At 42.9% G+C, this 288,358-nt stretch overlaps 1 protein-coding gene and 1 long non-coding RNA gene across 5 annotated transcripts; both read right to left on the reverse strand.

Annotated features, from left to right (window-relative positions):
* Window positions 1-56,342: 56,342 nt before the first annotated feature.
* LOC110490012 (cadherin-20) lies at window positions 56,343-182,858 on the reverse strand. 2 transcript variants are annotated; one of them, XM_036944302.2, is made up of 12 exons: window positions 182,352-182,858; window positions 79,432-79,776; window positions 74,078-74,372; window positions 73,161-73,280; window positions 71,093-71,260; window positions 69,641-69,828; window positions 68,849-69,102; window positions 61,923-62,059; window positions 60,975-61,096; window positions 60,552-60,669; window positions 58,857-59,108; window positions 56,343-58,588 (listed from the first exon to the last, which is right to left on the reverse strand). In XM_036944302.2, exons 2-12 carry the CDS (start codon window positions 79,666-79,668, stop codon window positions 58,059-58,061), a joined length of 2,421 nt encoding a protein of 806 aa, XP_036800197.1. In that variant the 5' UTR covers window positions 79,669-79,776; window positions 182,352-182,858; the 3' UTR covers window positions 56,343-58,058. The 2 variants fall into 2 exon arrangements, with proteins under 2 accessions (XP_036800197.1, XP_036800196.1); XM_036944301.2 differs by lacking the exon at window positions 182,352-182,858 and adding an exon at window positions 88,128-88,411.
* A 68,565-nt stretch (window positions 182,859-251,423) lies between these two features.
* Window positions 251,424-256,453, reverse strand: LOC149977440 (uncharacterized). Of its 3 annotated transcripts, XR_016486501.1 has the most exons (6): window positions 256,003-256,453; window positions 255,609-255,750; window positions 254,359-254,767; window positions 254,105-254,261; window positions 252,078-252,607; window positions 251,424-251,950 (listed from the first exon to the last, which is right to left on the reverse strand). It is a non-coding gene; the product is annotated as an uncharacterized LOC149977440 (long non-coding RNA). The 3 variants fall into 3 exon arrangements; XR_016486500.1 differs by having other exon boundaries at window positions 254,605-254,767; window positions 255,609-256,453; XR_016486499.1 differs by having other exon boundaries at window positions 255,609-256,453.
* Window positions 256,454-288,358: the final 31,905 nt, after the last annotated feature.

Below are 288,358 nucleotides of genomic sequence, written 5' to 3' on the forward strand. Positions count from 1 at the left end.
ATTTTGCAGAGAGCCACATCAATTTACAGAAATACTCATAATAAACATTGATAAAAGGTACAACTGTTATGCATAGAACTTTAGATACTCTTCTCCTTAATGCAACCACTGTGTCAGATTTCAAAAAAGCTTTACGGAAAAAGCAAACAATGCAATAATCTGAGTACGGCGCTCAGAGACCCAACAAGCTCAAAAGATATCCGCCATATTGTGCAGTCAACAGAAGTCAGAAATAACATTATAAATATTCACTTACCTTTGATGATCTTCATCAGAATGCACTTCCAGGAATCCCAGTTCCACAATAAATGTTTGTTCGATAATGTCCATCATTACTGTCCAAATAGCTACTTTTGTTAGCGCATTTGGTAAACAAATCAAAACTCAGGAAGCGCGTTCACTAGTTGCAGACAAAATGTCAAAAAGTTCCGTTACAGTCCGTAGAAACATGTTAGACGATGTATAGAATCAATCTTTAGGATGCTTTTAACATAAAACTTCAATAATGTTCCAACCGGAGAATTCCTTTGTCTTCAGAAAAGCAAAGGAACGAGAGCTGCCTCTTACGTGAATGCGCATGACCAGCTCATAGCTGCTGGCAGACCTCTGACTCATTCCCCTTTCATTCAGCCCCCCTTCACAGTAGAATCCTCAAAATCCTCTATCCGAAGCGGTGCAGCCAATGGGTTTCTCCACGCATCGCGCAGACAGAAGCAAACATCTTTCTGGTAAGAAGAGGGGCGGGGGCGTATGCCTAATGACTAACGCAACATGGTGTGATGAAAGAAACATACAGGAACTCAAATCCTTCTGTTCACCTGATTTAGAATTCCTCACAATCAAATGTAGACCGCATTATCTACCAAGAGAATTCTCTTCGATTATAATCACAGCCGTATATATCCCCCCCCAAGCAGACACATTGATTGCTCTGAACAAACTTTATTTAACTCTTTGCAAACTGGAAACCATTCATCCGGAGGCTGCATTCATTGTAGCTGGGGATTTTAACAAGGCTAATCTGAAAACAAGACTCCCTAAATTTTATCAGCATATCGATTGCGCAACCAGGGGTGGAAAGACCTTGGATCATTGTTACTCTAACTTCCGCAACGCATATAAGGCCCTGCCCCGCCCCCCTTTCGGAAAAGCTGACCACGACTCCATTTTGTTGATCGCTGCCTACAGACAGAAACTAAAACAAGAGGCTCCCACGCTGAGGTCTGTCCAACGCTGGTCCGACCAAGCTGACTCCACACTCCAAGACTGCTTCCACCACGTGGACTGGGACATGTTTCGTATTGCGTCAGACAACAACATTGACGAATACGCTGATTCGGTGTGTGAGTTCTTTAGAACGTGCGTTGAAGATGTCGTTCCCATAGCAACGATTAAAACATTCCCTAACCAGAAACCGTGGATTGATGGCAGCATTCGCGTGAAACTGAAAGCGCGAACCACTGCTTTTAATCAGGGCAAGGTGTCTGGTAACATGACCGAATACAAACAGTGCAGCTATTCCCTCCGCAAGGCTATCAAACAAGCTAAGCGTCAGTACAGAGACAAAGTAGAATCTCAATTCAACGGCTCAGACACAAGAGGCATGTGGCAGGGTCTACAGTCAATCACGGACTACAGGAAGAAATCCAGCCCAGTCACGGACCAGGATGTCCTGCTCCCAGGCAGACTAAATAACTTTTTTGCCCGCTTTGAGGACAATACAGTGCCACTGACACGGCCTGCAACGAAAACATGCGGTCTCTCCTTCACTGCAGCCGAGGTGAGTAAGACATTTAAACGTGTTAACCCTCGCAAGGCTGCAGGCCCAGACGGCATCCCCAGCCGCGCCCTCAGAGCATGCGCAGACCAGCTGGCCGGTGTGTTTACGGACATATTCAATCAATCCCTATACCAGTCTGCTGTTCCCACATGCTTCAAGAGGGCCACCATTGTTCCTGTTCCCAAGAAAGCTAAGGTAACTGAGCTAAACGACTACCGCCCCGTAGCACTCACTTCCGTCATCATGAAGTGCTTTGAGAGACTAGTCAAGGACCATATCACCTCCACCCTACCTGACACCCTAGACCCACTCCAATTTGCTTACCGCCCAAATAGGTCCACAGACGATGCAATCTCAACCACACTGCACACCGCCCTAACCCATCTGGACAAGAGGAATACCTATGTGAGAATGCTGTTCATTGACTACAGCTCGGCATTCAACACCATAGTACCCTCCAAGCTCGTCATCAAGCTCGAGACCCTGGGTCTCGACCCCGCCCTGTGCAACTGGGTACTGGACTTCCTGACGGGCCGCCCCCAGGTGGTGAGGGTAGGCAACGACATCTCCTCCCCGCTGATCCTCAACACTGGGGCCCCACAAGGGTGCGTTCTGAGCCCTCTCCTGTACTCCCTGTTCACCCACGACTGCGTGGCCACGCACGCCTCCAACTCAATCATCAAGTTTGCGGACGACACAACAGTGGTAGGCTTGATTACCAACAACGACGAGACGGCCTACAGGGAGGAGGTGAGGGCCCTCGGAGTGTGGTGTCAGGAAAATAACCTCACACTCAACGTCAGCAAAACTAAGGAGATGATTGTGGACTTCAGGAAACAGCAGAGGGAACACCCCCCTATCCACATCGATGGAACAGTAGTGGAGAGGGTAGCAAGTTTTAAGTTCCTCGGCATACACATCACAGACAAACTGAATTGGTCCACTCACACAGACAGCATTGTGAAGAAGGCGCAGCAGCGCCTCTTCAACCTCAGGAGGCTGAAGAAATTCAGCTTGTCACCAAAAGCACTCACAAACTTCTACAGATGCACAATCGAGAGCATCCTGGCGGGCTGTATCACCGCCTGGTACGGCAACTGCTCCGCCCTCAACCGTAAGGCTCTCCAGAGGGTGGTGAGGTCTGCACAACGCATCACCGGGGGCAAACTACCTGCCCTCCAGGACACCTACACCACCCGATGTCACAGGAAGGCCATAAAGATCATCAAGGACATCAACCACCCGAGCCACTGCCTGTTCACCCGACTATCATCCAGAAGGCGAGGTCAGTACAGGTGCATCAAAGCTGGGACCGAGAGACTGAAAAACAGCTTCTATCTCAAGGCCATCAGACTGTTAAACAGCCACCACTAACATTGAGTGGCTGCTGCCAACACACTGACACTGACTCAACTCCAGCCACTTTAATAATGGGAATTGATGGGAAATGATGTAAATATATCACTAGCCACTTTAAACAATGCTACCTTATATAATGTTACTTACCCTACATTATTCATCTCATATGCATACGTATATACTGTACTCTATATCATCGACTGTATCCTTATGTAATACATGTATCACTAGCCACTTTAACTATGCCACTTTGTTTACATACTCATCTCATATGTATATACTGTACTCGATACCATCTACTGTATCTTGCCTATGCTCCTCTGTACCATCACTCATTCATATATCCTTATGTACATATTCTTTATCCCCTTACACTGTGTACAAGACAGTAGTTTTGGAATTGTTAGTTAGATTACTTGTTGGTTATTACTGCATTGTCGGAACTAGAAGCACAAGCATTTCGCTACACTCGCATTAACATCTGCTAACCATGTGTATGTGACAAATAAAATTTGATTTGATTTGATTTGATTTGACACGTTTCTAAAGACGGTTGACATTTAGTGTAAGCCTTGGGAAGTGCAAGATTACCAATATCCCACTGTGTCTTCAATAGGGGCGGAGTTGGAAATCGACCAACCTCAGATTTCCCACTTCCTGGTTGGATTTTTTCTCCGGTTTTTGCCTGCTATATGAGTTCTGTTATACTCACAGACATCATTCAAACAGTTTTAGAAACTTCGGAGTGTTTTCTATCCAAATATAATAATATGCATATATTAGCAACTGGGACTGAGGAGCAGGCAGTTTACTCTGGGCACCTCTGGGCACCTTATTCATCCAAGCTACTCAATACTGCCCCCAGCCATAAGAAGTTAACAAAGTGGTGATCCTAACTGACCTACGACAGGGACTTTTTACTAGGATTACATTTCAGAAATTGAGGAAAACGGAGTTTAAATGTATTTTGGTAAGGTGTATGTAAACTTCCAACTTCAGATGTATATAATATTCCTCAAATTCCAATCTTTCTTTACTGAGAGGACTAGAATTAGGTCAGTCTTAAATTGATGTGTATGATAACACAAGGGAATATAATTCCCTCTGCCTTTGAAAACAACACTCTTTCCTCCCAGTAAATTCACCAAGTAAAGTTACATGAACAAATTAAATGTGTCATTATTTTGATAATCCTTTTTAGTGTGCATGTACAGATAAAGAAAACTTAATTATTGATTGTATGTGTGTGTGTGTGTGCGCTCACACGTCCGTGCGAGTTTGTATATGTGTGTATGATTGTGTGAGTGTGTGTGTGTGTGTGTGTGTGTGTGTGTGATTGTGTATGTGTGTCTAGACACCCTGTGGGCAGTGTCACCTTCTAGTTCCAGGAACAGGGCACTTGCTATTGCTGAGGTCTGTTTTAAAAATCTCTCTCTTTTTTTTACATTTAACTAGGTAAGTCAGTTAAGAACACATTTTTATATAAAACAACAGCCCACCAGGGAACAGTGGGTTAATAACTGCCTTGTTTAGGGGCAGAACGTCAGATTTTTACCTTGTCAGCTTGGGGATTCGATCCAGCATCCTTTCGGTTACCGACCCAATGCCCTGGTTGCTAGGGTACAAGGGGAAAACTTCATACAAATGGTTACTGTCAGCTGAGCATTAGATTACCAATCAATTCTGCATTGAACTTTCCATCATGCATCTCTTATGAAATTCAGAATCCCAAAATGTTCTAGGCTCCAATGCCCATTTTCGACATGATATTCATCCCAATTCCACAATCGGAATTGAATCCTGGCCTAAGTTTGGATAGGATCCTTTTTTCATTCCAGTGTTTATTTCATGGCTCTGATAAATTGAAGCCCCCCCTATGTTACTTAAACGACAAACCAAGTGTCATTTGAAAATAGGTAATTTGGTTAGGAGACCAACAGGAATAGTTTTCAAATTCCCATTGGTGCTGCAGTGTCAGAAACAGAGATATTGGGTTCCACATGAGTTGCAGTCATGCTTTTTTGAGAGAGAGGAACCGAGTATGATGATTCAGATAAAATAAAACAAAATTAATGTGGATTTGTTCCGTAATAACTCTGTCTAAATCGTTTGGAACACTGTGACGGCACCTCATGTGTTGATTTATATTCACAACGAGACTGGAATCCTGCATATTCAGATGAACATATCTTCACACAGCCATTCATCTGTTTCCAATGGCAACGTTCACTCAGTGCCTTCTGGAGTAAAGACAATGTGTGTGTGTGCGTGTGTCAGATGATAATGTTCATGAACACACCGCAGCATAGCAACCCGAAACCATGTTCGCCTGATGAGTAACTTTGTGTGAGATCTTAAGATTTGGGTTAGCTCACTCTTGATATTCCATGCATTCTGTGTACGGCCCATGCACTGTGTGTGTGTGTGTGTGTGTCTGCGTCTTTGCGTGTGCATGTGTCCGTGTATGTGTTTAAATAGCTTTCATTCAGTAAAATGTACCTGTCTCTCTCATTAGGTCTGTCTCTCCATTTTACCCCTCAGGCATTGATTTGGATGCACACACAACACACACAACCTGCTGTCTCATTTCTCATTTCAGGCATGGCACGTCCTCTGCAGTTTCAAGTTTTATTTGTCACATGCACAAGTACAGTGAAATGCTTTAAGGGAAACTTCACCTCTCGACACTATCTGAGTGATGAGGTGTTTCAGACATAATTGTGCGCCATAGAGGTATTTTAGCATGTTCTTTGATTGATTAAGCCTACTGTCTGCTTAAAAAATGAAGGGTCAAGTTTTGTAGCAATTATTGTGGCCTTTGTGTTTCGCCGATTGCACGATCACGCTAGTAAGCGAGTTGATATGGTTCTCCTTAGACTTGTCTCAACGATGTTCCTATCTGCCACGAAATTGCAGGATATCTAGGTTGACTCATTTCCCATGGCTTTGTAAAGACTACAGCCTGATGTGATCCCTACTTCCTTGTCCAATTGTTTTCCCACACTCGATTGCAAGCTTTTCAAAACGGGCCAGCATGAATTTCTACAGGTTCCCGGGAGATAAGTTACAATGCACTGTCTATCTGAGCTGGCTAAATAATTACAATGGCTGCTTCTGATGATTCCTCTTTCCAAGAAGAACTTGATGACAAAACAGTTTTTGATTTTGTTTTACAAACTAACATAGGAACATACTGCCCTATTCATTTGAGCTGGAATACACTAAAGAGGAGTTGAGACAGCGAGAACAAGAATTGCGAGACCAGCAAGCAGCGATAGGGAGCCACGGTCAGACTCCAACTGGCGGTGCCTATGCGGGTGCTTTCTGGCCATGCTGACAGAAGAGGAATGTTTATGCTGCAACAAATTCGATGGCGGACAGTTCTTACTGGAGACGGTCACTGCAGACCCCTTGGATTGTGTGTCTGTGACAGAGGTGCACTGGAGATGTTCTTCAGAACCTCATAGATCAGCAGGCAGCAGCAGCCTAGACCAGCTGAACCAGGAGGAAAATGACAAATAAGTAAGTTGTTTTGCTGTCGGTACCCTTACTAAAAAATATTATTACAGTCAGAGTGCATTATAACTGCAGTACTCCGCATTATAACTGAAGACAGAGTGCAGTATAACTGCAATATGCTGCAAATGCGGCGTCCAAAATAAGAGTTTATTTTTTACTGCAGTAATATTGAAGTGTAAATGCATTTAGAGTGCCGTATAACTGCAGTTCAACTGCATAACACTGCAGTTATTCTGCAATTACAGCATCCAAAATACCACAGTCGACCGCAGTTACGGAACTTTACTGCAGTTTCAAAACTATAATGTTTTGTTTTGTATGGGTAGCTAGCTAGCAATATAAGCTCTCTTTTCACAAGAGGCAGTGTGTTAAGCAATCTGACAACGCTCTGAGTTTACGAACTCCCAGAGCACACTCTGGAACTCCAGAATAAATTGACGAACACACCAGTAGTATAAACCAGCCTTTAGTTTTGAAATCTTTGGTTATTTGTAAATCCATAAAGAGATGGGTTGGGCTAAAGCTTAAGACGGTGTGGACGATGCTGAATGAGTGTAGACAAAGAAGAGCTCTACAGTAGGTAACAAAACATTCAGGGGCCATTTTCTCAAAAGTGAGGCTACAAGTTTATCAATTTTCAAAGCACAATTACTTTCCCATTGTTCCTCAACTCTAGTGTATGAAATACCATTTTCACTTTTCCACTTTTGCCCAATGTAAAAAGCATAATTTACAATTTTACTACATAAGACCGAATCGAGCGGGACGGCCACTAATAATAATAATAATAAACAGTACAGCAGCAGCATAAGTGATGGGTGGGTGTGTGTGTGTGGTGGTGGTGAGTGTATGTGTGATAGGCAGATATACATATAAACAGGGCTGAAAGGTGACTGGTAGCGGGAATATATAAATACTTATGGTAATATACTAATGGTAATATATACATGTACAGATAGATAGCAATAAAAAGTGTTCCATAAAGGCTCAGAATAAGTTAGAGGAAAAACAAAAAGAAATGGAGTAACTTATTCAAGAAAGATCAAGTGCAATATATTATAAAATTAAAGCGAACTGGATGGAGTATGGGAAAAAATTCACCAAATTATTTTTTAATCTTCAACATAGAAATGCTACCTAGTTTTTTTTACTAAAACTTGTTACAAATGACGGGGTCACCCATGAATCCCCAAACAATATTTTGAAAGAGGAAGTACCTGCGAAGGTTAACACGCTTAAATGTCTTGTTCACGTCGGCCATGGAGAAGGAGAGCCCACAGACCTTGGTAGCGGGCTGCGGCGGTGGCACTGTGTTATCCTCAAAGCGGGCAAAGAAGGTGTTTAGCTTGTCTGGAATCAAGATATCAGTGGTGGTTTTTACTTTTGTAGTATGCTACATACAGTTGAAGTCGGAAGTTTACATGCACCTTAGCCAAATACATTTCAACTCAGTTTTTCACAATTCCTGACATTTAATCCTAGTAAAAATTAATTCCCTGTCTTAGGTCAGTTACCACTTTATTTTCAGAATGTGAAATGTCAGAATAATAGTAGTAATAATAATTGACTCAAATGATGTCAATTAGCCAAATCAGAAGCTTCTAAAGCCATGATATCATTTTCTGGAATTTTCCAAGCTGTTTAAAGGCTCAGACAACTTGTATGTAAACTTCTGACCTACTAGAAGCGGTGCAAGGCAGCCCTAAATAGACAGAAACCTCGCAATTCAGAGGTCCTAAGAACATTCTTAAGTATCTTCAGCTGATCCCTTCCAGGAGTTCAGTACGTTGAACCTAACATTTTTTTTTCCTTCCAAGCCACAAGATACAAGTTTGTTGTCACTGTTGGTATTGTCCCGTGCTATGCTGTTCGAAATAGGAAAATCAGAAAACTGTTGCGTCAAAACATTTTTGTTTACAAAAATTAATAACTGAAATAATTAAACAATATCTCTAATTACGCATTTTTGTAGGAGGGAGTTCCTTTGGCTGATCCTGCCACTCTGCGCCCTGGTCAGAAACAACCCAGCAGATGTGCTCACGAGCGGGCCGCTAAGGGAATCATTTCCCACAATGATCCAGGACTCCTTTTAAACCAACTGCAGAGTACACACACAGAGGGAGTACGTCCCCCTAGAAGCAGAGAATGTGTACTGCGAACACATTCCACCTGCGTTGCATTCGAGTTGGACCGGGGCTTACTGGACCACCCATGCAGTTAAGCACGTCCAGCGAGACATTGTCCATATATTGACACAACTCCAAAAGTTCACAGTCACCCAGTCAGAACTAGCAGAGCCCAGGCGAGAAAAACAATTTGTTGGGGCGCTACTCTCGATAGGTGCAGCCGTAGAGTCACTATTTGCTCTGACGTCAAAGCAGTCAGTCTAGCCACAGTCAAGAGAAATGTTAGGGAGACTACCGAAGAGATGCCACTTATTTATTTATTTATTTTTAACCTTTATTTAATCGGGTAGGCCGGTTGAGAACAAGTTCTCATTTACAACTGCGACCTGGCCAAGATAAAGAAAAGCAGTGCGACATAAACAATAACATAGAGTTACACAAACAAACGTACAGCCAATAACACAATAGAAAAATGTATGTACAGTGTGTGCAAATGTACACAAGTAGTGAGGTAAGGCAATAACTAGGCCATGGAGGCGAAATAATTACAATTTAGCATTAACACTGGAGTGATAGATGTGCAGATGAAGATGTGCAAGTAGAGATACTGGGGTGCAAAAGAGCAAGAGAATAAGTAACAATATGGGGATGAGGTATTTGGGTGTTCTATTTTCAGATTTTACAAGCCACATTCACAGTGCTTTTTGTGTAGCGCAAATGTAAGTTGATAAAAAAAAACTTCAGCTAGTTTAGTGCAGTTTAGTCTAGTGACATGTCTGCTGCTGATGTTGACGCCCTTTTATGGCCTGTACAAACTGTCCAAATACAACTATGAAGCTGTTGTTAAACAAGGCCGTCTTGGCCATTTCAGCCGCCCTGGCTTCATTGTCTGCTGCATCGGCTGCTGCCTCATCTACACACAGCTGATTGAAATGTTGATCCTGCTGCTGATGCTGGGCCTCAAGTGTCTCCGGGTATGAGGCCTCGGTCTCCATCATGAAGTTCAGGTATTTGCTGGTTGTGCTTGCAGTGTTTTCTCTTTCCTGATAAAATATATTGGCAGAAGTAATGACATGTACAGTACAGGAAAAATAAAGGTACAGACTCCATATCAAACTTGAGGACAGCCAGTGTGAGTGCTGTTTTGTTCGCCAACCATGTATTGTCTGATCAATGTTATTAAATATTATCCAGCAAAGGCCAGTGTTGGTCCAACCATATATACCAATCAGGTACACCAATGAGGCAAATAATAAAGGTCTTGGGTCAGAATATGATGAATTGAATCAGTGTGACAGTTGTATGCATACATTACTATATCCACACGGTCTCCATGAATAATGTTTAGGAACTTAACACTGCCACAAAAGCCCTCTGTGGATACGATTTCCCACCCCTGTTGAAGACAGCTAAATTGTGTGACTAGGGCTTAACAAGTGATCATGACAATCAATTGACATTGAACTGTTTACCAACTGAGAATGGACCTTTGGTGCCTTGGGGTGCAGGGCTTAGTGGTTGCAGGAGCATTGTTTCTGTCAATGGACCCTGGTTGTCTGGGGGTGCAGGGCTCTGAGGTTGAGGGTTCAACATTCGAGCACACAGCTTCCTCTGAGTCTGTAGGTTCATGAATTTCCTCTAAAAAGTATGTGTTTGTTTGTATAACGTAAAGTTGGATACCCGGCTAACGTCAATCAATTAGCTAAGTCCATTGTGTTGGCCTTCCATGGATGTTTATATGACCTGTTATCGAACCTGGTTCACATTGTATCGCAGTGCTCACTCTCACATGCTACAACTAGCAACGCTAAAGACATTGATAGCTAGTTTTAAACAATGTATTTTAATTTTGTATTTATTAGGATCCCCATTAGCCAATGCTAATGACAACAGCTGGTCTTAGTGGGGTCCAGCACATAACGAAAAATACATAATAGACAAAACACTTTACATACATTTAAAAACATTAACATGTAGTGTGTGTGTCAGTTACACATACATGTTAGTACATACACACAACAAGTAGGTCACATGGGGGAGAGTGTTTGTGCCGTGAGTTGTTACTTTATTCGTTTTTTTAAACCAGGTTTGCTGTTCACTGTGAAGGGAGTTCCATGCACTCATTGCTCTGTATAATACTGTACGTTTCTGGGGAGTGTGAAAATACCCTTGGTGGCATATCTGGTGGTGTGTGTGTGTGTGTGTGTGTGTGTGTGTGTGTGTGTGTGTGTGTGTGTGTGTGTGTGTGTGTGTGTGTGTGTGCTGTATGTAAGTTGACTATGCAAACCATTTTGGAATTTCCAACACATTAATGTTACTTATAAAAACAAGAAGTGATACAGTCGGTCTGTCGTGGAAATTTCCTCTATTTACCAAATCATGAGAGCAAACCACACACCAGTCAGAGTTAGTTATCACAAAGTCCATCTTTAATTATATGAGCTCTATCACAACCCTGTGACTCTCAGATGAATTCAGTGTCTATAAATTAATTATCTGAGAGTCCCTTCCACATTTCAACTTAGTTCCTTTATAGCAAAGACACACACAGGATAAGACAGCATCGGCATAATTCATCGTTCAGTTTTGTCTCCTAAAACATGTTATTTTCTCAAACTCAGAACCATAAACCAATCCTCCATATCAACAGGCATATATCAAATCCATCTTATCTTGACAAGATCACAGAGAGACACTGACTGGCACACAGACATTGTGGAGCCAAGAGATACACACTTGACCTCTCCCCTCTCTCCAGCCCAAACAACTTAGTCTTGACATAGAACAGATACTGCAACCCCACCACAGTATTATACAAAAATAACATTCTGATGAGAAGTAACTTACAAACATATGATGAATATAAAACATCTTACCTATGTTACCAACCAATTCTGATTATTCCCCAACAGGTCTTTCCTCAACTCTTAGCCAAGAGAGATTGAATCTTTATGTTTTGACCATAACAGTTTAAAATCTAAGGTACACCAAGTAATGTTGATTCCTCAACTTGTTCAACAGCCACACCATTCATTACCAGATTCCGCAGAGGTCTAGTACTTAGGCAATTATTTGTACCGAATACAAAGCTCTTCGTTTTAGAGATGTTCAGGACCACTTTATTACTGGCCAACGATTCCAAAAACTGGCTACAACTCTTTGTTAAGGGTTTCAGTGACTTCATTAGCTTTGGTTGCTGATGTGTATATGGTTGAATCATCAGCATATATGGATACACATGCTTAATTTAATGCTAGTGGCAGGGTAAAAATAGAAAAGAATAGAGTGCCTAGAGAGCTGCCCTGCGGTACACCACACTTGACATGTTTGGCATTAGAGAAGCTTCCATTAAAGAAAATCCTCTGAGTTCTATTAGATAGATAGCTCTGAATCCATGATATGGCAGAGGTTGAAAAGCCACAACACACAAATTTGTATCAACAACAGGCTATGGTTAATAATATCAAAGGCTGCACTAAAATGTAACACTACAGTTCCCACAATCTTCTTACTATAAATGTATTTCCTCCAATCATCAGTCATTTGTATCATGGCAGTACATATTGTGTGCTTCTCTATAAGCAAGTCTTGTTAATTTGTTTTCAGAGAAATAGCACTGTATTGGGTCAAACACTTGGCTAATTGCTGGCAGCAAGCTGATAGGTCTGCTGTTAGAAGCTGTAAAGGTCGCTTTACCACTCTTGGGTGGCAGAATAACTTAGAATAGCTTCCCTCCAGGCCTGAGGACAAACACTTTCCTCTAGGCTCAGATTAAAGATATGACAGATAAGAGTGGCTTTGGATTCAGCTACCATCCTCAGTAGTTTTCCATCTAAATTGTCATTGCCAGGAGGTTTGTCATTATTGATCGATAACAATCATTTTCCTACTCATCCCACAATAACTTTCCAAAATTCAAACTTACAATGCTTTTCTTTCAAAATGTGTTTGTTTATGCATGGATATGATGGCCCACTGTTTGTTGTGGGCATTTCCAGCCTAAGTTTGCCCACTTTGACAATGAAGTAATCATTAAAATAATTGGGAAAAACATCAAATGGTTTTGTGATGAATAAGTCATCTGATTCGATGAAAATTTAGTTACATTTTCATTTAAAGTACAGTAATTCTTTCCATCGTTCTTTAAAATACAGTTTGTCCTTCTTTAGCCACATCATTTATCAATTAACAGTAAGTCAGCCAGACTTATTAGCCACTCCCTTTGCACCATCTCTTTCAACCATACAGTTTCAATTCATTCAATGGAGCCTCAAACGTGCTGTCAGTTTCTTTTGTAACCCCTATTTCTCCCCAACTGATCTTGTCTCATCGTTGCAACTCCCAAACGGGTTTGGGAGAGGTGAAGGTTGAGTAATGTCCTCTGAAACATGATCCCTTTTAACACACTGCTCGCTGAATCCTGAAGCCAGCCACACCAATGTGTCAGAGGAAACACTGTTCAACTGATGACTGAGGTCAGTTTGCAAGTACCTGGCACAGCCACAAGTAGTCGCTGGAGCATGATGAGCCAAGGAAATCCCTCCGACCAAACCCTTCCCTAACCCGGACAATTGTGTGCCGCCCTATATGGCTCCCAGTCACCGCAGGCTGTAACACAGCCTGGGATCGAACCCGAGGCTGTAGTGGCACCTCAGCACTTCGATTCAGTGCCTTAGACCACCGCGCCACTTGGGAGGCACCTCTGTCAGTTTCTTGACAGGTGCATGCATGTTTATCAATAATTGGAAGAAGTTCAGTGTCTGGATGCTCCTTATTAATCACAACAGACCAACAAATATATAGCATCCATTTAAGAGTCAAAGCTAATTTTTGTTGTATGATCTCATCCAATATTTTAAAGCCAGCTTTTGGAACTTTGGGTTTCCTGCATATAGCCAGTACATTGTGATCACTGCATCCAATGGGTACAAATATAACTTTAGAACCCCATTTCTACAGTATCATTAAACATGCAATCAATACATGTGGATGATGTTTTTACTGTAGTGCTTCAAACACCCTGTTAGTTTGATTAATAACATTCAGAGTCTGTTAATCAGTTGGTGTTTGTAAGTGTGTTTGTGCTGCGGAGTTGAAGCTACAAACTCATAAGCTTGGCTCTCTTATCCCGTTCAGGCTTTTGGGAGGGGGGTTGGGCAATAAGCCTGTCATAGCGGATGTATGCAATGTCCCCACACACTCTGGCAGCTTTCATGACAGCGATAAGCTTCAGAATAGTCCTTATTGAGGAAGATGTTTGCGAAAGTATTCACCCCCCATGGCATTTTTCCTATTTTGTTGCCTTACAACCTGGAATTTAAAAACATTTTTTGGTGGGGGGGTTCTGTTATTTGACTTACACAACATGGCTACCACTTTGAAGATGCAAAATATTTTTTATTGTGAAACAAACAATAAGACAAAAAAACTTGAGCGTGCATAACTATTCAATACTTTGTAGAGCCACCTTTTGCAGCAATTACAGGTCTGCAAGTCTCTTGTGGTATGTCTCTTTAAGCTTGGCACATCTAGCCACTGGGATTTTTGCCCATTCTTCAAGGCAAAACTGCTCCAGCTCCTTCAAGTTGGATGGGTTCCGCTGGTGTACAGCAATCTTTAAGTCATACCACAGATTCTCAATTGGATTGAGGTCTGGGCTTTGAGTAGGCCATTCCAGGACATTTAAATGTTTCCCCTTAAACCACTCGAGTGTTGCTTTAGCAAGAAGATTCGGATATTTTTTTATAACCCAACCCTGATCTGTACTTCTCCACAACTTTGTCCCTGATCTGTTTGGAGAGCTCCTTGGTCTTCATGGTGCCACTTTCCTGGTGGTGCCGCTTGATTAGTGGTGTTCCAGACTCTGGGGCCTTTCAGAACTGGTGTATATATACACTGAGAGCATGTGGCAGATCAAGTGACACTTAGATTGCACACAGGTGGACTTTATTTAACAAATTATGTGACTCTGAAGGTAATTGGTTGCACCAGATCTTATTTAGGGGCTTCAAATCAAAGGGGGTGAATACATATGCACACACCACTTTTCCGTTTTGTATTTTTTTGTGTGTTCTTTTTTTCATTTCACTACACCAATTTGGACTATTTTGTGTATATCCATAACATGAAAAACAAATAAAAATAAATTTAAATTACAGATTGTAACGCAACAAAATAGGAAAAACGCCAAGGGGAATGAATACTTTTGCAAGGCACTGTACCTTGTCTTTGAACCTCAGGAACTTGACCACTATTATATTACCGTGCTGATCATCACTGCTTGGCGACATCATGGCTTCAAATATCACTGCCGGTGATGTTGAATCCAGTGTCCCACTGGTTTCGAAACACCAGGAAAGTTTTGCAGTCTGAGACACTTTGACGTTGTGGTCTTTTATATTTTTTATATTCTTGTTTGAGTTTCTTAATGTATTCTCTGCACTGTTTACTGACCGATGGATTCCCATCTCAGCTAACATATCTGATATTTTTTAGAAGACCTTTTCATTCTTAGTGGAAGAATCCAGTTGCCTCTGGATGCTGGAGTTTGTCCAGATGCTCAAAAGCACTTGGACATCTCCAACTGACCAATTCTCTCCTTCCACTGTGACATCATTGTGTGAGACTAATCATTGAGTTCAGCCATTTGTAACCCTACCCACTGGCCTACTTGGTTTGAGGTCAGTACCAGATATCCAACTAGGCTGTATATCCAGCTTGGTTCGAGGAATAAAGCGGGCCATGGGCAAGAGCAAATGAAAAAGGAACCATGATATTCACAGCGCGACATGGCCCTGCAATGGAAAAATGTCATAAGGGGCCATGTCAAATAATTTCAGCCTCCTGAGGGAGAAGAGGCACTGCCGTGCCTTCTTCGAACTATGCTGGTGTGAGAGGACCATGTTATGTTGACACCCCCCCACTCCCCCTTTTGGTAGGAAAAGAAGTTGGAGAAGTTGGAGGATATTTCTCATCCACTCATGTCCTCAGCACCTTGACTTGGGCATTGTTCATGTGAGGCTTATCTCATACCAGCTTCCTTCCTCCCATAAACCGCATGTATACCAACCAGCCTGTTGTGTCCATCCAATGCTCTTTTCCATCTCCCCTCATTTCCTCCACGTATATCCATTCACTATTGTTTTCCATTCCCCTCCCCTCCTCTGTTGCATATCCGTCTCCTCTCTCTGTTATATCCCGCTCATCTCCCTTCTGACAATACCCAGATTCCCAGTGCAATTACACTTTAAGAAGTTAGTCATGCTGGTTGACACTCAGCTCATTCTCACCCACAGATTCATGTTACTTGCTCTCTTTCTGTCTCTCTAGGAGTGTAAAATTGTGATCTTAATGTTAAGAAAAACATAATTATTATTATTTTATTTTTTTTAGCTGCAGAAAAAAAATCACAGAGTGGGTAAATTTCCACAACAACTAAACGTGTTGGAAGTTCGAGGCTCAACTTCTCTACTGTTTTGGTGCCCTGGCTACCATTCTGTGAACAGTGTGATGCAAACCCATGCACATAAGCAGATACTGTATGTGGCAGAGTGAGAGTGAAGTGTTGCATCTCACTCATCTCAATATCCTAGCCTATTCATTAATGATATTGTGAAACATTGCATGCCAAGAAATTGCGACATAAAAAATTACATTTCGGGTTAAAGCTTTTTATTGCTGATAGATATGCCTAGTGCACGGTTCTGACTGTCTGCCTGGTGGCCGACCTGCCTACACTGTGCCCCTCCCCTTTCTCTCCATCCCTTGCTAGCTCGCTATGAAAGATGCAAGTGTTTGTGTTCTCAATAGTAGTCTCCTCTATTCCAAAAATACTGAATCTTAGGAGTCAATTCCTAGCGGAATCGAATTTTGACACAGAGAAATGAGAGTCGACATTGGGAGTTTACGTGCAAGGAGTGAAGGAATAAATTATTTTGGAGTCGACTTTCCACCACTGTGACATCGTCGTTAACAGTTGAAAAAATGGAAGAAAAAGGCAAGCGACAGCAATATGACATATGGCAATAACTTAAATGAAAAGGAAATGCAAACTTTGCGAGGTGGAATTGGGGTACACCATCTGAAAGGTATGCAACCTGATATTTCCAAACTGTTGCTAGCTGCAGCACAGCTCCATTGTGGATTCAAGTAGAATTTTATGAATTACAGAAAACCCTTTAAATGTTAAGAAATGTCTCGACCCAAGCACACACTCACTCTCTCTCGCTCTCTGTCTCTCTCTTTTCACTTTCTCTCTTGATCACTGATTAAACAGAGTCCACTTCTCCCCGTCTTCCCTCACGTTCCCCCGCAGTGTCCTCTTATCTTGGAGGACGGGTGTCGAGGACTGTGTGTGTGTGTGTGTGTGTGTGTGGGTGGGTGGGTGGGTGGAGGAACGTATGCCTGTTAGAGGAGGGTTAATTAGGGCTTTACTTTAGACTCACAACTCTGTCTGAAGAAGCCCCCAGTATAGTTTTATGTCAGTCTTCACAGGACTGTTAATATGATGTATGAGGAGAGGGAGAGCAGATTGGTCTTTATTCTGTGCTTCATTCTATAGCTACAGGACTCCTGATATCTCGAGGAGTGATCTACTTTAAGGTGCTGGCTGTCTTCCCAGTAGCCTACTTAGTGTGTGAACTGCTGACTGCTCATAACTTGCAGATGATTATTGACACATCAACCAGGATTAAGGGGCAGGGCAATTTGTGACTGTTGTTGTTTTGGTAATCAGCGGTTGTATTTTAGGCAACCAGCAATTAGTACCAGCAATTAGTACCAGGAGGTATGCGCTTCGCCTCTGCAAAGGCAATTCGCAATTAGTCTCAGTACTCCAATCTTCCCTGTTTTCTCAGCTGCAGCTGTAAGAGGCAGTTGTGTCAGCGGTGGTCTCGTAGTAAAACTAAGACCATCGCTGAAACAAAGATGGTTATGCCGAGTTATTCGAGGAGAGGAAAGGCTCCACACTCTTTCACTTGAGTATCTTAGTTATTTTCAGATTCTCATTATGCTCTTTCGTAGCTTTGGCAACTATGTGAGTGTTTTAAATTCCTGTTCGCTCCTCTCCCTGTAGGCTTTACAGATTCTCCCCACCCCTTGGCTGCAACCCTTCTAATTTAGTGTACAAGGCGCACAACACCCATGTGGAATTCCTGGTCTGGTCTCTGGCAGCGTTTGGAACTGCCAATCTGTATCAAGATCGCAACGTTCATCTCACCCTATGCTGCCCTTTAGTACATTGACTTTTGGCCTTGACAGAGACATGGATCACCCCAGAGAACCCTGCTACTCCAGCTGCTCTCTCTTCATCCGACTACATTTTCTCTCATCGCCCGAGAGCATCTGGTCATTGCGGATTTCTCCTAAATTTAGATGTTCTATTTTCTCCCTCACTCACCTGTCAATCTCTTCATTTTGAATTTCATGCTGTCACTGTAGCTCAAGCTTAACATTGTTGTCATCTGTTATCCACAAGGTGCCCTTAGAGAGTTCCTCAATGAGCTTGACACCTTGTAAAGCTAATTTCCTGATGATAACTCTCTGCTCTTTGTACTTAGTGACATCAACCTCCCGACGTCTGCCTTCGATACATTTCTTTCCAACTCTCTCTTTCCCCTCCTTGCCTCTTTTGACCTCACCCTTTCCCAATCGCCTGCAACTCATCAGGCAGGCAATACGTTTTACCTCATCTTTACTACTAATCTCACTGCAACCCCATTCCAGGTCTTTGATCATTACTTTGTTTCCTTTTCTGTCTCCCTTTCTTCCAACAGTAGCCACTCAACCCTACCCAGATGGTCATGCACCGTCACAATCTTCACTCTCTCGATCCCACTACTCTCTCCTCTTCAATGCTATCATCTCTCCCTTCTGCTCAATAATTTTCCCTCCTGTCTCCTGATTCTGCCTCTTCGACCCTACTCTCGTCACTTTCTGCATCCTATGACTCGCACTGTCCCCTTTCCTCCTAGACGACTTGGTCCTCCCCTCTTGCTCTGTGGTTGAGTGACTCATTGATAGCTTACAGAACAGGGCTGAGGGCAGCTGAACGAAAATGAATGAAAACTAAACTTCCAGAGGACCTATCATCTTTTCACTCTGTCCTCTCTACCTTCTCTTCCTATCCGCTGCTAAAGCCACTTTTTATGACTTTTCATTTCAATCCTCTGGCTATAACCCTAGGAAACTATTTTCCAACTTCTCCTCCCTCCTTAATTCTCCACCCCTCCCCCTCCCTCCTCCCTCTCTGCGGACGAGTTTTCAACCACTTTGAAAAGAAGGTCGACGACATCCACTCCTCATTCACTCAGGCAATTGAGTCCACTGGTCCCACTCACACAGAACAACCCTATGCCTTGACCTTTTTCTCCCCTCTCTCTCCAGATGAAATCCTGTGACTAGTGAGGTCCGGCTACCCAACAACCTGCCCACTCAACCCATCACCATTCCTCACTTTCCTCATCAACTCATCCCTAACCACTGGCTGAATTTTATTTTCAAAATAGCCCAAGTTGCTCCCTTCCTCAAGGAACCAACACTCGACTCCTCTCTGAGGTAAAACATTACATACCACTATCCCTTCTTTCTTTTCTTTCCAGAACACTTGATTGTGGTCTCTGACCAACTCTCTCGCTATCTCTTTCAGAACGATCTTCTTGACCCTAACCAGTCAAACTTCAAGACGGGTCAGTCAACCGAGACTGATCTTCTCTGTGTCACGGAGGCTCTCCTGACTGCCAAAACTGACTCTCTCTCCTCTGTTGTCATTCTCCTACATCTTTCCGCTGCCTTCGACACTGTGAACCATCATATCCTTCTCTCCACCCTCTCAGGGCTGAGCGTCTCAGGCTCTGCACACTCTTGGTTTGCATCCTACCTGGCAGGCCGCTCCCACCAGGTGACATGGAGAGGATCTATGTCTGCATCATGTACTGTACTCTTACTACTGGGTTCCCCCAGGGCTTGGTTCTTTTCCTCTTCTCTCTATACACCAAGTCACTCGGCTCCATCATGCTCTCTTCAGCATGGTCTCTCCTATCATTGCTGTGCAGATGACACTCAACAAAATTTCTCCTTCCGTCCCTCTGACACCCAGGTGGCGACATGTATCTCTGCGTGCCTAGCAAATATGTCAGCTTGAATGTAGGCCCAGCACCTCAAGCTCAACCTCGACAAGACTGAGCTGCTCTTCCTGTCGGGAAAAGCCTGTCTGCTCCAAGACCTCTCCTTCACGGTTGACAGCTCCACAGTGTCCCCCTCCCAGAGTGCAAATGACCTTGACGTGACCCTGGACAACACCCTGTCATTCAAAGCAGTGAATTGCTCCTGCAGGTTCATGCTCTACAACATCCATAGAGTGTGACCCTACCTCACACAGGAAAAGGGCGCAGGTCCTAATCCAGATACTTGTCATCTCCCGTCTGGGCTACTGCAACTCGCTGTTGGCTGAGCTTCCCACTTATGTCATGAAACCCTTGCAACTCATCCACAACACTGCAGCCCACATGGTCTTCACCTTTCCCCAGTTCTTCAATGACACCCCACTCCGCCGCACATTTCACTGGCTTCCAGTCGAAGCTCGATTCTACTACAAGACCATGGTACTTGCCTATGGAGCAGCAAGAGGAACTGCCCCTCCCTACCTCCAGGCTATCCTCAAACCTTACACCCCAACCCAAGCATCCCATTCTGCCACCTCTGTTCTCTTGGCCATCCCACCCCTACGGAAGGGCAGCTCCTTCTCAGCCCAGTCCATCTCTTCTCTGTCCTGGCACCCCACTGGTGGAAGCAGTTTCCCCCTGAAGCTAGGAGAGCATAGTCCCTGCCCATCTTCCAAAAACACCTGAAACCCAACTCTTAAAGAGTTTCTTAAATAATCCCACAGCACCACCCTCTCAACCCCTCCTAACCACTGAGGAAAGTGAGAGGGGAGGGTAGGACAGAGGATATGGACAGGGGGGTTTCACACCTCTGAGTCAATACGTATTAGAATCAACTTTGGCTACAGATGTGCGTCTTTCTTGCTAAGTCTGTAAGAGCTTTACACACCTGGATTGTACACTATTTTTTCCAAAAATATTCAGCTCTGTCAAGTTGGTTGATGATCATTGTTTGACAGACATTTTCATGTCTTGCCATAGATGTTCAAGCTGATTTAAGTCAGAATAGTAACTAGGCCACTCAGTAACTTTCAATGTTGTCTTGGTAAGCAACTCCAGTGTATATTTGGCCTTGTATTTTAGGTTATTGTTTCAGCTTTAAATTTGTTATTATCTGTCAAAATGTCTATATAAATTGTATTATGCCGTATTGTGTGTAGGCCAGTGACACATCTCAATTGAATCCATGATAAAAAAAATTTCAGTAGACCTATGGTCTCATGTGGATAGGTAGTTTCCAACAGGTCAATATTCAACATAGTTTAGCACAGAAACATGGTAATTAACTACAATGACCATAATCCATTGCACTCCCTCCTACTTGTCCGGTCTGTCTGGGGCAGACAGCAGACGTAGAGAAGAGAGAACAGGCAATCAAGAGGGATCGAAGGCAGTTGCTTTGTGAGGTATTGCTACCTGAACATTCATTATCTAAGTTATTGATAGTTTGTATTCAGCAGTGATAGCCTTATTTACATTACTAAATACTACTACTAAAATAGTGATTTTGTCAGACAGCATAGGCAGCAGGTCTATAGAGATGATATTATGACTTGGAATGAAATACTAAAGTAGAAAAAAACCTAATATTTATTAAAGTAAAATAATGTGTATAGTAGATGGTTAATAAGTGATAAGCAGCAATGGGTAGTCTCTACCATCATGGAACTTTTGTTTTTTTTGTTAAAAAGCACTAATTACTCATTACTAGTAGCCACTACCCTATGGGCCCTGGTTAAAATGGAATAGGGAGTCATTTGGGACACAGTTTATGTAAACGGTATGGAATGTTGCTGTTTTGTGATGCAGTTAGCCACATAGTCACTCTGGGGCTTACACACTTATTGTAATGTTCCCCTGGAAATGCATCCTACTTGATTTAAAGGACTTAGACTAACATCAGAAATTTGGCATGGATCCTCAGATCCTCAAAAGGTTCTACAGCTGCACCATCGAGAGCATCCTGACTGGTTGCATCACTGCCTGGTATGGCAACTGCTAGGTCTCTGACCTCAAGGCACTATAGAGGGTAGTGTGTATGGCCCAGTACAAGCATCCTGCCATCCAGGACCTCTATACCAGGCGGTGTCAGAGGAAGGCCCTAAAAATGGTCAAACACTCCAGCCACCCTAGTCATGGAGCGTCACCGGAGCGCCAAGTCTAGGTCCAAGAGGCTTCTAAACAGCTTCTACCCCAAGCCATAAGACTCCTGAACATCTAATCAAATGGCTACCAATACTATTTGCATTGCCCCCCCCCCCCCACACACCGTTCTTTTACACAGCTGCTACTCTCTGTTATTATCTATGCATATTTACTTTAAAAACTCTACCTACATGTACATATTACCTCGACTAACCAGTGCCCCCGCACATTGACTCTGTACCCCCTGTATATAGTCTCGGTATTGTTATTTTACTGCTGCTCTTTAAGTACTTGTTCCTTTTATTTCTTATTCATATTTTTTAAACTGCCTTGTTTAAAGTCGCTAGCAAGTAAGCAGTTCACTGTAAGGTCTACAGTTCTTGTATTCGGCGTATAAGAATATTTTGAAGATAAATACACAACGCAGAGGACGAGAGGACAAGAGTACTAAACTAAATATTGTACTAATGGTCAATAGGGAATTGTCAATGTAAATAGGAGTTGGGTTTCAGCTCAACATCTGTTTAGAATCTGTGGAATGTCACTCCTGAACTCAGAGCTATGTGTGCTACGTGCTGTACATCGAGTCGGGAGCAGGATACTTGTTATTTGGCCATTGGCCAGTCATACTGCAAGGACTTCTGATTGGTCAATCCCATGCTAGGGTGGGGAGTTATAAATGGCATCCTGTTCCTTTGTTCAGTGGAGAAAAGCTGAGGACAGGGGAGATTGAACATCTACGTCCCATCATAACATTATGATTTGTCCCTCTCAAATTAACCAATGTTTCTTGCTTTGGATTTGTGTTATTGAAGAATGACATAAATTGCTAACAGGCGCATTTGACTAATAACATTTTATTTTATTATATCTCTCCTGTGGCTCTCGCTTTTCCCATATTTTTTTCATGGAGAGATGGACTGTTGGGTTAAGGTGGGCGAAGGAGGTTGGGAGTGAAGGATGGATGGAAGGAGGGGAAGGGGGGGGTCAGACCTTGTGATGTACTGAACAAAATCTGCCGATGAGAGGGCTCTCTCTCTGTGACCGAGTGCTCATGTTTCATTGGTTTAATATTCCATTACTGCAGTCTGGCTTTGGGACAATAATAACACAGATAGTAAATACCAAGCACTTTGGACAGAACAAGAATCATGGCTACTAAATTAGACCATATGCATTACCAGGGAGGATGGTCATTTTCATTACCCTGTTCAGGGCTGCCTGAATTACTCTTTCATTACCAGAGACAGTGTTATGACTTCTATGAATGGCGGGTGGAGGAGTCAAGCGCAGAGAGCAGGTAATTCCGTACGTGGATTTTTTATTCCAATGACAGCGGAAAAACGGATATGCAAAACACAAGGGCGCACGAAACAACCCGTCCAAATAAACAGGACTAAAACTGTCCGGAAAAATAGAGATCACACTAATCAACCAACACCAATAAACAGAGAACAAGCCCGAACACTACACAGCGGGCCTAGTGCCCTTACATAGCCTACAAACAAAACTAAACTCAAAACAGGTGTAACCAATTAGACCCAACTAACAGAAACAAAAGGAAAGGGAATCGATGGCAGCTAGTAGGCCGGCGACGACAACCGCCGAGCGCCGCCCGAACAGGAAGAGGCACCATCTTCGGCGGGATTCGTGACAGACAGGTTCTGTCCCTAATGGCACCCTATTAATGTACTACTTTAAACCAGTTCCCGTAGGGCTCTAGTCAAAATTAGGTTACTATATAGGGAATAGGGTATCATGTGGGACACAGCCCAAGAGACAGTTAACTCTTTCACAGTATAAACCATCTGAGACAGACACCTTTATTTAGTGACAATGTTTTCTCCCCACTACAACGGTCAACTGTCAAATGCAGCCTATCCATCACGTCACACCCTCTATTTACTTAGAGCCAGTATTAATTCTCATCACTCCAGTGAGAATTGCTATGTAACACTAATTGAGCTTTTCCACTGCAGGGTCGTGCCAGGCCGTGAATATCACAGATCCGGTTTCATTTCCATTTGCCCATGGCCCTTTTAATTCCTGGAACCAAGCGGGATAATCAACCTTGTTTGATATCTGGTACTGAGCTCGAACCAAGTAGGCTGGTTGGTGGATTTACAAATGGCTGTACTCAATGATTGGTCTTCTTCAATGATGTCACAGTGTCACATATGTTGTTAATACTGATGCTGGAGTCACTAGAATCATTTTTAGAAGAGAAGGTAAATCTGACTAAGAAAGGTACAGCCACAGCTATCATGGTAGAGCTACACTGAAGAATAACTCTAAAGCTAAAAACGAATCAAGGAGGCACCAAATTGGTCAGTTGGAGATGTCCAAGAGCTTTTGATCAAATGTTGGCGAGATGGGAATCCATCGGTCAGTAAAACAATGCAGGGAAAGAATATATTTTTTGAACAACATAAAAATATTTTGAACAATATAAAGAAGATGAAAGACCACAACAACAAAAATGTATCAGACAGCAATATTTGAAGCCATGATAATGATCAGCACGGTAATACATTATTTTTAGCCAAATTACAATCTAGGCGGTTACCAATGTTTTCAGCATAGCTAGCTGTAGCGTGTGAACCAGGGTCGACAACTCCTCACATAGAAGGCCAACGCTGTGGACTTGGCTATGTGTTTGACTTAAGCCAGAGTATCCAACTTTAAATTATAAAAACATTTTTTATACAAACAAACATATTTATATTTTTCAGAGGACATTCCTGAACCTATGGAAGCAGAGGAAGCTGAATGCTCCAATAGTGAAGCCACAACCTCAGAGCACTGCACCCCCAGACAACCAGGACCAATCAACACAATCAATGCTCCTGCAACCCCTGAGCCCTGCACCCCGAGGTGCCAAGGTTCCATTCTCAGTTAGTGAACAGTTCAATGTCAATTGATGGTTCAGTTGTTTAGCCCAAATCACACAATTTAGCTGTCTTCAACAGGGGTGGGCAATCTTGTCCACAGAGGGCTTTTGTCATGGCAGGGTTGTTTATAAATATTAGTCAAGGAGACAGTGTGGATCTAGGAATCACACTGATTCAATTAATCATACTCTGAACCAATATCTTTATTATTGGCTGCCCTCAGGTTTGCTTTGGAGTTTGTGCCTTATCACACCTGAACTGTACATGTCATTACTTCTGCCTATATATATATATATATATATTCCCAGGGAAGAGAAAAGGATCACAATGGGTCAAATCAGCTTGGCAATGGTTGACAATAGCAAGACCTTTTCTCACTCACAGAAGAGGGGAGGAGGGAACTGGGCCAGTTGAACTGTTTACACCCTGTTATAAATTATAGGAGAGGCCTCCCGGGTGGTGCAGTGGTTAAGGGCGCTGTACTGCAGCGCCAGCTGTGCCACCAGAGATTCTGGGTGCGCGCCCAGGCTCTGTCGCAACCGGCCACAACCGGCCGCGACCAGGAGGTCCGGGGGCGACGCACAATTGGCCTAGCGTCATCCAGGTTAGGGAGGGTTTGGCCGGTAGGGAAATCCTTGTCTCATCACGCACAGGCCAGGCACAGTGCGCGCTAACCAAGGTTGCCAGATGCACAGTGTTTCCTCCGACACATTGGTGCGGCTGGCTTCTGGGTGGCAGTGTGGCTTGGTTGGGTTGTGTATCGGAGGACGCGTGACTTTCAACCTTTGTCTCTCCCGATCCCGTACGGGAGTTGTAGCAATGAGACAAGATAGTAGCTACTAAACAATTGGATACCATGAAATTGGGATGAAAAAGGGGTTAAAAAAAATACAAAATAATAAAATTATAGGAGAAGGGGGGCTATTTCTCCCCCTGCAGTAAAATCCACCAAGGAATGTACTTTGCATGCTTTTTCCCGCCAAAACTCAAACACGTTCAAATGTGAACAATATTCCTAACATAAGAACATAAGAAAAGTAATGTAATATTGGTTTTATTTTATGATGGTATGGATGAAATACTGAAACTTAAAAAGTATATCCCCTTTGTCTGTCAAGTTTCCATCCAATACGTTGTGCATATCATATGAAAAATGATACAAGTATTTTTGTTAAGATATTAACGTGATTTTAGGAGTCATAAGAGATAACTTGCTATCATACAAGTAGCCATGCCCTTGAGTGAGGTCAGAGAGTGTGTCAGCCTGATGGAACCATCCTTTTTAGCCATAGTGCATAAAAGGCTTGGTAACAGACATTAACATGAGACCAGGAAACGTGAGGTGGGAGCTAAACGTTTGAAATGGTTGGTACTTTGAACCTCAAGAAATAAACTCACCTTCCTTTAGAACAGAAAGACAGCAAGCTGCAGCTCATGTCCACCGTGGTTTGAATCCTGAATACCAACATGAGGGGGAAAACAATCACTGGTACAGCTGAGTAAAATATCTAGAAAAGCGAATCTAAGTCAAACTATTCAACTACACTCATCGCCAACAGGTGATCGACACGGCTGGCTAGCTATCTTCCAGAGTGAACAACAGTAGAAGACTGGAAAGGAGAGACCCCTTTTGGACAATCAGAGCCATACAAGCTTGCCGCTGAAAGGCCAACAACCTTCCCAAGGAGGGCTGGTTCCGACAGAGATAAACAGCATTCACACGTAAATACATATATGATTTCTTATTCCAAATAAGCTGCGGTTTGTGTGCAAACTACATGATTACTGTGAGAATAGTTCTGAAATGTATCGATGATAAGTGTCTTTTTTTCTCTCTCTCTCCCTCTCGTTGTGTAAAAAGCCACCATATTGTGTCAGTCCGCTAGGGAACTTTGTCTCATGTATTAAGTGTGTATGTTATCCTGTTTTCTCATTTAGTTAACTAGTAAATACATAATTAAACCAATTTGTGTAGTACTGAATCATGAGTAAGGCTGGGTTTTTTACCGATGCATGAGGTTACAACTGTTCAGAAGGATGATATGTTAAGAGGTAATGATTAATAAGATGATTGTTTATCGATGTATTAGATATATACATTATAGAGTTTAATTCGGGAGATGATAACTCTTTAAACAACCTCTTACATGGTGCCCCAAATTCCTAATGAGTTAATTGTTACATGATTAAATTAACCAGGTAACAATTAAACCTAGTTTGTGGATTAAATAAATAACAGTCATCAGATTAATGAAAGTAAAGTCACGACACACAACATCTAGCTAAACAGATACGCATACCTCTCTTGAGTGTTTCTTTTGACACATACGCTTGTCTTCAAACTGGCTGAAGAGATCCTCCTCAAATGATGATAACTTATGTTATGTATTTCTCTGTCTATTTTTCAGCTGTCCCCTCTCGTTCAGTCTCCATTGCTGCCCACAAACAAAAATGAAGGCACAAAAATGAAAAGGATGGCATAAAACTCCACCAGCGTGTCTCCCTCAATATTTAAAAATGGCCGTCACCGAGGATCACAACAATGTTGCTGTCGAATTGCGTCATCGGTCTATGTCTTAAAATTTTCACTAGCAGTACTCCTGGAAAACAAGCAAGAACCTACCAGGCAAGTCCGTGCTGGTTCCAATTCCTCTAGAGGAATTGCGCCATAAGTCTGGTCCTTGTCAAGCTTCAATCCCCCAACACTCTTTCTTGAGAATGGCCAACACCAAAACAGAGGCTTCATCTCAAATGACACCCTATTCCTTGAATAGTGCACTACATTCGACCTGAGCCCTATAGGCTCCGGTGAAGTAGTGCACTATAAAGAAAACAGGGTCCCATTTGGGACTCAGACTAAGGTCCTTGTCAAGCTTCAGTCCTTCAACATCCTCTCCCCTGATGGCCCTCAGTCACACTGACTTGTCCTCTTTACCTTCCATCCATGCCTGGATGTCACCAGACACACACCCATGGCCTCAGTTGTCTCACAGTTGTCTCTCTCTCTCTCTCTCTCTGGGCTCCACTGTGCTGTGCTGCACAGGCTGGCTCATCTCTTGCCACCATGGGCCACTTTCCAAAACGCTCCTCAGAGAACGCCACACAACAACAGACAGACAATCAGAGATGAAGCCAGATGAATAGGGGGGGAGCACTACCTCAGGACAAAGTTTAAACTCATATGCATTCCGTATAAAAGGAGTGAATACGATCTAGGATTAAGTTCCTTCTGGAAGGAATGTAGTAATTCTATTCTACTGATCCTAGTCTGAGACACTTTATGGGTCTAACGTCTATCCGGGTTCCCTACTGGGAAAGACCTGAAAAACTACACCTATGTTCTGTGTATAGATCTCTCTCTCCCTCTCTCATCATTAGATGGTAGTAATCTTCCATTAGAGAGACCAACGGGCTATACACAACATGGCATTCTCTATGTAATATCTCGACTGACATGCTTGAGAAATCCTCCCTGTTTTACAATTGCAATGCTTGATAATCATTCTGCTCAAAGCCTTGAATGCTCATCCTGACATGCTTGATAAATCCTCCCTTTTTTTACAACTGCAATGCTTGATAATCATTATTCTCAAAGCCTTGGCTGCTCACCCTAGCCCTCATCTCACAAAGAGGTGGTGTCACATCTAATTTTGTCCTGCTTCTGAATTTGGCAGTGACTTGCAAGCACAATCAAAGACAATATTGATTGTACTCCATGCAGTCCCTAGTGGGGTGTATACATTAATTTAACAAGCGGTAAGCAAGGCATCTCACTTAAAATGATATTATTGTTCATTTGATTCATGGCATCAGGTTATCCGCCTTCGGTCCGAGAAGGGGTTGTGATAAATGCTCATAATAGAAAATCTGATGTAGCAAAATGTGTTCCTAAAGGAACCTAAATGTACATTAACAGTCTAAATCTTCATGCTGTCATGAGGTGCCATTTGGGGGGGGGGGGGGGGGGGGAGGGGGGCTAAACCGATAACAAACAAAAAAAGCCTATAGGGGAATCATAGGTGCCCCTCTCTCTCCACAGTTTTATGATGGTCATAAATACCTGCAGGGAAACTCTCTCTCCCACTCTCAGAAATGGAAGTTAAATCCCTTTGTTACCACGTAGAGAGAAGTTGCAGCATGGTAACATCAAAAGGTTGAATAATTCAACAGTATTTCTCATATTCCAAACATTTGGAATGGTCCGTGGGTGGGTATTTAAAGAACAATCATGTCGACTTTGTTAGTAATTTGTGATGTAACTAAAGACAGTAGAACAACATAACGGTATCTCTGAATGTGTATAGTTCCCCGTTACCAGACTTACATCTAAATATTGTGGAACGTACATGATTAAATATTAAACTATTTATGAGAAGATGTGATGTTAGCCTTCTAAATTAGAGAATTGTTTTTCATATGAAGTCTTAAGCAAGTCAGTGGCCACACCCACGTGAACACAGACATTACATCGGCGTCATGGAACGCCCCCTTTTTCCAGAGTGTACAAAACCCATTTCCGACAAAATTTACATTAGGCCAACGAGACCAACAGCGTGAGCTGAGAGGGACGCAATGGCTATAACTCCGAAACTTTCAATAGAGAAGAAGATTTAGTCAAGAAAGTGCAAGGACAAGAGTCCCCACGTTGAAATGGCTACTACTCCATGGACCAACGTCACAAATGGTTAAAACATCTACAAAACTGAAGACTACACAGGAACATTCAGTCTGCAGCTGTTTAAGTACTTTAGTCTAGTGAACGCCGCGACCGAGAACCACCAGGTGGTACTCTGAAAGATCCATTCTGGAGAACGTTTCCCTACGTCTGACGTATACACTCGTAAATAAGTACATTGAAATTCCTTTCGAATGATCGGCTGTTCATGTGCAAATACCATTTCCATGAGCTGAGTTATCAGCTGTGTGTATGATTGCGGAGTCCTTTGTCTTTTCTCTCGCTCTTTCTTACCTGTCCCTCCCTTTTCATTTGATGTAAACAAGCCATCATATCGGTTTAGTCCACTAGGGAAATTTCATTGTATCATGTTAGTAACCAATGTATAACCTATTCTGTTTGTGTTTATGTACTTCTGTGTGATTATTTAGTTAGTTAGTAAATAAATAATTAAGCCAATTGGTATATTGCAGATTCATCATTTATGCTCGGGTACGTGCAGATATCCAAGAGTTGTCGACATTCAGAATATGACTGATGAGGTAATAATACATTAATAAGTGACTGTAATCGATAAGATGTGAAAATATTTGAACAGTTAAATTCGGGAAACTGTAACTCTTTAAACAACATTTTCCCATGGTGCCCCGACTTCCTAGTTAATTCATGTTTACATGATTAGTTTAGTCACGTAATAATTACACATAGAGAATTTATTTGATAATATAACAGTCTTCATATTAATGATAGTCCAAGACATGACAATGCCTAGATCCTGTTCAGAATCAGCCCTCCAATGCGGCAATCACATCTGTAGCTGCTATATACAGTGCCTTGCGAAAGTATTCGGCCCCCTTGAACTTTGCAACCTTTTGCCACATTTCAGGCTTCAAACATAAAGATATAAAACTGTATTTTTTTGTGAAGAATCAACAACAAGTGGGACACAATCATGAAGTGGAACGACATTTATTGGATATTTCAAACTTTTTTAACAAATGAAAAACTGAAAAATTGGGTGTGCAAAATTATTAGCTAGCTAAAACATGGACCATAATCACAACTCATGACGTTACTACCCTGCATGAAGCTGCAGGTCGCTAACCAACCAGGTCCTATGGCTATAACTAGTCAAGCAAATGTGTCTGAGATATGAAGAATAAGAATATACAGTGGGGCAAAAAAGTAATTAGTCAGCCACCAATTGTGCAAGTTCTCCCACTTAAAAAGATGAGAGACGCCTGTAATTTTCATCATAGGTACACTTCAACTATGACAGACAAAATGAGGTGAAAAAAATCCAGAAAATCACATTCTCTCTCAAAAAAAAAAGCTGGTTGGTTTTTCTTTGGATTTTCTCCTAACATACCTATTGTGTTATATTCTCCTAATTATTTTAACATTTCTACAAACTGCAAAGTGGTTTCTTTCCTATGGTACCCATAATATGCATATCCTGGCTTCAGGGCCTGAGCTACAGGCAGTTTGCATTGGGCACATCAAATGGAGAAAAAGGGGCCTTATTAAGAAGTTAATCATCCTCTCTCTCTATCCATCTGTCTCTTGTCTGCAGGTATGTTTTGATGTGAGCAAGGAAGCCAGTCCCGTTATAGCCAACTGATTTAAGATCTTAAGATACCCTTCGGGCCAACTGGGAGCCCAAGGCTGGTTAGGAGACACCGCTAGAGACACTATGTTATTGTGATGAACTGAGAGAATATTAGGGTAGCACTGTAATTCATTAATCATATGCTGTCTTCCCTGCTCCTCTGTTTGACCTCTTTCCTTTTCTGTCTTCTACACCTCTCTCCACACCTCCTCTTTGTTCCTCTTTTTTTTAAATGCACATTGTGCATTGAAGTACAGATTGAACTTGTATTTATAATGTAATATTACAGTTACAGTGGGGCAAAAAAGTATTTAGTCAGCCACCAATTGTGCAAGTTCTCCCACTTCAAAAGATGAGAAAGGCCTGTAATTTTCATCATAGGTACACTTTTACCTATGACAGTATAAAAGACACCTGTCCACAACCTCAAACAGTCACACTCCAAACTCCACTATGGCCAAGACCAAAGAGCTGTCAAAGGACACCAGAAACAAAATTGTAGACCTGCACCAGGCTGGGAAGACTGAAGACAGGATGAAAGAACACAATATGTCTGTCAGGGAATTAATGCTATTCTGATATGTCAGATGACCAGTTAGACCAGAAAGTCAGGGCCATTAAGGCAAGGATTCCCAATGCTGTCTTTAGAATGATCAAATGAAGTCTCCAAGCAATGGGCCATTGTGTACAATGGTGAAGAGTTAGGGAGTCTTCGCAGCGTGTAGATGGTGCAGGTATCATGCCAGAATGATCCAGCTTTGTTGCATTGCTTGGCAAAAATATACTCTGTTCCTGCTCCCGTCTCTCCTCCACATTGATACAAATTATAAATTGATAAGGTACTAAGATATATAATGTCTCCATCAAATCGAAAAAGTTAGACACATTTTCAACGATGTATGAAATTGGAGTTGTTCTTCATCAACTGGTAATACATAAATAACGAAGCAGGTTAATAGGTTAAACATTTCACTTTTAATTCCACTGCTTTTTTTCAAGATACAACAGGTAAGTATATTATTTTGTATACATATTGCATATTTCTCATCACCTAATGAACAACCCCAATACCAGTCTGGTGTTAAGCTTTCTGTGCTGTATTGACGTATCCTGAAAATGACATCTGCTGCTTCAGATTGAACGGACATATCTCAGTTATTGTTTTTATATAAACAAAAAATAAGCTATTTTCTTTACTTTCAGAGTGCGAGCTGATCAAGGGGTTGAAAATGTAGATATTGCCAGATGTATGTTCACTTTTCAAGGAACATGCCAAGGAAGCTTTATTACTGGCAAAAGTGTCCATAACCAAGATGTAATTAAACTGTTCTTTGTTCTTTTTCTCTCCTCCTCTCTGCCTGTCTTGTTGTTGATGGAACCTGTCTCACATGCATTAATTAACAAACCATTAAGATGTCAGCTGCTAATTTTCAGATTTACACCACATAAACGATCAGCCAGGGACTATGAAAGCCCCTCTTGCTGCCAAGTTATGATTTCCCTGGGGGTTAGTCTTGCAATAACCAAGTGGTGAGACATGTAGCCCTCTATATTTAAATGTTTTAGGTACACTCAGATAGGTGTCTGCGTAAATACAGTCAGTAACCACTCAGAGAGGCACACACTGCTACTCTCTGTTCATCATATATGCATAGTCACTTTAACCATATATACATGTACATACTACCTCAATCAGCCCGACTAACTGGTGTCTGTATGTAGCCTCGCTACTGTATATAGCCTTACTACTGTTATTTGTCACTGTATTTTTACTGTTGTTTTTATTTCTTTACTTAACTATTGTTCACCTAATACCTTTTTGGCACTGTTGGTTAGAGCCTGTAAGTAAGCATATTCGGCGCATGTGACAAATAAACATTGATTTGTTTTGATTCATGTTACTAGTCTATTTTATTTTACCTTTATTTAACCAGGCAAGTCAGTTAAGAACAAATTCTTATTTTCAATGACGGCCTGGGAACAGTAACTGCCTGTTCAGGGGCAGAACGACAGATTTGTACCTTGTCAGCTCGTGGGTTTGAACTCACAACCTTCCGGTTACTAGTCCAACGCTCTAACCACTAGGCTACCCTGCCGCCCCAGGATTGCATAGTAACAATGTGTAATCATTGATGTCCCAGGAGCAGGAGTGGTAAACACTGTTTAAGTGTGTAATTGTAATACATACATGCAGACACAGCATCATTCAAAGAATGGAGTTTGATACACCTGGTATTGGATTTGACTGAAAAAGAATGTCTCACAGAGATTCATACTTGAACCACACCTTTATTTGCTAAGGAAGAGCACATGAGCAGTGAATATATTCAATGTACAGGCTACAATGTGGATATCTCATGCGTGGTAATAACTACAGTACATGTACAGTATATAGGACTTGCATCCTTGGCACAATAAAGTTATTATATTCTACTCAATCCATAGGCTTCATTAAGGCCATTCAGACTTGAAGTCGAAACAACAATGATGATAACTGAGGTTCATAGGTTCTGAACTAATATTCACAACAAACATTTTAGGGTCCATACACAGATCGGCTACATACTATAGTTAGCTACACATCCATAGGAATACAGTTATTTTTAAGCTCCATTACACAATAAGCAAATAAATAGTTAGCTAGCTATGTTACTTCAGCTGCATTGCATGGCAAATATAAGCAAGGCAAGCTAAAACAATTGTACATTCAATTTGCAGTAAATTCTTTAGCTAGCTAATTATTTACATCCATTGTTTCACAAGACGGCAGCCTGGTTTGCTAGTTTTCTCAGGAGTCGTTAAAACGTGAATTATAATTTCATACTCATGTCATAACACTAGCTAGCTAGCTGGCTAATGTTAGCTAGTCAGCCAACTTGCTAAATAGCGATTTTCATAAATTAACTTTATGACAAAAAATATGCACAATCGTTTGTCTCTACATTAACTAACATATTCCTCCTAATTGTACATTTTTAGCTTGTTTGGTTATGATGTTATTATTGCTTGCATTTGCTTCCACCGTAATGTTTTGTCAGCCATCTTTTCTGAAGAAAGTCACCAGTGACGAAGAGCTCTGTCAAATTCGTCATTGGAACCACTCAATATGATTGGTCGAATGAAAACCTTGGGAACAAAATGCATAATGAGTGCTCTAACTCCCCTTTGTGGTGGTCTGGAACAATGAAGCCGTGATGCTGGATACCTCTAAGTCCCGCGTTGTAAGCTCGCAACTTTTAAAGGAGGAACCAATGTAGGCTTTCGATTTCTCTCCCTCTAAAAACATAAATAAATTATTCAAGTAACAAACTGGCTTTATTTACATATCAGTAACAATGTTTCACCCCATGTTCAAGAATGGCCTTTTTCTAACTCACTTTACGTTATTTGAAAAAACAATTATGTCCAAAATATTGTTGTTTTTAAAACAAAGCTATTATTATTATTAATTAATTTAGAATTATATAAAAGCCCCTTAGATATTCTCACAGATATATTATTAACCCTGTTTTTCATAATCGTAGCAAGCTGTGAATTCCACAAACAACATTTCTAGCAGGACAATATATATTGGTCATGTTGGTCATGGCTCCCGAGTGGCGCACAATGGGATTGCCTTGCCGTTCTCCAGCTTTGTCCACTGACTAGGGAACCGCTGACTAGGGAAACATTCCCACTGTTCTTAGTGCCTGTCTGCACATTCAAACTTAAACAATGTAACTAATAATGTCATGAAAAATGCGCCTTAGATTTGAATTCGGAGGGCAGATATTATTAAATGTTAAAGCATTAGACCTCTCACTAAAGGCGACAGTCAAAAGTTATAAATAAATCCAAACTGGATTTAACGAAAAATGGCATGAAAGCGCACATTTGTAAATCCCAAACTCTAAAAGTAATTGGAAAAGTAGACATGAATTATTTGTGACATTGTGGTTACAATAAAGTGTGTATAAATGTAAACTGGTGGCATTTTGAAAACAGGTTTTAAACACTTTTTTCCCCCAACAAGTGCACTGTAGCAGGTGTAGCCCTACAGTATTAGCAGGACAATAGACTCCTAATAGTACAGCTATTGTAGGTGTGTGTCACAACTTCCACCGAAGTTAGCTCCCCTGCCTGTTCGTGCGGGGCTCGGCGGTAGTCATCACTGGCCTACTAGTCGGCCTACTCCCTTTTTCGTTGTCTGTTAGTTTTGTCTTATTAGTTGTTTTGTCTTATCACCTGTCTATTTTTGTGCTTGATTGGCTTCCTTATTTATAGTACGTTTACCTGCCCTTGTTTCGTGCGGGAGTACTTGTATGTTACGTGTGTATGTTTTTTTTGGTGTTCATGCTCTGGACCTGGTACCCTGTGTGTTGGGTTGGTCCACATTTTCTGTGCGATATTAAATGTGCACGTCTTCCTGTGGAACTATATGCTCTCTGCGCCTGATTCTTCCCTCACGCACCAAGTTACCCATGACAGTGTGATCATTCCCCTACTTGCAATGCTCTGCCTACCCAAGGACGTCAGAGTACAAAAATCAGTTAACCACCTAACTGAGGAACTCAATTTAACCTTGTGCAATACCCTAGATGCAGTCGCACCCCTAAAAATCTAAAATATTTGTCATAAGAAACTAGCTCCATGGTATACAGAAAATACCCGAGCTCTGAAGCAATCTTCCAGAAAATTGGACGGAAATGGCGCCACACCAAACTGCAAGTCTTCCGACTAGCTTGGAAAGACAGTACAGTGCAGTATCGAAGATCCCTCACTGCTACTCGATCATCCTATTTTTCCAACTTAATTGAGGAAAATAAGAACAATCCAAAATTTATTTTTGATACTGTCGCAAAGCTGACTAAAATGCAGCATTCCCCAAGAGAGGATGGCTTTCACGTCAGCAGTGATTAATTCATGAACTTCTTTGAGAAAAAGATCATGATCATTAGAAAGCAAATTATGGACTCCTCTATAAATCTGCGTATTTCTCCAAAGCCCAGTTGTCCTGAGTCTGCACAACACTGCTAGGACCTAGGATCAAGGGAGTCACTCAAGTGTTTTAGTACTATATCTCTTGACACAATGATGGAAATAATCATGGCCTCTAAACCTTCAAGCTGCATACTGGACCATATTCCAACTAATCTACTGAAAAAGCTGGTTCCTGTGCTTGGCTCTCCTATGTTGAGCATAATAAATGGCTCTCTATCCACCGGATGTGTACCAAACTCACTAAAAGTGGCAGGAATAAAGCATCTCTTGAAAAAGCCAAACCTTGACCCAGAAAATATAAAAAACTATCGGCCTATATCGAATCTACCATTCCTCTCCAAAAAAATGGAAAAAGCTGTTGCACAGCAACTCACTGCCTTCCTGAATACTAACAAAGACTGATACGCTTCAGTCTGGTTTTAGACCCCATCATAGTACTGAGACTGCACTTGTGAAGGTGGTAAATTACCTTTTAATGGCGTCAGACCGAGGTTCTGCATCTGTCCTCGTGCTCCTAGACCTTAGTGCTGCTTTTGATACCATCGATCACCACATTCTTTTGCAGAGATTGGAAACCCATATTGGTCTACACGGACAAGTTCTGGCCTGGTTTAGATCTTATCTGTTGGAAAGATATCAGTTTGTCTCTGTGGATGGTTTGTCCTCTGACAAATCAACTGTACATTTCGGTGTTCCTCAGGTTCCGTTTTAGAACCGTTTTCACTATATATTTTACCTCTTGGTGATGTCATTCGGAAATATAATGTTAACTTTCACTGATATGCAGATGACACACAGCTCTATATTTCGATGAAACATGGTGAAACCCCAAAATTGCCCTCGCTGGAAGCTTGTGTTTCAGACATAAGGATGTGGATGGCTGCAAATGTTCTACTTTTAAACTCGGACAAAACAGAGATGCTTCTTCTAGGTCCCAAGAAACAAAGATCTTTTGTTGAATCTGACAATTAATCTTAATGGTTGTACAGTCATCTCAAATACAACTGTGAAGGACCCCTGCGTTACTCTGGATGTTGATCTCTCTTTTGACGAACATATTTTGTATTTATTTTTTTATTTCACCTTTATTTAACCAGGTAGGCTAGTTGAGAACAAGTTCTCATTTACAACTGCGACCTGGCCAAGATAAGGCATAGCAGTGTGAAAAGACAGCAACACGGAGTTACACATGGAGTTAACAATAAACAAGTCAATAACACAGTAGAAAAAAAGAAAACAAAGAAAAAAAGGAGTCTATATACATTGTGTGCAAAAGGCATGAGGAGGTAGGCGAATAATTACAATTTTAGCAGATTTTCACTGGAGTGATAAATGATCAGATGGTCATGTGCAGGTAGAGATACTGGTGTGCAAAAGAGCAGAAAAGTAAATAAATAAAAACAGTATGGGGATGAGGTAGATAAATTGGGTGCGCTATTTACCGATGGACTATGTAAAGCTGCAGCGATCGGTTAGCTGCTCAGAAAGCAGATGTTTAAAGTTGGTGAGGGAGATAAAAGTCTCCAACTTCAACTTCCCAGACAGGAACTCAACCCACTCAAGTGATGCACCCCTCAAAACTGTTTCAAGGACAGATTTTTTCCACCTACATAACAATGAAAAATCAGAAAACTTTCTATCCCAAAATTATGCAGAAAACAATTATCCATGCATTTGTCACTTCTAGGTTAGACTACTTAAATGCACTACTTTCCGGCTACCAGGATAAAGCACTAAATAAACTTCAGTTAGTGCTAAACACGGCTGCTAGAATCTTGACTAGAACCCAAAAAAATGATCATATTACTCCAGTGCTAACTGGCTTCCTGTTAAGGCAAGGGCTTATTTCAAGGTTTTTCTGCTAACCTACAAAGCATTACATGGGCTTGCTCCTACCTATCTTTCCGATTTGGTCCTGCCGTACATACTTACACGTACGCTACGGTCACAAGACGCAGGCCTCCTAACTGTCCCTGGAATGTCTAAGCAAACAGCTGGAGGCAGGGCTTTCTCCTATAGAGCTCCGTTTTTATGGAATGGTCTGCTTACCCGTACACAGACTCGGTCTCAACTTTTAAGTCTTTATTGAAGACTCATCTCTTTAGTAGGTCCTGTGATTGAGTGTAGTCTGGCCCAGGAGTGTGAAGGTGAACGGAAAGGCACTGGAGAAACAAACCGCCCTTGCTGTCTCTGCCTGGCCGGTTCCCCTCTCTCCACTGGGATTCTCTACCTCTAACCTTATTACAGGGGCTGTCTTATTGGTCACTGGCTTATTGGTGCTCTTCCATGTCGTCCTTAGGAGGGGTGCATCACTTGAGTGGGTTGAGTCGCTGACGTGATCTTCCTGTCTGGGTTGGCGCCCCCCCTTTGGTTGTGCCGTGGTGGAGATCTTTGTGGGCTATACTCAAGCCTTGTCTCAGGATGGTAACTTGCTGGTTGAAGATACCCCCCTAGTGGTGTGGGGGATGTGCTTTGGCAAAGTGGGTGGGGTTATATCCTGCCTGTTTGGCCCTGTCCAGGGGTATCGTCAGACAGGGCCACAGTGTCTCCCGACCCCTCTTGTCTCAGCCTCCAGTATTTATGCTGCAGTAGTTTATGTGTCGGGGGGCTAGGGTCAGTCTGTTATATCTGGGTATTTCTCCTGTCTTATCCGGTGTCCTGTGTGAATTTAAGTATGCTCTTTTTAATTATTTATTTCTCTCTCTCAGAGGACCTGAGCCCTAGGACCATGCCTCAGGACGACCTGGCCTGATGATTCCTTGCTGTCCCCAGTCCACCTGGCCGTGCTGCTGCTCCAGTTTCAACTGTTCTGCCTGCGGCTATGGAACCCTGACCTGTTCACCAGACGTGCTACCTGTGCCAGACCTGCTGTTTTCAACTCTTTAGAAACAGCAGGAGCGGTAGAGATACTCTCAATGATCGGCTATGAAATGCCAACTGACATTTACTCCTGAGGTGCTGACCTGTTGCACCCTCTACAACCACTGTGATTATTATTATTTGACCCTGTTGGTCATCTATGAACATTTGAACATCTTGGCCATGTTCTGTTATAATCACCCGGCACAGCCAGAAGAGGACTGGCCACCCCTCATAGCCTGGTTCCTCACTAGGTTTCATCCTAGATTCTGGCCTTTCTAGGGAGTTTCTCCTAGCCACCGTGCATCTACACCTTCATTGCTTGCTGTTTGGGGTTTTAGTCTGTAACTGTACAGTACTTTGAGATATCAGCCGATGTAAGAAGGGCTTTATAAATACATTTGATTTTATTTGATTATGGCTATCAGCAGGCCTATTAGCAGGACAAAAGACTTTCCTAGAAGGAGGGTAGGGGGAGAATTCTATCGTCAAATGTATTTCTTTGTTAGGTTGGCTGTATCACAACCGGCCGTGATTGGTTGCAATTTCAGTTCAATCAACCAGAAAAGACAGAACAAATAATACAACACATTTTGTGATTAAACTCAAATATCCTAATTGATATTAAAAAAATTATGAACTGGAACCTTTAAACATGTGGAAGAGGGAAAAAGTATTGTTATTATTATTATTATTACTATGTAGCATCTCTGACCGTGATTAGGAGTCCCATAGGGCGGCGCACAGTTGGCCCAGCGTTTCTCTCCCTCTAAAACCAGAAATAAATGTTTTGGCCTTTACAAATATTATTTTGGCCTTTATTCAGATTGCAATCACTCACTTTCTTTTGTTGAAAACAGAATAATCTCCAAAATATTGTTATACAGTATACAATCAAGCTGATGGCACAGTCATATAGTCCTGGCTCCTACATAAAGCTGTGTGACTCACTCATTCACGGCTTTGGATCAAAACAAATAAGTACCAACATTCTTTCTGATAGTCTATAATAAAGAAATGTTTTTGTTGTCCTGACCTGGACACCATGTACAGTATTATAATATCACATTATGGGCTACTAGCAGGATAATATACCTTTACTAATACATCTCTCTGTATTTTGATACTTTGTGAAAGGCAATTGATCAGCATTAAACATTTTGTGGATGGGGCTTCCCGAGTGGCGTTGCGGTCTAATACACTGCACTGCCACAGATGCTGGTTCGATACCTGTGTCGGACACCACCGGGAGACCCATGAGGTGGCTTTTGGTTTCTCTCCCTCTAAAAACAGATATAAATAACTCTAAATAACAAACTGGCTTTATTCATACATTTGTGAGAATGTGTCACCCCATGTTCAACAATGGTCTTTTTCTCGCTCACTCTAGGTTAAATTAAAACTTAGAATGATATAAAAGCCCCTTACATATTCTCACAGATCAGATTTGCCCGAACGAAAAAATGCCCCTTGGATATTCATTTAGAATCCTCCAATCCTCTTATGCTCTTAGTACAGTAGCCTACTGCCGACAGTAACGTTGTACAGCTCCATATTTTCCGTTCCATCCTAATGGAAACCATGAGGATTTTTTATTTTTTTTGTAATTCTTGAAATAGAACACCATAATATTAATCAAAATTAATTAAACAAAATATCTTAAAATCAATCTCATATATTATGTTATTATTAAAAAATGTTTTAAATTATCTGGTAATTCCAAAATGGAAGACTATCAAATGCTTCCAAAAAATGCCCTCTGGTGGCCAAACTTGCACTAACTACCATTAATGGTAAAAATGTCTGATAATTAAATAACGTGCCATAGAATTCTGCAAGGTGTGCTGCAGTATGACGCAACTTTTAAAGGAGAACCACTATAAAAAAGAGATGAAACGTGCATCAAAAAGCATGGGCTTGCCTTGGGCTCTGTTTCAAAATATCACTTTTTTTATATGACAGCTGTTGATGATGCTGTGAAGCAAGTTGTGTGGGAAAAATATTATTTGTATTTTATTAAGTTATGTTTCATTATATTGTCAGCAGGATATAAAATATACGTATGTTAACTGTGGTGAGGGTAGCCTAAGTTTGTCTTGTCTGTTTAATAATCAAAATCCCTATTGATTTCATGTACAGTAGCTTGTGAAAGTATTCAACCCCTTTGCATTTTTTCCGATTATGCTGCCTTACAACCTGAAATTAAAATGTATTTTTTGGGGGGGTTGTAATCAGTTGATTTACACAACATGCCTACCACTTTGAAGATGAATTTTTATTTATTTATTGTGAAACAAACAAGAAAAAAGACAAAAAACAGAAACCTTGAGCATGCATAACTATTCACACCCCCCCAAAGTCAATAGTTTGTAGAGCCACATTCTGCAGCAATTACAGCTGCAAGTCTCTTATGGTATGTCTCTATAAGTTTGGTACATCTAGCCACGGGGATGTATGCCCATTCTTCAAGGCAAAACTGCTTCAGCCATTTCAAGTAGGATGGCTTCCGCTGGTGTACTGCAACATTTAAGTCATACGACAGATTCTCAATTGGATTGAGGTCTGGGCTTTGACTAGACATTCCAAGACATTTAAATGTTTCCCCTTAAACCACCTGAGTGTTGCTTTAGCAGTATGCTTAGGGTCATTGTCCTGCTGGAAGGTTAACCTCTGTCCCAGTCTCAAATCTTTGGAAGACTGAAACAGGTTTCCCTCAAGAATTTCCCTTTATTTAGAGCCATCCATCATTCCTTCAATTCTGACCAGTTTCCCAGTCCCGGCCAATGAAAAACATCCCCCACAGCATGATGCTGCCACCACCATGCTTCACTGTGTGGATGGTATTCTTGGGGTGATGCGAGGTGTTGGGTTTGCGCCAGACATAGCATTTTTCTTGATGGCCAAAAAGCTACATTTTAGTCTCATCTGAGCAGAGTACCATCTTCTGTATGTTTTGGGAGTCTCCCACATGTCTTTTGGCAAACACCAAACGTGTTTTCTTATATTTTTCTTTAAGCAATGTCTTTTTTTCTTGCCACCCTTCTGTAAAGCGCAGCTCTGTGGAGTGTACGGCTAAAAGTTGTCCTTAGGACAGATACTCCAATCTCCTATGTGTGGAGCTTTGCATTTCCTTCATGGTTATCTTTGGTCTCTTTGTTGCTTCTCTGATTAATGCTCTCCTTGCCTGGTCTGTCAGTTTTGTTGGGCGGCCCTCTCTTGGCAGGTTTGTTGGGGTGCCATATTCTTTCATATTTTTTCAATTTTTTAATAATGGATTTAATGGTGCTCCGTGGGATGTTAAAAGTTTCTGATATTTTTGAATAACCCAACCTAATCTGTACTTCTCCACCCACAACTTTGTCTCTGACCTGTTTGGAAAGCTCCTTGGTCTTCATGGTGTCGCTTGCTTGGTGGTGCCCCTAGCTTAGTGGTGTTGCAGACTCCGGCGCAGCCATGTTGCGATTGGGCTGCACAGACCAGTCACATAATTAAACTCAAAATATACAATTCTATTCTTTTGAAAATACATGTTATTAGTCTTACGGTGTTTCTTAGGACCTGATTAGAATGAAATAATAATCCATTTTATTGTGATGGTGTTTTTTGTGCCCACGCCTACTCCTCACCTTGCCGGCATGTGCACGGGAGATATCAAAGGCTTATCCTAGCAAGAATGTGGTGAAAATGAATTGGGTTCTTCACATGTGAAAACATGTGTTCTTGGAACACTTCACGAGCGTGACATTCTACACATGAAAACGTGTTTTTTCACAGGTGAAAACATGTGTTTTTGTAACCCTTCACATCTGACATGTTTTTGCTTAAAGGTGTGTTAGGATTTTTACAAGAGTTTCTCGATACATTTATTTTACCAGTCGTCAGGATATAACATATAATACATCTCTACACTTAGCAAAAAAGTGCCATCTGCACAGGTATTTTAGTTATCAATTAATCTGACTATTATCTCATCATTGATTTAATTGACTTATTTCAGCAATTAGATTTTTTTCTGTATAGTTGTCTAATGTTGGTGGGGCATATTATTCTGTTTTAATGTTACTCCTGAATCACTATGATAAACAATAGTTTTTCTTGAGTTTATTTTTTATCAAAGCTGAGACTCACTTTGTTAACACAGGCGTGGTGGCATAGCAGAAAGATCGAGATGCTGTTAACCAAGAGCTTGTGAGTTCAAATTCCAGATGAGGACATGTTGATTAATGACTGCTGCATAAATAAACATATACAGTTGTACACACTGTACGGTATGTTAACAGTGCTTTGTGTATCATAATGACTAATTGTTGTTTTCCTATGTGAAGTGTTCTAAAAACACGTGTTGAAGTGAGGTGTTCCAAAAAACAAGTTTCCTACATAGCATGTGTTTTTTTCCATAACGGAGGTTGGCAGCGAGAGAGAGAGAGAGAAAGGGAGAGAGAAAGAGGGAGGGAGGGAATGTCCCATCACCCATTTCATTTATGTACCCTATTATTGATTCAGTTATTTATTGCCATGCATGCCTTGCAGCAAATTATTGGCCTATACTTCAGAGTATTGACTTTATAAACCTTTATTGTGCCATCATCACATAAGCCAGTTAACCCCTTTCTGCATACAATGCATTTTCTTTACACTTATGCACATTTAAAAATGAGGCATGTAGAGGAGTGCAGTGTGGAGTGAAACCTGTTCCTTGTCATGCAACGTGGTCTCAGATCATTTCGTATTATTATGTATGTAAATCTGAAGCATTTAGTTTGATATGTTACGTTTTGTATGGTATGTATTAATTTGTGGCTGTCCGTCACTCATTTGGTATATGTTACGTATTACAATTCGAATGATATGTTACGAGTTGCAATTCGTACAATATGTTATGAATTAGCAAAATGTACAATATTTTACAAATATGCAAAACGTATGATATGTTACAAATACCAATGTGTTGTGACTAACGTTAGCTAGGTGGCAAACGCTAACATTTGCTAGCTTTAGGGTTAGGGTTAAGGTTAGGAGTTAGGTTAAAGGCTTAAGGTTAGGTGTAGGGGAAGGTTTAGCTAACATGCTAAGTAGCTAGAAAGTTATACTTAGCCTAGTTACCATGTTGCTAATTAGCTACCATGCTAAAGTTGTCCGTGATGAGATTCAAACACACAACCTTTGAGTTTCTAGATGTCTGTATTATATGCCTGGCCTCCCTCACTCACTCTCTTCTTGCATTAAAACCTCTACAGGATCGGTGCCTCCCCCCACGGGATGGTTAAGCTAACGTAGGCTAATATGATTAGCATGAGGTTGTAAGTAACATGAACATTTCCTAGGACATAGACATATCTGACATGGGCAGAAAGCTTAAATTCTTGTTAATCTGCAAAGTCCAATTTACAGGTGCTATTACAGTGAAATAATATCTTGCAATTGTTTGAGGAGAATGCACAATTATGAACTTGAAAATGTATTAATAAACCAATTAGGCACATTTCGGCTGTCTTGATACAAAATGTTGAACATATATGCAATGGTTCATTGGATCAGTCTATAACTTTGCACATACACTGCTGCCATCTAGTGGGCAAAATCTAATTTGTGCCTAGGCTGGAATAATACATTATGGCTTTTCTCTTGCATTTCAAAGATGATGGTACATTTATTTATTTTAAATGCTTGTTTTTTCTTTGTATTATCTTTTACCAGATCTAAAGTGTTATATTCTCCTACGTTCATTCCACATTTTCACAAATGTATTTTATTTCAAATGGTATCAAGAATTGGCATATCCTTGCTTCAGGTCCGGAGCCTCAGGCAGTTAGATTGGGTGTCATTTTAGGTGAAAATTGAAAAAAAGGGTTGGATCCTTAAGAGGTGCATTAAGTAACTTTATATCTTATGTAACCATACCAAACGTAACATATCATACTAATTTTAGTGTTCTGGATTTACATTTACTATGTTACGTCTTGTCTATGAGACCATTCTTTCTCAGCTCTGCCCTTCTTGCTGCCTTCAGCATGTCTAATCCATCAGAGTGTGGAGAAAGCAAGCAGACATACACTCATACCACATATACACACACACACACACACGCACACACTCACACACTCACACACACACAGACACAAGCACACACACTGCGGAGAAAGTGCTAGATGAGGCATTTTCACTAAATCCTCCTCCATCAAAGTCGTCAACCTGCCTGCCTGTTCCCACCTCTGTCTCTACCTGCACCCCAAATGGCACACTATTACCTATTTGGTGCACTACTTTTGACCAGGACTTATACGGAATAGGGTGCCATTTGATACACATATCCTGCCCCCTGTCTGCCTCAGCTCGCAGGTTTAACATTTCACACACACTGTCAACAGCCCCTGTCACGACTCATCTAATCCGATCTAGCTGATCCGGCTGAGGATGAGATAAGTCGTTAGGAAACCACATGCTGACAGCCTGTCTGCTTCTGTGTGTGAGAGAGGTTATCTGTTTCGGTTTGAGTGTGTGTGTTTTCTTATGTGTATGCTTATGTGGAAGTTTGTGAAAGAGAACATCGGAGCTCTGAGCAAAGCATTGGTTTATTAATAGGATAAGCAAAGGTTGAGGAGGGCCTTTCAATGCATTCCTGTCTCTGTCTGTATCCCTGTCCTATCCTCAGGAAGTAGTGTGTGTGTGTGTGTGTGTTTGTGTGTGGGCATTTCCTGTCTGAGTGTATGTGGTACAAGAGTGTGTGTTTGTGTGTGTGTCTGTCTGTCAGTGTGTGTGTGTGCGTGTGCGCCTGCATGTGAGCATATGAGTCACTGTCCTTATAATATCTGCATCCTTCTGTCCTTTGTGAACTCAGGTGGGCTTGGGCCTAATCAATGCATGGATGACTTTATACTGTATGTTTGGCATTTGTGGGCTGCAGTGGAGGCTGCTGAGTGGAGGACAGCTCGTAATAATGGCTGGAGCGGAGCGAATGGAATGGCATCAAACAAATGGAAATCTATGTGTTTGATGTATTTTATACCCTTCCACGAGCCAGTCCTCCACAATTCAGGTGCCACGACCTGCTGTGATGGGCTGAGACGGCCTGTTGTTTTCTATGAGAGACAGGAATTGAAAGAGAAAGAGACTGAGCGCTAGAGAGCGAGAAAGAGAGAGAGGAAAGAGAGAATCAGAGATAGCGCATCAACATGAGAAGGCTAGAGAAGCCTTGAGAGTGCATGAAAACGTCAGCCTTCCACATCAGTATTGTTGTTTCTCTATCAAAGTTGTTGTGTCTTCTTGCAAGTAAATATAAGATGCTTTTGACCCTGTTGGCCACCTTGTTTGCTGTGTCTATTTCTACCTGTGCCAATGGATGCCCATCGATCTGTTTACGCCTTCAGAACGGAGCGTTAATTAATGCACAGGAGAGGCTGGCAAGCGAGCCACGGTGGATTAAAGGAGGTCACGCTCATAACAAATGTAACTAACACTGGGAATACACATTGTGCTGCTCTGGGTACTCGGTCCTGACAGGATGCTATGTATTTGACACTATGTGTGCGTGTGCGCATGAGTGCATGCATTTGTGTGTAGCTCTTCTGACCTGTTCAGTTCAGCAAATTAGTTATTCTATCAAGGTCCATACTTCAGTGTTCAGCTCTGACTCTCCAGATAAAAGACACTTATTGGAATAATAAAGTGGTAAAGTGTGGCTATTATATGAATTACCCTTATGGAAAAACTACCTTCATTTCATGTGAAGACATGAAGTGTTCCAAAAACACATGTTTTCATGAGATCACGTGATCCTATGTGAAGTTAATGTGACAACATGTAAACCAAAACGTGATAAAATAAACTATACATGTGAAAATGGGATCACGTGAAGTGTTCCAAAAAATACATGTTTTCACGATTCCACACGTGAAATCATATGGATTCTCTGTAAAAAATAATTGCCAATTATATGCTGTGTGTTTACACAATGGCTGCACACATTGACGTAGCATATGCTAAGTATTCAACACATGACTATGGAACTGTGGGTGAAAAGGGTAGAATGTAGAATTCACTCGTCCACATTTTGAGAAGAAACTGAAAGTGGACTGTTACATTACAGAAGAATATCTAATAATTGTAAATTCAGGAACAAATTAAAATGAGAACTGAACTGAAGTGCGATGATATTTATGGTCTCTTATCCTGTCTCATAAGCTGAACCCTGTGATGTGTACTCATAGTACTGGCATGGTCATCTCCTCCAGTCTGGAGTTAATACTCCAGGCCATGCTTTCTCAGAAACAATCCTGGAGTCATCATGACAAGACTCTCTCACACCCCAGTGCCTTCTGAGCCCTCTGTCCCGACCTCACCCTTACCCTTTCCTCAACCGCCTCACCACTCCACCACCCAGCTGGCTAAATCCCCAAGAATGAAGAGGATCTTGTCAGGAAATAACCTCTGCTGCTCCAAAGCAGTGGGAAATTATAGGCTTAGGTCCCAAATGCTACCCTATTCCCTATAGGCCCTAGTTAAAAGTAGTGCACTGTATAGGGAATATGGTGCAATTTGGGACGCATGCAGGTTCTTATCTCCCCCATTGCTAATGTGTGTCGGATCTACTTGAGACAAATTAATACTCACACTGAAGTCCTGAATGTCATCTTAGCCTGTAAGAAATGAAACGCTGACTCATTCTGACACATTTAAAGCTGTAATCCTTAATGGTGAAACTGCCACGTTTGGTTGCAATATTTCGACAACAAAGACGTTACTGCAAACAACAAACACTGTTTTATTCCCTCTGACATCACAAGCAAATGTTTTCTTTACCAAAAACAATGACGGCCATAGTGTGGACAGCGGCGCTGTTTCGCTTACTGTAGATTCTATCAATAAGAAAGATTAGCGGAACAGTAAAGCTACTAAAGTACTTTGAATAGTATAGAGGAGAAGCGAATGGAGGAGTTATTTTTTCTTCAATGTTGTAATGAGTGTTTGGTTCTGTTCTGTCTGTGGGGGTTTCCTCCAGAGACCAAAAAATATTGATTCTGTAGAATGTCAAACATTGGCAGAGCTAACACAGAAAATACATTGTCATGCAATATTCCTCTTCCTGCACAATCACAGGCAGACACATGTACAAAGCTCTGCCTCGCCCTCCATTTGGCAAATCTGACCATAATTATATCCCCCTGCTTCCTGCTTACAAGAAAAAATGAAAGCAGGAAGCACCAGTGAATCCGTCTATAAAAAAGTGGTCAGATGAAGCAGATGCTAAACTACAGGACTGTTTTGCTAGCACAGACTGGAATATGTTCCGGGATTCTTCCGATGGCATTGAGGAGTAGACCACATCAGATGATGCAATCTCTATTGCTCTCCACACTGACCTTTCACACCTGGACACAAGGAACACCTATGTGAGAATGCTATTCATTGACTACAGCTCAGCGTTCAACACCATAGTGCCCTCAAAGCTCATCATTAAGCTAAGGACCCTGGGACTAAACACCTCCCTCTGCAACTGGATCCTGGACTTCGTGACGGGCCGCCCCCCAGGTTGTAAGGTTAGGTAACAGCACATCCGCCACACTGATCCTCAACACGGGGGGCCCCTCAGGGGTTGGTGCTCAGTCCTCTCTTGTACTCCCTGTTCACTCATGACTGCACGGCCTGGCACGACTCCAACACCATCATTAAGTTTGCCTATGACACAACAGTAGTGGACCTGATCACCGACAACGATGAGACCTGACCATGTGGGGGAGGAAGTCAGAGACCTGATCGTGTGGTGCAAGGTCAACAACCTCTCTCTCAACATGATCAAGACAAAGGAGATGATTGTGGTCTACACAAAAGGAGGACTGAGCACGCCCCCATTCTCATCGACGGGGTTGTAGTGGAGCAGATTGAGAGCTTCAAATTCCTTGGCATCCACATCACCAACAAACTAAAATGGTCCATGCACACCAAGACAGTCGTGAAGACGGCACGACAAACCCTATTCCCCCTTAGGAGACTGAAAAGATTTGTCATGGGTCCCCAGATCCTCAAAAGGTTTTGCAGCTGCACCAGCGAGAGCATCCTGACAGGTTGCATCACTGCCTGGTATGGCAACTGCTCAGCCTCCGACCGCAAGGCAATACAGAGGGTAGTGCGTACGGCTCAGTACATCACTGGGTCAAGCTTCCTGCCATCCAGGACCTCTATACCAGGTGGTGTCAGAGGAAGGCCAAATATTTTTCAAGTCTCCAGCCACCCTAGTCATCGACTGTTCTCTTTGCTACCGCACGGCAAGCAGTACCAGAGCGCCAAATCTAGGTCCAAGAGGCTTCTAAACAGCGTCTACCCCCAAGCCATAAGACTCTTGAACATCTAATAAAATGGCTATCCAGACGATTTATTTGCATTTCCCCACCCATCTTCAACGCTGCTGCTACTCTCTGTTATTATCTATGCATAGTCACTTTAATAACTCAACCTACATGTTGTAACGGTTGTCTATGGTGGAAGGTGAGGACCAATGCGCAGCGTGGTAAGTGTTCCTATTCTTTAATAGAACTCAGAACACTAAAATACAAAACCAACGAGAACGAAATGAAACCGAAACAGTTCTGTCTGGTACAGATATGAAAAAGAAAACAATCACCCACAAATCAAAGGTGAAAACCGGCTGCCTAAGTATTGTTCTCAATCAGGGACAATGATTGACAGCTGCCTCTGAGTGAGAACCATACCAGACCAAACACAGAAATACGAACTCATAGAAAAACAAACATAGACAACCCACCCAACTCACGCCCTGACCATACTAAAACAAAGACATAACAAAAGAACTAAGGTCAGAACGTGACAGTACCCCCCCCCCCCAAAGGTGCGGACTCCAGCCGCAAAACCTGAACCTATGGGGGAGGGTCTGGGTGGGTGTCTGTCTGCAGTGGCGAACATGGCGCAGGATTTGGACCCCACTCCACCATAGTCTTTGCCAGTCTCTTTACCCACCCCCCATGGCCTTTTTAGAGCGGCAACCCTCGCCACCGACCTCGGACTGGGGACCCTAGCAACGGGTCCCGAATGGACGGGAGTCTCCGGCAGCTCCGGAGTGAAGGGAGATTCCGGCAGCTCCGGAGTGAAGGGCGATTCCGGCAGCACCGGAGTAAGGGACGGCTCCTGACTGACCGGAGGCTCTGGCAGCTCCTGAATGACCGGCGGCTCTGGCAGCTCAGGACAGACGGGCGACTCTGGCAGCTCAGGACAGACGGGAGACTCTGGCAGCTCAGGACAGACGGGAGACTCTGGCAGCTCAGGACAGACGGGAGACTCTGGCAGCTCAGGACAGACGGGAGACTCTGGCAGCTCAGGACAGACGGGAGACTCTGGCAGCTCAGGACAGAAGGGAGATTCTGGCAGCTCAGGACAGACAGGAGACTCTGGCAGCTCAGGACAGACGGGAGACTCTGACAGAGCTGAGCAGGTGGGAGCACCTGTAGGGAGGAGACGGAGAGATAGCCTGGTGCAGGGGCCTGCCACCGGAGGGCTGGTGCGTGGAGGAGGCACCGGATAGACTGGACTGTGGAGGCGCACTGGAGGTCTCGAGCACCGAGCCTGCACAACCCTACCTGGCTGGATACTCCCCGGAGCCAGGCCAGTGCTGCGAGCACCGGTGTCCCTGGCAAACCGGGCAAACCGGGGACACCATGCGTAGGGCTGGTGCCATGTACCTCGGCCCGAGGAGACGCACTGGAGACCAGATGCGCTAAGCCGGCTTCATGGCACCTGGCTCGATGCCAACTCTACCCCGGCCAATACGAGGCGCTGCTATGTAACGCACCGGGCTATGCCTGCGCACCGGGGACACCGTGCGCCTCACGGCATAACAAGGTGCCTGCCCTGTCCACCTCTCTCCAAGGTAAGCACGGGGAGTTGGCTCAGATCTCCTACCTGACTTAGCCACACTCCCCGTGTGCCTCCTCCCCAATACATTTTTGGGGCTGCCTCTCGTCTCTGTTGCGCTGCCGTGCCAACTCCTTAAAATGCTGCCGCTCTGCTTTGGCTGCCTCCAGCTCTTCCCTGGGGCAGCGATATTCCCCAGCCTGTGCCCAGGGTACCTTGCCGTCCAGAATCTCCTCCCATGTCAAGGAGTCTTGATATTTCTGCCGCTGCCCGTTACCATGCTGCTTGGTCCTTGGTTGGTGGGTGATTCTGTAACGGTTGTCTGTGGTGGAAGAAGGTGAGGACAAATGCGCAGCATGGTAAGTGTTCATATTCTTTAATAGAACTCAGAACACTAAAATACAAAACAAACAAGAGAACGGAATGAAACCGAAACAGTTCTGTCTGGTACAGATACGAAACAGAAAATAATCACCCACAAATCAAGGGTGAAAACCGGCTGCCTAAGTATGGTTCTCAATCAGGGACAACGGTTGACAGCTGCCTCTGCTTGAGAAACATACCAGGCCAAACACAGAAATACCAAAAACAAACATAGACAATCCACCCAACTCACGCCCTGACCATACTAAAACAAAGTCACAACAAAAGAACTAAGGTCAGAACGTGACACATGTACAGGTATATATTACCTATATTACCTCTCTAGGGTATGTGGGATGCTAGCGTCCCACCTGGCCAACATCCAGTGAGATTGCAGAGCGCCAAATTCAAATACAGAAATACTCATTATAGAAATTCAGAAAACAAAACATATTTTACTTTTTTTTTTAACTTCTTGTGAATCCAACCACGGTGTCAGATTTACAAAATGCTTTACGGCAAAAGCATATCTTACGATTATTTGAGAACATAGCCCAGCAGACAAATCATTACAAACAGTAACCAGCCAAGTAGAAGAGTTACACAAGTCAGAAATAGAGATAAAATTAATCCCTTACCTTTGATGATCTTCATATGGTTGCACTCAGAAGATATTATTTTACTCAATAAATGTTCCTTTTGTTCGATAAAGTCTCTTTTTATCCAAAAACCTCAGTTTTGTTTGCCCGTTTTCTTCAGTAATCCACAGGCTCAATCACAGTCTAAACAAGCAGACAAAAAATCTAAATTGCATCCGTAAAGTTAATAGAAACATGTCAAACGATGTTTATATTCAATCCTCGGGTTGTTTTTAGCCTAAATTATCTATAATATTTCAACCAGACAATAACATTGTCAATATAAAAGGTAAACAACAACACTCTCTCTGTCGCGCGCATGAAAAAGCTCTGTGACACGGCAGGGTCCACTCATTCAGACTGCTCTTACTCCCTCATTTTTCAGAATACAAGCCTGAAACAATTTCTAAACACTGTTGACATCTAGTGGAAGGCAGAGGAACTGCAATTTGAGTCCTAAATCCTGTTTTTTTCTCAGGTTTTCGCCTGCCAAATCAGTTCTGTTATACTCACTGACACTATTTTAACAGTTGTGGAAACTTTAGAGTGTTTTCTATCCAAATCAACCAGTTATATGCATATCATATCTTCTGGGCCCGAGTAGCAGGCCGTTTAATTTGGGCATGCTTTTCATCCAAATTCTGAATGCTGCCCCCTACCCTAGAGAAGTTAACACTGGTGCCCATGCACAATGACTCTGTACCGGTGCCCCTGTACATAGCCCCGCTATTGTTATTTTGCTGCTGCTCTTTAATTTTTTGCTATTTTTTATCTCGCTTTTTTTAGGTATTTTCTTAAAACTGCGTTGGCTTGTAAGTAAGCATTTCACTGTAAGGATTGACAATTTACATTTGATTTGATTTGATTTATAGTCAAATAACCTGAGGACAGAAGAAACAACATTCACAACAATATATTATTAAATTACCACTTTCCTGGGGCCAGATGTTTACATAACTCCGGCTGGTATTGAATATTGTCTCAGGAAGAAAGGTAGTAATTCAGTTCTCTGGAAAACAAGCAGGCCAGGAAACAGGAGAAAGAGAGGAGAGGGAGAAAGGAAAGGAAAATAGATGAAAGCAGAGGAGAGAATTGGAAGGGAGATGAGTAGAGGAGCTTGTAACAACAACCTCACAGAGACGGACATGTTAATTTCACTCTTCTAGATAATGATCAGACAGGAACGCATACAGGCCCACCTGCACAAGCCACTGCCGCTGCCATGAATGACGGACTGGCAAAATCAAGAAGCACCAACCCCAAAAATGCCAGAGGGTTTTGTGAGATTGGCAGCTCAATACAAACGTTATCGGTGTGTGCTGCGTACATACCCCAAACTGAACACTGAACCATATCCTAATCTAACACACTGCCATTGATCAGACTTCATAACAAATGCTCCCAATGCTCCAGATGTCTCATTTTTTTTGCAATTTTCCTCCACTCATTTTCTCTTTGCAGGAAAGTAGCATTTAGTCGTTGGGGGTATTGGAATAATACACTCCGTGTCAAGTCCAATTTGTCAGATCTGGCTTCTGTCAGCTTGGACAGTTTTCTAACAGCAACTCTGGGTTCATCTATGGTTTGTTTGAAACCTGCAACAAAAATGTGTCATTTTGGAGAGGTGGCGGGCATGGGACGAAGAGGAGATGGAGGAATGGAGAGATGAAGGGAGATATAGAGGAGGGTCAGGGGACAGTTAGATATCAGTTTTACTTACCCTTCTCTGACATAACCCATAGACTCTGATAAATGCAGTTAACCCCCCACACATCTCTCTTTCTCCCACTCCCTTCCCCTTCTCCAATCCTCTACTCCTTCTTTCTATGCACTTACAGTATAAAGATAAAGGTGTCTGTCGGTAGCATTAATAATAAAAGTGCAGAACTAGTACCTATCAGGACTAGGACTGTTTGTTGTGTTTGTTATGCAGTCATTTATCTGAATGCATAGAGGGAAAGGTTTCAGTGGATTAATGCCTGATGAAAAGGTGTTCTCCTCTTCCACAGCCATTACTACTTATACAGTAAGGCTGCGTCCTAAATGGCACCCTAGTATAGGGATTAGGCAGACATTTGGGTATGTAGCCTCAGTCCTTTAACGAGCAGCTAGGTACAGTATGAGTCCATCCATGACACATCCATCCTTCCAGGCCTTTAAAATGTTTGGTGTTATACTGGATACACAGAGAGCACACAACACAGTTAAATGGAATGCCCAAATGGCAAAAAATAAAAGCTCCACTGTAGCTTGGAGGGATAAAGTATGAATAACCCATCACGCTGCACAGATCTCTCGCTCTCTGTCTGGTGCAAGTTAGTTTGCCTTGCCTCCAGTTTCAGCTGATCAAGGGAGTGCCTCTATTTTGTACAGCATGTTATTAGAGGATGATTCAGTGGCCTCTGCTCTGCTGTGAGTTTACCATGGGCAGGATTAGTGAAGGGAGCCAGCCGGCGATTAACTTTGCTGCAGTTTGAAACCCTCTTATGGGAGACAGAGCACCGAGGCTTAAGACAAATTACACCGACGCCTCTGCATAACACTGGGACAGGAGTGTGCGTGTCTGAGTGAAAGAGAGAGAGAGAGAGAGAGAGAGAGGTAGAGAGTGTGTGTGTATATGTGTGTGTGCGCATGTGTGTGCATGCCTGTGTGCGTGAAAGGTGGTGGCGGTAGTGATGGAGGGGTGTGATGAAGGAGCAGGGAACTACAGTAAAGGGTATTGGGAGGATGTTAGAGACAGATATGTTTTTTTTAACATATATATATAATGACACATGCTCTATATGCTCTGTAGAAGGGATTTAGGCCTGTAGCAAGAATCATTAATATTTGTGATTTAGAATAGAGAGGATTCAGGGGAAATGTGAAGTTACAGAGTTTTAATGTCTGAAAGGTTTTTCTCACTTATACTAATTAACAACTTCTCGTTTAAACTGATTGACAATTTGCATAATGCTTCCATTACCTGATTAATTATATTGGGTGCACTGTATTTTAGTGGTTGGTTACAACTTCCATGTTTTCCTTGTTCTTTCTAGTATACATCAGTATCATATACTTCAAGGGATATAGTGGCTGGACGTGTTCTTTGCAAAATGGAAAATGTCATGCACTAAATGACAGGACAAATGACATGCAGAATTTGAGAATCAGAGAATATGATGTGGTTATAATACATGCAAGTCTACAACAGTTCTCACAGAATAGAGCTGAATGTACAGACAAAACAAAACCTTTGGCTTGTAATTTGAGTGTTCCACTGTGTTGTGTATGCTTCTCAATGGCTATGAATAAAAAGCAGTAGAAAATGTTGTGAACAATGTTCCATTTCTCCCTCCTGTCGTCTCTTCCCTTCCTCTCTGAAAAAAAGGTATCATTAATTCATTGAGGTCATTTGAGGCTAGCTGAGCTTACATTAGCATCACAGAACATAGTAGTGGGATCATTGTCTGTTTGTAGGCTAAGTCTGTCTGTTGCAGGGTTTGGCTGGTGGGCTGGATGGGCTCGTTGTAATGGTTGGAATAAATGGAACGATATCAAACACATGGAAAACAAAAGCCTCCTCTGGTCGGTTGCAATGTTAGAGAGAAACACATAGACTCAAATGCCATTACATCCAAGGTTAACTTTTTGAATTCCAACAGGGACATATTAATGCTTTTAATTGGAATCTGTTTTATCGTTACACCATTACGGCTGAAATGGATGTTCTTAGTTAGAGTTTCACCTGGGAAGCTCGTCTGTATAATTGTTGTTGTGAAAATAATAGAATGGATGCCTCCCCGAGTTGCCTGTTATGCTTTAGGCACAGGTACTGATATGAGGACAACAGGGGGAATGAGATTTTAATCAACGTTTTAAACCCAATTGCCTCCAAACCAAATAAGTCAAGCAAATGAAGTACTTTAAGAGGGAAATGCAATGAAAATGGAGTCATTTGCAATAACACTGGAGAACAATTTAGCATATATGATTGCACATTTAAATGGCTGCTTTATCTTTTGAAAGGCTTACACTTCTGTCATGCTTCAGGGAAACGCCGCCTAATGTTCCTTGCAGGGGAGAGAAGTGATTTATTTTTCCGAAGTACGCTCTATCTCCATAGTTATTGCTAAAATACCTGAAGTACGAAAAGTAACTAAACACCTTTATTTTTTTGCTCTCAAAAGCGGATAATCAAAGCCACGTCGCAGACAAGTACACAGCACTTGACATTTAAAGTAATTCCCCTTTGAGATAACATCTGCAGTATTTACCATTATTGCCCATCTCCGCGAATGTCTGAAAAAAAGGTGCATTGTGTGCAGTGCTTGAAAACAGCAACCATTTCGTTGAATCCCAGCCAACTTGGCAACTTGACTTGACGACAGCAAAATGTTTTATTTTCTTATTTTATTACCAAGTATACAACAAATATCTACATTCAAATACCACATACTGTAGCATAACTGACACCACACGTTTCAAGTCGAGTCCGCCCAATCAAAAATGATCAAAATGTCCTCCTATTATTTCACATCATCTTTGACAAAGAAGTCCCTTTGTTTATTTGGCGTCGTTTTGCTGAAGTACATTTTCTTCTTCTTTACATATGGCACTTGAAGAAGCAGATTATCAAAGTTATCAAAGTCTATGGGACGGGATGCGAGGGTTGAGATCAAGCAACAATGTATGGCAGAGTTGGACTCCACCCCTAAGCTGATACCCTGATGAAATGCTTTTTACCATATCGTACAACCCCTGGTTTTACTCATCCAGCTATGTTTATAATGATGAGTAAAACATTTACGGTAACTGGCCATCCTTCATTTCAAATACAGATACTGTAATGTCCCTCAGTCTTGCTGTGGTATCATGGACAGTTTATTTCAAAACAAGAGTTTAAAGATTGTGTTTGCGTCCCAAAATGCACCCTATTTCCTATATAGTGCACTACTTTGCATTGTGTGCAATTTGGGGGACACACATTTCCTGATGAATGCATGATCATGCTTTATGCTCCTAACCAGCAGCAAAACAACAAAGGGTTCAAACTAACAAAATATGAATCGATACATTTAACAAATAATCTTAAAATCCAAATAGGATTACAGAGTTTCCATCTCCCTTACTATGTCTGAAACAAGACACTGAGAAATGCCGGGAGAAACATTGTCTTCGAAACACAGAATTGCAATTAGACGCCATTGAAACATTTATGTTACATCATAACTCTTGAACATATTTGAACATATTTTATGCCGAACCCACAACCTTGGGATAACATCAAACCAGTGTTTGTTTGATTCCCAAAAATAAGTTATAAGAAATATAAATACAGCACATGAAAAAATAAATAAATTAATAAGAGACAGCCACATATTGAAGTTACCCTTAATGGAAAAAAAATTGCAGTTCTCAAATCAAAATGGTCATCAAAAATGTATCTTACTCTTCCTTTTTTTCCCTTGTGTCAGTGGCTTGGAATACAAAAAGCAAAGTCTTAACCGAAAATATTGTCAAAACAAACCAACAAAAAAGAAGTCAGCATTTCAGAGTTTGTTTGTGTCCTGCGTAAGTGTGTGCAGGAAGGTAAGGCTAAGTATGTTGAGTCCCTTGTTTTCCCCTCATTCCCCTCTCTTGTGTTCATCTGAGGGGAATGGGACCCTTTGGACCAGAGAGCTGCTGGCGCCTGTGGCTAGGGCCTGGGTCGGCCAATAGAGTTAACTAACGTGTTGACTTTGAAGCCCTTTGCTTTGAGGGCCTTGTGATGCTAGCTGTCTGTCAGTCAGTCAGTCCAGGCTACTCTCAAGCCTCTCTTGGAGTTGGGGAAGGGTGGTGATGGCAGCCACACAGCTAGGAGGAAACCCAGCTCAGGGTTGAGTCTACCCAGCTCTAAGGCTATAGAGAAGAGGCGATGCTGCAGTGGTGCTATTGCAAATTCTGCAGTTCTACGGCGAACACACCTTTCAAATTCATTCTCTCTATTTCTCTCTCTCTCTGTTCCTGTCTATCTACATGTCTCCGTTTCAGCCATAGTCTCTCTATGTTTCAGTCTCTTCTTCCTATAAGATGTGTGTATATAGGGGTGAGTCTCTTGTTCCTTCCTCCCCTCTACCACATGGGAGGGTTGTTTGTCTCCAGAACCCCGTACATCTCTGCCAGTTTCTTAAACCTGGGCCCCCAGTCATTGAGATAATCATACTCGTGATCAGTATTGGAGCAGCCAGACTGCAGCGAGCTCAGGGACTCAGCCACCGATCCCTCCCCCTCATAGGCGTAGGTCTGTAGGGAGTCGTAAGGTGGGGCGCAGGGGTCCAAATCCGCCTCCAGGAGCTTGGATAGCACATACCCCTGCACGTTGCTGTCTCCACCAACACAAACGCTCCCTGGCCAGCCCACACATGCAAGGGGAACGTAGCGTGAAAGGCTCTCGATTTCGGGCAGCATGTCCTGACGTTGCTTCCCCACTAGGTGGGCCTCGTGGGGGTTCCACATGGCAGCGATGTCGAAGGCCTCAGTGTCCTCCTCTCCGCCCCCCTCGTCATCGTAGCGGACGATGTTCTCGTGGACGTTGTCTTCCTCATCGTGCAGGTAGGGCTTCTTACGGTGGCTCCGGAGGGACAACATGAGCAAGATCATCACTAGTGGAGAAAAAATAGACATGGTCAGATACAACATGAACCCCAAATATGGAAGATTATTAATGGTTGCTTCAGTGAGTTTAGTGAGTTAGTGTACTATACTAAGACGTTCAATATACGCATAGATATGGTAAAAGAGGGTTTGTATAGAGTGGAATATGATGTTGTTGTATACAAAGACAATACAAATATACAGTAGCTCATTAAGTACATGTAAAGCAGATCAGCAGTGGAGAAAATCACTTCAAAGAACATGATCATGACCTACCAAGCATCACGAAGATACATGCCAGTATGGCGATGAGTGCCCCTCTGCTCAGACTAGCCGGTAGGTGGTAGGCCTCAGCATTACAGGACATAACGTTGCCCTCCACATCGCAGCTACACACACGGATAGTCAGGGTGCTGGTGCTGGTCTGGACCGGCAGCTCTCCATCTGAGATAAAGATTGGAAGGTAGTAGACTGACTGGTCCTGCTGAGACCAACCCCCACGCCGCGTCAGGATCCATGCTGTGTTGTCTACATCGAGGACAGAGAGAGAGAGGAGCCTGGTTAGATACATATATACACTGAGTGTACAAAACATTAGGAACATGCTCTTTCCATGTCATAAACTGACCAGGTGATTCCAGGTGAAGGCTACGATCCCTTATTGATGTCACCTGTTAAATTCACATCAATCAGTATAGATGAAGGAGGGGAAACAGGTTAAAAGAAGGATTTTTAAACCTTGAGACATTTGAAACATGGATGCCAGTCACACCGGTTTGAGTGTGTCAAGAACTGCAACGCTGCTGTGTTTTTCATGCTCAAAAGTTTCCCGTATGAAGAATGGTCGACCACCCAAAGGACATCCAGCCAAATTGACAGAATTTGGGAAGCATTGGAGTCAATATGGGCCAGAATCCATGTGAAATGTTTTCGACACCTTGTAGAGTCCATGCCCTGATGAATTGAGGCTGTTCTGAGGGAAAAGTTGGGTGCAGCTTAACATTAGGAAGGTGTTCCTAATGTTTGTACACTCAGTGTATGTTACATCATTACCAAGAGTGGTGTTTGTCAGACCATGAGTCATCCCATGCTACACGTGAACGTAAACGGATGCTACACGTAAACGTCTGTAGCATCCGAAAGGTTTGACCTACAAACTATTATGACAACTCTATGGTTTTGCTCCACGACCCTCTACGGCCCCCTTCAGATGTCGATGTGCCAACCTCTGTTTGGTAGCGTCTGAACCGTTTGGGCTACAAACTAATGTGGAAAACTGAGATTCTCACGAACACGCCTCTATGGAAAATGGAGATTCTCACAAACACGATGGTGTTCACCGTTTTGTTCTATGTACCCATAGAATGACTCGTCTGAAGGTAATCAGTACTGTTTTTTTTTTTAAACACATGGAATATGAAGTAAGTTTTTCACCTTTATATATCTCCTAGCTTTAGGACAGGTACTTTTGTTTTTTTAGGACAGGCACCTTTTTCTTATTATTTATTTTTTGACTGTCCCTTTTTGCCATTTATGAATTTTATTTTACCTTTATTTAACTAGGCAAGTCAGCAAAGAACAAATTATTATTTTCAATGACGGCCTAGTGGGTTAACTGCCTGTTCAGGGGCAGAACGACAAATTTGTACCTTGTCAGCTCGGGGGTTTGAACTTGCAAACTTCCGGTTACTAGTCCAACGCTCTAACCACTAGGCTACCCTGCTGCCCCATTTTGTTTCTATGGGCTGTAGTAGTAAAGGCCAAAATCAATATTATATATTTTATATACCTGCATATATTTTTTTTTAAATTGTTTTTGATACCTAAAGTGGTCCTAAAATTCAAAATCAAAATCAAACCCACACCTTAGACTCTAAAGAATTAAGCACAAAAGGGAAATTATGTCAACAGAAAATGGTAGTCCAGGTAATGATGTGGGTTTTACTGCTGTATAATAAAGCCTTTATTTACCTTGGTTGTCTCTGAGGGTGAAGTTGGGGTTGTTAGCAGCCTCTGGTGCCAGGCTGTAGTAGAAATGCTGACCTCCCAGAGGATCATCTGGGTCTATTGCTGTCACTGTCTGAATCAGCTTAGGTCACCAGACAACAAGACAACAGCCAGGAGATGGGAGAGAGAGACAGTTAGGATCGCTGACCTGAGACAAGTTGTGAGTGAAACTGTCAGATATTACATACATTCATATTATGCAGATATTTCTTTACAGTATTCCATCAATTTGAATAATTCTTCATATGATAAAATCACAGGTCTGCAAATAGTGGTTATTGGTCTGCCTCTGTTCACGTCTTGTGTGTGTATCTTTCTTGTGTATGTGTGTGTGTGTGTGTGTGTGTGTGTGTGTGTGTGTTTGTGTGTGTGTGTATGCCTCTGTACCTGTCCAGCCTTGGCGCTCTCACAGACAAATGCTTCAAAATAGTGTGTCAGCGATGGAGGGTTATCATTCACGTCCAGAATCTTCACAGCTACAGACACACTCCCGATCATACTGGGATTATCTGGAAGAAAACACACACACACATGCACACATACAAGTTAGTGTACAAGACACACACACACACACTAGCCAATGACGAAAGACAGACTAGGATGAAATACTCAGAATGGTTGATTAGAATAAGATTAGAATAAGACATTTGAATACCTTAATCAGCTGTGTAATTGGCAATGGAAATGCTAGCAGGCAGTAACTACTTTCTCAGCTTTCATCAAACAATTGATCAATCAATAGCTTGACTTTGGCACTCTCCAGTTGAGGGTGAATGGCTCTCTGTGCTGCATGTGTGTGTGTGTGTGTAGACTCCAAGTAACAACTCTCTCTCTCCCCCTCCATCTCTCCCTGGGGCCTGCAGCTACAACACAGCCCTCCCACCACACTGGAATATTTACATTCTTCTGCTGTCTTTTCTTGTCCCTGTCCCTCTCCACCCCCCTCTCCTGATAACCAATTGAGTCATATGTGCCAATTTGACCCAATTCAGGTGTGTTTTATTCAATGAAGCCATTAATTAAAACAAAGCTCCACTCGTTAGTGTGCATTCCAAACAAACAGAAACAAAACAAGGGGACTGAAGGTGACTCTCCTGGGTCCTGAATACTCCTGCTGTGTACAAGTCTGTTTTATATTATCAGACAATATAATATTATAATGTGGCCTCATTCAAAATAAACCAGATATGTGTGTATGTAACATACTGTATGTGGCTTTGTCCCAAATGGCACCATGTTCCCTATATAGTGCACTTATTTTGTACTATTGTAGACAATAGGGTGTCATTTGTGTGTGTGCGCGTGTGTGTGTACGTGCGTGTGTGTGTGACGTACTCATCTCCATTGCCAGGACGGTGATGTTATGCCAGGATAACTCTTCTCTGTCCAGCGCCAGCACCGTCATCAACGCCCCGGAAGTGATGTCAATGTAGAAATATTTCCCCAGGTCAGTGGTCATCTCTATGGAATACCTGGTGACAGAGGGACACAATGGTAACCAATGTTGAGTAACACTTATCTGGTATTTACATACATTGCCTTCACAAAGTATTCAAACCCCTTGACTTCTTCCACATTTTGTTTTGTTACAAAGTGTTATTACAGTGGACTTAATTGTCATGTTCTTTCTCCAAGATCTACACCGAATACTCTGTAATGTGGAAGTGGTAGAGAAAAATTTGAACAATTGTTTAAAATCGATGAAAAATAAAACACGGCGATATCTTGATTAGATTCAACACCGAGTCAATACGTGTTAGAATCACCTTTGGCAGCGATTATAGCTGTGAGTCTTTCTAGGTAAGTCTCTAACATGCCAACCACACCGCTCGTGTCACGTGTGTGAGTGTTTCAAAATAAATGTACACATACATGTTACTCAATCATTGCACCCACTCTGCTAGCGCGTGTCAACGAGAGTCTGCGTAACCAGGCACTAAAATAGAACTTGAATCTATTTGTGACACTTGACGCGCTGCAAGTTCCACCTCTCCAATCTCCTGACTGGTTGTTAGGAGGATATGCAGTGGCTTGCGAAAGTATTCACCCCTCTTCGCATTTTTCCTATTTTGTAGCCTTACAACCTGGAATGAATAACTTCACCATGCTCAACGGGATATTCAGTGTCTGCGATCTACCAATAGGTGCCTTTCTTTGTGAGGCATTGGAAATCATCCCTAGTCTTTGTGGTTGTATATGTGTTTGAAAAGTCCTTGCAAAAATTGTTTAGGGTTGCCATAACAAAGGGGTTGAATAATTATTGAATCAAGACATTTCAGCTTGTCATTGTTAATTCATTTGTAAAAAAAACCAAAACATTTTCAACATAATTCCTCTTTGACATTATGGGGTATTGTGTGTAGGCCAGTGACCAAAACTACTCAAGTAAATACATTTAATTTGTTATACAACAAAATGTGGAAAAAGTCAAGGGGTGTGAATATAAAGCATGCACATATCTTTATCTATTGCATGGGCTGTTGCGTTTTCTTGTTCAAGAAATACTAATGAAAATTGTTATTTTTAACATGAGTTCTTCTTTATTCTAGTTAACCGGAGATGTAAAGAATAGTGAGTGCATTGAACTGGAATCTCCCGCGCTCCAACTGACATGTGTGGGCTGCACGTGGTCACGTGGCATCAGATACATTGTGCCACATGAGCTTGGAATTTTGGATGCAGTAATTACAGAATTACTGCAGTTGAACTGCAGTTATACTGCACTCTAACTGCAATATACCAAAATAACACAGTTTTTGCTGCAGTGTAACTGCAGTTAGAATGCAGAATAGCTGCAGCTCTGTAACTACTGCATCCAAAATACCACAGTTGACCGCAGTTACTACACTTTTACTACAGTTTCACAACTGAAATATTTTTGGGGAAGGGTCGTGTGTGTTCATGCACTTTCTAACATTAAAAAATGTCTCAATTCTGGGGGCACCCTCACAAAAACGTTTGCAGTCAGAGTGCAGTATAACTGCAGTACACATTTTTCAGTGTAACTGCAGTTCGAGTGCAGTGTCACGACTCTCCTGTGAAGATCTGAAGGATCAGGTTACGGTGGCTCAGCTCTACAGCGTCCTCTCTCTCTCCCACGCTGTATTCCAAGCAGTTTTGGTGGTCCGTGGACACTTAAGGAAAAGTCTTGTTGAGTTTGTTTCATTTGGTGACCTCATGAAGGACAGGAGACACTTTGTTTGTATGCACTTCTCAATTATGAGGATTGCATCTGAATGTTGTGTAAAATACATGATTAATCATAAGAATACTTTTGGAAAGATAACAATGTGATCTTAGTCTTCTAAATAAGAATTGTTTTTCATAGTGACTTATGATCAGTCAGTTGCCACGCACCCATGAGCACAGATATTACACGGTGTCATGGAATGCCCCCTTTTCTACTAAAAGTATATAACCCATTTACGACAAAATTTACATTAGACCAGAAAACATGGAAGCTGTCGCTACTTGTTGAAATGGTTGGCAACTCTACCAAAGGACAAGACCAGAGAACGTGGAGATCATTCCCACGTTGAAATGGCTAAGATATCTACAAACTAAAAAACAATTATTCAGGCTGCAGCTGTTTAAGTACTTTTAGTCTGGTAAAAGCAACTGGTTCAAACGACCGAATGGTACTCTGACATATCTATTATAACAAGCTACGACTATGAAATACTTTGATCTCTGGTGGACAAACCAGAGACTTTCTGTCGAATATCTGTCCAGCAGACGGACCGGCGATCGCAGAAAGGGACAACAAAGGCATACACTCGTAAATATGTCATTTGAAATGTATTTTCGAATCAGCTGTTGTTCATGTTCAAAGTATTATAATTTCCATGAATGTTGTTATCGACTCGGAATTTCCCCCTCTTGAGCTGTCCCCACCCTTCACTAGTGACTTTTCTTCGTGTCATGTTAGTAACCAATGTATGACCTACTGTGTGGGTGTTCATGTAATTATGTGATTGATTAGTTAGTTAAGCCAATTTCTATATCGCTGATTCATGATTAATGTTAGGGTTCGTGCAGATATCCAAGGGTTTGCGACATTCAGGAATGAGACTGATGAGGTAATAATACATTAATAGAAAACTGTAATCAATAAGATAATAAAATATCTGAAGAGATATTTTCGGGAAATTGTAACTCTATAAACAACATTTTCCCGTGGTGCCTCAACTTCCTAGTTAATTACTATTCCATGATTCGTTTAATTATGGAATAATTACACATAGAGAATTTATTTGATTATATAACAGTCTTCACATTTAATGACAGCAAACGCTATGAACAACAGTATAACTGCAGGACACTGCAGGTATTCTGCAATTACTGCGTCCAAATACCACAGTCGAATGCAGTTACTACACTTTGACTGCAGTTTCAAAACTGAAATCTTCTTTTGTAAGGGAAATGCAATTCGAGCTAGCTCCTCAAACCGTCTCAGTTGTGATCGAATCAGCAATATATCTGCATTCTGCCAAATTGAGCTGCAGCACAGAGCTGGTGTGTGTGCGTATACATGCAATGGGCTTTACTGTGCTGTGCTACACAGGCTGGCTCATCTCCTGCCACCACGGGCCACTTTCCAAAGCGCTCCTCAGAGAACATCACACAACAATGAGTAAACAGACAGCCACTCAGAGATGAAGCCAGATGAATAGGGGGGGGGGGGGGGGGGGGCACTACTTCAGGACACAGCTTAATCCCATATTCATAGGGTCTCAAAGAAGGAAATTAAGTCGATTTAGAATCCTACTGGGAAAGACCTGAAAGAACAAACATAGGCTCTGTGTACAGTGATCGCTCTTTTTCCCTCCCTCCCTCCCTCCCTCCCTCCCTCCCTCCCTCCCTCCCTCCCTCCCTCCCTCCCTCCCTCCCTCCCTCCCTCCCTCCCTCCCCTTTCTGTCTCAGTGTGAACTAAACTCCCAAAGGCAGGCTTCCTGACCCATCATTGTGCAGCAGTACACACAGAGAACATGGAGAGAAAATGGAGAGAGTTCTCAGCTATACACAGAGAGAGTCCTTGGCAGAATCACCTGGTCTGTCAGACTGGTTTAGACCCTACACACACATACACACACACACACACACACACACACACACACACACACACACACACACACACACACACACACACACACACACACACACACACACACACAAGATGTGGAATGGCAAGCTGTCAATGTTTAAGGCAGACCCAGCACTCTATGTACTCTCCTTTACTGATTTGTGTGTGTGTGTGTGTGTGTGTGTGTGTGTGTGTGTGTGTGTGTGTGTGTGTGTGTGTGTGTGTGTGTGTGCGCCAGCATGTGCGCCAGCATGTGTGCGCCAGCATGTGTGTGCCAGCGTGTTTTTGTGTGTGTTTTGGGAACCATGATCCCGGGGGCAGGGAACATGCCCAGCATAGGCGATGGTAGGGGAAGATCCCCCTAAAGGAGCACTATTAATATCACTCTATGGTGTGTGTGTTTGCCAGTGACAGTTAGAGACAGCAAGTGTTGGGAGAAAGCGGGAGAGAGAGAGAGAAAGGCCTTCTCTCTCCTGTTGTATTGATTCCCCCATTTAAGGTCAACCTTATTCCCAATGGGTTTTGGTCAAAAGTAATGCGCTACATAGGGAAAAAGGTGCAATTTGGGACGCATATGTTGTCTGTCATATAGTAATGTTAGCCACACCATTTGGCCACGGTGAAACAATTGCAATTCAAGGTTGATGCTCTTACTGTAGTCATGCTCACAGGGCTGGTTTGATTTGCATCCTCACACACATAATTCCCAGAGCTTTCCCGATCTGCTTCAAGCGTGTCCCCCAAATGGCACCCTATTCCCTATAGCACTAAACAGGGAATAGAGTACTATTTGGGACACTTGCTGAGACTGAGGGGTTTTAATATATTCACTAAAGCCACATTATCATTTTATTTTTATTTTTTTTATTTTTTTTACCCCTTTTTCTCCCCAATTTCGTGGTATACAATTGTTTTAGTAGCTACTATCTTGTATCTCTCATCGCTACAACTCCTGTACAGGCTCGGGAGAGACGAAGTCATGCGTCCTCCGATACACAACCCAACCAAGCCGCATTGCTTCTTAACACAGCGCCATCCAACCCGGAAGCCAGCCGCACCAATGTGTCGGAGGAGACACTGTGCACCTGGCAACCTTGGTTGGCACGAACTGCGCCCGGCCCGCCACAGGAGTTGCTGGTGCGCGATGAGACAAGGATTTCCATACCGGCCAAACCCTCCCTAACCCGGACAGCGCTAGGCCAATTGTGCGTCGCCCCACGGGCCTCCCGGTTGCGGCCGGTTACGACAGAGCCTGGGCGCAAACCCAGAGTCTCTGGTGGCACAGCTGGCGCTGCAGTACAGCGCCCTTAACCACTGCGCCACCCGGGAGGCCCTAAAGCCACATTATCTAACAGACAGAGCATTACAAAGAGGGATGACATTGGCATACCAGCATTCTGAAATAGCAGTTCATTTTAATGGCGAGAAATGATTTGTACTTGGATCCCATACAAATACACTATATATACAAAAGTATATAAACACCCCTTCAAATCAGTGGATTCGGCTATTTTCAGCCACACCCGTTGCTGACAGCTGTATAAAATCGAGCACACAACCATGCAATCTCCATAGTCAAACATTGGCACTAGAATGTCCTTACTGAAGAGCTCAGTGACTTTCAAGGTAGCACCGTCATAGGATGCCATCTTTCCAACAATTCAGTTCGTCAAATTTCTACCCTGCTAGAACTGCCCCGGTCAACTGTAAGTGCTGTTATTGTGAATTGGAAAACGTCTAGGAGCAACAACGGCTCAGCCATGAAGTGGTAGGCCACACAAGCATACAGAATGGGACCACCGAGTGCCGAAGCGAATGCGGTGTAAAAATGGTCTGTCCTCGGTTGCAACCCTCACTACCGAGTTCCAAACTGCCTCTGGAAGAAACATCAATAACTTTTGTCGGGAGCTTCATGAAATGGGTTTCCATGGACCAGCAGCACACACACAAGCCTAAGCTCACTATGCACAATGCCAAGTGTCGGCTGGAGTGGTGCAAAGCTCCCCACCATTGGACTCTGGTGCAGTGGGACCATGTTTTCTGGAGTGATGAATCACGCTTCACAATCTGGTAGTCCGACTGACAAATCTAGGTTTGGCGGAAGCCAGGAGTACGGTACCTGTCGCAATGCATAGTACCAACTGTTAAGTTAGTGGAGGAGGAATAATGGTCTGAGACTAGGCCCCTTAGTTCCAGTGAAATTTAATCTTAACGCTACAGCATACAATGACATTCTATACGATTCTGCACTTCCAACTTTGTGACAACATTTTGGGGAAGGCCCTTTGCTGTTTCAGCACGACAATGCCCACATGCACAAAGCAAGGTCCGTACAGAAACTGTTTGTCGAGATCGAGCTCTGACCTCAACCCCATCGAACACCTTTGGGATGAATTGGAACACAGACTGCGAGTCAGGCCTAATCTCCCAACAGAAGTGCCCGACCTCCCGAACGCTTTTGTAGCAGAATGGAAGCAAGTCCCTGCACCAATGCACATAGTGGAAGGCCTTCCCAAAAGAGTGGAGGCTGTTATAGCAGCAGCAGGTGTCCAGGTCATGTCGTGTATCTGGCTCCAGCTGAAATTAGCACATTGAAAGATTTTCAAATCTGACAATCCAAAAATGTTTAGCCTCAAGTGATGTGAATGTTGATGAGTAGCAGTGTGAGATGAGCCCCTGACCATTAGTGTATTCCCCATATAGTGTATTATCCTCTAGATATAGGGCTGGGATATTGTACATTGCTGCAAATTGACCTCAAGAAGCCCAAACAGATATAACATTTGACCGAAAGTAATGAATAGGGTGCCATTTGGGATGCACAGTGAAACTACGCTACACTCTAACCCAACATCTGCTCTGTGAGTGAGGTAAACACATTGCATAATTTAAAATGATGGGAAAGTCTCCTAATACCACACAATCCAGTACAGTGGACTGATTAGGGTCCTTAAAAATGCCAGATCATCATCATTAACACCATCTTCATTGCCAATGAACTAAAATCGCATAGCCCATTGTCTATATCACTCTGAGCTGTCACATCAGCTCAATGTTTTATTTAAACACAGCCTTGTACACTCCAATACCATACTGACACCATCTGGCCACAAGATGACATTACATGACATTGGTTAAAACATTTTGGGTGGTATTTTGCTGTTAACCATGTCCTCACCTGATGGAGTTATTGGAAGCATCAGGGTCTCTGGCAGAGACCGTCTTGAACACTGTGCCAATCTCTGCTTCTTCAGAGACCTCTATGTAGTATGCAGCAGAGCTAAACTCTGGGGGCTCGTCTATATCCTCTACGCTGACGTGAACAATGGTAACATGGCTGAACGGGCCCTTGTCCAGAAAACGGTGGTCCAGGTGTGTGTTGGCTCCTTCTATCTTCAGAGTGTAGCTTGCTTTGCTCTCAAAGTTCAGAGGCTAGAGGGGAGAGAGGCGATGTTTACCGCATTGGTAGGTACGTTGTGTCATAGGTGTAATTCATATGAATAGTTAAATGATGCGGCCGCGGAGGTTTCTGTGCACTTCGGCACTTCCACAAAAAAAAAAGGTTCACAGGTGGGTTGAGAAAGGATCCACTAGGAGTGAACCAACAATCAAATAATGAATCTAAATTAAATTGAATTCAACGTGACTTATTGCATTTGCATTTTAGTCATTTACGGCTGTGTCGACTCCTCTGTCCTCTGTCAGAGGCATGTCATTACCTTTCATTGAAGTCTAGCCCGTGTGTGTGTTTTCATTGGTGTAACCTTTCATTGAAGTCTACCCTGTGTGTGTGTTTTCATTGGTGTAACCTTTCATTGAAGTCTACCCTGTGTCTGTGTTTTCATTGGTGTAACCTTTCATTGAAGTCTACCCCGTGTGTGTGTTTTCATTGGTGTAACCTTTCATTGAAGTCTACCCCGTGTGTGTGTTTTCATTGGTGTAACCTTTCATCGATGTCTACCCTCTGTACCTTTTTGATGGTGATGATGCCAAACAGGTTGGTGGGGTCTGTGCTGATGTCGAAGGTGTCCCTCCCGTCTCCGTCAATGATGCTGTACCTCATCTCTGCGTTGATGCCAATGTCACGATCCTTCGCCCGGATACGACCCACAACAGACCCCACGGGAGCCGACTCCAGAACGCTCATCTGATACAGCTCTGAGAAGGGGAAGGAGATAGGAGAGAGAGTGTTAAATGCATTTCTTTAGTTGATGAGGTATTATGTAATAACATGTGTTAGCTCATTGTTCCTCTAGAGGGTGCCACATTTATGTAATTACACCAGGACATTAGAAGGATAAACCACAGACCGTTGAGCAGAAATTGGTTCAGTCTGAGAGACGGTTCGCAAAATGGGTTGTATTGTCTTATGGGTCAACGAGAATTAATTTCACCAATTTAACCTAATTTCAAAAACAGGGGTGACAGCGGTTCTCAATTTGCCGTGCTCCCTCTGTCTGAACTGAAACGGTCACACATTATGGTTGTCAGACAAGCGCACCCGAAGCTCCTCACAACGTATTAAAGTCTCACTTAAGCGATGTGACTAATTTGAGAGAAGAGAGGGGGACGTGGGGGAAATAAGGGGGAGAGAGAGGAAAAGTCGAGGCCACCAGTCAGGCAGAAAGCTAGGGGATATGGCTGAGGATAGACAGATGATAGAGAGAGATGAACTGCCGATCTCTCATTGGACGGTAATGTGGAGATCAGGAATGGGGCCAATCAAAGAGACAGCATTGGGGCCGGAATGGGACTGGTGGCCGGGTGAAGAGAAAGAAAGAGAGGTGGGGGCATGGGGCGACTGGTGGCCGAGGAGGGATGGAAAGAGGGAGAGTAGTGAGAGGGTGGGGGATGGGAGTTGATGGAGGGATGATGAGGACAGAAAGAATAGTGTGAGAGTGGGGAGGGTTAATGGGCTGGTGACAGACTGGTGGCCAAAGTAGATGATGAAGAGGAAGGAGAGAGAGAGAGAGAGCATGGTCTGAAGGAGAGGGACAAGCGAGGGGATACACTGTTGATTAAGTGGTGGAGAGGGTTGGAGAGAAAGAGCAAGAGGAGAGGACAGCAGAGACGGAACAGGAAGCGAGACATCCCACTACCATTTTTTCTGACTGATATACAGTCAATGAACTAAGTAGACCAGACCCAGCTGCTGTCACATTGGTGTCTATGAGAGAGCCACCCCTTAAGTAGACCTGAAACGTAAAAAGAAAAAGGCCTGAGTGGTAAATGGCCTGAGTGGGACGTCTTCATTTATCCACCATTTTTGAAGACAGAAGAGGCAGAACAAGAGGTGTGGAGAGGGAGGGAGATAGTTAATGAGAATGATGACAAGGGATTCAACAGTTGTGAAGATAAAATGAAGAATGGAATCCAAATAAACAAAAAGGCACAGGAGAAGAGAGGAGGCTCTGCTTCTTACTCTGATCAAACATGGGTGGGTTATCGTTGACGTCGCTGAGGGTGATGTTGACGACAGTGGTTCCAGCCAGACCCCCTAGCTGGCCTCCCATGTCCTTGGCCTGGATGATGATGGAGTAGATCTCTCTGACCTCTCGGTCCATGCCCGCCAGAGACACACGCACCTCGCCTGGGGGGACAGGGGGAGAGAGAGAGAGAGTGGGAGGACAATGAGAGAGAAAGAGGGGGACGGTGGAGAGGAGAGAGAGTTTGAAATGGTGTGATGGGAGGGTTAGCAGTGTAGTAGATGACGGGTCGTCAGGCAGATTAGGGACACATCTCAGACTGGGCACCAAATAACACAGCATTAAAAATGTAGTGCCTTTTTCTTTTAGTGGAGCCCTATAGTGCAAAAGGGAATAGGGGAGTGCCATTTCGGTAGCAGCCAGTGTCTTCTTTTAACGAATGAAGTCAGAATGTTATACTGTAGTTCAGGGATCTTCAACTTGATTCAGCTACATGGGAATTTTTTCTTGAGCGTATGGTCAGGTAGCCAGAACATAATTACCAATAATTTGGAGACTGCAAATTTATCGCAAGAAGCCCAAACAAATATAACATTAGACTAAAACATTACTTCAAACCTTGCTTACATTTGTATACGATCACATATACAGCGCAGTATTCAGACACCTTCACTTTTTCCATATTTTGTTGCGTTACAGCCTTATTCTTAAATTAATTCCCCCCAAAAATCCCCCCATCAATCTACACACCTTACCCCATAATTACAAAGCAAAAACAGGTTTTGTGATTTTTGTTTGCAAATGTGCCAGTCAAAGGTTTGGACACAGCTACTCATTCAGGCCTTTTCTTTAGTTTTACTATTTTATACATTGTAGAATAATAGTAAGACATCAAATCTATGAAAAAACACATATAGAATCATGTGTTAACCAAAAAAGTCAAACAAATCAAAACATATTTTATATTTGAGATTCTTCAAAGTAGCCACTCTTTGCCTTGATGACGGCTTTGCACACTTTTGGCATTCTCTCAACCAGCTTCACCTGGAATGCTTTTCCAACGGTCTTGAAGGAGTTCCCACATATGCTGAGCACTTGTTGGCTGCTTTTCCTTCACTCTGCTGTCCAACTCATCCCAATCTCAATTGGGTTGAGTGATTGTGGAAGCCAGGTCATCTGATGCAACAGTTCATCACGCCTTGGTCAAAAAGCCCTTACACAGCCTGGGGGTGTGTTGGGTCATTGTCCTGTTTGAAAAACAAATCATAGCCCCACTAAGCGCGAACCAGATGGGATAGCGTGTTGCTGCAGAATGCTGTGGTAGCCTTGCTGGTTAAGTGTGCCTTGAATTGTAAATAAATCATAGACCAGCAAAGCACCCCTACACCATCACACCTCCTCCTCCATGCTTCACGGTGGGAACCACACACGCAGAGATCATCCATTCACCTAACTCGTGTTGTCTGGTTTGCTTAATATAATACATTAGTAATTATTTATACTTTTACTTTTGAAATTTAAGCACATTTAAAACCAAATACTTTTTTACTTTTACTGAAGTAGTATTTTACTGGGTGAATTTCACTTTTACTTGAGTAATTTTATTTAAAATTGGGTTCATTTTACAACACTGGAAATAGAAAAAATAAAGAAAAACCCTTGAACGAGTAGGTGTGTCCAAACTTTTGACTGGTTCTGTATATATACTTATTTTTTGCTCAGAAATTCGACTTGCAGGCCACCAGTTGGGGAACTCCGCTGTAGCGAATGTATTTGCTTATTGATTTTGGATTTGCCAGTTGTTACATTGGCAGCCACAAGAGGGCATTCTTAACCCTGTTGATATGTGCCATATGTGTTTACATTCAAACTGTATTATATTCAGCCAGTATGTGTGTGTGTGTGTTACCTGGAGTAGCAGATGGGAGTGCCTCAGTTATGTGCCAAAACATGGAAGTCTACTAACATAACTAAAGCACATCCATTGTAACTACTATTGTTAATTAATGCAGGTCTGACGATGTTTTGACACTTTGGTTTTGGTTTCCCCTGTGCTTTACATACCAGTCTTGGGCTCCACAGAGAAGTATGGCTGTCCTTGCAGGATGCTGTAGACCACTCTGGCACTGTTACCATATGTAGGGTCATCAGCATCTGTAGCGGTCAGCCGAATCACCTCAGTGCCTGGGGAATGAGGCGGGGAGGGAGGGAGGGAGGGAGGGGGAAGTAGAAATAGAGTGACTTGGTGAGCAAAAATATTTCCACACAACTGGAATGACTCATTCTGTTTCTATATGTCTATTTCAACAAGGCCTGTTTACAAAATGGATTGGCCCATCTGCATAAAACTGCTTCAATGTTAACAATAGGTGTAGGCTATTAGTAACTGCAGTTATTTTCCGCCTCAAGGTATCTGCACTCACTGGTGGATTTATAAATATTGTATCCCACTGGTGCAGTGTGTAAGTAGAGACATCATTTTGATGGCATTATGACGATACTGCAGAGACATAATTATTTTGGCAATTGTGCGCACATAACCGAACATCCTCATCTCCTTCCCAGCGTACACTACTCACAGAAACACACTGCTGTGAATAACCAGCACAACAGAGACATACTGTATAATAGAGAAACAGAGTTTGCTAACTGAGCTACTAGAATTAAAAAATAAGCAAAGACTGTTCATGAATGGATGAATGGAACGTGTAGAGGCAGCAGCATGGTGTTCAGCTACACTCTCTAGCTGTGTTTCTGAAAGGGTCCTGGTCAAAAGTAGTGAACTATATAGAGAATAGGCTGCCATTTTGGATGCACACTGTGGCTTTATATGCCGATTCTCCACAGTTCTCCCAAAATGTGCACTTACACACTTTCTGTCAAGGATTTAAAAACATTGGTGTAACCACTGGCTTGAGGGAGTTTCCACTATTGTAAAATCCATTCAAGGATTTTGACCACCACAATCTCTACTGACTCACCGATGGTTGACATCTCAGGTATGGTGGCTTGGTAGGGCCCATCCTGGAACCTAGGTTCATTGTCATTGATGTCCTGGATCTTAACGATAAACTCAGATTCAGGCTCTAGGGGTCGGTCTGTCTGTCTGTTCCAGGCCTGGGCTTTCAGCAGGTACTGGGCCTTGACCTCGCGGTCCAGCCTCTTGATGGCATGGATGTCTCCTGTACTGTCATCAATGGTGAAGGTGGTGCCGGCACCGTCTCCTGATAGTATGTACTTGATTGAGCCATCCCCTAGGTCCATGTCTGAGTGGAGCTGTGGGGGTCACAGGTCAGAGGTTAGGGGTCAGAGGTTAGAGGTCAAGAGAGGTTAGAAAGTACACCTTTGTTGTAGGGCCCTGGTCAAAAGTAGTGCACTAGGGTGCCATTTGAGACGCAGACTGAATATGAATATGTGATGCTATCATTTGACTTCACTGAATCTGTGACATTTCACTACTTCACTGTTTCACGTCACAAGATGGTGGTTCAGAAGATTTCTGTACAAGAAATGAATAGAACATGGAATAGAGTGCTTTTTTTGGGACAGTTCCACTATCTACAGATCTAAAGTTTAACTCCTGGCTAGACACCTTTCACACTGAGAGGGTCTCCTCTGCTTTGTTATATAGGCTCAGACAAAAAGGACAGTCATCCACACTAGTGCTCCATATAAATTAATGTGGAATGTACTGTATGTGCAGAGGTGTCACGCCCTGATCTGTTTCACCTGTCCCTGTGATTGTCTTATTTTCCCCAGTGTATTTATCCCTGTGTTTCCTGTCTCTCTGTGCCAGTTCGTCTTGTATGTTTAGTCAAGTCAACCAGCGTGTTTTTCCCCATACTCCTTTTCTATTCTCTTTTGCTAGTCTTCCCGGGTTTTGATCACTGTCTGACTCTGGACTACTTTCCTGCCTGCCCTGACCTTGAATCTGCCTGCCCTTCGGTACCTATTGGACTCTGAACTGGTTTTGACCTTTTGCCTGTTCATGACCATTCTCTTGCCTACCCCTTTTTGGATTAATAAACAGTGCAAGACTCCAACCATCTGCCTCCTGTGTCTGCATCTGGGTCTCGCCTTGTGCCGTGATAAAAGCTTGTGTCCCAAATGGCAAATTCCCTACATAGTGAGTTACTCTTGACCATGGCCATATGGGAACCCGATGGGCCCTGGCCAGAAGTAGTGCACCAGGGAATAGGGTAGGATTTGGGAGGCAGACACAGACATTCATTGGCACAGGAAGATACCTTGATCACTCAAGCGTTGAAGTGGATTGAACATTTGATCAATGATGATAAACCCTGCAGCTATCAGAGACCACATCCAGCCGACCACCACGACATTGATTGAAAAGTTGAGAACTGTCATCAAACAGTTCAATAGTAATGATGGTGGGCATTTAGCAGATGCTTTTATCCAAAGTGACATGCAGTTAACACATTTATATCATGACACAGGATATGACCCAGATGCAGAGACAGGAGGCGGGTAGTTCGGTTCTCCGAATATTTATTATAACAAAGCGGCAGAAAAAGGGCAGGTCGCGGGCAGGCGGCGGTTCGTAATCCAAGGCAGAGTCAGAAACCGGGTCGGGACCAGAAAGACTGGAAAACAAGAACTTGAGAAATGGGAAACACACTGGTAAGACCTGACAAAACAAGACAAACTGGCAACAGACAAACAGAAAAAACAGGTATAAATTCACGGGATAATGGGGAAAAATAGGAGACACTTGGTGGGAGTGGAGACAAGCACAAGACAAACACGAACACTGTTCAACATGTCACGGAGCACGTCGTTGACCTGGGCTTGGAACACCGTGGGAGTGTTGGTCAGTCCAAATGGCATAACCAGGTACGCATAGTACCCGCTAGCCATGTTAAAGGCTGTCTTCCACTCGTCTCCGAAACAGATGGTAGGCGTTCCGAAGGTCCAACTTCAAAAAAATATTCGCCCCCTGGAGAGGCTCGAAAGCCGAGGAGAAGAGAGGTAGAGTTTTTTTTTTAGCATTTATTTTTACTGTGAGGTCCCGGTAGTCGATACACGGGCGCAGGGTGGCCGGGGAGGAAGAAGGATGAATTAACCCTGCAGCTAGGAGGATGAATTAAGGATGAACCTTGCAATTAACCCTGCAGCGAGTCCTCAATGTACACTTCCATGGTCTTGGTCTCCGGACCAGACAGGGAAAAATGCCGCCCCCTGATGAGGTGTAGTGCCAGGGAGGAGGTCAATAGCGCAGTAGGGTTGATGAAGAGGAAGAGTTGTGGTGCAGACCTTGTTTTTTTAATGCTTTTTTTTCACCTTTAGTAAGCTATTTGAGAACAAGTTCTCATTTGCAACTGCGACCCGGCCAAGATGAAGCATAGCAATTCGACACATACAACAACACAGAGTTACACATGGAATAAACAAAACATAGTCAATAATACAGTAGAACAAAATAAAATAAGTCTATATATAGTGAGTGCAAATGAGGTAAGATAAGGGAGTTAAGGTAATAAATAGGCCATGGTGGCGAAGTAATTACAATATAGCAATTAAACAATGGAATGGTAGATGTGCAGAAGATGAACGTGCAAGTAGAGATATTGGGGTGCAAAGGAGCAAGATAAATACATACTGTATGGGGATGAGGTAGGTAGATAGATGGGCTGTTTTCAGATGGGCTATGTACAGGTGCAGTGATCTGTGAGCTGCTCTGACAGCTTGTGCTTAAAGCTAGTGAGTGAGATATGAGTCTCCAGCTTCAGAGATTTTTGCAATGTCTTCCAATCATTGGCGGCAGAGAACTGGAAGGAAAGATGACCAAATGAGGAATTGACTTTGGGGGTGACCAGTGAGATACACCTGCTGGAGCGCGTGCTACGAGTGGGTGCTGCTATGGTGAAAATTGTTGAAAATCTCCTGGTCATTGTACTCAGTGGGAATGGCTGAGAGGTCTGAGGCTTTCCCCAAGCCCGCAGAAGGACGCCCAGGGACAGGCTGTGCCGACTTGAGGCAATGTGCATGACAGAAAGGGCTCCAACCCAAAATAGAATCCCTAGCCCAGTCGATCAAGGGGTTGTGCGTCTGGAGCCATGACCATCCCAAAACCTCAGCCACATGAGGAGACTCAATGAGCAGAAACTGCATGGACTCACTGCAGTTACCTTACACTCGCAGGTTGATGGGAACCATACTGTGAGTGACCCTGCCAATACAGCTTTCGTCCAATGCTCTGGTGTCCATGGGAATGGAGAGGGGTTGTGTAGAGATGCCCAGTTCGGACACCAGGGTAGCATCCATAAGGCTCCCGTCGGTTGCAGAGTCCATGAGCACCCGGAGAGATTAAGACCGGTCTCCCCACAGTAGGATAGCATGGAGAGGAGTGTGAGTAACGGGAGATGGGAGACTCCCTGTATGAACCACCAGCGTCCTCCTACCTACTGATGAGCCTGGTCTTTTACTCGATAGGGGGATATATAATGTCCTGAGATACCACAATACATACAACTTTTGGCACTCAGTCTGCATAAACGTTCCCCAGTAGACAATCTAGCCCTGCCCAGTTGCATGGGCTCAGGAGATGGCAACAGTCCTTGATGAATCCCGGGAGAACTCGGGTGACATCGGATTCTCTCGGGAATGCATGCGTCAGGGACTTCCGGGATTCTTTGGAGGCAATGGGGAACACGTGGACGAGTGCGTGTGGCTGGGAACAGACCTCCTCGCCCTGCTCCGTTCCCGTAACTGCCCATCAATTCTTATTGTCAGGGCTATGAGAGAGTTGAGGTCCATGGGCAGCTCCCTGGCTGCGAGCACAACTTTAATTCCCTCCAATAATCCTTGAAAGAAGGTGTCGAACAGGAACTCCGTGTTCCAGGCACTTTTGGTGGCCAAAAAGTCTGCCACATTACAGGAGTCTTGACGCAGCGTGAAGTAGCTTCCAGGCTACCTTTCTCCCAGACACAGGAGAATCGAACACCATCCTTACCTCCGCCATGAAATCCTCCAGACTAAGGCAAACGCTGGATTGCTGCTCCCACACAGCTGTAGCCCAGGTGAGCTCCCTCCCGGACATTAGCATTATAAGATACTCGAACGATCTGAAGGAAACAAGGAGGGCTGTATCTCAAATATGAGGGAACACTGGAAGAGAAAATGCCCAGCAGGTCCCAGGATCCACAGCGTAGTGCTCTGGAGGAGGTAAGCAGGGTTCTCGGGAAGCCGGGTAGGCTGGGGAGAAGCAACTCTGGTAGCGGGGTTACTACGAGTCTGGAAGGATACCGTGGTGGCTTGCTACCTAGTAGATAGTCCGCTGAATTGTTCCAACAATGCATTGAAGGCATGGTCATGGCGTTCCGCCAAGGTATGGTGTCCCTCCAAAAGGTTAAGCAGTAAGTCCTTGTGTCCTCCAATGGTGGCTCCTTGGGGGGAAACAGTATTGTGGAGCTGGTCTGAGTCTGCTGGGTCAGTCATGGCCAGTTCGTACTATCACGGCTCAGGATTTGACCCAGATGCAGACACAGGAGGCTGTGATGGTTCAGTTCTCAGAATATATTTTAAAAAAAGGGGCAGGAAAAGGGGCAGAACAAGAGTAGGCAGAGGTTCGTAATCCAAGGCAGAGTCAAAAAGGGCCAGAACGGCAGGCAGGATCAGGGACAGGGCAGGCAGAAAGGTCGGATCCAGGAAGACTGGAAAACAAAAACTTGATAACTGGTGAAACGAGAAACATGCTGGTAAAACCTGACAAAACAAGACAAACTGGCAATAGACAAACAGAAAACGCAGGTATAAATACACTGTCAGGGTGTGTATGAAGGCAAAGTCAGGTGCAGGAGAGCAGAGTATGATTAAATAAAGCGCACTTTATTATAGTTCCAAACTGGGAGCACAACAAAACAAACGCGCTCCAAAAAACGGAACAATAAAGTAAAGAGCTTAACGAACATCACTTGACATGAAAACAATTACACACAAAACATGATGACGGTTAAATACAAATAGATTGATTGGGGAAATGAAAACCAGGTGTGTATGAAATCAAGACAAGACAAATGGATATATGAACAATGGAGCGGCGATGGCTAGAAAGTATGACGTTGATCACCGAATGCCGCCCGAACAAGGAGAGGAGCCGACTTCGGCGGAAGTCGTGACATACACGGTGAATAATGGGGGAAAATAGGAAACACCTGGAGAGGGGGTATGTGCGTGTGTGTGTGTGTGTGTGTGTGTGTGTGTGTGTGTGTGTGTGTGTGTGTGTGTGTGTGTGTGTGTGTGTGTGTGTGTGTGTGTGTGTGTGTGTGTGTGTGTGTGTGTATGTGTTCATGCATGTCTGTGTGTGTCGACTCACCTTTCCAATGTATAGCGGCTCCAGTCCAGTGTACTCCTCCAGCACAAAGAACTGGTTCCATACCCAGCCTCTTTTCACCCTCCTCAACAGCCCTGCTCTACTTTCCTCCTGTGACCTGGCTCTATCCATACGGCCCTGGGCCTCACACAACAGGGTCAGCAGGGCTAGAGCTAGTGGGAGTAGTAGGGTGTAGACAGGCCTACCACCCCCAAGATAGTGGTGAAGTCTTTCTCCCATGATGGATACTCAACCACAAAGCAAATTGTTTTGTGTTTTCTTTAGGGATCCAATGACCCACCGATGTCGTGCCTTTATCTCTTGCGTCCTGGGAAGGTCCTCAAATGGCTAGAGAAAAGAGACAGCAGAGATGAATTTCAAAACCCTTCAAATGTAGTTGTCATTGTTGTGTCATGACACTATCGTCTTTGGCCTAAAAGCCCCTTTGCTGTTTCGTTCTTCTTTGAAACTAAGGAGGAAAGGAGGAAAGTATGGATGAATGAAAAGATGGAAAGATGGAGGGATGACAATGATCCCAGCCTATTGTGTATAACCACCGATTCCTCTTCTTTTCTGCTATTTGGTGAGTGATATTTAATGTGTGTGTGTGTGTGTGTGTGTATGCGTGCTTACGTCTGTGTGTGTGTGCGTGTTTGATGTGGAAGTGCGTGCATGTGCTTGTGTGTGGTAGAAAGATAGAGAGCTGTATTAAAACTTAATTAGTGGGGCCTCTCACACTGCAGATGAGGTGTGTTTAGAGTAGGAGCGGAGAGGGAGAGATTGGGGAGAGGTATGTCCTCTAGGGGCTCCAGGTTAACCTGAGAGGGACCAGGCATGATGCTAAACTCTGATACCAGCTTGAGCACGAAACCATTCTGCATTTAGCTTCTCCCTTCCCCATTTATTGTGTTGTGCTTAGAACAAGGGGCTCCAACAGGTAGATCGCGAGCTACCAGTAGCTCTCAACCCATGAGTAGCTCCCCAAACAATTCTGAAAGCACATACAGTGCCTTGCAAAAGTATTCATCCCTTGGCATTTTTCCTATTTTGTTGCATTACAACCTGTATTTTAAATGTATTTTTATTTGGAGTTCATGTAATGGACATGATCTGTCTCAGTATATATACACCTGTTCTGAAAGGCCCCAGAGACTGTAACTCCACTAAGCAAGGGGCACCACTAAGCAAGAGGCACCATGAAGACCAAGGAGCTCTCCAAACAGGTCAGGGACAAAGTTGTGGAGAAGTACAGATCAGGGTTGGGTTATAAAAATATCCTAAACTTTAAACATCCCACGGAGCACCTTTAAATCCATTATTAAAACATTGAATGAATATGGCACCACAACAAACCTGCCAAGAGAAGGGACGCCCACCAAAACTCACAGACCAGGCAAGGAGGGCCTTATCAGAGAGTCAACAAAGAGACCATAGACAACCCTGAAGGAGCTGCAAAGCTCCACAGCGGAGATTGGAGTATCTGTCCATAGGACCACTTTAAGCTAAGAGTGTGCAAGAGTGAATGCCAAGAGTGTGAATGCCTTGAATGCCAAGAGTGTGCAAAGCTGTCATCAAGGCAAAGGGTGGCTATTTGAAGAATCTCAAATATAAAATATATTTTGATTTGTTTAACAATTTTTTGGTTAATACATGATTCCATATGTGTTATTTCATATTTTTGATGTCTTCACTTTTATTCTACAATGTTGAAAATAGTAAAAATAAAGAAAAACCCTTGAATGAGTCAGTGTTCTAAAACTTTTGACCGGTAGTGTGTAGCGATGTATAGTGTTATAAATGTATTATGGATATTGCATGTTCTGATATTTCTTAATTCCTTTCTATGTTTTGTATTTGTGTGTATTGTTAGGTATTACTGTCACGTTCTGACCTTAGTTCCTTTATTATGTCTTTGTGTTAGTTTGGTCAGGGCGTGAGTTGGGGTGGGTAGTCTATGTTCTTTTTTCTATGTTGTATTTCTGTGTTTGGCCTGGTATGGTTCTCAATCAGAGGCAGCTGTCGATCGTTGTCTCTGATTGAGAATCATACTTAGGTAGCCGGTTTTCCCCAGTTTGGTCGTGGGTGATTATTTTCTGTGTCTGTGTTTTCCACACAGAACTGTTTCGTTCGTTCTCCTTGTTGTTTTTACTTTTTTTGTGTTCAGTGTTAATAAATATCAACATGGACATGCACCACGCTGCACCTTGGACCTCTTCTCCTTCACCAGACGAAAACCGTTACAATTACTGCATTGTTGGAGATAGAAACATAAGCACTTCATTGCACCTGCGGTAACATGTGCAAAATATGTATGCGAGACCAATAGCATTTGATTTGATTTTTTACTATCCCATCAAAGCCAAATTGACATTATCCCACCGCTGGTTAGACACTATTGGCTCAAAAAGCCAAACGTAACACAATATCTGCCGTTTCATTTACAGCAATATTACCCATCTGCTTGTGTGGTGCGTGAGTGCATTTGTGTATCCCTTAGTTTAGCCAGTTAGCGATGCTAATGACAACCATCTTCTGGGTAGACAGAAAGGCTTTCCCCAGAATCTTCACAATAAAATGTTAACTATAAAATAGGCTTACCTGATAGAATGCTATCATGATTATTTGTCTTAAGCAGGTTCACATTAGTTTTGCGAACTATACCATGATGCGTGCAGTTCAGAAATATTGCTAGCCAGACACAGTCCTCAATTAAAGGTAAATTATAATATTATTTTCCCCCCAGACAATGGTATGGTGATGTATACATTTACATGCACTCTGAACATGCAACTGTGCTGTTTCTCTATAAATAATTGTCATTTTTACCATTATAAAATCTCTTTTACAGCAAAGACCTGGTGAAGAGTTGCAGGGGAGAAAAGAGCATGCCTATTTCAACGCTAAATACATTTGTAGCTGGAGACATTTTTTTTAAGTACCTCTTATACAAAAAAAATATTGTAAACCCCTGGCTTGGACTGTAGCAACCACCCTCAAACCCTATCTCTCTCTCTCTCTCTCTTCTTTCTGCATTGTTGGTGATTTCTGCTTCCCCCTCTATTTGCAGTTTCTAAGAACAACAGTAACTTCTTTCATTTCTTTCTGTCTGTCTTCTCTAAGCGTGTAGTTGCTTCTCTCCCTCTCCCCCTCTCCCCTTTTCTCCCTCTCTCTTTCTGCTGCCTGTCATAGAGGAAGTGAGAGACGCGCTGCTGTTTCTCCCTGCCGCTCTCTCTCCCCCTCTCCTCCTCTCTCAATCCTTCTCTCTCCCCCATCTATCTCCCTCTCCTCCTCTCACACTCTCCTTCTCTCATTTTTCTCAATTTCCCCCTCTCTCCCTCTCCCCTCTCTCTTTCTGCTGCCTTAGTAGAGGAGGTGAGAGGTGCACTGTCTGCCTTCTGCTAATGGCCTCAGGGTGTGATGTCATGAGATTGTAGTGTTTGTGTCCGAATAGAATTACCTTTGTGTACTAAACGCTACTCACACCGTGAACTACTGTACATGCTACATGCCTGATAGGGCAACATGCAACAAGTGGCGCACCGTTCCACAAAATATAGTTTGGCAAAGAGGAAGTGGAGAGAGTGGAAAGAGTTGCGAGCGGTAGCGAAATGGAGAGACGGAGGAAGAGTATTTCCACCATTTATCGGGTGTAGGCACTGACTTGATAACGGATTTCCAAATGTCAAGTTTATTTGCTGCACTCGAACTGCCCACAATAATCAGAGCAAGCAAGGTCAATCATTATTTCATGGTGCTGTGGATCTTTTGATGTTTTGTATTGATTTCAAGTAATGTTTTACATTTAATCAATGTCTTTCATATGCTCTACTCAAACGGTGCCTTTATGACTCTTACTTGTTTTTCTTTCCATTTGTCAGTGAGGTGGTAACATCTGTTTGCCTCCACCACAATATATTTCCTCTCTATTAACAAGCTGCAAGGGGCAGAAAACGGACAGCTGTGTCGTGATAATGCAGAGAGGGGAAAGGGAAAAGAGAAAAATTGAAAGAAAAGACTGCTAGCAGTGGGCGTGGAGAAAGAGATGGGAAGTGGGGGGGGGGGGGGGGGGGGAGAACAAAAGAAAGAAAGAGAGCAGAGAAAGAAAGACTATGTTTAGCTCTATTATATAGTGTAAGAGAGAGCTCATTGTGCCGCCATGGACACTCCCAGTCTCCAAACACAGTTAATCATTATTGAAGAGTCACAAAGAGACTGGTGGCTAGGGGAGGGTGCTGAGCGTGGTGGTATTGTTGCAGAGCCCCTGATAGGAGGGGGTATATGGCTACTAGCCACCCTGGCCCTCGAACTCAGGGGATATGTCCCAAATGGCCCCCTATTCCCTATGGGCCCAGTTAAAAAGTAGTGCACTATATAGGGGATAGGGTGCCATTTGGGATGCAATCTTGAACTTAGAGCCCCACGAGGGCCACTTGCAGGCTGGGTAAGCCCTGACCCCCATGGGCCCCTCCTGGTCCTACCCTATTCTGTCTGTTTCCATTCTCTCTCCATTCTTTATATTCAATTCGCCATGTTGTTCATTATGAAGTAAAATTATCTCCTCGCTAAACCCTCCACACACCCCTTCACCCCCCCAGCCCTTCCCTCTCAGGGTTCACGACTCTGTGTTTGTGTGTGTGTGTGCTGCTCCCGGCAGAGGTCAGGGCATGCACCCATTGCATTCTACCTCTTTTTTTGTTGTGTCTAATGAGGTGACATGCTACATAGTTGTGCTGGCTAAACATTCCACATATCTCCCTCAGACTAATCTGATGGTTCTTCAGATTAGCAGCTGCTCTTTCTGCTCCTGCCTTTACAACCTACCACACAAGATTCCCCTGTCCAGAACAAAGGAATGGTTGGATAGATGAATGGATGGAAGGAGGAGGGTGATGGATGATTGGTGTAGGAGACATCATATGAGAAAGCTTAAGTAGAGGTATTTTCTCACCACAATGACATGTTCTACTGACTTGAGGATTTCGGAGGGAAACGGTAAAAGACAGTTTAACTTTCAAAGAGAACAGCGTGCCTTATAAAGATGTGTGTCGTTCTCAAAGCGTCCTGTTGCGCTGTCTATGTGTGTGTTTGTGCATTGCATGTTTGAGTGCGTGCTTGTGTATCTAATGTGTGTGTCAATCAAGGAGGGGATGTAACAATCAACAGCAGTAACAGCTGGTGTTCGAGGAATTAAAGGACCATATTGTTGAGTCATCAAACTCTCAGTCAGTCTGTCAGCATGGCACCCTTTTCCCTATATAGTGCACTACTTTTGACCTACCATAGGGTGCCATTAAAGACCATGCACTAATATTTGGCGAAAAAATACCATCAAAACCACTACTTTCCCTCTCCCATTCCCTTAGGCCTACTAAAGAGGAAAACAAGTTGAAACACACATGAAACAAGGTTATCACAACTAACAGAACTGTACAAAAAACCCTCTGCTGTTAGTCACTCAGACTCTGTGAACTCAGCCTGACTTTTGTGCTCTGCTGCAGATTATGTGAAATTTTATTTACATTTTTTCACAAAGTCAATCTCATATGATGGTTGCCTACTTCCTGTCGAGCGAGCACTTTCTTCTCAGGAGCAGCGGTGTGCTTGTCTAAAACAGAGTTATACACTCTGCTTACCAAACCATCAACAATGACACTCCAACAATGTAGCCATTGAACACTGAACAGATAACTTTGACTTTCTCTCCACTTTGTGTGTGCTAACAACAGTGTGGTAAACAACATATCTGTTGAATAGATAACTTTCAGATATATAACTTAATGTGGTGCGGCAGTGTGTCATTGAACAGATATGTCACAATGTAGGCCTACCTATTGAAGAGATAACGTTCCGACTTTCTCCCAACTTTGTGTGTGGTGTTACAGTGTGGTCCCATGTCCTATGTAGACCCAGGTCTGCCTTTAAGGTCATTCATAAGGCTTAATTTCACAGTGGGCATGTCCGTATCCTCCATTCACCCCTATCTAAGAGGACCCCCGTTCCTAAATGGATCATTAATGACGGAGTCACCGTGAAAGAGGGGCGGAGTTGGGGCTCCAGCATCATAAAACCACAGGGAGATACGTCATGGCTAATTTGTTAACCACAATTGATTTTGCATGGTGGAGAAAGTAGCCATCACTGAGACACTTCATATCTTTGACCCCAGAGAAAGATGGATGCACAGTATCTGGGTTATTTAGGGCAGCATTGATGGGTAACATCCTGGTGTGGGTGGCCAGATTCCCACCTATGTTACACTGAGAAAACATAAGCCATTTTCATATTCAAAGAAAAGTCAAAGAATTATAGATTTTCCATAAACTATTCAAAGTAGGTTAATTTTGGATTGAACCCCACTACTTTGCGGTACCTTAGCCTGCATGTGCCTTGTCGTAAAGCCCATTCCAATGATTTCTTGTAATCGGTATATTTTTTTATATGACAGAAGAAATTTACCAGGTTTTGTGATTTTCTCAGCGGCAAAGGGTCAATGGTATGGTGATATCACAGACAGTTCACAGAGGGAGGCAGTGATCTTCAAATGCTGTTTGGAGCAATAGGAGGTGTGTCTTCTCTATGCCATCACTCTCAGATCGCGAAGATGTTTGTGTATGTGCGTGCGCGGCGTATGTATGCAAGCAAGCGTGTGTGTGCCTGCACCCCTCTTGCCCCCAATCCTAACCTCTCGTCCCTCACACCCCACCTCCACCCCCCAGGACTGGAAGAAGAGCTGGCATGGGGCATGCTCTGAACCTGCCTCTGCCACACTCCCTAATTGTAGCTGGCACTCCCAACCCCCAGCCTCTCTCCGTGTAGCTGTAACCCCAGCCACTGTCTGTGCTGCTGCTGCAAAGTGAGGGTTCTCTATTTCCCTCCCCATGGGTTGTTTAATGTGGTGCTCCTAATTATGCCCTACCCTCTCTATATATCCCACTCTCTCTCCCTCTATCCTTCTTCCCTTCCTCTCCATCCTGCCTCTATGTGTTCTTGGAGGCCACGTGTGAGCCTCTGAAAACTATAGGATGTACAGTACATTATGTGCTGTGAACCACGTAGTGTTGCTGTCTCTGTCTGGAGCAATGGGCTAGCACCCTTAGTGCCATGGGAAGGGCAAAAGTTATCACCACATTTTTTCCTACCTGCTCCTTTGTCCTATTCTTTTCCATAACAATATCGTTTTGTCCTTCTTTTCTCTCAAGCTCATTGTCTTATTCCAACTATCTTGCACTTTCTTTCTCTTTCCATCGCTGGTGCTGCTCTCTCTTGCTCTCTCTCTCTTTCTTTCTTTCTCTCCCCATGCACATACAAAAAGAAACCTTGTGATTTATGGAGAAATTAAATCACACAAATTGGCATTCATCCCGACCACTGGTGCATGGAAATTATGTCACGGGGCATGAGTGTCACCAGGAAAGTTTGCAATCCATGTCACTCCACCACAAATTAACCAACAGAGTCCTGGGATTGCATCCCAAAGGCATCCTATTCCCTGCACAGTGCACTACTTCTGACCAGGGCCATGTTCAAAAGTACTGTCCTATATAGGGAATAGGGTGCCTTTTGGGATGCGACGCTGCAGACAGCAGAGGGCCTCTTCAGTACTCGAATATCCCTTCATAATCACTCCAAAACATCTCTGCAGATGGAGAGATTGGGATAGGTTATTGTTGAGATGGAGAGGTACTTATTCTCTGCTGCATAAACGCTTGAGCATTTAGCGATTCAGAGATTCCTTTTCTGTTATCCTGTCCGTCTGTGTCGGAATGTTGTTTAAAAACACAACTGGGAGAGTAGAGCGTCGGAACGTCTGGGTGTGCATCTCAAATGTCACCCTATTCCTTTTGTAGTGCACTACTTTTGACTAGGGCCCATAGGACTCTGGTCAAAAGTAGTGCACTATATAGGGAATAGGGTGCCTTTTGGGATGTAGCCTGAGATTGTCTAGGAACCCTTTGAAGCTGTTGTTAGTTATTACAGAGACTACACAGCAAAACCTCAGCATAATGTGCGTCACTCAGTTCCGTGAATGAGCGTTAATCGTCCCAACTTCTGACACGGATAATAGCTACAATGTCTTTGTGTCTTTGTGCACACTTGTCAATCCGGTTTATTTCCCAGCTTCGGGTTGACAAGGAGACAGCTTAATGGTTTTGAAAAAGATGACAAAAGTCCTCGTCATGTTGAAAAATTAAAGCCTTCACTGTGACTGAGGTTTGAACACTAAACTAAAGTCCAGACTTTAAATGCAGCGTATTTGAATTGCCACCAGGGCTAGACGTGTACTGAAGGACCCCATACAGTTTTGAGCCCAGGATTGTATTCGAGTTATACTTTGCCACAAGCATTCTCATAGATCAATTAATCTCTCCTCAAATTACTCAAATCCATTCTTGACAAATAAAAATGATGTACAAAATGAACATACATTATAAGCAGGTTACAGCTTCAGTTAGCTTGTCTCACTTTGCACAGGTTTCTCATTTCCATTTCTACATATAAAAAAAAACAAATGTCAAAAGGATAACATCAAGACAATGACTGAACATTCTAAACATGCAGAAAGGAAATGAGAAACCATTATCATTGACTGCAATGTCCCAACAGTAACACCCATTGAAGAATTTAATTGAAATCTCTCAATGATGATCATGTAGAAAGGCATTTGAGAAGTCAGAATAATTAAAAATTCCAGGCCTTACCTTCTTTCTCTGTCCTTTTCAGACAGTTTTTGCAATTTTTTCTTCTTTTCTTATCCGTCTCTTCTTTTCTCTCCACTCTCACTAAATTGCACTTGGTAAAGTTGTGGAAGTAACTGCCTGCAATGCATCAGTTCCCCTAAAGTTACTTTGGGTCCATGCTCCCTCTAAACCACACTGGGTGTCCTTTGTAAAGTTTCTACTTCTATCACTCATTGTCTCCCTGTGTCTCTCTCTCTCTTTCTCTCCACGCTCTCTCTCTCCAGGCTCTCTCCCTTTTGCTTTCCACAAGCTCTCTCTCTCTCTTTCTCTCTCCACGCTTTCATCCACAGTGTCATCTTGCCCAGGAGCCAATCAGACTAAAGGACCATTGGCTGCTGTGTACAATCAGGGGTCCGCAACCAGAAATATGCAACCTGAGGCAGGGGATGGGAATGCTTCTCAGAGCAGAGCAAGAGAGCAAGAGAGAGAGAGAGAGAGAGCAAGAGAGAGAGAGAGAGAGAGAGAGAGAGAGAGAGAGACAGAGAGAGAGAGAGCAAGAGAGAGAGAGAGAGAGAGAGAGAGAGAGAGAGAGAGAGAGAGAGAGAGAGCGAGAGGCACCAGCGATTGAAGAGAGAGAGAGCGAGAGAGAGAGAGAGAGAGAGAGAGAGAGACACCAGTGATTGAAGACAGAGAGAGAGAGAGCGAGAGAGAGAGAGAGAGACCAGTGATTGAAGACAGAGAGAGAGAGAGCGAGAGAGAGATAGAGAGAGAGACACCAGTGATTGAAGACAGAGAGAGAGAGAGAGAGAGAGAGAGAGAGAGACACCAGTGATTGAAGACAGAGAGAGAGAGAGAGAGAGAGAGAGAGAGAGAGAGAGAGAGAGAGAGAGAGAGAGAGAGAGGAAGAGAGAGAGAGAGAGAGAAGAGAGAGAGGGCACCAGTGATTGAAGACAGAGACAAGTCTGAGCGTGAAAGAAAAGGACAAAATTAAATTATATTGTTATACAGGGTGGGCAGGGATGGGTTTTTGTGCCACAAAAGCCACTAATTTTGTCTTTCAGTATTTGCAAGTGAATAAAGTACCTTATGTGGAGGTGGAGGCAGAGAGGGTTGACTAATTTCCTTGAGCAGCGAAGTAGAAAACAGAGAAAGAGGAAGGGAGAGGAAAGGAAGAAAGATTTTTTTAAATATTTTTTTCTCTGTTTGTGTATGTCCTACACAAACTGATCTACATAAGGATTTATAGGCACAAAATATGAAACTTAAAACTACATTATATTGCCTTGCCTTGCCCATTCAGAGACAAAGCAATTTGTTTTTCAGATTTCCGTCAAGATTTGGGAAATTAGATGCATGCCAGTACCTACAAAGCCTCCATTAAACATGGTCACAGAAAATCTGATCCTTGTTCAGAATAGAGAAAAATTATCATCTGGAAAGAGGAGAGGGAGGAAAAAACGATATTTAATTTAAAGCAATCATGAAAGTAATATAGTTAAGTGTTGAGTGTTTTAAGTGTGTGCAGATTTGTGCATGTTGTTTTTTTACTTCTTTCCACTTTAGAACAAAGTGGGAGAGGAATTACTCAACCATGAATAGACAGAAAATTTAAATATATTAGCTACAGGAAGGAAGTATGATGTGGCGTGGCTTTGTTCAAGCACTCTGGGTTTATGGAATGTGCTATACCAAATAAAATGCTTTATCATTGGTTTTTAATTAGTAGCATATTATAATGCAACCGGTGGCTCTTATTATCAACTGTTCCAAGCTATTTTGATATTGGAAAACTCCAAACATAACCGCGGCAGCAGGTAGCATAGGGGAAAAGAGTGTTGGGCCAGTAAACAAAAAGTCGCTGATTCGAATCCCCGAGCTGACTAGGTGACAAATCTGCTGATGTGCCCTTGAGTAAGGCACTTGACCCCGAATTGCTCCTGCAAGTCACTCTTGATAAGATCACCTGTTAAGTTATGTAAATGTGAATTACCCATATTTGCACTGTGAGTTGTTTATTTTCTTTTCTGTCAACATATTTGGCTCTTTTTTGCTTCCTCTCCAAGCCTTTCCAGTCTCTTTCATCTTCCTGACAACATAATTTAGTCTGTTGTATGGTACTAAAAATACAGATGAGGGCTGTTGTCATCTTCCACAGAACAGATGGTCAAAAGGTTGCTCTCTCTATCAGTTCAATATGTTTCTTTCCCTCTACCTCCTTCAACTCCTCTCTTGTCCCTTTCAATATGTCTCTTTCTCATTTGCCAGCCCATTCTTCTTCTCCCGGTCTCCCCACGACCTCTTTGTTTCTTTGAAGACCTGACTGGTTAGTGCCTCAGCCAATCTGTCAGACAATTCTTGACTGGGCCCCCGAGAAAAGGCAGGGGGTCTCGACCCCTCTCAGTCCCTCTTGGTCCTGCTTTGTCGGGCGGGCTGCGATAGGAGGAGAGGGGTGGGGTATGACAGGGTGGCATTCCACCCCATTGAGCAGTGGCCTTCATCACACTGGCAGGCTGGCAGATCGTAATTGGCAGAACAAATTGAACGTATGGGCTTATCGAAAGCAATGTCTATTTTTGGGGTATTTTCAGTGTTCTAGGGGTGGAGGAAGTCTGGGGAAACAGGGAAACAGAAGGGGTCCACCACAATAGTTAGCTTAGAAATAGATTGGAATCAGTTGTGTTCTGGTTGTTCTGCTAATCTGGACATAGGTTGGTGTGATATGCAGAACATTATAGGGACACGGTGTGTTGTCATGCCTTATGGATAATCTCTGCCCACTCAAAAGGTTTAGAGTTGTCGATTGGCCAAGGAGGAGGAAGAAACAACTTGTTCCTGTCACCTATTAGTTACATGAACAAATTGGTCATGATACGGTAGAACTAGACTATAAGATTTGTGACCTTTCAGTTACGCCTCGCCCGACTTCCTTTACAGCTGAATATGACAGATAACTAATTTAAACTGACATAGAGAGATGATCGCACTAATTTGGAACCTTAACTCGGTTAAACATTTGATGTGGCCTGGGATGAATAAAGTATAAAGTATGAGGATTAATGTCACTACCACTGGTAGAGGGATAGAAAGAAGGAGAGAATCAGAAGAAAAGAAAAGACAAAAGGAGAAGACGCAAGTCCTCCATGTTGCCTGACTGAGATGAAAGAGGAAAGAAAAGAAAGCAGTCTTTTCTGCCCAAGATTAAAAGTGGCAGAGAGCAAAAAAACACCAAAGTGATCCCTCATGTCTTTGGGGCACGCAGCCAAAGCTTTTCATGTCTATCTCCACTTAGAGGTAGAAACAAAGGAACATTAAGAGAGGAAGTGTTGACTCCTAGCACAGCAGATAGATGCATCTGTTTGTCTGTGATTGTGGCGTAGAGTTGTGTACAGCATGGTCATTACAAATGTACCAGAGATAAATACTACCTGGTGGTGTCCCAAATGGCGCCCTATTCCCTACATAGTTTATACACTATTTTTGACCAGATCCATATTATTTTTTTTTCACCTTTATTTAACCAGGTAGGCAAGTTGAGAACAAGTTCTCATTTACAATTGGGACCTGGCCAAGATAAAGCAAAGCAGTTCGACACATACAACACATGGAGTAAAACAAACATACAGTCAATAATACAGTAGAAAAATAAGTCTATAGACAATGTGAGCAAGTGAGGTGAGATAAGGGAGGTAAAGGCAAAATAAGGCCATTGTGGCGAAGTAAATTCAATATAGCAAGTAAAACACTGGAATGGTTGATTTGCAGTGGAAGAATGTGCAAAGTAGAGATAGAAATAATGGGGTGCAAAGGAGCAAAATAAATAAATAAAGTACAGTAGGGAAAGAGGTAGTTGTTTTGGCTAAATTATAGATGGGCAATGTACAGTTGCAGTAATCTGTGAGCTGCTCTGACAGCTGCTGCTTAAAGCTAGTGAGGGAGAAAAGTGTTTTCAGTTTCAGAGATTTTTGTAGTTCGTTCCAGTCATTGGCAGCAGAGAACTGGAAGGAGAGGCGGCCAAAGGAAGAATTGTTTTTGGTGGTGACCAGAGAGATATACCTGCTGGAGCGTGTGCTACAGGTGGGTGCTGCTATGTTGACCAGCGAGCTGAGATAAGGGGGGACTTTACATAACAGGGTCTTGAAGATGATCTGGAGCCAGTGGGTTTGGCGAGTATGAAGCGAGGGCCAGCCAACGAGAGCGTACAGGTCGCAGTGGTGCGTGGTATATGGGGCTTTGGTGACGGATGGCACTGTGATAGACTGCATCCAATTTATTGAGTAGGATATTGGAGGCTATTTTGTAAAGGACATCGCCGAAGTTGAGGATTGGTAGGGTGGGCAGTTTTACAAGGGTATGTTTGGCAGCATGAGTGAAGGATGCTTTGTTGCGAAATAGGAAGCCAATTCTAGATTTAACTTTGGATTGGAGATGTTTGATGTGAGTCTGGAAGGAGAGATTACAGTCTAAACAGACACCTAGGTATTTGTAGTTGTCCACATATTCTAAGTCAGAGCCGTCCAGAGTAGTGATGTTGGACAGGCGGGCAGGTGCAGGCAGAGATCGTTTGAAGAGCATGCATTTAGTTTTACTTGTATTTAAGAGCAATTGGAGACCACGGAAGGAGTGTTGATTGGCATTGAAGCTCGCCTGGAGGTTTGTTAACACAGTGTCCAAAGAAGGGCCAGAAGTATGCATAGAGGTGGATCAGAGACTCACCAGCAGCAAGAGCGACATCAGTGATGTGTACAGAGAAGAGAGTCAGTCCAAGAATTGAACCCTGTGGCGCCCCCATAGAGACTGCCAAAGGCCCGGACAACAGACCCTCCGATTTGACACACTGAACTCTATCAGATAAGTAGTTGGTGAACCAGGCGAGGCAATCATTTGAGAAACCAAGGCTGTCGAGTCTGCCGATGAGGATGTGGTGATTGACAGAGTCGAAAGCCTTGGCCAGGTCAATGAATACGGCTGCACAGTATTGTTTCTTATCGATGGAGGTTAAGATATCGTTTAGGACCTTGAGCATGGCTGAGTTGCACCCATGACCAGCACTGAAACCAGATTGCATATCTGAGAAGGTATGGTGGGATTCGAAATGGTCGGTAATCTGTTTGTTGACTTGGATTTCGAAGACCTTAGAAAGGCAGGGTAGGATAGATAGGTCTGTAGCAGTTTGGGTCAGGAGTGACCTCCCCTTTGAAGAGGGGGATGACTGCAGCTGCTTTCCAATCTTTGGGAATCTCACACGACACGAAAGAGAGGTTGAACAGGCTAGTAATAGGGGTGGCAACAATTTTGGAAGATAATTTTAGAAAGAAAGGGTCCAGATTGTCTAACCTGGCTGATTTGTAGGGGTCCAGATTTTGCAGCTCTTTCTGAACATCAGCTGACTGGATTTGGAAGAAGGTGAAATGGGGAAGGCTTGGGCGAGTTGCTGTGGGGGGTGTAGTGCTGTTGACCGGGGTAGGGGTAGCCAGGTGGAAAGCATGGCCAGCCGTAGAAAAATGCTTATTGAAATGTTCAATTAAAGTGGAATTATCGGTGGTGGCAGTGTTTCCTATCTTCAGTGCAGTGGGCAGCTGGGATGAGGTTTTCTTATTCCCCATGGACTTTACAGTGTCCCATAACTTTTTTGAGTTTGCGTTGCAGGAAGCAAATCTTTGCTTGAAAAAGCTAGCCTTGGCTTTTCTAACTGCCTGTGTATATTGGTTTCTAGCTTCCCTGAAAAGTTGCATATCACAGGGGCTGTTCGATGCTAATGCAGAACGCCATAGGCTGTTTTTGTGTTGGTTAAGGGCAGTCAGGTCTGGAGAGGACCAAGGGCTATATCTGTTCCTGGTTCTAAATTTCTTGAATGGGGCATGCTTATTTAAGACGGTGAGGAAGGCAAAAAAATCCAAACAGGCATCCTCTACTGATGGGATGAAATCAATATCCTTCCAGGATACCCCAGCCAGGTCGATTAGGAAGGCCTACTCGCTGAAGTGTTTCAGGGAGCGTTTGACAGTGAAGAGTGGAGGTCGTTTGACCGCTGACCCATTACAGATGCAGGCAATGAGGCAGTGATCACTGAGATCTTGGTTGATAACAGCAGAGGTGTATTTAGAGGGCAAGTTGGTTAGGATGATATCTATGAGGGTTCCCGTGTTTACGGCTTTGGGGTGGTACCTGATAGGTTCATTGATCATTTGTGTGAGATTGAGGTTATCAGGCTTAGATTGTAGGATGGCTGGGGTGATTAAGCATGTTCAAGTTTATGTCGCCTAGCAGGACGAGCTCTGAGGATAGATGGGGGGCAATCAGTTCACATATGGTGTCCAGAGCACAGCGGTGAGAGACTTGTTTTTGAGAGGTGGATTTTTAGAAGTAGAAGTTCAAATTGTTTGGGTACAGACCTGGATAGTAGGACAGAACACTGCAGCCTATCTTTGCAGTATATTGCAACAGCGCACCCTTTGGCCGTTCTATCTTGTCTGAAAATGTTATAGTTAGGGATGAACATTTCAGAATTTTTGGTGGTATTCCTAAGCCAGGATTCAGACACGGCTAGAACATCCGGGTTGGCAGAGTGTGCTAAAGCAATGAATAAAACAAACTTACGGAGGAGGCTTCTAATGTTAACATGCATGAAACCAAGGCTATTACGGTTACAGAAGTCATCAAAAGAGAGCGGGAATAGGAGTGGAGCTAGGCACTGCAGGGCCTGGATTCACCTCTACATCACCAGAGGAACAGAGGAGGAGTAGGATAAGGGTACGGCTAAAAGCTATGAAAATTGGTTGTCTAGAAAATCTGGAACAGAGAGTAAAAGGGGGGCGATAAAATGGCTTTGAGGTATAATGTACAGAGAAAGGTATGGTAGGATGTGAATACAGTGGAGGTAAACCTAGGCATTGAGTGATGATGAGAGAGATATTGTCTCTAGAAACATAATTGAAACCAGGTGATGTCATCGCATGTGTGGGTGGTGGAACTGAAAGGTTGGATAAGGTATGGTGAGCAGGGCTAGAGGCTCTACAGGGAAATAAGCCAATAAACACTAACCAGAACAGCAATGGACAAGGCATATTGACATTAAGGAGAGGCATGCTTAGTCGAGTGATCATAAGGGTCCAGTGAGTATTGAGGTTGGTTGGGGTCATGGCGATTCAGACAGCTAGCCGGGCCATCGGTAGCAAGCTAGCAGAGGATGGAGGTCTGTTTTTAGCCACCTCGTGCATTTCCATCGGTAGATTAGTGGGATTCCGTGTGGTAGAGGGGATCAATACAATTGGCAAAATAGATATAGTTATAGTGACCCAATAATTTGTTTCTGATAGACCTATTCAGATAGCAGCCGTTAAGACAGCTAACGATTAGCGGGCCGCAGATGGGCTTTCAGGTAACTTCGCGACGGAGGGGCCAGTTGGATAACTCTCTCGGGCAGATAGCGTCGGTAGTCCAGTCGTGAAGGCCCGGTGGGGCTCCGCATTGGCAGTAAAACGGATCAGGATAGGTGATTGTAGCACAGGAGTGGCTGATGGAACTCTTCAGCTGGCTAGCTCTGGAATAATTGATGTTTGCTCCGGGATCAACATAAGCCAATAGTCACACGATAGCAGCTAGCTAGCTGCGAGATCCAGGTGTAAATGTCCAGAGCTTGCGGTTGAAATCCGGGGATATGGAGAGAAAAATAGGTCCGGTATGTTCTGGTCTGAGTTGCGTTTTACAAAACTGCCGATAGATTTTTGAGCTAAAGGATAACTGATGACCACAAACCGTGGTTAGCTGAATACTAACGTTAGCCAGTAAATTGGTTAGCTTCTGGCTAGCTTCTGGCTAGCTTCTGGTTAGCTTCTGGTTAGCTTCTGGCCAGCTTCTTTTGTAGATTTCAGATTTGAGGTAAATAATATATTATTTTTTTTATTGGTGAGGCCGGTTGCAGGAGAGTGTTTTGAAGTTGAGTTTTTGGAAAATAAAATATATAAAAGATATGCGACGAAAGGTAAATATATATATATATATAAGGACGTCTGACTGCTATGCCATCTTGGGCTGAGAATAACAAAATACAGACTGTTCTGTATAATTATAAGACCCCAGGATTTAGCACTGGGCAAACTAAAGTGCACTCTGCTGTGTCCCAAATGGTACCCTATTCCCTATATAGTGTAGGGGAAAGTGGGGCATGTTCAGCCATTTTTTACATTCAGCATCACTACGTCAAGGGGAATATAGTATTACTTCTAACAAAGATATCTACAGAAATAATCAGAATACATGTAAAGATAACAGTTTTGAAAACAACTTCAAAAAGATAAGAAGTCTCTCCAGGTATGGGTTAAGTTGAGCATATAGGGACAGGGTAAGTTGGGCAAGGTTGATGGTGTCCTTTGACAGTGGGTGATGGTACTGGTAGATCAAAGTTTAATTCATGGAATGGGGGTGAGGTATGTTGTATATCATAAAGGTATGCCTACATTCAGAGAAACAGTAGATATCTCTGTTAAATATCACTTACCCTTCCACTTCTTGACCAGTTGTCTGGAACAGATTTGTTGTTTCGATGTGCCAATTTGAGGCTACTAAGCCCATTAAACTGGTTCACAAGATTCTTGATACATTTAGCAAGCTCAGACTTCATGTCATGCCATAAGACCTTGTGTGCCTCTGCTACTCTATCATAGCCTCCCTTTTACGCACTGTTAGATTCTGGGTGATATTTGGAACAATGTCATAAGCAAAAGCATAGTATATAAAGAAGTGAAAGAGACTGGTTTTTACATCAGAAGTTAATGGCTATCCGCAGGAGACAGATGGCTTTGGAATGTGTTGGGTGGACAGGAGGAAGTCACAGGATTGCTATAGGGGAAGCGGATGTACATCTGTGGATTAGGTGAAGGAGGGGTTGAGGTCAAGTCAGATCCCCTGAGGGGAGAAATTATGGTTTATTATCATATTACCCTTTTCCTGTCGAACCATAAGACGTAAGGATTGGAGAGAAGGAGAAGGGCCTAAAGTGGAGTATATATACTTGTGGTGGAAACATGTTTTTGTCCGAATGCAGCTGTGTCAACCCTTTGGGAAGAAGTCAACTTGGTTAAGCTTCTCTAGTGTCCGTGAGTTATTTACTCTGAAAATTAGAACCTAACAGCACGTACATGTTCACTTTCTTTTTTTTGTCATTGTACCTCTTCATTGTCATTCAGTCATTTGTTCATCCCTTGCTGCTGCTCAAATGGACGTCTTCACTTCTCTTACTTCCTTGGCTGCTCTCTGAAGAACCTCATGGGGGGCTAGACACCTGTTTGTTTTACATTTGTATACAAGGGGCATGATGATGTCTGGTCTGTAACAATAAAAATGCGTCTTGATTTCATTGCAATATACAGTACCTTGCAAAATGGTTCATCCCCCTTGGCATTGTTCCTATTTTGTTGCAATACAACCTGCCATTTAAATAGATTTTTATTCAGAGTTCATGTCATGGACATGCACAAAATAGTCCAACTTGGTGAACTGAATTTTTTTTTGGAGTGCATATGTATTCACCCCTTTTCTATGAAGCCCCTAAATAAGATATTGTGCAACCAATTACCTTCAGAAGTCATATAATTAGTTAAATAAAGTCCACCTGTGTGCAATCTAAGTGTCACATGATCTGTCACATGATCTCCATATATATACACCTGTTCTGAAAGGCCCCAGAGTCTGCAACACCACTAAGCAAGGGGAACAACCAAGCAGTTGGCACCATGAAGACCAAGGAGCTCTCCAAACAGTCAGGGACAAAGTTGTGGAGAAGTACATATCAGGGTTGGGTTATAAAAAATATCTGAAACTTTGAACATCCCACGGAGCACCATTAAATCCATTATTAAGAAATGGAAAGAATATGGCACCACAGCAAACCTGCCAGGAGAGGGCCGCCCACCAAAACTCACAGACCAGGCAAGGAGAGCATTAATCAGAGAGGCAACAAAGAGACAAAAGATAACCCTGAAGGAGCTGCAAAGCTCCAAAGTGGAAATTGGAGTATCTGTCCAAAGGACCACTTTAAGCCATACACTCCACGGAGCTGGGCTTTACGGAAGAGTGGCCAGAAAAAAAGCCATTGCTTAAAGACAAAAATAATCAAACACATTTGGTGTTCGCCAAAAGGCATATGGGAGACTCCCCAAACATATGGAAGAAGGTACTCTTATCAGATGAGACTAAAATGTAGCTTTTTGGCAATCAAGGAAAACGCTATGTCCGGCGCAAACCCAACACCTCTCATCACCCCGAGAATACCATCCCCACACTGAAGCATGGCGGTGGCAGCATCATGCAGTGGGGATGTTTTTCATCGTCGGGGACCGGGAAACTGCTCAGAATTGAAGGAATGATGGATGGCGCTAAATATAGGGAAATTATTGAGGGAATGTTACGGTGCGTGAATGAGGACCCAAAAGCGAATTAACGTAAACAGAGCTTCTTTAATAACAAAACAAAACGTAGGCTCAGATGGACCGGCAGGTTCCGACAGGACAGGACAAGGTTGCAGCAAACATGACGATAGTCTGGTTCAGGCATGAACAACACAAACAAGAATCCGACAAAGACAGGAACAAAAACAGAGAGAGATATAGAGGACTAATCAGAGGGAAAAAGGGAACAGGTGGGAAAAGGGGTGACGAGGTAGTTAGGAGGAGACAAGGCACAGCTGGGGAAAAGAGGGGGAGAAAAGGTAACCTAACAACGACCAGCAGAGGGAGACAGGGTGAAGGGAAAGGACAGAAACAAGACACAACATGACAGTACATGACAGTACCCCCCCACTCACCGAGCGCCTCCTGGCGCACTCGAGGAGGAAACCTGGCGGCAACGGAGGAAATCATCGATCAGCGCACGGTCCAGCACGTCCCGAGAGGGAACCCAACTCCTCTCCTCAGGACCGTACCCCTCCCAATCTACTAGGTACTGATGACCACGGCCCCGAGGACGCATGTCCAAAATCCTACGGACCCTGTAGATGGGTGCGCCCTCGACAAGGATGGGGGGGGGGGGGGGGAAGACGAGCGGGGGCGCGAAGAACGGGCTTGATACAGGAGACATGGAAGACCGGGTGGACGCGACGAAGGTATCGCGGAAGAAGAAGTCGAACTGCGACAGGATTAATGACCTGAGAAATACGGAACGGACCAATGAACCGCGGGGTCAACTTGCGAGAAGTGGTCTTAAGGGGAAGGTTCTGAGTGGAGAGCCAAACTCTCTGACCGCGACAATATCTAGGACTCTTAGTTCTACGCTTATTAGCAGCCCTCACAGTCTGCGCCCTATAACGGCAAAGTGCAGACCTGACCCTCTTCCAGGTGCGCTCGCAACGTTGGACAAAAGCCTGAGCGGAGGGGACGCTGGACTCGGCGAACTGAGATGAGAACAGCGGAGGCTGGTACCCGAGGCTACTCTGAAAAGGAGATAGCCCGGTCGCAGACGAAGGAAGCGAGTTGTGGGCGTATTCTGCCCAGGGGAGCTGTTCTGACCAAGACGCAGGGTTGCGAAAAGAAAGACTGCGTAAGATGCGACCAATAGTCTGATTGGCCCGTTCTGCTTGACCGTTAGACTGGGGGTGAAAGCCGGAAGAGAGACTGACGGAAGCCCCAATCAAACGGCAAAACTCCCTCCAAAATTGAGACGTGAATTGCGGACCTCTGTCCGAAACGACGTCTGACGGAAGGCCATGAATTCTGAAAACATTCTCGATGATGATTTGTGCCGTCTCTTTAGCAGAAGGAAGCTTAGCAAGGGGAATAAAATGAGCCGCCTTAGAGAACCTGTCGACAACCGTAAGAATAACAGTCTTCCCCGCTGACGAAGGCAGTCCGGTGACAAAATCTAAGGCGATGTGAGACCACGGTCGAGAGGGAATGGGAAGCGGCCTGAGACGGCCGGCAGGAGGAGAGTTACCGGACTTAGTCTGCGCGCAGACCGAACAAGCAGCCACGAAGCGACGCGTGTCATGCTCCCGGGTGGGCCACCAAAAGCGCTGGCGAATGGAAGCAAGCGTACCCCGAACGCCAGGGTGGCCGGCTAACTTGGCAGAGTGAGCCCACTGAAGAACGGCCAGACGAGTAGGAACGGGAACGAAAAGAAGGTTCCTGGGACAAGCGCGCGGCGAAGGAGTTTGAGTGAGTGCTTGCTTTACCTGCCTCTCAATTCCCCAGACAGTCAACCCGACAACACGCCCCTCAGGGAGAATCCCCTCGGGGTCAGTGGAGGCTACTGAAGAACTGAAGAGACGAGATAAAGCATCAGGCTTGGTGTTCTTAGAGCCCGGACGATAAGAAATCACGAACTCGAAACGAGCGAAAAACAGCGCCCAGCGCGCCTGACGCGCATTAAGTCGTTTGGCAGAACGGATGTACTCAAGGTTCCTATGGTCAGTCCAAACGACAAAAGGAACGGTCGCCCCCTCCAACCACTGTCGCCATTCGCCTAGGGCTAAGCGGATGGCGAGCAGTTCGCGGTTTCCCACATCATAGTTACGTTCCGACGGCGACAGGCGATGAGAAAAATACGCGCAAGGGTGGACCTTGTCGTCAGAGAAGGAGCGCTGAGAAAGAATGGCTCCCACGCCCACCTCTGACGCGTCAACCTCGACAATGAACTGTCTAGAGACGTCAGGTGTAACAAGGATAGGTGCGGATGTAAAACGATTCTTGAGGAGATCAAAAGCTCCCTGGGCGGAAACGGACCACTTAAAGCACGTCTTGACAGAAGTAAGGGCTGTGAGAGGGGCTGCCACCTGACCGAAATTACGGATGAAACGACGATAGAAGTTCGCGAAGCCGAGAAAGCGCTGCAACTCGACGCGTGACTTAGGGACGGGCCAATCAATGACAGCTTGGACCTTAGCGGGATCCATCTTAATGCCTTCAGCGGAAATAACAGAACCGAGAAATGTGACGGAGGAGGCATGAAAAGAGCACTTCTCAGCCTTCACAAAAAGACAATTCTCTAAAAGGCGCTGGAGGACACGTCGAACGTGCTGAACATGAATCTGGAGTGACGGTGAAAAAATCAGGATATCGTCAAGGTAAACGAAAACAAAGATGTTCAGCATGTCTCTCAGGACATCATTGACTAATGCCTGAAAGACAGCTGGAGCGTTAGCGAGGCCGAAAGGAAGAACCCGGTATTCAAAGTGCCCTAACGGAGTGTTAAACGCCGTCTTCCACTCGTCCCCCTCCCTGATGCGCACGAGATGGTAAGCGTTACGAAGGTCCAACTTAGTGAAAAACCTGGCTCCCTGCAGGATCTCGAAGGCTGAAGACATAAGAGGAAGCGGATAACGATTCTTCACTGTTATGTCATTCAGCCCTCGATAATCTATGCAGGGGCGCAGGGACCCGTCCTTCTTCTTAACAAAAAAAACCCCGCTCCGGCGGGAGAGGAGGAGGGGACTATGGTACCGGCGGCAAGAGCTACAGACAAATAATCTTCGAGAGCCTTACGTTCGGGAGCCGACAGAGAGTATAGTCTACCCCGGGGGGGGAGTGGTTCCCGGAAGGAGATCAATACTACAATCATACGACCGGTGTGGAGGAAGAGAGGTGGCCCTGGACCGACTGAACACCGTGCGCAGATCGTGATATTCCTCCGGCACCCCTGTCAAATCACCAGGCTCCTCCTGTGAAGAAGAGACAGAGGAAACAGGAGGGATAGCAGACATTAAACATTTCACATGACAAGAGACGTTCCAGGAGAGGATAGAATTACTAGACCAATTAATGGAAGGATTATGACAAACTAGCCAGGGATGGCCCAAAACAACAGGTGTAAAAGGTGAACGAAAAATTAAAAAATAAATGGTTTCGCTATGATTACCAGAAACAGTGAGGGTTAAAGGTAGCGTCTCACGCTGAATCCTGGGGAGAGGACTACCATCCAGGGCGAACAAGGCCGTGGACTCCCTTAACTGTCTGAGAGGAATGTCATGTTCCCGAGCCCAGGTCTCGTCCATAAAACAGCCCTCCGCCCCAGAGTCTATTAAGGCACTGCAGGAAGCTGACGAACCGGTCCAGCGTAGATGAGGTAGTGCAGGATCTTGAAGGAGAGACAGGAGTAGTAGCGCTCACCAGTAGCCCTCCGCTTACTGATGAGCTCTGGCTTTTACTGGACATGAAGTGACAAAATGACCAGCAGAACCGCAATAGAGACAGAGGCGGTTGGTGATTCTCCGTTCCCTCTCCTTAGTCGAGATGCGGATACCTCCCAGCTGCATAGGCTCAGCACCCGAGCCGGCAGAGGAAGATGGTAGTGATGCGGAGAGGGGGGCAACGGAGAACGCGAGCTCCTTTCCACGAGCTCGGTGACGAAGATCAACCCGTCGCTCAATGCGAATAGCGAGTTCAATCAAGGAATCCACGCTGGAAGGAACCTCCCGGGAGAGAATCTCATCCTTTACCTCTGCGCGGAGACCCCCCAGAAAACGAGCGAGCAAAGCCGGCTCGTTCCAGCCACTGGAGGCAGCAAGAGTGCGAAACTCAATAGAGTAGTCTGTTATGGATCGATTACCCTGACATAGGGAAGACAGGGCCCTGGAAGCCTCCTCCCCAAAAACAGATCGATCAAAAACCCGTATCATCTCCTCCTTAAAGTCCTGATACTGGTTAGTACACTCAGCCCTTGCCTCCCAGATTGCCGTGCCCCACTCACGAGCCCGTCCAGTAAGGAGAGATATGACGTAGGCGACACGAGCAGTGCTCCTGGAGTAAGTGTTGGGCTGGAGAGAAAACACAATATCACACTGGGTGAGGAACGAGCGGCATTCAGTGGGCTCCCCAGAGTAACACGGCGGGTTATTGATTCTGGGCTCCGGAGATTCGAAAGCCCTGGAAGTGGCCGGTGGATCGAGGCGGAGATGGTGAACCTGTTCTGTGAGGTTGGAGACTTGGGTGGCCAGGGTCTCAACGGCATGCCGAGCAGCAGACAATTCCTGCTTGTGTCTGCCTAGCATCGCTCCCTGGATCTCGACGGCTGAGTGGAGAGGATCCGAAGTCGCTGGGTCCATTCTTGGTCGGATTCTTCTGTTACGGTGCGTGAATGAGGACCCAAAAGCGAATTAACGTAAACAGAGCTTCTTTAATAACAAAACAAAACGTAGGCTCAGATGGACCGGCAGGTTCCGACAGGACAGGACAAGGTTGCAGCAAACATGACGATAGTCTGGTTCAGGCATGAACAACACAAACAAGAATCCGACAAAGACAGGAACAAAAACAGAGAGAGATATAGAGGACTAATCAGAGGGAAAAAGGGAACAGGTGGGAAAAGGGGTGACGAGGTAGTTAGGAGGAGACAAGGCACAGCTGGGGAAAAGAGGGGGAGAAAAGGTAACCTAACAACGACCAGCAGAGGGAGACAGGGTGAAGGGAAAGGACAGAAACAAGACACAACATGACAGTACATGACAGGGAAACCTGTTTCAGTCTAACAGAGATTTTAGACTGGGACGGAGGTTCACCTTCCAGCAGGACAATGACCCTAAGCATACTGCTAAACCAACACTCAAGTGGTTTAAGGGAAAACATTTAAATGTCTTGGCTCAACATACACCAACGCAAACATTTGGACTTTATTAGCCCACAAAGCTTCAAGGATGCAAATTCATGCTAAGTTAGGACCTCATAGTGTAGCTTATAAAGACTCCAACTGATGTACAAAAGTATTTGCTTTGGTTTAGATACAAGCATCATGAAACATATAACACAATCAATTAATCTGACTTTGTGAAAATCAGGTATTTAGACTAAACTTGCTTATGACTTTTTCCATATGCTTTCTTCCTTTACACACTCAATTAAATGATGACCTCTTCCTAAATATTTGGTCACATGATAAACTGTGTATGGTTTTAGAAACAAGGGGTGGCTCAATTACCCTTTAGCTCAACTTACCCCACTCTCCCCTACTACTTTGGATCAGGGCCCATGGGGCTCTGATCAAAAGTGGTGCGCTATGTAGGGAAAAGGTGGACTATGGTCAGAAGTAGAACAGTATATTCGGAATACAGTGACATTTGGGATGTAATCAATATTGTATATAGTTAAGACAGCAAGATTAAGCACAGGGTTCATTTGAGTGAACATTTAGTATTTGATGACAGTAGTTCAATGTGCTCTGTCTTGGAGCTAGCTAGCTGTGTCTTCCTACTTCCTATTTTTTTATGTAAATGTGACCTTTCCACATTTCCCCTCTAGGCTCTAAACACTACAACCTCGCTAGACTATTGACTTTCACTACGACGTTCTAACTGGTACCCTATTCCCTATGTAGCGCACTACTTTTTACCGGGGCCAATTGAGCTCAGGTCAAAAGTACTGCACTATAGGGAATAGGCTGCCATTTGGGATGCAACCATTGACTTTCACTCTTCCCCAACTTCCCATCCACGCCGTGCCTAGCTCATTGTCAAGGCTTTGTTTGCTTCTTCCCTGTGACACGTAGCTGTGGCGTTCTCGTTTGGGATAAAAGGCTTCTCCTCTGCCGTTTGATGCTGAATTCCTCTGGGAATAGGGTGCTAGTTGGCCCTGATACACTGACAGGAGCCGAAGAGACAGCACAACCAGCAGATTTCAGAACAACGGGGTCCACTGCAAACTTTGGGAACATGTGTGTGTGTGTCTGTGTGTGTGTCAGGGAGACTGGGAAAACATATCTCTCTGTACTGATATAGCCCCCCCCACTCATCTCCGCCCCCCTTCCTCGAACCCCTACTCTCTATGACCCTGTCCTTGTCTCTGCTACTGTAATATGCAGCGCCATTATGCAGCAAAATCAGAGAACGACAAGAGGAACCATGGAAGCTGACTTAAAAGGTGCAGACTTAAAGGACGGATGATGACCATCACAAGGAAACGCAGCAACATAGAAACAAACACAGAAACATTGAAACACACGCAGAGGATGAATGAGTCCCTTGTTTGTTCTGTGTTTACTGGCTCACTCTGTATTGGATCTTCAACGATCCAAGAGAGGAGTGATACTTCAGAAAGATAAACTGTGTCTGGATGGAAACAAACCTGGTCTGAGTTCCAAATGGCACCCTATTTCATATACAGTGCACTACTGTTGACTACAACCCATAGGGAATGCGGTGCCATTTGGGATGCAGGCCTGGCTTACCACCATGGAATAAGTGGTTATTCATATTTTTTTTCCTAGTCAGTCAAAATCAGAGAACGACAAGAGGAACCATGGAAGCTGACTTAAAAGGTGCAGACTTAAAGGACGGATGATGACCATCACAAGAAAACGCAGCAACATAGAAACAAACACAGAAACATTGAAACACACGCAGAGGATGAATGAGTCCCTTGTTTGTTCTGTGTTTACTGGCTCACTCTGTATTGGATCTTCAACGATCCAAGAGAGGAGTGATACTTCAGAAAGATAAACTGTGTCTGGATGGAAACAAACCTGGTCTGAGTTCCAAATGGCACCCTATTTCATATACAGTGCACTACTGTTGACTACAACCCATAGGGAATGCGGTGCCATTTGGGATGCAGGCCTGGCTTACCACCATGGAATAAGTGGTTATTCATATTTTTTTTCCTAGTCAGTCATGAAGTTTCCATGTAGCTGTCCAGATTGATAAACATGAGCTTTTTACTCACAGTTTTCGGACAGCCGCAACACCCTGCCCATTTGTCAGACGAAAAGTAATTCCACTCATTCAGTAAATCACGGATCACTTTAACCCACTAACTGGGTCATATCTCAATAACCTAACATCAATAACCCAACCTTGCTTCTTAAAAAGAAAACAACACAACTAAGTGGCCCAATGCCATCAACCCAGCAAATGGGTAAATCAAACCACCCAGCATTTTATAGAGTTTATGTACTGTATGCGCTGAAGGCAGCAGACCTAACCGCTGTCAGGGGTATTCAACTCTTACCATATGAGATCCAGAGCCTGCTGGTTTTCTGTTATACCTGATAATTACTTACACTGGTGTCACAGGTCTAAATCAGTTAGATTAGAGGGGAATTAAAGGGGAATTAATTTTTAAAAAGTAGTGGCACTGGCTTCGAGGTCCAGAGTTGAGCTTGAGGGCACTAGAACATCCCAGGCCACAAGTTGAATTGCTTTCAATGACAGGACAAGGGAAGTATGCTAATAATCCATTGGTGAGACTCACATCTCACATCTCAACGTTAGCTTCCCAGCTAGCATATAATGTTCGGATAACCATGTTTCTTAGAGCTTGGTGAGAGCGTGGTTGTTCCATGGTTATCTTGCATACAACCTTCCCACAACTTTCTGGGAAAGGTGCAGGATAGTTGCTTGGCTTTGAAACATTCTCAGCACATTTAAGGAACTTGACAAAATAACATTATTATCTTGGTATTTCATCACTTTAACAGAACGTTTCCTAAACGATCAAACATGTTTAGATTTCATTTCAATTTTGGTCATGTTCTAGGAACGTTCTTCAACTGGTTTTATATTGGCAATGTTATTATATTGGCAATGTTATTGATATTGGCAATGTTTCAATACTTCAGCATAATGTTTCCTACAGGATTACTCATGATTCCATTGAAAGTCATGTTCTCAAATTGTTCTGAAAGCCATGAGAAAACTTTAGTAACGTTCAGAGAACATTCTAAGAATTGTATTTAAAACATCCATTCTGTTCTCAGAATGTTTTAAGACAGCTTAGAAACCACATTAATTAACCAATAAGGCACAAGAGGCAGTGCTGTGATACAGCACTGTCTCGCGTGCCTTGTTGCTTTTATGAAACTGTTACTAACATATGAAAAATATATATATATTTTCATTAAAACTTTTTTATAATAAGTCAATTCATACAATTACATTCTTCCACCAGAAGATATAGACTCAACAAAAATCTGGTTGTTAGTTATTTTGGTCATTTTTTACATAGTTGCTATGCAAAAGGTCTGGTCATCCGTTTAAAACAAAATGGTTTCTATGCAGGTTGGATAACACTCTTGTCACATGCTAGCTAGCTAGTCAACTTCAGTTAACTCAGTCAGGTCATATATTGATCCTGGAATGACAGGACACAGCACGCATTTTTGTTTGTTTGAGATTTTTTTTGTATTGGCATTTACTTGGATATATCCATGATAATGATGTTGATGAGTGATTTCAATTTGTTCAGAAAAAAATGTCTTGTCTCTGTTATGGCCAACACAGCACGGCTTGGAACGCTGCTCGTCCAACCAGCATCCAGGATACAAACAGCCAGTTTTATAAAACGTTATTAATGTTCAGAGAATGTTCTAAGAATGTTATTTAAAAACATACATTCCGTTTTCAGGAACAACAAAACCCCCTCTATCCTCTATCTTGTTAAGTGTGTTCAGGGGTGTTAGCCACTCCCACTATTTCAGCCACACCTGATGAGTGCCTGTTTGAATACACTAAAAGCTTGTATTCATAAAAATACATGGCATGCTAGCTCCATCTGGGGGGCACAGTGGACTAATTCCATGCATAGAGAAGAGTTTTGAATCTCACTGACAAAATGTTTTTGCATGATTAATGCCTAAGGAAATTAGTTTCCATGTGTCCTATCTGTGCTCGGGGGTCACAAAAGTGAGAAAAAAAAATAGCAGTGTTATCAAAAGTCTAATTGAAACATTCGGTGATTCAGTATACTCAGAGCGTTAATAAAACCTCCCAGGAAAACTTTCAACGGACCAGAGTAAAATATTTTCACAACCTCCCTGCAGCCTAAAAAATAAACGTTCCTAGAACAGGTGAAAGTTTCACTTCTGGTCTCAGAACATTTTTTTAAATGTCTGTTTACCGGTCAGGAAACGTATGGCTTCGTTCCCACAACCAATGTGAAACCAAAAACATACATTCCCATAACATATGCTAGCTGGGTTGTTTAGAGTCCTGGATGCCAACACATTTAACTTGTTCAACTTTAGTTCAGCTACTCCAAACATCACGTGATTTTTTTTGGGGGGCCCATTTTTTATTTATTTTTTGAACACTGTCTGTCACTGGCCTCAATAACAACTCAAAAGTAGTGCGACTCGGATATAGGATCTTAATTTGAGCCAGTTTGCTACTGCAGGAAAAGAATCCTGCAGGAACAGGACATTTGAATTATTATGCTGATCATAATGAATGGGCATTTTTGTAGGGGTTGATTCATTTTTCGCTAATCAAGTGTGAATGTTCAAAGTGGAACATTGTCATGCCCTGATCTGTTTCACCTTTCTTTGTGATTGTCTCTACCCCCCTCCAGGTGTCACCCATCTTCCTCATTATCCACTGTGTATTTTTACCTGTGTTCTCTGTTTGTCTGTTGCCAGTTTGTCTTGTCTTGTTTGTCAAGCTTACCAGCGTTTGTCCTGTCAGTGCCTGTCTTTTCCCAGCGTCTCTTTTTCTCACCCTCCTGGTTTTTCATCCTTGCCTGTCTTGACCCTGAGCCCGCCCGCCTGACGACTCTGCCTGCCCCTGAGCCTGCCAGCCTGTACCTTTGCTCCTATCTTGATTTCGACCTCTGCCTGTCCTGACCCTGAGCCTGCCTGCCATCCTGTACCTTTGCCTCTGTTGCTGTAATAAATATTGTTACATCGACACGGTAACCTTATCCTGACAAGTTTGCGTTTCCTCTCAACAACAAAAGAGTAACCAAATGAAAATCCTACATCTGTATGTATGAAATAGGATGCCATTTTGGATGCACATATCATGTACTACTGACCCCACCATCTCGGCAGCTTTCTATCCAGATGCATTTTTTTTTTACTGCAAAGACAATGACAGCAGAAGGGAAGGAATCTTTACCCCCCAAACCCTTTATCCCCAAGCTTGTGACATGTTCATTTCTCCTTTTTGTGTGATTACATTGATTGACCCATTGTTGACTAATTGGCTTCCACAAGGAGCAGTTGAATGTGTGTGTGTGTGCCTGTGTGTGTATGTCTGTGTGGCAAGACTGAATAAGAAAAAGGACGTAAAGTGAAGTAAAAAACAAATCCATAAAAAATTACTCAAACTGCTCTTTGTTTCACAAAAGAACAGAACATATTATTGAAAGTTCAAGAACAGGTAGACAAGAAGACACAAAACAATGCTCTCTACCCTACAGCTTGACTTTAGCACCTGTTTTTCCATAAGATTGAATTATGTATCATAATCACTCAATCCTGGATCACAACCCATTGGGCAGGTGACAGAACCATGTCAAATCGTTTCAATGACAGACTGCAGTAACAATAACACTACTGTGTGTGTGTAACAATCACACTACTGTGTTCAGATCCATTAATTATCCTATAGACTGGTGCTCTAAATGTCGCTCTGACTGTCACTCCGAGGCTGGAACGGTCGCTATAAATTATTTCAAAAAGAGAGATGCTTCTGAACCAGTTAGGCAGTCAGAGAACTGGGAAGTTTTGTGAATTGCCTGTCTGAGGTGATGCAATTCCCTGTCTGGTCTTCTCTAGGGGTATTTATAACTAGGCTATTCGGCTGAAATACCAACACCTTGGTGTGTGTGTAGCCCAATAGGGCTCTGATCAAAAGTAGTGCACTATGTAGTGAATAGGTTTCCATTTGGGATGCAGCCTAGGGTCTATAGATAGCTCAGGTTTCTATGGCCCTTTCAACCAGGGGCTATGAGTTTAAGGTAATGTGACATTTCTGGGACTTCTGTATCTTCCTATTATGACATTCTACTCCAGGAGAAGAAAGGAATATACTCCATATAGTCAAATCACATTGCTATGTATCTGAGTCTATGTCCCAATGGCACCTTATTCACTACCTACTTTAGGGCCCTGTTTAAAAGTAGCACACTACTTAGGGAATAGAGTACAATTTTAAGAAGCAGTCTAATGCTCTCATGATTCCTTACTAACTGTAATGATCAAATCCTTACTATGCTTAGAGGGGGGCGGTGGGAGCAAGGAGGTTGTCTGCCATAAGAGATTAGATTACTTCAGGATGTTGACAGTTTGGGAACACCTGTCCCTGTGTATGAAGAGATATAAAGAAGGGTTGTACTGAGTCACCTGACACAACAAGATACGTATCCTTTAAGATGAAGGACAAAGCTTGGCATATCTCTTTACCTCTCTCTATGTACTGGATATGTCTTTCACAGTCCTTTAAGATGGAAGACCACTTTCTGCTCATAAAGCTGTATGACCAAAAGTTTCATTCTAGTTATTTTTTAAGCACATTTTTACTGTTTCGGTGAGTCGAAATACAAGCAAAAGCGACACCAAAATAGTACCATACCGGTAGGTCACTTTGCCATTTCTAGAGGGAAACCATATTTTATGAGCAATTGGGGTTGACCTAGACCTATTACAACATACAGTAAGTGCAGCGCTTGATTGAGTACTGGCTCCTCAATTTTTCTTCTGCTATAGCTGCTGCACCTCTCACATAATATTATTTCAAAAGTATTGTGGAGCTCCTGCACCTAAATATAAACCGTACCAGCAACCAACATGAGTATACAGCAAATTCTCCAACGTTAAATCAACACTAAAAGAGTGGAGCCTTATACACACTGGAACCAGTGTTAAAATAAATCAACACTGAGAGTGTTAAATAAACACTGAAAGAGTGGGACCATATAAAGTACCAGTACTTAAGTAAAAATACTTGAAAGTAGTACTTAAGTAGTTTTTGTGGGTATCTGTATCTGTACTATTTTTGACAACTTCATACTTTTACTTCACTGTATTCCTAAAGAAAATGATGTACTTTTTACTCTATACATTTTCCCTGACACCCAAAAGAGCTTGTTACATTTTGAATTCTTAGCTGTACAGGAAAATGGTCTAATTCACAAACTTATCAAGACAACATTCCTGGTCCTCCCTACTGCCTCTAATCTGGTGAACTCACTAAACACATGCTTCGTTTGTAAATGTAATCTTTTTATTATTATCATTATTTTTATTTTTTTTACCTTTTGCGACAAGCAATCCCGTATCCGGGATCCTATTTATAGCGTCAAGCTCATTACCATAACGCAACGTTAACTATTCAATCGCAAATGAAATGAAATAAATATATTTGCTCTCAAGCTAAGCCTTTTGTTAACAACACTGTCATCTCAGATTTTCAAAATATGCTTTTGAACCATAGCTAAACAAGCATTTGTGTAAGAGTATTGATAGCCTAGCATAGCATTAAGCCTGGCATTCAGCATGCAACATTTTCACAAAAACAAGAAAAGCATTCAAATAAAATAATTTACCTTTGAAGAACTTCAGATATTTTCAATGAGGAGACTCTCAGTTAGATAGCAAATGTTCAGTTTTTCCAAAAATATTATTTGTGTAGGACAAATCGCTCCGTTTTGTTCATCAAGTTTGGCTACGAAAAAAACCTGTATCCAGGAGTGTAATTATCGCAGCAAGCTCATTAGCATAACACAACGTTAACTATTCATGAAAATCGCAAATGAAATGAAATAAATATATTCGTTCTCAAGCTTAGCCTTTTGTTAACAACACTGTCATCTCAGATTTTCAAAATATGCTTTTGAACCATAGCTAAACAAGCATTTGTGTAAGAGTATTGATAGCCTAGCATAGCATTAAGCCTAGCATTCAGCATGCAACATTTTCACAAAAACAAGAAAAGCATTCAAATAAAATAATTTACCTTTGAAGAACTTCAGATGTTTTCAATGAGGAGACTCTCAGTTAGATAGCAAATGTTCAGTTTTTCCCAAAATATAATTTGTGTAGGACAAATCGCTCCGTTTTGTTCATCACGTTTGGGTAAGAAAAAACCCTAAAATTAAGTCATTACAACGCAAACTTTTTTCCAAATTAACTCCATAATATCGACAGAAACATGGCAAACGTTGTTTAGAATCAATCCTCAAGGTGTTTTTCACATATCTATCGATGATAAATCATTTGTGGCAGTTTGGTTTCTCCTCTGAAGAAAATGGAACGCACATGGACCTAGAGAATACGCAATAATTTCGACGGAGGACACCGGGTGGACACCTGGTAAATGTAGTCTCTTATGGTCAATCTTCCAATGATATGCCTACAAATACGTCACAATGCTGCAGATACCTTGGGGAAACGACAGAAAGTGCAGGCTCATTCCTGGCGCATTCACAGCCATATAAGGAGACATTGGAACACAGGGCATTCAAAATCTGGACCATTTCCTGTATGAAATTTCATCTTGGTTTTGCCTGTAGCATTAGATCGGGGGCACTCACAGATAATATATTTGCAGTTTTGGAAACGTCAGAGTTTTTTCTTTCCAAAGCTGTCAATTACATGCATAGTCGAGCATCTTTTCGTGACAAAATATCTTGTTTAAAACGGGAACGTTTTTTATCCAAAAATTAAAAGAGTGCCCCCTATCTCGAAGAAGTTAAACTAGGCAAGTCAGTTAAGAACAAATTCTTGGGGCCTCCCGGGTGGCGCAGTGGTTAAGGGCGTTGTACTGCAGCACCAGCTGTGCCACCAGATACTCTGCCCGGAGGTCTGTGAGGCGACGCACAATTGGCATATCGTTGTCCGGGTTAGGGAGGGCTTGGCTAGTAGGAATATCCTGGTCTCATCGCGCACCAGTGACTCCTGTGCTGGGTGCAGTACACGCTAACAAAGGTTGCCAGGTGCACTGTGTTTCCTCCGACACATTGGTGCGGCTGTCTTCCGGGTTGGATGCGCTCTGTTAAGAAGCAGTGCGGCTTGGTTGGGTTGTGTATTGGAGGACGCATGACTCAACCTCCGTCTCTCCCAAGCCCGTACAGGAGTTGTAGTGATGAGACAAGATAGTAGCTACTAACAATTGGATACCACGAAATTGGGGAGAAAATAGGGGTAAAAAAAAAGAAGAAAAAATAACAAATTCTTATTTTCAATGACAGCCTAGGAACAGTGGGTTAACTGCCTGTTCAGGGGCAGTTGGGTTAACTGCCTGTTCAGGGGCATCTTGGGTTGGAGCATACCACTAGCAATCTGTTTGAAGTTTGAAAAAAAATATTTATTTATTTTTGTTATTTTTTTTAGTCCAGGGGAGGGTCATGTCATTTGTAATTGATTAAATGTCATATTGCTCAAGGTTTGAGAATGAGATTCTCTGCTGGGCAAGCACTATCAAATGCACCTAGTGTGGTCTCAATAAAATTATCCATGGCCTATACTATATGAGATAGGCCTATGCTATATGAAGAGCATGCTCGGAGAAGCACAGGGAAAAGTGACATTTATAAGTAAATGTAGTTATTTCCAGAGATTTGCCCGACTGGGATGGTGTATATAAAACTGGGCTACCATGCATTACACACTGCCATGGAAGGCTTTCCCAATCATGAGCCCCCACAACATGATGCTGCCACCCCCGTGCTTCACGGTTGGGATGGTGTTCTTCGGCTTACAAGCCCCTTTTCCTCCAAACATAACGATGGTCATTATGGCAAAACATTTCTATTTTTGTTTCATCAGACGAGAGGACATAATTTAAGTCAATTGGAGATGTACCTGTGGATGTATTTCAAGGCCTACTTTCAAACTCAGTGCAACTCAGAAGGACAATTATGTGGATATATTGAAGCAACATCTCAAGACATCAGTCAGGAAGCTTGGTTGCAAATGGGTCTTCCAAATGAACAATGACACCAAGCATACTTCCAAAGTTGTGGCAAAATGGCTTAAGGACAACAAAGTCAAGGTATTGGAGTGGCAACCACAAAGCCCTAAACCCAATTCCCAAAAAAATTTGTGAGCTGAACTGAAAAACCGTGTGCGAGCAAGGAGTCCTACAAACCTAATTCAATTACACCAGGTCTGTCAGGAGGAATGGGCCAAAATTCACCCAATTTATTGTGTGAAGCTTGTAGATGGCTACCCGAAATGTTTGACCCAAGTTATATAATTTAAAAGCAATGCTACCAAATACTAATTGAGTGTACGTCAACTTCTGACCCACTGGGAATGTGATGAAAGTAAGAAATAAAAGCTGAAATAAATAATTCTCTCAACTATTATTCTGACATTTCACATTCTTAAAATAATGTGGTGATCCTAACTGACCTAAGACAGGGACTTTTTACTAGGATTAAATGTCAGGAATTGTGAAAAACTGAGTTTAAATGTATTTGGCTAAGGTGTATGTAAAAACTTCTGACATCAACTGTACTTTAAAACCACGATACCATTACTTAATTTGTAATGGTTTAGGATGGTTCAGGACCATCACGTGACGTCCTGACGACTGGTAAAACAAATGTCCGGAGAAAATCTTAAGCATGAAATACACTGAGACTCTCACTGCCGATAGACTGCCAGTAGACTGCCGATAAGTTCTTATCACAGTGGGAAGACGTTCCTACTCTTGCTAGAACAAAAGCAGTACATGCTGTGTGCCGACCCAGTTCCGACGAACCTACTGTTTCTTCTTGTAGAATTGCTATTGTCGTCACTCGCCAATAGCTTGACTTTGAGCCAATCAGAGAGCACAAACCCCCATGTGGGGTAGCCAGCAGGAGTGACAACAAAAACAAAAAAAGACGGCATTTTCTCTGTACAGCCACAGATGAGCCAGGCACACTGCATATGCAATCTAGGACATTGGATGGTAGCTAAGTGCACAGACGCATTGCACACAGCACTAAATCCTTCCTTTAAGCTAGCTAACCACTGTAGGTATTTTTACATTTTTAATTTCAACTTTATTTAACCAGGTAGGCTAGTTGAGAACAAGTTCTCATTTGCAACTGCACCTGGCCAAGATAAAGAAAAGCAGTTACGACACATAAAACAAAACACATGGAATAAACAAACATACAATCAATAATACAGTAGAAAAAAATATATACAGCATGTGCAAATGAGGTAGGATAAGAGAGGAAAGGCAATAAATAGGCCATGGTGCGAAGGAATTACAATATAGCAATTAAACACTGGAATGGTAGGATGATGTGCAGCAGATGAATTTGCAAGTAGAGATACTGGGGTGCAAAGGAGCAAGATAAATAAATATTGTATGGGGATGAGGTAGGTAGAAAGATGGGCTGTTTGCAGATGGGCTATGTACAGGTGCAGTGATCTGTGAGTTGCTCTGACAGCTGGTGCTTAAAGCTAGTGAGGGAAGTAAGAGTCTCCAGGTTCAGAGGTTTTTGCAGTTTGTTCCAGTCATTGGCAGCAGAGAACTGGAAGGAAAGGCGGCCAAAGGAAGAATTGGCTTTGGGGGTGACCAGTGAGATATACCTCCTTGAGCGCGTGCTACGGGTGGGTGCTGCTGGTGACCAGTGAGCTGAGATAAGGCAGGGCTTTACCTAGCAGAGACTTTTAGATGACCCTGAGCCAGTGGGTTTGGCGACGATGGTGAAGCAAGGGCCAGCCAACGAGAGCATACAGGTCGCAGTGGTGGGTAGTATATGGGGCTTTGGTGACAAAACGGATGGCACTGTGATAGACTGCATCCAATTTGCTAAGTAGAGTGTTGGAGGCTATTTTGTAAATTACATCGCCAAAGTCGAGGATCAGTAGGATGGTCAGTTTTACGAGGGTATGTTTGGCAGCATGAGTGAAGGATGCTTTGTTGCAAAATAGGCAGCCAATTCTAGATTTAATTTTGGATTGGACATGTTTAATGTGAGTCTGGAAGGAGAGTTTACAGTCTAACCAGACACCTTGGTATTTGTAGTCCACATATTCTAAGTCAGAACCGTTCACAGCAGTGATGCTGGACAGGCGGGCAGGTGGGGGCATCGATTTTTGAAGAGCATACATTTAGTTTTACTTGCATTTAAGAGCAGTTGGAGGCCACGGAAGGAGAGTTATTTGGCATTGATGCTCATCTGGAGGTTAGTTAAACAATAAATGTAACACATCTGAAATTGGATAGGCCTACACAGTGCATTCGGAAAGTATTCAGAACCCTTGACTTTTTCCACATTTTGTTATTATACAGCCTTATTCTAAAATGTATTCAATCATTTTTTAACACACAATACCCCATAATGACAAAGTAAATCAGGTTTTTAGACATTTTTACAAATGTATTAAAAATAAAAAACTGACAAATCACATTGACATAGTATTCACACCCTTTACACAGTACTTTATTGAAGCACCATTGGAAGTGATTACAGCCTTGAGTCTGATTGGGTATGAGGCTACAAGCTTGGCACACCTGTATTTGGGGAGTTTCTCCCATTCTTCTCTGCAGATCCTCTCAATCTCTATCAGGTTGGATGGGGATAGTCGCTGCACAGCTTTTTTCAGGTCTCTCCAGAGATGTTTAATCGGGTTCAAGTCCGGGCTCTGGCTGGGCCACTCAAGAACATTCAGTGACTTGTCCCAAAGCCACTCCTGCATTGTCTTGGCTGTGTGCTTAGTGTCATTGTCCTGTTGGAAAATGAACCTTCACCCCAGTGTGAGGTCGTGAGCTCTCTGGAGTATCTCTATGTACTTTGCTCCATTCATCTTTCCCTTGATCCTGACTAGTGTCCCAGTTTCTGCCGCTGAGAAACATCCCCACAGCATGATGCTGCCACCACCATTCTGCGCCGTAGGGATGGTGCCAGGTATCCTCCTGATGTGACGCTTGGCATTCAAGCCAAAGAGCTCAAGCTTGGTTTCATCACACCAGAGAATCTTGTTTCTCATGGTCTGAGAGTATTTAGGTGCCTTTTGGCAAACTCCAAGCGGGCTGTCATGTGCCTTTTTCAGAGGAGTGGCTTCCATATGGCCACTCTACCATGAGGGCCTGATTGGTGGAGTGCTGCAGAGATGATTGTTATTCTGGAAGGTTCTCCCATCTCCACATCGGAACTCTGGGGCTCTGTCAGAGTGACCTTTGGGTTCTTGGTCACCTTCCTAATCAAGGCCCTTCTCCCCTGATTGCTCAGTTTGGCCTGGCGGCAAGCCCTAAAAAGAGTTTTGGTGATTCCAAACGTCTTCAATTTACGAATGATGGAGGCCATTGTGTTCTTGGGGACCTTCAATGCCTCATGCATTTTTTGGTACCCTTCCCCAGATTTGTGCCTTGACACAGTCCTGTGTTGTGTCTCTACAGACAATTCCTTTACCTCATTGCTTGGTTTTTGTTCTGACATTCACTGTCAACTGTGTGACCTTATATAGACAGCTGTGCATTTCCAAATCATGTCCAATCAATTGAATTTACCACAGGTGGACTCCAATCAAGTTGTAGAAACATCTCAAGTATGATCAATGTAAACAGGATCCACCTGAGCTCAATTTCGAGTGTCATAGCAAAGTGTATTACTTGACCTCTTGAAGTTTGTGGGCACTATCTTTATGTTTGGAAAAATAACGTTCCCAAAGTAAACGGCCTATTTCTCAGGACCAGATGCTAGAATATGCATATAATTGGCAACTTATGATAGAAAACACTCTAAAGTTTCCAAAACCGTAAAAATATTATCTGTGAATATAACAGAACTGATATTGCAGGCAAAAACCTGAAAAAAATCCAATCAGGAAGTGACTCTTATTTTGAAAGCTCTGTGTTCCTATGCATCCCTATTGACCATTGAAAGGGATATCAACCAGATTCCTTTTTCTATGGCTTCCCTAAGGTATCTACAGCCGTTAGACATAGTTTCAGGCATTTATTTTGAAGAATGAGCATGAACAACCACATTACGTAAGTGGTCAGGTGTAGGCTCTGAGTGATTTTTGCGCAAAAGAGAGGCGGCCATTGTTCCTCCCGGTCCTAGTGAAAAGCCAACTGTCCCGGTTGATATATTTTCGAATAGATATCTGAAAAACACCTTGAGGATTGATTATAAAAAAACCTTTGTCATGTTTCTGTCAACATTATGGATATAATTTGGAATTTTTGTCTGCGTTGTCGTGAATGCTATTTCCGGTGGATTCCTGGGCATAACACACCAAACTAACAGAGATATTTGGATATAAAAAATATCTTTATGGAACAAAAGGAACATTTGCTGTCTAACTGGGAGTCTCGTGAGTGACAACATCCGAAGATCATCAAAGGTAAACGGTTAATTTGATTGCTTTTCTGATAATCGTGACCAAGCTTCCTGATGCTAAGTGTACATAATGCTATGCTATTACACAAACGCTTGTATTGCTTTCGCTGTAAAGCATAATTTCAAAATCTGAGACGACAGGGTGATTAACAAAAGGCTAAGCTGTGTTTCGCCATATTTCACTTGTGATTTCATGAATATGAATATTTTCTAGTAAGATTTTTTGACTGTTGCGCTATGCTATTCAGCGGTTGCTGATGACAAATATACCGGATCCGGGATGGGTAGTTCTAAGAGGTTTTAAGTAAATAAGGCATTTCAGTTTTTTTATTTGTATTACATTTGCAAAAATGTCTAAAAACATGTTTTTGATAGGAACAAAAATAATTTCATAAATTTTAGAATAAGGCTGTAACATCACATAATTTGGAAAAAGTGAAGGGGTCTGAATATTTTCAGAATGTACTGTATATCGTTTTGGAATGATGGGAGAATGTATACAATCTTATCCTCTGCCCCATTTGAAAGAGCTTCTTCAATGTCAGCATCCCAAATAACACCCTTTCCCCTATGGGTCTTGGTCAAAAATAATGCACTATATAGGGAACAGGGTGCAGTTTGTGGCACACAGAGTATCAAACATGGTAACTGGACAAAAACAGTATTGTTGTTAAGGCTCATCTTATCAGAAACACTTATGAACGAGATCCAGTTCTGCTCATCCTCCTTTTTTTTCAGATAAAAACAACCTAGCAGATTTGTGTGAATGTTACCTAAAGGTGATTTGTTATTTTCTAATTTATTTGGTGTAGTATAATCTAAAGTTGAACTGGGGAGAGTAATAAGCAATTAGGCCTTGTTTATCCCCACAACTCAGAAAGCAGTAATCTGGACTAAACAGCCTGGGGACAAAAATAATGCAATTAATTATCTGCATTAAGGGCACATGACTATGAGAAAACAGAGAGAAAGGTGGAAATGTAATTATCCACAGAGGCAGAGAGGCAGACACCTCCACACTGCCTTGGTACATGGACTGAGATGGGCTGTGTCCCTCTCTCTCTCTCTCTCTCTCTCTGAGTTGCTGTATTTCTCTCTCTCTTTCCTTCTCTCTCTTTCTGTGTCTGTTTCTCTCTTTCAATTTCGCTCACCCTCGCTCTCTCTCTCTCTCTCTCTGCCACTCTCTCTGCTGAGAGAGAGTAAGAGAGCGAGAGAGAGAGACAGAGGGAGAGGGAGCAAGACAGACAGATCAAGGACCAGGTAACACGTGTTACGCTGCATTCTGGTTGTCTGTGCTGTAGTGTAGTGTGATAACTGTGTATTCAGGAAACACAGGGGGGAATGAATGAGGAGGGAACTATATGTGGACGTGCCACTGGCTCCAGTGGGTGATTGTCATGGGAGCACAAGCAGGATGTTGAGGCAGGTTGACATTAATTGTCTTGATTCTTGTCCTGGAGGCAGAACTGAGTCCTTGTCGATCCCCTTCAATAGGCCAGCTGCAAAACCGAAATATTGTAAACAAAAATCATTAAAACACATATGAGGGTTAGCAGTGTAGTTGGGGTTAAGGTTTGGTTTAAAATCAGATTTTATGACTTTGTGACTGTGCTAGCTAGTGACCACTCGGCAGAGCTGCCTCCAGAACAAGATTCATGATGAAAAACGCTAACCTATGATGTAGAGGCAATGCAGCTGGGGTCTTAGTCCAAAAGAGGCCGTGGTCAAAAGTAGTGTACTATATAGGGAATAGGGTGCCATTTGGGATGCACACAAGATTTATGCTGAAACACAAATCTCTAGCATAGAGCCATTGTTCTGGTTTCAACACCTCTGTTTCCCATGTGGGGGAGAGAAGACTGCCTTTTGGGGATACTGGCCCTGCTTACAGAACGCTGATGTACTTTTTCTCAGATGTACTCTGAATTTCTCAAAAACACACATTCACAGGCAGCAACACACACACACGTGCATGCACACATGTAAGCAAACATGCAAATATGCAAGAACAAATGTGCAAACACACACACACACTGCATGTCTTTACATGTATCTATTGTCTATCCATCCATCTTTTCCATAACAAATAAACAGCTAACATACCGTCTCATACATGGTAGTCACTACCTTGTGCCACAGTCATAAACCACTCCCATTTCTACAATTAATCTTTTTAAATGTGATTTTAAACCTAACCACCACCTTAAACCTAACCTTAAACACTGTTAACCGTATGTCTGACCCTAACCTTAAATTAAGACCAAAAATGCACATTTTTGGAGGCAATTCTGATTTTCTGGCTGTGGAATATGACTGTGGCTGTGGAATCTGACGTTGTGGCCATGGAAACTAGTGGAAACCCACATACACTGTATATCAAGCCTTTCTAATGAAAAATGTATACTAACTCATTGGCCTCTCATAGTCTCACCCTCTCAGCCTCCTATCCTCCTTAACTCTGCCCTAGACCCGAGACACTCATATGGGAAGGGCTTGTGTGTGTAAGTGTGTCAAATCAAATCAAATTGTATTGGCCACATACACATGGTTAGCAGGTGTTGTTGTGAGTGTAGCGAAATGCTCATGCTTCTTGATCCAACAGTCTAGCAGTATCTAACAGGTAATATCAAACAATTCCACAAAAAAAACTATTATCTAACAAATTCCTCACCAAAACCTAATACAAATAATCTAGTAAAGGAATGGGATGAGAATATATAAGTATAACATATATGGATGAGCAGTGACAGAGCGGCTAAGATGCAATAGATAGCAAAGAATAGATAGTGAAGAATACAGTATAAAGTATATACATATGAGATAAGTAATGCGAGATATGTAAACATTCTTAAAGTGGCAATATTAAAATGACTAGTGCTCCTTTTATTAAAGTGGTCAATGGTACCAAGTCTGTAGGTAGGCAGCCACCTCTCTTCGCTAGTGGTGGCTGTTAAACAATCTGATGGCCTTGAGATAGAAGCTGTTTTTCAATCTCTCTGTCCCAGCTTTGAGGCACCTGTACTGACCTCGCCTTCTGGATGGAAGCGGGCTGAACAGGCAGTGGCTTGGGTGATTATTGTCCTTGATGATATTTTTTGCCTTCCTGTGACAACGGATGTTGTAGGTGTCCTGGAGGGCAGGTAGTTTGCCCCCATTGATGCGTTGTGCAGACCGCACCACCCTCTGGAGAACCCTGCGGTTGTGGGCGGTGCAGTTGCCGTACCAGGCGGTGATACAGTCCGACAGGATGCTCTCAATTGCGCACCTTTAAAGGTTAGTGAGGGTTTTCGGTGACCAGCCACATTTTACAGCCTTCTGATGTTGAAGAGGCGCTGTTGCACCTTCTTCACCACACTGTCTGTGGAACATTTCAATTTGTCGGTGATATGTACACCAAGGAACTTAAAACTTTCCACCTTCTCCACTGCTGTCCCGTCAATGTGGATAGGGAGGTGCTCCCTATTCTGTTTCCTGAAGTCCACGATCATCTCTTTTGTTTTGCTGACATTGAGTGAGAGGTTATTTTCATGACACCACACTCTGAGGGCCCTCACATCCTCCCTGTAGGCTGTCTCGTCATTGTTGGTAATCAAGCCTACCACTGTAGTGTAGTCTGCAAACTTGAAGATTAAGTTGGAGGCGTGCATGGCCATGCGGCCGTGGGTGAACAGGGAGTACAGGAGAGGGCTGAGAAAGCACCCTTGTGGGGCCCCAGTGTTGAGGATCAGTGGAGTGGAGATGTTGATTCCTACCTTCACCACCTGGGAAGGAAGTCCAGGACACAGTTGCACAGGGTAGGGTCGAGACCCAGGGTTTCAAGCTTAATAATGAGTTTGGAGGGTACTATGGTGTTGAATATTAAGCTGTAGTCAATGAACAGTATTCGTACATAGGTATTCCTCTTGTCCAGATGGGATAGGGCAGTGTGCAGTGTGATGGCGATTGCATCGTCTGTGGACCTTTTGGGGCGGTAAGCAAATTGGAGTGGGTCTAGGGTGACAGGTAGGGTTGAGGTGATATGATCCTTGACTAGTCTTTCAAAGCACTTCATGATGACAGAAGTGAGTGTTACGGGGAAATTGTCATTTAGTTCAGTTACCTTAGCTTTCTTTGTGGCCATCTTGAAGCATGTGAGGACAGCAGACTGGGATAGGGATTGATTTAATATGTCCGTAAACACACCAGCCAGCTGGTCTGCGCATTCTCTGAGGTCGTGTCTAGGGATGCCGGCCCAGACGGCATCCTTGCGAGGGTTAACACGTTTAAATGTTTTACTCACGTCGGCCACGGAAAAGGAGAGCCCACAGTCTTTGGAAGCGGGCCGTGTCAGTGGCACTGTATTGTCCTCCTAGCGCGCAAAGTTGTTTAATTTGTCTGGGAGCAAGGCATCGATGTCTGCGATGGAGCTGGTTTTCTTATTGTAATACGTGAGTGTCTGTAGACCTCTTGAAGCATGGAATCCGATTGGTCAGACCAGAGTTTGTGTAGATCTAAGCACGGCGCTTCCTGTTTTAGTTTCTGCCTACAGGAGGGGAGCAAGAAGATCGAGTCATGGTCAGATTTGAAAAAAAGCAGGCCAGGGGAGGGCCTTGTATGCATCGTGGAATTTAGAGTAGCAGTGGTCGAGTGTGTTACTCGCTCTTGTACTGAAATTGATATGCTGATAGAATTTAGGTCGCCTTGTTCTCAGATTAGCTTTGTTAAAATCCCCAGCTAAAATAAATGCAGCCTCAGTATGTGGTTTCCTGTTTGCATCGAGTCCAATGAAGTTCCTTGATGGCTGTCTTGGTATCCGCTTGCGGGGAGATATACGCAGGTGATGATAACCGAGGAGAGTTCTCTTGGGAGATAATACGGTCGGCATTGATTGTGAGGAATTCTAGGTCAGGTGATCAAAAGGACTTGAGTTCTTGTATGTTGTTAAAATTACATCACGAGTTGTTAATCATGAAACATATACCCCGCCCTTCTTCTTAACAGAGAGATGTTTGTTCCTATTGGCGTGATGCACTGTAAATCCCATTGGCTGTATGGACTACTACAGCATGTCGCCAGCTAGCCATGTCTCCAAAAAAACAGTATGTTACAATCCCGGATATCCCTTTGGAAAGCAACTCTTGCCCTAATTTTGTTGACATTGTTAACTAGGGACTGGACATTAGCGAGTAATATACTCGGAAGCGGTGGGTGGAGTGCACACATCCGAAGCCTCACTAGAAGATCGCTCTGGCACCCTGTCCTCCGACGGCGTTGTTTTGGGTCGGCCTCTGGAATCAGTTCGAATGCCCTTGGAGGTGCAGGCAATTGATCCGCTTTGGGAAAGTCGTATTCCTGGTAGTAGTGCTGGTTGTGCTGGTAAGTTGACGTCTCTCTGATATCCAATACTTATTCCCGGCTGTATGTAATAACACTTATTAAGGTTTTCTGGACAAACAATGTAAGAAATAACACTTAAAAAAACAAAATACTGCACAGTTTCCTAAGGACTTGAAACGAAGCTGCCATCTCTATCGGTGTCATCTTCCTAAGTGTGTGTGTGTGTGTGTGTGTGTGTGTGTGTGTGTGTGTGTGTGTGTGTGTGTGTGTGTGTGTGTGTGTGTGTGTGTGTGTGTGTGTGTGTGTGTGTGTGTGTGGCAGCTCGGTGGAGTAATTGCTGCCCACTTGACCCTGAAGGATGCACGGCGGGTGGATGGAGTGGTAGGGTCAGTTGTAGGGTTTTAATGGTCTCTGAGAGAATGTGAGGTCGTTAATAAACGCTAATGGGACTCTCTCAGCACTGTCTGTCTGCACCACAAGACACATACTGTAACGATCTTCTTCATCTGAGGAGGACTATGAAAGATCGGACCAAAACGCAGCGTGGTAAGAGTCCATTTTAATAAAATCTAACTGAACACTGAATACAAAATAACCAAAGTTAAACAATTAAAATCGAAACAGTTCTGTATGGTGAAACACATACACAGAAAACAACTACCCACAACCCATAGTGGGAAAACAGGCTGCCTAAGTATGGTTCTCATTAAGAGACAACGGTAGACAGCTGTCCCTGATTGAGAACCATACCCGGCCAAAAACACAGAAACACAAAAACATAGAAAAAATAACCTAGAACGCCCACCCTTGTCACACCCTGGCCTAACCAAAATAGAGAATAAAAAGCCTCTCTATAGCCAGGGCGTGACACATACACACACAAGCAGACACACACACACACATACAGTGCCTTCAGAAAATATTCACACCTCTTCACTTTTTCCACTTTTTGTTGTGTTACAGTCTGAATTGAATAATGGCTGTGATAGGAGACAATTGAGGATGGATCAACAACATTATAGTTACGTACTGGACAATACTAACCTAAATGACAATGTGAAAAGAAGGAAGCCTGCACAGAATACTACATATTCCAAAACATGTATCCAGTTTGCAACAAGGCACTAAAGTAGTACACCACAGAATGTGGCAAAGAAATGTACTTTTTTGTCCGCAATGCAAAGCTTTATGTTTGGGGGCAAATCCAACACATCATTGAGTACTCTTCATATTTTACAGCATAGTGGTGGCTGCATCATGTCATGTCTATGCTTGTCATCGGCAAGGACGAGGGAGTTATTTAGGATAAAAAATAAATGAAATTTAGCTAAGCACAGGCAAAATCCTTGAGTAAAACTTGATTCATTCTGGTTTCCAACAGACACTGGGAGACAAATTAACCTTTCAGCAGGACAATTACCTAAAATACAAGGACAAATATACAGTGCCTTTGGAAAGTATTCAGACCTCTTGACTTTTTCCATATTTTGCGACATTACAGCCTTATTCTAAAATGGATTTTAAAAAACTCCTCAGCAATCTACACACAATAACCCATAATGACTCATTCAAAATAAAAAACAGAAATACCGTACTTACAAAAGCATTCAGACCTTTTGCTATCAGACTCAAAATTGAGCTCAGATGCATCCTGTTTCCATTGATCATCCTTGAGATGTTTCTACAACTTAAATGGAGTCCACCTGTGGTAAATTTAATTGATTGGACATGATTTGCCTTGATGACAGCTCTGCACAATCTTGGCATTCTCTCAACTAGCTTCATGACCTGGAATGCATTTCAATTAACAGCTGTGCCTTATTAAAAGTTAATTTGTGGAATGGATTTTCTTAATGCGTTTGAGCCAATCAGTTGTTTTGTGACAAGGAAGGGGGGTATACAGAAGATCGCCCTATTTGGTAAAAGACCAAGTCCATGTCAAGTACAGCTCAAAAAAGTAATGCATAGAGAGTCCATCATTACTTTAAGACATGAAGGTCAGTAAATCCGGAAATGTTCAAGAACTTTGAAAGTTTCTTCAAATGCAGTCGCAAAAACCATCAAGCGCTATGATGAAACTGACTCTCAACAAATAGCACTTGTTGGCTGCTTTTCCTTTACTCTGCAGTCCAAATCAAAAATATATTTTGTTTAAACCTTTTTTCCTTACTACATGATTCCATCCATATGTGTTATTTCATAATGTAGAAAATAGGAAAATGAAGAAAAACCCTGTATATATTTTTTTGTAATTTAAATTTAGAGATGTGATTTTGTTAAATTATCCCTAGTTTTCTTTCAATGATTAATAATATATAACAGCTAAAACCATCGAAACAATATACATTTAGTAAGAAAAAGATTCAGTCTGTGATTAAAAAACACATTGTATGAGAGCGAGGCCATGATCGAGATTGAGCCCACAACCCAAATAGCACCCTATTCTCTATATAGTGCACTACAGAAAAAGCTCTGTTCAAGGGTAGCGCACTACAGAAAAGGGTGCCATTTGCGATGCTGCCGGAGTGTTATATCTATCCCGTCTCTCCCGCCTCTCGTGTATCGGTTGTTCTTTGAGGCGCTGCGATAAACACCCGTGTCGAGACGAGGAAGTGTTCAGACGTCTATGGGATCGATTGGGTGATGGATCAGGCCTGGGGATAAATTACACACAGCTTCAAAATCGTCGTAAATTTGTTAAGCAAACAGGGAATTGATCTACAGGGAGACTTGCTTTCAAACTGCTAACAGCAGAGACAGATAGAGATAGATTTCAAAAAAAGAAAAAGTTAATGAGAGAGAGAGACAGAGATTGACAGAGGTGAAGAGAGAAAGTAAACAGAGAGCGAAAGGGAGAGGAGAGTGAGTAGGTGATGTACAGATAATGGTAGTGAGTGCAGGATGGAAAGGCAGCGTGCCACCCTGCATTTGTAGTGACTTCCGCCAAGGTCGGTCCCTCTCCTTGTTCGGCCGGCCCAACACACACCGATCCACCTTTAATTTTCCATTTGTTTTGTCTTGTTTTCCCGCACACCTGGTTTGTATTCCCTCATTACTCGTCTTGCATATAACCCTCTGTTTCCCCCCATGTCAGTGTGTGGAATTGTTATGTGTAAATGTATGTGTACTCCAGGCTGGTTTGCACCGGGTTGTTGTAATCTGTGTGTGTTTAGTTTTCTTAGTACCGTGTTTTGTTTGCCTCAATAAAGGTCTCCGTTTGCTACCCATTTCTGCTCTCCTGCGCCTGACTTCCCTGCAGCCAGTTACGCACACCTTTACAGTATTTGCCACATCGTTACATAATTTCTGCTTCCCAAATGACACTCTTTTTCCTGTGTCGTGCACTACTTTTGACCAGGGCCCGGCCCATAGAGCAATAGAGTATGCAGATTATGACACTTCACAGACCCTATACAAAGCAATTCCTCACTCAGACTTCTGATGGTAATCAGACTTTTACAGTATGTCTCCGTTTGACAAATATATTCCTGTTTTCAAATGTTTACATCCTGAGAATGGCCACCTGGCATATTTCATACTATTTCAAATAAGTTTTTCTCCCACAACTCAGACCCCCACCAAGATACTTTCCTAGCGCCATTTCCTATGCCAAGGTTGTGCTTAAGGACAGAAGACACATGTCAACAGTGGCACATGATTTATGCCTTGGGACACTAACCGTGTAGACTAGACCTGAGTTCAAACATCTGACAATGTTTTCTACTCACTCCCAATGTGTAGGATGACCCTTTCAGCATGGACTATATTAGATGCGAGTTTGCCTTAACAGATCATTAGGAGAAGGGTATGTTTGCAAGGAATAACAATATGTCACGACAGAGGCATATTAGTTCCAACCACAGTATGGAAAAAGAAGCAGAGCCTTGACTTTTTCACAAACTCTCTTCCCTGAATAACTGAGCCCCCTGCTTGGCCTGGCCTCACACAGTTTATTCCTTGAACAGATAATCACTGCTATAAATACGAGAGGACAAAGAGAATCAAGGCAGCCGTTCAGACACAGCACCTCTTCCATACACAACCAGGAGAGAGAGTTTATTTGACTTAATCTGGGTGTTATGAGGGTGGGACTGTTTGTGTGTTGGGCCAGTGGGGACTGATTGGATGGAGAGCGGGGACAATCAGTGGGGACTGATTGGACGGAGAGCCTGCATCCAAAATGACACCCTATTCCCTATACAGGGCTCTGGTCAAAAGTAGTGCACTATGTAGGGAATAGGGTAGCATTTTGTGTGGAGATAGACGGAACCCAGAGCAGCGTGTGGTATTTGTTATTTTCCACTGGTCCAGATGGCCTTCACCTCATGTTGATCTTGAAACGCTGCGCCTGACAAGCCCGCCAAGCCTCTCCTCCACACAGCGGCCGACGGGAGGCAAGAAGAACCAAGATGTTAAACACGCGCCCCCCGGCTCCTCCCCTCACTCCTCGCCTCCATGGCGACACAGGGATTGTGCTTGTGTAATGGCTATGCCACGAACCGAGAACCAGGTTGAGCCAGAGGGAGAGAACGAGGGAGAGAGATTGAAAGGGAGGGAAGTTGGATTTGAGGTTGAGCCTGAGGGTGAGAAAAATGAGAGAAAGAAAGAGACAGAAGGAGGGAGTTTGCAGAACAAAACCCATCAGCTCCGCCTCAGTCTGGGTTCTGTGGGATGATGCCTGCCGTCTGTGTGTGTGTGTGTGTATGTGTGTGTGTGTGTGTGTGATGGGTTTAGGGATAAGGTTAGGGTTAAATTAAAGTTTAGGGTTAAGGGTTAGGGAAAATAGTATTTTGAATTGGAATACATTTTTACTCCCCAAAAAGTCCATAAAATTCAACAGAAAAATCTGTGTGTACAGTATGCGTGTGTTCTATGGGATGATTTCTGCATTCTCTCTGATGCCATGATGGGATAATTTGTTGGAATACCGCTCTACCATTGTGACCTGGAATCATTATAATGACTGTTGACTGCTACCCTGCTCTGAGCACACACATGGTTTCCTCCTAATCCCTCTCTCTCTCTCTCTGAGTGTCCTCTGTGTAGTTCGCTGTAACAGAACACCATTCTTTATGCACAGAGAGCAGCCAGAGAGCAGTCTCCATGCACCGCTGAGTGGTAAATTGCACATGATTATGGCTGCTCAGTCTCTGTACTGACCCCATGTCTTTGTCCTTAACCCTATCTATAGCCAGATAGACATACTACATAGCACCTCTTCACTTCTCCTCACTAACCCTATCGCCAGACACTCAACACACTGGATGATTCCCAAATGGCACCCTATTCCCTACATAGTGCACTACTTTGACCAGAGCCCTGGAAATATTAGTGGTATTATATAGCCTTATAAATCATGCCTCTATAGTCCTAGCATCAGCAAACAGGCATTCACTTAGCATTGTGGCCATTTATCCATAGCTTTTATAGTAACGATTAAGCTTCCACTTTGCATCATGATTCAGGGCTCATAGTGGTTCGCTACTACAGACAGTGACTCACGTGGTCGTGGCTTGCTATGTAATTGAGGTAGACAGGCATCAAGGCATTCCGTTACTGTTCAAATGAACGTTAGAACTTTGTGTTGTCAAGGATGGGCTATTGTAGCAGATCACCACATTGGGTTCCACTCCTATCAGCTAAAAACAAGAAGAAGCGACTGCCAGTGGGCACGTGATCACCAACACTGGACAATTGAGGAGTGGAAAAACATTGCCTGGTCGAACGAATCCCGGTTCCTGTTGCATCATGTTGATGGCAGAGTCAGGATGACTCCATGGCCCCATCCTGCCTGGTGTCAATGGTACAGGCTGGTGGCAGTGGTGTAGTGGTGTGGGGAATGGCACACGTTAGGTCCCTTGATACGAATTGAGCAATATTTCCATGCTCCGAATAATTCAGGCTGGTCTGGAGGTAAAGGGGGCTCCAACCTGGTGCTAGATGGATGTACCTAAAAAACTGGCCACTGAGTGTGTCTCTACATGAACTACACAGATCTGAAAAAGTGTCAAACTTTTAGATGAACGATTAAACAAAATGTATACCTAAAGAGTCTGTTCAAGTCACTTCAGGTAAACACCGCCAACATTACATTCAATATTACATCCAACAACAACAAAGCGAAAGCCGCTATATACACACACCACATGACCTGCCTGCACAGCAGTAATGGCTTGCCTGGAGGTGGAGATTTCTCATTCTCATGTAGAGCACACATAGCAGGGAGAGCAGGCAGAGCTTAGCTTTAAAGACAGAGATGCCTGGGGGACATTGGAGGGAATGGCTCGCCTGGAGGCAACACGGCCGAACAGCAAGGCTCAGAGTTTAGTGGGAAAGAAACACAACAGGAGGTACGGTAGTCTACAGACACACTCTGACATTTCAACAAACCAAGAGAGTGGTCTTAGAACCAACTGCTACACTGCATATCATTACAGCAGGGGAAAATGCAAAATAGCCTGGGACCAAGATATTTACTATGAGTCCCACATGGCACACTATTCCCTACATAGTGCACTACTTTTGAGCCCTGCACTCTTAGAAAAAATGGGTTCCAAAAGGGGTCTGTGGCTGTCCCCATAGGAGAACCATTTTTGGTTCCATGTAGAACTCTTTTGTGTTCTATGTAGAACCCTCTGTGCAAATGGTTCTACATGGAACCCAAAAGGGTTCTACCTGGAACCAAAATGGGTTCTTCAAATGCTTCTCCTTTGGGGACAGCCAAATAACCCTTTTTTGGTTCTAGATAGCACTTTCTTTTGTAAGACTGTAGGCCCTGGCCAAAAGTAGATCATTATAAAGGGAATAGGTTGCCATTTGGAATGCAACACTAGCTTAGTCTGCAGGGTGAGGAGAAGGTGTTATGGTGAGGTGAGGAGTTAGAGACAAACAGGCCGAACCAGCTTCGAACGTAGATCTGAGGGCCCGCGGGTCCACACATAGCACATAGGGCAGACTAAATAACTTTTTTGCCCGCTTTGAGGACAATACAGTGCCACTGACACGGCCTGCAACGAAAACATGCGGTCTCTCCTTCACTGCAGCCGAGGTGAGTAAGACATTTAAACGTGTTAACCCTCGCAAGGCTGCAGGCCCAGACGGCATCCCCAGCCGCGCCCTCAGAGCATGCGCAGACCAGCTGGCCGGTGTGTTTACGGACATATTCAATCAATCCCTATACCAGTCTGCTGTTCCCACATGCTTCAAGAGGGCCACCATTGTTCCTGTTCCCAAGAAAGCTAAGGTAACTGAGCTAAACGACTACCGCCCCGTAGCACTCACATCCGTCATCATGAAGTGCTTTGAGAGACTAGTCAAGGACCATATCACCTCCACCCTACCTGACACCCTAGACCCACTCCAATTTGCTTACCGCCCAAATAGGTCCACAGACGATGCAATCTCAACCACACTGCACACTGCCCTAACCCATCTGGACAAGAGGAATACCTATGTGAGAATGCTGTTCATCGACTACAGCTCGGCATTCAACACCATAGTACCCTCCAAGCTCGTCATCAAGCTCGAGACCCTGGGTCTCGACCCCGCCCTGTGCAGCTGGGTACTGGACTTCCTGACGGGCCGCCCCCAGGTGGTGAGGGTAGGCAACAACATCTCCTCCCCGCTGATCCTCAACACTGGGGCCCCACAAGGGTGCGTTCTGAGCCCTCTCCTGTACTCCCTGTTCACCCACGACTGCGTGGCCACGCACGCCTCCAACTCAATCATCAAGTTTGCGGACGACACAACAGTGGTAGGCTTGATTACCAACAACGATGAGACGGCCTACAGGGAGGAGGTGAGGGCCCTCGGAGTGTGGTGTCAGGAAAATAACCTCACACTCAACGTCAACAAAACTAAGGAGATGATTGTGGACTTCAGGAAACAGCAGAGGGAACACCCCCCTATCCACATCGATGGAACAGTAGTGGAGAGGGTAGCAAGTTTTAAGTTCCTCGGCATACACATCACAGACAAACTGAATTGGTCCACTCACACAGACAGCATCGTGAAGAAGGCGCAGCAGCGCCTCTTCAACCTCAGGAGGCTGAAGAAATTCGGCTTGTCACCAAAAGCACTCACAAACTTCTACAGATGCACAATCGAGAGCATCCTGGCGGGCTGTATCACCGCCTGGTATGGCAACTGCACCGCCCTCAACCGTAAGGCTCTCCAGAGGGTAGTGAGGTCTGCACAACGCATCACCGGGGGCAAACTACCTGCCCTCCAGGACACCTACACCACCCGATGTCACAGGAAGGCCATAAAGATCATCAAGGACATCAACCACCCGAGCCACTGCCTGTTCACCCCGCTATCATCCAGAAGGCGAGGTCAGTACAGGTGCATCAAAGCTGGGACCGAGAGACTGAAAAACAGCTTCTATCTCAAGGCCATCAGACTGTTAAACAGCCACCACTAACACTGACACTGACTCAACTCCAGCCACTTTAATAATGGGAATTGATGGGAAATGACGTAAATATATCACTAGCCACTTTAAACAATGCTACCTTATATAAATGTTACTTACCCTACATTATTCATCTCATATGCATACGTATATACTGTACTCTATATCATCGACTGTATCCTTATGTAATACATGTATCACTAGCCACTTTATACTATACTATGCCACTTTGTTTACATACTCATCTCATTTGTACATACTGTACTCGATACCATCTACTGTATCTTGCCTATGCTGCTCTGTACCATCACTCATTCATATGTCCTTATGTACATATTCTTTATCCCCTTACACTGTGTACAAGACAGTAGTTTTGGAATTGTTAGTTAGATTACTTGTTATTACTGCATTGTCGGAACTAGAAGCACAAGCATTTCGCTACACTCGCACTAACATCTGCTAACCATGTGTATGTGACAAATAACATTTGATTTGATTTGATTTGATTTGATTTGATAGGGCTTGTTGGTCCACAGTACACCTCCTCCAGTTGCTCTGTGCCTTCTCATCTTCCTGCTCTCTATGCCTTCCTTTGTCTTTGTCGCTCTTTCTTTCTCTCTCCTCTCTTTCTTTCTTTCTCTCTCTCTCTATTTTTTCTGATCGCTCTCCCCTTAGCGCTGCACTGCAAGAACAATGAAGTCTAAAGTCTTTCTCTCTCCCACTCTACCTTTGTCCTATTTGTGCTGAGTTGCTGCTGCTCCAGCCAGTCTAACCTCTCTCTCACTCTCTGTGTCTCTCTCACTTCTCTTGTTATCTGGTCAGGTGAACATGTTGCATTTGAGGGTTGCCATGCTCTGATTGGTACACTTTACCTTACTACCTCTTAAATAGTTAGATAAAAAATATAAGTAATAGAAGTAGCATCTAATACTAATAGCAGAAACTGAAGTCTGGTCCAGTGTGAGTTGAGTTTAAAGCCTAACAACTACAGGCTATGGAAACAATTATTTATCTCTCCTCTTTCTATCTCTTTCCCTCTCTTTCCTAAAGATGTGCACAGGTTGACTGTGATGGCCTGTGTAAAAGGGTGAGAGTTTTTGCATCCAAAATGGCACCCTATTCCCTATTTAGTGCGTTACTTTTTACCTGGGCCCACAGCGTGTGATTTCCGACCTAGCCCATAGTTCTCCAGTTGGCAGCTGTGAAACGTGTTGAGGGGAGTGGGTGTATGTGTGTGAGAGAGAGTGAGAGCAGGTTGTAAGGTGTGGGAGTGGGTGGGTGGACAAAATGATTATCCTTCATGGTAAGTTTCTTTCTCTGCATGTTCCTGATCTGTCACTTCTATTTTATCAGTGTGTCTGTGTGTCTGTGGTGTAGTGTGTGTGTGTGTGTGTGATTGTTAGAGTCTGTGCATATGTGTGAGTGCATGTGGGTGGGTTTGTGGTTGGGTGTAGAAGGGCATCTTGGAGAGGGGAGAGGAGATCAATCACAAGATGTCTTAAAAGCCTCAAGCTTCTGTCGAGCGTCTCTCAAACCTTGTCACTTATGAATCATTGATACTTCGTTTTATTTTTAGCGTGATTCTTTTTTTAGTGTCACTTATTATTTAAATTATTTCAATATGCAGTATGCAGAAATCACTCCAACATTTCCTGGTTGCTATAATTCTAATAGTTTCCCTAATTTCAGTTTATGTGACAAAACAAGCAAATATTGGACCTCCCAAGTGGCTCAGTGGTCTAAGGCACTGCATCGCAGTGCAAGCTGTGCCACTAGAGCTCCTGGTTTGAATCTAGGCTCTGTAGCAGGCGGCCGCGACCGGGAGACCCATGGGGTTGCGCACAATTGGCCCAGCGATGTCCAGGTTTAGGGGAGGGTTTGGCCGGCAGGAATGTTCTTGTCCCATCACGCACTAGCGACTCCTGTGGCGGGCCGGGCGCAGTGCACGCTGACACGGTTGCCAGGTATACAGTGTTTCCTCTAACACATTGGTGCGTCTGGCTTCCGGGTTAAGCAGGCATTGTGTCAAGAAGAAGTGCGGCTTGCCTGGGTTGTGTTTTGTTGCCTCTCCCGAGTCCGTACGAGAGTTGCAGCAATGGGACAAGACCGTAACTACCAATTGGATACCATGAAATTGCGTAAAAAAAAATTTTTTTAAATCATTTGTAGTGTAGAGAATCATTAAACCGCTGTGAAATATATTTTCCATAACAAAAATCCTTGTTTTTTCAGCTGTTTGAAGCTGATGTACAAAACCGAAAGTAAAAGATGCAAAAACAAAACTTAAGAACGGGAAGCATAGAAATGCCGCACATAAAACAGATCTAACACTTCTTAGATTTGTTTTCAATGAGAATGACACATCCATAAGTCACATTTCTTTGTGAATTTGGTCGGTTCGCCCAAAACCTTTGCTACTGCTGAACTACGCTCCTGATAAATGTTAAGAATTAAAAGGTATCTTAATAAAATCAAGAATCTCTTCAAGTGTAATGCTTGTACATGCACACTGTGAGATATGTCGGAGGGTGAAGCCGACAGTGAAATAAAATAACATTGACGGTTTACTTGAATTATTGGTATTATCTTCAGAGCTGGCGGATTATTACTTATTCAATACACTCAATCGCTTATAGACATGCTCCGGTACTTTGGCGACTTAAGTAATTATGAAATCTCCCGCTTTGTGCTGGATGTATCAATAATCATAGATTGTGCATGCATAATCTATGAGTAGAACTACTGTTTTACATCAATTATCCACACAATTCCTAGTTTGAAAGAGACTGTTTTCTGGAAGCTGTGCAGCCTCATTTCCCCTACATTTCCCCTAATGTGGGCAAGCATCCTAGCAATTCCAGTTTCAGCCAATGAGTTTCAGACCCTCGCAATTTGAGTGACAGCTAGCAAGACAGTAGAGGGAGAGAGAGAGCATGGTGCACATATCTGCACATTTGTGACGTACTATGCAATTTTTGGCAACCAGTTTTGGCAACCAGTTTTGGCTATTGGTTGCTACTTTCAGAATTACTGCAGACCGTCCAAGCTTGAATAATTTTTCTGAGTAACACTTCAGCGGTGACATCCCTGGCCCGACAATGGCATGATTGCAACACCAACACTGCTCAAATCATAGGCAAATGCAGCTTTTTAGCCTAATAATGATGTTGCCTCAGAAGGAATGGTAGGCTATAGACTGTTATGTGTACTTGGTGATTGGATGCTCTTCCGTAGCTAACTGGAAATATGTTTAAATGTACGATCAGGGCTCTCACTAGGATTTTCTGACATGGTATTACTGATGTAGGCCTATGGTTGGTTTAGGGGGGAGGTCCAAACTGGGTCAGTCAACTCGCCACTGAGGAAGTTGGAGCATTGAGCATTTTTGAAAAACCTGTAACTGGCTAAAAAGTATACCAAAGTACAGGGGAATATATTTTACACTGAACACAAATATAAATGCAACGTGTAAAGTGTTTGTCCCGTGTTTCATGTCTCATTAGCTGAAATGAAAGATCCAAGAAATGTTTCATACGCACAAAAAGCTTATTTCTCTCAAATTGTGTGCACAAATTTGATTACATCCCTGTTAGTGAGCATTTCTTCTTTGCCAAGATAATCCATCCACCTGACAGGTGTGGCTTATCAAGAAATGATGAAACAACATGATCATTACACAGGTGCACCTTGTCTTGGGGACAATAAAAGGCCACAGATGTCTTAAGTTTTGAGGGAGCGTGCAATTGCCATGCTCACTACAGCAAAGTCCTCTAGAGCTGTTGCCAGATAATCTTCACCCACGTATCGTCTGAGAACAGCTACCAAGACAGCTGATGAAATTGTGGGTTTGCACAACCAAAGGGAAGCTCATCTGCGTGCTAGTCGTCCTCACCAGGGTCTTGACCTGACTGCAGTTCAACATAGTAGCCGACTTCAGCAAATTCTCGATGGCCACTGCATGCTAGAGAAGTGTTCTCTTCACGGGATGAATCCCGGTTTCAACTGTACCGGGCAAATGGCAGACAGTGTGTATAGCATCGTGTGGGCGAGCGGTTTGCTGATGTCAGTGTTGTGAACAGAGTTCCCCATAGTGGCGAGGGGTTATGGTATGGGCAGGCATAAGCTACAAACAACGAACACAATTTCATTTTATCAATGGCAATTTGAATGCACAGAGATAACGTGATGAGATCCTGAGGCTCATCTGTCACCAACACCTTATGTTTCAGCATGATAATGCACAGACCCACGTTGCATGGATCTGTGCACATTTCCTGGAAAATATCCCAGGAAAATATCCCAGGTCATCCATCTCTAAATTTCTTCCATTCTTCTCTGCAGATCCTCTCAAGCCCTGTCAGGTTGGATGGGAAGCATTGCTGCACAGCTATTTTCAGGTCTCTCCAGAGAAGTTCAAGTGGGTTCAAGTCCAAGCTTTGGCTGGGCCACTCAAGGACATTCAGAGACTTGTCCCAAAGCCACTCCTTTGTTGTCTTGGCTGTGTGCTTAGGGACATTGTCCTGTTGGAAGGTGAACCTTTACCCCAGTGTGAGGTTCTGGAGCAGGTTTTCACCAAGTATCTCTCTGTACTTTGTTAATCTTTTTACCTTTATTTAACGAGGAAAGTCATTCAAGAACAAATTCAATGACAGCCTATCGGGGAACAGTGAGTTAACTGCCTATCGGGGAACAGTGAGTTAACACGTTCAGGGGCAGAATGACAGATTTTCACCTTGTCAGCTCAGGGATTCGATCCATTAACCGTTCGGTTACTGGCCCAATGCTCTAACCACTAACCTCTAACCTGACGCTATCTTTGCCTCAATCCTGTCAGGAGGCCCAGTCCCTACTGCTGAAAAACATCATGGTGGTAGCATGATGCTACCAGCACCATGCTTCAATGTAGGGATGAGGCAAGGTTTCCTCCATAATTGTCACTTGGTATTCAGGCCAAAGAGTTCAATCTTGGTTTCATCAGACCAGAAAATCTTGTTTCTCATGGTCTAAGAGTCTTTAGGTGCCTTTTGGCAAACTACAAGCGGGCTGTCATGTGCCCTTTACTGAGGAGTGGCTTCCGTCTGATTGGTGGAGTGCTGCAGAGATGGTTGTCCTTCCAGGAAGGTTCTCCCATCACCACAAAGGAACTCTAGTGCTCTGTCAGGGTGACCATCGGGTTCTTGGTCACCTCCCTGACCAAGGCCCTTCTCCCGCGATTGCTCAGTTTGGCTGGGCGGCAAGCTCTAGGAAGAGTCCTGGTGGTTCCAAACTTCTTCTATTTAAGAATTATGGAGGTCACTGTGTTCTTGGGGACCTTCAATGATGCAAAACATTTTTGTTAACCTTACCCATACCTGTGCCTCGACACAATCCTGTCCTGGAGATCTAACGACAATTCCTTCGACATCATGGCTTGGATTTTTGTCTGATATGCACTGTCAACTGTGGGACCTTATATAGATAGGTGTGTGTCTTTCCAAATCATGTCCAATCAATTGAATTTACCACAGGTGGACTCCAATCAAGTTGTAGAAACATCTCAAGGATGATCAATGGAAACAGTATGCACCTGAGCTCCATTTTGAGTGTCATAGCAAAGGGCCTGAACAATTTTTTTAAATAAGGTATTTGGTATTTAATGTACAGTATTTCTATTTTTTAAGGTATTAGGTATTTCATTTTTTTTGCAAAATTTTCTAAAACCTTGTTTTCCCTTTCCCTTTTCCCTGTCATTATGGCGTATTGTGTGTAGATTTCTGAGGATTTTATTTAATTTAATACATTTTACAATAAGGCTGTAACGTAACAAAATGTGGAAAATGTCAAAAGGTCTGAATACTTTCCGAAGGCGCTGTAATATTTTGGAAAAAGTTTTTGGCAAACACTTAGTTCTCCATTTCCCCTACCCCTTTACCTCACACATCAGTGGTATCAATGAACAAAGTGGAGAGCAGCCATCCAGCTACAGTGGTTCGTCCTTTAAAAGTTGCATCGTTCTGATGCGCAGCTTGCACTGGTGCCATTATCGGTAGTTAGTGCTAGTTTGACCACCAGAGGGCATCTTTGAGAAGCATCTGATAGCCTTCAACAGTGACTGTACTGGAGAATTTAAAAAAAAAAAATTGTAAGAAGGTAGTATATGGGATTGATTTTAGGAAATGTTTCTTCATTAATTTGATTAATATTATGGTGTTTATATTTCAAGAAAAATGAAAAACCCACTGGGTTTCCGTTAAGATGGAATGGAAAACATAGCGCTGTACAATATGATGAATCCCCGTGTCTTGCGGGCATGCGGGAGACCGGGGTTCAATTCCCAGACGGGGAGGAAGGAGTAGGCTGTCCTTGTAAATACGAATGTGTTCTTAATTGAATGTAGAAACATCTCAAGGATGTGTTATTCCATAGATGTGATGTCCTCAATATTATTCTACAATGTATAAAATAGTAAAATTAAAGAAAAACATTGGAATGAGTAGGTGTGTCCAAACTTTTGACTAGTACTTGCTTAATTCATTTGATTAATATTATGGTGTTTCTATTTCAAGAAAAAAAAAAATAGCACCATTGTACATCTCCATATTTTAATTTCCATTCAGATGGAATTTAAAATATGGCGCTGTACAATGGTGCTAAAGTAATTGTAGGCTATTGCTTCAAATCCTATTGCTTCTAACTTCAATATGCTCTTTAAGTAAATAAGACCTACATCACTTTTACAAGCATTTCGCTACACTCGCATTAACATCTGCTAACCATGTGTATGTGACAAATACAATTTGATTTGATTTGACTTTTAACAGCATATTACTCAACACTAGTGAGACTCATGGCGCCAAAGGCAGGCCCACAGTATATCGAGAAAATATGACGTGACTCTCCGCCAATAATTACGTATAGAGGATTGGAGGATATTTCTGTAATTCAGTGATATTTATTCGTTATGGATCCATAACTAAATAAACATCGGCATTTTCAAAGAGTAGTTTTATCATTATTTTATTAATGAAAGCATAAAGATGGCATTATTAGTTACATTGTATTAGTTTGAACGTGCAGATGGCGCAAAGAACAGCGGGAACTTTTCCCTTGGCAGCATCATTATTAGTGCAATGCCCCTTAAGAGTGTTGTTCTCCCTTCCCCATGGGCTAGGTCTGTCTTCTGCAGCCCATCCCGTGCCCCCTGTCCTTGTGCCTTGAACCTTGCACGTGTTCAGTGGATACAACTGGAGAACTGCAAGGCAATCCCATTGTGCACCACTTGGGAGCCATGACCAATACGACCAATATATTTTGTCCTGAAAAATACAGAATAATATATCTGTGAGAATTTCCAAGGGGCTTTTATATAATTATAAATCAATAATAATAATTATATTAATAATTGCTTTGTTTAACAAAATAACAATATTTTGGAGATTATTTTATTTTTAAATAACAGAAAATGAGCGAGGAAAAACACCATTCTTGAATATGGTGTGAGACATGGTTAATAATTTGAAAATAAAACCAGTTTGTAATTTAGAATGATTTATTTCTGTTTTTAGAGGGAGAGAAATCAAAAAACCTACAGTCATCTCATTGGTCTCCCAGTGGAGGCCGGCGTTGAACTGTAGCAACACAGCTGTAGCAACACAGCTTGCACTGCTATGCTGTGTCTTAGACTATTGCACCACTTAGGCACCATAAAACATGACAGGTCGGGAGTGGGCTACAGTAAGATCATAATAATCCTAACAAAATAAAAAAATTAAAACCTTAGTGTAATAACAGTTTTAGTAAGTAATACTGAAGCCGTGCAAAATCATCAATTTCTATTTAGGTTTATGTCGCCCATTCATTGTCATTTAGAGACACAGTAGGACCCAAAAGCATAACCAGTGCTCTAACTCCCCCTTGCGCTGGTCTGTAGCAATGAAGTGGTGATACACAGTACCGTACAAAACCACAAATTACCTCTTAATCTCGCAGCATAATTGCAAAACTTTTAGTGGAGCAACCACTGTAGAAGGAGAAAATAGTACTACGACAACGGGGGTGGGCCGGAGCGGAGAGCTAGGGAATAGGGTGCCATTTAAGATGTATTCCTACAGCAGTTCAGTGGGGTCGCCAAAATGTAGGAACAAAAAATTAAGAGTATACATTATTGTATGGGACAATATACAAACGTTTTTGAGAAAGATCATTTGAAATGAATTTATTGGTTTCTTTTCATTTTCATAAGATGTGGAAACATAATGAATTCAAGGTTATTTGTTGATGTAAAAATGTTAAGGTTTTAAGGTTGTGTCATAATCAGTGGTGTGTATTCATGGATGCCAAGAAATATCAAATGAAAAAAACATAAAATAATGTACCTTTCGTCTCTTCATAATCTTCCTTCAATTCGCAAGAGGCTGAATGTACAGTGCCTTGCGAAAGTATTCGGCCCCCTTGAACTTTGCGACCTTTTGCCACATTTCAGGCTTCAAACATAAAGATATAAAACTGTATTTTTTTGTGAAGAATCAAAAACAAGTGGGACACAATCATGAAGTGGAACAACATTTATTGGATATTTCAAACTTTTTTAACAAATCAAAAACTGAAAAATTGGGCGTGCAAAATTATTCAGCCCCCTTAAGTTAATACTTTGTAGCGCCACCTTTTGCTGTGATTACAGCTGTAAGTCGCTTGGGGTATGTCTCTATCAGTTTTGCACATCGAGAGACTGAAATTTTTTCCCATTCCTCCTTGCAAAACAGCTCGAGCTCAGTGAGGTTGGATGGAGAGCATTTGTGAACAGCAGTTTTCAGTTCTTTCCACAGATTCTCAATTGGATTCAGGTCTGGACTTTGACTTGGCCATTCTAACACCTGGATATGTTTATTTTTGAACCATTCCATTGTAGATTTTGCTTTATGTTTTGGATCATTGTCTTGTTGGAAGACAAATCTCCGTCCCAGTCTCAGGTCTTTTGCAGACTCCATCAGGTTTTCTTCCAGAATGGTCCTGTATTTGGCTCCATCCATCTTCCCATCAATTTGAACCATCTTCCCTGTCCCTGCTGAAGAAAAGCAGGCCCAAACCATGATGCTGCCACCACCATGTTTGACAGTGGGGATGGTGTGTTCAGGGTGATGAGCTGTGTTGCTTTTACGCCAAACATAACGTCTTGCATTGTTGCCAAAAAGTTCAATTTTGGTTTCATCTGACCAGAGCACCTTCTTACACATGTTTGGTGTGTCTCCCAGGTGGCTTGTGGCAAACTTTAACCGACACTTTTTATGGATATCTTTAAGAAATGGCTTTCTTCTTGCCACTCTTCCATAAAGGCCAGATTTGTGCAATATACGACTGATTGTTGTCCTATGGACAGAGTCTTCCACCTCAGCTGTAGATCTCTGCAGTTCATCCAGAGTGATCATGGGCCTCTTGGCTGCATCTCTGATCAGTCTTCTCCTTGTATGAGCTGAAAGTTTAGCGGGACGGCCAGGTCTTGGTAGATTTGCAGTGGTCTGATACTCCTTCCATTTCAATATTATCGCTTGCACAGTGCTCCTTGGGATGTTTAAAGCTTGGGAAATCTTTTTGTATCCAAATCCGTCTTTAAACTTCTTCACAGCAGTATCTCGGACCTGCCTTTTGTGTTCCTTGTTCTTCATGATGCTCTCTGCGCTTTTAACGGACCTCTGAGACTATCACAGTGCAGTTGCATTTACGGAGACTTGATTACACACAGGTGGATTGTATTTATCATCATTAGTCATTTAGGTCAACATTGGATCATTCAGAGATCCTCACTGAACTTCTGGAGAGAGTTTGCTGCACTGAAAGTAAAGGGGCTGAATAATTTTGCACGCCCAATTTTTCAGTTTTTGATTTGTTAAAAAAGTTTGAAATATCCAATAAATGTCGTTCCACTTCATGATTGTGTCCCACTTGTTGATTCTTCACAAAAAAATACAGTTTTATATCTTTATGTTTGAAGCCTGAAATGTGGCAAAAGTTCAAGGGGGCCAAATACTTTCGCAAGGCACTGTATCTGACCGGAGAAAGCATCAGAGCTAGCAAAACACCTCTGTCTCTGCATGTGTAGCCCCTCTATGTGATGCTGTGTAGTCAAAAAGAGGATGATATTGTTGTTGCCTGTAGCATTGAACGAATGGGAAACCAGCGAGAATTTGACCTCCCTTGATAGAACATTTATGAAATAATGGCCAATCAGCCTTAAGCTAAACTGAGCGAGCTCAGCTGTGAATGGTCCTGGTGCACCAAAGAAAGTGTCCAGGGAAGCCACTTTGGATTTGGCTTCACACCAATCACATCACATCAAATACCAAACTTCATTGACAGAAAATAATTGAGTTGTTGCATCTCGTTGTGTTGTTGTCCTCCGGTGGCTAGCTAGCTAACTAAAATTGTCCCTTTCCTTTCATCGTTGCCTATGAAAGGAAGTTAGGCTAGCGAGCAAGCATTTTATCCAGGTTGCCTGGGACAAAAAAAGTTAAAGCATGTACTGTATGACAGAGTCATAGACCGTTTCGTCGAAAGAGAGGAGGATGACATGTGTTTCTCTACAAGTATGGTGTCAACAACTGTTTCTACTTACACGCACGCACACACACACACACACACACACACAAACACACACACATACACAAATCAGTGCCATGGACAGCCACATCATATTTAGCTTAGGTTTATTGGACTAAATTGTTTTTGGTATCTTTTAATTGTCACTCTATTTGACTAAGCATACTGTACGTGATTTGATGATGTTGAAATGTTAAAGTTGAAATGGTGCTGTAATAGTGGAGTCAATTCCTGTTTTCTTTGCAACCTCGGGTAGCCTAACTCTCCATGGTTCTAAATCAATAGTTGTTTAGTAAACAGCATATCACGGGTGCAAGGCTCTATGAACTAACAGGTTCTAGAGCAAACAACGCAATTATCACAACACATAGGTGGTAATATGGCAATTTGTTTTCCTGGCTTGGCTTTCCCAGTTGTTTTACCCACACCGCTACTGGTGTCATTCAATTTTTGGTAGGGTGTGGTAGTCTTTTTGGGTATGCAAAAAAATAGAGTTTTAAGTATAACAGTTTTAAATGCATGGATGTCATACTAATTTCGGCTTTTCATCTAGTAGAATTTTCTGCACACTATTGAGGAAGCGAATTGTATCATGACAATCACAATAGGGAATTCGCTCTACAAAAATTAACGAATGGCAGGCAAGAAGCTGTCACATTCTGACATTCGTTCGTGTGTGTTTTCCTTGTTTTAGTGTTGGTCAGGACGTGAGCTGGGTGGACATTCTATGTTGGATGTCTTGTTTGTCTATTTCTATGTCTGGCCTGATATGGTTCTCAATCAGAGGCAGGTGTTAGTCATTGTATCTGATTGGGAACCATATTTAGGTAGCCTGGGTTTCACTGTGTGTTTGTGGGTGATTGTCCTTATTCCTGTCTCTGTGTTTGTTTGCACCAGATAGGCTGTATAGGTTTTCACGTTACGTTTTTTGTATTGTTTGTTTTTTTCTTCGTCATTAAACATGTTTCAAGAATACCACGCTGCATTTTGGTCCGACTCTACTTCACCTAAAGAAAGCCGTTACAGAAGCGTGATTACACCTCCTCAGTATTAATGATTTGTATGTTGATATTTGAAACATTCTGCATATGTTTGTACTAAATGTACATTCTAAATAGTATGTAGTATGATTAGTACACAGTATGCAGTTTAAGTAAGTAGAAGGCAAGCTAGATTTCGGCAATGGCCACTGTGACTCATGTCTTCCTATACTGTATCTGCAGCCTACACATCTCTGTTCCAAAGAAAGAACAAGATGTCACTTTGAATTGAACACGCAACCTCATATTTTAGAGTATTATATGTTCAATATGTGACTGTCAATATTATTGACCTTTTGTACCTTCTCCTTTCACCTTTGACTATGCTGTTACCAACATCCTGTGCCCATTCTTTTCTTTCTCTTTGCTTTGACAGCTGACCTGTCATAAAAATGCATACTATGCTATGCACTCACAAAAAGAAGAAGCTGTACATCTCATGTTGAAATACATTTGCGGCCACATATATTGGCACTGTGCCACTTTTCTTAACCCTTGTGTGGTGTTCGGGTCTGTGAAACCCATTTTCAATGTATACTAAAAGAAAAATGATACAATGAATTATTTTTTCAACCTGAGACTCCTTGGCTTGTTTTCTGTGAAGAACATGTAAAATAACATACTTCAATTGAGTGCACCCCCCTATGTGGACCCGAGGGTGATACATGTTTGTGTGTTTCTAGGCGAAAACAAGTAAAAATGAAACAAAACTGTTTGCTGTGAGCCTTCACTCTGTCTTTCTCCTCCCTGGGCCTGCTGTTTCAACATAGCACCAAGAACCTGGTTGTCTCCCTGCCGGTCTGCCTGTCTCCCGCTCTTCTCACACTCTCCACACTTTGTAGTGTGTAAAACTACACAATGTCTTGCGGGAACCTGCACAATGTTATTATAATACATTATTGTAAAAAAATGCAGGATTTTCACAAACTTTACTCCAGCCAGTTGCAAATTGGGGGAGGGACACAGCAAATAAATAGCTTTGCATGTGTGGCTCATTATCACAATCAATCAGTATGGCAAAAGTAATCTTTGCTCAGAGGGCCTTAGAAAAAATGTTTGCACCAAGAGAAGCTAGTGTGGAAGGAGTGTCTTCCACTTGGAAGATGAAGAATGTGTCAATTCGGAGTCTGACAGTGAGTTGGAAGAAGAGGATAAGATTGACCCTCAGCCAGCCGTAGGACCAGCCCATAAGCAGCCAGCCCCAGGACCAGCCCGTCAGTAACCAGCTCATCAGCAGCCTGCAGGAGGAGATATATGTGGATGTAAAAAAAGTGAAATTGAATGGTCTTCTTGCCCAAGGAATGAGCCACCGCGCATGGCCAATGCGATAAGGATGCAACCAGGGCCGAAGCGGATGGCGGTTACTCATGTGCAGAACATAAATTCTTCTTTTGAACTGTTCATCCCAGACACAATCCAGAAAATAATTCTGGACTGCACTAATTTGGAGGGAAGGCGTGTTTTTGGAGAGAGATAGAAGGAGATGGACCAAACTCATTTACATACTTTGTGTTTTCAGACCCAATGGGGAATCCACAGAATCCCTGTGGGATGCAGACAATGGCAGATAACTTTTCCGTGCAATAATGGATAAGGATTATCCGCTTTGATAACCGAGACACCTGACCAGCTTGGTGGCAGAGAGACAAGCTAACTGCAATCAGGTCAGTGTGGGACAAGTGGGTGGACCGTCTTCCCCTGTTTGACAAACCTTTAACCAACTGGTGGATCTGTCTATCTGGTTGGATAACCTGCTGGTCATCCATGCACGTCCTGTGGGAACCCTGTCGGTTCCATCTCCCAGCACTCCCGCGCCGGTGCCCATGGAGTTGGGAGGGGCTGCGCGTAGGGAGGCTGGAGGAGGGGCCTTCACGTGCACCATCTGTGGCCGCAGAGGGCACACTGCCGGTCGGTGCCGTGTTGGTCCCTCTGGGATTCGAGACAGCAGGCAAGGCACTCTGACGTAACCCCAGGTGAGTCTACACCACTCTCATCCAGAGTCCTCTGTTGTCCACCTGTTTGTACCTGAAAAAGTATTTTTTTGTGTCCTCGCCAGACAAGGTAGGCCATCACTTTACAACATTCCAATGTTATAGTCTTGTCAATCTCTGAATAGTATGGTGAGAGCCCAGTATAGCCTAACCCTTTAATCATAGGCTATTGCTACTTTGTCTCTCTAAAATCACAATGTTTCGATTTCTAGTCATGTGACAGTCTTTTTCAATTGAAACGTCTAAATATCAGCCTTATACCAGATACCACCATTTTTTTACATGGAATGTTCTGTTTTCATAATTGATCACAATTTGGTATGCTTTAGCCTATAGCTAATATTTGCCCATATGAACACATTTAATTTAGGCTATATAAATATGCATGATTTAATAATGAAAAGCAGCAAACAGACACAAATAAAATACTCATAAATAGTCAATAGGCTATAGAGCTGGCTTCACAGTTTCCTCGCCCAATAGCCAGCCTACAAGGAAAATCAACATATCTCAACAACATTGAGAGCATGAGGGTGTCTGTGTACTGTGTGGTACCTTTCACTAAAGGTTTTGCTCTACAAAAATACAAGTAAGCACTTGTTATGTGTGTTTGGGGTTGTTGTCATACTGGAAGACCCACAACCTTCAACAGAGACACAGTTTTTGAGTTGAACATTGCACTTCAAAACACCTTAATAATCTTCTTATTTCTTCTTGCACACATTCAAGGCCCTGAGTACCAGTATCAGAGGTAACAAAGCAACCGCACAGCATTATCGAACCTCCCCCATAGTTGATTGCAGGAAGTTTGTTATTTTCTTTTAACCCTTCATTTGGTCATTGGTAAACATAGAAAGACCCAAATGCTGAAGGAGACACAAGAGAGTTTCTCAAAAACCCACCTAAACAAGCCTAAATCCGGGGGGAAATGGTTTGTGGACCAATGAAATAAATGTAGAGCTCTTTGGCAACACAGATCAGCACTGTGTTTACGGATTACAAAATTAAGCATTGAATGAAAAGATGGGGGAGGTTTGATAATGCTGTGATGTTGCCTGGAGACCAAACAGTGAATTTCTAAATACATCGTCTTCACCATGACAGTGTTTGATTCTGGAAATGGCACTCTCTTTATAAGCCGGAATGTTGAATAAAATGACACTACTGTTCAAAAGTTTGGGGTCACATATGGGGTCCTCAACCGACAGCTTCATTAAATAGTACCTGCAAAACACCAGTCTCAACGTCAACAGTGAAGAGGTGACTTCGGGATGCTGGCCTTCTAGGCACACACATAGACCTACGTTTTAAAGTCGGTTTGATGATACTTTTCTGTGGATCATTTATCTGACAATTTTGTTTAGCTGAGGTACCAACACTATGGACAATCAGCATAATTTTATTCAACACTCGTGACATTTAGGATTTTTCTACGTAAATAATGTAATGTTTACAGACAGATTATTTCACTTATAGTTCACTGTATCACAATTCCAGTGGGTCAGAAGTTTACATACACTTAGTTGTCTGTGCCTTTACAGCTTGGACAGCTTGGAAAATTCCAGAAAATGTTGTCATGGCTTTAGAAGCTTCTGATAGGCTAATTGACATAATTTGAGTCAATTGGAGGTGTACCTGAGGATGATTTCAAGGCCTACATTCAAACTCAGTGCCTCTTTGCTTGACATCATGGGAAAATCAAAATAAATCCAAGACCTCAGAAAAAAAATTGTCTCTTCGCTGGCCATGGCAGAACACTGACATGCCTGTCTTGCAGGAAATCACATACAGAACGAGCAGTATGGCTGGTGGCATTGTCATGCTGTAGTGTCATGTCAGGATGAGCCTGCAGGAAGGGTATCACGAGGGAGGATGATGTCTTCCCTGTAATGCACAGCATCGAGATTGCCTGCAATGACAACAAGCTCAGTCCGATGATGCTGTGACACAACTCCCCAGACCATGACAGACCCTCCACCTCCAAATCGATCCAGATTACAGGCCTTGGTGTAACGCTCATTGCTTCGTCGATAAACGTGAATCCGATCATCACCCCTGGTGAGACAAAACCACGTCTCGTCAGTGAAGAGCACTTTTCGCCAGCCCTGTCTGGTCCAGCGACGGTGGGTTTGTGCCCATAGGCGACGTTGTTGCCGATGATGTCTGGTAAGGCCCTGCCTTATTAAAGGCCTAAAAGTCCTAAGTCCAGCCTCTTTCAGCCTATTGCGGACATTCTGAGCACTGATGGAGGGATTGTGCATTCCTTGGTGTAACTCGGGCAGTTGTTGTCGCCATCCTGTACCTGTCCCACAGGTGTGATCTTCGGATGTGCCGATCCTGTGCAGGTGTTGTTACACGTGGTCTTCCACTGCGAGGACGATCAGATGTCCATCCTGTCTCCCTGTAGCGCTGTCGAAGGAGTTTCACAGTACGGACATTGAAATGTATTGCCCTGGCCACATCTGCAGTCCTCATGCCTCCTTGCACCACGCCTAAGACACGTTCACGCAGATGAGCAGGGACCCTGGGCATCTTTCTTTTGGTGTTTTTCTGAGTCAGTAGAAAGACCTCTTTAGTGTCCTAAGTTTTCATAACTGTGACCTTAATTTCCTACCGTCCGTAAGCTGTTAGTGTCTTATCACAGTTCCACAGGTGAATGGTCATTAATTGTTTATGGTTCATTGAACAAGCATTGGGAAACAGTGTTGAAACCCTTTACAATTAAGTTATTTTGATTTTTACTAATTAACCTTGAAAGGCAGGGTGTTGAAAAAGGGACGTTTATTTTTTTGCTGAGTTATATATATATACACACACACACACCAGTTAAAGGTTTGGACACACATAGCAAGGGTTTTTCTTTATTTTTACTATTTTCTACAATGTAGCTGTACAGTAGAATGATAGTGAAAACATCAAACCAACACAAATGGATTCATGTAGTAACCATAAAACGGTTTAACAAATCAAATATATTTTATATTTGAGATTCTTCAGTAGCTACCCTTTGACTTGATGACAGCTTTGCACACTCATGGCATTCTCTCAACCAACTTCCTGAGGTAGTCACCTGGAAGGCATTTCAATTAACAGATGTGACTTGTTAATTTGTGATATTTTTTTCCTTCTTAATGCATTTGAGCCAATCAGTTTAGTTGTGACAAGGTAGGGGTGGTATACAGAAGATAGGCCTATTTGGTAAAAGACCAAGCCCATATTTTGGCAAGAACAGCTCAAATAAGCAAAGAGAAATGACAGTCCATCATTACTTTATGACATGAAGGTCAGTCAATGCAGAACATTTCAACAACTTTGAAAGTTTCTTCAAGTGCAGTTGCAAAACCATTAAGCGCTACGATGAAACTGGCTCTCATGTGGACATTTCTCACAGGAAAGGAAGACCCAGAGTTACCTCTGCTGCAGGGGATAAGTTCATTAGAGTTAACAGCCTCAGAAATTTCATCACAAATACATGCAATTAACAGACACATCTCAATATCAACTGTTCAGAGGAGACTGCGTGAATCAGGCCTTCATGGTCAAATTGCTGCAAAGAAACCACCACTAAAGGACACAAATAGTAACAAGAGACCTGCTATGGCCAAGAAACACGAGCAATGGACATTAGACCTGTGGAAATCTGTCTTTTGGTCTGATGAGTCCAAATGTGCGATTTTTGGTGGTTTCCACTGTGAAGCATGGAGGAGGAGGAGGTGTTATTCTGTGGGTGTGTTTTGCTGGTGACACTGTCTGTGATTTATTTAGAATTCAAGGCACACTTAAACACAAAAATAAGCCACCATATTTGGAAAAAGGTACTACGGTCAGATGAGAATAAAATTGAGCATTTTAACCACCAAGGAAAATGCTATGTCTGGCACAAACCCAACACCTCTCATCACCCCAAGAGCAACATCCCCACACTGAAGCATGGTGGTGGCAGCATCATGCTGTGTCGATGTTCTTCATCGGCAGGGACAGGGAAACTGGTCAGAATTGAAGGAATGATGGATGGCGCTAAGTACAGGGAAATTCATGAGCGAAACCTGTTTCAGTCTTTCAGAGACTTGAGACTGGAACGGAGGTTCCCCTTCCAGCAGGACAATGACCCTAAGCATACTGCTAAAGCAACACTCAAGTGGTTTAACTTCTTATGGGCAGGTGGGATGGTAGCGTCCCACCTGGCCAACATCTGATGAAATTGCAGAGCGCAAAATTTAAACTACAGAATTATAAATATTTAACTTTCATAAAATCACAAGTGTAATAGATCAATATAAAGCTTAACTTCTTCTAAATCTAGCCGGTGTGTCAGATTTCGAAAAGGTTTTACGGCAAAAGCACACCATGCGATTATCTGAGGACAGCACCCTGCATACAAAACCATGAAAAACATATTTCAACCAGGCATGTTCGACACGAAAGTCACAAATAACTATATTAAATGCCTTACCTTTGATGATCTTCTTCTGTTGGCACTCCAAAAAGTCCTATATACATCACAAATGGTCCTTTTGTTCGATAATGTCCTTCTTTATATCCATAAAATCTCAGTTTAACCTCTCTGAGCACGGAACCCGCTAGCGGGCAGAAATTCCAAAACATACGGTGATCGCTACTTAAATAGTCATATTAAACATTCATGAAAATACAAGTGTCTCACATGTATCGAAAGCCTAGAATCTTGCTAATCCAACTGCGTTGTCAGATTTAAAAAAGGTTTTAATGCAACAGAACACGATGCGATTATCTGGGCATAGAGCCCCATAAAAAACAAACATTTCAACGAGCACAGGTGTAACGAAAACCCAAACTGCATTAAAATAAATAGTTTACCTTTGACGATCTTCGTCTGTTTGCAATACCAATGTTCACTGTTACACAATTAATGATATTTTGTTTGATCAAATCCATATTTGTAGCCTAACACAAAACATTTTGTGAACCGCTTGTGTCGTGAATTCCGTCTCATTCCATTTTCGACGACACATTCCAGGTAAATAACCCACACAGAACGTGACTTTTCCAGTCATGTTTGGTTTCACTGCAATCAACTGGTTTGTTTGAAACACAATCAAACCTGATGGGTCATTTCGCGAGACGTATTGACTGAGAGAAACCGACTTGAAGACAACAAGTCATGACATCATTGTGCACTAATGATTTGCCCACTGTTTCGTTGATTGACTGAATTTTAACCCAATGACCACTTATCGTCTTGAAATCTAGCTGGGTAGATAGCCAATGTAGCTGAGGAACACTGCAATATGCAATGGCTATGTGTTGGAAGACCAATCCATGTAGGAAACTCCTGCGTAAAGACAGTAATTCACTATTGAACAGTCATACTGGAAGGAGCCAAGCTTGTGGCGCACAGCCCTTTTTCGGTAACGCGCATCTTTAGCTGTTTATATATCGAACATCATGGCGAATAAGTCAGGGAAAGCTAAATCTAAGACTAGATATACGAATGTAGACAAAATTCTAGAGGAAATTGATCGTGACAGTGAAACAGATCTTCTTTTGGAAGAAGATTCAGCTAGCGACCATAGCTTTGACTACAAAATGGAAGCATATTTTTTGAACGGCGAGGACATCGTTTTGGACTGATAAGTTCTTCTCATGCTAATGCCGTTGTTTGAAATTAATAATATAAAATATTATTTGTGATTTTAAAAACATTTTATTTGCAATATATAAAAATGTAATGAAATGTGTTAAGTACACATTGTCTATGCGTGGGGGTATGTTTGCATGCATGTGAATGACCCTTAGCCTATGTTTGTGTGTGTATGTATATACACTGCTCAAAAAAATAAAGGGAACACTTAACTGGCGTGCTTCAGTCAATAATCCACCCAGTTTCCCTCCATCAAAATGCATACAAAATTAATCCCAAACGTTACTAATAAACTTTTCCAAACAAGCCAAACACATTTATAATAAAACCTTAGGTGCCCTAATGCATAAATAAACAATAAAATTGAAGACGTGCTCTCATTAACGCGCTTGGAAACACTACAGCCAAAATGGGAGCTACGTAGAAAAACTACAATTTCTGGATTTTTTTTCTCCAAAAACCAGCCTGAAACTCTTTCTAAACTGTTGACATCTAGTGGAAGCCCTAGGAACTGCAATCTGGGAGGACTTTGCCTTATAATAAAATTGACAGCCATTGAAAATAGTGGTAAACTGAAATTATTTTTGGGGGGGATGGTTTGTCCTCAGGGTTTCGCCTGCCATATAAGTTCTGTTATAGTCACAGACATTATTTTAACAGTTTTAGAAACCGTAGAGTGTTTTCTATACCAATTCTATACCAATTCTACCAATCCTGGATTCTGGGCCTGAGTAAAAGGCAGTTTACTTTGGGCACGCTTTTCATCCAGACGTGAAAATAATGCCCCCTACCCAAGAGAGGTTAAGGTGAAACATTTAAATATCTTGAAATAGCCTAATCAAAGCTGACCTCAATCCAATTGAGAATCTCTGGTATGATTTAAAGATTACTTAAAAATCCCAGTGGCTAGATGTACCAAGCTTATAGAGACATGCCCCAAGAGACTTGCAGCGGTAATTGCTGCAAAAGGTGGCTCTGCAAAGTATTGACTTTGGGGGGGATGAATAATTATGCACGCTCAAGTTCTGATTTTTTGTCTTATTTCTTGTTTGTTTCACAATAAAAAATAAAAGTGCTAGGCATGTTGTGTAAATCAAATGATATTCACCTCCAAACAATCTATTATAATTCCAGGTTGTAAGGAAACAAAATAGAAAAAATGCCAGGGGGGTGAATAATTTCGCAAGCCACTGTTTCTACCCAAGAACTAGTAGGTCTACCTAATATAGGATACCTACTTGAATCAGCTCAAATAGATAAACTCCATGAGGCTGATCTCCCTCACGTTCTCGCCACTCAGTGAAATTGCCCTCCACTGTTGTCCGCCACCACTCTCTTCCAGCCATATCTGGAACTCCGATACAGACAGACAGGCAGACAGGACAGACGGCTGGATGGATGGATGGACACACGCACAGCCAGTGTGAGAGCCAGGCCACATTTTCTTTTACAAATGCATACTCTATTGAAAAGCTTTCCGAAAGTAGTGTCCTACCTCTCAAGAACCCAAGGCCAAACAGCACTGGAGTCATGAAAAGGGCTTCTTCTATAATAGACACATACCACTCGAGCAACTTCCAAGTATCTTACTTTCTGGTTAAGATAGAAATTATACATATAACCATGCTAGCTAATTGTTCCAATGCATCTTCTAAATGTGAAATTACAAGACACAAATAGGCACTTACCTAAGGGTGTTTCACAATGTCCTCATTGTTGTAAAGTTAAAGTTAGCTAGCTAGGCTAGTCAGTCCCAGTGGGCTAGCTAGCTAGCTAGTAGCCACTGAACCCTATTTTATACACTAGCTGGCTAGTTAGCAGAAAACACTGTTGCCTGTAAGCATTGCCAGCTAGCTAGCCAATGGAGACATGTCATCTATGCCTCCTCTCTACACACTGCCTACATGGAATGTGTCTTGTCTTCTCCCGATCCTCCTCTGGGGCTCCTTGTAGCCAGTTGACTTATTATTACGCACACCTGTTACCATTGTTACGGACACCTGCGCCTCACGAGACTCACCTGGACTCCATCTCCTTCCTGATTACCTCCCCGATATCTGTCATTCCCTTTGGTTCTTTCCTCAGACGTTATTGTTTCTGTTTATATGTTTCATGTCTGTATGCTACTCGTGTTTCTTGCTGTAGTCTATGTTTGTTTATTTGCTTATTTCACTCCCAGTACTTACTTCCCGATTGTTAGTGTGTAGGTTACAGAATGAATATGCCAAAACTTTGCAAACGCAAAAAAGGCAGTGAAAGCAAAGGCCAGGCCATGTAACCAAAGATAGCAAAAAGGGAAGTGTTTCATCGCAATATCATTGAAAATGGTTCTCAAAAATGTTGCCCAAATACAGTTGAATGCGGATTTGATTATGCTGAGCCACAGGTCTGTGAACTGGTAGAAGCGGTGAGTGAGGAGCGTCCTTCTCAAATCGAAGAGTAATTTGCGTGGCTCGGTCAACAAGAAAGCATGGTGCATCGTCCAGAAACATACATATTTTTTCCATAAAATATATGTTTGAAGTTTCAAACACATTTTCATTGGGAAGGCAGATAAAGCAATCATCATTACATGTGAAAACACAGAATCCTACTCATTACTTTCGTTTTGAGCCGACTTCGCCATGGGCATTAAACGGGCACCTGTCTCACAAGAACCTAGAAGGCAGCCCAGTTCCAAAATTATTGCAATAACCTATCACCCATTACAAAACACGCCTACCCGGGCACCCGGGCCAGATTTATCAAATCCCCTCAATGGCAGATGCCTTCTGTCTATCTCCTGATGGCCTAGCCTTATGGGTGTCTTAGTTAGCTAGATTAGATTATCTCCCCAGAGACCAAAGAAAAATCCTGATTTTATATTTTTAATAGCGCCAACCATGTCCTTCCCAACACAGAGATTCAATCAGAATATCATTGAAAAGCATAATATGATTAGAATATCATTGAAATATGATTGTAAACATTAAATATAAATTAAAAGGCCATTTCTTTCTTCAACCTACAACAATTCATTCTGAATGGATAGTTCAAAACCTGCTGTTTTCTATAGACTGTATGGAACACAATATACACTGAGTACACAAAACATTAAAGACACCTTCTCTTTACATGACAGACTGACCAGGTGAATGATCCCTTGTTGATGCCACCAATTCAATCAGTGTAAATGAAAAGATAAAATGCTAAAGAAGGAGTTTTAAGTCTTGAGACAATTGGGAAGGGGCGGATTTCTCACTTATGGGTGGCACAAATTGGGATATGATGGAGGGGAATGGGCAAGGTAAATACAAATTAAATGCTGTAGTATGTACTGTAGTTGACTTTTTTTTGTGGACATTACTGTAGTATTTACTATAATATTCTAGGCCCTAGTAAAAAAATTATATAGGATTCCGATAACAAAATCCTGTTAGAATCCAAAAGAAAATATTATCCGATTTTTGAACCTATCCTATAGGATTTTATCCTGTAGGATCGCACCTACAAGTGCAATAGGACTGTTTCCTAAATCTGAACAGGGGATTCAAATAGGATTTTGTTATTTGAATCATATAGGATGTTTTGACAAGGTAAAACATTATTTAAAGGAGATCAGAGGATTATGGTATTTGACAGGACAGATGTAAATACAGATTGGGATACATGTAGAGAGGGTTTAAGGGCACAGGCAGTCAGTCATCCAAGCCGGGGCTCAAACCCCCATTGCCAAGGAGGCATATGTGGTCCACAGTCAGGATCTTAGACGACTACGCCAGACTCCGTCAGACTCAGTACACTGATATGATTTTTCTATTAGATTCTTAAATACAGTATAATATCCTTTTTCTTCTGTTTTTACATAAAAAGTCCTATAGGAGTCCAATAATGTCCTATTAATTTTTCGATGAGAATTGCACAGATATTTATATTACATTCTAAAGGATTCATCCTCAAAACATAGCTATATACTCTGTAGTTAACTTGGTTGTTTAAAATATGGATCTCCCAAATTCCAAAGAATATGTACATAGTATATGGATGAGCGATGGCCGAGCGGTACAGGCAAGGTGCAGTAGATGCTATAAAATACAGTATATACATGTGATATGAGTAATGTAAGATATGTAAACATTATTAAAGTGGCATTATTTAAAGTGACTAGTGATCCAATTATCCATTTATTTAAAGTGACTAGTGATCCATTTATTAAAGTGGCCAGTGATTGGGTCTCAATATACGCAGCAGCCTCGCTGAGTTAGTGATTGCTGTTTAGAAGTCTGATTGGCTTGAGATAGAAGCTGTTTTTCAATCTCTCGGTCCACACAAGCCTTTAGATTATGTGAAACCTTGCAGAGATTGGGCCTGAGTGATTAGGCTACTGTAAACTTGGTATCATTTGATTGGTCAATGGTGGTTGGTTTTGGGTTGATAAGGTCACACCTTCAGATGTTATGAATGGAATGGAGGTCTATTCTCTCTTATTCTGTATCCTGTCCATTGGAGGCAAGTTTATGATCAATTCTCATTTCCTATGCTTCTAGTAGGCATCTCTTTGTTCATGCATTGTCTTGTAAGTTAACCTTAGGATCTATTATGTCTAGAATTATACTTTGTTTAATGTCAGTACTGCCTTGTAAATTTAAGCTTTATACCTTGTATGTGAATTCATACAATAATACCTACTTTGATATTAATCCCAAACGTCTTCTCTTGCTTTGAATTCAGATTGAATTGAATTTCCAACATCTCAGCTAATTTCAGTCTCCCAAAACCAGACATTTGGAGAGTCTTTGTAAGTGAAGTTTCTATCTGGGAAGTTCACTCAAGGGTAGAGTCCCAAATGGCACAGTATTTCCTATATAGTGCACTACGTTTGACCAGGTCCCATAAATTCCTGTTCAAATGTAGTGCACCATGTAGGGAATAGGGTGCCAATTGGGATATAACCTCTATGTAGTCAATCTAACTTTGACAATAGTCAAAAGGGAGGAGACAAAAAGTGTTTTCACTGCTACCAAAAAAGTGGCAGATTAAATCTTTCAGCCAGGTGAAGATTGGCTTGTCTGCAGAGGAATGTGTGTGTGTACGCATTCTTGCATGCGTGTGTCCTTGTGTTGCTGTGGAGGAAAACAAACGGCAGACACATCTTCCTGTGATGCGTTGCCAATTCAGACAGAGGAAGATTGAGGAGCCCCAGCCTGGAGATAGCTCTCCTCTCCATAAATCATGTTGACAATTGACATCCCAAATGGCAACCTATTCCCCACATGAAAAAAGACAATACTATAGTATAAATACTATAGTATTCACTGTAGTACTCTGTAGTATTTACAGTTAACTATAATATAATTACTGTAATAAAATAAATGTAGTATATACTATAGTAATTAATGTAGATTTTACAGATTGTAGTATACTGTATTATTTACTGTAATGTTTTTTGGACTGAACTGTACTGTAGTATTAACTGTAGTGTTTTTGAGGATTTTAGTATACTGTAGTACATACTGTTCTATTTTTTCAGACTAGGATTTTGTTGTATTTAAAGTAGTATTTTTATACAAATTGCTGTAGTATTTAGTATAGTGTTTTGTTTTATTATATCTGATGTAGAATTGAAGGCTTTCTCCTTCTCCTTGAGGAAACCTAATTGAAAAATTAAAAAAAATCTAAATGTTCATAAACTTTAGGTAGGTAGGACTAGGGACTGAATGGATAGTTCAGTGCTGCTGCTTTTTTTGATAACCTGTAGGTGTCACGAATTTTACCGAAGGTGGCTCCCCTTCTTGTTCGGGTGGCGCTCGGCGGTCGTCGTCGCCGGTCTACTAGCTGCCACCGATCCTTTGTTCTGTGATCGTTTGGTTTTGTCTAATTGTTTGCACCTGTTCATTGTTTGGTTGTTAGGGTGGTGTTATTAAAGTTTGTTTAGCCCGCTTCTGTTTGTGCGGGCTTGTTCTTCTGTATTTTGTGAGAGGTGTTAGTGTTTTGCTGGGTTTTCTGTTATTTTATCTAAGGGTACTATTTGTTTTAATAGTTACGCCTGTGTTGGGTAATACTATTTTGTTCTTTTGATTTTGGACATTAAAGCGTGTTTTTTCCCGCATCCTTTGCTCTCTGCGCCTGACTCCACACCCATTCACTCATTGAGCGGTACAGTAGGGAACACAATATATGATATTTACCTGGTATGTAGGTTTCTTACTTATGGGTGGCACAAATTGGCATATGGGGAAGGGGAATGGGCAGGGTATATGGTCATAAAATACTGTAATATTTACTATAGTAAAAAAAGTAATGTTTTAACGGACTGTAGTGTTTTTGCAGACATTACTGTGGTATTTGCTACATTCTTTTGTGGAAAATGCTGTAGATTTTACTATAGTATGTATACTACAGTATACTACAACAATCTATAGTAAGTACTACACATGATTGAGGGATACTACAGTGTGTAGTATAGTATTCTACAGAATTCTATAGTTAGTGCTGTAGTATTCTTTAGTAAACTGTAGTATTTTTTCATGTGGGTAGTGCACTACTTTTGACCAGGACCCATAGGGCTCATCGGGCTATGGTTAAAAGTATTGTACTATGTAGGGAATACGGTGCTATTTGGTATGCAGACTGAATAGGGGGAGTTATTCTATAAATATTGTCTGAAGGGGGCCAGATATGCGACCAATTACTTTCTGTGCTGTTAGTGGGACATAATACACTTCATGATATGGGGCTATGGGTGTCCAGGATGGGTGAGGGGATAGAATGCCTGATATTGTAACGTTCGTCGAATTGGGTAGACCAAGGCGCAGCGTGATTTGGGTTCATCATCATTTATTTAAATGTGAACCAGCAACAAAACAATAAAGAGAAACAAACAAACGAACGTACAGCCTTGTAGGGCTCATAAGCAACAATACAAAAACAAGATCCCACAAACAACAGGTGGGCAAAGGCTGCCTAAATATGATCCCCAATCAGAGACAATGATAGACAGCTGCCTCTGATTGGGAATCATACCAGGCCAACATAGAAATACAAAAACTAGACTACACATAGAAATAAAAAACTAGAACACCCTCCAGTCACGCCCTGACCTACTCCACCATAGAAAATAAAGGCTTTCTAATGGTCAGGACGTGACAGATATGGTGTCTTGTGGTGTGTGTCACACCCTGATCTGTTTCACCTGTCTTGTGCTTGTCTCCACCCCCCAACATGTGTCTCCCATTTGTCCCCATTATCTCCTGTGTATTTATACCTGCGTTTTCAGTTTGCCTGTTGCCAGTTTGTCTTGTCCTCTTCAGTCCTACCAGCGTGTTGCAGTGGTTCCTGTGCCCTAGTTTTTGGTTTTCTTAGACTTCCCAGTTCTGATCTTTCTGCTGATCCTGCCCGCCGTCCTGTACCTGCCTGACTCTGATTTGGATGGCGACCCTTTGCCTGCCTTGACTACCCTTTTGCCTGCCCCTTGTACTATAATAAACTCAGAGACTCGTACTATCTACCTCCTGTGTTTGCATCTGGGTCTTAGCCTGAGTCCTGATAGTATGAACTGGCCACGACTGACCAAGCAGACTGGGACAAGCTCCGCAACGTCTTCTCTTCCCACGGAGCCACCATTGGAAGACACGAGGAGATACTTCAAGGTGTTACGGATTCCAGACCTTTGCGGAACACCATGACCGTGCCTCTTATATATTTTGCTGGAGAAATTCTGTGTATTATCTATTAGGCAATACAGTAACCCCCAGACTGTCACTTACCCTGCTACCAGCGGTGCTTCTCCCCAATCTACCCCGGCTGCCCAAGAACCTCCTTACCTCCTCTAGGATCCTGCCGGGCGTTTCTTTCCCAGTGTTTTCTCAGATTTGAGCTGCAGCCCTCTTAATTTCCCTCGGATCGCTCGAGAATAGCGTACTTGATAATGCTTTTGGCTTGAAGGGCTCTCACCTGGGCTTCGGTGGTGTGGGAGCAACAATCCACTGTTTGACTCATTCTGGAGGAGTTTGTGGCGGAGGTACGTAAAGTTTTAGAATCTCGATTGTCTGGGAGAGAGGCGGCTCATAAGCTGCTCCATCTACGTCAGTACTCCCGTAGTGTGGCAGACTACGCAGTGGATTTTTTCACTTTGGCGGCTGAGAGTGGCTGGAACCTGGAAGCTCTGTTCGATGCGTTCTTTCACGGATTATCGGAGGTGATTAAAGACGAGCTTGCAGCCCGGGAGCTGCCCGTGGACCTCGACTCCATCGTAGCCTTGACTATCCGGATCGATGGGTGGCTACGGGAACGTAGGAAGGAGAGGGACCTGCTCCCTGTCGCGCTCGCTCATCCTCAATTTCCACCTCGCCCCCGGGGAATCGCGGAAAACCCTGAAGTCCACATTTCCGAGTGGATCCGATGTCACCCGAGTTCTCTCGGAAGTTACCGTGGGCTGTCGAATCGTCTCCTCCAGAGCCCATGCAATTCGGCAGGGCTAGATTGTCTCCTGCTGTGTGCTTACGCAGACTAAACACCAAGACCTGGCTGTATTGTGGAGCTATGGTACATTTCTTATCTACCTGCCCATTAAAAGACCAGAGTCATCAAGTAGGTACGAGTATGTTGATCAGCCTTACAGGGAGTTTCCCATCTTCCATTTCTCATACCCCTCTCCATGCTATCCTGTTGTGGTGTGACCAGTCCGAAGCTCTCTGGATGCCCATTGACTCCGGTGCCGACATTAGCTTTATGGACGTTAACCTGATGTCAGAACTGGGAATCTCCACACAACCCCTCTCCACTTCCATGGACGTCAGAGCGCTGGATGGGCGGTCTATTGGCAGAGTCACCCACACTATGTTTCCCATTAACCTGAGAGTGTCAGGTAATCACAGTGCATCTATGCAGTTCCTGCCCATTGAATCCCCTCATGCAACCGTGGTTTTGGGGTTTTCATGGCTCCAGAGGCACAATCCTCTGATCGACTGGGCTACAGGTTCTATCATTGGTTGGAGCCTGTTCTGCCATGCGTGTTGTCTGAAGTCAGCACAGCCCGCCCTAGGACGTCTTCCTGCAGGCCTGGGAGAAGCCTCAAATCTCTCCGCCATTCCCACGGAGTACCAGACCTCCGGGAGGATTTCAATAAGGCCCGCTACAGCTCTCCCTCCCCATCGACCCTAAAACTGCGCTATCGACCTTCTACTACACCGCTTCGGGGTTGGCTTTATTCCCTGTCGGGTCCAAAGACCAAGACGATGGAGAGGTACATTGAGGATTCCGTTGCTGAAGGGAGTATTTGTCCATTTGCTTTCCCCGCTGGCGCAGGGTTCTCTTTGTGGAGAAGAAGAACAAAACCCTATACCCGTGTATCATCTAATGGCGCTACATTTTTGGGATAGGGGGCAAAATGTTCACTTTTGGATGAACAGCGTTCCCAGACTGAACTGCCTTCTACTCTGTCCCAGATGCTAATATATGCATATTATTATTAGTATTGGATAGAAAACACTCTGAAGTTTCTAAAACTGTTTGAATGATGTCTGTGAGTATAACCTGTTAATTTTTTGAAAAATAATGTTCCCGAATTAAACGGGATATTTTGTCAGGACAAGCTGCTAGAATATGCATATAATTGACAGCTTAGGATAGAAAACACTCTAAAGTTACCAAAACTGTAAAAATATTGTCTGTGAGTATAGCAGAACTGATGTTACAGGCGAAAGCCTGAGAAAAATCCAATCCGGAAGTGATTCATCTGTTGAAAACCCTGCGTTCCGATGCGTCCCTATTGAGCTGTGAATGCCCTATCAACCAGATTACACTTTTTACGTATTCCCCAAGGTGTCTACAGCATTGTGACGTAGTTTTACGCATTTATGATGAAGAATACCCGTAGGTGGCTTCATTGCGCAAGTGGTCACCTGATGCCCCCAGAGAAATACTTGCGTAAAATACAGAGGTAGCCATTATTCCAATCGCTTCTACTGAGAAACCAATTGATATTTGAAAAACACCTTGAGGATGGATTATAAACAACGTTTGCCATGTTTCTGTCGATATTATGGAGCTAATTTGGAATATTTTTCGGTGTTGCCGTGACCGCAATTTCCGGTCAATTTCTCAGCCAAACGTGAAGAACAAACGGAGCTATTTCGCCTACAAAAATTATCTTTTGGGAAAAAAATGAACTTTGGCTATCTACCTGGGAGTCTCGTGAGTGAAAACATCCGAAGTTCATCCAAGGTAAACGATTTCATTTGGTTGCTTTTCTGATTGTCGTGACAAGGTTGCCTGCTGCTAACAAGGCATAATGCTATGCTAGCCTATCGATAAACTTACACAAATGCTTGCCTAGCTTTGGCTGTAAAGCATATTTAGAAAATCTGAGATGACAGGGTGATTAACAAAAGGCTAAGCTGTGTTCCAATATATTTCACTTGTGATTTTCATGAATAGGAATATTTTCTAGGAAGATTTATGTCCGTTGCGTTATGCTAATTAGTGTCAGATGATGACAACGGTCCCGTTCACGGGATGGGGTGTCACTAGAGGTTAACAGAACTCATGGCAGGCGAAAACCTGAGAAAACTCCAACCAGGAAGTTGGACATCTGATGTTTGTAGTTTGTCAAAGCTTGGCCTACCCAATACACATTGAGATATGGATGAGGTTGCACTTCCTACGGCTTCCACTAGATGTCAACCGTCTTTAGAAACTTGAATGAGGATTGTACTATAAAGGAGGGGCTCATGGGACCTCTTTGAGTCAGTGGTCTGGCAGAGTGCCTTGGACTCATGATGCGCGCTCCCGACAGAGTTGCATCTCGTTCCAGTGCTTTTCTGAAGACAAAGGAATTCTCCGCTTGGAACATTATTGATGTTTTATGTTAAAAACATCTTAAAGATTGATTCCATACATCGTTTGGCTTGTTCCTATGACCTGTAATGGAATCTTTTGAGGTTTTATCTGGACGAAATGCTCACGCCTCATGAAGATGGATTACTGGGCTAAACACGCTAACAAGTGGCTATTTGGACATACATGATGGACTTTATGGAACTTTATGGAACAAATCAGTCATTTATTGTCGAACTGGGATTCCTGGGAGTGCCTTCTGATGAAGATCATCAAAGGTAAGTGAATATTTATGGTGTTGTTTCTAACTTCTGTTGATTCTAAAATGGCGGATATTCCTCTTGCTGTTTTGGGTTCTGAGCACCGTTCTCAGATTATGCTTTTTCCATAAAGTTGTATTAATCTGACATAGCGGTTGCATTAAGGAGAAGTCTCTCTTTAATTCTGAGAATAACAGTTATATATTTTATTAATGTTTATTATGAGTATTTATGCAAAATCACCTGATGTTTTGGAATCAAAACATTACTGCACGTAACGCGCCAATGTAAAGTGAGTTTTTTTTCTTCATATAAATGCACATTATCGAACAAAACATACATGTATTCTGTAACATGATGTCCTATGAGTGTATTCTGATGAAGATCATCAAGGGTTAGTGATTAATTTTATCTATATTTCTGCATTTTGTGACTCCTATCTTTGGCTGGAAAAATGGCTGTGTGTTTTTTGGACTTGGCTATGACCTAACATAATATGTTGTGCTTTCGCTGTAAAGCATTTTTGAAATCGGACACGATTGGTAGATTAACGTCTTGGTGACAGGGGGCAGTATTTTCAAGTCCGGATGAAATGCATGCCCAAATTCAACTGCCTACTTCTCATCCCCAGAAGATAAGATATGCATATTATTGGTTGATATCGATAGAAAACACTCTGAAGTTTATATAACTGTTTGAATCATGTCTGTAAGTATAAAATAACTTATTTAGCAGGCGAAACCCAGAGGACAAACCATTCTGATGTATTTTTTTGAGGTCACTCTCTTTTCAACGTGTTTTCATTGGAAATCCAGGTTTCTAAGGGAACTTATTGCAGTTCCTATCGCTTCCACTGGATGTCAACATTCTTTAGAAATTGGCTGAGGTTTTTCCTTTGTGTATGAAGAAATACGCCATCTTGAACGAGGGTCACTTGGAGTGTACTGTTAGAGGCGCGGAACGCTTGCCCTAGAAAGGTTAAATGACATCACAGTTAAAAACTGTTACCCTCTACCACTCATCTCCTCAGCTTTCGAGCCTCTCCAGGGGGCGACGATCTTCTCTAAGTTTGACCTTTGGAACGCCTACCATCTGGTTTGGATTTGGGAGGGAGACGAATGGAAGATAACTTTTAACACGTCTAGCGGGCACTATGAGTACCTTGTAATGCTATTCGTACTGACCGATGCTCCCGCAGTGTTCCGGGCCCTGGTCAATGATGTGCTCCGTGATATGTTGAACCGGTTCGTGTTTGTCTACCTTGACGTCATCCTTTTTTTTTTCCCGGTCAGCTCAAGAACACTTCCTCCACGTCCAATAGGTCCTTCAGCGTCTCCTGGAGAACCAGATTTTTGTTAAAGCAGAAAAATGTGAATTCCATTGCTTCACTGTCTCCTTCCTAGGATACATCATTGCTGCTGGAAATATTCAGATGACAAGGTGAGAGTGGTGGGGAATTCCAGAGTGCAGCGGCAACATTTCCTGGGGTTTGCTAATTTCTACCAAAGCCTCATCCGGAGTTTCCCCCCTCAGCGCTCCCAAGGTTCTGTTCACATGGTCTCCAGCAGTTGGCCGGTTCTTCTCAGAACTCAAGCATTGGTGTGGACTGATCACAAGAACCTGGAATACCTCTGCACCGCCAAGCGCCTCAGCTCTAGGCAAGCGCGATGGGCCTTTCTTTTCAACTGGTTTAACTTTACCATCTTCTACCGCCCGGGGGCCATGAATGTGGAGGGGTGGCTAACCAGAAGGGGGGATGTTGGACCCTGCCCATTCCTCGGTCCTGTAATGGGCACATTCCATCAGACTTGCCTGCCATTCTGGCCTCCGTCGGACTCTGGCTTTTGTGCGACAACGCTTTTGGTGGCCCAGCATGGTTCCTGACGTCTCCTTGTTCGTTGCCGCCTGAACTGTGTGCTCAGAATAAGACTCCACAGCAAGCTCCAGCTGAACTCCTTCAACCACTCCCTTTTCCTCACCGCCCCGGTCTTGTATCTCTGGACACTGGTCTCCCTCCATCAGATAGCAACACCACTATCCTTACGGTGGTGGATGCTTTCCAAAGCCGTCCATTTCATTCCCATTCCCAAGTTACCCTCAGCCAAGGAGACGGCCCAGCTCATGGTGTAGTACGTCTTCCGGATCCATGGACTTCTGGTGAACATGGTCTCCGACAGCGGTCCTCAATTCTCATCCAGGTTCTGCACCCTCATTGGGTCATCGGCCAGCATGACCTCCGGTTTTAAACCCCCAATCCAACAGTCAGTCGGAGTGAGCCAATCAGGACCTGGAGACAGCTCTTCGTTGCCTCATCTCCGCCAACCCCACCACCTGGTGCCAGCAACTTGTGTAGGTGTAATACACCCTTCCCTGCTCGGCCAGTAGTCTCTCGCTTTTTGAGTGTTCCATGGGATATCAGCCCCTCAGGTTAGCATACCCTCGGCCCAGATGTTCATCCTCCGTTGTCACCATACCTGGAACAGAGCCCCGTCCTCTCTTGTCAAGACCACCTCCAGGTATCGACGACAGTCAGACCGCCACCGGACCTCTGCTCCCCGCTATCGTCTCAGGCAGAGGGTATGGTTGTCCACTCGGGACCGCACCCTCCGTATACATCCGACTTAAACCCCTGTCTTCACAGCCCTTTGTCTCCTGGACCCAGCCCTCATCACTGAGCTCGGCTGCCGGCACCCGGTCGACCAGGTATGTGCCCAGGTAGGGTGCCAGGTAGGGCGCCAGGTAGGGCACCAGAGGGGATGCTTTTCTCCACCCCCCTCCCCCCCCCACCAGGTGTCTCCCATTTGTCCCCACTATCACCTGTGTATGTATACCTGCATTTTCTGTTGCCAGTTCATCCTGTCCCGTCAAGCCCTTTTGTTTTTCTTAGTCTTCCCAGTTCTGATCTTTCTGCCTATCCTGATCCTGCCCGCCATCCTGTACCTGCCTGACTCTGACTTGGATTGCAGACCCTTTGCCTACATTGACTACCCTTTTGCCTGCCCCTTGTAATATAATAAACTCTGAGACTTGGACTATCCGCCTCCTGTGTCTGCATCTTGGTCTTAGCCTGATTCCTGATAGAGAATGTGTGTGTGTGTCCGTGCCTGTCCATGCGTGTGTATGTCTACGTGCTTGTGAGCGTGTGTGTCGTCATCGATAGGAGGCCTAGTCAGGCCGTTAAGAGAGCTGTGTTTATGCAGCCTCCACCAGATGTTGATTCCTCCATGAAACAAATGACAGAAATGGCCCACATACAGCTGAGGAGACTAATTTGGAGTCAGGGTTCCCAGCGGGCACCACCAATTCTTTCTCTCTCTCCCCCCTCTGTCCATCATTCTCTCTCCCACCTCCCCACCCCCATCACTCTATCTCTATTAACACCTTTCCCCAACATAACATTGTAAAAGGAGTATTACACCATCTGGCCTCATATTATGAATTTGTACAAACTGTACTCTAATATAATAAACAGCAGAATTTAAAAGAGTACTTGTTGAATAGTGTAACGTGCTAAATTATAATTTGAGGGGCAGGGAAGGAGGAATAAGTTAGACTAACTGCTGCTGTATACTCCTTGGAGAAGTAATTGACTTTTATCGCTCTAAACACTCAGCTATAAAAAGCCTTAGGTCCAGAATGCCAAATGTGTAAAGCTATAAACATTACAGTGACAGAATGATTTTGTGTAACGTACTTGTATACAATTCTTACATGTATGAGATTCTTGTATTTGATAATACAACATAATCTGGCGAGGTCAATTGTTATTTGTAATCCCTAATCTTACTACATTTGCACCCACTGTACATATATTTTTCTATTGTGTTATCAACTGAACGTTTGTTTATCCCATGTGTAACTCTGTGTTGTTGTTTTTGTCGCACTGCTTTGCTTTGTCTTGGCCAGGTCGCAGTTGTAAATGAGAACTTGTTCTCAACTGGCCTACCTGGTTAAATGAAGTTGAAATGAAAAAATAAATTAAATAAATGTGTATTCTCTGTTTATTGCTTGGATGACTGCTCAGGTGATAATTGGTAATGTGCTAAATACTTTTCAGATCCCATCCCTACAGCACTGTGAATAATAAACTTGATGACCATGGTTAGAATTTGTCTCTACGAACGGTATATAGTTTGTTCTGCAAACATTTTACTTAATAACAGCTTCCCCTAACCACAGCTCCCCTTATCCCATTAAACAGTGTGGGGATCCACCAGGGATTCAGACTGGGGTGAAGGGGAAAATGGGTCCCTGACTTACAGAAATAATTTGAGTCCTATTCATTATTCATGTAACTCCACTGTCTTCATGTTCTTCACCTTGCTCTGCAGTAAAGACTTTGTTTTGTTATTGTTGTTCAAACATTTAAAGCCAGTGCTAACAACAATTGCTCACTTGAACTCCATGGTCTATAGCAGGGTCAGGATGAAGTGTGTTTCAACCTGGAGACATGTTCAGACATGACCGCATCTACTCCAACAGGATGACACTGCACTATCAACTCCATGATCAAATGTATGAGGACATGCCATGAGGTGTTTGCTTTTGCATTATTGATTGTGTTGTTCGTGATGTATAATAGTAGAGTAAAGCTGTGTTTTTCAACCTCTGGTTCATGGAGCAGGTGCTGAATAAAGTATGGTTTGTTTAAGCTAGAGAAACATGTCCATACATAGCCCTACTCTCACAGGAGGACACAAAACCATCAAATCCATCCGAAAAGGTTTCAGGCCAGGCCTGAACATGATAGCCTGGGTAGCAGACCTTGGTTATTGGATGTCGGGAGGCTCATTTTAGAGGGCACCTCTGTAGATACCACCTGTCTTATGTCTGATAATTGATTCTCATGGACAGATCTAGCAATGTACAGAGCCCATGCTGGTTTCACCCTTCCTCCCCTCTTTCTATCCCTCCATCCCCCAGCCCTTCCAACTCTGTGATTCCGTCAGATCTGTCAGATCCACTAGGCAGGTTATAGGATCTCAATGGGTGGGGTTGGAGCGGTAGGGAGGTTGTAGGTGTTGAAGGGGATCTTTTTCTCAGAGAGTGGGCTTAAGGGGGGGGGGGGGGGGGGGGCAGAGATAGATCAAAAGACCCCGCAGCGAGGGGAGCCAGAGGATAGGTCCAGGATATGTCCCAAATGGCACTCTATTCCCTACATAGTGCGCTACTTTTAACCAGAGCCCTATGAGTCCTGGACAAAAGTAGTACTCTACTCTATAGGGAATAGTGTGCAATTTGGAACTTAGACGCATAAGCTTCCTCCCCCTATCCCATCAAACGGTGTGGGGCTCCACCAGGGATTCAGAATGGGGTGAAGGGAGAGATGGGTTCTGACATGAAGCCTGCGCTGCTGCTCCACTCCTCCCTCCTCGCCGGGATCCAACAGCTTTTTGTTTTCCACCGTGTCAGTCATTACAATCTCCCCTCTAACTATAAGTCTACTGCGGTATCGACTGGTATATTAAGAGGAGAATATGAAAGAATCCAGAAATAGAAAGAGAATATGAAAGAAAAATGGTTTTAAGGAGAAAGTTAGAAACTGTCCAGTAGAGTTTCTTCTACCCAAAACAACATCCTATACTGAACTTCTTTCTACGTCGGTGTTTGTTCATATACGGAGGGTTACAATATATTATGGCTGGGTAGAGAAAGGTTTGGAAATATCCCTCTGATTTCCTTTATGACAGTACAACCTTTCAACTTCACCCACTGTTGTAGATTATGTGGTTGAGCAGTGTAGGTTGCGTGTGTGTGCATTTTTCATGTATTTATCCTTTATTTAACTAGAAATAAAGTCAGTCATATAAGTCAGTTAAGAACAAATTCTATTTACATTGACGGTCTACCCCGGCCAAACCCTAACCCGGACGACGCTGGGCCAATTGAGCGCAACCCTATGGGACACTAAATCACAGTCGTTTGTGATACAGCCTGGAATCAAACCAGGGTCTGTAGTCACGCCTCTAGCACAGAGATGCAGTGCCTTAGACCGCTGTGCCACTTGGTAGCCCAAACATGCACGTGTGTGTGTGTGGCCTGTGTGTGTGTGCGCTTGAGTGTCTGTCTATGGCAAGCCATAACGGTACCCCACTGCTCTGCAACTGAGAGCTCATCCTTTTATCCCCTGCATGTGACTGTGGCAGGCTGCCAGAGTCCCCTATCATTTAACACAGTACACCTGTTGGGGTGAAACTGATACTCACTGATAATGGATTGGAGTTCAAAGAGGAGGCTGCTCACAGGAAACTTTTCCAGAGGTCAAATTTCAGAAGCAATCTTGTGAATCTAAACACGCATACACTTAGGGGGCGCAGACAGTGACATGCACACGTACGGGCGTGTACGTGCGTAGGCACACACACACACACACACACACACACACACACACACACACTCCCGTGGAAGGCATGGCATGCAGCTCTAAAATATGTTAGACCTGGAGACAGTCCAAAGGAGAGAGAGAGAAAAAATGAGAGAGAGCAAGCAAGCTATCGAGTGAGAGAGAGAGAGAAAGCCTTTAATGCTGTGAGGGAGGAGAGAGTACAGGGACCTAATGGGTCTGTGTGACAGATTTATGACATCTCATCCCTCCATTTCTACAACAGAAAAAAAGTTGACTTGAGGGCTCCGACTCCACAGAGAAAGAGTGATTCATTTTCCACTACCAACTACCATGAGGTGAGAGTAGTAGACGGTTTAATATTGGGTTATTTCTATGAGTGGGGAGGAGAGTAATAAAATGTAATCACTTTCAAACAGGACCAAGGGCAAACCGTACTCCCTCATGCAGGCCTGATTATTACTTTGGCCTCGGCTGAAGGTCTATTGGCTGTTTATGTACGTGTGGGCCCAATAGACAGATAGTTAAATATACATTGTCTGAATGGTAAGAAATTATGATTACACTTGCGTTACAGTTGAGTTTCTTTTTATTAATATTAAAATAATATATGAGACTATAACTCAATTGATATGGTAGCTGAAAATCCAAAGAAAACCAACCAGAATTGTTTTTTGAGATCCCCATGCTTTTTCAATGGAAAGCTATGGGTCCTATGCAATTCAAGCTCCCAGATTGCAATTCCTATGGCTTCCACTAGATGTCAACAGTCTTTGTTCATCGTTTCAAGCTTGTTTCTTCCAAAACTAGGAAGAATTTTGAGTTTCTGTACCGGGAGTCACTGTTGGAAATCAGTCTGTGGGCGCGCAACGAAGAGGACGCGCACTTGCTAATTTTACTTTGCTATTGAAAATACTTCTTTCCGTATGAAACATGATAGTTTATTTACATTTTAGGGTACCTGAGGATTACACTTTTTGGGATATAAAGAAGGATTTTATCTAACAAAACGACCATGCATGTTATAGCTGGGACCCTTGGGATTGCAAACAGAGGAAGACTTTCAAAAAGTTAGTGATTATTTAATCGCTATTTGGGATTTTATGAAGCCTGTGCTGGTTGAAAATTATGTTGATGTGGGGTGCTGTCCTCAAACAATTGCATGGTGTGCTTTCTCTGTAAAGCCTATTATAAATTGGACAATGCAGTTAGATTAACAATAATTGAAACCCTCTAATTTTTACCCCCTTTTTCTCCCCAATTTCATGGTGTCCAATTGTTGTAGTAGCTACTATCTTGTCTCATCGCTACAACTCCCGTACAGGCTCGGGAGAGACGAAGGTTGAAAGTCATGCGTCCTCCTATACACAACCCAACCTAGCCGCACTGCTTCTCAACACAGCGCGCATCCAACCCGGAAGCCAGCTGCACCAATGTGCCGGAGGAAGCACCGTGTACCTGGCAACCTTGGTTAGCGCGCACTGCGCCCGGCCCGCCACAGGAGTCGCTGGTGCGCGATGAGACAAGGACATCCCTACCGACCAAGCCCTCCCAAACCCGGACGACGCTAGGCCAATTGTGCCCATGGACCTCCCAGTCGCGGCTGGTTACGACAGAGCCTGGGCGCGAACAGAGCCTTGGGCGCGAACCCAGTCTCTGAATTGCGCCCCTCCAATTTCACTGGATGTTGTCGACAGGTGTCCTGCTGACTTGAAACCCAGCCCTAACTACACCAGTACAGGTGTATTGTATTAACAGGCCACTGTTGAAGAGGGATTGTCCAGTCAGCTAGAGAACTGAATGCTGTAGAGTACAGTCTTAGAAAAAAGTGTTAATTGGGGTTCTTTATAGAACCCTTTTATCTAAGAGTGTAATATCTTGTTTAACAGCTAGACAGCACTCCAGACCTTGGTTTACTGTAAATCATAGGCATGTGTGTTTTCTTTCACATAGCTTTAGCTGTGTTTGATAGAGCTTGCCTGCATGGTGCACAATGGAATCAATGGCACATTCCCAAAGTGCAAACCCCGCCCATCTGGCATTGAAGGAAGCCTCAATTAAACACTTAAAGTACTTGAAATAGAACAAATGCTATTTGAACCCAGGTGTGTTGTGCCGTTGGATTGTATTACATTTGCATTATGTGGTCATGCATGCACGAACGCACACGCACACAGATGCATATGATTAAAGCTGTCATTTCATGACATCTCCCCTGCGCACATTGAAAACTAATGAACTGAAAACTGAGGCATTCAACAATTAACATGAGCTTTGGTATGCCACGAAGCATCCTCTCGCCCCAGACGCACACACTCACGCAGCCATACGTCCCAGCCCTGTCCTGTCTGACCTGATGTGAGCTCTTAACACAAGACAGCCCACAGCTCCAGCACGTCTCTCTCTAATCAACTTCATTAGGAAATTGATTTCTGCATGTGGCCTCACATGTTTGAAATATCCTCCTCAGGAGCCTTCTCTCAGTGAAAGTCGGAATGAGAGAGAAGAAAAAAGCTTTGGTGAATCAATTTAAGTTAATTTCAGTCTTCGTAGAAGTGTTGCTGTCTATTACTTTTAAGCTACTGTCATTTTGAATAGATTCATTGCCAGGAAAAAAAAGAAAGAGAAAACATGATTGCTTTCATAATCCCAAGAGGGGAAGAAATAATTCAGTGTCTCAGGTTAGAGAGTTGCAGAAAGAAGTGGAGCATATAGATGCAGTAGATTCATCAGAAACCAAAGGTTCAGCCAAAACCCTTAAAACCCATGGACCAAGGTTGTTGTTCTGTTAGTGTTGTGTTGCATGCTTTAATTTGTGTCATTACAAACCATCTACCTTAAAAACAACTTCCAACAAGCACATATGCTGGCATTGCAGAATAACCCCTTTTATAAGAGTGATACAGAGAGGTGAGCTGACAGGTGAGGAGTCTACATGCTATAGTTCTGACGCATGACGCGTTGACATATACTGTAGCTTTGTTTATTGACATTTGGCTTCCTATAGCTAGAGCCTTAGAGAATACATTAATAAACTTGAGAGAAAGCTGGATAAGTCATAGTATCTCCATTAAGTAGCATCACAGTGAAAGATGAGTCAAATGTATTTGATAGAACAATGGTTCTGCTGTGATAGGAGTAACAGCACCGCATGTAGAGAGTACTGTATATGCTGCCTAGACATTTCAGGACATAAAAGTATCAGGGGAAACATTTATGAACAATACGTACATACAAAATATACCCCAAAACATGCGTGCGCAAGTTTTCCAGCAAAAGTTGGCATTTATGAAAAACTGAACTTAATGTTCTTAGCTCCACACAAACTGTAGACCATGCACATGTTTTCTGGTGGTCGAAGTACTGTATTGCAAGCAGGCAAGTAAGTATTTTGTGCAAATTGTGGATATGATGACACGCTTATTCATAAAATGTAGCCATTTGCCCTTAGTGAGAAGAGCAAAAATCTACGAGTTTTATTTTTGGAATCTAAAAATATTTGACATGGAAATATATTTCCTATTTATTTCATTTTAATAGCCGTTGCAGAATAAATTCCTTACCTTTGATGGGTTTATATTAAAGTAGACATCCTACTAATTACCATGCACATCTGTAATTTGTTTGGGCCTAGTTGCCCAATCAAAATAGATAGGCTATGTATTTCAAGTTTTGCTGTATGCGATCTCATTGGTAGCATGGTTTATAATACAGAGGTGAATTTAGCAGGTGAACAGACAGTTGATATTTTACATTGAAGTATGTATGTTACTACTGTAAATACAAAAACAATTTAAAATAATTGTAGCCTAGACAATGTTTCAGAATTCATGGGCAGTCAAGCAAATTTAGGTTGGGGGAGAAGTCAATGCAAAATATTATTGAATTCAAACGTTAAGCTGACAGGTCCTCAACAATTAGCCATTGTTTTTTCTTTCAAAAACTTGCCAAAGTCCTGCCAAATACAGCAGAAGGTAATGCAAAATATTTAAAGATTCTGCCAATATCTCCAAAAATATTTTGATAGAATTTGCTCTTGCCCTTTGTTTTGGAAACTGCTGTGACTTAATTCCAATAGTTCCAAATTATACCATAAAAGGTGAATGGAGAGAATTGTCCATAGTTATAATGCTTGTTCAAGCGCACACAGTTTTACACAGTTTTACAATGTATGTATTCTTTCCAGAAATATTTAGCGATATTTAGTGTGAAATTTACATGACAGTTATGAGGCCCCAGAACATAAAGACATCTGTCATCTGCAGCACCTTCATAGCCTCTTCCTACCACTCCCTCTAGTGCTCATCCTGTGTGTGTGTGGAGACAGGTGTGCTGGAATCAGAGCAGATTCCCACCAGCTGCAACCTGTTCCACAATCAAGACCTCTTCAAATGCTCAGTCTTGCTACTTCCACACGGCAAGATTGTAATCTCTGCCAGTCCATATTTCTAGCTGTTTATTCCTGTTGTCCTGTTTTCCCTTGCCTGACACTGTTTTCCTTTCCGCTACAGTTCTGCCCGCTCTGACTCTGGTCCCCGTCTCCAGTCCAACTTCTCGTTAGTCCTGCTACTCTGTCCTGGATTCCCCACTCTATGCTCCCTTGGATTTCCCCCCGGACCTGCTAACTCTGTCCCAACACCTCTCGCTCCAGCCTCAGCCTCCGCACCTGGTTTCCGGCACCCCGCCCGAGCTTCCCCTGGCCTGCACGCAATCTCCCCCCCATGTTTCAATAAATACCTTGGTTACCTCATCCCAGTCTCCTCATCTGAGTCTGCTCTTGGGTTCACCTGTTCCACTCCGTGGGACATTATACTAATTTCCAATAAATATTGAGGGTCTTATTCTGGTGACATGATGATTGATGCTTGAATGCCATTTGACCAATACAAATAATGTTGCTCTTATCCATAATAATCTCAATTTAGGTAGCCTACCCGCACTGAATCTGCGAGCTGTTGGCTAGAGCGTATGTGCCACGACCACAATGGGCACATTTGCTACAGTATATAGCGCAACAGTTTTTGTGACAAAACAATCAGTTGAAAATGCGATGAAAACCCATTTAACCCTTGTGTGGTCTTAACATTCTGTATACTCACCTTGTCCTAAGGGTGAAAAATGACCCGTCTTCACTAAGCCCCTATAATAAAGCAGCTTAATTGAATTTTAAACCTCAAATCTTGTTTTCATGAAGACACAACCTGTCATTCACCTCAAACTTTATGATTATCTGGGTTTTCCCTTTTCACATTGCAAAAAGACTGCATTTATCAGTGGACACCACTCATTTTTATTACACCTGTCTTTGTTTTCTGTACTAAAGTAGAGGTTGCTAAAGGTACTGCATAGGTGTAAACATGCTTTCTTTTAGCAAGAGATAGCACTTGTGTAGCCTAAGAAAGTAGCAGAAATGTGCAGAAAGTAGTTTTGAATGGATTTTATTGAAGGGAAACAATAACAGTCTTGAACTTTTTTGGCAACATAGTATTCTTATATACTGTACAATGAGGAATTCAACTACAAAATACTTGTCTTCTCCCATTTTTTGAACCATTGCTCCCACCCACAAGGTGTATAAACAACAACTAAGAATAAAATAATATAATAGATACAAAACAAATACATGAAGAACATAAATCAATCAACTCCAATTACCACATGTAGGACAGCATGCAATGTATTTCCCACATGTGCAGCACATAGTATTTGTTTTACAGTCCTTCTTTGGGGGACAGAATTGGCATCTCCTCCTCTTGCCTGCCCCAGCTGCAGCCTCAGGTGGATCAGGACAAGATGCAGCCCCCTGAACAGCTTTCAAAAGCACTACAGAGGATGCTGTGCGGGGGGGAAGTGCCTTTCCCAGCTGCTCCAGGAACACCCTCTTGTTCCGCTTATCAGGCATCCAGGTAGGGTTGATTTTGTTGTATGAGGACACATCAATGACGTTATGGAAGATGACCAGGGAACAGCGGGTAGTCATCTTGCACCTTGTCCAGGTTGTCCACGCCTCCTTTGTTGTGGTTGTAGACCAGGATGATGGCTGGCTTCCTGTCCTCACGATCACTGATCTCAGCTGTTTTGTACAGTTTGCTCAGGAGGACCACATTCTTGTTCCTCTTTGGGAGGTAAGAAAGTAGAGTGGTGGTGGGGGTGAAGGCAAACTTTGATGAGAAAGCCTCTCTCCTCCTTGTTGCAAGGAGTGCAGGGTGGAGCTCATGCTTGTTCTTTCTAACTGTGCCAACCATGGTGATCTTCCTCTTTAGGAGCTGCTGGCCAAGTTCATAAGAGGTGAATAAATTGTCACAAGTGACATTTTGCCCCCTCAGTCCATCTGTCACATCAAGCACAACCCGCATCCCCTGGTTCTTCTCCAGGCCTCCACTAACAGCTTCCCTGTGTAGACTTGCATCTTCCAAGCGTAGCTGGATTGTGCGTCACAGGCCACCCATATCTGGATGCCATACTTTGCTGGCCTGCTGGGCATGTACTTCTGGAAATGACAGCAACCTTTTGACAAAAGAGATAACAATCAGTAATTAGTATCAGTTTCACAGAAAACAATCACATAAATCAATGATATTACAACCATACATAATACAATTAACAGTGAAAATCACTTACATTACAGATATGAAAATAAAAATGTACCTCTGAATGGAACCAGTTGCTCATCCACTGGTAATTCAGGTCCAGGCTTGTAGAAGTATGGCAGAGGCTTCACCCACTTCTCCCAGACCTCACTTATGGCTGGCCGCCAGTTTGTCTTGCATGTCTTGACTCACGGTTATCAAATCGTAGAATTCTTGAAAAAGTGTGAAAGACTCAGTGGCATCGTGGCACAGAAATCGCCCTTCCACTCTCTGCATCCCAGAGACTACAAGCAGCCTCGCCTCGGGACTTATACACACCCGCTAAGATTAGCAGCCCTATGTAGGCACGCAGGTCAATCTCATACATCCTTTTCCAATGATCTCCATATTTACTGAAACAATTCAAATTTGTCATCTCCAGGATGATTTGTTCGATGGCTGGTGTGATGAACATGTAGAATGTTGAGACGATGTCCTGGGCATGGGCAACTGCATGTCTTGTGGGCCCTGGGGTCATTCTTATGACATTTTGTGCTGCCATCCTGCCTTGTTTGTCATATGTTGACAAGGACCATGTTGTGTTGCTTTTCTTTGACAAAAATGTCTCTCTTTCAGCTTGGGAGATTTCTTATTGATCTGAAGACGATGCATTGAGCTCTGGGCTGTATTCTTCCCCTTCTTCTTCTTCAGATACCTCATCCTCTTTTAAATCATTGTTCTCTTGTTCCTCCTGGACATCTGAAAAAATCAGATCTACGACCTGTTGGGCACTGAAACGTGCACTCATGGCTTCAGCAAAGAGAAAACTGTAAGGACTGTCATCTGCAGCACCTTTATAGACTCTGACTGCATTCCCCATGAGTAAACAGTGCTTTGAAGAAATGTTTATTTTGTCAGAAATGTTTATTTTGTCTGAAATTGTTTTTATTTTGTCCGTGAACTTGTGTCACGTGTGCGGTCGTGGAGGGGAGATTCTGCACATACACAATAACGTTTTAGTCTTGTCTGAGTTCATTCAGTAGCACACAATCTAAATTTCTCATTGTGTGTGTGTGTGTCTTTGTGTTTTTTGTGGTATGTAAATAATTTTATAACTGCCGGGTCAAAAATGACCCTAAGACAATCTTTGTACCCTGGTGGTGTACAGCTTTGATGGAAATACGAACAAAGGCAATCTTTCACTTTTTCTAATGTTGGGGTCACTCTAGGAAAAGTCATACAATTTCAAGTTGAAAAAATATAATTTAGTGTTTGGAAAATGCGCTTATTATTTTATGCAGATTTTAGAATATTTGCATGAAAATCTGTCACAAATTGGATGGAAACCTAACTAATGATGTACATTTTTTCAGAAATCTCCCATTTGGCATGTCTCTTGTGAATCGATTCACAACATCACTGACGGATTTGTTGACTTGACCACTGCGTTTTGAACAACCCTAGCTAGATGAAAGGAGAAACATACAAGTCTATTTGCCATAGATGAATTGTGTAAACTTTTAATTATATTTGCTGACACCCAACAGTCAAGTATTGGCACCAGTAGAGTAGCTATATAGCAATGTAGACCACACCCCTCTGTGAACATGCCTTATCCAATGTTGGTTACAAGGCATGTTACCATTGGTGTATTAAAATGAGCATTAGGGTGATATCACCTTATCCCCTCAATAATCCCGCCTCCTGAATCCAAGTGTTTGACATGGGGGAGGGACCAGTAACTTTATCATCACACTTTTTCAATGTAAATCATCATACTTTGATCTGGTTTCATCCAAATATCAAATTGAATGAAAAATATAATTGTATCTGTTCATAACCTTTAAACACACCACAGTCATAGCAATTAAAAAGATGATGTTACCTTTACCGATACGGTTGCTGTAGTTAAGTGGGCTACTTACAGGTTTACTTTTGTATTAGAAAATACATGTATTCTTATTAATGGTAACAAAATGCATGACTTGTACTTCAGGCAAGTGAAGTACAAATTACACAAAAGATATTGAAACTATTGAAAGACGTATATCAAATACATGCGTGCATTGTACATCTGCAACAGTTTACTAACCACTGTTCTTCCAGTAATGCACTGTACATTCTAGAAATACAGTATGTTGCTGTATTCAGGTTTTGTGTTTAAGTCAAGGTCCTGTACATCTGTGTTGCCAGTAATTTACTGTAAAAACTACAGGACATTTTTTACAGTGTGTGAAACACGAATGTAGTGCTTTACAAGTCCATGAGGACTGGGCATTCTGATGAAAGACTCTCATATCAATATGTCAAATAATGTGGTGAAGTTACTCTTCACTGTGATATTGTATTGTACCAAAACCCAGCTGTTGACAATGTAAAGCACAGCATGTGTACACTACCAGCCTATGAGTGATTAACAGAGAGCTTTTCCACCAGCCTAAAACAATGCCAACAGGAATCTTACACACACACACACACACACACACACAAAGAAAAAACTATGCCAACAGAGATCTTTCAGCATGCCACGCTTTCAAAGGAGCTGTATGTCTGGTACCCCATAAAACACTAGGCGCAGGACTCCTGCATTCATTCAATTAAGAATTTACAGCGCTATTGATTTCCACACAATCAAAGTACGTCAGAATTCTGCAAACACGATGCGGAGCAGTTTTCATTAGCCTTCAAGCTCTACCTGAGAGGATAAAGCCATTGGTCAGCAACATGAAGAGATGATGGAGAGATGATGATGGACAACTTGCAGATAAACTCAACACTTTTTACTTCTCAGTGTTTCCTCCTCGGCCCACAATGCCTTTCCTTTCCTCTTCACCCCTCTCTTTCACTGTCTTCCCCGTCCTCTCCTCCAACTGCCTCTGCCCTCCTCTCCTCCACTGCCTCCTTTCCTCCACCCTTCTCTTGATGGTTATTTATCATAGATGCACTGTACTGTACAACTATTTCCCTCCTAATTGTTCTGTTATTGCACATGTCTATTCTCTTTGATTTCTTGCCTTATCAATTAACCCTCCTGCTGTGTTCCAGTCGAATTGGACCAATTTAATTAAATTTTTCTCTGAAAAATGTAGTTCATTTAATCTGATTGTCATACGGTTCCATGACTTTGTCCACACAGGGCATCTGAACACACAAAATACATTTAGATGATTTTCATAAGGTTTTGGGCATTTTATTTAACTTTTGTGCATCTATGGTGTTCCCGGTCAAAAATGACCTTTCATTAGAAATGAATGGGTGAGACTACAATTAGTGTATAAAATTGAGTTCAGGCACATGCTCATTCATCAGATGGACACACTTCCTCTCCCAGACCCCCACATGCATGTGTGTTTGAGCACATACACCTCACTCCCCTTCTCGGCTTTCCCACGGGAACCTTTCCCCAATAGAATCTTTCCCCCACGGGAACCACACCTGTTGGCATTCTCACAAACAATCGCAACATTGTTTAAGTAATATATATATATAACTTTTCTCGCAGCTCTGATATATATATCTTTTTTGAGGCCTTGCTCACAATTCATTCTGTGGCAGCACAATGACCAAACGATATACTGCATGTGAGGCTCTTGATCGTGACACTGGTGAGGAGGAGAGAGTCCTTGTTAAAATATAAAACAATGTAATCTGTGATAAATAGTACAATAACCCAAAATAACCCATACATTATGCTTTTTTTACTAAAAACACGAGGCCATGAATAGCAAATAGAAGTTCAAAACTTGTAATGTTCACAAGAACTTAAGTTGATGAAACGATCTAACAACAACGTTAGGTGATATTATGTGTATTATTATCGATTTATAATCAGCTACAATGGGGAGGTCATTTTGGACCGGGAAAACAGAATTGATTAACATGAAACGAACACAACAGGAGGGTTAACCGTAGGTGGCTGATAAGTGTGGGCCTGATTTACCTAAGAAAATGCAGAGATTAAAATTCAGTTTGTTGGGTATTCTAGGAGGGGAAACAGTTTTCAGTAGCTCAGAGTTTGTCTTTGCATTTCCATCAGATCAACCTGCCTTTGTGTTGCTGTTTTTCTATCCCACTTTTTCTACCATCTCTCACAGCTTTCACGTTAAACCTCTCCCCATACCCACATTAAAAAATACTATAGCATACAATGGTAGAATTCACTGTAGTGATATTGCTGACTTTACTGTTGCATTAACTGCAGTATTTTTGTGGACTGTGGTTAGTATTTACTTTAGTGTTATGGACATGACTGTAGAATTATGTCATATTGACAGTTTACAGCGTACTGTAGTATTTACTGCAGTGTTTTTGCCGATATTAATGTGCTATTTACTATAGTGTTTTTGTTTTATTATAATTCACATAGCAGTGGGGTTTTCTCCTTGAGGAAAACTACTGGACAAAATACTCAAAGATTTAAAACAGCATACTGTATGGTCTACACTTGGCATGTGCAGATAACTGCCAAAATAAAGGAAATACCAATACCAAAGTCTTGGGGCGTTGTGCAACCACGAGCCGCAAGAACAGCTTCAATGCAAAAAAGGTGCTATCTAGAACCTAAAGGGGTTATTCGGCTGTCCTCATAGGAGAACCCTTTAGAGAACCCTTTTGGGTTCCAGGCAGAACCCTTTTCACAGAAGGTTCTGCCTGGAACCAAAAGGGGTTCTACTTGGAACCCAAGGGAGTTCTCCCATGGGGACAGCGAAATAACCCTTTAAGAACCCTTTTTTTTCTAAGACTGTACAAGTGTCTGGAGCTTTATTTGGAGGGATGTGATGCCATTCTTCCATGTGAAATTCCATCATTTGGTGTTTTGTTAACGGTGGTGGAAAACGCTGTCTCAGACCCAAAGTCTCTGAGATCTTTTCTTCTAACCATGGTAGCCAAAATAATGGGCAACAGGGCATACATGACGCTAAGTATGAGGGATGTTAATTATTTAATTAATTCAGAAACCACACCTGTGAGGAGCACCTGCTTTATATACTTCGTATCCCTCGTTTACTCAAAAGTGTTTCCTTTATTTTGGCAGTTACATGCTGTGGTGTAAAGTACTTAACAAAGAATATCTTGAAGCACTACTTTTTTTGTTTTTTGGAGGTATCTGTTCTTTAGTTTTTGACAAGTTACTTTTACTCCACTGCATTCCTAAATAAAATATTTTACCTTTTACATTTTTCCTGACACCCAAAGGTGCTCATTACATTCCAAATGCTCTGATAGGACAGCAATAATATGGTCCAATTCATACACCTGCCAATATAATGCGCTGTCATACCTACTGCCTTCGATCTGGCGGACTCACTAAACACAAATAGTGTGTTTGTAAATTGTTTCTGAGTATTGGTGTGGGCCCATGTCTGTCCGAAAAATGTTAAAACAAGAAAATCTGTCCATCGGGTTTTCTCAATATAGAGAATTTGATTTGATTTAATTTCACTCAAGTATGACAATTGGTCACTTTTCCACCATTGTACTTAAGGACATTTCAAACCAGATACTTTTAGACATGTAGTAATTTTTTATTAAGTTATTTTTTACTTTTAATCAAGTGTGACAATTGAGTACATTTTCCACCACTGGTTACTTGTAGGTTTCTCACTTATAGGTGGCACAAATTAGGCTGTGGGGGAGCAGAAAGGGCAAGGTATATGCAAATTAAATACTGTAGTATATACTATAGTAATTACTGTAGTGTTTGCTGTAGTGTTTTGGTGGTCTATAGTATATTGTACTATTTACTATAGTATTCTACAGTATACTACACAAATTGTATACTAAGTACCTCACATGATCAAGGGATAATACAGTGTGTAGTATAGTATTATACAGTGTAGTACAGTAATGCAAGCGGAGGAAATGGCACAGCAGCCATTTTGGGAGGAAGTCTGGATGACCACACACCATAGCAGTCAAACTAAAAATCGATCAGCTAAATTTGAGATACTGTACTGTAGTACTGTACTGTAGTATTTTTCATGTGTGAAGCTGGTGTTAATTGTTAAAAACTGTTTCCTGTAAAAGACTGATAGGAGTGTCCTTTGACTCTGAGCTCCCGAGTGGGTCAGCGATCTAAGGCATTGCATCTCAGTGCTAGAAGCATCACTACAGAACCTGGTTTGATTCCAGGCTGTATCACAACCGGCCATGATTGGGGGTCCCATAGAGCGGCGCATAATTGGCCCAGTGTCGCCTGGGTTAGGGTTTGGCTGGGGTAGGCCGTCATTGTAAATAAGAATTTGTTCTTAACTGATTTGCCTAATTAAATAAAGGCAAAAAAAAGGTATGAAGAACGGAATGGGGTGGGAGAGAGGAAATGAGCAAGAGTGAAAAATAAAAATTGAAGAAGTGAGAGAGAGACTTAGAAAGAGATAGAAGGGTGGTGGTGTGGCCTTGAGAGCATACATGTAGCTGCTTAATTAATTCGGTCACAGCGCCCTATAATGAAACCTTTATTCAGGGGGAATGAGGGGGGATGGCAGGGGGCTTGGCAGAGAAGAGAGCGGTTGTGTTTCGGAGAGAGGGTGAAAAATAAAAATCCCAGTGTCCACAGTTGGCTTTCCCTCATGTCAGCTGCCTTGGTTACAGAGTTAGCTGCCAGCAAGCTCCAGCACTGCAGCTCAGTCCCACTCTCCCTCTTCTTTTTCTCTGGCTACCTCTCACTCTCTCTCTCTCTCTCTCTCTCTCTCTCTCTCTCTCTCTCTCTCTCTCTTCTATCCCTCTGTCCCCAACACCTCTCTTCTCTCTCTGTCTCTCTATGTCTGTCTGTGTGTCTCTTTCTCTCTGTCTCTCTCTCTCTTGGCTCCAACATATTATTATTTCTTCCAAGTAGACAGGATCTCATTCAAAAAACAACAGTATTCTATGTCCCTCCCTCCTGCCACAGCACCATTCTTTTAAAATCTCTCTTTTCTCTCCCGGCTCATTACATGTGACACAATCAGTCACATTGACAACAACACTAGCATCAACATCACTCCACACAAACAGAGAATAAAGTATTCACAAATACAGTATACAGCTAATATTGTACGTTGATACTACCATGTGTCAGATAGAGCTTCCCAACTTAATAGGTAATACACAGCTAATAAAAAATAAAAAAAACTCAATTGTATTTGGTAGCTTTTTTTGTTCTATACAGTTCGAAATATGCTATTGTTGCATTTCATGTATGTCAATGTTAGCATACAATTCAAAAATTGGTGAGTTTAAGGAACAGTTTTGTTATTTTCACTGGTCGAGCATCAATGAAAAATTGCTTTTTGTTGCTTGTTTACATTTCACCAGATACATCTGCGACAAATAAAGACAACTCCTACCTGGTGTTGCACACCACAGCCCCTCCAGTACTGGATGAGTCTTCAGAAGTTAACTTATTTTTCTCCGTCTCTGTCGTTCCATTCATTTACATTCTTCTTTTGTCTGCCTATCTATTTGTCTGGAGTTCTTTTTTTCAAAACGTGGGCTTCCCGCTTATCGCACAGCTCTGGTGAAAGGTCTGGTGCACTCAGAAGAAGAAGAAGAAGTGAGTGAAGAGGATAGAGGAGACGGATGGAAAGAATAAGTCTGACACCTCGTGATCAGCTCAGCTCCCTGCTCTACCTCTGCGCTCCTGCCTGCCTGCCTGCTCTCTCTCTCTCTCTCTCCCTCTCCTCTTAGAGCTGCACTGAACGAACGACCAAGTCCAGAGGGTCCCTCTCCCTCACGCCACCTCCGTCCTGTGCTGCTGCTGCTGCTGCTTCAGCCAGCCTCTCTCTTTCTCTCTCCATTTCTCCCTCTCTCTATCTCTATCCCTACTCCAGCCACATGCATATTCAGATAAATGCACCTGAAATACACTGCACTAACCCAATGGTGTCAGATATCACCCCATCATTCTCATTTGCTTTCTAACTATTGATCTCTGTGTGCATTTTACTAGAATGTTGCAACCCTACATTCAGGCCTGATATGGCCTTTAAAGCATGAGTTTCAGGTCTCTATATTAGGGTAAGGCTAGGACTCAAAATAAGACCTTAAGAGATGTGTAATGTATTGCCATAAGACAGAAAACGAACACATTCAACAATGTCTCTGTCACTAACAAATACAGTCATGGGTGGTAACTCTACATTTCACTCAAAAAGGCATGGCACGTTGGGAAATTATATTGAATGCATGGCTTAATGGGGGAGTAAAAATGATTGATACAACACTGATACTAACACCAATCTGGAACCCCTAGAGCAGGGGTCTCAAACTCATTCCACAGAGGTTCGAGTGTCTGCGGGTTTTTGTTTTATCCTTTCACGTAGACCTTTCCTGAAATCAAATGGCTAAATCTCCCTCTAGTGGAATGTTATTAATATTTTTTATAATTTCATAATTAATAATCATTATTAAAAAAACTGCTGAAAATCCAGTGTTTCTTTATCAAATGCTTGTGTTATATTTCAGTTTTCTGTGATGTATGTAACGTGTAATATTGGGATGCAAACTCAAAACTGAATACATTTCATGTCACGCGGGACTAGGTGTGTGTGCAGGAATCAGACGCAGAGAGAGAGTAACGAAGTAAAGTGCTTTACTATTGCACACCAAACTGATAAGCCCAATACAATACAGGGTGCAGGACACTATACCAGACAACCCAAAACTACAGGGTGTCCAGTATAGAAAATAAAATACACCCCGACCTAATATGTACACACATAACAAAAGACAATCCCGCACAAAACAAGGGCGGGTCAAACTACTACATATAGGGAAGCTAATTAAACCAAAATACACACAGGTGAAACTAATAAGACCAAAACCAACAGACAAACGAAAAAGGGATCGGTAGCGGCTAGTAGGACGGTGACGACGACCGCCGAGCACTGCCCGAACAGGCAGGGGAGCCAACTTTGGCGGAAGTCGTGACATTTCAACTCTATATATCTTCTTTTTTATAAGCCCATAACCATGTGCATAACTAGGTTTCCATCCAACCATTTAATGCAGATTAATTAACTGACACATAAAAAAGTCACAACTGGGCTGATGATGCTGGTACAATTTTATAAATCCAGACAAAAAAGTTATTTGGGTAAAAGTCATTATGGCGGTGGAAACCCCTTTATGCGCAAATATTGATGTAATAATATTTACATCTATATTTACCATTACTACTCAGGAAAGCATACAGTTTATTAGGCTACAGAGGAAATGAATGATGATGAACTTCACAGAGTGGTGAATGTGCAAGGTGATGAGCTTGATGCTCCTTTCCAATAAATATCGAGGGTCTTATTCTGGTGACATGATGATCGATGATTGGCTGCCGTTTGACAAATATACGGAACAAAAATATAAATGCAACATGCAACAATTTAACAGATTTTACTGAGTTACAGTTTGTTTAAGGAAATCAGTGAATTGAAATAAGTTCATTAGGCCCTAATCTATGGATTTCACATACTGTAAGTGGGAATTCAGATATGCATCTGTTGGTCACAGATACCTTAAAAAAAGAGAGGGGCGTGGTAAAAAAAAAACTGTCAGTATCTGGTGTGAAAACAATTTGCCTCATGCAACTCGACACATGTCCTTCGCATAGAGTTGGTCAGGCTGTTGATTGTGGCCGGTGGAATGTTGTCCCACTCCTATTCAATGGCTGTGCATAGTTTGTGCATAGTAGACTTTGGCGGGAACTGGAACACGCTGTCATAGACGTCGATCCAGAGCATCCCACACATGCTCAATGGGTGACATGTCTGATGACTATGCAGGCCATGGAAGAACTGGGACATTTTCAGCTTCCAGGAATTGTGTACAAATCCTTGCAACATGGGGCCATGCATTTTCATGCTGAAACATGAGGTGATCGGGGCAGATTAATGGCATGACAATGGGCCTCAGGATCTTGTCACCGTAGCCCTGTACATTCAAATTGGCAACAATAAAATGCAATTGTGTTTGTTGTCCGTAGGTTACGCCTGCCCATACCATAAGCCTACCGCGGGATACTCTGTTCGCAACGTTGACATCAGCAAACCACTCGTCCACATGGTCTGTGGTTGTGATGCCAGTTGGACTTACTGCCAAATTCTCTAAAACGATGTTGGATGACGCTTATGGTAGAAACATTTATATTAAATTCTTTGTCAACAGCTCTGATGGACATTCCTGCAGTCAGCATGCCAATTGCACGCTCCATTGAGACATCTGTGGTAAAACTGCACATTTTAGAGTGGCCATTCATTGTCCTCAGCACAAGGTGCACCTGTGCAATGATCATGCTGTTGAATCAGCTTATTGATATGCCATACCTGTCAGTTGGATGGATTATTTTTGGCCAAGGAGAAACGCTCACTAACAGGTGTGTATACAATTTGAGAGAGATAAGCTTTTTGTATGGAACATTACTGGGATATTTTATTTCAGCTCATAAACATGGGACCAACACTTTGCATGTTGCGTTTTATATTTTTGTTTAGTGTAGAAATAATATCTCATCCATAATAATATCATAATGTCGGTAGCCTACCCGCACTGTATCTGAGAGATTCTGGCTAGAGCGCACATGCCAAGAGTGGGCACATTTGCTATATAATGCAACAGTTTTTGTGAGAAAACCATCAGTAGAGTTGACATGGGAATTTAACTGCAACATTTGTTTTACGTGCACTATGTCATCACGCAAAGCTATTTATCAGCAAAAAGTCTGTTTGATGGAAGCACATCTCCAATGGGAAAATGTGCTGGAAACCTAGCTTGTGAGGTGTATACTTTTATTTCAAAGTAGATTTATTCAAGATTACCAACAAACACTCTGTGTGATCCTGATTTAGCCCACTGCAGTAGACGTTTTAGACCTAGACAACCAGGTGAGGGGAGTTCCTTACTAATCAGTGACCTTAATTCATCAATCAAGTACAAGGTTGGAGCGAAAACCTGCAGACACTCAGCCCTCCTGGAATGAGTTTGACACATGCCCTACAGGGTCACTGTGACTCTGTCTGTTTGAGTAATGACAACAAAATCCCTGAACTAACTGTACTCAAATATATTAAGTGCAACAGGTTTCATCAAAAGTTTTGCGTAATGGTAGCACTTTGGGGTTTACAGTGTTGGGGTTTACAGTGTTGGGGTTGCATCCCAATTTGCACCCTTAAACCTACACAGCATACTACTTTTGACCAGGACCCATAAGGGATAGGGTGCCATTTAGGACGCAGCCTGGATCTGAATGCCGATTACCACATACAGTTATGTGGACCTTCTGTCCTCGAGAGTCTACACTGATTACATTAATAGCAGGCATACCATCTGCAATATGGCAAATTACTACACAGCATATTGACAAAAACACATTAATGATAGTAATAATAATGAGCAAAGATTGACTGTGAGTATTTGTGTTAGTGTGCGTGCGTGCCTGGTTAAGGTCAGAGATTATGCATGTGCCTGTGTCGGTGAAGTAGTGTTATGATATGAACACAATAATAGATGGCAGCACTGAGAATAGAGTTTGCTTCTGCAGTGGCTCTACTCTACTACTAATAAGCTGAGAACCTTTTTCTTCATCTCACACAAGTCAACCAAGTCAATTTTTTTAACATCCATTGTGAATGATAGTTCCTCAGTATTTGAAAAATATTTCCAACACTCCTAGCCTTGATAATCACCAAGCCTTGGTGTGAAAGAGCAAAAAATCATGAGCTGATGATCCCATATTCAGTTGATATGTCATAAAAAAACAATGTCTTTCCCTAGCTCATTGACGCAGGAATTTCTGAGGGCCCGGAATGGAACAGTTGATACAATGTTGCAAGTTCACTAGCGACAACTTTCTGCCTGGACCAAGTGATGATTTGGTACAATGTTGCACCTCACAAGCAATAGCTTCAGTCAAAACAGATACAAAGGAGTAGAGAGATTAATGATGATGGAAGTTATAGGCCTACTGCTGCATTAGCCTATAGGCTATCTCTGAGTTCTATGCTTTCATTTCTTTAGCCAACAATGGATCACAGTGTATCAATGTGTCCATATTGCAGAGGCTGATGCTGTCACCATAGTTGAATTTTAACTTTTTGATTTTTATAATTTTACTTCAGATTTTTATGATTAACCACGTGACAATGATTTTGAGAAAAAAAACGTCATTATTTAAATGAAAGTGAAAATGTGAGTATAAAAATAATAACAGCTGGCATGCAGATCAGTAGAAACGGTAGGATAAATTGTAAGCTTCCCCAAACTTGAATATCCTGATCTGCCTATGGTCTTAAGAATTACACCTTTTTGAAAAAAATGTAATATGCAAGCGCGTCCACACATAGAAGATCCAAAATCGTATCTGCCTATTGAAATCCTAGGCCCTTACAACTGATTCGATCTGGTGCCGACCCTGCCTAAAACATTTAAACACGAACAACCATTTTATTAATGGGAACAACAAAATCAAACTAAATGCTTGGATTTGTTTAGAAAAATGTATGTTATTTGTCTTTGTGTAGCATAAGATGAATCACTAAATATTAAATACATCCACTCATTCAACAGTTTTTCTTTATTTGTACTATTTTCTACATTGTAGAATAATAGTGAATCGATCAAAACCATGAAATAACATACATGAAATCATGTAGTAACCAAAAAAGTGTTAAAAAAATCTAAATATATTTTATATTTGAGATTATTCAAAGTAGACACCCCTTGCCTTGATGACAGCTTTGCACACTCTTGGCATTCTCTCAACCAGCTTCATGAGGTAGTCACCTGGAATGCATTTCAATTATTAACAGGTGTGCCTTGTTAAAAGTTAGTTTGTGGAATTTATTTCCTTCTTAATGTGTTTGAGCCAATCAGCTGTGTTATGACAAGGTAGGGGTGGTATACAGAAGATAGCCCTATTTGGAAAAATACCAAGTCCGTATTATGGCAAGAACAGCTCAAATAAGCAAAGAGAAATGACAGTCCATCATTACTTTAAGACATGAAAGTCAGTCAATGCGGAACATTTCAAGAACTTCAAGTGCAGTCTCAAAAACAATCAAGTGCTATGATGAAACTGGCTCTCATGAGGAACGCCACAAGAAGGAAGACCCAGAGTTACCTATGCTGCAGATAATAAGTTCATTAGAGTTACCAGCCTCAGAAATTGCAGCCCAAATAAATGCTTCACAGAGTTCAAGTAACAGACACATCTCAACATCAACCGTTCAGAGGAGACTGCGTGAATCAGGTCTTCCTGGTCAAATTGCTGCCAAGAAACCACTACTGAAGGACACCAATAATAAGAAGAGACATGCTTGGGCCAAGAAACATTTTTTGTTCCCAACGCCATGTCTTTATGAGACTCAGAGTAGGTGAACAGATGTTCTCCGCATGTGTGGCTCCTACCGGTGGTTGCATTGCTGGTGACACTGTCAGTGATTTATTTAGAATTCAAGGCACACTTATCCAGCATGGCTATCACAGCATTCTGCAGCATTACGCCATCCCATCTGGTTTGTGCATAGTGGAACTATCATTTGTTTTTCAACAGGACAATAACAACAGGACACACCTGCAGGCTATATAAGGGCTTTTTGACCAAGAAGGAGAGTGATGGAACGCTGCATCAGATGACCTGGCCTCCGAAATCCCCCGACCTCAACCCAATTGAGATGGTTCGGGATGAGTTGGACCGCAAAGTGAGGAAAACAGCCAACAAATGCTCAGCATATGTGGGAACTCCTTCAAGAATGTTGGATTCCAGGTGAAGCATTCCAGGTGAAGCTGGTTGAGAGAATGCCAAGAGTGTGCAAAGCTGTCATAAAGGCAAAGAGTGGCTGTTTTGAAGAATATATAATATAAAATATATTTTGATTTGCTTAACACTTGTTTTGGTTACTACATGATTCCATATATGTTATTTCATCATTTTGAAGTCTTCACTATTATTATACAATGTAGAAAAAAGTAAAAATGTAAGAAAAACCCTTGGATTTTTTATTTTATTTTACCTTTATTTAACCAGGTAGGCAAGTTGAGAACAAGTTCTCATTTACAATTGCGACCTGGCCAAGATAAAGCAAAGCACTTCGACAGATACAACGACACAGAGTTACACATGGAGTAAAACAAACATACAGTCAATAATACAGTATAAACAAGTCTATATACAATGTGAGCAAATGAGGTGAGAAGGGAGGTAAAGGCAAAAAGGCCATGGTGGCAAGGTAAATACAATATAGCAAGTAAAACACTGGAATGGTAGTTTTGCAATGGAATGTGCAAAGTAGAAATAAAAATAATGGGGTGCAAAGGAGCAAAATAAATAAATTAATTAAATACAGTTGGGAAAGAGGTAGTTGTTTGGGCTAAATTATAGGTGGGCTATGTACAGGTGCAGTAATCTGTGAGCTGCTCTGACAGTTGGTGCTTAAAGCTAGTGAGGGAGATGAGTGTTTCCAGTTTCAGAGATTTTTGTAGTTCGTTCCAGTCATTGGCAGCAGAGAACTGGAAAGAGAGGCGGCCAAAGAAAGAATTGGTTTTGGGGGTGACTAGAGAGATATACCTGCTGGAGCGTGTGCTACAGGTGGGAGATGCTATGGTGACCAGCGAGCTGAGATAAGGGGGGACTTTACCTAGCAGGGTCTTGTAGATGACATGGAGCCAGTGGGTTTGGCGACGAGTATGAAGCGAGGGCCAGCCAACGAGAGCGTACAGGTCGCAATGGTGGGTAGTATGTGGGGCTTTGGTGACAAAACGGATGGCACTGTGATAGACTGCATCCAATTTGTTGAGTAGGGTATTGGAGGCTATTTTGTAAATGACATCGCCAAAGTCGAGGATTGGTAGGATGGTCAGTTTTACAAGGGTATGTTTGGCAGCATGAGTGAAGGATGCTTTGTTGCGAAATAGGAAGCCAATTCTAGATTTAACTTTGGATTGGAGATGTTTGATATGGGTCTGGAAGGAGAGTTTACAGTCTAACCAGACACCTAAGTATTTGTAGTTGTCCACGTATTCAAAGTCAGAGCCGTCCAGAGTAGTGATGTTGGACAGGCGGGTAGGTGCAGGTAGCGATCGGTTGAAGAGCATGCATTTAGTTTTACTTGTATTTAAGAGCAATTGGAGGCCACGGAAGGAGAGTTGTATGGCATTGAAGCTTGCCTGGAGGGTTGTTAACACAGTGTCCAAAGAAGGGCCGGAAGTATACAGAATGGTGTCGTCTGCGTAGAGGTGGATCAGAGACTCACCAGCAGCAAGAGCGACCTCATTGATGTATACAGAGAAGAGAGTCGGTCCAAGAATTGAACCCTGTGGCACCCTCATAGAGACAGCATGAGGTCCGGACAACAGACCCTCCGATTTGACACACTGAACTCTATCAGAGAAGTAGTTGGTGAACCAGGCGAGGCAATCATTTGAGAAACCAAGGCTGTTGAGTCTGCCGATGAGGATGTGGTGATTGACAGAGTCGAAAGCCTTGGCCAGATCAATGAATACGGCTGCACAGTATTGTTTCTTATCGATGGCGGTTAAGATATCATTTAGGACCTTGAGCGTGGCTGAGGTGCACCCATGACCAGCTCTGAAACCAGATTGCATAGCAGAGAAGGTATGGTGAGATTCGAAATGGTCGGTAATCTGTTTGTTGACTTGGCTTTCGAAGACCTTAGAAAGGCATGGTAGGATAGATATAGGTCTGTAGCAGTTTGGGTCAAGAGTGTCCCCCCCTTTGAAGAGGGGGATGACCGCAGCTGCTTTCCAATCTTTGGGAATCTCAGACGACATGAAAGAGAGGTTGAACAGGCTAGTAATAGGGGTGGCAACAATTTCGGCAGATAATTTTAGAAAGAAAGGGTCCAGATTGTCTAGCCCGGCTGATTTGTAGGGGTCCAGATTTTGCAGCTCTTTCAGAACATCAGCTGAATGGATTTGGGAGAAGGAGAAATGGGGAAGGCTTGGGCGAGTTGCTGTTGGGGGTGCAGTGCTGTTGACAGGGGTAGGAGTAGCCAGGTGGAAAGCATGGCCAGCCGTAGAAAAATGCTTATTGAAATTCTCAATTATGGTGGATTTATCAGTGGTGACAGTGTTTCCTATCTTCAGTGCAGTGGGCAGCTGGGAGGAGGTGTTCTTATTCTCCATGGACTTTACAGTGTCCCAGAACTTTTTTGAGTTAGTGTTGCAAGAAGCAAATTTCTGCTTGAAAAAGCTAGCCTTGGCTTTTCTAACTGCCTGTGTATAATGGTTTCTAGCTTCCCTGAACAGCTGCATATCACGGGGGCTGTTCGATGCTAATGCAGAACGCCATCGGATGTTTTTGTGTTGGTTAAGGGCAGTCAGGTCTGTGGAGAACCAAGGGCTATATCTGTTCCTGATTCTACATTTCTTGAATGGGGCATGTTTATTTAAGATGGTTAGGAAGGCATTTAAAAAAAATATCCAGGCATCCTCTACTGACGGGATGAGGTCAATATCCTTCCAGGATACCCCGGCCAGGTCGATTAGAAAGGCCTGCTCGCTGAAGTGTTTCAGGGAGCGTTTTACAGTGATGAGAGGAGGTCGTTTGACCGCTGACCCATTACGGATGCAGGCAATGAGGCAGTGATTGCTGAGATCTTGGTTGAAGACAGCAGAGGTGTATTTAGAGGGGAAGTTGGTTAGGATGATATCTATGAGGGTGCCCGTGTTTAAGGCTTTGGGGAGGTACCTGGTAGGTTCATTGATATTTTTTGTGAGATTGAGGGCATCAAGTTTAGATTGTAGGATGGCTGGGGTGTTAAGCATGTTCCAGTTTAGGTCGCCTAGCAGCACGAGCTCTGAAGATAGATGGGGGGCAATCAGTTCACATATGGTGTCCAGAGCACAGCTGGGGGCAGAGGGTGGTCTATAGCAGGCGGCAACGGTGAGAGACTTGTTTTTAGAGAGGTGGATTTTTAAAAGTAGAAGTTCAAATTGTTTGGGTACAGACCTGGATAGTAGGACAGAACTCTGCAGGCTATCTTTGCAGTAGATTGCAACACCGCCCCCTTTGGCAGTTCTATCTTGTCTGAAAATGTTGTAGTTTGGAATTAAAATGTCTGAATTTTTGGTGGTCTTCCTAAGCCAGGATTCAGACACAGCTAGAACATCCGGGTTGGCAGAGTGTGCTAAAGCAGTGAATAGAACAAACTTAGGGAGGAGGCTTCTAATGTTAACATGCATGAAACCAAGGCTATTACGGTTACAGAAGTCGTCAAACGAGAGCGCCTGGGGAATAGGAGTGGAGCTAGGCACTGCAGGGCCTGGATTCACCTCTACATCGCCAGAGGAACATAGGAGGAGTAGAATAAGGGTGCGGCTAAAAGCAATACGAATTGGTCGTCTAGAACGTCTGGAACAGAGAGTAAAAGGAGGTTTCTGGGGGCGATAAAATATCATCAAGGTATAATGTACAGACAAAGGTAAGGTAGGATGTGATTACAGTGCAGGTAAACCTAGGTATTGAGTGATGAAGAGAGAGCTATTGTCTCTAGAAACATCATTGAAACCAGGAGATGTCATTGCATGTGTGGGTGGTGGAACTAATAGGTTGGATAAGGTATAGTGAGCAGGACTAGAGGCTCTACAGTGAAATAAGCCAATAAACACTAACCAGAACAGCAATGGACAAGACATATTGACATTAAGGAGAGGCATGCTTAGTCGAGTGATCAAAAGGGTCCAGTGAGTGGAGAGGTTGGTTGAGGGTCACGGCGATTTAGACAGCCAGCCAGGCCATCGGTAGCAAGCTAGCATAGGATGGAGTCTGTTGTTAGCCACCTCTTGCGTTCGGTCAGTAGATTAGTGGGGTTCCGTGTGGTAGAGGGGATTAATCCAAATCACACAACAACAACAAAAATAAGAACAATTGATATAGTTATAGAGGCCCGAGAAGAAAACATATTGATTATGCTTCAGGGGCTACAAAGTTTGAGCATGTTATAAATCACAGGGATCAGGCTGTATAAATAAGACCCTGCCTCCACCTCCACCTACAGCTATCCTGGCCTGTACCCTGCCCTGCGAGACAGCAAAGAGAACACAATTATCACTACCTTCTTCACAGCAGAGATAGGAGGAGAGAACAAGGGGGGGAGGTAGGGAGAGCGAGAGAGATATAAAGCCAGACTTTGGAATAGAGAGAGAGAGACTGGCTGGAGCAGCAGCAGCACAGACAGAAATAGAAAGACCGACATTGGAATAGAGATACGTAAATAGACCGTGTGGGACAGAGAAAGGAAGAGAGTGTAATGTTTTGATCTTACTGAATAGGTGTAGGCCACAATTTTCAAACAGTGTCTCATGGTGAGATCAAAACACAGCCATCTAAACTAGTCTCGACTTGTTGGGTTAATCAGTTGCTTGGTCACCAAGGCACAGATATACTTCTCCAAAACCAGCTCCATACTAAGTCTCAGATTACATACTTTTAGTCTGAAGGGTAATTTAAACCAGTTCTTTACCAAAACTCTATGGAAACAAATGAGAGCCTTTCAGTCTGAGGTGTAACTGCAGTTTAGTTGTTACCTGTTTTGCAACATGGCAAGTCTGAAAGAAAACCTATTACAAGACATAGTGGAGAGACAACACGCAAATGCAGTCCTAAACAAACAAAACCTTTACAGATTTTACGGGTCAACATTTCTGGGGTTTCTCCTTTGAGTTCTTCCAGGCGTATACCAGAATACCAAGATTTACGGTGCATTCGGAAAGTATTCAGACCCGTTGACTTTTTCCATATTTTTTTACGTTACAGCCTTATTCTAAAATATATATTTTTTAAATCCTCATCAATCTACACACAATACCCAATAAAAACAAAGCAAAAACTGTTTTTTAGAAATGTTTGTGCATTTATTAAAAATATAAAACTGAAATATCACATTTACATAAGTATTCAGTCCCTTTACTAAGTACTTTGTTGAAACACGTTTGGCAGTGATTACAACCTAGAGTCTTCTTGGGTATGACGCTACATGCTTGGCACAACAGTACTTGGGGTGTTTCTCATATTCTTCTCTGCAGATCCTGTCAAGTTCTGTCAGGTTGGATGGGTCTCTCTAAAGATGTTCGATCGGGGTTCAAGTCCGGTCTCTGGCTGGCCCACTCAAGGACATCCAGACTTGTCCCGAAGCCACTCATGCTGTGTGCTTAGGATCGTTGTCCTGTTGGAAGGTGAACCTTCGCCCCTGTCTGACGTCTTGAGCACTCTGGAGCAGGTTTTGATCAAAGAGCTCTCTGTACTTTCTCACTTGCTCATCACCTTTCCTTCAATCCTGACTAGTCTCCCAGTCCCTGCTGCTGAAAAATATCACCACTACATGATGCTGCCTCCACCATGCTTCATCTTAGGGATGGTGCCAGGTTTCCTCCAGATGTGTCGCTTTGCATTCAGGCCTTAGAGTTCAATCTTGGTTTCATCAGACCAGAGAATATAGTTTGATAGTTGCCTTTTGGAAAACTCCAAGCCGACTGTCATGTACCTTTTACTGAGGAGTGGTTTCAGTCTGGCCACTCCACCATAAAGGCCAGATTGTTAGAGTGCTGCAGAGATGGTTGTCCTTCTGGAAGATTCTCCCATCTCTACAGAAGAACTCTGGAGCTCTGTCAGAGTGACCATCGGGTTCTTGGTCACCTTCCTGACCATATTAAACATCTCCAATCCAAAATCAAATCTAGAATCGGCTTTCTATTTTGCAAAAAAATCCTCCCTCACTCACGCCGCCAAACTTACCCTAGTAAAACTGACTATCCTACCGATCCTCGACTTTGGCGATGTCATCTACAAAATAGCTTCCAAAACTCTACTCAGCAAATTGGATGCAGTCTATCACAGTGCCATCTGTTTTGTTACCAAATCACCTTATACCATCCACCACTGCGACCTGTATGCTCTCATCGGCTGGCCCTCGCTACATATTCGTCACCAGACCCACTGGCTCCAGGTCATCTATACGTCTATGCTAGGTAAAGCTCCGCCTTATCTCAGTTCACTGGTCACGGAGCGATAACGTTCCAGCAGGTATATCTCACTGATCATCCCCAAAGCCAACACCTCGTTTGGCCGCCTTTCCTTCCAGTTCTCTGCTGCCAGTGACTGGAACGAATTGCAAAAAATCGCTGAAGCTGGAGACATTTATTTCCCTCACCAACTTTAAACATCAACTATCTGAGCATCTAGCTGATCTCCTCAGCTGTACATAGTCCATCTGTAAATAGACCACCCAATCTGCCTACCCCATCCCCATACTGTTTTTATTTTATTTACTTCTGCACACCAGTATCTCTACTTGCACATCATCATCTGCTCATTTATCACTCCAGTGTTAAACTGATAAATTGTAATTATTCGCTCCTATGGCCTATTTATTGCCTACCTCCTCATGCCTTGTGCACACACTATATATAGACTTTATTTTTTCTCCTGTGTCATTGACTTGTTTATTGTGTTATTGGCTTGTTTATTGTTTACTCCATGTGTAACTCTGTGTTGTTGTCTGTGTCACACTGCTTTGCTTTATCTTGGCCAGGGTCGCAGTTGCAAATGAGAACTTGTTCTCAACTAGCCTACCTGGTTAAATAAAGGTGAAATAAATGTAAATTTAAAAAAAGTATCTTCTCCCCCAATTGCTCAGTTTTGCCAGGCAGCCAGCTCTAGTAAGACTATTTTTGGTTCTAAACTTATTCCATATAAGAATGATGGAGGCCACTGTGTTCTTTGGGGCCTTCAATGCTGCAGACATTTTTGGGAACCCTTCCCCATATCTGTGCCTCAAAACAATCCTGTCTCGGCCCTCTAAGGACAATTAATTCGACCTCGTGGTTTTGTTTTTGCTCTGACATCCACTGTCAACTGTGAGACCTTATATAGACAGGTGTGTGCCTTTCCAAATCCTGTCCAATAAATGTAATTTACCACAGGTGGACTCCAATCAAGTTGTAGCAACATCTCTAGGAAGATCAATGGAAACAGGATGCACCTGAATTCAATTCGAGTCTCATAACAAAGCGTTTTAATATGTATGTAAATACGTTTTTTTTTTTTAACTAGCAGAAATTTCTAAAAACCTGTTTTCAGTTTGCCATTATGGGTTATTGTGTGTATATTGACGAGGAAAACATATCGAAGAACTTTTATAATAAGGCTGTAAAGTAACAAAATGTTGAAAAAGTCAAGGGGTTATAATACTTTCCAAATGCACTGTATAACTGACTGAATCGCCTCAGCATGCTTCCCTTCATTTTCTCTCTCTCCCTCTTTGTTTTGCTCTCTGCTAATGGACCCAGCAGCTTTACTGGAAGTCATAGGGAGCTAGTCGGACACACCAGATGCACCCCTCACAATGCGGGTGATGGCCAAATAGCCAGCCAGAAGTTGACAGGCGTGCCAAGTCTCTGTGATGCATCAACCAATGGGAGATTTTACAGATAACGAGAAAAACAGAAACATACATACAAGAAAACCATCTAAACTGATTACGATTGAATAAACTTGCGCATGTGATTGACCAGTCTGGCCCGATGGTCAATGTAATATGTGAATGAGTGTGCTTGAATTATGATGATTGCTCTGAAATTGCATTATCAACAATCCCTACTTTTTGTGACAGTTGTTTTTGTGACTGACTGGTTGGCCATTTGGCCATGACAGTTTGGCCTGAGCTCATCTAGCAGACTGCATAACAAACTTTGTCATTGGTCCTCTGAAGGACTCATGCAGCGTCCAGCCGTCTCACAGCTGTCTCCGCCATGATTCTTACTCTATCCCAAATGCCACCCTATTCACTACTTTGACCAGAGCCCTAGGGAATAGGGTGCCATTTGTGACACAGCCGCTGACAATTTGTACCTAGACACTTGAGTGACTTGAGATACTTCCACGACCTGTCAATGATAGATTGTCATTTGTTGACAGACCTCAAATCCCGATGAAGGCACAGTGTGACAAAACTGGCTAATTATGAGCCATGCTTTACATTATGGAGTTCTATCTCAATGTCTTATGAGTATGCTGGCATTACATCTAGAATATTGGTAGTATCACAGTCAGGCCTGAGGAGAAAGAGGAACTCCTAGTATCCCTGATAGCAAAGACATCAGTTGCTTTTTTACTTATTTATGTGGTCCGACCAACAGAAAACACACAAATTATTCAAGTGACAAATGTACAAATGGAGTAGATTGACGGACAACTTGTCCAATCATCACAGAGAATGTGTAGGCTGCATGTAGTATTGGGAGTGAGAGCAAAACAGAATTCGAGAGAGGAGTTTCTTGTCTTGACAGTTACTGAAGGGCAAGTCTCTCAGCCATCTCTATCTGTAGGCTGGATGTCTGTCTTCTCACAGTGTAACACACTCTAGAGCTACTATGTATGATGGGCATACAGTCCATTTAGGTCTGAAAAGAAAACTGGTCTCTAAAGCAATGTCATCTAATAAGCCAAGGAAAAACATTCAATATCTACTGAAGGAAGAATACTGCAAGGACTCAGTGATAAACGTTTGAAGTTTAAGTTTATTTATTGTTGAAATTGTGTTTCTTTTTTTATGTTCAAAGATCAACACACAACAACAGAGCATCTCAAATGCAATGACCATTCATTCACAACACAATACCGTTTTGTCCAATACAGTAATAACAAAATAATAAAATGGGTTCCCAATAGAAAGTGCATTAAATTGTGCATTAAATTGTCTCAGTTCAGTTCCTACCATAATGTACCAGTCAAATGTCCATCTATAGAGATGAGGTGACGTTGATGATTGTAGAAGCTAAGCTGTAGATGACAAGCCTCTGTAGATGGTAAAGTAGTTTGTAGAAGATGGCTGTATTGGTTTGTTGGTTTATTGGGATCCCCATGAGCTTTTGCCAAAGCAGCAGCTATTCTTCCTGGGGTCGACACTAAAACATAAAACACAACAAGTAACAAAGCATTGATACACTGATGGACAAGAACAGTCACACAAATGTAAAGTACAACACTATACAAACAATACAACTAAAGAATAATGTGTGTGTAGATTGTGTGTGTTAGACTGTGATAGAATGTGTCTGTGTTCTTGTGTTTGTGTGTGTGTCATTTCACAGTCCCTATTGTGCCATGAGATGTTGTTTTATACATTTTTTTTGGACTTCACCAAGTGAGATGATAAGCGAGTATGTTATTGTAAAAAATATTAATATTTAACACAATGCGGTTTGATTTTCATAAGTCCTTATTTTGTGGGCTTAGTTTTACCATAGTACAGGGGCCTGAATCCCATACTCATCACTTTGTACCAAAACCAAGTCCATTATTATCATATTTCACAGCAAGCTCTATTGCAGGGAGATTTTTTGAATTGAGTTTCAATATCTATGTTTTTGCATGCACATTGATTGATTAATCTGCTAGTCAAATATATGACATACATTTTTCGAAACTATTCCAATCTATTACTTGGACTTATTGCACATTTTTTTTCACCTTTATTTAATTAACCAGGTAGGCAAGTTAAGATACTGGTTCCCATTTGGGAATCTACCCTCCCACGTTCAGCTGGAACGGTGGCGCATGGAACGCAAAAATATTCTTAGAAATATTTAACCTCCACACATTAACAAGTCCAATAGCTCAAATGAAAGATAAACATCTTGTTCATCTAGCTAGCAAGTCAGATTTCTAAAATGTTTTACGGCGAAAACATAGCACATATATATGTCAAACCACCACCAGACACAGCTCATTTGAATAGCCAAAACATGCAATCAACAAACGCAGGATTAAAAAATAAATCATTCACTAACCTTTTGAAAATCTTCATCAGATGACAGTAATAGGACATGTTACACAGTACATTTTTTTTTCAATAATATGCCATTTATATCCATAAATGTCCATTTACATTGAGTTCATGTTCAGAAATTACTCAAAAATGTCCGCAGGAAATCTAGGTAGCGCGGCAAGATAACGTAAATAGACATCATAAACTTTGACTAAATATACATGTTCTACATATAGTTAGAAAGATACACTGCTTCTTTATGCAATCGCTTTGTTACATTTATTTTTAACGTTACAGAAATCGCACACTATTCAATATTCTGAGACGGCGCTCAGATATAAGCTACATTTCTCCGTAATGTTGGAGTCAACAGAAACACAGATTTCAGCATAAATATTCCCTTACCTTCGATGGTCTTCGTTCAGAATGTTCTGGAAAGGTTCATACTTACCCAATACATCGTTTGGTTTCAAGTCTTGCGTCTTTGTATTAGCTACTGCTAATAACATCAGCTGAAATGCACCCAAAATGTCCTCTGGTCCGGAAAAGTTGCGCATCAAAACTTCAAAATTACATATTAAATGTTGACTAAACTGGTCAAACTAAGTGCAGAATCAAGCTTTAGGATGTTATAGACATACAAAACAATTTTCAATTCAACCGGTCTTTGCTTGTCCTTCTTTTGAGTGCTGGAACAAAGGAATGGCTGGGACCAATTCGCGCCACAACGCACAACATATTTTCTCATGGCACACACTAATTTCACTCCCATAGGGCCAATTCTCGTGGGATTTGAACGATTAAAAGCTCTACTGAATGAGGACATCTAGTGGAAGACATAGAAAGTCTCCCCAGAATCATAACTGGTTGGGAAGGGTGGGGGCGATGACGTCAAAGTTGCTCCAACTTTCATGACCACAAAAACTAGTTTGGAAGAATGCCTGCCCTGTGAGTTCTGCTATACTTACAGACATAATTCCAACGGTTTTAGAAGCTTTAGAGTGTTTTCTATCCAATAATAATTATTATATGCATATATTAGCAATTTGTGACAGATTTCTTTTTTTGTTTACTAGGGGTACCCAATTCCTCCAAAGGGGGCATAAGTCTGCCATATCCTTAACAGGTTTTAACCCTGTGGCACCACCATAGAGACTGCCAGAGGTCCGGACAGCAGACGCTCCGATTTGACACACTGAACTCTATCAGAGAAGTAGTTGGTGAACCAGGCGAGTCAATCATTTGAGAAACCAAGGCTGTCGAGTCTGCCAATGAGGATGTGATGATTGACAGAGTCGAAAGCCTTGGCCAGATCAATGAATACGGCTGCACAGTAATGTTTCTTGTCGATGGTTATTTATTTCTTATTTATGGTTAAGATATCGTTTAGGACCTTGAGCGTGGCTGAGGTGCACCCATGACCAGCTCTGCAACCAGATTGCAAAGCAGAGAAGGTATGTTGAGATTCGAAATGGTCAGTAATCTGTTTGATGACTTGGCTTTCGAAGACCTTAGAAAGGCAGGGTAGGATGGATATAGGTCTGTAGCAGTTTGGGTCAAGAGTGTCCCCCCCTTTGAAGAGGGGGATGACCGCAGCTGCTTTCCAATCTTTGGGAATCTCAGACGACACGAAAGAGAGGTTGAACAGGCTAGTAATAGGGGTGGCAACAATTTCGGCAGATAATTTTAGAAAGAAAGGGTCCAGATTGTCTATCCAGGCTGATTTGTAGGGGTCCAGATTTTGCAGCTCTTTCAGAACATCAGCTGACTGGATTTGAGAGAAGGAGAAATGGGGAAGGCTAGGGCGAGTTGCTGTAGGGGGTGCAGTGCTGTTGACAGGGGTAGAGGTAGCCAGGTGGAAAGCATGGCCAGCCGTAGAAAAATGCTTATTGAAATTCTTAATTATGGTGGATTTATCAGTGGTGACAGTTTTTCCTATCTTCAGTGCAGTCGGCAGCTGGGAGGAGGTGTTCTTATTCTCCATGGACTTTACAGTGTCCCAGAACTTTTTTGAGTTGGTGTTGCAGGAAGCAAATTTCTGCTTGAAAAAGCTAGCCTTGGCTTTTCTAACTGCCTGTGTATAATGGTTTCTAGCTTCCCTGAACAGCTGCATATCACGGGGGCTGTTCGATGCTAATGCTGAACGCCATAGGATGTTTTTGTGTTGTTTAAGGGCAGTCAGGTCTGGGGAGAACCAAGGGCTATATCTGTTCCTGGTTCTAAATTTCTTGAATGGGGCATGCTTATAATGATTAGGAAGGCATGTAAAAAAAATAACCAAGCATCCTCTACTGACGGGATGAGATCAATATCCTTCCAGGATACCCCGGCCAGGTCGATTAGAAAGGCCTGCTCGCTGAAGTGTTTCAGGGAGCGTTTGACAGTGATGAGTGGAGGTCCTTTGACTGCTGACCCATTACGGATGCAGGCAATGAGGCAGTGATCGCTGAGATCTTGGTTGAAGACAGCAGAGGTGTATTTAGAGGTTGGTTAGGATGATATCTATGAGGGTGCCCATGTTTACGGCTTTGGGGTGTTACCTGGTAGGTTCATTGATAATTTGTGTGAGATTGAGGGCATCAAGCTTAGATTGTAGGATGGCTGGGGTGTTAAGCATGTTCCAGTTTAGGTCGCCTAGCAGCACGAGCTCTGAAGATATATGGGGGGAAATCAGTTCACATATGGTGTCCAGAGCACAGCTGGGGGCAGAGGGTGGTCTATAGCATGCGGCAACGGTGAGAGACTTGTTTTTAGAGAGGTGGATTTTTAAAAGTAGAAGTTCAAATTGTTTGGGTACAGACCTGGATTGTAGGACAGAACTCTGCAGGCTATCTTTGCAGTAGATTGCAACACCGCCCCCTTTCGCAGTTCTATCTTGTCTGAAAATGTTGTATTTTGGGATGAACATTTCTGAATTTTTGGTGGTCTTCCCAAGCCAGGATTCATGTTACTGAAATGGTTGTTCCAGTTTAGAAGTTTAAGGTAGTCTAATATATTAGTCTACCCAATCCTGGCAGTCATTGTGAATGCAGGTTGCAGGTGAATAGGAATTTAAAATGTTGGATATCCAATAGGAATTACATATCACTTTACAGGCTAGCATAACGGAACTTCCAGGACTGATGTGTCCTGTAAACTATGAGTTTCAGGCCACTGTAGTAGGTTAAAACTAGGCCCTCAAAAGAAGACTTTAAGAAACAAGTATTATCTTAAATAGTTGAATTTTAATGACAACATATTCTCTTAGGATCCCACTTGGTGATGACCACATGACTGAAAATGAAAGAATGCAACAACCATGTCTCTGTCATTAGCAAACACATTCATGGTTGGTATGGTAACACTACAATTCACTTGAAAGGCACCCTGGGCTATTATACTATTTCCCTTGAGGGCCGAAACATTTCAGTTACATTTTTTTGTATGGTTCTTCAAAGAACCATCCCATTTATGGTTCTTCGGGGGACCCTAAAAGGTTTCCCCTGGCCTATACCATCGCTCTCAATAACCTTATTTAGTTCAAACGTGCACATTTCTTTTTTATAGTGTGCACAAATTCTTATTAAAGAAAAAGTCCCACTCAAAAGCTATATTTTCACATTTTTTCACTAGTCCACTGTGAAAAAACATCATGACTATGTATTTTGAAAGATATCTTGAAAAGTTGATTGCTGACATGCACAACATGTAAGAACATCGGACAAATACCAAAATACTTTTCGAGTGGAATTTTACTTTAACGTCACCTCAGAGATCATCACATCACTTCCACAATCTTAATAATTTTAACACATAATATTAATCTATTCCCACTGAATGGAGGGTTAATAATCTTGCCTTCAGAGCCCCAGTCCTTATAATGATTCATCATCATTGGGGCGGCAGGTAGCCTAGTGATTAAAGCGTTGGACTAGTAACCGAAAGGTTGCAAGATTGAATCGCCGAGCTGACAAGGTAAAAATGTGTCATTCTGCCTCTGAACAATTCAGTTAACCCACTGTTCCTAGGCTGTCATTGAAAATAAGAATTTGTTTTTAACTGACTTGCCTAGTTAAATAAAGTAAACAAATATTTTAAAAAAACTCCTAAATGGCACCCTATTCCCTATGTAGTGCACTACTTTGGACCCTAGCCCATGCGATATTCAAAAGTAGCACATCATGTAGGGGATATGGTGCCATTTGAGATACAACCTATTCATTCGTGTCTTGTTTGATAGGCTTCGCTCACCAGATGTTGATTGGTGTGTCCTCTGACACCACAAGCGATTTGCTACAGAGAACCAAGCCTGCTCAGCCATGCTGCATTCCAGGGGTGGGAGACTGGGGATTGTGCGTGTGTGACTTCCATGGGAGACCCTTGGCTCCATGTACTTTCTATTAAAATGGCCACGGTCTTTTTTGGATTAGTCAGGAAATTGATTGTTTCACTTTCATAATGTTGTGTCTCATAATAAATCCCCAGTGAAAGCCATATGGACTGACTGGAGTTTGGGGTTGTTTTTCCCGTCCTATCTCTGAGTCCATGGGGAACGACATTCGCTCCCAAGCAATGCTCAGCGGACATGATACAGAGATGAGGGGGGTGGGGAGGTGTTGCGATTCTCAGGGGACATGCTGGGGCAGGAGGGAGAGAGGGGTGTTGGGTGTGATGCGGCTCTAATGTGAGTCTTGTCCATGTGCACGCATGTTGTGGAACTAAGCCCCTAGCCCCAGGAGAGGGAGAGTGAGAGGGGGGACAGAGCCCTCAGCTGGCCTTCCTCAGCTGCCCCCTTTGTGGGGAGACACATGGTCACACAGGACCCTGGCTGGAGATCAGAACCATCAGAACCCTCTCTCCATCTCTCTCCCTCTCTCTCTCTTTCCTCTCTCTTTTCTCTCTCTCCCTCCTCTTCCTTCCATTCCCTCCCTCCCTCCACAGGGACTATGTTAGGTGGCAGTGGCCACAGAACAGCTTCTCCATCCCTCCTGCTGCTACCCAACCCCCTCATCCCTAACGAGTGGACTGCATCTGGATAACAAACAAACTACCCTATTCTGGTCCAATATGATATCTCTCTCTCGGCTCCAACATACTATTATTTTCTAGAAGTAGAAAGGATCTCATTAACACACCAACAGTATTCTAATCTCAATCTCCCTCCACAGAGAACACCCCCAACAACCCTTCTCTGCTACAATTGGATTGAGAGGGAAGCAGTGAATGGTATGGTTCATCCCCACTGTGATTACCCAAGATGGAGCTTGGAACTTGGAACGGAGGAGGGTTGGCTTGGCTGGACATAGGCCCCAGGTAAGAGTGAGGGGTTTTGGGGGACGTGGGGGAAGATGAGTTGGGGATTGTGGGGTTTTGCTTCCCAATGTGGCAGTCACACCATCCCCAAGAGAGACCGTCTGGTGGGTGGCTCTAGTTTTAGGAGTTAGACTGCCCATTCACTGGGTCCTGGGGTGTGTGCGTGCTTGTTGTCATTTTACAGCAAAAAAAAACACATTAATTCAGCTGTAAAAATTCTGTGACTTTTTTGTTGTTGAGTGTATTCTGGTCCAACATGGTCCAGCTGGTCTGCAAAACCACACCCATCATTATCAAGTTTGCAGTAAAAATAAAAATAAAAGTTTATTTCAACATCTGTGTTTTTGTACGTAATTAATCAATTAAGTCAACTTATGCTACACAAAGATACATAACATACATTTTTCTAAACTTATCCAATCCGTTATTGGACTTACTGCAGCCGTTGCCGAAATGGTTGTTTAGGTCAACTTTTGGTGGATAAATGTATGCTTTCAGGGTGGGTGAGAAAGAGTTGGATGCAGTTGAATCAGTGAAGGTAATCTATAGTGGACTTGTGACATTTGTTTGTGTTTCTTCTGACCAGAGGGAGCAGGCGCTCCGTGTCATGCAACTTGGGTCAAGATCTCTTTTCTTGCTTTGCTTTTAGGCGCAGGGAACAATTCAATTTAAATCACTCTGCCTGTTTCTAAGAATTTGTACGATCCTTATTTGCATAAAATGGACAGAGACCAGTCTACTAAAATTAATATCATGTACATTGGTTTATATTCATCACATTTCTTCATGGCATCTTGAAGGCTCTTTCTTCTCTCCGACAAGGAAAAAGATACTTCTAAAGTCCATTCCAATCCACTAGCGCACATACATGACACACAATATATCTGGATAAACTCCTGAAGTCTCACCATAGTTTATTACCACTTAGCAGACAGTTCCAGTCCCCCCCAGTTGCGGAAAACCTGGAGGGGCTCTCGCTGTCCTATTTTATCGCCACAGATTTATAGCTGAGTCGGTTCAAACATAGGTTAATGTTCCTCTTTGCTTACTTTAGACACACACATCCATTCCTTCCTCCACAATGGTTATCATTTCCAATTATCCCTTATCCATGCTACATAACCTCTTTCTTATGAACTAACATAATACATCAGATATAGTAAAACAGGGTAGAATTCAATTAGTTATAGTTATAGTTAAATGTATACATTGTTTAGCCATTATTCATAAACAGAACCATTGAAAGGAGTGATTTTTGGATTAGCGTTAAAGTGTGGAGGTGGAGTAATTGAAGTTGAAAATTCCTGGTGTTTGTGATGCCTTTTCTTTGGTGCGACGTGGACCAGGTGGGGAGGGTGGGGAGATTTGAGTCAGTCTCTCTACAAAAGTCATGTTAGGATATATAAGTTATCCTGTTAGAACTTTGGTGCAGAATTCACTGCGTTGTTTCTGGTGTAACGTTTATGGTCATGTTGCAGCAGTGTGTAGGAGGGAGATTCCAAGATGTTGGAAGTATGCAGGAGGGCATGGGACAGAGGATTGTTTAGTTTCGGTGAATGCATTTGCATGTGTCAACTGTAGGGGTGCTCATGTTGCTGGGGATTGGAAGTGTCAGGTTCGAGAGAGGCGGATTGAAGGCAGGTTGTAGTGGCCAGAGTCAGAGTAGTGGGGAGTAGTGTCATATGTTGAGGCAGTGAATAAAGTGGGGGAGGATGGGTCAAGGGTGAGGGATTCTGAGAGGATCCCAGTGAGTGTTTTAGTAAATGAACACAATATAATAAAAAAATAAAAAAACACGAACAACGCACAACGCACAGAAATTACACAAAAACAGAAACAATAATGCCTGGGGAAGGAACCAAAGGGAGAGACATATATAGGGAAGGTAATCAGGGAAGTGATGGAGTCCAGGTGAGTCCGATGACGCGCAAATGCGCGTAACGATGCTGACAAGTGTGGCCATAAAGAGCAGCCTGGTGACCTAGAGGCCCGGAGAGAGAGCACACGTGACAAAGAAGAAGGAGGTGGTGGTGGTGGTTTAGGTCAGGGATGGTCAACTGGCAGGCCAAGTATCTTAACATACTGTTGAGAGCTAAAATAATAGAATACATAAGGTGCAATTTCTAAATTTGGTTGTGAATCAGCAGTCACACAATGATCACATTCTTTGATTGGTAAGTTCATTTAGTGGCCAGCTTTCTAAACTCATTGTCAAATTACCTACCGGGGTGGGCCTATTGATCATCAGTTATCATGTTAAAAACTGCCAACATTTGCCTCCACCCTATGTCAAAATGGGTAGAATTGTTGGAAATTAGCTGTAAAACTGGGGGAGGTCATGGATGTAGGTACACATACCCACGAGTCACTGCAGCCCCTCTTTCACTTTGCATGCCAGCTTAATGTGACTTGATGCTGTTTTGCTTTAGCTTATGGTTGTCACCAATGTCCAAAACACAGCGAAGGCTGGTCACCAGCAAAAACCCAAGGAAGGATGCAGAACCAGCTAGACCATGCTGGTCAGACCAGTTTGACCAGCATTGTCCAATCAGCATGGACCAGCTTGAAATACATGCTGGTTTATGTTTTTTTTCAGCCCTGTGCTGGATCCGGCCTGACCGAGATGTGCTTGGTTTTTCCAAGACAGAGGAAACCTTTTTTCGTTTTTTGTAAACACTTTTTGTAAACACTCCTTTATTTATTTTACTAGGCAAGTCTGTTAAGAAAAAAAATCATATTTTCAATGACAGCCTAGGAACAGTGGGTTGTTGCAACTGCAACTGCCTTATTCAGTGGCAGAACAACAGATTTTGTCCTTGTCAGCTTGGGGATTTGATCTTCCACCCTTTTGGTTACTAGTCCAACACTCTAACCACTAGGCTACCTGCTGTCCAACGCTCTAAACACTAGGCTACCTGCTGTCCAACGCTCTAAACACTAGGCTACCTGCTGTCCAACACTCTAACCACTAGGCTACATGCTGTCCAATGCTCTAACCACTAGGCTACCTGCCGCCTCTCTAACATGACACGTATTGTATTCCTTCCTCTATTGTGGGAGATTGACAGAGCAAATAGAGCGTGGGTCTTATTGTGATGCCATGCAACGTTTGTAGAAAGAGTGCGGTGGAATTGTTAGCAGTTGGACTGAAAGTCAGCTAGAGAAATATGTATTGAAAACAGAAAATAATCCTGCAATTAGTTCTGGTTAGAAAAAAAAACGAATAGTTTGAGGAATTATTTTTCATCATAATTTGCTTAATTAAGAAAAAAGAACTGCGTGCTGTTTTAAAATCACAATTCTCCGTCAGTTGGTTTGAATAGAAATAAGAACTAAACTATCAGAAGCTATTGTACATTGGAGAAAGTCTTATAGCCATCTGTTTACGACTTATATCACTGGAAGACATACAACATTACTTCAATATTTCAATTTTCTCAAGCTAGATAGACGTGTCTCTGGCTAAAAATTGCCATGGTCATCTTGAGAAGACCAATCTGCAGACAGTCATTGGACCAACGCACAATGCAAAGCATCTCCATCATACACATTGTAAATATGTCCCAAATGGCACCCTATTCCCCCAATATACCTGGTGCAAAGGAGTGCACTTTAAAGGGAATAGGGAGCCATTTAGAACACACCCTATTATTGTTGCGCAACCAACCTCCTCAGCATACACACCCTCTCAATACACTGACTGCACTCTTAGAAAAGCAATTTATTTCATGCCATTGCCCCCTGAATTGTATAAACCAGTCACTTGAGGTAGAGAAGAAAACAAAACAAATGCACTGAACATAATCAGTTGTTGGAAAGAAGTTCACATTTTTCTATGAACTGACTATTTATACTGAACAAAATATAAATGCAAAATGTAAAGTGTTGGTCCCTTTTTTCATAAACTGAAATAAAAGATCCCAGAAATGTTCCATATGCACAAAACCTTAGTTCTCTGAAATTATGTGCACAAATTAGTTTACACCTCTGTTAGTGAGCATTTCTCCTATGCAAAGATAATCCATTCACCTGACATGTGTGGCATATCAATAAGCGGATTAAACAGCATGATCTATACACAGTTGCACCTTGTGCTGGGGACAATAAAAGGCACTCTTAAAGTGCAGTTTTGTCATACAAGACAATGCCACAGATGTCTCAAGTTTTGAGGGAGTGTGCAATTGGCAAGCTGACTTAACAAATGTCACCAGAAATGTTGCCAGAGAATTGAAGGTCAATTTCTCTACCATAAGCTGCTTCCAACATCATTTTAGAGAATATGGCAGTACATCCAACCGGCCTCACATCCGCGGACCAGTAGTAGCAGCAGTGTGAAAACAAAGGGGGTGGGGGTCAATGTAAATAGTCTGGGTGGCCACTTGACTAAATGTTCAGCAGTCTTATAGCTTGGGGATAGAAGCTGTTGAGGAGCATTTTGGACCTAGACTCTGGTACCGCTTGACGTGCGGTAGCAGAGAGAACAGTCTATGACTTGGTTGACTGGATTCTTTGACAATTTTTTGGACCTTTCTCTGGTACTGCCTGGTATGTAGGTTCCGGATGGCAGGAAGCTTGGCCCCAGTGATGTATTGGGACATATGCACCACGCTCTGTAGTGTCTTACGGTCGGATACAGAGCAGTTGCCATACCAGGCGGTGATGCAACCGGTCAGGATTTTCTCGATGGTGCAGCTGTAGAACTTTTTGAAGATCTGGTGGCCCATGCCAAATCTTTTCAGTCTTTTCACGACTGTCTTGGTGTGTTTGGACCATGATGGTTTGTTGGTGATGCGGACACCAAGGAACTTGAAACTCTCAACACGGTCCACTACAGCCCCGTCGATGTTAATGAGGGCCTGTTCGGCCTTCCTTTTCCTGTAGTCCACAATCCTCTCCTATGTATTGTTCAAATTGATGGAAAGGTTGTTGTCCTGGCACCACTCTACCAAGTCTCTTACCTCCTCCTTATAGACTGTCTCATCGTTGTTGTGGGATCGTTGTGTTGGGATATGTACGTACGGTCACTGTGGGTATGACGTCATTAATGCACTTATTGCTAACTGAGATGGTGTACTCCTCAATGACATTGGTTGAATCACGGAAAAAATTCCAGTCTGTGCTAACAAAACAGTCCTGTAGCGTAGTATCCGTGTCATCTGACCAATTCTGTAATGAGCGAGTAACTGGTACATCCTGCTTTAGTTTTGACTTGTAAGCAGGAATCAGGAGGATGGAATTATGGTCAGATTTGCCAAATGGGGGCCTGGGAGAGCTTTGTGTGCATATCTGTGTGTGGAGCAAAGGTGGTCTAGAGTTTTTTTCCCCTCTGGTTGCACATGTGACATACTGGTGGAAATTAGGTAAATCAAGTTTTCCTATATTAAAGTCCCCGGCCACTCGGAACGAAACTTCTGCATAAGCATTTTCTTGTTTGCTTATGGCCGTATACAGCTCGTTGAGTGCGGTCTTAGTGCCAGCATCGGTTTGTGGTTGTAAATAGACAGCTACGAATAATATAGATGAGCACTCTCTTGGTAGACAGTGTGGTTCACAGCTTATCATGAGGTACTCTACCTCAGGCGAGCAAAACTTCGAGACTTGTTTAATTTTAGACTCTCCTGCCCCTCTTCTTACCAGACGTAGCTACTCTGTCCTGCTGATGCAAGGAAAACCCAGCCAGCTCTAATTATCTGTGTCGTTGTTCAGCCACGACTCGGTGAAACATAAGAAATTACCTTTTTTAATGTCCCATAGGTAGGATAGTCTTGACCGTAGATCAGTGATTGCACGTTGGCCAATAGAACAGATTGTAATGGCAATTTACTCATTCCCCTACGAATCCTATCAAGGCACCCCATACTTTTCTTCATGCAATTGGCGGTTATTTGGGCTTGGCCTCCGGAGAGCATTATATCCTTCGCGTCGGACTCATTTATTTTTTATTTTTTGTCCAGTTCAAGGTTAGTAATCCCTTTTCAGATGTCAATAAGTTGTTCTGGTCATAAGAGACAGCACTAACAACTTTATGTACAAAATAAGTTAAACAAAGCCAGAAAAACTAACAAAATAACACAGTTGGTTTGGAGCCCGTAAAGCGGCAGCCATCCCCTCCGGTGCCATTATAATAATGCACTACACAACTGATACATTCAACCATCAGTGCTGTTGCCATATTCTCCACAACAATGACTAGAGCTTCAACCATTCAACCATACAGTCAGTATACAACTTATTATGAAGTCCTCTTGAGACTAGTCTAGTGATCATCATCTACACGATTGTTTGACCGGAGGACTGTGTTGATCAACAAACTAAATACGCCAGGCAGTCACAATTGCAGTAAGTCAGCCAGTCAGTCAGTCCCTCAGAACTAAAACCTGTCTGCCCCCAACTGATTGCTTTTATCTATTCCATAGAGACAGCTGTGCATCCCAAATGGCAGCCTATTCCCTTTGTAGTGCACAACTTTTGACCAAAGCCATATGGGCCCTAATCAAAAGTAATGCACTATATAGGGAATAGGGTGCCATTTGAGACTTAATAATCACAGCATTAGGTGGCAGTGCATGCCTTTTTGTTAGTGTACCCTTTCATCAGAGATGTCACAGCTGACCTTTCTCCTAGAGGAATAGTCCAGTTATTTTAAACTTTTCTCTTTTCTTTTAGATTCTATTTTGGGTGACATTTCTTTCTATCAACCAAACACATTTTGACATAAAATGAGAGAACGATTGGAGGGCTCTTTTTAAATGCTTCATAAAAACATCAATTATTCCAGAGTGGGATAAATTAAACCATTTAATTTTGAAGCATGTTGCTTCTGTAAAATTAGCTTTTGCTCATTTGAAAACTCTCTCCTTCTCTTTCACCTCTCAAATAGACATGGGATATTGAAATGGGAATAGTTGATGCTTTCATATCAAAATCTCATTAAGGATATCGTGCCTTTTTACCGGGTTTGCACATCCCCACCCACCAAAAAAGATAGAAATAAATGTAAAACAGAACAAAAACTACATAGCTTCTGGCCCCATGGTGATCACTACAAGGAATTGATGCAAATCCAGGAGGTGAACCTAATGTCACACCATCAGTACTGAGAGATATTTTTGGAATTATAATTAAACCAGAGTTTTTCATCCGATGACTTATTATATGTCAGTATTACCAGCTTTTGAATAGTACCACACATGTTAAGGATTATGTTCTGCTGTCTACTGTCTAGAACTTCTTTGTACTGGCTGTTTGTGCAAAGACCGAAATTCATCTTTCCCTTTCCTCTATTCTAGTAATTGGGACTGGATCTTAGAAGACCAGGGTTAGCTAGCATTAACCCCCGATGCAATGGTATAGGAACAGGTGTTGTCATACAGTAGTCCAGGACTCGGGCTTGACCTGGACTCAAGTCATTATTACCGTCCGTAACTCGTGACTCGACTCGGACTCGACCAGTGGTGACTCGGACTTGGACTCGGACCTAAACACCTTGTTGTCAGAAAATCTCTTTCCCGTGCTTAATTGACTGCTGTAGCTACTGTATTCGCTAGCTAGCCCTCCTGACTTGCAACACTGTAAGTCGGCTAGCTTTCTACATTATTAAAATGTAACTTCAAAGATTGTTAGAACATCTTTTAGGCTATCAAGGGACTTGCAACTCGATTTGGGACTCCATATGACTCGGACTTGGACTCAAGGTTTAGGGACTGCGATCAGGACTACTTTGACCAAAATTCAACAATCAAGACTCCATTGTATGGGTATACAGCAAATGATCAAGTGTTAATAAAATAAAATAACACGGTGTTAAAAAAGTGTTGAGTCTGTGGACCCATATAGACACTGGAACAGTGTTGATTAAGAGTCTATTGACGCACCCGTGCATCAATCCAAAAAACATAATAAAAAAATACCCATCAAAATCTGTCATTTTCAGCTAGAGACATCTGCATTGGCTGCTTCTCAATCCACCGCATCCGCCTATGTTGGCCTTCCACAGAGCTACTGCACTTTTTATCAGAACAGAAGACATTCTGAAAATTGGTCTTTCACAAAAATGTCTGTAGCATCCGAATAGTTTGGCCTACTAAGTAATATGGACACTCTATGGAAAGACTGAGACTCTCACGAACATAATGGTGTTCTCTGTTTTGCAAATGTCACGGGAATCTTCTGAAGGTAACCCACTACTGGTAAAAAAAAATGTAAATTTTTGTCTTACTTAAGTATAATTACAAGCATTTCATAAGTGCCAAAGGCTTTTATTGACAATTACATGAAGTTGATGCAAAGAGTCAATATTTGCAGTTTTGACACTTCTTTTTCTAGACCTCTGAAATCCGCCCTGGTATGCTGTCGATTAACTTCTGGGCCACATCCTGACTGATGGCAGCCCATTCTGCATAATAAATGCTGGGAGTTTGTCAGAATTTGTGTGTTTCTTTTGTCCACCCGCCTCTTGAGTATTGACCACAATTTCTCAATGGGATTAAGGTATGGGGAGTTTCCTGGCCAGTCTGCAACACCACTAAGCAAGGGGCACCACCAAGTAAGCGACCCCATGATGACCAAGGAGCTCTCCAAACAGGTCAGGGACAAAGTTGTGGAGAAGTACAGATCAGGGTTGGGTTATATAACACTATATCAGAAACTTTAAACATCCCACAGAGCACCATTAAATCGATGAAAAAAAAATGTGGCACCCCAACAAACCTGCCAAGAGAGTGCCGCCCACAAAAACTCACAGACCAGGCAAGGAGGGCATTAATCAGAGAGATAACAAAGAGACCAAAGATAACCCTGAAGGAGCTGCAAAGCTCCACAGCGGAGATTGGAGTATCTGTCCAAAGGACAATTTTAAGCCGTACACTCCACAGAGCTGGAAAAAAAACAGAAAAAAACATTGCTTTAAGACAAAAAATAAGCAAACAAATTTGTTGTCCGCCAAAATGCATGTGGGAGACTCCCCAAACATATGGAAGAAGGTACTCTGGTCAGACTTGAAGGACTGATGGATGGCGCTAAATACAGGGAAATTCTTGAGGCAAACCTGTTTGTCTTCCAGAGATTTGAGACGGGGACAGAGGTTCACCTTCCAGCAGGACAATGACCCTAAGCATTCTGCTAAAGCAACACTCATGTGGTTTAAGGGGAACATTTAAATGTCTTGGAATGTCCTACTCAAAGCCCAGACGTCAATCCAATTGAGAATCTGTGGTTTGATTTAAAGATTGCTGTACACCAGCGGAACCCATCCAACTTGAAGGAGCTGGAGCAGTTTTGCCTTGAAAAATGGGCAAAAATCCCAGTGGCTAGATGTGCCAAGCTTATAGAGACATAGCCCAAGATACTTGCAGCAGTAATTGCTGCAAAATGTGGCTCTACAAATTATTGTTTTGGGGGGTGTATAGTTATGCACGCTCAAGTTTACAGTTTTTTTTTGGCTTATCTCTTGTTTGTTTCGCAATAAGAAATATTTTGCATTTTCAAAGTGGTAGGCATGTTGTATAAATCAAATTATAAAAACTGCCCCAAAAAAATCTATTTTAATTCCAGGTTGTAAGTCAACAAAATAGGAAATATGCCAAGGGGAGTGAATACTTTCGCAAGCTACTGTTTGTCACTCTGGTTGTTGGAGCTGTCTTTTGTATGGTGAGCTTGGGCTTTATCAAGGTTTGTTTGTTCGATAATAGCCAGTGCCTACGTAGCCACAGACCTCACTGCACATCACTGTCAGACAGTAGAAACTAGCAACGATGTCCAGACCCAGGTGGATCCTACCTACAAAGGATCCCTCCCTTGCTTAGTTCCATGAAGTACCTACTGTATTAGCTGGATAGCTCTTCTAATGTAGGTAAAAGGAAGTAGTCCTGCACAAGCTGAATTGGCTCATTGGAGCAGGAGCCTTTTTCCTGTTTCCAAAGCTGGATGTTCAACTACACTCCTGGAGAGGACGCTAGTCTATCTCCTTAATGAGGAGTACATAGCAAAGACACATCAGGTCCCATTTTGTCAGTCTTTTGTAGGACTCAGCTGGTGTCAAACTCCCAACCTTCCAATCCCAGGGTGGACACTCCAACCACAAGGCCACTGCGTTGTTCATGTAGAACACTGTAAGTCAGTGAAATGTTGCTTCAAAAACCTTTGGAAAGCAGATTTTAGCCTACCAAGGGACTTGTGTCTCGATTTGGGACTTGCACATATAGGACTAGTTAAGTTAGTGTGAAATTTAAAAATATATATTAAAAAAAACATAGAATATGGACTCGGACTAGAACACTGGGGACTAGGGACTACGTAATTTGTAGAGGAATACTGCTACAGTCTTCAGGAAGTCAAGAGGTCTCTGTGAAGGTTACAGTGAGTTGACGTCCTAACAAGCATCTCCTATGATGGCCTTCTGAACCCCGACCTTTCAGTCCCCCTGACTCCCCTACTGTTGTTTCAGATAGTATTACAGTACTTCCCACTATGCTACTTCTCTCTCTTAAAATCCTACAGTTCAACATTGTGTGGTACCTAGTTCTCTGGAGCCCTTTCTAGTTAAGCAAACATATCATGAGAAGGAATTACACTAGCTAGGTGGGAATAACACTCCTTGCACTCGAGGAAATAGGGTGATTTTCAAAGGGAATCTTTGACAGCGAATTGGGAACATTTGTCCCTGAAACAAAACACTCCCTCAGTCCTGGAGGGGGCAGGTGGATAAAAAAATACTACACAAGAAGTATGCGTCCATTTTCCGTATGGGTCCTGGTCAAAAGTAGTGCACAATATAGGGAATAGGGTGCCATTTGGGATGCACTACGTCTCAAAAGGATAAGGTGTAAAGAAGGTAACCCATTTAAATAATGATTGATATCTTAAGATGGGGAAAACTAGATTTCACTTTCATTAGGATTTCAAATGGTTTATTTACATGACCGACCGAGGGATACAGTATCATCCTTGGATTGTTTGGTCATAGGACCACTCTGTAATCATATAACAATTCCCATGTCATTTTGACGACCATACAATTTAATGTACAGTATGTTCTTTGAGTAGTCTTTACTACAAAGGTCGGTCTTGCGGCTAAGTAGTCTAATACTGCTTTTCAGGTAGCTCTATGTTTGTGATTGTAGCTGGGCAGGGAGAGGTTAAGACACATTGCTAAAAGCATATTTTCCCAGTTGTGTTTTGCGTTTGGCCTGGTATGGTTCTCAATCAGAGGCAGGTGTCGTTAGTTGTCTCTGATTGAGAATCATACTTAGGTCGCCTTTTCCCACTTGTGTTGCGTGGGTGATTATTTTCCGTGTCAGTGTTTGTTCCACACGGGACTGTTTCGTTTGATTCGTTTATTCACGTTGTTATTTTGTATTTTAGTGTTCAGGCAAATAAACATCATGAACCCGTACTACGCCGCGCATTGGTCCTCCGATCCTTCCTACTACTCCTCCTCCTCGTCCCTTACGGAAAACCCAAAATGATTTCATATGTCAAAAATGTTTTTGGAACACTTCATGTGGCATTTCACAGGTGAAAACGTGTTTTTGGAACAAATGTCACAACAAAAATTAGGTGTTTTGATACACAAATTGCTATTTTAACAGAGTTTCAATTTACATGTATTACACATGACAACATTGTATATTTCATTTACACCGTAATTATTATTCAACATGTCCTCACCTAGAATATTAACTCTCAACCTCTTGGTTCACGTCATTCTGATTTTTCTGCTACGCCACAACGCCTGTGTTAATAAGTGTTATGCATTCTTACACCTTCAAAGTGAATCTCGCTTTGTTAAAAAAAACAAAAAAAATAAACTAATATATTTATAATAGTGATTCAGGAGTAACATTGAAACAGAAAAACGTCCCCGCCAACATTAGACAACAAACTGAAAACCCTCAATTTGGTGAAATAAGTCAATTCAATCAATGATCAAATCAAAGTTTATTTATCACGCGAGCCGAATACAACAGGTATAGGTAGAACTTACAGTGAAATGCTTACTTACAGGCTCAAACCAACAGTGAAAAAAGGTATTCGGTGAACAATAGGTAAGTAAAGAAATAAAAACAACAGTAAAAAGACAGTGAAAAATAACAGTAGCGAAGCTATACACAGTAGCGAGGCTACATACAGGCACCGGTTAGTTTGGCTGATTTAGGTAGTATGTACATGTAGACATGGTTAAAGTGACTATGCATATATGATCAACAGAGAGTATCAGTAGTGTAAAAGAGGAGTTGGCGGGTGGTGGGACACAATGCAGACAGTCCGGTTAGCTAATGTGAGGGGGCACTGGTTGGTCGGGCCAATTGAGGTATTATGTACATAAATGTATAGTTAAAGTGACAATGCATATATGATAAACAGAGAGTAGCAGCAGCATACAAGAGGGGTTGGAGGGCGGCACACAATGCAAATTGTCCGGGTAGCCATGTGATTACCTTGCTATTCTAACTTCCGCGACGCATATAAGGCCCTGCCCCGCTCTCCTTTCGGAAAAGCTGACCACGACTCCATTTTGTTGATCCCTGCCTACAGACAGAAACTAAAACAAGAAGCTCCCGAGCTGAAGTCTGTTCAGCGCTGGTCCGACAAATCTGATTCCACACTCCAAGATTGCTTCCATCACGTGGACTGGGATATGTTTCGTATTGCATCAAACAACAACACTGCCGAATACGCTGATTTGGTGAGCGAGTTCATTAGAACGTGCGTTGAAGATGTCGTTCCCATAGCAACGATTAAAACGTTCCCAAACCAGAAACCGTGGATTGATGGCAGCATTCACGAGAAACTGTAAGCGCGAACCATTGCCTTTAATCAGGGCAAGGTGACCGGAAACATGACCGAATACAAACAGTGTAGCTATTCCCTCCGCAAGGCAATCAAACAAGCTAAGCGTCAGTATAGAGACAAAGTAGAATCTCAATTCAACGGCTCAGACACAAGAGGTATGTGGCTGGGTCTACAGTCAATCACGGATTACAAAAAGAAAACCAGCCCCGTCACGGACCAGGATGTCTTGTATTGTCTTTGAGGACAATACAGTGCCACTGACATGGCCCGCAACCAAAACATGCGGACTCTCCTTCACTGCAGCCGACTCCCCAGCCGCGCCCTCAGAGCATGCGCAGACCAGCTGGCTGGTGTGTTTACGGACATATTCAATCAATCCCTATCCCAGTCTGTTGTTCCCACATGCTTCAAGAGGGCCACCATTGTTCCTGTTCCCAAGAAAGCTAAGGTAACTGAGCTAAACGACTACCGCCCCGTAGCACTCACTTCCGTCATCATGAAGTGCTTTGAGAGACTAGTCAAGGACCATATCACCTCCACCCTACCTGACACCCTAGACCCACTCCAATTTGCGTACAGCCCAAATAGGTCCACAGACGATGCAATCTCAACCACACTGCACAACATCTCCACCGCCGTTGATCATCTTGCCTATGCCGCTCTGTACCATCACTCATTCATATATCTTTATGTACATATTCTTTATCCCCTTACACTTGTGTCTATAAGGTAGTAGTTTTGGAATTGTTAGCTAGATTACTTGTTGGTTATTACTGCATTGTCAGAACTCGAAGTACAAGCATTTCGCTACACTCGCATTAACATCTGCTAACCATGTGTATGTGACAAATAGAATTTGATTTGATTTGATTTACCTGTTCAGGAGTCTTATAGCTTGATGTACTGGGCTGTACGCACTACCCTCTGTAGTGCCTTGCGGTCGGAGGCCGAGCAATTGCCGGACCAGGCAGTGATGCAACCAGGATGCTCTCGATGTTGCAGCTGTAGAACCTTTTGAGTATCTGAGGACCCATGCCAACTCTTTTTAGTTTCCTGAGGGGGAATAGGCTTTGTAGTGCCCTCTTCACGACTGTCTTGGTGTGTTTGGACCATTCTAGATTGTTGCTGATGTGGACACCAAGGAACTTGAAGATCTCAACTTGCTCCACTACAGCCTCGTCAATGAGAATGGGGGTATGCTCATCCTCCTTTTCCTGTAGCCACAATCATCTCCTTAGTCTTGGTTACGTTGAGGGATAGGTTGTTATTCTGGCACCACCTGGCCAGGTCTCTGACCTCTTCCCTATAGGCTGTCTCGTCATAGTTGGTGATCAGGCCTACTACTGTTGTGTTGTCTGCAAACTTAACGATGGTGTTGAAGTCGTGCCTGTTCATGCAGTCGTGGGTGAACAGGGAGTACAGGAGGGGACTGAGCACACACCCCTGGGGGGCTCCAGTGTTGAGGATCAGCGTGGTAGATGTGTTGCTACCTACCCTCACCACCTGGGGGCGGCCCGTCAGGAAGTCCAGGATCCAGTTGCAGAAGGAGGTGTTTAGTCCCAGGATCCTTAGCTTGGTGATGAGACTTGAGGGTACTGTGGTGTTGAACGCTGAGCTGTAGTTAATGAATACTGTAGCATTCTCACATTGGTGTTCCTTTTGTCCAGGTGGGAAAGGGCAGTGTGGGGTGCAATAGAGATTGCATCATCTGTGGATCTGTTTGAGAGGTATGCAAATTGGAGTGGGTCTAGGGTTTCTGGGACAATGGTGTTGATGTGAGCCATTACCAGCCTTCTAAAGCACTTCATGGCTACGGACGTGAGTGCAACGGGTCTGTAGTCATTTAGGCAGCTTGAAACATGTTGTTATTACAGACTCAATCAGGGACATGTTTAAAATGTCAGTGAAGACAACTGACAGTTGTCAGCTCCAGCACACGTCCTGGTAATCTGTCTTGTGAATGTTGACCTGTTTAAATGTCTTACTCACGTTGGCTTCCAGGTTAGAGTCCCACACCTTGAAAGCAGTAGATCTACCCTTTAGATCAATGTGAATGTTGCCTGTAATCCATGGCTTCTGTTTGGGGTATGTCCGTACAGTCACTGTGGGGTCGACGTCCTCGATGTACTTATTGATAAAGCCAGTGACTGATGTGGTGTACTCCTCAATGACCTCGGAAGAATCCCGGAAGATGTTCCAGTCTGTGATAGCAAAATAGTCCTGTATTTTAGCATCTGCTTCATCTGACTACTTTTTTATAGACCGAGTCTCTGGTGCTTCCTGCTTTAATTTTTTGCTTGAAAGCAGGAATCATGAGGATAGAATTCTGGTCGGATTTACCAAATGGAGGGCGAGGGAGAGCTTTGTACTTGTCTCTGTGTGTGGAGTACAGGTGATCTAGAACCTTTTTCCCTCTGGTTGCATGTTGATGGATATTAGGTAGAACTGATTTAAGTTTCCCTGCATTAAAGTCTCCGGCCACTAGGAGCGCCGCCTCTGGGTAAGTGGTTTCCTGTTTTCTTATTTCCTTATACAGCTGACTGAGTGCGGTCTTTGTGCCAGCATCCATCTGTGGTGGTAAATAAACAGCCACGAAAGTATAGCTGAAAAAAAACATATAATAGCACAATATCCACTATCCAATGATGAGAAAATAGTTAATTGATAACTAAAATAGCAGGGCAGACAGAGATGGTCAGTATTTATGTTACATATATTTGAAATATGTATGGTTATGACCATCTCATAATGGGTTATAACACTGGGCGTCAAGTAAAATGCTACTAAATTAATAATTGCAAAGCATGCTGAGTATTATTCTAATGAGCTCTACCCCTAAACAAGACAAATAAAAAGGCAGAGTTAATTTTGATATGTTGATTTTTACATATACATTTACAATTTGGTAATTTAGCACAGTCTTATCCAGAGTGACAACAACATATCACATTCGTAGCAAGTACTGTAAAACGTTTCTGTTATCATTACTGGTGTTGCTGTTCGGGCCGGCTCCTTGTAAATGTATTATTGTATTTTAAAATGTAAAATGCATGTATTTTAATTGAATACATTACAAAATATAAGTATTTTGTCATTTAATTTTGTCTATTGATCTTTATGGTGTTTTGTAATTGTATTTTGTAATTGCATTTTGTAATTTTTGCCTATCCCTGAGTGCAGATGGCACTCTTTTGCTATGTGCAGAGGTGAATTATAGGTAATAATGTGTATTGGAATGTCACAATGTGAAGTGTTCCAAAACAACATCTTTTTGCGTGTGAAATGTCACGTGAAGTGTTTAAAAAACACAAGTTTTCACATGAAATCATGGATTTTTCTGTAAGGGGATGCCAGCCATCTCAATTTCCTGCTACGCCACCAGTGTCACGACTTCCGCCAAAGTTGGCTCCCCTACCTGATTCGGGCGGTGCTCGGCGGCCGTCGTCACCGGCCTACTAGCCACCACCAATCCCTTTTCCGTTGTCTGTTTGTTTTGTCTTATTAGTTGCACCTGTGTCTATTTGTGTGCTTGATGGGCTTCCTTATTTAAAGTATGTTTACCCGCCCTTGTTTCGTGCGGGATTACTCATATGTTACGTGTGTATGTTTTTTTGGTGTTCGTGCTCTGGACCTGGTACCCTGTGTGTTGGGTTGGTCCACATTTTCCGCGCCCTGTCTTGTTTGGCATTATTCTCAGTGCGATATTAAAAATGCACGTCTTCCTGTGGAACTATATGCTCTCTGCACCTGATTCTTCCCTTACGCACCAAGTTACCCGTGACAACCAGGTCTGTGGCCATGACACAGATCGGCCACAGATTTATTGGCAAGAATTTCTGCACAGCTAAAGTTTCCCAGAATCAAGTCTATAATTGTGTGATTATCTGACAACACCAATGGAAATGTAGCAATCCTCACTACCGAGACATGAATACATTACAGACCAAAAGGTGGCAAGTAGAAATCCAGAGCGATGAGGGCCTTAGACAGGGGCAAAGGTTTACCTTCCAACAGGACAACAACCCTAAGCCCACAGCCAAGACAACTCAGGATTGGCTTCGGGGGAAAGTCTCTGAATGTCCTTGAGTGGACCATCAGGGCCCGGATTTGAACCCGATCGAACATCTCTGGAGAGACCTGACAATACCAGTGCAGCGATGCTCCCCATCCAACCTGACAGAGCTTGAGAGGATCTGCAAAGTAAAATGGGAGAAACTCACCATATACAGGTGTGCCAAGCGTGTAGTGCCAAACCCAAGAAGACTCAAGGCTGTAATCGCTGCCAAAGGTGCTTCAACAAAGTACTGAGTGAAGGGTCTGAATACTTATGTATATGTGATTTTTTTTTAAATATATTTTTTTCTACATTTGCTATATATTCCTAAAAACCTGTTTTTGCTTTGTCATAATGGGTGTCGATTGAGGTGGGGGGAAAAAACAATTTAATCCACTTTAGAATAAGCAGTGGTGGAAAGTACTTAAGTAAAAATACTTTCAAGTACTACTTAAGCAGTTTTGGGGGGTATCTGTACTCTACTTTACTACTTATATTGTTGACAACTTTTAATGCACTACATTCCTAAAGGAAATAATGTACTTATTACTCCTTACATTTTCCCTCACACCCAAAAGTACTAGTTACATTTTGAATGCTTAGCAGGACAGGAAAATTGTCTAATTCACACACTTATCAAGAAAACTTGCCTGGTCATCCCTAATGCCTCTGATTTGGCAGACTCAAAAACACAAATGCTTAGTTTGTAAATTATGTCTGAGTGTTGAATTGTGTCCCTGGCTATCTGTAAAAAAAAAAAAGTACAAAAATAATGCCATCTGGTTTGCTTAATATAAGTAATTTGAAATTATTTATACTTTTACTTTTATACTTAAGTATATATTACCGATTACATTTACTTTTGATAGTTAAGTAAATTTTAAACCAAATAATTTTAGACTTTTACTCAAGTAGCATTTTACTGGGTGACTTGTTGTCTATTAAGGTATCTTTACTTTTAATTGGGTACTTTTCCACCACTGAGAATAAGGCTGTAACGTAACATAATGTGAAAAAGTCAAGGGTTCTCAATTCTTTCCGAATGCACTGTACTTCTGCTGGGTAAGCCTACTTTGCAGTTAGCATTTAATTGAGAGGCTTTTGGAGAAATTATTTCTGTCAACCCACAAGACTTTTATCACATCAACTGGCTACACACTGAGTGACAGGTTGAGATACATTTTTGTAATCACGGTGACAGACATTGAAACTTTCAATACTGCCTTGCATACGATTGCCTGCATCTAGCTGATCTATGGTGTAATCATTAGTCCAACAGTTGAAAACGGTAGTTTCTATTGGAAAAATTCAGGAATATTTATCCTTGTTTTGTTCCGTTTGCAACAAAATCATCAGAATTAATACACGGTTGATCACACAAACATACAGTATTTCACTTTCATAGTAGCCACATACAAACAGCATGAACCCTTTTATTGTTGTATAATTCCTTCTCACATTTATGCGCTCTCCTCCTCTCACCATTTCCCTTTGCTTGTGGATTTCAGTGCACAACACAAGTCAAACCTTCATATCATAACCGCTAACCGCTACACACAGCCTACATTGTTGTCACCATATTAGCTAACGTCAAGTCAAGATAGCTAATATAACTAAAGTTTTAATTTGATTGGGTGGACAGCATGTCAGTTTATGCTGCAAGAGCTCTAATTGGTTGGAAGTTGTCATAATTACTGTGTATGTCTATGGAAGGGGGTGAGAATCATGAGCCTCTTAAGTTTTGTATTGAAATTCGACGTACCCTGAGGTGGACGGAAACTAGCTGTCCTCCGGCTATACCATGGTAATACCCCACAGAGTGCTGTTTAGGCTTCTTTAAACATTGCGAAACAGTGTGTTTTAATAAATTATTTGGTAACGTGAATATATTTAGAAGAGATGTCTCTAAAAATAAATGTTTTAATGTTTCACTATTTATTTATTTTTTCACTTCCCAGTTGCATTACTAATACCCTAGGTTATTGTAAGAGTATGATATTCTATGAGGCTTGATTATGTTATTTCTTGGCACCTGCACATTGATTTTGCTCTTTTGACTGGTTCCTATCGTTACAGTGCATCAGAAGTATTTTTTTTGCATAATACCTGATGGATGGCTCTCTGTTATGGTCTTACACACTTAGCATGCATCCCAAATGGCACCCTATTCTCTATCTGTTGCACCACTTTTGACCAGGGCCCTCTATTGGCTCCGGTCAAAAGTAGTGCCCTATATAGGGAACAGTGTGCAATTGGAGATGCAGGCATGTTATTGACAGACACCGTTCAGATGAAGGTACAGCTTGTTTTCAACTCTGTTATGAACCCAATCCCCTTTAGAAAGTAGAAATTACCCACCTCCAGAGCTGAAGACTGCTTAGGCAATTGTCTTTTGTATGTATTTTTGAGGGGGATGAAGGAGGGGATAGGGTGGAGTGCTTTACCTCTATTTTTTCTATGGGAAATAAATTACTTTTTCTCTCTCTCAATTCAATTCAATGGCTTTATTGGCATAGGAAACATGCTTACATTGCTAAAGAAAAGAAAATAGTTAATATCTTTTTTTAAGAACAGTAAACATTACACTCACAAAAGATCCAAAAGAATAGAGACATTTCAAATGTTATTTTATTGTTATATACAGTGTTGTAATGATGTGAAAATAGTTAAAGTACAAGGGAAAATAAAGTTACATTCAGTGGCGTAAAAAAGTATTCACCCCCTTGGGATTTTTTGGGGGTTTGCATTATTTGCTTTCCACCTCATGCCTACCACTTTGAAGATGCAAAATATTTTGTATTGTGACACAAACAAGAAACAAGACAAAAAAAATGTAAACTTGAACGTGCATAACTAGCGTTTTCCTTGATGGCCAAAAAGCTCATCTGATCAGAGTACCTTCTTCCATATTCTTGGGGAGGCTCCCACATGCATTTAGGAAAATACCAAATGTGCCATATTCTTTAAAAAATGTAATAATGGATTTAATGGTGCTCCGTGGGATGTTAAAAGTTTCAGATATATTTTCATAGCCCAACCCTGATCTGTACTTCTCCACAACTCTGTCCATGACCTGTTTGGAGGAATGCTTGGTCTTCATGGTGCCGCTTGCTTAGTGGTATTGCAGACTCTGGGGCCATTCAGAATAGGTCTATATATACTGAGATCATGTGACAGATCATGTGACACTTAAATAACGTTCACCTGTGTGCAATCTAACTCATTATGTGACTTCTGACAGTAATTGGTGCACCAGATTTTATTTAAAGGCTTCATAGCAAAGGGGTTGATGTGATAACATGCGTCTTGGTGAGAGGTGTAGGAGTCAGGCGCAGGAGAGCAGGGATGTCTGAGGAGCGTGTTTAATAATATAGTCCAGCAATGCAAACGGCACAGAACAAAAATCCCAAAACTACGCTCTCGAATAATCGTGCAAACACACGGAGGAACTAACACAGTTCCGACACTTTACATACACGTGCGTAATAGCGAAAAAACAACAAACATCAAATACCATCGAACGCAATACACACAAGACTAATCCTGCATGAATTACGGCAGGTAACAGCTGCCCTATATACCCACAGAAATCAAAGCAATTGAAAACCAGGTGTGAAAAGGAACACAGACAAAACAACCAGAAAAAGGGATCGGTAGTGGCTAGTAGACCGGCGACGCCGAGCGCCGCCCGAACAGGGAGAGGAGTTACCCTCGGTAGAAGTCGTGACAGTACCCCCCCCCTGACGCGCGGCTCCTGCAGCGCGACGACGCCGGCCTCGAGGACGACCCGGAGGACGAGGCGCAGGGCGATCCGAATGGAGGCGGTGAAACTCCCTTAGCATAGGAGGATCCAGTACGTCCTCCACCTGCACCCAGCATCTCTCCTCCGGACCGTACCCCTCCCAGTCCACGAGGTACTGAAGACCCCCCACCCGACGCCTCGAGTTCAGTATGGACCGAACTGCATACGCCGGCGCCCCCCCGATGTCCAGGGGGGGCGGAGGGACCTCCCGCACCTCATCTTCTTGAAGCGGACCAGCCACCACCGGCCTGAGGAGAGACACATGAAACGAGGGGTTAATACGGTAATACGGGGGGAGCTGTAACCTATAACACACCTCGTTTATTCTCCTCAGGACTTTGAATGGCCCCACAAACCGCGGACCCAGCTTCCGGCAGGGCAGGTGGAGGGGCAGGTTTCGGGTCGAGAGCCAGACCCGGTCCCCCGGTGTGTACACCGGGGCCTCGCTGCGATGGCGGTCGGCACTGGCCTTCTGCCGTGCTTCGGCCCGTTTAAGGTACCCATGGGCGGCCTCCCAGGTTTCCCTTGAGCGTTTCACCCAATCGTCCACCGCAGGAGCCTCGGTCTGGCTCTGATGCCATGGTACCAGGACCGGCTGATAGCCCAACACACATTGGAAGGGCGACAGGTTCGTAGAGGAGTGGGGGAGTGAGTTCTGGGCCATCAACGCCCAGGGGATGTACTTCGCCCACTCCCCTGGCCGGTCCTGGCAATACGACCGCAGAAACCTACCCACATCCTGGTTCACTCTTTCCACCTGCCCACTACTCTCGGGGTGAAACCCAGAGGTCAGGCTGACCGAGACCCCCAAACGTTCCATGAAAGCCTTCCACACCCTGGACGTGAACTGGGGACCCCGATCAGAAACAATATCCTCAGGCACCCCGTAGTGCCGGAAGACGTGAGTAAACAGGGCCTCCGCCGTCTGTAGGGCCGTAGGGAGACCGGGCAAAGGGAGGAGACGACAGGACTTAGAAAACCGATCCACAACGACCAGGATTGTGGTGTTGCCCTGTGACGGTGGCAGATCGGTCAAGAAGTCAACCGACAGGTGTGACCAAGGCCGCTGTGGAACGGGAAGGGGTTGTAACTTCCCTCTGGGCAGGTGCCTAGGAGCCTTGCACTGAGCACACACTGAGCAGGAGGACACATAAACCCTCACGTCCTTGGCTAAAGTGGTCCACCAGTACTTCCCACTAAGACATCACACCGTCCTCCCAATCCCCGGATGACCAGAGGAGGGGGATGTGTGAGCCCACCAAATTAACCTGTCTCTAACCTCCAGCGGAACATACACCCGTCCCGCTGGAAATTGTGGTGGAGTGGGCTCAACACACGATGCTCGCTCAATGTCTGCGTCCACCTCCCACCTTACAGGTGCCACTAGACAAGAAGCCGGGAGGATGGGCGCAGGATCAATGGCCCGCTCCTCCGTATCATATAGTCGGGACAGTGCGTCTGCCTTAGTGTTCTGGGAGCCTGGTCTATAGGAGATGGTAAACCTAAATCGGGTGAAAAACATGGCCCACCTTGCCTGACGAGGGTTCAGTCTCCTCGCTGCCCGAATGTACTCTAGATTACGGTGGTCAGTCCAGATGAGGAAAGGGTGCTGGGCCCCCTCAAGCCAATGTCTCCACACCTTCAGGGCTCTGACAACAGCTAGCAGCTCCCGATCCCCCCACGTCATAGTTTCGCTCCGCCGGGCTGAGCTTCTGAGAAAAGAAAGCACAGGGGCGGAGCTTCGGTGGCGCACCCGAGCGCTGGGAAAGCACGGCTCCAACCCCAGCCTCGGATGCGTCCACCTCCACTATAAATGCCAAAGAGGGGTCCGGATGCGCCAGCACGGGAGCCGAGGTAAAAAGAGCCTTCAAGGGACCAAAAGCCCTGTCCGCCTCAGCCGACCACCCCAGACGCGTCGGCCCCCCCTTCAGCAGTGACGTAATGGGCGCAGCCACCTGCCCAAAACCCCGGATAAACCTCCGGTAGTAGTTGGCAAACCCTAAGAACCGCTGCACCTCCTTTACCATGGTTGGAGTCGGCCAATTACTCACGGCTGCAATGCGGTCATCCTCCATCACCAACCCCGATGTGGAAATGCAATATCCAAGGAAGGAGACGGCCTGTTGGAAGAACGAGCATTTCTCAGCCTTGACGTACAGGTCATGCTCCAACAGTCTCCCAAGTACCCTGCGCACCAGAGACACATGCGTGGCCCGTGTAGCGGAATAGACCAGAATATCATCGATGTAAACCACCACACCCTGACCGTGCAGATCCCTGAGAATCTCATCCACAAAAGATTGGAAGACTGCTGGAGCATTCTTCAACCCGTACGGCATGACGAGGTACTCATAATGGCCGGATGTGGTACTAAACGCCGTCTTCCACTCATCTCCCTTCCGGATACGCACCAAGTTATATGCACTCCTGAGATCCAGTTTTGTGAAAAACCGTGCTCCGTGAAATGACTCAATCGCCATGGCAATGAGAGGTAGCGGGTAACTATACCCCACCGTGATGGAATTTAGACCTCTATAGTCAATTCACGGACGCAGACCACCCTCCTTCTTCTTCACAAAAAAGAAACCCGAGGAGGCAGGTGAGATGGAGGGCTGAATGAACCCCTGCCCCAGAGATTCCGATATGTATGTCTCCATAGCCACCGTCTCCTCCTGTGACAGGGGATAAACGTGACTCCTGGGAAGTGCAGCGCCTACCAGGAGATTTATTGCACAATCCCCTCGTCGATGAGATGGTAATTGGGTCGCCTTCTTTTTACAGAAGGCGATAGCCAAATCGGCATATTCTGAGGGAATGTGCACGGTGGAGACTTGGTCTGGACTCTCCACCGTTGTAGCACCGATGGAAACTCCTACACACCTGCCTGAGCACTCCTCCGACCACCCCTGTAGAGCCCTCTGTTGCCACGAAATCCTGGGGTTGTGACGGGCCAACCAGGGGATCCCCAACACCACCGGAAACGCAGGAGAATCAATGAGGAAGAGACTAATTCTCTCCTCATGACCCTCCTGCGTAACCATATCCAGTGGAGCCGTGGCCTCCCTGACTAGCCCTGACCCTAATGGTCGGCTATCTAAGGCGTGCACTGGGAAGGGTTTATCCAGCTGAACAAGGGGAAGCAATAACCTGTTCGCTAAACCGCGGTCAATAACATTCCCCGCCGCGCCTGAATCTACTAGTGCCTTATGCCGGGAAAGAGGGGAAAATTTAGGAAAAACAATCCATACATACACGTGACCAACAGGGGGCTCTGAGTGAGCCTGGTGCCGACTCACCTGAGGTGTACGGGCAGTGCTCGGCCTGGCGTCTCGACTCCCGGGGTGACCCCCCCAGCACCGGTCAGCAGTGTGCCCTCTGCGACCACAGCTGGCACAGGAAAGGCCCTCTCCTCCGGTCGCCCTCGCTGAAGCACCTCCTAGCTCCATGGGTGTTGGAGTGGTGGAGCTGGGAGATGGAACTGACAGAGCCCGATCTGGACGTCCGCGGGTCGCCAGCAAGTTGTCCAACCGAATGGACATGTCGATCAATTGGTCCAAGGACAGGGTGGTGTCTCTACAGGCCAGCTCCCTACGGACGTCCTCACGCAAACTACACCTATAGTGATCGATCAAGGCCCTGTCGTTCCATCCCGCGCCAGCGGCCAAGGTCCGGAACTCTAGAGCAAAGTCCTGAGCACTCCTCCTCTCCTGCCTCAGATGGAACAGCCGTTCACCCGCCGCTCGACCCTCAGGTGGGTGATCAAACACGGCCCGAAAGCGGCGGGTGAACTCTAGGTAGTGGTCCCTCGCCGAGTCAGGATCGTTCCACACCGCGTTGGCCCACTCCAGGGCTTTACCTGCGAGGCAGGAGACGAGGGCGTTCACGCTCTCACCCCCCGAAGGAGCCGGACGAACGGTCGCCAGGTATAGGTCCATCTGGAGTAAGAAGCCCTGGCACCCGGCCGCCGTCCCATCATACTCCCTCGGGAGGGCGAGTCGAATTCCACTGTGCTCAGGCAGTGAAGGAGAGGGTAGTGGTACTGGTTGGGGTGTAGCTGATAACGGTGTGGGAAGGCCACCTCTCTCCCATCTCTCCATCGTCGCCATCACCTGATCCATGGCGGTCCCCAGTCGGTGTAACACTGCCGTGTGGTGTTGAACTCGCTCCTCCACGGACCCTGGAAGTGCGTCCGCTCCTGCTGACTCCATAATTATATTGGTGCAGGATTCTGTGATAACATGCGTCTTGGTGAGAGGTGTAGGAGTCAGGCGCAGGAGAGCAGGGATGTCTGAGGAGCGTGTTTAATAATATAGTCTGTTGTAATAACATATTAAAACATGTAATGACGCCCGAACAGGGAGAGGAGTTACCCTCGGTAGAAGTCGTGACATTTGAATACATATGCACACACCACTTTTCCATTTTGTTATTTGTTCATTTCACTTCACCAATTTGGACTTTTTTGTGTATGTCCATTACATGAATTCCAAATAATAATCCATTTAAATTGCAGGTTGTAATGCATCAAAATAGGTAAAATGCCAAGGGGGATAAATACTTTTGCAAAGCACTGTAAATATGGGTTGTATTTACACTGATTTTTGTTCTTCACTGGCTGCCCTTTTATTTTGGCAACAGGTCACATATCTTGCACATATGTGATGGCACACTGTGGTATTTCACACAATAGACATGGGAGTTTATCAAAACTGGATTTCTTTCTGGGTCTGTGTAATCTGAGGGGAAAATGTGTCTCCAACATGGTCATAAATTTGGCAGTAGGTTAGGAAGTGCGGCTTAGTTTCACCTCATTTTTTGGGTAGTATGCACATACAATGTATTTTGCTGAGAGCCTGGTCTACCTACGGCGGCATCTCTCAATAGCAAGGCTATGCTCACTGAGTCTGTACATAGTCCAAGTTTGTCACTGTGTTCAGGTATTCTGCCGCTTTGTACTCTCTGTTTGGGGCGAAATAACATTCTGGTTTGCTGTTTTTCTTTGTTTTGTTAATTCTTTCCAATGTGTCAAGTAATTATATATATTTTTTCTCATGATTTGGTTGGGCCTAATTGTCTAGCTGTCCTGGGGCTCTGTTTGTGTTTGTGACCAGGAGCAGCTTGATTATGGGACTCTTCTCCATGTTAATCTCTCTGTAGGCGATGGCTTTGTTATGGAAGGTTTGGGAATCGCTTCCTTTTAGGTGGTTGTAGAATATAACATCTCTTTTCTGGATTTTGATAATTAGCCATGCATTTTTTTGGTGTTTACGTTGTACACTGAGGATATTTTGGGGGAATTCTGCATGCAATTTTGTGTTTTTCCCATTTTGTGAATACTTGGTTGGTGAGCGGACCCCAGACCTCACAACCATGAAGGGCTATAGGTTCTGTAACTGATTCCAGTATTTTTAGCCAGATACTAAATGATATTTCGAATGTCATGTTCCTTTTCATGGCATAGAAGACCCTTCTTGCCTTGTCTCTCAGATCGCTCACAGCTTTTTTATTTATTTGTTTCACCTTTATTTAACCAGGTAGGCAAGTTGAGAACAAGTTCTCATTTACAATTGCGACCTGGCAACTTGTAGAAGTTACCTGTGGAACTGACGTTTAGGCCGAGGTACATATCGTTTTTGTTTGCTCTAGGACCACAGAGTCTAGATGGAATTTGTATTTGTGGTCTTGGCAACCATTTTTGGAACACCGTTATTTTTGTTTTACCGAGATCTACTGTCATGGCCCAGGTCTGACAGAATCTGTGCAAAAGACCTACACTGTAGGTGCTGCTGTAAACTCTCTTTGGTTGGGGACAGAAGCACCAGGTCATCAGCAAACTGTAGACATTTGACTTCAGATTCTAGTAGTGTGAGGCCAGGTGCTGCAAGACTGTTCTAGTGCCCTTGCCAATTCATTTATCTATATAGTATGTCGAAGAGGGTGGGGCTCAAGCTGCATCTCTGTACCACCTCACGGCCCTGTCGAAGGAAATGTGTGTTCATTGCCAATTTTAACAACAAACATGTTGTTTGTGCACATGGATTTTATAATTTTGGATTCCCCCCCCCCCACCCCCCCAACACCGCTTTCCATCAAGGTGTATAGCAGACCCTTATGCCAAATTGAGCCAAAATAATTATTTAAATCAATGAAATATGAGAAGACTTTGCCCTTGTTTTGGTTTGTCAATTAAGGTGTGCAGGGTGAATGTGGTCTTTTTTAAAGGAATTTGGTAAAAAGGCAATTTGATATTTGTTCAGTACATTGTTTTTCAATGAGGAAATGTGTGAGTCTGCTGTCAATGATAATGCAGAGGATTTTCCCAAGGTTGCTGTTGATGCAGATCCCACTGTAGTTATTTGGGCCAAATGTATCTCCTTTTGTATGGAGGTGTCAGTCCTTGGTTCAAACTAGTGGGGAAAAAGACAGAGCTGAGGATGTTGTTACAAAGTTCAAGTATAGCCAATTGGAATTTATGGTCCATATACAGTACCAGTCAAAAGTTTGGACACACCTACTCATTCAAGGGTTTTTCTATATTTTAGCAATTTTCTACATTGTAAAATAATAGTGAAGACATCAACACTATGAAATATCACATATGGAAACATGTAGTAACCAAAAAAGTATTAAACAAATCAAAACATATTTTTGATTCTAAACATTTAGGTACATACAAGTGTCTTATATAGGCTAAAAGCTTAAATTTGTGTCAATCTAACCGCACTGCCCGATTTACAGTAGCTATTACAGCAAAAACATGCCATGTGATTGTTTGAGGAAGGCACCTCATATCAAAATATTATTCCACCGGCACAGGTTTCATACATTAGCAAATAACGATTAAATATTCCCTTTTTGAAATTCTTCCTCTAATTTGTCATCCAAAGGGTCCCAGCTGTAACATGTAGTGTCATTTTGTTAGATAAAATCCCTCTTTATATCCCAAAAAGTCTGTTTACTCAATTGAATTGAGTAATCCACTTGTTCAACATGCAGAGAAAGGAATCCAAAAATCTACCCCTTAACTTTGTTTCAACAAGTCAAAATACATTTCTATCTACTCCTCAGATAGCCTAAAATGTAATCAAACTATAATCAAACTATGATATTTCTCACGGAAAGAAATATGTTCAATACGAAACAGATTAGCAGGACCGTAGGGACTGCGTCCCTGTACTAAAACTGATATTTCCTATTAGTTTTTGATGTTACAAGCCTGAAACCTTGAACATAGTCTGATGACACTATGTGGAAGCCGTATGAATTACATTCAGAGAGCTAATTTTCAATATGACCTCGCTATTGCATTTCTAAGAGGACAGTCTCTCAAAAAAAAAACATTCCGGTTGGTTTTTCTCCTACCGTATCTATTGTATTATATTCTCCTACATTATTTTAACATTTCTGCAAACTTCAAAGTGGTTTCTTTCCAATGGTATGAATTATATGCACATCCTGGCTTCAGGGCCTGAGCTCCAGGCAGTTTACTTTAGGCACGTCATTCAGGCAGAAATTGAGAAAAAAGGGGCCTAGCCCTAGGAAGTTAAACAAATCAAAATATATTTTATATTTTTGATTCTTCAAGGTTGCCACCCTTTGTCTTGATGACAGCTTTGCACACTCTTGGCATTCTCCCAACCACCTTCACCTGGAATGCTTGTCCAACAGTCTTGAAGAAGTTCCCACATGCTGTGCACTTTTTGGCTGCTTTTACTTCACTCTGCGATCCAACTCATCCCAATCCATCTCAAATGGGCTGGGGTTGGGTGATTGCGGGGGCCAAGTCATCGGATGCAGCACTCCATCACTCTCCTTTGGCAAATATCCTTTACACAGCTTGGAGGTGTGTTGGGCCATTGTCCTGTCGAAAACAAATTATTGTCCCACTAAGTACAAACCAGATGGGATGGCGTATCACTGCAGAATGTTGTGATAGCCATGCTGGTTCAGTGTTCCCTGAATTCTAAATATCAAAAATACCAAAAATACCAAATTTGGACCACCGGCCTAATGTCCATTGCTCGTGTTTCTTGACCCAAGTGAGTCTTCTTATTGTTGTCCTTTAGTGGTGGTGTCTTTGCAGTTTTTCAACCATGAAGGCCTGATTCATGCAGTCTTATCTGAACAGTTGATATTGATATCTGTTACTTGAACTCTGTGAAGCATTTATTTTGGCTGCAATCTGAGGCTGGTAACTCTAATGAACTTATCCTCTGCATCAGAGGTAACTCTGGGTCTTCCTTTCCTGTGGCAACCCCGTTTCATCATAGCGCTTTGTTTTTTATGACTGTATTCCACCCCTACCTTGTCACAACTGATTTGCTCAAAATGCATTAAGGAAAGAAATTCCACAAATTACCTTAAAGCACACCTGTTAATTGAAATGCATTCCAGGTGAGTACCTCCCAAAGCTGGTTGAGAGAATGCCATGTATGTGAAAAGCTGTCAAGGGCAGGGAAGCAGGACTGACGAGACGAGGGACTGGGGACAGGGACTAGAGGCAGAGCGGACGGAACTGTAGTGAAGAGAAAAGCAGCGTCAGGCTAGGGAAAACATGCACATTGGGATAACAAGATCTATGCAGGAACAAACAGCTTGAAACGTAGATTGTCTGAGCAGAGATTACGATCTGGCAGCGTGGAAATAGCAGGGCTTTGTCGAGGTCTTGATTATGAAACATGTTGCAGCTGGTGGGGATCTGCTCTGCCTCCAGCACACCTGTCTCCACTCACACAATCACATGCACCCACACACAGAGAGAGATATGGAGAGATCACTGGGGGAGTGACAGGAGGTTAGGGAGACAGGATGAGAAGTAGAAGGTTTGGCAGGGACAGATGTAACACAAAGGGTGGCTACTTTGAAGAACCTCAGATTTAAAATATATTTTGACATTATTTGTGTGTTATTTCATAATTTAGATGACTTCACTATTATTCTACAATGTAGAAAATTGTACAAATAAATCAAAAACATTGAATGAGTAGGTGTGTCCAAACTTTTGAATGGTACAGTATTTATAATTTCATTTAGGATACCATCAACGAACTAACACTCGCTTCCCACTAAAAACAACACACACCTCCACCTTCATCCCTACTTCCTCCCCTCTGTGTGTGAGATGATGAGAAGCTTTAGAATATTAAGTCTGGATCCCATTGTCTAGTGAGAGTAACAGAGCAAGAGCCTGCTGTTAGATTAAAAACAGAATCAGAAACACCATACAGTGGCCAGGGAGGCAGAATTAAACACAAAACTGTCTCTCTGCATTCCTTCCATGCTTTCTTTCCACCGAATGACAGATTAAAAGCTGATTTATGGAGAGAATACATAAATGTGCCTTCCAACATCAGAACAGCCTCAATTCGTGGGTGTATGGACATTACAAGGTGTTGAAAGCATTCAACAGGGATGATGGCCCATGTTGACTCTAATGCTTCCCACAGTTGTCAAGTTTTCTGGATGTTCTTTGGGTGGTGGACCACTCTTCATACACACAGGAAATTGTTGAGTGTGAAAACCCCAGTTCAAAGGCACTTAAATCTTTTGTCTTGCCCATTCACTCTCTGAATGGCACACGATCCATTTCTCAATTGTCTCAAGGCTTAAACATCCTCCTTTAACATGTCTTCTTCCCTTCATCTACACTGAATGAAATGGATTTAACAAGTGACATTAATCAGGGATCATAGCTTTCAGCTGGATTCACCTGGTCAGTCTATGTCATGGAAAGAGCAGGTGTTCATAATGTTTTATACACTCTGTATATATCAACACCTCAGGCAATGGAGTGCTTCTCTTCTGTGTTCCATAAATTAAATACTAATCAATTTGTGGTTGATACTTTTTTTTGTTTTAGTGTAATTTGCTTATCTGATGATGACCTCATTTAAAAACAAATGGTAATTTCAAATTTAGGCAGAGCATAAATGTAGAGTTTTGGTAGTTGTCAAAGGTTAATGAAATGGAGAACATGTCGAACATCTAAAATTCCTGACAAGAGTATGCCACAGATTTATACTTTTTCTGGGTAGGTGTCACATAACTGAGTGTGATACTGTATGTCACTGTAACACCCAAAGCTGGGTTTGCCATTTAAGATTAAAAAATATATTTTATCAGTCTTTGCAAACAGTTCGAACAGATTTCTTGTACATGACTAAATGCAACTCTTGGGAATATGCAGACTTGCATGCAGTGCATTTTTCCTTAAGATGTAAAGTTTTAGGCCTCACCTCACTGTCCCTTAGTAGTATGCGAATATCTAAAATAGTTGGTCTTAGTCTGAGCTCCTAGAATATGTATGTGTCCCAAATAGTACCTTCCAAAATGGTACCCTATTACTTATATAGTGCACTACTATTTAACAGAATCCTATGGACCCAAAAGTAGTTTACTATATAGGTAATAGGGTGTTATTTTGGATTCAGACAATATCTATGCTGCAATTATTTACAGTAAATTCTGTGTCCTTCTGCCAGGCAGTGAGATTATGAAATAAATCTTTCTCAGCCAGCCCATGCCCTGCCAAAACTGTGAATGATAATTTCCTCTAATGACATACAAAGGAAGTAGCAGAAATCTGCCTGTTCCTTTCTCCTGTCATTGTAATGACACCCTCAGGTGTAAGAGCTTTGTCCCTGTCGAAGGGTTCAACAGACTGTCAGTGGTTCAGGAGAGGGGAACTACCTGTTCCTGCTAAAGTACTGCTGTCTGTGACCTTTATGAGAGTGTGTTAATTAGATTGTGCCCCAAATGGCACTCTATTCCCTATGTAGTACAGTATAGAGATCTTCACAAGTCCAAAAAGTTGGACCTATTCTGAAATGGACCCGTAGCTTTACCAAAAGGAGCAATTATGCATAAATTATTATAGTTTTTACGGAGGCCTGTTCCAAATGGACCCGAGAACAGTCAGACCCATTCTGAAAAGGCCCATGGCAAAACAGACCCAAACAGACATGTGTCCATTTGGATTCAAGAAACCGGTTCAGATCCGAGAGTAGAAAGAATGAGAGAAAGACACCTCCGACCTGGCACAGCCAGCGCCATCAATAAACAAGGAATATTCGCCAAATTGGCCATGTTCTTAAAAAAAGCATTGAAACAAATTACACAACAAATATTATTTGCGTTTTGATGTGTAACATTGCAAAACATTATAGTGTATAGTTTAATGCTATTGGTTTTTACTTTCCTTAACTTCTCTAGGGTAGGGGGCAGCATTTGGAATTTTGGATGAAAAGCGTGCCCAAATTAAACTGCCTTCTACTCAGGCCCAGAAGATAGGATATGCATATATTTGGTAGATTTGGATAGAAAACACTCCAAAACTGTTAAAATAGTGTCTGTGAGTATAACAGAAAGAATTTGGCAGGCAAAAACCTGAGAAGAATCCATTCAGGAAGTAGGATTTTTGTTGCTGTTGTAGTTTTCTATTCAATGCCATTACAGTATCCGTTGATTTAGGATTCAAATTGCAGTTCCTATGCCTTCCACTAGATGTCAACAGTCTTTAGAAATTGTTTCAGTCTTGTATTCTGAAAAATGAGGGAGTAAGAGCAGTCTGAATGAGTGGACCCTGTCGTGTCACAGAACGTTTTCATGCGCGCGACCGAGAGAGTGCCTTTCTCGTTTACCTCTTATATTGACAACGTTATTGTCCGGTGGAAATATTATCGATTATTTAGGCTAAAAACAACCTGAGGTTTGATTATGAATATTGTTTGAAATGTTTCTACGAACTTCACGGACACTATTTTCATATCTTTGTCTGCCTGTTGTGACTGCGTTTGAGCCTGTGGATTACTGAAGAAAACGTACGAACAAAACAGAGGTTTTTGGATATAAAGAGACTTTATCAAACAAAAGGAACATTTATTGAATAAATGAATGTCTTCTGAGTGCAACCATATGAAGATCATCAAAGGTAAGTCATTAATTTGATCTCTATTTCTGACTTGTGTATGTAACTCTTCTACTTGGCTGGTTACTGTTTGTAATGATTTGTCTGCTGGGCTATGTTCTCAAATTATCGTCTGGTATGCTTTCGCCGTAAAGCATTTTTAAAATCTGACACCGTGGTTGGATTCACAAGAATTTAATCTTTAAACATATGTAAAATAGGTGTATCTTTTCTGAATCATTATAATGAGTATTTCTGTATTTGAATTTAGCGCTCTGCAATCTCACTGGATGTTGGCCAGGTGGGACGCTAGCATCCCACATACCCTAGAGAGGTTAAACAATAATTGTCCACCTGACTGTTCACCTGTCAGATATTTGAGCACTAAATGCATAAAGGCATTGCATGCATAGGCTTAGGGGTCCACTGTATGATATTAAACAGCCACCACTAACATTGAGCGGCTGCTGCCAACACACTGACTCAACTCCAGCCACTTTAATAATGGGAATTGATGGAAATTGATGTAAAATATATCACTAGCCACTTTATAAACAATGCTACTTAGTATAATGTTTACATACCCTACATTACTAATTTCATATGTGTATGTATATACTGTACTCTTTATCATCTACTGCATCTTTATGTAATACATGTATCACTAGCCACTTTAAACTTTGCCACTTTGTTTACATACCCTAAATTACTCATCTCATATGTATTTACTGTACTCGATACCATCTACTGTATCTTGCCTATGCCGTTCTGTACCATCACTCAATCATGGGGCGGCAGGGTAGCCTAGTGGTTAGAGCGTTGGACTAGTAACCGGAAGGCTGCAAGTTCAACTCCCCAAACTGACAAGGTACAAATCTGTCATTTTGCCCCTGAACAGGCAATTAACCCACTGTTCCTAGGCTGTCATTGAAAATACATACATTGTGATCTCGAAATTTTGGTGGACCAGTGAAGTCACGTCCTGATCTGTTTTACCTGTCTTGTGTTTGTCTCCACCCCCCTCCAGGTGTCGCACATCTTCCCCATTATTCCTTGTGTATATATACCGGTGTTCTCTGTTTGTCTGTTGCCAGTTTGTCATGTTTGTCAAGCTTATCAGCGTTTGTCCTGTCAGCTCCTGTTTTCTCCCAGCGTCTCTTTTTCTTGCCCTCCTGGTTTTGACCTTCGCCTGCTCCATCTCTGTACCCGCCTGCCTGACCCCTCTGCCTGCCCCTGAGCATGCCTGATGACCTGTACCCTTGCTCCATCTCTGGAATATTGACCTCTGCCTGCCTTGTCCTGTCTCTTGCCTGCCTCTTAGGCTATTAAATCATTGTTTATTCAAAGTGTCTGCATCTGGGTCTTACCTTGATCCCTGACTAGTGCATTACTACCGATAGGGCTAGTCATCACAAACAGGCAACTGCCAAAATAATGCAAACAATTGTCTTAATGAGGGAAACAAAGTGTTTGTGACTGACCACTGTCGTGGTAATTCAGTACTGGGAGAGACTTGGTCATTTATTCAAACAATCATCATTATTTAAACCTCTTTGGGATACGGGGCAGCATTTTCACTTTTGGATAAATAGCGTGCCCAATTTCAACTTCCTGCTATTCATGCCAAGAATATACGATATGCATATTATTATTAGATCTGAATAGAAAACACTCAAGTTTCTAAAACTGTTTGAATCATGTCTGTGAGTATAACAGAACTTATGTAGCTGGCAAAACCCCGAGGACTAACCATTCAGATAATTTTTTTTGAGGTCACTGTCTATTCAATGAGATTTCATTGGGGAACTGGATTTCTAAGGCACTTGTTTGCAGTTCCTACCGCTTCCACTGGAGATCAACAGTCTTTGGAAAATGGTTGAGGTTATTCCTTTGTGAAATGAAGAAGTACGGCCATCTTGGATCAGGGTAACGTTATGTGTACTGTTTGAGAGTTGCGCAAGACTAAAAATGTAGCGTTAGTTTGTGATCCTCCTGTATTGAAAACAGATTCAATTTGATCGATTGTTAACGCTTAAAAATACCTAAAGTTGTATTACAAAAGCAGTTTGAAATGTTTTGGCAAAGTTTACAGGTAACTTTGAGATATTTTGCAGTGCCGTTACACAAATTGGAAGCAGTTTTTTTCTGGATCAAACGCGCCAAATAAATGGACATATTGGATATATATTGACGGAATTAATCTGACAAAATTACCATTTGTGATGTTTATTGGACATATTGGAGTGACAACAAAAGAAGCTTGTCAAAGGTAAGGCATGATTTATATTTTATTTCTGCATTTTGTGTGGTGCCTGCATGGCTGAGATATGCTATTCTCTCTTTGTTTACTGTTGTGCTATCATGAGATAATTGCTTCTTATGCTTTTGCCAAAAAGCCTTTTTGAAATCTGACATGTTGGCTGGATTCACAACGAGTGTAGCTTTAATTTGCTATCTTGCATGTGTGATTTCATGAAGGTTTGATTTTTATAGTAATTTATTTGAATTTGTCGCACTGCATTTCCCCCGGATTTTGGCCAGGTGAGATGCTAGCATCCCACATATCCCAGAGAGGTTAAGGAAGACCTCAATTTGAGTCTACCCTACATATACAGTTGATGTCAGAAGTTTACATACACATTAGCCAAATACATTTGGATTAATATATATACAGTGTGTTCAAATGGAGGAAAGGCAATAAATAGCCCATAGTAGCAAAGTAATTACAATTTAGCAAATTAATACTGGAGTGATGGATGTGCAGATGATGATGTGGAAGTAGAAATACTGGTGTGCAAAATACCCCAAAAAGTAAATAAAAACAATATGGAGATGAGGTAGGTGTTTGGATGGGCTATTTACAGATGGGCTGTGTGATTTTTGCAATTAGTTCCAGTCATTGGCAGCAGAGAACTGGAAGGAAAGGAGGCCAAAGTTAGTGTTGGCTTTGGTGATGACCAGTGAGATATTCCTGCTGGAGCGCGTTCTACGGGTGGGTGTTGTTATGGTAACCTGTGAGCTGAGATAAGGCGGAGCTTTACCTAGCAAAGATTTATAGATGATCTGGAGCCAGTGGGTTTGGCGCCGAATATGTAGCGTGGGCCAGCCGATGAGAACATACAGGTCGCAGTGGTGGGTAGTATATGGGGCTTTGTTGGGGCTTTGTTGACAAAATGGATGGCACTCTGATAGACTGCATCCAGTTTGCTGAGTAGACTGTTGGAGGCAATTTTGTAAATGACATGATCGAAGTCGAGTATCGGTAGGATAGTCAGATTTACAAGGGTATGTATGGCAGGGTGAATGAAGGATGCTTTGTTGCGAAATAGAAAGCCGATTCTAGATTTAATTTGGGATTGGAGATTCTGGAGGGAAAGTTTACAGTCTAGCTAGACACGTAGGTATTTATAGTTGTCCATGTATTCCCAGTCAGAACCGTCCAGAGTAGTGAAGCTAGTCGGGCGGGTGGTTGCGGGCAGCGATCGGTTGAAGAGAATGCATTTAGTTTTACTAGCATTTAGGAGCAATTGGAGGCCACGGAAGGAGTGGTGTATGGCATTGAAGCTGGTCTGGAGGTTAGTTAACACAGTGTCCAAAGAAGCGCCAGATGTACACAGAATGGTGTTGTCTGCATAGGTAGATCAAGGAATCACCCGCAGCAAGAGCAACATTGTTGAATTATACAGAGAAAGGAGTCGGCCCGAGAATTGAACCTTGTGGTACCCCCATAGAGACTTCCAGAGATCCGGTCAACAGGCCCTCCAATTTGACACACTGAAGTCTATCTGAGAATCAGTTGGTGAACCAGGTGAGACAGTTATTTGAGAAACCAAGGCTGTTGAGTCTGCCAATAAGAACACGGTGATTGACAGAGTCTAAAGCCTTGGCCAGGTCGATGAAGACGGCTGCACAGTGCTGTCTTTTATCGATGGTGGATATGATATCGTTTAGTACCTTGAGCGTGGCTGAGGTGCACCCGTGACCAGCTCGGAAACCGGATTGCACAGCAGAGAAGGTACGGTGGGATTCGAAATGGTCAGTGACCTGTTTGTTAACTTGGCTTTCGAAGACTTTAGAAAGGCAGGGCAGAGTGGATATAGGTCTGTAACAGTTTGGGTCTAGAGTGTCACCCCATTTGAAGAAGGGGATGACGGCGGCAGTTTTCCAATCTTTAGGAACCTAGGATGTTACGAAAGAGAGGTTGAACAGACTAGTAATAGGGGTTGCAACAATGGCGGTGGATAATTTTAGAAAGAGAGAGTCCAGATTATCTAGCACAGCAGATTTGTACGGGTCCAGGATTTGCAGCTCTTTCAGGACATGCTATCTGCTATCTGGATTTGGGTGAAGGAGAAGCTGTGGGAGCTTGGGCAAGTAGCTGCGGGGGGTGCGGAGCTGTTGGCAGGGGTTGGGGTAGCCAGGAGGAAAGCACAGCCAGCCGTAGAGAAATGCTTATTGAAATTCTCGATTATCATGTATTTATCAGTGGTGACAGTGTTTCCTAGCCTCAATAGAATGGGCAGCTGGGAGGAGCTGCTCTTATTCCATTGACTTTAGTGAGTTATAGCTAAAGATTGCAAATGTCTGTTTGAAAAAGCTTGCCTTTGCTTTCCTAACTGACTGTGTGTATTGGTTCCTGACTTTCATGAAAAGTTGCATATCGCGGGGATTATTCGATTTTGCGAACAAGCTTTAACTTCCTGACTGATGTCTTGAGATGTTGCTTAAATATATCCACATAATTTTCCCGCCTCATGATACCATCTTATTGTTTGTACAGATGAACGTGGTACCTTCAGGCATTTGGAAATTGCTCCCAGAGATGAACCAGACTAGTGGAGGTCTACACTCTTTTTCTAAGGTCTTGGCTTGATTTTCCCATGATTTCAAGCGAAGAGGCACTGAGTTTGAAGGTGGGCCTTGAAATACATCCACAGGTACACCCCAAATTGACTCAAATTATGTCAATTAGCCTATCAGAAAATTCTAAAGCCATGATATAACTTTCTGGAATTTTCCAGGCTGTTTAAAGGCACAGTCAACTTAGTGTATGTAAACTTCTGACCCACTGGAATTGTGATACAACCTCTTAATTATAAGTGAAATAATATGTCTGTAAACAATTGTTGGAAAAATTACTTGTGTCATGCACACAGTAGATGTCCTATCAGACTTGCCAAAACTATAGTTTGTTAACAAGAAATTTGTGGAGCTGTTGAAAAACACATTTTAATGACTCCAACCTAAGTGTATGTAAAATTCAGACTTTTTATAATTTCATCACGTATTGATAGCTTGTCCAAGCCTACCTCTCTCAGTCCTCTGTCCGAGACCTGGTACCCACCCGTGCCCGCTACCTCTCAGATCATAGGCGGGTCCAGCTGCTCAATAATAAGTGTTTTTTGCCCTGAGATCCCAATTTCTGATCCCCTGTGCACAGTTTTCCTAGATCTTGAGCAGCGGTCACCAGGTGAAGTAGCAGTAGACTTGTGAGAGCAGTGTTCCAGTGTGACCACATTGTATTGAATCCTGACATTGTTGAGACAGTGTGTGCTACATTGATACTGTTATTACTTTATGCTGTCCCCTATGAGGAGAAGCATGTCAAGAAAATGTATGTGTACTGTTTATAGGTTGTCAGCTCAGGAGACATACACTGAGTATACAAAACATTATGAACATTATTAGCTCTTTCCATGACATTGACTGTTCAGGTGAAAGCCATGATCCCTTATTAATGTCACTTGTTAAATCCACTTGAATCAGAGTAGATGAAGGGGAGGAGACAGGGTAAATAAGGATGTTTAAGCCTTGAGACAATTGGGACATGGATTGTGTATGTGTGCCATTCAGAGGGTGAATCGGCAAGACAAAAGATTTAAGTGCCTTTGAAATCTGCCAGAGCGCATGGGGACATTGATTACATCTGCTATGACAGGCCTGGAAGGGATGAGAGAGCCAAGCCTATGGGTCCGTAGCTTCAACCCTGAAGCATACACACACTTACACACACCAACTGATTAATGGACTGTTTAGTTTTATTTTTCTATTGCTTTATTGTTGTTTTTCATATTTTGTCTGAAAAGCTAAACAGGAAAAGGCTGAAAATAGCCAATATTCATATATGTAGCCTTAGTTCATGAAATCAATAACTTGTTAACATCAGATAACATTCATATATTAGCCATTTCTGAGACTCACTCAGATAATTCCTTTGATACAGCAGTAGCAATACAAGGACATAACATCTATAGAAGAGACATGAATGCTTACGGGGGAGGTGTTGCTATATATATATATATATATATATATATATATATATATATCCCTGTAACGCTTAGAGAAGATCTTATGGCAATGTTATTGAAATGCTGTGGTTGCGGAATCACCTGCCTCATCTAAAGCATATTCTATTGGGGTGTTTCTGAAAGGCCACCAAGTGTGAAATGCTTGATAGTGTAAGTGATGCAAACATAGAGTTCTACTTTCTTGTGGACCTGAATATTGACTGCTTTTCATCAAGCTGTCTGCTCAAGGAAGCTACTCACTGCAACCAGTGGCAGTAATCTAGTTCATGTTATTAACCTCTTAACTTTTTCACACATACCAACAAACAGGTGAGATCTTTCAACAGTGGTCCCTGTAGCTTACGATCAAACTGCATTTGAGCTGGCCACACCGTTTTTTCACAGAAACATTTTGCACGAACACAGTCCAAATTTATGTCTAGAATGTGACCAGTACATTTTTGGATGCAATGTTCAGACATTCACAGAAGTAGCTACAGCATAACACAATCATTTCAACCATAAATTCTAGGCTACCTTTGTCCTTGCGCTAACTGAGGAAAGACTGGCTCAACACAAGTGGTCATATTTTTTTAAACTCTTGGCTGACAAAAACTAGAAGATGAATTAGCTAATAGCAATTACTAATTATAATTAATCACATCACGGAACAGCTCACCATTGATCGAAATAATTGCATAAAACACTTTCTAGAAATCGAAAGTAATCCGACGATGGGTAGTTTGTGAATGCCGCCATGTTTGTTTTTTCGCATCGACCAAAGATAATAAGAGGAGATAAGATGAGTTTGGTCTATAGTATGCATGTTAAAAAGAGTGTGTCGTACAGCATTGTTCACATCACCTCATTCACTTCCGGGAAGTTTACTCAAAAAATGTGTGAACCCTCCCTCACCCTATTGTGTTATAACATCTTTGGTCCAACACACCCAGAATGCATTGTGTGTCATCAAACATGGCTCCACAAATAGCTGGATTTAACTTGGCTCATCATAATCAGTACAACCTTCAAAAAAGTATTTTACACACACAATATGTGTCCATTACAATCTATGCAAGAATAGGAATGCATCATTTGTCACCAGAACTTGAACACATGTGAATAAAACAGTAAATAAATAAATAAATAATTACCACGCAAGACATTTTCTGATAGTGATTTATTGATACAAGTGGCATGTCCCGGCAGTCAATCACGTGACCTCTCACTCCCACTCTGAGCCATTCAGTGTTGTTGTTTATGTATGTAGCTAGTGAGCTAAGCTGTAGCATTAGCAAAGTATTTAAAAAATAAGACAACTCACAAATGCAGAAATTAGGGAGACTTGTATATATTCTGACAATGAGTATTAAAATCAGGAATCAGATCCTGACAGTGACAGTGAGCTTCCCCCCCAACCTTGTAGCCATTGGGAACCCTGAATCTGAGGACCACTTGTCCACTGACAAAATCCCAGGTCATTTGAAGATGCTGGTTGTGATTGAGGCAGACCGGTAGTGGATGCAATACAGGAGTTATGCGGTAGCTGGACGGCCGCCAGCTATTTCACCCATCCTGGCCCTGCTGTTAGCTTTGATGAGTCCCAGTCTGGAGTGCAAAGCCCCTTGCCATTTCCCTCTGAGGCAGAGTGCTTCAAGCTGTTTCTGACAGAGAAGCTGGTGGGAGACATAGCAGAGGAGACCAATCGCTATGCCTTGGAGCTACAGTAGAAGAGAGAGCCAGGAGTGAGGGAGAAACTTGCTAAATGGGTGACAACCACAATTAGTGAAATGTATACCTTCCTGGTGACAGCCCTTCTCATGGGAATAGTAAAGAAGAACTCCCTGAGAGAATACTGGAACACAGATCCTATGTTTGCAACTCCCTTCTTTGCCACCCTCTGTTCCCAAGACTGATTCCTAGTTCTGCTGCGATGCTTGCATTATGTCAACAATGCTTCTGCCAACCTAAATGACCCGTTACACCCGTTACACACGGATAAGAAATGTTCTTATCCGCTTGACATCAGCATTTGGTTGGGTATTTGTGCCATACAAGGACCTATAAATTGATGAGTCCCTTATGTTATGGAAGGGTAGGCTGTCTTTCTGTCAATATATTCCCTCCAAAAGGAACAGGTTTGGGGTCAAGTTCTTTGTCATGTGCGACGTGAAGACAAGAGTTTGCCCAGGACATTATAGTCTACAGAGGGTCCACCATTGACATCCAACATTATGAGGGCCTTGGGGTTTGCGGGTCCATGGTGATGACCATGCTAGCTCCTCATCTCGGCAAGGGACACACTTTGTATGTGGATAATTGATACAGCAGTCCCAAACTCTTCCTGCATCTCCTATCCAACAGCACAGGGGCCTGTGGCATAGTCAGGTCGAACAGGAAGGGGATGCCGGCATTCGGATGCAGGAAGATGCAGAGAAGGAAGGTGGAGTTCAAGGAGAACGGTCAACAGCTGGCAGTAAAGTGGCATGACAAACGAGACGTCCATGTCCTCTCCACTGATCATACAGCAACCATGTCGGCCACAGGGAAAGTGGACCACCTGGCGGGAGAGAGAAGGATCAAAACAGACTGTGTGCTTGACTATAACCTCACAATGGGGGCAGTGGGTAAGGTGGACATGATAAAAAACTTTGTGGAATGCACTTAGAAAACAGTGTTATAAGAATATATTTGATCATCACTGCTGCCCTCAATGGCCACATACTGTAGTTCACCGACAACTAACAGGTGAGATTTTTGTAATTGGACGTACAGTTCACATACAAATCACATACATTTCCATTATGCAATTATAGTGACAATCTCTCACCTACCTACCCACTGCCTCATCATCCTCTCCCTTCCCTTCCCTCATCCTCCCCACTCCCTCTCCCCCATAGGTAAAATCATTACCTACCAAAACTGCAGAAAAAACCTACTGAGAGAGCTGCTGGAGGAGCACCACACCCCTCGGCTCCCTTCCACTGGGGGCCTTCCTGCTGCAGACAATCCCCTACTCCTCACTGCACGGCATTTTCCCTGCAAAGTCCCTCAAGCTGCTGCTCAAGGTAGTCACACAAGGAGGCACTGCAAAGTCTACCTTTGAGGTTGAAGAAATACATGTGTTTAGTTTTGGACACACCTCCATGTGTTTCAACATGCTTTGGGGAGTATCATATGCTCAAGCACTGTTGAGCACATCTACAGCAATTACTGACTGACTAACCTGACAGGTGACTTGACAGGTGGACCTGCCATGATACTATGCTTTAGAGGTGGGGGGTGAAAATGCAGTTGTTGTTCAATCACTGTATGGATAGGAAATATGGGTTATGCATATTTATTTTGTTCCTCTCCTAAAACAAGTTTGTTGTTGTTGTTCAACCATCACCAATACTTTAATAAATAGACTATTAGACTATTACCTATTGGCAATGTGTTTTCTTGCTGTGTTTTCATCCAGTAAAACTGCGAAGGAGTGTATGCTAGAATACAAAAGCTGTCCTCAATCTTCAGCTCGGAAATATCCGGTTCCAGTCATGATATTGGCAAATACTGTTTGTGTGTGTCGTTTCTGAAAGTACAGAATAAAGAGGAATTATTAGTAATTAGAATACAATATCAGGATATAGCAATAAAGCAATATTTCAAAGAATTAACAAAATCACACATGAGTTATAACAGTAAGAAGTTATAACAGTAAGAAACAGTAAATGTTGAGCTCCTCAAGGGCAGTGCAGGTCAGAACAGAGCTATGCTAAATAGGCCAAATGAAAACAAACCATAATCATAAGGCCGGGGGAGCTTCAAAATACAACACAAGCTAATACTTCTTTGATGCAATTAGCATTGTTTTACAGAGCTAACCTTTTATGGCTGCAGGGGCAATATTGAGTAGCTTGGATGAAAAGGTGCCCATTGTAAACGGCCAGCTCCTCAGTCTCAGTTGCTAATATATGCATATTATTATTAGTATTGGATAGAAAACACTCTGAAGTTTCTAAAACGGTTTGAAGTATGTCTGTGCGTATAACAGAACTCATATTGCAGGCAAAAACCTGAGAAATTCCACTTCCTGTTTATATTTTTTCTGGGGGTGACAGATTTTCAACCAAGCTCTCATTGAAATTACAGCGAGATATGGATGAGTTTTCACTTCCTACGCCTTCCACTAGATGCAAACAGTCAATAGAACTTTGTCTGATGACTCTAATGTGAAGGGGGGTCGAATGAGACAGGAAATAGTCACCACTGCCACGAGTTGACCATGCTTTCACCATGCGCGTTCACAGGAGAAGGACCTGCGTTCCACCGGTCATCTGAAGTCATTCTAATTCTCCAGTTGGAACGTTATTCAAGATATATGTAAACAACATTCTAAAGATTGATTCAGTACATCGTTTGATATGTTTCTACTGACTGTTACGGAACTTTTGGACATTTCGTCACATTATATTGGACGCGCTTTGTGACTTTGGAATTGTTTACCAAACGCGCTAACCAAAGTAGCTAATTGGACATAAATAATGGACATTTTCGAACAAATCAAGCATTTATTGTGGACCTGGGATTCCTAGGACTGTATTCTGATGAAGTTCTTCAAAGGTAAGGAAACATTTATCATGTATTTTCTGGTTTCTGTTGGCTCCAACATGGCGGCTAATTTGGCTACTGTTCTGAGCTCCGTCTCAGATTAGTTCATGGGTTTCTTTTTCCGTAAACTTTTTTTGAAATCTGACACAGCGGTTGCATTAAGGAGAGGTAAATCTATAATTCCATGTGTGTAACTTGTATTATCATCTACATTTATGATGAGTATTTCTGTTGAAAGATGTGGCTATGCAAAATCACTTGATGTTTTTGGAACTAGTGAATCTAATACGCCAATGTAAACTCAGATTTTTTTATATAAATATGAACTTTATCAAACAAAACATGCATGTATTGTGTAACATGAACTCCCATGAGTGTCATCTGATGAAGATAATTCAAGGTTAGTGATTCATTTTATCTCTATTTCTGCATTTTGTGAATGCTATATTTCGCTGGAAAATGGCTGTGCTTATTGTGGTTTGTTGGAGACCAATAATAATTGTTTGTAGTGCTTTTGCTGAAAAGCATATTTGAAATCGGACACTTTGGTGCGATTAACAACAAGATTAACCCTAAAATGATATAAAACACATGTATGTTTTTGGAATTGTAATTATGAGATTTCTGTGGTTTTAATTTGGCGCCCTCTATTTTCACTAGTAGTTGTCATATCGATCCCGTTAGCGGAATTGCAGCCATAACAAGCTAATAGATTAATGTAGCTAGCTACATAAGCATGATTGGATGTAACACCATAAAGGTTATATGAAATTAGTAATGTTCCCTCGCGTGTCCGCAGTTATAAGGAATATGTTATACTCCATAAATACAGTGAGCTACAGTAGAAACGACATAACACGACATACAGAAACTATTATAGCGTAATAAGGCACTTACTTTGATATAAATGCACATATTTTCAAGGTTATTATCATGTAGTAATGAAAACAACAATGAATGCGATGCGGGCACCAGACTGAAAATGTGAACATGTGTGTGCAGGTCCTGTTTTGACTGGAGATGCGCAAATTCCTGCAGACTTGATTTGCAGAAACAATTGGGAAGTGCTTGGAGAAGTTTGTCCGGGTCAGTAATGTCTAAAAAAGGTATTATACGCAAAAGTGAAATGGCTTACTTTTATGTGAATTAATGAAGAGGCGAAACAGACCTCAATTCAAACTGTTGTTCGGAAATAATTAGAAATTGATCAATTGAAACATCCTATAAATAAAAACAGGCGGCTTGTCTTGGTTGGAGGGTAGCGCAGATTAACTGTCCTGTTGCGTAACTCACATTTTGGAACAGTGAGCAGTCAGACATCACATGCATAAAAAAACTCACACTGGGGCCACTGTTAGAGATATTTAGAACTCATGTATGAAAAGGTTATTGAAAAGGTTGACAATTTTTTTCAATTTTCACCTAAAATAACATACCCAAATCTAACTGCCTGTAGCTCAAGACCTGAAGCAAGGATATGCATATTATTGATACCATTTGAAAGGAAACACTTTGAAGTTTGTGGAAATGTGAAATTAATGTAGGACAATATAACACATTAGAACTTGTAAAAGATAATAGAAAGAAAAAACATGCGTTTTCAAATTTTTGGGGGTTAAATCATCTTTGAAATGCAAGAGGAAGGCCATTATATTACTTAGGAGTCTAGGCGCAATTTAGATGTTGGCCAATTGATGGCAGCAGTGTATGTGCAAAGTTTTAGACTGATCCAATGAACCATTGCATTACTGTTCAAATCGTTGTATCAAGTTTGCCCAAATGTGCCTGAATTGGTCAAGTGAAACATTTTCATGTATATAACAATAGAGAACATACAACAATTATTTGGTAATAAAAAATGTAAGTTTACACAGTCCCAGGTATGCCATATATTATGGATAATTAGCTTCCCTACAGAAAAGGCACTGACCTTCACACATCTATATGGGGGGAGGGCAGACACAGCAGGGGTTCAAACTGTAGAATCCAGTTCCTACATTTGACTATAAAAATTGATTTCATCAAACAAAACTATGCTACATTTAAAATTTGCTAAATTTGAAATTGTGTTTTTTTAACGGTAGAGACTCAGAACAAAATTATATATCATATACTGTATTTTGAGGAACAATTGGAAAGTAATTCTGCTTTGAAAGTTAATACATTTGTAACCTCACTTTTGAGAAAATGGCCTTTGAATGTTTTGGTACTACTACTTAATTCTTGATACTACCCATCCCGCATGCGGGAGCGTAATCATAGCCTCAAACTAATTAGCATAACGCAGCAGACATAAATCTTCCTAGAAAATGTTCCTATTCATGAAAATCACAAATGAAATATGTTGAGACACAGCTTAGCCTTTTGTTAATTACACTGTCATCTCAGATTTTCAAAATATGCTTTACAGCCAACGCTAGACAAGCATTTGTGTAAGTTTATCATGGCATAATGCTATGCTAGGCTCTGCTACCAGCAGGCAACATTTTCACGAAAATAAGAAAAGCAATCAAATTAAATAATTTACCTTTGAAGAACTTCGGATGTTTTCACTCAGGAAACTCCCAGTGACCACTTGCTAAATGTGGTCCCTTACGGCTATTCTTCAACATAAATGCGTAAAAAGACGTCACAATGCTGTAGACACCTTGGGGAATACGTCGAAAGCGTAAGCTCATTTGTAGCTCCTTCACAGCCATATAAGGAGTCATTGGCATGCAGGGCTTTCAAAAAATGGGTCACTTCCTGGTTGGATTTTTATCTGGGTTTCGCCTGTAACATCAGTTCTGTTGGAAACATCAGAGTGTTTTCTATCCAAAACGGGAACGTTTTTTATAAAAAAATGCTGCCCCCTAGTTATAAAAGGTTAAAACCTCTTAGTGATCCCTTCACGCGCCAATCCCTTTAGCGAGATCGATTTGACAACATCCAATGAAATTGCAGAGCTCCAAATTCAAACTATAGAAATATCAATATTCAACATTCACGAAAATGTAAGTGTATTTACATTTGAAGACCTTCTTCTTTTTGCAATCCCAAATGTCTCAGTGACACAATGAATGGTCATTTTGTTCAATGAATTCCTTCTTAATATCCCCAAAATGTCCATTTATTTGGTGTGTTTGATTCAGAAATACACCTGTTCCAACTCGCCCAACACGACTACAAAGTATCTAATAAGTTACCTGTAAGCTTGGTCCAAACATTTCAAACAATGTTTCTAATCCAACCTCAGGTATCCTAAAATGTAAATAATCGATCAAATTTAAGACGGGATAACTGTTTCCAATACCGAAGAAAAATAACACGGAGTGCGCTCCTGTTCACGCGCACCAAAATAGTAGGGACCTTCAGAGTGACACATGGAATGAATAGCACTACTTCTTAATTTCTCAAAAGAAAAACATCGACCAATTTCTAAAGACTTTTGACATCAAGTGGAAGCCATAGGAACTGCAACCAGGATCCCAATAAATAGGGTTTCCCATAGAAACCCATTGTGAAATCCTATGACCTCAATTTTATTTTTCCTGGATGGTTTGTCCTCTGGGTTTTGCCTGCATGATCAGCTCTGTTATACTCACAGACATTATTCTAACAGTTTTAGAAACCTCAGTGTTTATCCGTCTATCCAAATCTACCAATTATATGCATATCCTAGCTTCTGGGCCTGAGTAACAGGCAGTTTACTTCGGGCACACTTTTCATCCGGACGTCAAAATACTAGCCTTAATAAGAAGCTCCCCTTTGCCTACACCCATTCAGCATTGTTCACACCGTATTAAGCCAGCCCCATCCATCTCTTTAAGGATTCACATGTAAGGTAATTTGCTAAACAGTGGGTAGTGTACTAAAGATTAAGACTAACAGTGGTAAAAGTAGTAGCCTAAAATAAGGAAAAACCCAGGTAAACAGAAAATGTCCAGATAAAAATATTTTATAAATATTAGATGACACATATTGTCAATATATTTAAAATAATGTACAGTATGTACAAAAACAACATCAATAACGATATCAGTGATAGATGAGTTAGTTATAATGCATACAATCAGGGGTAAAGTGACTGAGCAGCAGGATAAAAACATTGTAGCAGCAACGTATGGTGTGTGTGTTAGGAGAGAGTCATTTGAATAGCAGCACTGCAGATAGTGCTAATGACTGGTCCATCCTAACCACGCATGAACAAGGGAATCTATTTTCGGATAGTCTGTTTCTGTCCTGCCCTTGACTTTGGTGCAGGGCACGTGATGTCCATAGGCTCTTCATCGCAAAACTTCCTGATGATCTCAAAAAGATGTGTTTCTATAGGTGTGTCCAGGTGGTGATTGTACAAGCAGACCATCTATGGGAGGAGGGATGTCAGCATTGCGCAACAGCTGAAACCTTGTCCAGACTGAGTCCGAACGCTCCTTGGCGACAACACCAGACTCAAGAGCATTGAAGCTGTAAAACGGAAATAACGAAAAAAAAATTAGAAGACATTACACCTTGCACAACATAAATTCACCTCCCAAGTTTGGATAAGAAGAAGAAGAATAACCTCATACAATGCATTACAAATTATATTCACCTGAAGTGCTGCTACTTCTTGGTCTGTGGCAGCGGCCTGAAGTACAGAGTCAGATGTTGTTGCCACCCATAGCTTTCCACCAGCACGGTACCATCCTCCAGTCCAACCAGCTGTGGGATGTTGACCCCTGTCACAGTGCTGTCCTTCACAACACCAGCAATCTCAAACAAAGTGTTCACTCTGGTCTTTCTGAAAGCGCTGCTTGATGAGGCTGGGAAAACATGGTGTGATCAGGAAGTGAAAGTCCAGACTGGTGGACCATGCACAATACCAGAGCACAAACTTGTTCTTGCTTTGGCCACTACAGTTATCACAATTCAGGTCCACACGTGTTTCCCCAACTCCGTAGTTGGTGAAGAAATGGTGCATGTAGTTGATGACTGCGCTGCCCGCTTTGCTGGATGACATGCCTTCCTCAATCAAGTAGTTGACTTGTGGTATTCCTTCACAGCAGCAACCAAACAAGCCACACTTGCGAGGTGTTAAAAGTAGATGGGACCTGGCTACATAGGGTCAGAAGGATAGTGCACCTGCAAACAACAAAATAACATTAAGATGAATTAAAATGAATTGTCTCACCCCTGTCAGTCTGTCTTTACACAGCTCAGTGAAAGGCATTTGCCCACCTCCCATATAATATATATAATATATATATATATATATATATATATATATATATATATATATATATATACACTGCCGATTTTTCAGGTATTTTTCAGGTATTCCTACTTACAAAGCATGTAGAGGTCTGTAATTTTTTTCATAGGTACACTTCAACTGTGAGAGACGGAATCTAAAGCAAAAATCCAGACAATCCCAATGTATGATTTTTAAGTAATTAATTAGCATTTTATTGCATGACATTAGTATTTGATGCATCAGAAATGCAGAACTTAATATTTGGTAGAGAAACCTTTGTTTGCAATTACAGAGATCATACGTTTCCCGTAGTTCTTGACCAGGTTTGCACACACTGCAGCAGGGATTTTGGCCCACTCCTCCATACAGACCTTCTACAGATCCTTCAGGTTTTGGGGCTGTCGCTGGGCAATACAGACTTTCAGCTCCCTCCAAATACTTTCTATTGGATTCAGGTCTGGAGACTGGCTAGGCCACTCCAGGACCTTGAGATGCTTCTTATGGAGCAACTCCTTAGTTGCCCTGGCTGTGTGTTTCAGGTCGTTGTCATGCTGGAATAACCAGCTACGACCCATCTTCACTGCTCTTACTGAGGGAAGGAGGTTGTTGGCCAAAATCTCGCGATACATGGCCCCATCCATCCTCCACTCAATACGGTGCAGTCGTCCTGTCCCCTTTGCAGAAAAGCATCCCCAAAGAATGAAGTTTCCACCTCCATGCTTCACGGTTGAGATGGTCCAGATGGTCCTCATCCTGACATGACCCTCCAGCATGACAATGCCACCAGCCATACTGCTTATTCTATGCGTGATTTCCTGCAAGACAGGAATGTCAGTGTTCTGCCATGGCCAGCGAAGAGCCCGGATCTCAATCCCATTGAGCACGCCTGGGAACTGTTGGAATGGAGGGTGAGGGCTAGGGCCATTCCCCCCCAGAAATGTCCGGGACCTTGCAGGTGCCTCGTGAAAGAGTGGGGTAACATCTCACAGCAAGAACTGGCAGATCTGGTGCAGTCCATGAGGAGGAGATGCACTGCAGTACTTAATGCAGCTGATGGCCACACCAGATACTGACTGTTACTTTTGATTTTGACCCCCACTTTGTTCAGGGACACATTATTCCATGTCTGTGGAACTTGTTCAGTTTATGTCTCAGTTGTTGAATCTTGTTATGTTCATACAAATATTTACACATGTTAAGTTAGCTGAAAATAAACAAGGTTGACAGTGAGAGGATGCTTCTTTTTTTGCTGAATTTATATATATATATATTTTTAAGTGTATCTATCTATCTATCTATCTATCTGTCCTTAATCAGTATAAAGGAGGAAATGTTGCTTCCTTGTTGAGAAAAATCAAAGCTGTAATGCATCCGGATGTGTTTACTTGCTGGTTCAGTAGTGACCCCCAGAGAAAACTGCAGGTCTTGACAGGTGGTCTTGCAGTCAGCAACCATTTTCTGGCCCGGGCTTGGTGCTTGAGATGTGGGGCAGCAATTTTGTCCACAGATACCTGAAGGAAGACAGCCCGATGACACATACCTCTGGAAAAAAACAGAAATAATGTGAGATGAATAAAAGTAGTACCAATCATGTTCAATTCATGGTCAATTAAATAATCAAAACGTGTTTATGATTTACATAACAAGTGTTGTCATCGAGTTCTTGTAGAGACGCCACACGGCTGCTTTTGTCACATGGGATGGCAGCAGCTGTCCACCAATGTGTGTCCTGGGTGGTGTCCTGGTAATACTTTTAAAATGTATGTAGTTCTGTCCTTGAGCTGTTCTTGTCTAATTATGTTTTATGTGGACCCCAGGAAGAGTAGCTGCTGCTTTTGCAACAGCTAATGGGGATCCTAATAAAATACCAAATACCAAAAATTACATTATCTTCTGCGTAGTTGTTGATGAAGTTCACCACTTGCTGCAAGTCCTCATGCTTCAGGTGTAACCTGTGCTTGCTTGGGCCAGCTCTCTTTTTGATGGGAGACATTAGACCATTCTCCTTGTATGACTAGTGGAGGAGAGTCAGGCGTGTTCTACTCATGCTGAAAGACAAATTCCAGATAGAAATATTTTAGCATTATTATACAATAGATGCGAAATGGCATTCTGAGATAACATCAATACACACAGTTCGTACACTCAATGTTAGCTTGCATGCCAGCCATCTAACATCAGCTAGCTAGCTAACAGCAGGCTTTCTTGGGGTATTTTGTTTAGACATGCAGCTAGCTAGCCAGCCAACAATGAACCATAATCTCAATCCATAGAGTACTACCAATACAAATCGATTGTCATAGCTAGCTAAAATTAATCAAATAGTTTCAATGTTAGCTAGCTAACATTAGGCTATAACTAGCAATGTGAAATGGCATTCTGAGAAAACATCACTAACATTACACACAACTCATACACGTAATGTTAGCTAGCAAGCCTGCCATCTAATGGAAGCTAACGTTAGCTAGCTAACAGCAAGCTTTAACTTGGGATTTAGACATTGTTTAGACATGTAACGTTAACGTTAGCTAGCTAGCTAAACAATGAACCATAATCCCAATCCATAGAGTTATCTAGAGTTATCCAAATAGGTTCAATGTTAGCTAGCAAGCCAGCCATCTAACGTCAGCTAGCTAGCTAACAGCAAGCTTTAACTTGGGATCTTTTGTTTAGACATGTAACGTTAACGTTAGCTAGCTAGCTAAACAATGAACCATAATCCCAATCCATAGAGTTATCTAGAGTTATCCAAATAGGTTCAATGTTAGCTAGCAAGCCAGCCATCTAACGTCAGCTAGCTAGCTATCAGCAAGTTTTAACTCGCAATGAGAACAACTTTCTAACAAAATTTGAAATGTATAATATCTGAAACTGTAGCGAGACTCTTACCCATATACATGGATGAAAGCTTCACGGCAGATTGCAACCCCTTTTCATTAAATAAGAAGTCCTGTGTTTCTGTTTTGTTTGCACAGCTTGCTTGTCCCGTTGTGTCAAGTCACTCTGGTTCACACTGACCATGTGCAAAGCCCTAAAAATCATCAGATCTTTTTGAAGGTGTAATCCGGAGACAGCTGTTTTATACAATAGCCTTCAGTGTTAACTTTTTGACTCCCTATGCCTTTGAAATCTCCTTTTCATACTCTGCTTCTACCAGACATTTCAATGATTTCAAAACTTGGTCAACTTCTTCTGTGACAACAACATTGTTGATCACCGTTTCTTCCCCATCACTGTCATCAGAAGACCCTACAGTGACTTCTTCAATGAAAAATGTTTTTACCTAAATCAGGGATTTCCTCATCGTCTGATACATTTTCAGAGTCAGTAAAAGTCAGCAAGGCATGATCGTCCTCCAGAAAGTAGTCCATCACAACTTTTTCCCACTGACCTTTGTAGATAGCGCCTGATAAATGCAGGGCAGTAATGTTACTGAGAGCAATAGCAACATATTTGCAGTTCTCCATCGCTAATGTTATGTCTTTAAAAAAAATTGTAATAGAAAAGATAATCTACGCACAGCGAGCAGATCATTTTATAGACAAAAGATTCTACACTGCAGACCAATCTAAAACTAATCTCTCAGCATGTCCAGCCCACTCATTATCTCAGCCAATCATTAAAGTTCACATGTTCAAAAAGGTATTTTTGCCCCCCCAAAAACATTTTTTACCCTTCAAACAGCTCTCCTGTAAACTTGTATCTTGCAACACACACACAGTTTCCTGAAACGGGTCACATACCTTCCAACTAAGCTTAGAGGAAAGTCTCTGTCCTCAGGCCTGCAGGGGAGCCAAAGTAATTCCGCTACCCAAGAGTGGGTTCTAACAGCAGATGTACTGTGGCTACCCTTTGACATTTTTCCTATTTTGTTGCCTAACAACCTGGAATTAAAATATATATTTTTTTACTTTGTATCATTTGATATACAACAACATGCCTACCACATTGAAGATGCAAAATATTTGTTTATTGCGAAACAAGAAATAACACAAAAAAACAGAACTTGAGCGTGCATATACTTTATAGAGCCACCTTCTGCAGCAATGACAGCTGCAAGTATCTTGGGGTATGTCTCTATAAGCATGGCACATCAACCACTGGGATTTTTCCCATTATTGAAGGCAAAAGTACTCCAGCTCCTTCGAGTTGGATGGGTTCCTCTGGTGTACAGCAATCTTTAAGTCATACCACAGCTTCTCAATTTGATTGAGGTCTGGGCTTTGACAAGGCCATTCCAAGACATTTGAATGTTTCCCTTTAAACCACTCAAGTTTTGCTTTAGCAGTATGCTTAGAGTCATTGTCCTGCGGGAAGGTGAACCTACATCCCTGTCTCAAATCTCTGGAAGACTGAAACAGGTTTCTCTCAAGAATTTCCCTGTATTTAGCGCCATGCATCATTCCTTCAATTCTAACCAGTGTCCCAGTCCCTGCCGATGAAAAATATCCCCAGAGTATGATGCTGCCACCACCATGCCTCACTGTGGGGATGGTGTTCTCAGGGTGATGAGAGGTGTTGGGTTTGTGCCAGACAATGCTTTTTCCTTGATGGCCAAAAAGCTACATTGTAGTCTCATAAGACCAGAGTACCTTCTTCCGTATGTTTGAGGAGTCTCCCACAAGCCTTTTTATGAACACCAAACATGTTTGCTTATTTTTTTCTTTAAGTAATGGATTTTTTCTTTCACTCTTCCATAAAGGCCAGCTCTGTGGAGTGTACGGCTTAAAGTGGTCCTTTAGTCAGATATGCCAATCTCTGCTCTGGAGCTTTGCAGCTCTTTCAGGGTTATCTTTGGTCTCTTTGTTACCTCTCTGACCTCGTTGCCTGGTCTGTGCATTTTGGTGGGCGGTCCTGGCAGGTTTGTTGTGATGCCATATTCTTACAATTTTTAAATAAGGAATTTAATGGTGCTCCGTGGAATGTTCAAAGTTTCTGATATTTTTTTATAACTCAACCCTGATCTGCACTTTTCCAAAACATTGTCCCTGACCTGTTTGGAGAGCTCCTTGGTCTTCATGGTGTCGCTTGCTTGGTGGTGCCCCTTGCTTAGTTGTGTTGCAGACTCTGGGGTCTTTCAGAACAGGTGTATATATACTGAGCTCATGTGACACTTAAATAAAGTCCACCTGTGTGCAATCTAATTAATCATGTGACTTCGGAAGGTAATTGGTTGCGCCAGACTTTATTTAGGGGCTTCATAGCAAAGCAATACATATGTGCACACCACTTTTCATTTATATATTTTTAGAATGTTTTTAAACAGGTCATTTTTCAAATTTCACTTCACCAATTTGGACTATTTTATATAAGTCCATTACTTGAAATCCAAATAAAAATCGATTTAAATTGCAGGTTGTAATGCAACAACATAGGATAAACAAGAAGGGGAATTAATACTTTTACAAGGCACTTTATACGTTTGCTGCCAGCTCCTAGCAAACTGTTGAAAAAATGGTGTGTTGACCAATTACAATGCTATTTCTCTGTAAACATATTAACAACAGAGTTTCAGCATGCTTATAGAGAAGGATACTCAACATGCACATATTCCTGATGATTGGTTGAAATATATTGATGATCAGAAGGTTGTGGGAGTTGTACTGTTAGATATCAGTACATCCTTTGATATTATTGACCTTAACCTGTAGTTGAAAAAACATTCTGTACTAGCCAAACATTTTGGCATACCTACTCATTCAACGGGTTTTCTTTATTTCTACTATGTTCTACATTGTAGAATTCTACAAGACAGTCTACATTCTACAAGACATCAACATTATGAAATAACATATATGGAATCATGTAGTACCCAAAAATGTGTTAAATTAATGAAAACATATTTTAGATTTTAGATTCTTCAAAGTAGCCTCCCTTTGCCTTGATGACAACTTTGCACACTCTTGGCATTCTATCAACCAGCTTCATGAGGTAGTCACCTGGAATGCATTTCAATTAACAGGTGTGCCTGGTTAAAAGTTAATTTGTGGAATTTCTTTCCTTCTTAAGCCAATTGGTTGTGTTGTGACACGGTAGGGGTGGTATACAGTAAAAGCCCTATTTGGTAAAAGACCAAGTCCACATCATGCCAAGAACAGCTCATATATATTTTGATTTGCTTAACACATTTTTGGTTTCTACATGATTCCATATGTGTTATTTCATAGTTTAATTTTTCACTATTATTCTGCAATGTAGAAAATAGTAAAAAAAAAAAAAAAGAAACACCCTTGAATGAGCAAGTGTATCCAAACTTTTGACTGTTACTGTATGTAAATAAGGTATTTCTGCTTTTGTTTTTTATGTTTGCAAAACAAATATAAAACATGTTTTCACATTGTCTTGATATGGTATAGTGTGTGGATCCATTTTAGAATAAGGTTGTAACGCAACAACATTTGGAAAAAGGGAAGGGGTCTGAAGACTTTCCGAATGCACTGTGTACAGTATAGAGACATTATTGCATGGAACTCCATTCCATCTCATATTGCTCAAATTAACAGCAATCCTGGTTTCAAAAAACAGATAAAGTGACACCTTTCGGCGCATCTCAATATTAGGAAGGTGGATCTAATGTTTGTTATTCTCAGTGTAAAACTACAAAGGTTAAATGTCTCTATTTTAACAAATTCTAATGTGACACTGTTGGATACATTGTTGCTCTGACTACTTCATGGTGTAACTGTTCTCGTCCTCCTCTTCTGAGGAGGAGTAGTAAGAAGGATCGGAGGACCAATGCGTAGGGTGGTAAGTGTCCATATTGAATAAATTATATGAACACAAAACAAAAACAACGAGAACGAAACGAAACAGTCCTGAACGGTGAAATACAAAACACAGAACAGAAAAGAAATCACCCACGAAACACAATAGAAAACAGGCTACCTAAATATGGTTCTCAATCAGGGACAACGATTGACAGCTGCCTCTGATTGAGAGCCATACCAGGCCAAACACAGAAATAGCAAATCATAGAAAAACTAACATTGACAACCCACCCAACTCACGCCCTGACCATACTAAAACAAAGACATAATAACCTATAGGGGAGGGTCTGGGTGGGTGTCTGTCCGCGGTGGCGGCTCTGGCGCGGGACGTGGACCCCACTCCATCAGTCATTCTCCACCTCTTTACCCGCCTCCGTGGCCTCTTTAATGCAGCGACCCTCGCTGCCGACCTCGGACTGGGGTCCCAAGCCACGGGTCCCGAATGGACGGGAGAGTCTGGCAGCACCGGACGGACGGGAGATTCCGGCAGCACTGGACAGGCGGGAGACTCCGGCAGCTCCGGAGTGAAGGGCGATTTTGGCAGCACCGGCGTGACAGGCGATTCTGGCAGCTCCTGGCTGACGGACGGCTCAGGCAGCTCCTGGCTGACGGACGGCTCTGGCAGCTCCTGGCTGATGGACGGCTCTGGGAGCTCCTGGCTGACTGGCGATTCTGGCAGCTCCTGGCTGACGGACGGCTCTGGCAGCTCCTGGCTGACTGGCGGCTCTGGCAGCTCCTGGCTGACTAGCGCCTCTGGCAGCTACTGGCGGCTCTGGCAGCTCCTGGCTGACTGGCGGCTCTGGCAGCTCTTGGCTGACTGGCGGCTTTGGCAGCTCCTGGCTGATTGTCAGCTCTGGCAGCTCCGGACAGACGGGAGACTCTGGCAGCGCTGGGCATGAGGAAGACTCTGGCAGCACTGGACAGGCGAGAGCACCTTTAGGGAGGAGACGGAGAGACAGCCTGGTGCGGGGGGCTGCCACCGGAGGGCTGGTGCGTGGAGGTGGCACCGGATAGACCGGACCGTGAAGGCGCACTGGAGCTCTCGAGCACCGAGCCTGCCTGGTTGAATGCTCCCCGTAGCCAGGCCAGTGCGGCGAGGTGGAACAGCCCACACTGGGCTGTGCTGGCAAACCGGGGACACCATGCGTAAGGCTGGTGCCATGTACCCCGGCCCGAGGAGAGACCAGATGCGCTGAGCCAGCTTCATGGCACCTGGCTCGATGCCCACTCTAGCCCAGCCGATACGAGGCGCTGCTATGTACTGCACCGGGCTATGCCCGCGCACCGGGGACACCGTGCGCCTCACGGCATAACACGGTGCCTGCCCGGTCCCTCTCGCTCCAAGGTAAGCACGGGGAGTTGGCGCAGGTCTCCTACCTGACTTCGCCACACTCCCCGTGTGCCCCCCAATAAATTTTTGGGTCTGCCTTTCGGGCTTCCAGCCGCGCTGCCATGCTGCCTCCTCATACCGCCGCCTCTCAGCTTTCGCTGCCTCCAGCTCTGCCTTGGGGCGGCGATATTCCCCAGCCTGTGCCCAGGGTCCTTTGCCGTCCATGATCTCCTCCCATGTCCAGGAGTCCTGAGATCGCTGCTGCTGCTGCCCGTTACCACGCTGCTTGGTCCTTTGGTGGTGGGTGATTCTGTAACGGTTCTCGTCCTCCTCTTTTGAGGAGGAGTAGTAAGAAGGATCGGAGGACCAATGCGCAACGTGGTAAGTGTCCATATTGTATTTATTAAGACATAATAAAATAACTAAGTTCAGAACGTGACACATGGTGCCCCCATGAGGAGAAGTATTTGTTACATTGGTGCAATAACCAGGATGTCTATCAGCAACATGGTATCATTAGAATATTTCAAAATATTGATATTCAACCCTTGTAGTTATATGTCAGCTAAGAAATACACATTAGTTAGCTCAGGTGACATAACTGGCTGGCCGGGAAGAAGGAGGGGGTCAAAAAGAGATGGGATTAGTTTAGATGAGCTGGTTTTAGCTAGTGTATCTTCACTCTGTAAAATTACATTCCCTGACACTTGAAGTCATTATCATCACTGATCCATGGGTGCCAGCATTCTTTGGTTTTGTGGTTCAAACAATCAATCCCATTACTTGCTCATGGGGAGTGGGGTACTAAAACCTGGCAGGATTGGGAGGCTACATGCTACAGTTGCATGAGGGAATGCCTTGTTCACTCTTTTCTTCTACAGGTGCATTTCTAATTAGGAAATGTCAGCTGAATAATTTCAACCTTTTTGAATGCACCATATTTAGAAAGAGTAAAATTGAATTACAGGTTATAGCTCTGTACCTTAAATAAATGTTTACTTCATTAAATAAGCAGGCTGACTGTTTTGCAATGATATCAAAGCGAATTTTTAATAAAGACTATTATTATTTTTCTCTTTTCTTTTCATCCCCCTATCCTTCGAGTTGTTGAAACTTATTTGATTTTCTGTGGTTCAGAGAAAAATATCAGATTAATTAACTGATTAGTTCACCTTTGTTTCAACATCCCGCTGCTAAGGCTGTTGGTATTTTGCAGCCGGCAAAATACATGTGGCCTACTTGTCTACCAGCCTAATTGGTCTGTAGCCATTAATAAACCCAGAAAACCGTGATTCATTGTTTCTGTCCCAAATGGCATCTTATTCCCTTTATAGTGCACTACATTTGACCAGAACCCATAGGGCTCTGGTCAAAAGTAGTGCAGTATATAGAGAATAGTGTGCCATTTGGGAGACTATCCTGTTTTCAGTTCTAAACCTGACGGCTGGTTGGTTTTTACTGTGCATGGATGGAGCATCTTTAAATAATGAACGAGTCATGTAGTCTACTCTTTGGGTTTGTTAAGGGCTGTGCGGTCCCCTATTATTTTTAATGTCTGTTTGTTCATATTCACCAGTCTGAGCGTGCTGGGTTTTTAATGAAACAAATATAATATTCTCAGTATTTTTTTTTTTTGCCCAGTGTTGTACTTTATTGCATCTACGTCTGTAAGACCTAAAGTAAATAAACCAAACTTCAACTTTTCATTTCACCATCTTTCCGCCCCCTTTCACTCCATTGCATGTAAGTTTATGTCTATTCTCTGTAGGCTACTTGTAAACCCACAGGTTGTGGTCATGGTAGCCATGTTTAGATTTCACAGCATTGAGGAGATAGAGGAGGAGGACAAAGGGAAGGACGAGAAGGAGGAGGTGGAGGTTTCTGTGGTGCAGGTTTTGCCAAGGTGAGATGCAGCTGTGCTTGAGAGTCACTGCTAATGAAGCAGCTGAGCCCTCCTCCTCTGCTCCACTCATCTATACTACCCTGCCCTCTCCTATCCTATCTTCTCCTCTCTACCCCTCATCTTTCCTCTCCTGTCCTCTGCTCTGTTTTCCCTCTCCTCTCAGTCTCTGTTATTGCCCTCCATACACTTATTTTCAATCTGGGATGACACACTTGTAGCAATGATTTAGATTTACATGCTTCAATAAATTTCACCATACAATGTCAGTGCTGTTTTTGATGAGAATTATTATGGATATGACAAGAGCCATTTGTGTTTTTGTCCATCAAGATTAGGCTTCTGCGATGAAATTGGTACTCTGGGATTTCCCTCCTCTGCCAGCCTGGTATCAACTGATAAGCGTCAGACTGTCAAGATTTTGCAAAAAGATATGCATCACGAGTCAACACATTGTATTCAATGTGAAAAGATGTACGTCAAGGCTGAACACATTGAAGCATTGCTCAATTCAAGCTGTTGACACATAACTCAATACATTGCATTCATTCAAGGCAATAAAGTTAATGATAAAGATGCAATGGGTAAATTGGTGAAAGACTCAGACAGACAGACATACAGACAAACAGACATAAACTCAGTCAGACAGACATGTCTCTCTCTCTCTCTATATTCTCTGATCCCACCTCTTCTCTTTATCGCTTTCTCTCCCTCCTCATATCTCCCATTCTTTGCCTCCCTCTGTCTCTTTCTCTGCCTCCTCTTTATGCTCCCTCCTTTTATTATTTCTTCCGCCCCCTTCTTTCATCCCCTCTACCATCTCCCCCCTCTCTCTCCTTCTCTCCCCCTCTTCTAGCTCTCTCATTCTACCTCCTCATTCATTTGTCTCTCTCCCCCCTTTTCTCTTACTCCTCCCTCCCTCCTTCACCCTTTCCCTTGCTCTCTTGCCCCTTTCCCCTTACATTCTCTCTCCCTCCTTCTTTCCTACCCTACCACTTCTCTCACCTTTCTCTCTCTCCCCGTTGAGGCGGCAGGTAACCTAGCAGTTAGAGCTGGCTCGATCCCTGAGCCAGCAAGGTGGAAAAAAAACTGCCGTTCTGACCTTGAGCAATGCAGTTAACACTAACAACAACAACCGCTCCTCGGGCACTGATGATGTCGATTTAGATAGATAGATAGATAGATAGATAGATAGATAGATAGATAGATAGATAGATAGATAGATAGATAGATAGATAGATAGATAGATAGATAGATAGATAGATAGATAGATAGATAGATACTCTCTCTCTCTCCCTCTCCATGGAAGACAGACACATCCACTCACAGACAGACAGGCAGACTCTAAACCTAACCCTACACTGTAAACCCCAAGGCATTTTTAACTCAAATAGGTCTAGTAAGTTTTATTAGTACTTAAAAATAAGTTATCACTTAAAACATTATTGTTGTACTAACTCAAAACTAAATGAGAAGTCACATCAACTCAAGTTTCTTTTAACTTTTTTCCCTGCATGATCTACCGCAAGTTTAATTTTGGAATTGTTTTTAATATCAGCTATTTTGCATGCACATTGAGTGATTGGTTGATACATTTTATGCTACACAAACATAAATTACCTACATTTTTCTAAATTAATCCAACCATTTAGATTTCTTGCGTCTGACACAGAAATGGTTGTTCCATTTTAAATGGCTTAGGTAGTTGCAAATCCCATTCCAAACCCTGACAGTCATTATGACTGCAGGTTGAAGGTGAATAAAGAGTTAAACTGTGGGATATCCTAACTCTGGCTGGATTTCAATAGGAATTACACATCACTTTACAAGCCAGAATAATGTGATTTTCTGGTAGGGTAGCAAAATGTTTAATTGTTTTGGTAAATTTCCCAGGTTTTCCAGAAATCCCGGTTTTAAGATTCTTGGAAATCCTTCAACCAGAGCAGCGTTCTGTAAATGTTCTTGTTCTGGAACGTTCAATTGAATGTTCAGATGGTGTCGACAAACATGGCAGCTCTGCTTCTAGCTCCTAAGCAACTTTGTAGTATTTGGTTTTAATTTTTTACATTCTTTATATTTTTAGCCCAGAACGTTTTTTGTGGGTTATTGCACACAGCCAGAAAGAACCTTTAGATATCAGAGCGAAGATAAATCACCAGCATTACGACTAGGAATACAATTTTACCAAATTTGATCCTGTGTTCTTACCCTCCAGGTCAATTGAACTTTTCCTAGAGGCTGCTCCAAGAAGAGATATTCGGAGTGGATTTCTAGTCTTACTCAGTAGGCGTGCAAACCATCCACTGCTTCCGAGTATATTATAAAGTAGACAAGCTCAGGGCGAGGATGTCCTTCCAGAGAGACATCAGGGACTGCAACATACTCTGTTTCATGGAATCATGGCTGGCTGGATATACTGTCCATACAGCCAGCTGGGTTTTCAGTACATCGTGTAGACAGGAATAAAGAACTCTCCGGGAAGAAGAAAGGCAGTGGTGTATGTTTCATGACTAACTACTACATGGTGTAATTGTGATAATGTACAGAAACTCAAATCCTCAAGGCCCACAAGGAACTACACTGGACTTTGTGCAAACTGGAAACCACAATTCCTGAGGCCGCATTTATTGTAGCTGGGGATGTTAACAAAGCAAATTTGAGGAAAAAGTTCTATTAACCCATTGACTGTAGTACTCACGCCGGAAAAACACTCGACCACTGCTGCTCCCCCTTCCGGGATGCCTATAAGGCCATCCCAATGGCAAATCAATTCATGACTCCATTTTTGTCCTCCCTTCCTATATGCAGAAACTCAAATAGGAAGTACCCGCTCTAAGGTCTATTCTATGCTGGTATGACCAATCGGAATCCATGCTACAAGATTGTTTTGATAACGCGGACTGGGATATGTTCCGGGTAGCCTCTGAGAATAACATTGACGTATACACGGACACGGTGACTGTGTTTTTCCCACTATGACTATTAAAACCTACCCAAACCAGAAACCGTGGATAGATTGCAGCATTCGTGCAAAACTGAAAGCGCAAACCTGAAAGAACAAATTTAACCATGGCAAGGTGACTCGGAATATGTCAGTATACAAACAGTGCAGTTGTTCCCTCTGTAAGGTAATCAAACAGGCGAAATGTCAGTACACAGACAAAGTAGAGTTGCAATTCAATGGCTCATACACGAGACATATATGGCAGGGTCTACAAAAAAATTACAAAGGGAAAACCAGCCACGTCGCATACACCAACATCTTGCTCCCAGATAAGCTGAACACATTCTTCGCCCACTTTGAGAATAACACAGTGCCACCGGCGCAGCCCGCTCTCAAGGACTGTGGGCTCTTGATCGCCAAGGCCGGCTTGAGTAGACATTTAAACGTGTTAACCCTCGCCATGCACCCAGCCCCAGACGGCATCCCTGGATCCACAGACAATGCAATCACCATCGCACTGCACACTGCTCTATACCATCTGGACAAGAGGAATACCTATGTAAGAATGCTGTTCATTGACTATAGCCTTCAACACCATAGCACCCTCCAAGTTCATCATTAAGCTTGGGGCCCTGGGTCTGAACCCTGCCCTGTGGAACTGGGTCCTGGACTTCCTGACGGGCTACCCCCAGGTGGTGAAGGTAGGAAACAACACCTCCATTTTTGTGATCCTCAACACGGGGATGCAAAAGGGGAACCGGGAAAATGAAAAATATTAAATATGAAAAATAATTAACTAACTCTATACTCATTACAACCCATCACCTTATTCCATTACTGTAACCCTATCTGATCCTACCCCAGGCCAATGGCCTGAGAGGCCGGGACACTACCACTCAACACACGCTGTAACTGTACTGAAGTCAAATATCATACCCCTAAGTACACTATATATAAAAAAATATGTGGAAACCCCTTCAAATTACTGGATTCGGCTATTTCAGCCACACCTGTTTCTGACAGGTGTATAAAATTGAGCATGCAGCCCTGCAATCTCCATAGACAAACATTGTGAGTAGAATTGCCTTACTGAAGAGCTCAGTGACTTTCAACGTGGCACCGTAATAGGATGTCACATTTCCAACAAGTTAGTTCATCAAATTTCTGCCCTACTAGAGCTTCCCTGGTAAATTGAAAGTGCTGTTATTGTGAAGCGGAAACGTCTAGGAGCAACAACGGCTCAGCCGCGAAGTGGTAGGCCACACAAACTCACAGAACGGGAACGCCGATTGCTGAAACGTGTAACGAATAAAAATCATCTGTCCTCGGTTGCAACACTCACTACCGAGTTCCAAACTACCCCTGGAAGCAACGTCATCACAATACCTGTTCATCATGAGCTTGGGTTTCCATGGCCGAGCAGCTGCACACAAGCCTAAGATCACCATGCGCAATACCAAGCGTCGGTTGGAGTGGTGTAAAGCTTGCCGACACTCTGGAGTGAGGAATCACGCTTTACCATCTGGCCATCAGAAGGATGAATCTGGGTTTGGCAGATACCAGGAGAACGCTACCTGCCCCAATGCATAGTGCCAACTGTAAAGTTTGGTGGAAGAGGAATAATGGTATGTGGCTGTTTTTCATGGTTCGGGCAAGGCCCATTAGTTCCAGTGAGGGGAAATCTTAATGCTACAGCATACAATGACATTTTAGACAATTCTGTGCTTCCAAATTTGTGTCAACAGTTTGGGGAACGCCCTTTCCTGTTTCAGCATGACAATGCCCCCATGCACAAAGTGAGGTCCATACAGAAATGGTTTGTCAAGATCTGATGTGGAAGAACTTGACTGGCCTGCACAGAGCCCTGACCTCAACCCCATCAGACACCTTTGGGATGAATTAGAACGCCAAGTCTCCGCATAAATGCACCTGCACTGTGAGAGTCTCAGAGGTCCGTTAAAAGCGCAGAGAGCATCATGAAGAACAAGGAACACACCAGGCAGGTCCGAGATACTGTTGTGAAGAATTTTAAAGCCGGATTTGGATACAAAAAGATTTCCCAAGCTTTAAACATCCCAAGGAGCACTGTGCAAGCGATAATATTGAAATGGAAGGAGTAACAGACCACTGCAAATCTATCAAGACCTGGCCGTCCCTCTAAACTTTCAGCTCATACAAGGAGAAGACTGATCAGAGATGCAGCCAAGAGGCCCATGATCACTCTGGATGAACTGCAGAGATCTACAGCTGAGGTGGGAGACTCTGTCCATAGGACAACAATCAGTCGTATATTGCACAAATCTGGCCTTTATGGAAGAGTGGCAAGAAGAAAGCCATTTCTTAAAGATATCCATAAAAAGTGTTGTTTAAAGTTTGCCACAAGCCACCTGGGAGACACACCAAACATGTGGAAGAAGGTGCTCTGGTCAGATGAAACCAAAATTGAACTTCTTGGCAACAATGCAAAACGTTATGTTTGGCATAAAAGCAACACAGCTCATCACCCTGAACACACCATCCCCACTGTCAAACATGGTGGTGGCAGCATCATGGTTTGGGCCTGCTTTTCTTCAGCAGGGACAGGGAAGATGGTTAAAATTGATGGGAAGATGGAGCCAAATACAGGACCATTCTGGAAGAAAACCTGATGGAGTCTGCAAAAGACCTGAGACTGGGACGGAGATTTGTCTTCCAACAAGACAATGATCCAAAACATAAAGCAAAATCTACAATGGAATGGTTCAAAAATAAACATATCCAGGTGTTAGAATGGCCAAGTCAAAGTCCAGACCTGAATCCAATCGAGAATCTGTGGAAAGAACTGAAAACTGCTGTTCACAAATGCTCTCCATCCAACCTCACTGAGCTCGAGCTGTTTTGCAAGGAGGAATGGGAAAAAATGTCAGTCTCTCGGTGTGCAAAACTGATATACCCCAAGCGAGACATACCCCAAACTGAGACATACCCCAAGCGACTTACAGCTGTAATCGCAGCAAAAGGTGGCGCTACAAAGTATTAACTTAAGGGGGCTGAATAATTTTGCACGCCCAATTTTTCAGTTTTTGATTTGTTAAAAAAGTTTGAAATATCCAATAAATGTTGTTCCACATCATGATTGTGTCCCACTTGTTGTTGATTCTTCACAAAAAAATACAGTTTTATATCTTTATGTTTGAAGCCTGAAATGTGGCAAAAGGTCGCAAAGTTCAAGGGGGCCGAATACTTTCGCAAGGCACTGTATCAGCATGATGACAGCTACCCTTTCCGGAATTACAATATTCTACAAATATGTTAGTAGCTCACTCCAGATACGTATCTCCCTGGACTCATACACTAAAAGGGAGATTTCGGAGGTACGGATTGGATGCATATAGCGGAGAATATCTTTGCTTCGTATATGAAATTAAGGGCATGCTTACATCCTTAGAAAAAAAGGTGCTATCTAGAACTTAAAATGGTTCTTTGGCTGTCCTCATGTGAGAACCCTTTGAAAAAAACTTTTTGGTACCTGCAATCAAATAACCAATGGAGGCCGTTTTCCTGCCAGTTCATTTTTCAATAATGTTAGTTAGGCTACTCTGGTTATTTCACTCCACACATCAACCACTGTTTGAGGAGCATGCTGTGTGACAGGTGATATTCCCTCCAAACTCTGTATGCTATGGGCTCTCGAAACCCTATTTCTGCAACTACCCAGTGCTTAATTTTGGAAACCAAGAGAAATCTGTTCAGGAAAATTGATAGTATTTGTTGTTTTCACAACAAAACATATTTCATTAAACTGTTGACTGCCCCTCTCTCTGTATGCTTGAGAAATTAATGATGGAGAGAGGAGGAGATGGAAACACACGGTGTAGAGGTATTTTGTAGCTAAAGGTAATGTGTCAGCCAATTAATTATGAAATATAGAAAGAGCCCTATTGTTAGGCTATTCAAAATCAAATTCAAATTCACTATAATTGTAGGCTAACTCTGTCTGCTGCCGTGCACAATCTATGAACCAACAGCATTGCCTAGGCCTATACTTTCTCTCCCAGAGTCATGGATAGAAAGTTTGGAGCTCAGCACAAGGAAACCAGTTCATCCTGCAAGCATAATAATACACTCCACACTCAAAGGAGATTACTAGAATTTGTTTAATTTTAGAGTATATGCTCGACCAAAGACTCAGTTTCAACTTGTTGTTACACTTAAAATGCATCAATAGTAGTGAGATGAATTTTAAAAGCATGAAACTGTTCTGATTACAAGTGTTTAATGTAATTTTCGATTGCATTTGAATTGATGTCAGAGTGGTTAGAGGGACAATTAAACCCTGAGTACCAGGCCATTAGCGACCTAATGGTCATTAGCGAGTTGGGTACTACCAACGCATGTCCAGAGTGCATAAAAGGAGATTACCATGACTCACCGGTCATATGGAATTTTACTGTGACCATGACTCATGATTTACGGTGTGGCTTTAATACTGTCACCACAACAGCCCTACGTGCACACAGTAACAGAGTGGCAAAGACAAGAGAGGATGCTTTCATTATTTTAAAGTGAAACACAGACAAACAGGTAATGAAGGCAGTTTAATGGGATGGAAGGGTAGTCCTGAACATATCCGCTGACAATTATAAAGGGTCTTCCTGTGTGCCAGATTTAAATGGATATGCATGCACACATAGACATGTGTAATGTTTTGTTTGATAGTGGCCGGCGGTTGGTGATTGTGTGGCTGGCACGATCCCATCAGAAACTGAGAAAGGGAGGGAGGTCTGGGTCTCTGATAATCTCAATCCAAATGATTGTTCTTATAACCATAGAAGAAGTTGACTGTTGTTACAAATTAAGTGTATGTACTGTATGTAAAGTTATTTCGGAAAGTATTCACACTTCTTCCCTTTTTCCCACATTTTGTTACGTTAAAGCCTTATTCTAAAATGATTTAAATACAAACATTTCCTCATCAATCTAAACACAAAACCCCATAATGACAAATCAAAACAGGTTTTAAGAAATTGTTGCAAATGAATATACAGTATATACAAAAATGAAATACCTTATTTAGAGTTGAAGTCGTTAAGTTTACATACACCTTAGCCAAATACATTTAAACTCAGTTTTTCACAATTCCTGACATTTAACCCAAGTAAAAATTATCTGTCTTAGGTCAGTTAGGATCACCACTTTATTTTAAGAATGTGAAATGTCAGAATAATAGTAGAGAGAATGATTTATTTCAGCTTTTATTTATTTCATCCAATTCCCAGTGGGTCAGAAGTTTACATACACTCAATTAGTATTTGGTAGCATTGCCTTTAAATTGGGTCAAACGTTTTGGGTAGCCTTTCACAAGCTTCCTGCAATGAATTGGGTGAATTTTGTCCCATTCCTCCTGGCAGAGCTGGTGTAACTGAATCCCTTTTGTAGGCCAACTTGCTCGGTTACGCTTTTTCTGCCCACAAATTGTCTGTAGGATTGAGGTCAGGGCTTTGTGATGGCCACTCCAATACCTTGACTTTGTTGTCCTTATGAAGTATGCTTGGGGTCATTGTCCATTTGGAAGACCCATTTGCGACCAAGGTTTAACTTCCTGACTGATGTCTTGAGATGTTGCTTCAATATATCCAGATAATTTTCCTGCCTCATGAAGCCATCTATTTTGTGAAGTGCACCAGTCCCTTCTGCAGCAAAGCACCCCCACAACATGATGCTGCCACCCCTGTGCTTTACGGTTGGGATGGTGTTCTTTGGCTTGCAAGCCTCCCCTTTTTCCTCCAAACATAACTATGGTCATTATGGCCAAACAGTTCTATTTTTGTATCATCAGACAAGAGGACATTTTTCCAAAAAGTATGATCTTTGTCCCCATGTGCAGTTGCAAATTGTAGTCTGGCTTTTTATTATGGCTGTTTTGGAGCAGTGGCTTCTTCCTTGCTGAGCGGCCTTTCAGGTTATGTCCATATAGGACTCGTTTTACAGTGGATATAGATATTTTCTCCAGCTTCTTCACAGGATCCTTTGCTGTTGTTCTGGGATTGATTTGCACTTTTCGCACCTTTTCGCACGTTCATCTCTAGGAGACAGAGCGCGTCTCCTTCCTGAGCGGTATGACGGCCGCATTGTTTGTACAGATGAACATTGTACCTTCAGGCGTTTGGAAATTGCTCCCAAGGATGAACCACACAGAACAATTTTTTTCTGAGGTATTGGCTGATTTCTTTTGATACAGTGAATTTTAAGTGAAAACAATATGTCTTTAAACAATTGTTGGAAAAATGACTTGTGTCATGCACAAAGTAGAAGTTCTAACCAACTTGCCAAAACTATAGTTTCTTGACAAGAAAATTGTGGAGTGGTTGAAAAACTAGTTTTAAATGACTCCAACCTAAGTGTATGTTAACTTCCGACTTCAACTGTATATAAGTATTCAGACCCTTTGCTATGAGACTCGAAATTGAGCTCTGGTGTATCATGTTTCCATTGATCATCCTTGAGATGTTTCTACAACGTGATTGGAGTCCCCCTGTTTTAAATTCAATTGATAGAACATAATTTGGAAAGGCAGACACCTGTCTATATAATGTCCAACAGTTGACAGTGCATGTCAGAGCAAAAACAAAGGCATGAGGTCAAAGGAATTGTCCGTAGAGCTCCTATACAGGATTGTGTTTAGGCACAGATCAAGGGAAGCGTACCAAGACATTTCTGCAACATTGAAGGTCCCCAAGAACACAGCGGCCTCCATCATTATTAACTCAAAATCAAATAAAATTGTATTAGTCACATGAGCCAAATACAACGGGTGTAAACCTTACAGTGAAATGCTCACCCCATGGCTTTGTTTGGAAAAGTCAATATAATATGGTGTTATGTGCATAGAACCATCCCCTTAGCCTTTCATTCCACTATATCCTATCTAGTCTTTGTGATGTCCCCGTTTAATGATATGGTACTCATCTAATCTGAGGCCACGAGAGCTGTGGGCTGATTGTGGTTGACCCTAAAAGTAATTACAAGGCAGCTTGCCAACACAGGGAATTAGGCTAATGTTTTAGAGAAATAATTAATCACAACTGCCGACTCAGTGGAGATAAATCACCAGAGAGCTAACAAACACATTACAATGGCAGTAATTATCAGATAGACTTTGTTTTTCCAAACACCCCCTACCTAAGGACTTGATGTACTGGGGGCTCCCGAGTGGTACAGCGGTCTAAGGCATTGCATCACACTGCTAGAGGCGTCACTACAGACCCTGGTTCAATTCCAGGCTGTTTCACAACCGGCCATGATTGGGAGTCCCATAGAGCAGCGCACAATTTCCCAGGATTTGTTAGGGTTTTGCTGGGGTATGCTGTCACTGTATATAAGAATTTGTTCTTAACTGACTTTCCTAGTTAAATATACAAATACTCTGAGGTAATTATTATTATTTCTTTCGGAGATGTAGTTGTAGCAATTATGAATAAAGAGTCTTTATAGTAAGCTCATGTAGGTTGGTCATCCTAAATAATAATAATCAACCAAATCAAATAGGAAATGTAGCCTTCCCAAAGTCTCAACTACTTCTTTAACTTAGAAATTACTTTTCTTGGATGGTGTTTTGTTGTCTGAAGAATAAGCTCCTTCTTGTATACATTTTTTATGTAAATGGAGCCTAACTGAGAGGGGAATAAAAATGGTTGTTATATGAATTATCAATTGAAACACCAGTGTAGCATTGCTAACAGAGATTTACTATGAAACTTCCAATTACAAACAAAGACAAGGTTAACGTAGATCAATTTTCATAAACAAAGCATTATGCAAAAGTTAACTGTTAAGTCCACAACCATCTCGATTTGCCACATTGCTGCAATGCTTGCCCAATGTTATAACTTCCCGCCCGGCAATTTCTGTTCCAGAGAAAAATGGAGCTTAACTTCAGTTTTAAATGGAAGAAGCTTGGGACTACTAAGACTCTTTCTAGAGCTGGCCACCTGGCCAAACTGACAATCGGGGAAGAAAAGACTTCGTCAGGGAGGTGACCAAGAACCCTTATGGTCCCTTTGACAGAACTCTAGAGATCCTCTGTAGGGATGGAAGAACCTTCCAGAAGGACAACCACCTCTGCAGCAGTCCACCAATCAGGCCTTTATGGTAGTGCCAGACGGTTAAAAGTCACATGACAGCCCGCTTGGAGTTTTCCGAAAGACACCTAAAGGATTCAAACCAAAATTGAAGTCTTTAGTCTGAATGCCAAGAGTCATCTCTGGAAGAAACATGGCACCATCCCTACGGTGAAGCATGGTGGTGGTAGCATCATGCAGTGGGGATATGTGTCAGTGGCAAGGACTGGGAAACTATTCAGGATCGAGGGAAAGAACAGAGCAAAGTACAGAGATGTAAGTACAGAGATGATGCAAATCATCAGAGATGATGCAAATCAGACCTCTACATTTAAAATACCCTTAAGATATTCGTACAGTAGGCTTATTAGCATTTTTTTGTTCTTCATGTTCCCCTTTTTATCTCTGGGGCAACGGGACTCTGTTCTGTTTATTTATGTTTTATCTGTTGGCCCCAGCCGCGAACTCAGGCTCTGTGTGTAGTTAATCCGACCCTCTCTGCCTAGTCGCCATTTTACCTGCTGTTGTTGTGTTCGCTGACTAGCTGTTGTTGTCTCACCTCCCAATCAAGACCTGTGATTACTTTATGCCTTGCTGTATGTCTCTCTCAAACATCAATATTTTTTATTTTTATTTTTTATTTCACCTTTATTTAACCAGGTAGGCAAGTTGAGAACAAGTTCTCATTTACAATTGCGACCTGGCCAAGATAAAGCAAAGCAGTTCGACAGATACAACGACACAGAGTTACACATGGAGTAAAACAAACATACAGTCAATAATGCAGTATAAACAAGTCTATATACGATGTGAGCAAATGAGGTGAGAAGGGAGGTAAAGGCAAAAAAAGGCCATGGTGGCAAAGTAAATACAATATAGCAAGTAAAATACTGGAATGGTAGATTTGCAATGGAAGAATGTGCAAAGTAGAAATAAAAATAATGGGGTGCAAAGGAGCAAAATAAATTAATTAATTAAATACAGTAGGGAAAGAGGTAGTTGTTTGGGCTAAATTATAGGTGGGCTATGTACAGGTGCAGTAATCTGTGAGCTGCTCTGACAGTTGGTGCTTAAAGCTAGTGAGGGAGATAAGTGTTTCCAGTTTCAGAGATTTTTGTAGTTTGTTCCAGTCATTGGCAGAAGAGAACTGGAAGGAGAGGCGGCCAAAGAAATAATTGGTTTTGGGGGTGACTAGAGAGATATACCTGCTGGAGCGTGTGCTACAGGTGGGAGATGCTATGGTGACCAGCGAGCTGAGATAAGGGGGGACTTTACCTAGCAGGGTCTTGTAGATGACATGTAGCCAGTGGGTTTGGCGACGAGTACGAAGCGAGGGCCAGCCAACAAGAGTGTACAGGCTGCAATGGTGGGTAGCATATGGGGCTTTGGTGACAAAACGGATTGCACTGTGATAGACTGCATCCAATTTGTTGAGTAGGGTATTGGAGGCTATTTTGTAAATGACATCGCCAAAGTCGAGGATTGGTAGGATGGTCAGTTTTACAAGGGTATGTTTGGCAGCATGAGTGAAGGATGCTTTGTTGCGAAATAGGAAGCCAATTCTAGATTTAACTTTGGATTGGAGATGTTTGATATGGGTCTGGAAGGAGAGTTTACAGTCTAACCAGACACCTAAGTATTTGTAGTTGTCCACGTATTCTAAGTCAGCTCCGTCCAGAGTAGTGATGTTGGACAGGCGGGTAGGTGCAGGTAGCGATCGGTTGAAGAGCATGCATTTAGTTTTACTTGTATTTAAGAGCAATTGGAGGCCACGGAAGGAGAGTTGTATGGCATTGAAGCTTGCCTGGAGGGTTGTTAACACAGTGTCCAAAGGGCACTGGGCCAGAAGTATACAGAATGGTGTCGTCTGCTTAGAGGTGGATCAGAGACTCACCAGCAGCAAGAGCGACCTCATTGATGTATACAGAGAAGAGAGTCGGTCCAAGAATTGAACCCTGTGGCACCCCCATAGAGACTGCCAGAGGTCCAGACAGCAGACCCTCCGATTTGACACACTGAACTCTATCAGAGAAGTAGTTGGTGAACCAGGCGAGGCAATCATTTGAGATACCAAGGCTGTCGAGTCTGCCGATGAGGATGTGGTGATTGACAGAGTGGAAAGCCTTGGCCAGATCAATGAATACGGCTGCACAGTAATGTTTCTTATCGATGGCGGTTAAGATATCGTTTAGGACCTTGAGCGTGGCTGAGGTGCACCCATGACCAGCTCTGAAACCAGATTGCAGGTCGCAGTTGCAAATGAGAACTTGTTCTCAACTAGCCTACCTGGTTAAATAAAGGTGAAAAAAATAAAATAATAATAATATTCAGCCAGTATTGTAGTATCATTCTCTCTCTCTCTCTCTGCTCTCCTCTCTCTCTCTCTGAAACGAAAGTAGCTTTGCTCTCTATGTGAGTGCCAGCTCCCATAGCCGCTAGCCTGCCCACCTGCGGCCCTGGTCCCTTGTCTTGTCCACACTCCGCTCGCCAGTCACCTCTCAATTACAATGTGTGATTTTTAACCATTCTGTTATCTTAAGGGTAAAAAATGACCCACCGCTATGTTTAACAGAGGAGAAAACCAACAAAATTATATTTTGTTCAACTTGAAATTTGATTACTTTTCATAGAGTGACCGCAAAATTAGAAAAAGTGAAATATCGCCTTTGTTCATATTTCCATAAAGCTGTACACCACCAGGGTACAAAGATTGTCTTTGGGTTCATTTTTGACCTGACAGTTATGAAATCATTTACACACCGCAAGAAACACACACACACACACACACAATGAGAAATTGCGATTGTGTGCTAATGATTGAACTCAGCCAGCAGCTCCTGAAGAGGAAGGTCACCATGGTTGGCACAGTTAGAAAGAACAAGCCTGAGCTCCCCCTGCACTCCTCGCAACAAGGGGGAGAGAGGCCTTCTCATCAAAGTTTGCCTTCACCACTCTAGTTTCATACCTCCCAAAGAGGAATAATAATGTGGTTTTTCTGAGCAGACTGCACAAAACAGCTGAGATCAGTGATCGTAAGGACAGGAAGCCAGCCATCATCCTGGACTACAACCACAACAAGCGAGGCATGGACAACCTGGACAAGTTGATTGGAACTTACAGCTGCAGGAGGATGACTGCCCACTGGCCCCTAGTCATCTTCCATAACATCATTGAAGTGTCTTCATACAATGCCGTTGTGGTATGGAACAAGATCAACCCCATGTGGATGCCTGATAAGCGGAACAAGATGAGGGTGTTCCTGGAGCAGCTGTGAAAGGCACTTGTAATCACACACATTCAAAAAGGGAGTGCCTCCCCCGCACAGCAGCCCTGCAGCGCTTGTGAAAGCTGTTCAGGGGACTAAATCTTGTCCTGATCCAGCTGGGACAGGCAAGAGGAGGAGATGCCAATTCTGCCCCCCAAAGAATGACTGTAAAACAAATACTATGTGCTGCACATGTGAGAAATACATTAACAAAGTCCATGCACACACACACGTGCATGCTGTCCTACATGTGGTAATTAGAGTTGATTGATTTATGTTCTTCACATTTTTGTTTTGTATCTATTGTCTTATTTTATTCTTCTTCATTGTTGTTGTGCATAGACCTTGTGAGTGGGGGCAATGGTTCAACAAGACTGTTATTGTTTCCGTTCAATAAAATGCATTCCAAACTAATTTCCGGACATTTCTGCTACTTTCTTAAGATATACAAGTGCTAGCACTTGCTAAAAAATATATGTTTACACCTATGCATGCAGTCTTTCTGCATTGTGAAGAGGGAAAACCCAGATATTCACAAGTTTGTGATGAATGACAGGTTGTTTATTTATTCAAAATAGATTTGGGGTTTAAAATTCAATTAAACTGCTTTATTTTATATGTTTGATGAAGGCGGGACATTTTTGACCCTTGGGACAAGGGGAGTATACAGAGCATAATTAACACTTAGACACCTTGCCCACATGCAGCACTAAGGCCATACATTATTCACTTAAAAAATCTAGTCCCAAAAATGGGTCAGTGTGCTAAATTGAATAATTTGGCTACCGTCATACTGTATAACCACCCTATGGCTAATGCCATGGTATTCTTAACAAAAAGTATACATTTAGTCAATATAGATACGAATATTAGGGATTTTAAACTATAAAAAATCTATATACACGGCTCAAAAAAATAAAGGTAACATTTAAACAACACAATGTAACTCCAAATCAATCACACTTCTGTGAAATCAAACTGTCCACTTAGGAAGAAACACTGATTGACAATACATTTCACATGCTGTTGTGCAAATGGAATAGACAACAGGTGGAAATTATAGGCAATTAGCAAGACACCCCCAATAAAGGCGTGGTTCTGCAGGTGGTGACCACAGACCACTTCTCAGTTCTTATGCTTCCTGGCTGATGTTTTGGTCACTTTTGAATGCTGCCGGTGCTTTCACTCTAGTGGTAGCATGAGACGGAGTCTACAACCCACACAAGTGGCTCAGGTAGTGCAGCTCCTCCAGGATGGCACATCAATAAGAGCTGTTGGAAGAAGGTTTGCTGTGTCTGTCAGCGTAGTGTCCAGAGCATGGAGGTGCTACCAGGAGACAGGCCAGTATATCAGGAGACGTGGAGGAGGCCGTAGGAGGGCAACAACCCAGCAGCAGGACCGCTACCTCCGCCTTTGTGCAAGGAGGAGCAGGAGGAGCACTGCCAGAGCCCTGCAAAATGACCTCCAGCAGGTCACAAATGTGCATGTGTCTGCTCAAACGGTCAGTAACAGACACCAAGAGGGTGGTATGAGGGCCCGACGTCTACAGGTGGGGGTGGTGCTTACAGCCCAACACCGTGCAGGACGTTTGGTATTTGCCAGAGAACATCAAGATTGGCAAATTCGCCACTGTCGCCCTGTGCTCTTCACAGATGAAAGCAGGTTCACACTGAGCACATGTGACAGACGTGACAGAGTCTGGAGACGCCGTGGAGAACATTCTGCTGCCTGCAACATCCTCCACCATGACCGGTTTGGCGGTGGGTCCGTCATGGTGTGGGGTGGCATTTCTTTGGGGGAACGCACAGCCCTCCATGTGCTCGCCAGAGGTAGCCTGACTGCCATTTGGTACCAAGATGAGATCCTCAGACCCCTTGTGAGACCGTATGCTGGTGCGGTTGGACCTTCGTTCCTACTAATGCAAGACAATGCTAGACCTCATGTGGCTGGAGTGTGTCAGCACTTCCTGCAAGAGGAAGGCATTGATGCTATGGACTGGCCCGCCCGTTCCCCAGACCTGAATCCAATTGAGCACATCTGGGACATCATGTCTCGCTCCATCCACCACAGATTGTCCAGGAGTTGGCGGATGCTTTAGTCCAGGTCTGGGAGGAGATCCCTCAGGAGACCATCCGCCACCTCATCAGGAGCATGCCCAGGCGTTGTAGGGGGTCATACAGGCACGTGGAGGCCACACACACTACTGAGCCTCATTTTGACTTGTTTTAAGGACATTACATCAAAGTTGGATTAGCCTGTAGTGTGGTTTTCCACTTTAATTTTGAGTGTAACTCCAAATCCAGACCTCCATGGGTTGATAAATTTGATTTCCATTGATAATTTTTGTGTGATTTTGTTGTCAGCACATTCAACTTTGTAAAGAAAAAAGTATTTAATACGAATAATTCATTCATTCAGATCTAGGATGTGTTATTTTAGTGTTCCCTTTATTTTTTTGAGCAGTGTAGTTCATTGAGGTGTATCAGTATGAACTTGCACTGTTGTGATTGTTACAGATTAGAGAGGTGGATTTAGAGTCCCTCCCAAATGGCACCCTATTCCCTATGTATTGCATTGCTTTTGACCAGCTCTGGTCAAATGTAGTGCACTATGTAGGGAATAGGGTGCTATTTGGGATGTAATTGTGGACTTTTAACAACAACAACCACAGGAGCCTTTCTTTGCCGCCTGACAATGTATCTGGTGAGCTGTTTTTTCTCTTTCATACTAATTTCGCAAAATATTCTCCTTTAAAATGCTCATATCCTTAGTCACAAAATGTTCATAGCATGACTTGAAATGTTGAACGCTGTATTCTCTTCCTACAAGTTATTTCTCTCCTAATGTATTTTAGATGTGCAAACAGACCCGTGTTAATGAGAAAATGGGATGGTTATTAATCTGCAAGCTTGTATTTTAAAATGTGCTTTTTGCAGCATTTCACACCATACTTCCATCAGATGCTTCTCTCTCTATTCCACTCTCTTTTCTCCTTGAGATGTCAATGGATGCTCTAATCTTTAGCTCTATAAGGCCATGGTAACATGGTGGAAGACAAAGTAGAGCTACATTAAGTATATAAAGATAGAAATGTTTGTCTTCCTACAGAGTGGCAGATCTAGGCTGGACACTCATGGCTCTTTTTTAACAAACCTAACGCAATGGTAAATCTACGTGCTGTCAGTAGCGCTATAGGTCCGGGGATGTGTCAGAAATATTTTAGCTATTTTCAGTTGGAATTACAAGCACAATAGCTGCAGGTGGCCCGAAAGACCTGGGTTTTGATTACAGTGATTCTTGAAGCACTATCTTTGAAACCGTCAACACTTGTAGCCAATGCATTTACCCAGTGTGCCAAACTGAATGCACGTTCTCTGCTTTACACCCAGTCTATCATTTTATAACATACTTTTTGCAAACTGTAAACATAGCTCACTGCTTTATACTCAGTTTGCAATTTAATAACACACTTCTAGCAAAACTGTAAACATTGGTCTACTACATTGGTACACTATTTTGCCAATTGCCTTTCCACATTGACACATGTGAAAACACTTTTAGATAATGAGTTCATGTACACATCAGAACTTGAACACTATAAATAGGCCACAGGGAAACATTTGGTTTGGACAACAATGGAGGCCAATATTGGACAGAGAGTAAGAGGGGTGAGAACTAGAGGAGGACGAGAAGGAGGAAGAGGAGGATGAGGAGGACAAGGAGGTCAAGAAGTAAGATGAGGAGGATGAGGATGAGAAGGAAGAGGTGAAGTAGGATTGGGGAGAAGGAGAGGACGGTGAGAGGAAGGGGAGTCAGGAACACAAAAACTGATGAAATCATTGTTGACAACCATGGGATGAGCATGAGGGAGGCTGGGCAATGGGTTCAACCAAATCTGAGCCGCTATACTGTTGCAGGTATCATCCGGATATTTTGAAATGAGAACCAGTAAGTAACCATAAGTGCTCTAGTCTCATTGGTACAGTAATATGAAGGATCTATCACTAAAACTGGTGGAAGATGTTGACTGTTCACTCCATAGTACGAGACCCATATTGTAAATGTGGTCATTGCAAATATAACTGCATTCAGACTCAGAGAAATGCAGGACCACATAACGGTAGATAGCACTATTTTCCAAATGGTCAACAGAGTGAGTCTCTCTGCACTGTATCATCTACTGAAGATTTAGGATGAAGCAGCTGTACAGACTCCCTTTTGAAAGAAACTCAGACTGTGTAAACAACTGATATTTGAATATGTGCAGTTAAGCTATACTATCCTATCATTGGTACTGGATCTGGGAGTGTATGGTGATAAATCATATTGTCAATCTCTGTCTTTTCGTACTGTGCAACATTGCAACATCTATGGAAACTGGAAACTGGAAACAACATATCCTGAGGCTGCATTCATTGTAGCTGGGGATTTTAACAAGGCTAATCTGAAAACAAGACTCCCTAAAGTCTATCAGCATATCGATTGCGCAACCATGGCTGTTAAAACCCTGGATCATTGTTATTCTAACTTCGCAACGCATATAAGGCCTTCCCCCGCCCTCCTTTCGGAAAAGCTGACCACGACTCCATTTTGTTGCTTCCAGCCTACAGGCAGAGACTAAAACAAGAAGCTGAGACTAAAAACAAGAAGCTGTTCAACGCTGGTCCGACCAATCTGATTCCACGCTTCAAGACTGCTTCGATGTTCCGCATTGCGTACAACAACAACATTGACGAATACGCTGATTCAGTAAACGAGTTCATTAAAGAGTGCAACGGCGATGTTATAACCATAGCAACGATTAAAACATTCCCAAACCAGAAACAGTGGATTGATGACAGCATTCGCACAAAACTGAAAGCATGAAGCACTGCTTTTAACCAGGGCAAGGTGACCGGAAACATTACCGAATACAAACAGTGTAGCTATTCCCTCCGCAAGTCAATCAAACAAGCTAAGTGTCAGTATAGAGACAAAGTAGAGTCGCAATTCAATGGCTCAGACACAAGAGGTATGTGGCAGGGTCTACAGTCAATCACGGATTACAAAAAGAAAACCAGCCCTGTCGCGGACCAGGATGTCTTGCTCCCAGACAGACTGAATAACTTTTTTGCCCGCTTTGAGGACAATACAGTGCCACTGACACGGCCCGCAACCAAAACATGCGGACTCTCCTTCACTGCAGCCGAGGTGAGTAAAACATTTAAACGTGTTAACTCTCGCAAGGCTGCAGGCCCAGACGGCATCCCCAGCCGCGCCCTCAGAGCATGCGCAGACCAGCTGGCTGGTGTGTTTACGGACATATTCAATCAATCCTTATCCCAGTCTGCTGTTCCCACATGCTTCAAGAGGGCCACCATTGTTCCTGTTCCCAAGAAAGCTAAGGTAACTGAGCTAAACGACTACCGCCCCGTAGCACTCACTTCCGTCATCATGAAGTGCTTTGAGAGACTAGTCAAAGACCATATCACCTCCACCCTACCTGACACCCTAGACGCACTCCAATTTGCTTACCGCCCAAATAGGTCCACAGACGATGCAATCTAAACCACACTGCACACTGCCCTAACCCATCTGGACAAGAGGAATACCTATGTGAGAATGCTGTTCATCAACTACAGCTCAGGATTTAACACCAAAGTACCCTCCAAACTCGTCATCAAGCTCGAGACCCTGGGTCTCGACCCCGCCCTGTGCATCTGGGTACTGGACTTCCTGACAGGCCGCCCCCAGGTGGTGAGGGTAGGTAACAACATCCCCACCCCGCTGATCCTCACCCCTGGGGCCCCACAAGGATGCGTTCTGAGCCCTCTCCTGTACTCCCTGTTCACCCACGACTGCATGGCCACGCACGCCTCCAACTCAATCATCAAGTTTGCGGACGACACTACAGTGGTAGGCTTGATTACCAACAACGACGAGACAGCCTACAAGGAGGAGGTGAGGGCCCTCGGAGTGTGGTGTCAGGAAAATAACCTCACACTCAACGTCAACAAAACAAATGATTGTGGACATCAGGAAACAGCAGAGGGAGCACCCCCCTATCCACATCGATGGGACAGTAGTGGAGAGGGTAATACGTTTTAAGTTACTCGGCGTACACCCACACAGACAGCGTTGTGAAGAAGGCGCAGGAGGCTGAAGAAATTCGGCTTGTCACCAAAAGCACTCACAAACTTCTACAGATGCACAATCGAGAGCATCCTGTCGGGCTGTATCACCACCTGGTACGGCAACTGCTCTGCCCACAACCGTAATGTTCTTCAGAGGGTAGTGAGGTCTGCACAACACATAACCAGGGGCAAACTACCTGCCCTCCAGGACACCTTTGGCCCAGGAAGGCCAAAAAGATCATCAAGGACACCAATCATCCGAGCCACTGCCTGTTCACCCCGCTATCATCCAGAAAGCGAGGTCAGTACAGGTGCATCAAAGCAGGGACCGAGAGACTGAAAAACAGCTTCTATCTCAAGGCCATCAGACTGTTAAACAGCCACCACTAACATACTGACTCAACTCCAGCCACTTTAATAATGGAAATGTATGTAAAAAAATGTATCACTAGCCACTTTAAACAATGTCACTCAGTATAATGTTTACATACCCTACATTATTCATACCCTACATTACTCATACTCATATGTATATGTACATACTGTACTCTATATCATCTACTGCATACACTTGTGTGTATAAGGTAGTAGTTGTGGAATTGTTAGGTTAGATTACTCGTTGGTTATTACTGCATTGCCGGAACTAGAAGCACAAGCATTTCGCTACACTCGCATGAACTTTTTAGGGATAGGGGGCAGCATTTTCACTTTGGATGAATTGCGCGCCCATAGTGACCTGCCTCCTACTCTGTCCCAGTTGCTAATATATGCATATTATTATTACTATTGGATAGGAAACACTCAGAAGTTTCTAAAACTGTTTGAATTATGTCTGCTAGTATAACAGAACTCACATGGCAGGCAAACTTCAAAAAAGGAAGTGGAAATTCTGGGGCTGGTTGATTTTCAACTCATCGCATATTCACATCCCAATAAGATATGGATCTTTTCGCACTTCCTACGCCTTCCACTAGATGTCAACAGTCAGTAGAACGTGGAATGAAACCTCTAGTCTGATGTGGGACCGGATGGCAGCTATTTGAGTCAGTGGTCTGGCAGAGTGCCAGTTCCTGATCATGCGCATTACTCATGATATCGCCTTGCGTTCCATTACTCTGTAGACAAAATCGAATGCTCCAGTTGGAACTTTATTGGATATATATGATAACAACATCCTGAAGATTGATTCTCTACTTAATTTGACCAGTTTATTCGACCTGGAATATAACTTTTTGAAGTTTTTGTCCAAGTTCGCCTGGACTGTCGTCAACGTTTGGACATGTGAACTAAACGTGCTAGCAAAAGTAACTAATTGGACACTAGTAATGGACATTATCGAACAAAACAACAATTTATTGCGGTACTAGGATTCCAGGCACTGCAAATAAGAATTTGTTCTTAACTGACTTGCCTACTTAAATAAAGGTTAAAAAAAATTCGGATGAAAGATCATTAAAGGTAAGGGAATATTTATGATGTTACTTCGTATTTCTGTTGACTCCAATATGGCGGAGAAATGTTGTGCACCTCTGAGCGCCGTCTCAGATTATTGCATGGTATGCTTTTTCCGTAGAGTTTAAAAAAAATCTGACATACACAGCGGTTGCATTAATTCTTGGATATAGGGGGCGCTATTTTAATTTTTGGATGAAAAACGTTCCCATTTTAAACAAGATATTTTGTCACGAAAAGATGCTCGACTATGCATATAATTGAGAGCTTTGGAAAGAAAACACTCTGATGTTTCCAAAACTGCAAAGATATTGTCTGTGAGTGCCACAGAACTGATGTTACAGGCGAAACCCAGATAAAGATCCAATCAGGAAGTGCCGCATTTTTTGAAACAGCCTCATGCCAATGAGTCCTTATATGGCTGTGGAGCAGCTAGGAGTCAGCTTGTGTTTTCCACGTTTTCCCCAGGGTGTCTGCAGCATTGTGACGTCTTTTTAGGTATTTCCATTGGAGAATGGCTGTAAGGGACCATATATAGCATGTGGTCACATGGTGTCTCCCGGAGAAAACGTTGCGTAAAATACTGAGGTAGCCATTTTTGCAATAGTTTCTTATGAGAAACCAACTGCCTCCACGGATATATTATTGAATACATATTTTAAAAACACTTTGAGGATGGATCCTAAACAACGTTTGCTGTGTTTCTGTCGATATTATGGAGCAAATTTTGAAAAAAGTTCGGTGTTATAGTTGAAGTATTTTCGGTCGATTTCTCAGCCAAGCAGGATGAACAAAGGTGACGTTTTTCGCCTCCAAAAATATTATTTTTGGAAAAAAGGAACATTTGATATCTAACTGGGAGTCTCCTGAGTGAAAGCATCTGAAGTTCTGCAAAGGTAAATGATTTAATTTGGTTGATTTTCTTATTTTTGTGAAAATGTTGCCTGCTGCCAGCATTCAACCGGGTAAGGTTGGGCAGGCTCGGTGCTCAAGAGCTCCAGTGCGCCTGCACGGCCCGGTCTATCCGTCACCACCTCCACGCACCAGCCCTCCGGTGGCAGCCCCCCGTACCAGGCTGTCTCTCCGGCCCATCCTTACAGGGGCTTCCTCCTCTCCAGCGCTACCAGAGTCTCCCGCCTGTTCGGCGCTACGAGAGCTACTCAGTCCGACGCTTCCAGAGCCTTCCTCCTCTCCAGCGCCGCCAGTGCCGCTTGTCAGCCCAGCGCCGCCAGTGCCGCCCGTCTGCCCAGCGCCGCCAGTGCCGCCCGTCTGCCCAGTGCCGTCAGTGCCGCCCGTCTGCCCAGTGTCGCCCGTCTGCCCAGCGCCGCCAGTGCCGCCCGTCTGCCCAGCGCCGCCAGTGCCGCCCGTCTGCCCAGCGCCGCCAGTGCCGCCCGTCTGCCCAGCGCCGCCAGTGCCGCCCGTCTGCCCAGCGCCGCCAGTGCCGCCCGTCTGCCAGGAGCCGCCAGTGCCGCCCGTCTGCCAGGAGCCGCCAGTGCCGCCCGTCTGCCAGGAGCCGCCAGTGCCGCCCGTCTGCCAGGAGCCGCCAGTGCCGCCCGTCTGCCAGGAGCCGCCAGTGCCGCCCGTCTTCCAGGGGCCGCCAGTGCCGCCCGTCAGCCAGGGGCCGCCAGTGCCGCCCGTCAGCCAGGGGCCGCCAGTGCCGCCAGTCAGCCAGGGGCCGCCAGTGCCGCCCGTCTGCCAGGAGCCGCCAGTGCCGCCCGTCTGCCAGGAGCCGCCAGTGCCGCCCGTCTGCCAGGAGCCGCCAGTGCCGCCCGTCTGCCAGGAGCCGCCAGTGCCGCCCGTCTGCCAGGAGCCGCCAGTGCCGCCCGTCTTCCAGGGGCCGCCAGTGCCGCCCGTCAGCCAGGGGCCGCCAGTGCCGCCCGTCTTCCAGGGGCCGCCAGTGCCGCCCGTCAGCCAGGGGCCGCCAGTGCCGCCAGTCAGCCAGGGGCCGCCAGTGCCGCCAGTCAGCCAGGGGCCACCAGTGCCGCCAGTCAGCCAGGGGCCGCCAGTGCCGCCAGTCAGCCAGGGGCCGCCAGTGCCGCCAGTCAGCCAGGGGCCGCCAGTGCCGCCAGTCAGCCAGGGGCCGCCAGTGACGCCAGTCAGCCAGGGGCCGCCAGTGCCGCCAGTCAGCCAGGGGCCGCCAGTAAGCCAGGGGCCGCCAGTGCCGCCAGTCAGCCAGGGGCCGCCAGTAAGCCAGGGGCCGCCAGTGCCGCCAGTCAGCCAGGGGCCGCCAGTGCCGCCAGTCAGCCAGGGGCCGCCAGTTAGCCAGGGGCCGCCAGTGCCGCCAGTCAGCCAGGGGCCGCCAGTGCCGCCAGTCAGCCAGGGGCAGTCAGTGCTGCCAGTCAGCCAGGGGCCGCCAGTCAGCCAGGGGCCGCCAGTGCCGCCAGTCAGCCAGGGGCCGCCAGTGACGCCAGTCAGCCAGGGGCCGCCAGTGCCGCCAGTCAGCCAGGGGCCGCCAGTAAGCCAGGGGCCGCCAGTGCCGCCAGTCAGCCAGGGGCCGCCAGTGCCGCCAGTCAGCCAGGGGCCGCCAGTTAGCCAGGGGCCGCCAGTGCCGCCAGTCAGCCAGGGGCCGCCAGTGCCGCCAGTCAGCCAGGGGCAGTCAGTGCTGCCAGTCAGCCAGGGGCCGCCAGTCAGCCAGGGGCCGCCAGTGCCGCCAGTGCCGCCAGTCAGCCAGGGGCCGCCAGTGCCGCCAGTCAGCCAGGGGCCGCCAGTGCCGCCAGTCAGCCAGGGGCCGCCAGTAAGCCAGGGGCCGCCAGTGCCGCCAGTCAGCCAGGGGTCGCCCGAGCAGCTTCCCCTCTGTCCAGAGCAGCTGCCGCCCCTCTGTCCCGAGCAGCCGCCCCTCTGTCCCGAGCAGCTGCCGCCCCTCTGTCCCGAGCAGCTGCCTCCCCTCTGTCCCGAGCTGCTATCGCCCCTCTGTCCCAAGCTGCTGCCGCCCCTCTGTCCCGAGGAGCTACCCCTCTGTCCCGTGCAGTTGTCCCTCTGTCCCGAGCAGCTGCTTCACCTCTGTCCCGAGCTGCCCCTCTGTCCCAAGCAGCCCCTCTGTCCAGTGGGGTCATTGAGAGGGGTGGCCATGGTGAGAAAGCCACAGAGGCAGACAATAAGGCGGACTAAGACAATGATGAAGTGGAGTCCGCGTCCCGTGCCAGAGCCGCCACCACGGACAGACGCCCACCCAGACCCTCCCCTATAGGTCAAGGTTTTGCGGCCGGAGTCCGCACCTTTGGGGGGGGGGGGGTACTGTCACGTTCTGACCTTGATTTTCCGTTGTTTTGTATTTATTTAGTATGGTCAGGGCGTGAGTTGGGTGGGCAGTCTGTTTGTTTTTCTATGTTTTGGGGCATTTCTATGTTTTCGGCCTAGTATGGTTCTCAATCAGAGGCAGGTGTCATTAGTTGTCTCTGATTGAGAATCATACTTAGGTAGCCTGGGTTTCACTGTGTGTTTGTGGGTGATTGTTCCTGTCACTGTGTTTGTTGTCACAGGATAGGCTGTATAGGTTTTTCACGTTCCATTTGTTGTTTTGTAGATTTAAGTTATTTCATGTATCGTTCATTTTCCATTAAAGAACATGAGTAACCACCACGCTGCTTTTTGGTCCGCTTCTCCTTCTACAGACGAACGTCGTTACACCCCTTTATTCGAGGTCTCCCTAGTGGCGCAGTGGTCTACGGCATAGCTATGCCACTAGAGATCCTGGTTCAAGTCCAGGCTCTGTCTCAGCCAAACATGACCGGGAGACCCATGGGGTAGTGCACAATTGTCCCAGCGTCGT

Source organism: Oncorhynchus mykiss, chromosome 15 (genome assembly GCF_057628025.1).
Source record: "Oncorhynchus mykiss isolate SJ-2025 chromosome 15, ASM5762802v1, whole genome shotgun sequence".
Lineage (NCBI taxonomy): Eukaryota > Metazoa > Chordata > Actinopteri > Salmoniformes > Salmonidae > Oncorhynchus > Oncorhynchus mykiss.

What these genes read in the sequence shown, in the direction of transcription:
- LOC110490012 (XM_036944302.2), bottom strand. Translation starts at nt 79,668, where the DNA reads ATGGGAGAAAGACTTCACCACTATCTTGGGGGTGGTAGGCCTGTCTAC. An exon ending in AGCCGCTATACATTGGAAAG is followed by an intron (nt 74,373 to 79,431) that starts GTGAGTCGACAC and finishes TGACCCCCACAG; the next exon opens with CTCCACTCAGACATGGACCT. An exon ending in CGTCCTGGCAATGGAGATGA is followed by an intron (nt 61,097 to 61,922) that starts GTACGTCACACA and finishes GTTTTCTTCCAG; the next exon opens with ATAATCCCAGTATGATCGGG.